Source organism: Lipophrys pholis, assembly GCF_963383615.2.
Source record: "Lipophrys pholis genome assembly, chromosome: 4".
In the NCBI taxonomy this organism is placed as follows: domain Eukaryota; kingdom Metazoa; phylum Chordata; class Actinopteri; order Blenniiformes; family Blenniidae; genus Lipophrys; species Lipophrys pholis.
The window spans coordinates 23,796,734-24,039,203 of NC_137637.1; the positions used below are offsets into that span (position 1 = coordinate 23,796,734).

Sequence of the window (242,470 nt, forward strand, 5' to 3'; positions counted from 1 at the left end):
CATGCAACTCCCGCTTAACTTATCCAAGTCCGATTATGCTGTTGCCTCTACATATCAAGTTCCTTAAACTCGCTTATGCCTTGCCATCATTTGCTCTGCACGAGAACTATTTCTGTGCAGCTCAGCATTTCAAAAGCACAGCAGGGGGCATCTCGAGCTCTCTGATCCTGCTCTGACTGCAGAGTGACCCAACCACCAGTGGAGCCACGCTGCAGGCAGTGATTGCACCGATAACGTGAACTGTTGAAGTTTCCTGTAGGAATCTGAAGTCTTTCAAAGCCGATTTATTGAAGTCTTCATAGAACTGTTCTGTTATAAAAGGTAACGGTAATCATGTCATAGTGTAAATAGATTGCTTCATTGCAAACAAAACTCCACACATTTAGTTTATGACAAAAAGGAAAATGACGGTGGCAATGAATATTGAGAATGAAATGTGCTCAAACGGTAAGGCAATCGAAACATTAGGAGGATCATTATTAACGCATAAATTAGCTGCTTGTAATTTTTTATTTAAAAAAGTAGTTGCAGCTTCTCAAACAAATATATTCTAGGACTATAGGCATTCTGCTCTATATTGAAATGCAGTAAAAAAGACAAAGCAGCATCAATGGCAGTACTGGTTTTTAAGTTGCTCTTAGTACAACACAATTTTTGGAGTTGTTAATTGCCATTGTGCGAACATTCATATAGGTTTCATATTTTTTTCCACTCACAAAATAATAGTAGATTTTAAAGACTCGATTGTATTTTCACTTTTATTCCAATATTTTGTAAATGATCTGTACAACATTGCATGCCTTTTTTTTTCTTTTTTCTTTTTTTTAAACAGTATCTAGTTCTGAAACTGAAGTTTCCATGTTGAGGTTTCATTATGCCAATCCTCACTTTGTAAAAGCAGTGCAAAAAAAAATAAAAAAACTCTGTGAAAAATGACGTCCAGTTTTCAAACCTGGAGCTCATTCTTGTTGAAGCAGCAGCTCTAGAATCTAGAAGACTTTGATTACTTTAAGAAAATAAGGTCCTGAAAGAGTTTGCGTCTCTGTTGTTCGCACGACTTAAGCTCAAAGTGTTTGGTTGACTATTTCTTAATTGTAGCAATGTGGTTTTTTTTTAGTGTTTTTTTTTTTTTTTTTTTATGGTGCCACATTTGTAATAAGCATGCCCTCCTGGGATGAGCAGCAGACCTGAATTTCTGGGTTGCGCCTGTGAAAGAATTGCCCGATCTTTCAAACTGCTTTTCTACGCTGTTGTTGTGGACTTCTGCTTTGAGATTCCATAGCCAAGAAAAACTGTATTATTGACACATGAATTCAGATTTTCAACAGTCGCTACCCACATTAAGGGTTTAGTTCACACCAAGTGCCACTCTAAACTCAGTGTGACATATTTTATATATTCCATTCAGGGTTGGGAGGTTTACTTTGAAAATGCAGTGTGTAACTTGTAACCTGACTACCACATAATTAGGATGGTCAGGTTCTGTCTGTTTGATGGGAACAGTGAGCCTCTAGTCCTGGCCCATGTTCAGGGTGGTTAGCGCCGGCTCACTGAGTTTCTATGTATTTCTGCAGATCTCGGTGGTCTTCTCTGGAGTCTGGATGTGTCGTTGGGATGTTGACAGCAGAGCTTGCCCTGGGATGTTGAGCCCAGCAAAAAAAAATAAAAAATCACAATTGAGCATGAAGACCTGCGGTGTGAACGTAATCAAAGTTGATGTTGGTTTATTACCCAGTGGTAAATGTGTGTTTGCGCCGCTGATGCTGATCGAGGCTCCGCAGGTGTTTGTGTCTCATTGTCTTGGTTCTGTGCCGTCAAGTGTTGCAATGCGTGCGCACTGCGAATTCTTCTGTCGTGGATCAATTTGGATTTTATAATGTAATCCAGCTGACACTGGTTTTTAAAACAAATACCAGTAATCTGTACTGTAATGGATTCTATTGACCTTTTTTTGTATCCTAACTAAAACACTCTTACATGTAATCTGTTACCCCCCCCTTACACCCCAGGCCTGATTACTTCCATATGATGCATTTCATAGAAGGCTTGAATTTCCACCCCACCTGGCGCTGTATTCTGCTGACAATACACAGAAAGTCTATTTTTGAGGTAAACTGCTGAGGAGCGCAGAGGAGACAGAGCCAGACACTATCTTGAGTCAATATCAAAAGAAAATATGTCACGTTGAGAGCTTGTTAGATATATCATCCTATCTTTCTGTGCAGACTCAGCTCACAGTACAAAAACAGAGGACAGATGAATGAATGGATCATGTTTATTTATTAGACAAAAGAAGACACTTGGTGGCAACGGGCCAGAGGTCAAAGGCACAACAGCACAGTTTGACAGTGGTTACATTTTTGTGTGGCAATACCACATTAGAGAAAACACAGTTAATGGTCAAGAGTCAGTAATGAAAAATTATTACATTCAGCACGAGAAAAGCACTTCATGAAAATATAGATTTTTTTAAGAAACTCTAAGAATTTTGATTGCATAAATCAGTAATCATATCAGTACTTCGTATTGATAAGTACCCAAATGTAAGTACAAAAACTCTGTAAATAAGTAGCTGCAACGCCAACATAATATTGTGCACTATAAGAAGTAAAGTACCCAATCACCTTCATTAGGAGCAACTAATAAGTAATTCTACAACTTTTTAAAGAAGTAGGAGCTACAACTAAATACTAGTTTTCAGTAACTTGTACATCAATACTTATAAACTTCACGTTCACTGGTTGGATGTTTGTTTTTTCCATGTAGTATTCCTCAGATGTTGTAGTGAACCGGGCCCTACAAACCTGCCTTCTAGCTTTCGCAATTTTTTTTTATTGATTTATTTATTTTTTTACATTTTACTGGTTAACTTTATTATGTAAAGACTCGAGGGAGAGAGTTTATGCTGTGAAAGGAATTTAACTGGCAGGCATCGAAGGCAGGCACTGTGTGAATTGGCAGGAGTTGACCACTAAGCGTCACAATGATTTATCAGAAAGTCAGAAGCCTCATTCTTGGCACAAAACAGTATCACTGGTCCAAGTGCGTTATATCATCCTCTGTAAAAGATCTGCACATGGATTGAAGGCCACATGTTGTAGTTTGTCGGTCTTTAATCTGCACTCTGACTATTCATAGGGAGGAAATGTTTGCACTAAAAATAGCCCTAATATAGTGTTACATCGACTGATGTAGCCCCATAGTGATGATGCCCTTTGCTGCTTTACGAAGAAAGGACTTTCTAATGTTTGTTTTTCTTCAGGTAGCTGAAGTCACTGACCATCTCTCCTGAGTGACGAACTGTTATCAAGCTGGGATCAACTCCATTTTTTGGTTGTGTAGTTTGTTAAGACTGACAGTGATTTTCATATTAACAATGATTGTGCTGAAAGTGACTTGAGAGTAACTTTGTGATATCAAACAACAGCTGCTGAATACAGACAAAGTGCTTATTCGGTTCATTCACAGGCTTCAAAAAAAAAAAAAAAAAAAGAGAGAGAGAGAGAGAAGGAAATCCCTCTTTTTTCGACACTATGGGGCCTTTAAATAGCTTCAAACGTTCCGAACATAGTGGGCCAGGAACCAATTGAAACAGCAAAGCAAAACGAAAACATATCTGGTTTCATTTATAGTAGATCCAGGCTCCTGGGGTTACTCAGGGTGGCCATTTGAATAAATCAGAAGAAGGGATATTTGAATCAGTTGGACAGAAGAAGGTTATACTGTATAATATTAAAATGAAATTTGATTATTTATTAAAACATTTTTTTTAAATTGTATTAATTTTTAAAATAAAAACATAAAGCTTTGGAGCATTATGTTTCACAAAAATAAAATATATTAGTTTACAGCAGATGGGGGGGGGGGGGGGGGGGGTAGTAGCAAATCACACGCTTGGGTTATTTCCTTAAAACAAATGATCAGTAAATATAAAATGCTTATAAATAAATGCATCAGCATAAAGACATTGACGACTAATAGCATCAGACAATATTTAGGACAGTCTATAGAGGATAGTCCAAAAGTCAGTGCATCTTTAGTCAAGACACAATAAAGATTTCAGTAAGAATTCAGTAAAACCAACTTTAACAAAAAAGTTTGACAATTTAATGTTAACTCTCGATATGTAAGACAGTGCTTGTGCTGATGGTTGCAGACTGGATGTCAGTCTGAAGTACACAGACAGAGGTTATTGCTCATCAAAAAAAAAACTAATCCAGCTGGCTATATTGGCTGGTGAATATAAAAAAACTTTGCATATAAAATAATATCAGAAGTTTCACACTTGCACTTCCACCTCGGCTCCACTACACCCCTTGTATTCATTGGCAGCAGGTGTAAGACAGTTGTCTGGGTTCAAAGGATACTGCTCAGGCTGCTTCGCTGTGCTGAGGATCTTGTTTTCAGGCCGGCAAAGTTGCCTCAGATTCTGTGGAAGCAGGATCCATCAGTACAGTCATTTTAGATAGGCGGCTTTCCTTCGACAGCAAATAAACAAAAACATCTCTCTTTATGGAAAATCGCAAGTACATTATCTTTTAACACATGCAAAAATGAATGGAGCGATAGTTCATCAGAGTGGGCTGCACAGCAGTGTGGCGGTTTAACACTCACACGCCTCAGCGAGCGCGGCCATTTCAGTGTGGAGTTTGCATTTTCTCCCTGTGCGTGCATCCGGTTTTTCCCCCGGGTTTCAGCTTATGTGGTGGCATTGTATTGGTCATAGGTGTGAATGGGAGTGTTTGGGACTGTCCATCTCTTTGTGTTTTCCCAGTGATCCACTGGCAACCTGTCCTGAGTTTACCCTGTCCTCCCCCGTTGCTAACTGGGATTGGCTCCAGCGCCCTGCCGTCCTGAATTGGACAAATCTGTATAGGAGATGAATGGATGGTTTAACTGACTGGGTTTTCTTGTGATACCACAATACACACACACACACACACACACACACACACACACACACACACACACACACACACACACACACACACACACACACACACACACACACACACACACAGCCCCAGAGAAGGGACCACTACCCTGATCTGATGCTCCCCCGGAGCCTCACCGTGGCAACACACTGCTCCTAGTATGTGCATTACAACTATTAATAAATATGATCACACTTTTTTGTTTTTTTTTCTTATTTGGTGCACTCTTTTAAAGAAAACTGGAGGCATAAGTGAAGAAAGTTGTGGCACTTTCAAAGATAAGCTGACACCTGAAGCCGATGTTTGAAGCGGACTAGAGTCATTAATAGATCAGTGTTTGACATTTTCCACACTGATGGATAGAGTTGGTTCAAATCACAATCGATGCGCTGGATTCCTACTGCGCTCCCTCTGGTGGACAAGTTAGGATGTCGTCACATCGCTGACATCACTCAGGTAAACAAAAGTAGAATCACAGTCCCTGTAACTTGCCACCAAATCTCTTCCCCACGTCGGCACTTTAGCAGAATTTTTGCAGAATGTTTCAAGACAACCTACATGTTGGTAGTGGCTGAGTGCCTGTTGCTATGCACACATTCTAATGACGTTTCAGTGACATCATTAAACCTGTTGACATTCCCATGTCTGGTGTTTACAGAGCTGCTGCTCCAAGTGTGACCTGTCACCACCCGTGGACAATCAACAGGTCAGCTGTCTTGACTTCCCATGCCATTAAAACACTTTAACAATGAGAATGGTCAAGGCGGTGGTTCCCAAACTTTTTCAAGCCGGGCCCCCCATTTAGAAATAGCAACATTTCCTGGGCCTGCCATCCAAATAAACCCACACTCAATTTTACTTTCAAACTCCACTGCACTTCTTTTTACTAAACATTTGATACATCCCGCAAATATAATATGAAAACAATCAAATAAAGTTTGTTATTTTTAAAAAACACCTGAACGGGTGAAATTTTGGAAAACACATCACGTCTTATCATTTTTTCATTGAAACTATTCAAATTTAATGTTCTAGGTATCTTCTAAAAATGGCTTCTCTCTGCAAAAACTGCTTTTGAAATACAAATGACCTCTTGAAATCGAACGGGCATCACTATGAAACAAAATGGTCCAGTGGTCCAAAGCCCATGTCCTCACACAGCAAGAAAAAAAAAGAAAAAATAGCCTCTGAGAAGAATTTGACTGTAATTATAAATGTCCCTGTTGGTCATCACATCGTTTAGCTGTGACCCCCTGCAATGGCTCGGAGTCACCACCAGGGGACTGTGTTAGGGTAAGCAGGTTCATCTGTCGGAGTGAAAACTGCTTTGGAGATGCTGGACATCATGTGTTAAACATGGTTGTTTACTGAAAGAATTATACGGTTGCAGAAGTAATAATTTAGGACCTAGGATAGAAGACCAATTCTGAGACAACAGTTTACTCATGATCTATTTAAACCACTGAGTGTCTGCAGGAATATATGCCTAGGCCAGAGGTCTGGGACTTTCTTTTGTTACTTTTCACCAAATAAAATTTAAGTGGAGCTGCAAAACACATTTAACCTTTAAAATGAGGTTGACTCAGCTCTTAAAGTTTCGAATACAGTTTTGATGTATGACCATAAACTGTATCTTATGTTGCATATTTTGTCATTTTAGCGGTTTTAAGCACTCAGAAATCCTAGATATTTCAGGGTTGTTGTTTTTCTAAAAGTTGTTTTAGCAGCCCCACCCCCCCCCAACCCCCTTTTTTTTATAGCTCTTATTAGCTAATAGTTAAAAGTCCTTTTGAAAATGAGTGTGAATATGTATGTGAATGAAATAGCAGTTGTTACTCTCTGAAGGAGAATGTGAAACAACCACTTGTTATCTGCAATAGCTGTCCTTGCTCGTCACCTCGCGCAGACACATTGTAAATCTTCTGCAGGACAAATTGTTTTCCTGATTCTCTCCGAGAAAGAGAGAGATATTTTCTGGAACACAGAGGTGATCATGAGAGGAGGAAATTACTTGCTGTACTAAAGTGGATCATTTCTCATGCATGTCTTGAGAAAGATGTCTGATCTACAGCACTTTAAAACAATCAGTCCTTCAGCAAGTCAAATTTGACAGTAAGCTTCTGGCTGCTGTGGCCGCTACAGGGAAAAAAAACAACAACATAGTCTACCAGGAATTCAACTACATTTTACTGGTGACTGTTTCGTATTGCTCAATAATGTTGTGGGCCACAGCGGAGCTCAGCCTTCATGTTGCGCAGTCTGTTTTGGCACCAAGGCAACAGTCAATGCAGGAGCCACAATGGAATAAAAAAGGAGACAGGAATCTTTTCAAAAGCACATTGTTTTTCTCCAATCTTGTGGTAACATACCAAAACAATAAGGTTAACGAGCACTGCATCATTGTTGAGTAACACCCCCCCCCCCCCCACCCCCCCCACCCCCAAAAAAGAAAAAGAATTTAAATTTTGCGATATTGCTAATTACAAATAAATCCTGACACTTCTGATGCAGTGCATTAGTTGCACTGCATCAGAAGTGCAAGATGTTAATGTTAATATATTCTGAGGTATTTTTGAAGTCAAGTGCTGAGTGAGACGATAGAATGCCCTGCAGGTAACAATTAAAGTGATATAATACGACAGTGTGTGTTCCAGATTTAATGTCTAAAATCGTGGGAAAAACATTACAATGAATGGAGTACTCACGCAGAGCATTTCTCAAGCCAATCTCCCCAAACTTCTCACATTTTTGAGGGTCATCGGTGTCAAATTGAGTATTTTTGTTGAACACGTTGACATGTGCAGCTGCATGTACTTACACAACCAACCTAAAGCCCGAAACTGCTTGTGCCTCTTGACTTGCTTTTTTATTTTTTTGTAGTATTCCACTTGTTGTCACTGCTGAAGTGAACATATTCCTTGTTACTTAGTGATAGATGCCCAACAGTGAGCGCTCACATGACGTGAAGCAACTCGATGAGTAATGCACAGCTCAGACTTCCCCATTTTTACTCCCATTTGTTTTTGTCCCTCGCTCAAATCTAATAAGAAAAACATGTATATCAGCAACAGTATTTACTCAATGACCATGTTCATTATCAATGTCACTGATTGTAAATCTTTCATTCAGTCATCATAAAGCACTTTAGTTGTGTTTCAATGGTGCATTTCTTTCTCTGCCGAGAACATACCTCAGCCATCGTTCCTTTCATCTGAGTAACTTTGAAGATCATCCACAGAGGAACCAGGAGCACACAGAACAGTCCGAGGCACCAGCCCAGCGCATACGCCCAGTCCGGATAGATGTAGGTTTTATTGAACTTCAGGGGTTTGTATTTCACCACTGAGAAGATAAAGGTACCCTGACAAAAACAAAAACAACAGCAAACTCTTATTTCTGTACAGATTCATTCAAATCTACGAAAACATCTTGAACGATGTCTGAAATTTTTGAAAAAAAAACCCCACATAAACTGTTTTTAAGGTTTTAATTTTCTGTTTTTTAAACCAATTACTGTCATATAGCTGCCCGCCACTAGTCGGCGCTAAAGAGACAGCAGTCTCTCCTCCCTGCGGCAGTGCAAAAAAGAGTAGAAGTGAATTTTTATACAGCATGGTGGGAAATTGTAAAATTGTCCTCTAACATATCAGTGCAGTTTGTTAGTACTTTTATATACACAAGTTATTCAGCTCAAGTACATGTATATCTACCTGTAGACAGAACAGCTGCTGCTGCTGGAGGTGCTAATTAGCAACGCCATAGTGTATAACCGGAGACACTCATCCCGCTCACGACGAAAACGACTTTAGAGGTTAAGGCTTAACATAACTGTGTTGATGGTAAAGTGAACGCAAGTTAATCGAATACATTTAATCTGAAAGCATGATGCTACATTTTGACTGTTTTTAGAGTTTTCCCGTTTGTTTCTTCATAAATGACGCTTGCACGACACCATCTGTGCTCTTTTGGTAGTGAAGTTAGGTCGGAGTTAGAACCACAACATTTAGGTGTTTGTGGTGAATTTCTCATCATCGCACATCTATTCCAGCCAAGATGGGCTCTGTTCTGTATCCATACAAGTGCAGCCAACTGAACGGCCCTGATTCCTACAACAGTTGATGTTAATTCTGTTGCCACTAGGAGGTGCACTAACACCATCAGATGAACCTAGAAATTATATACCCACCACTGTAAATTCTAAATTTAGAATAGAGATATTTTTTTCCCTACTTTAATCAATCCAACAAACCTGTAATGTGCTTTCAAATCAAGTTTGAAAGAGTCTGCCGGTGAAGCACTAACAGGTCTCTTAATAAGCCGCCTCACCAGTGGCTATTTACGAGGAGGATGTGGAAATTGTAAACTATTTTTGATGACATGGTAAGACTTCTCAATGGAAAACTGAGTCTTGAATTTCACGTGAACTCACTTTGTAAGAAGGCTCATCAGTGGAAATACCTTCATTGATAGAACGGTGGCTTCAATGTAAATTTCACTTTTATCCGATTATTTTTGTTTTTAATACTTGTTTTATCAACTTTTGACTTCGTGAGGCTTGGACTCCTGCAGGAATAGGAATAGACTATGTCGAAAGATTCCTGGCAGAGCCATCAACTGACCAGCACGAAATGAGGTCGGAGGGTGAGACTGATCCTGGCGGAACCGCCACGCCACCAGCTCCAGGTTTGTCTTTCGAGACACATATAGCAGACGCCCAGATGGACTAGAGATATAAATCACTCATTCAATCTCAGGCATGTTTAGTCTTTTAAATACTTTGTAGATGTACAGATATTATGTGCCTCTTCTTCTTTTTTTTTTTTTTTATCTCACTGCTCTATGTAATTAATTGCCCCTCCCCTCGGGGGGAAATAACGATTATTAAATCTAAATCTAAACTAGACATACAAGGTGGCTTATTCACACTGTTCTTTTCATTCAGAGCACCGTTTGTTCATGTCTGATGAAGACACTGTATTATGACAGCAGCTCAAAGTTCAAAGATATATATTCAAAACAAATCTGTTATTTTCACTCCGTGCATAGTTTCAAAAAACAGTTTTTGTTGGTCGTGACAATTTATTCTATTGTTACCTCTGCCTCGCGTCCTTGTTTTCTCTGTTTTGGATGTTGTTGATGTGGAATGACTGGTTGGGAGAAAGGCCCTTTTATAGGGAGCATGCAAACTATTACAACACCACTTCTGGACTTTACATGTTCATACTTTATGAGTCATTTGGATGTCTTGAGAGGGTTGGCGGAAGATCACCGGGGGGCCATTTCAAAACAGAAGAAGAAGAAGAAAGTGAAGTTGTGAACACAAAGTATGAAAACTGGATACTGTTCTCAGTAATGGACAATTACGAGCACCACACCAACCAATCATTGCAGGCCAGACAAGTTGCCAAAAAGAGCAAGTTATTGTGTGTCCAGCTATTGGTGTCTGATTGTTTAGGACTGGCTTGAACTGTTGGGTTTTTCAGCTGATGGTGCTCCGATCATGTGTTACTGACATAGAACCACCAACATAAGTGAAATGTATTTTTTCATTTGCAGCAATAATAACGGCATAATGTAAAGCGAAGGAGAATCCATTAATGACTCAATATTTAACGTCGTGCTGTGTATATGCTGTGATATACACAGCTGTGTTTATTTTTATTTTTTTTAACAGAGTTCCACGCTGCCCCTTTCGGTTTGATATATAATTAATAATCTTTTTTTTTAAAACTTTTTTTTGCAAAGTATACTTTTAAACTTGTTCTTTTGTTTTTTCCCCAACTCTGAAACAGCTTACTTTCATATCTTATACAAAATCAGCGGCTCTCACCAGACAAACACCAGGTGTAATGTAAAGCCAGCAAATCTTCATCAGAGGCCATGGACGGTAGCCGATCATGTCTTCGATGTTGTCATAGAGCCGGTCTGCACCTGATGTACAGAAGAAAGCTTCACGTTTAAGTTCTTGTAGAAAGACCTGTTTTTGACAATTCAACTTGGTACTGAGGAATTACAGAAAGTGGTAAAATACAGTTAAACAGTTAAATGAGACAAGTCACTTGAGTAGCCTTAAATAATTTATTGTGAAACAAGCAACAAAAATTTGAAAATGATGTTAATAATATTAAGATTTGCCAGGCAAAAACGGGTAGAATAAGATCATTCCACGCATTCATTTTTAAAACCATGTCAAGTGCTAGTTTACATCTGTCTATTAATGCATTTCTGGTAAAAACACATTTAGGTGAACAGGGAATGCTGAAGATTTGTTTGACATTTTCAAAAGCAGATTAATGTGAATCCTAGTATAATATTGACCTCAGTGTGAACATTATATTCACATGAAATGTATCTGATGCTGAGCTTTAGGACTTGCATTCTCAGTAGAGTCTCACATATGGAATATTTTTCAACAAACACCATTTATGTGTTTTCAATCCCTGCTGGCATGGGGGCGCCATGATGGATGTTTTTTTTTTATAAAGCAGGGCTCTTTTAGATCTTTTATATTAATTTCCGTTCAAAGAAAGGCTTCCAAAAAGACCAAATGTCCCTCTTCAAGATGACCTCAAGGGCATGTCCATCAAGATTAAACAGGCCTAAATAGTCAAAATGGTGGGAACAAATCTCAAAGAAAACATTAATTTCACACCAAACCTCAAGTGAGCAAAGTAGCACTCAAAGAGACAGGCATGAAAGAAACACTTATAACTTTAAAAATAATATAAGCAGACGTGAAATGTCGATTGAAAAACAATTCAATTAAAAGTGCTCTTCTAAAACTTGGAGAGAAAAAAAACCCAGTGCGAGTTGTTTACTTTCATTCATGTCGCTCATTCCTACACTGACAAGAACAGAAAGTGAAAACTGACTGAAGATGTAAAACTTGAGTTGCCACAAACAAAAGAAGTAGGAGCAGCACTTGAGCATTCCACATTCACACTTGAGCCAATGCTGGCCAGCTTTGTAAGGTTTTGAATTAATTATCTGAAGAGGTTATTTTAATTCATAGTAATAACAGGAAAATAGGCGTCATCTCTACGGCCCTCTAAACTTTTTTTTTCTTTTTTTTTTTCTTTAATGAAACCTCCATTTAAAGAAGCAAACAAACAAACAAAAAAAACCCCAGTAATCTCGATGCTTCAATTACTAGCAGCTACAAACCTATTTCTAACCTTAAAACTTTTATGGGGGGGGGGGGGGGTACAGTTTTCTTACCTTTAAGCTGGTTTCAGGGCAAATTATAGCACCAAGACAAGTACTAATTAAATACAGGACTACACCGCGATACAAATAAATATACAGTGTTGGTGCTGTTTGAGCACTAGACTTGATACAATCAATCACCTAAAACTTGCAGACTGACGCAGAGATCGTCTGATTATCGAGAACTGTTATTACCTGGTTTTCATTGAAAGTCTTCACAATTTCTAATTCTTTACAAACAGAGTTTGGTTGAAGTTGACAAGGACACTCTGTCATATCTTGAAAGCTGCCTGTGAGATCCCCCAGGGATCAATTTTAGGGCCTTTCTTAGAATAACTGTATTGGCATTTAAAGCACTTTGTGGTGTTAAAACTGAATAATTGACCCATATGCCCAGAGAGTGCGTCAGCCAGTGGGACATTTCAGACCTTAGGCTGAGTTTTCTTTGGGACAAAATGTAACACTAACAGCTTTTATGAGGTTGCTGGAACAGACCGCCCGAGGGTCTGAAGTCAACTAGTTATTGAAATATTTCAAATTATGCTTAAACCAACATTGCTTCAGCTTGGGGTTTTTCCCCTTATTAATGTTTTACACTTTTCTCCAATATTTCTGTTGCTATTATTTATTCTTTGTTAGACATTTCTCTTCGTCTTTTTCCACCTAACCATTTTTTTTTTAATTTATTTTGTATGAGTTTTAACTCATGTTTTTCATTTTAATATTCTGATCTTACAAAGTTGCCTTATGAAGTTATCATTCTTGATCCATTCTTCATTCTCTTAATCTTATTAATCACTATGAGTTTATCGTTAACTTCCCCGTTCTTACCTTGTATTTACCATTCTATTACCCTTCCTTATTTACTCTTGTTATCACCATCAAACTTCCGAAGAAGTTCTTTGAAATTGTACTTGCATACATGACAAGTGCCATGTGACTGGTCAGGCAAACATGGGGCACAAATGCTGAGAACTTGAGCACATTACGAACCCTAAGCCCAAACTAGTGTGGCTATTATTTAAATGCAGACATGAAGGAGCCTGCAAAGTCTTTAAACAATCAATCTGACATTTTACGGCATGAATAAATTAAGTTTTTACACTGACAGTGACGGCAACGTTTCAGAATTAAGAGTTAAGTGTGCTGTTGATGGATGTAAGGAATTAAAGTCAGCTTGTTGTTACTTATCGGCTGACATACATCTACTGGCCACATCATGGGGTACAGTGTAAAGTGTAAAGTGATCCAGTGCGACAGCTTCACAACGCAATAATTCCTTTTACAAAAGCAGTTATGTTCAAACATGCTTAGATTCAAACAAAGCGTTATTTTTCAGGTTGTATTTTGCAGTGGTGCTGTACTGGACAATGTCTGATCCACTGTTCATGTAATGTAGTGCAAATCAACAACAATCTCAAGCAAAATGAATACATAGTGAAACTCTTGTGCCAAGTCTAGCAGATTGGACAAGTATACCTAAGAAAAGTGTGTGTCGAGATATTTCAAAATAAGTTCTGACACCAACCGTGTCACCTCTTGTTTTCATGTGCTTGTTATTTAAACCTGCATTATTGGACCCACTAGTACTTTCAGTAATTACTACACATTTCCTTTAAAAAGTTGATCAAAGCTGTCCGCAAATGTGCTTTCTGTCAGGTTTTGTGGTGCTAAAATTGTCAGTAGACAGTAATAAAAGATGACAGCGCATGAAGGCTATATCATAATTTATAATTGGCATATTAACAGTCGAGCCACAGGCCAAGTCTATTTATTTTTTGACATTCTTGTCTTATTGCATTAGTAACGCCCTGAGCTAAAAATTAAACTACATAAATAAAATTAATGAAATGAACCAACATTTCAAACGTGTCATAATGAAAAATTATTGCAGATTAAACAGTATAATTAAAACAAACATTAAACCTGCTTCATGAACTACGTGTGTAAAAAGAATTAATGTACCATGACTCACCGTATATCCAACCAATTGCTATTGACTGACACACAGAAAGCAGCAGGAGGTTGTTGCCACTACAAACATAATGGTCAAAGAGTTGCAGAAAATACAAGCCGCCCTGTATGGAGACAGAGAAAGGGATTGTTCCAGAAAATCTACTTCAAAATAACAAACACAAATTTTGTTTTGTAATCAGAACTCCATTCGGATGACAAATTTTCTCTCACCTCTGTGACGAGAAGGAGGCCGAGGAAGAAGCACACAGAGCAGAGGCAGAGCAGCAGCAGTTCTCGTCGGTAAGGTCTTCGGAACACAGTGGGGAACATATCTGTGACGGAGGTCATCAAGCACTCCAAGCTCACAAACTGCCAGAGACAAAGACCAAACAAATACCGTCAAGGGGAAATGGCCAGCATTACAGTATAGATTGGATGTCTTGCAAATATGTAAATATGTTTCGTTTCTTTTTTTACCTGAGTATCAGCCCCCAGTAAGATTACCATGACAAAGAAGCAAATAGCCCATAACTGAGGAAATGGCATCATTGCCACTGCACGTGGATAGGCAATAAATGCCAGACCCGGTCCTGCATACAACATATCCAGTTAATAAAGGCTTTTTATACATCACAACAAACTGCTTTTTGTTCTTTTGTTTGTTGAGCACAAATAGATATTTCAGGAAACTCGAGTTTTCACTTCACACTTTTTTTTCTTTACAAACCTGGCAAATTATTTGAAATACAGGGTCAACCAGTTACAGAAAAAGCTGACAGAGGGAGCGCACCTCAAGGACCTGAATCACTTCTTAAGATTATGAATTTAGAAGCATTTGCCGTCACCATTTTCAAGGCATTAAACAAATCAATTGATCATTGCTGCTTCTCAGCAGTGTTTTAGAAAAAAAACTGGAACCCACCTAAACTGCTTTTGATGAAGTAATTCTTTGGTAAGGTGCCATATGCGTACTTTAAAAAATTCCATGACATCAGAACAGGTGGAAACGCGTTACAGATGTCTTCATGCTAGGTTCTGATTTATACGACAGATAACGCCACATTCTACGTTAACACCTTGATTTGTTTTTTCTCAAATATTTAATCTCATGCAACTCTACACTTCTCCTGTCATAGCCACAATGTCCACAAGATGTTTACATAGTTCTCCTCATCTGGCTCCTGTGGGAACAGTTGGGCCACACTGCATGAGTCAACCACAATGAAAAAAACAATCTTAATCAATGAATTAAGCTGAAAACATTTGTGAGTCCAGTGAATAAAAAGAGAGCAGATTTGTAGATGGGAAAGTGTTGGATAACACACACACACACACACACACACACACACACACACACACACACACACACACACACACACACACACACACACACACACACACACACACACACACACACACACACACACACACACACACGCACACACACACAGTTTTTACAATAGGTGTTTTGTCCATAAGGCGAGTCTGCCTCAGTATTTGAGCACAAAGACAGATTGATTTTTTTTTTTTTTAGGGAGTGGTCCTGTTATACGAGCACAAGGGTAAACACCACTGAAGATTAGTCTTCAGTTCTTTCAGTGAAGTGTGACAAAAGTCATATAGGAGCAGCCCTTACCAGAAGCAGCCACTTCAGATATTGGCAGTCCTTGTTCATAGGACATAAAGCCCAAAACAGAAAAGATTGCAAATCCTGCCACAAAGCTGGATCCTCCATTCACCAAACAAAGAACAAATGTGTCTCTGAAAATGCAAACAAATGGCAAAAAAAAAGAAAAAAACACACAAAAGATTTAGGGAACAATGGAAGTAAACACCAAAATTAAAAGTGAAATACAAACTTCTTAACCGATTTGATTGTGCACAGAGTGCAAACCCGCTACTGAAAAGGTTTGAACCATAACTGAACTATGAATTATGGGTTTGCAGTCGTTGCCCATTGCTCCAGTGTAAGGCCTTCCTTTAAAAAATATGTCAAGCATGTTTTCCACGCATACATCCGTCTTCTACACCGCTTTGGCCAACTGAGGCTGATGCAGCTTGGCACGGCTCAAACGGTCACACAAAACCACACACACACATTCTCACACCGATGGGACATGTTTACCAATCTCAGCAATTAGACTGAAATGCTGGAAACTGGAACACCCAGAGAAAACCCACCCAGGGAGAACATGTAAACTTTGCACAAAGAAGCCCCACTGGCCCCACCCAACCCCACTGATAGGACCATTTAAGGCTATAATCCAACCACATATTATTGGAGGTGCAGGCTTTACTACTGACTGCTGGCAACACAGAACTGTTTCTTTCCTTGAGTGAACAAGACGGTGTTGATGTTTCCCGAAGACTTAAACATTTTCATTCATTTGAACATTTTGCTTCAGTCCAATATAATTGAGCTTTGTTTACCTATAGCCTCTTATTTGTATGCTACAGCTTCAGCTTGCATTTAGTTCACTGCAATGTGAACTGTTTTCAGTGTTAGTCTTTCTGAGAGCCTGTAGATTCTCAGTATAGAATCATGACGGTTCACCCTAAAGACCAGAGGCTCACGAGCATCCAATATTGACCTTTGGCCTTAAACGCAGAGGTTTATTCAGATTCTCTGAGTTGTTCAATTAAATTAGGGCCTTCACTTCAAACCTATTTTTTTCTTCAATCATGGTTTGTTGAATGGTACAATCCAAAATGTTATCTGGCTATCAGAATGATTAGAAAAGAAAAAAGGAAAAGGAGAGTGCACTTACTTGTAACAATTATTGTTGTATTGATTGTAACTGCCCAGAGCCGTCAAACTGCCCTGACAAATCCCAAAAGAGAAAAGAACCTGTGCACCCGCGTCCATCCAAACCTGATCCAACACAAAAACATAATATCTTCACGTTCACCAGTGTTGACTCCTGTCATCATATTAGCATTTCAAACTATGATCGAATGTCAGAAAGGTGTTTTAGTCTCCTGACGCATTTCATCAAGTTGACAGGTTTTCTGTGTTTTGTTTCACAGATTTGTGACTGTTTGACTTTATCACTTACTTGAGGGTCCACCAACCTTGTGGGGTCAGGATACAGGTAGAAAGCTATGCCGTTCATGGCTCCTGGTAAAGTGAGTCCACGAGCCAAGAGAACCACCAGCATCACGTAGGGAAATGTGGCGGTAAAATAAACTACCTGCCGACCAAAACAGAGGTCTCAGATGTCGACGCAAAACAGGAACATTACAAGCAGGAGGTACACAAGAGGAAAATGAAAAAGATTTCTTGAAGAGATTGTATTATGTTACTTCCCCATTGCTTTTCTTTTCTTTTAAATATCTAATCTAAACACAACACAACAATACTGCTCTAATGTCACACCGCTGAAGGTAAATGTATCAAGGTATCAAAAAACATTGTGTATATTGTTGCTGAAAAGGACATTAAGGATTGCATCCCGAGTTGATACATCAAAACAAGCAAGGGCATTTAATTGCTGAGAACAAATCTTCAGGAAAAAAAGAAGAACTTTAAAAAACGTAAAAGTTTTTGCACAATCTTCACGCAATAGAACAGATCATGATGTTTCACAAGCAAAGAAATCAGTGAAAAAGAACAAAGGGAAACCTGAATAAATCCGCGTGACGTATTTTAAACGTACAGTTGAGCAATACTGTCATGTGGTGAAGTAAATATACATGCTTAAAAGTACAAGTCAATCTCAATTTTGGACTGGCAGCATTGATAAGAAGTAAGATCATAATAAAGTCGTTATTAGCAATAAAAATCCCGTGAATACAATCATTTAATTTTGGGGCTGTCAATTTTGACACTTTAACGTGGATTAATCCATCATCACAATTAATCTGATTAAAAAGTTTAGCGCAATTCGCCCATGTGGAGCGCAGAACGACTCAGAAATCTCTGACGAGGCACTTCAGGCAGTATGTCCAAGTCGATTTACCGTCTCGCATGGGCAATCAAGCAGTTTATCCGGAGGTGGCACATCGCTTGGACTGATGATAAGCTCATGACGAGCTGGCACTGCTGGCTTGCAGATATCTTGCTACTCCTTTAACCACTGTTCCATGTGGGAGACTTTTCTTAATTGTTGGCAACATTATAAAAAAAAAAAAAACTGTCGGCTCTCCCCTCGGACAATGTCAACAAGTTAGTTAATCTTAGCAGCTGTAATAGGGCCATATAAATGTTTCTTTTGAAAAAAGAGGGAAGTTCTTTGTTGACATAAACTGATAAAGTGCTAAAATAAACATGATAAGTGCATATATAGTCCCTTCTTTCTTGAGTCTGTTTGCTCATGAAAATTAAATGCAATTCCAATAGATTGAAAATGAATTCCATTTAAGTGTGAATAATTGAAATGTATCCACAGCAAACCTGTGATTAATCTGATTAAACGTTGTTTATTTATTTTTTGGCTATGTCGGGCTTTTATTTATTTAGTAATCTGTTCCTTTTTTGTTTTTCTTTTTTTTGCTTTCTTTGCTCGGTCATGTTTGTATATTCATTTGTTGTTGTTCCCACAAGTCCGAAATAATCTTTTCAAATTGAAATCCAAACCATCTTTCAAAGAAAGTTAGCTTCCTCTACCTTTCCAGTCGATCTCACGCCTTTCCAAACACAGAAGTAGCAGAGGATCCACGCCAATAGGAGACACAAGGCCAATTCCCACCTCAGGCTACCAATCTCCTCAATTCCTTGAGATATACCCAGCACTCGTCTCCTGAAACACATTAATAAAAAAACACTGAGAACTCTGTTTCAGACCACTGTCTGTAATCACACAGTAATAGAGAAGACTATTGTTACTGTAGGCAAATGTGAACAATCACATGGCTTTGGTGTCTCAAACATGAATGCCCAATTTCAGGTGAACATTATAATGAAAACATTTATAACTGATTTAAAAAAAAAATAAAAAATAGAAACCATAAAAAAATGAGTTCAAGTTTAGTTATGTTATACTTAAACATAAAGTTGTGGTGTCTCATTGGTCATATCATGAACCACTTCACAGAAATCCAAGTGAAGTATTTAGTATATCATTATTATTAGTGGAGTGAATGTTTCTTATCAATGTAGAAATGCTGACCTTCAATAGAGGCACTTTCACACAGTCTTTATGTTTTTGATATCAGTTTTATTTGCAAGGTAGCAACCAAATGATACAAAAAAGCTTATTTATTAAAACTCAAAGGGGCTACAGAGTACAGCTAAGGGTGATGACAGGGAGTCACGTAATCCTAAGCCAAACCAGTGGTTGTTAATAATTTCAATAATGCACCCTCTGTAAATGTTTTATAAACCAAGAACTTCCTAACAAGCACAAGGCATTTATAGCAGAAACAATTAAATGCTGTGTTCAGGCACCAATGTGCAATTTATTAGTGAATAACTTCGATTTCAGTCGGGAAAAACATTCATTTGAAGTCATAGCAAACCATTTAAGCATTAATCCAAAAATGTTATTGTAGCTGCGTGGAACTGATTCAGTTCAGTTGGTTTTATTTTCAATCTGTGGAGTTCAAGTTGACGGTTCAAGTTAATATGTTAACGATTTTTATCTGCAGTTTTTTAGAGATTGGTGAACTTCTTTCTGCTTCTGAGAAACCCTGTTACTAAAATCCCATGAACCTAAAACTGTTTGTGATACTGTTATATTCACAAGTGTTCTTATTCACATTTTATTCATTGTCCCAACTTTATTAAATCGAACCACAAAAATAAATAAAACCACTACCTCAGCAGTAACAATATTATTCAAACACTGCAAGTTGTAAGATATGTATGTGTCTTTAAACACCATCGATGAGTAGTCTTAAAGACAACATGTATTAACAGCCATTTTTATGGATTATAGTGTGATTCCTTTGGGGGATAATTTGAAATATCTTAATTGAAAAGTATCTCACAGGGCATTTGAGTATTTCTAGTATTACTATGAGCTATGGGACGCACATACGGGAAACACTGTATTAAAAAAATAAACAATCTGTGTGAAGGCATGGGGAAAGATCACAACATGTGCCAAAGTAATAATTATTGTCTGTGCAAAGTTTCACATTGTCTCCTCGAGGTGGCTCTACAGGAAAGGTGGGGGAACCAGCAGTCAGTGGCCATCATCTTTATGACTCTGTGGATACCAGCATTGAAAATTCACATGGATCAATTCAATAGTTACTGGTGCATTTCAGATCAGCAGACAAACAACTTCTGGTTTTGTTTCTATCCATAGCAGTACCAGACAATTTTCACCTGAAGGAGTCGTATTATGCAAAATTCCCTTTCTGATAGTTTTCCAGCAGTAATAATCGTCCCCATATCTGGAAATGACGCCCCAGAAGTGAAGAAAGTCTGTCATCTCTCTTCCTGGCTTGTTCACATTTTTAGAAAAGTGTGCGCTCCAACGAACGAATCAGAAACTATATAGAGTCATCGGGGGGTTAGCCAATCCCAATCAAGGTAGGCCCCCCCTATGACCCTCCAACAATTAGGCAGCTCTGTTCTGGTACATGGCACCACAAGAGGAAGTACGTCCTCCTCTTCCCAAGAAGGGCATGTGTGGGCGGAGCCAGTCCAGCTCACACAGACGCAGCAGATTCTGAATGCAGCTCATATGATCCAATATTCAAATGGCTGAGAATCAAGGAAAAGCTGAATTTTTGGGACAATGAACTTTGAATACAATGTTTTTGGAACAACGAGACCCATGTGAAAGTGTTGTAAAGCTGTTTAATAGGAGATCTTTAAAATGTGCAAACAAGCAGTCGACAGTGCAAATCGGTCAGAAATAATTAGCAGCTAAGACTGAACATGAAAATACACCTCAGTGGACCAGTGATTGTAAAATGTTTCCAGTTAGCTATAAGAGAAGACAGGTGTAAATGCCACTTACTCCCAGAATTCAGTTGCAGGTGTTGTTGCGTTTGCAGCTGCTGTCCAATTGGATGATGCATTTGTTTTATCGAATTCAACACAAGACTCTGATAGAAAAAGATTAGAGTGTAGAAGGGACAGCTGTATTCATTCAGCAGACACAAAACAATTCTCAGCACTTTACGCAACTGACATTTGAGGTCTCTAACGGTGTCAAAATGACTCCTGTGCACTTGGCCACAAATTTATAAATCGGTTTACCTGTTGTGAGCCACAGACATGTGATGAAACCAAGCTTGATTTAGCTTATCTCCAAATTCCACTAAAAGGACTACGCCCCCTGGAGGCCTTTCACTTTGTCAGTTTAGAAAGGAAGTAAAATAAATGAATCTAGTCTGACATTTGCCATGCACATAGTAAATCTTTGCATCTGTTTGCATTTCTACCTGTGTTCCAGACGTTCCTGCAGCTGGCCCAGGGAACCTCAGAGCTGAAGGATGAGAAAAGATAGAAGAAGGCCCACGCCTGGATGACGATGTATGACACGGCAGCGTACGCGATCACTACCTGGGTGGCATAGCCGATCCCTGAGGAGATAGGGAGGTGTGGTCAGCACACAATATACACTAATGATCACAGGCACTTTGACGCTGCAGCAAAAGCAATGGTTTGCACGATAAAAGCAACAGCAAACGTCTATGAAAAACACATTATCTTCTAAATCCCTTTATCCAGTTCAGTGCATGGGGATGCTGGAGCCAGATTTAGCTGACTATGGATGAAGGCAGGGTATAACCTGGACAGGTCAGCAGTCCATCACGGGAAAACCAGAGTGAGACAGTTATGTTAACATTCACAGTTCAGGTCAAAGCCATCAATTGTCCTCAATATCAAGGCTCTGAGGTGCATGGTAGAAAAAGAAGCCAGCTGACCTGCTCATATTGTTTGTCCAGGTTATGAGGTTAATCGCGAGTTAATTTGGTAAACAGGTGATAGAAAATTACTTTACCAGCTGATTTAGTACTTGTTCAGCAGTTACATCTGCCTCACTTAACATCAAGTAATGCTCTCAGAAAAAAAACATCAGTGTTCATGAAATTAAAATGTTCAACAAGGTAAAAGATGACAAAATGGATCTTTAGTGGAGCTCCTACGACATCATTTGTCTATTAAACTGTATGCTACTGCATTAAAAAAAAAAGAAGAAGGAAAAAAAAAAACATTTCAAAGAACTTGCCATGACAAATGTCCTCTACTTTGAATAAATCCAGGATTTTTAAATTCAGATGTATCTCGGCTGTTCCCTTTAAGACTGCATCATGTGATCTGCACGTTCGATTGGACACAGGTTTTACTCTGGATGTTCTCGCTGACACCTGAGCAGTTGGAGGTTAAAGGCCTCGCTGAGGGACCCACGACGGTGACCTGTCAACAGAGGCATTCAAACCAGCAAGCTTACCTTTAAAGAAAGTGCCATGACTGAAAGAGTTTATGGAATGGTTTTACAAAGAGCCAGTCAGTTTTTAATAGAATTTGTGTTTCTTGTAGAAGCACGTGAAGGAGACAATATCAAGAAAGATGGAGTCTTCCATTAGAAAGAAATTTGCCCATATAATGCAATTTTTTAATCTGTTATAAAAGGGTGCAGCCTCTGAAACACTGCGCAAGTCCAGTTCCATGGAAGAGCCTAACTTCAAACATTGACATGTTGAAACCACTCCATGTTCAGTGGTGTACGTTTCTTTCATTCAACATTATGATTACATTTCAGTTACAGACATTACATTCAATGTGAGACTTTTTTTTTCGTTTTATTGTCTGTTCTGCCTCAACACAGCCTTCACATTTGTTTTTTTGTTTTACATCTATTGAGTTTGAAATCCTCTGAACAGATCTTTTTTTTCGAGATAATGTTAACAAAATCTAAAAAGATTTAACAAACACTTCCCTTATAAAATGTAAATGAGTACAGTTGGATGTTGCGAGTGAAGCGCTGATACCCAATAATTGTACTTGAAATATTTGTACTTTGTGCCACATGTCTGGTGCCAACCAGCTCCTTCAGGGGGAGACTACTGCAGCCACCATCCAGGAAGGAGTGCAACCACAGGCCATTCATACCTGCTGCTGTTAATTTGTTCTACAGCAGAAACGGGATATGTTGTAAATACCACTGTGCTGGCACTGCTGAACGCTGACTACTGTAACTGTTGTAAATAATACTGTTACCACATGTATTTTCCTCCACCTGGGTCTCCTATACTCCCATACATGTATATTTCATACATACACAAGATTATCTATGTTATACATACACAGACTATTTTCTTGTGTGCCACTATCCTAACTATCTTTAACTAGTTGACAGAAATTCTGCAGGTGGGATTAATAAAGTCTGATTTGAACAGATCTGAATAGATCATCAGTGCCTGGACAGCATAAAGTCATGTTTCATTTCAGCTACTTTAAATAAAAACAACCCGTTTTTAATTAAAAAAAATTAGATTTGCACATTTAGGTGTGTAATTAATCTCTTTATCAGTGCTGTCATGAAAACACTTTCTTGACAACTTCAGACAAGTAGTCCAGAATTCAGAAGTTACCCTGTGGGCAAATCTAACACATCGCATGTTAGAACCACTTTGTCTCGTGAAGCTGCAGCACATAGTATATGACATATGATATGTAAAGATGAAGTGAGGCGGCTTCCGTTTGTTTCATTCTACACTCTTCTCCTAGTCACATATTCATTTCATGTGTAGTACTTTGGCAATAACAAATTTCACCTGCTTGCTCTGTGTTATTCAGATTTGTCTGGTATGTAAATCAATGCGGTATTTCAGGATACATGGTGAGTTTTTCTTTTTTTTTTTTTTTTTCAAAGCTGACTTGGCCAGATACTAAAGACTATTGTGCTTTGTGGGCAACTTGTATTTTTCCACTCACACAGGCTTGAAATTGGCCGGTTTTCGATCAGACATACATTTAGAGGACAAAAAATTTTTTTTGTTTTGCCATTTAATGGAAAATTTTACACTAATCAATACAAACAATACAAAAGTTATTTCAAAGTAATCTGGTTTGGGCTCTCAAGATTTCTTTAAGACAAAGAGCTGCAATGTATCTGTTCAGGTAACAACCCAACAGTTTCTTATTAGTTTGACATGCTACAAAAAAAAAATTCCATTATCTCATCGTTTCAATGAACACTCTGAAAGAACCAGAAAGCCTTTTTTCTCAATAGGCCGTGTATGTTTTCTGAGGTAATTAGGTATCAGATGCTTTTTTTCTCCCTCCATTTTAAAACACATAATGCAAATGTTAAATCCATTACAATACAGTGACTTCTTCGCACACCACCTGCCCTTGGGAACATATTACATTTCCTTCTTTGTACACCAACCTTCAAACAACGGGCAGAAGTGCCTCCAGCAGGTGATACATCCCTGGGCTGTGTACTGCCCCATGGCTGTCTCCAGGAGAAACATTGGGATGCCGCAAGTGAGCAGAAACAGGACGTATGGAATGAGAAATGCACCTGAGAAAATACATGACAAACACAGACATTAAAATACTTCTCACTGGGAACATTTGAGCTTTCAACACGCATTATAATTATTAAAGGATTATACAGATATTAAATTTAAGAGGTTGTGGTTTGTTTCGTCACAAACAAAACTTGGTAACTTTGTTACCTCTAAATTTGACACAAGAGAAGGACAATTGTGCTTGTTGTTGCATTTTAAAAGAAATGGGCTCCTTTGATTAGAATGTTACACAACACCTGAGACACACCTTGGTTAATAGCATCTTCTTTCTTTTTTTTTAACGCTCAAGGTCTGAGTTTATGGTCTGTGTTTCCTAGATATAGATAGGGTGCAGGCGAGTATTGCAGACAGATAAATAGTGCAAGTATGAGAGTTGTGCTTACCTCCTCCATTTTTGTAACACAAATAGGGGAACCTCCAGAGGTTTCCTAAACCAACTAAGGTTCCTGCTACAGCCAGCATAAACTCGATCTTGTTTGCCCACTGACCACGGTCTAAGAGCTGCGTCTTCTTCGCAGGAGTGTCCTGACTTGGGACCTCCAAGTTGTTGGGTTTGAGGAATTCTCTGGACATGTTCAGAAAAAGCAACTGATGAAATTACAGATGCAGAGAAATGTGACCACACTGTTGCCACCTCACCCACATTTATTGGACAAAGGCTGTCAACGCTTGGAACCTATTAAATATGTTCACAGACAGAACTGCTCAGCTGATTGTTTGGCACAGCTCAAAAGCTTCATTTATTTATTCAATGAACTTAAGCTTGCCGGATTATTAGGAATGGAAAAATTTTCACTGGCAAGACTTTAGCAGGAGCCTGAAACTTATTAGAGCACATTCTGAAGTGAAAGCACTGCATTTAGTCATGATCAAAACAGAAACAGGGAAAACTTACCCCTCCATCACAAAGCCCCCTCCCCCAAGAGCTGCAACCAGCGACAGCAAACTGATCAGTATTCCTCTCGGCCGGACACACGGCAGGATCTCTACACAATCAGCATGTCATGAACTGAGCCAAAGTGCGAAACAAAGTGCCTATGGTTTCCTTTGGCTCCTCTATGACCTAATTAATGTCTGACTGCTCTCCACTCTGTGCTGCCTCACTCGAGAAAACTGTTTGGCTCTGACAAAGGTTGGAGGTAAAGCCACTTCCTGCTGTATTTTTCCACTGAGACAGAAAGACTTTGAGTCATTAAGATTAGTACAGTTGCTAGCAACTAAAATTAGCAGCTCAGCCGTCTCAGCTATTTCACTCCCAGTACACAAGCTTTAGTTATCAGTCAACTGGGAATGTGCAGAACAGGATCTTAACTCATGTGGAAAACAATGCAAATAACTTGTCCAGTATGCAAACACTCATCCCTTTAAGTGGCTCGACACACACTCTGGTCGTGCAATACATTTCATTGTTTTTCCCATTCATGATTTATGGGTTCTGACGACAATTCAATCACATGCAAGTGCCTCATTATCTGCTTGCTTGCTGCTCTTTTCATTTGCTTTGATATTTATTATTTTAATGCTAGTTTTTTGTTTATCTTTTCTCAAACTTATCATAATAAGTATATATATATATATATGAGAAGATGGAGGGAGTGCGTTGGAAACATGGAAAATACTCTGTCCCCATCAGTGGATAACCGAGGAGGTTCTGTTATGCTCTTGCCTCCTATAACATGAACACCGTTGACCATTTTTCTATCATAAATTACTTAAATAGCCCAGGATACAACAAAAGTGTCACAAGCTCTAATGCTTCTCTACATAGCTGAGAATGCTAGTCCGAGTCTGAGCAGGTTGTACTTGAATGCTATTGATGCGTTTGTGTTTGGGGCGGGGCTTAGCTGACGGTCCCCCTGCTTGACAACCTCCGTCATACTAACCCTAACCCTGAGCCATCCACACATCCGCCAGAGGAGTCACTCTCTTTTCTACATGTATGTTTTAAATAAAAACATGAATCTGTGAATAATTTTAATAGCTGTATGCAAGATGTATGTTCATAAATGGCAGTGGCATGACCCCCTTGTACCTTGCGCCCGGTAAAAATAAAATCATGAACATATTAACCTGTGTATTAGTTGAACAGCTTAGTATGACCCCTGATTCATGTCAACGTGGACAGCTTTTAAACCAGATAAGCTGGGTTATTACTATATGAAACGTATTTTAAAATGAACTAAGAATACCGCACTCGATCTGATGATGACTTTGCTGAGTCAAATTAAATTTGCATTTCCTATACTGAGTGATGATGAAAAGGTGGCTCGACGGTTTGTCGAATGGCAGGTTTCCATTTGCCTAAAGAGTTTGCCTGATCTGCATACATCTGCAGGGCATCTTTTCAAATGCACAGGCTCCCTCCTACAAAACAAACACAAGCATGTTAGCATGTTTACTGGCAGAATCTTAAGTTATTGTTGATGTGTGAGGGTGATCGTCTGAGCATTGACCTTGGGATGAATGATCTGTGCCAGGTGCGCCCTGCCTTTGGTCAGTGTGAACCGGGTCAGGCTCGAAGGACTTTAGTCAGGATAAAGTAAAGGTAAAAAACATGGATGGACGAGTAGTTGTCATGTAGGAGCACAAACGACCTACTTACAATTAGGCATTGTGGGAAAAAAAGGTTGATAGGTGAACGTTCTTGTGTTCAGAAGTTCCATTTTTAGCCTTTTTATTTTTCTCTTGAGCTATTTAGAGAAATGTCTTCCTGATAAATGTGAGCTCACTCATTGTGTTAAATCAATGACAGTGAATACCATTTAGGAACCGGCCATCTGCTGATCCAACAGCTTTCATGGTATTTCACGTTGTAAAGTGAGACTGCACAAAGGTGTAGTTTTTTTTTTCGTTTTTTTTCTCTATGACCTTTTCTTACCACATACATGTCATGGACTAAAATACAGACATCAAGACTATCATGACAACCCATCTCTTTGAAATAGCGTATTACCTTAAATTCCAATATGGTCACTTTTCATGTGGACGATCCTGTTTTCATTTTTTTTTTTTTTTAAGAATTATCCTTCTGTACATGTCCATGTACAGACGCAAGGAGACCTTGAGAGTCTGGAATTTTTTATTTTTTTTTTAACAGTTATCAAAACATAAGATCGTCCACTCAGACAACAATGTCAGCTATGAAGGCTGCAATATGAAATTCCTAAAGGTGGAAATGGAGCGAACATGAACATTTCTTTCCTTACTAGTCATGAAACTGTACATATGCATGTTGTTTTGGTTCTGTACACAAACATGTTTTGATAACTGAAGAGCTGTTATTATCTTGACCTGTAATTTCTAGTTATATTGTGCCAATCACCATTCACAACCGCATTCATCCTACAGCGTTAAGAACTGTAAGCTCATTATCTACATTAAAAAACACAAACCAACAAGCTGACAAATTAAGTGATGAAATTAACAATTCAAAGAAATTCCCCTATAACATTGAGAAATCTGAAGAACCGCCCTCAGCGGTGAGATGGAGAACGCGATAAACATTGAAGAATTTGCTTGTAATCACTCCCATGACCATGTTAGCGCGCTAAGAAGTGTGTTTCCAAAAGCAGTGTTGTGCTCTGCCGTAGATTCAGTAGTTTTGGTCTATGGGACGTTTATTAGATGAACCGTATTGAGTATTGTACTCCTTATTTTTAATTAAAAAGACAAATGTGAAGGGTTTACATTAAAGTTTGCTAGATTCACAACAAACGTCAGTGTACTCGCTCTAATGCTCTGCACTTGGCTTCATGCGTGTGTCCTCACAGCAGAGTCTCATTAATTGTCCACAATGGAGGAATTCCTGCTGCTGATTTGACGCCTGCTGATAAAAGTCCCACAACAATAATCTGACATGCAATGTTTTGAATTCGGCCCAGCACACAGTTGACATGAGTATGTTGATTATATCTTACATAATAGGCGTCACATCTGTTCAGCATGTGCTCTGTCTCTTTTCAGTCGGACAGTGTGAGCACAAAGCAAACAGCACTACAGCTGAAAAAACGTAGACAAGGTAGCGCATGCAGTGCAAACGTGAAAGTGAAGAGAAAAATGTCACACAAGTTATTTAACACCACAAAAGCATAGGGCAGAATGAAACAAGACCATTTTAAAAAGTTCACTTGATTTGCTTCTGATCTGGAAAAATAGCATCTTGCTTCTCTACCAAAGCGAGAACATACCGCAAAAGCAATAAAAAGTAAATTCAGCATATTCTGATTGGTTGTTCCATCCTGAGCTACAATGAAATAATAGCTCAAGGTTGGCATTGCAGAAGACACATCTGCAAATCTCATACACTGAAATTATATTCCCGATAGAACATAAACCACATAGGGGATCATTTATCATTTTATCGACAATAGTAACTCACTTTGATTTTGAAGGTCTAAAAAAGTTGGAATGGGGCTAGTATAGGCTGAAAAAGTAACTGGCACAAATCAAATGCATCTGAAGGAGCTTTTGACAGCTAAAGAGATTAATGGATTAAACATGTTAGTGACACAGACAGAGTGAAACGGACTTGGTATAAAACCAGCCTTTCAGTGAGGAACAGCTATGATGGTTCGTGTTAGATTGTTTACGTTTACCAATCTGTAAACAACAACAATAATAATAATAGATAAATAATGTTAATAGCTACCTTTCAAGATTTGTGGGATCACCTTCCATTAAAGAGTAATACAGCAAGCACACAGTAAATAAATCAGGATACATACAATAGAAATAATACAATAAAAACAACTGAGGATACAATGAGTTGAAATAACTCATGGGAAGGCCAAGCTGAGCTAGTTTAAAGTAGTTGAGATAGTCAAACTGTGAGAAACAAAATGCGTCCAAAGTTTTCTAAAGTGGGACTGTAATCCTAAAAGTAGGTTTATGCAAAAGTGACAAAAAAAAATACCATGATTTTTGATGACACTCAATACCTACACTGTCCACAAAATGAAAGCTATCAACTCAGGCTTGTCTAAAAAAAAGAAAAGCATTCAACAGTGAACTTTAACCAATAAATGTGACGCATGTTAAACATTGCAGTGAGCGATATGGTGTGCATTATTGGAAGCCTTGAATCCTAATCTAGTACAAGTACAAGGCACCACCTTGTAGTTGAGTGGAGAGTTCAATTTTGCGCTCAACATATTCCATTTGCTTCCTGGAGTAGTTACCTTCAACAAAGTCAGGTGTAAATCCACCTTGAAGCGTGGTTGTTATGATGAGCTGTATTTTCCTCTCATCCTGGTAACAGAAGTCAAAGCAGTGGGTTTACAAGAAAAGCTAGCACTACTAGCAACAACCGCTGCTTTTGTTCTGTGCAGGTCAATGACCATCTTAGTTGAATGTGGTAATGTATTAGTGGAGTGAAGTGATTAAATTGCTCTTTTTTTAAAAAAAAAATTTTTTTATGCAAAACCCCTGGCACACTATCTTGTTTTCAATTCCCAGGTGAAAGTAGTGCCAAAAAATCCCAGCAGCAGGGATTTCATGAGGGCGCCGAGTTAATACACAACGTCGATCTGTGACAGCGCTCTATCGCCGCCCGGCGGTCGGCGGCTGAATTACAGGCAAACCGCGCCCTATAAATAAGTACAGTACATCAATACCTCGAGACTTTTTTTGATGTAATCAAATGTATTACAAATGCTGATGTATTTTCAGCGGTTAGCGCTCTCACCTTACAGTGAGAAGGATAGGGGTTCAAATAGCAGCCGGACCTTTCTGTGTGGCGTTTGCATGTTCTTCCTGTGTGTGCAAGGGGTTCCTTGAGGTGGAGTACCCACAGTCGAAAGATTTGCCTGTCAGAGTAATTGTTGACCTCAATTTGCTCCTAGGTGAGAATGTGATTGTGTGCAGTTGACATATTTTACCCAGCACATGATAAAGAAGTATGGATGATGGATAGATGTAATTTTCTTTAATGGGTTTGTTCAACTACTAATACTATATCGGCTCCAAGATCGTCGAAGATGGTGAGCAGTAGAACAGCTCATGTCCACATTCAGAAACTTCGTCAACACTGTCAGATCCTCCCGAAGCGTCTTCTACTCAGTGTTTACAAAGCTCAACAGTCTCAAAGCAGAGACAGATATCAATCAGGGTCCAATAAGTACTGGCATGTCGTCTCATTCATTATTACATATAAAGAAAACAAGGTTGCAAAACAATGTATTTTTCTTAACTGTAAAATGATCCAAAGTGCACTGTGCATACAGATTTCAAGTGGATTCACTATAGCATTTAATCACAATTACTAGGGATGTCCCGATCCGATAGGTAGAAATCGGATCGGGGCCGATATTAGTGATTTGTGAGTGATCGGGATCGGCAAATCCAGCCGATCACCCCGCCGATCTAAAAAAAAAAAAAAAAAAACGCGGTCCGCAACGTCACCTAATAACCACAACAATCACGGACTACAAGCTCCGGTCGAGCTGCAGAAGCTAGAAGCAGGTGGAGCGGGGCCATAGACCTATAAAACTAGAGTTATAATTAGAGGTTTATGTGTTTATGTGCAGAAGACTACTTCTAAATTTTTATGTGGTCTGTCTTCTTCTGCTTTTTTATTGTGTTTGGTGAGTCACAGCGCCCCTAAAGGCCTGGCATGTGTACTACATGCCCAGAAGCCTCGTGTTGAGCCGTGTTCATAGTGAGGTGTGGACGGTTTTTTGGGAGAAGGCCAGGGAGAAAAAAGATTGTTTTTTCGTCGTGTGGATGTACCCTCAGTTTACAACAACAACTAAAGAGAAAGAGAAGAATTTTGATTCAATAAGTGAGTTTTACAATAATTTCTAGCTAAACAAAGCTTCTGCCAATAGTGCTTTTAGCTTCAGACATCTTAGTTGCTCCAAAAATAGACTATTGAGTATATTTGCAATAGCAATGTGAGTATCGGATCGGGAAAGTATCGGTATCAGGCCGATACTCAATTCTGAAAAATCCGATCGGTATCAGGGGCAAAAAAGTGTGATCGAGACATCCCTAACAATTACCCATTACATAGTGTATGTATTGACTGGGCTTCAAGTGTGTAATAATGAAAAAATGCTACCGTCAATCTACTTGGAAATTGACACAGAGATATGTGGGGGCATGTTGAAAAATCTGGTTCAGTTTGCTGAAGTCAGAAAGCAAAGTCAGAATTTGATAATGAACAAAGGAATAAAAATGTTCGTACATACGTCTTTAAATTCAATTTGATTGAGCAAAGTTAGATTGTGTTTTTTCGGGGAGAGATTTGGACAATCAAAAAAATCTGATTATCTTTCCTCTGTATTAAAAATATGAATAAGAAGATGGTTTGGTTTTAGTCAGTCAGTGTCAACTTGCGTGTTTGTTCCACAGGTTTAATGTTTGTATTTACAATCTCTCCCTAGTCCCCCCTCAGCCAAGCAGCAGTCATATGTGAAGCCAAGAATAACCTTCTAATCAAAGAAGAGGCTCTCAATCCTTATTGACTTAAAACGTTTTGCTTGAAATGTGTGTTGAAGGTGGTTTGTTTTCTATATCGTCTTGAATTAAAATAGCTTTCGGTTTCCTTACCTTCCACTTTTGTTATATAGTTTAAATGGTCTGACACTGGATACCCCAATACCCCATGTCACGCCTGGGAGTATGTGGCCTGCCCCTTAACAATATACACATAATGTCTTTCCTCAACATAATTTCGACTGATTTCCACAACTACATTTACACTACTCTTTGTCAGTTTGTGACAATTCACAGTTTTAAATGAAACAAAGTGACAAATCACACAGTATCTATTCTCTGTCACTCCCCTTGCTACTTATTTTTTTGTACGAGCCTAGATGCAGCCTCTCACCTTGCTAGGTCCGTATGGTTATTTAGGTTAATTAACCCACCATGATCATTTCAATCCAATAGAGTGACAAGAATGCCAAAAGGAGTTACAGCAGGGCCAGCTCTGGGGGGAAAAAAAAAAAAGAAAAGAATATGTTTTGGGTTTTTTTTCACCAAAGGTCAGTCGTCGAAAAAATGTCCTTCTTCCAGAAAAACCAGAGCTGTTGTCTCATAAATACCAGAGCTATCCAAACGTGTCCAAATGTACATGCGCCATCATTACTTCGATTTCCTCACCTGCTGCCCCACCATGGCCACAGGAGCAAAACCAGATGAGCAGCATGTTTCTGGACTCCCGGACAAAGGTAACCTAATATCAGCCCTACGGGACCCTACAGGACATCGAGATCAAATCTTCTGGGCTGAAAAACATGAACTGAGAAGTATTGTTAGTGCGCCCTCGTCAACATTCATAGTTGTTGATTGGGTAAATTTGATAACCCTTTAAAGTTGTATAGTCATTAGGCTGTTTAGTCGACTCCAGGAGGTGGCTCACATCGCCACGCAAGTCCTGGTTCTTTTCCACTCCAGTGCAGAGGCAGCGTGAGTGTTTTCATTGTTGTTGCTTAACAAAGCATGGATCAGGAACAGTTTGGCCGTGGATGGGACTCTGTCATCAATAATCGGGACGGGTCTTCCGGAGCTCTGCTCTGAAATCCTCTCTGGATATGGGCTTGCAACACGTATATGACTAATTTCTGCAATTTAATTTGCATCTGGTTTATTTGTAATTCCCTTTTAATGTGGATTTTGCCACGTCCACCTACAAATATGCAGCCTTCTCACACTCACACGCTAATAGCTACTCCACAAAGCACCTGGATTGTTTTGAGATGAAACATTTGACGGTACACTGGGACATTTCAGAAGATCATATTTCAGCTCCTTTACCAGTCAGCCGGAAACCCAACACTCAAATGACAAAGTTCAGAGCACGTTTCATGATATTCTCCAAGCTTTGTGTTACTGTCTGTGTTGTGTTGATCCAGGGAATAGGTGAATGTTTAAGTCCAGATCTAAAATAGACTGAAAACATTCAAGCTTGATTTATGGGGCCTCGTCCTTTTTTAACACAGTAACTATAAAAGAAAAGCTCACACGACAAAACTATTTAATGCAACGAATACTCCCACTTTGTTTTTTGGCGTTAGCAGGGGTCTCTGACATGGCGTTATTAAAATTGTTCACACACAGGCTCACACTTCAGTACATGGGGGACGCAATAGAGAAGGTGAATATATACATCAGGTGATCACTAACATATCATGAGCGGTTTGCTGAGCTGCAGACAACTCCGTGTACTTTGTGTGAGTGGTATTCCCACAGTAAGCCCCCCCCCCCCCCCCCCCCCCCCTCTTCAGATTACACACATCCCTGAAGCAGCGTAGTGTTTCTCAGCTGCTGGATGGGAGGATGAAGGATCATCCACCCAAAGGTTTTGAGAATTGTGCTCCTCAAACTTTAAAACAGAGCAGTTTCTCATCTGCCCGGTTTGTTTCCTAAGACAATAACAAACTGGCCTGAGCAAGCAAAGCTTCTCACCTCCCGCAGTGAACACAGCTCAAAAAGGTTCAACGCTCGCAAAAAGCTGAGTATACATGACTCATCTTGATCTTTGTGAAACAAAAATAAAGACCTTTTTCACTTAGAATGATGGTTGGAGCTGTTGTTTCTGGTGATTTTGTTTTTAAACGAAATAATGTATGAATAATTCAAAATGATCTTGTAATTGCTGTATTGTTGATTAAAAGCACAGAGGACGGCCACGTTCCTCAACGCAACACAACTTTGTTCAAGCACATTTATAGATTATTTTGAGACTTCAGGTTTGTCTCAAAGGTACAATATGTACTATTTAAGATATATGTACATCAATACAACCTCTATTAACAAGATAAAACATCCCGACTCCACTTTTGTGATGTCCAGTGGGTATACAAACCAAAGTCAGCAGTTTTCTAACTTGCCCATACCTGTATATTCTTACAATAGGTTTTGCCCACAAGATGATGGATCAAGCCAGCTAACGATGTGTGAAACTCTTGGCTTGTAGAAAATGGTGCCGTCTATGTGAAAAGCAAGTATTTATTGACCTGATCAACCCAATTTACTGCCACATCAGCTATATACATGGATGAACCAAAGAAATGAAAACTCTGAGCCGAGCGAATATGATTCCACACCGCAACTCTAATCTAGTTTAGAGGTTAACTAAAATTTTACAAACTGCAAAATTTACTTATTAGAGTACAATGGAAAGTTTTTTTTTTTTTTTTTTTTATTGCTTTATTTAAAGGTCAGAATTTTGGACAAACCCACAGTTTATGAGTTTTCTGTATGCAGAGAAGTTAAGATAATATATTTGTCTGGGTGAAAAGAAATGAACCCGAATGCTTGGTTTTTCTTTGTTTTGTTAATTAGTTCAACAATCCAAAGGAAGTAAATCTGCTCAAGTCGCATCTAATGATTGAGTGATAAAACCATCGCTGGATACCTATTTACACAGAAACATACAACAGGTATCTACAAAACCTTCTCAAACTAAGACAAAAAAACATATAAAGAAGCATCTAGCTTTTAGCAAATAAAATATTAACCATGATAAAACCTCCAGGTATACAAGTAAAGTCACTGCATCCTCGTTGGGTGAGGCACAGAGTTCCTGCAGGCCGTAGCTCCTTCAAAGTCCCACATTTTGTCATGCTCATCCATATTTTTGGCACTCATTCTAATCATTATTTCGTGTAATAGTCACAAAGTCTAAGTAACTTGTACACAGACTCAAGCGTGCCACAGAGAGGATCCATTAGCGTACATCACCCCCTAGTGGTGAATGCACACTAGTGTCAGACAACGGGGAAATAAATCTAAATTAGTACTTTTGAAAAAGAAAAAAGCAAGAAAGAATTATAGTAGACAGAAAGTCGAAGTGTAATCCAGAGGCCCAATTTTGGAAAAATTTGAACAAATGGGAGACAAATCAAAACCGGAAGTTGTGCTGCATCCGTATTTGGATTTTTACTTTTACCACAATTCTCACTTATTCCTCTTAATCTGCGTCATCATGAATTGTTTGGTTTTTATTTCCCACATTAATGACCATGTACACAAAATGACTGATAACGCATAGCAGTCATATGATGAGGTTAATTTTAGTGGTCAATCGTAGTGAAAAAAGTACACACACACACACACACACACACACACACACACACACACACACACACACACACACACACACACACACACACACACACACACACACACACACACACACACACGGTCATGATCCACACTTGATCCACATGATCACTGCTGCGCTCATTTTTCAAAAGGTAGATTCTTCTCATTATGGCACCTTCATTTCCAGAATATTGAAGAAAAAAAAATGCCACGTGTCAAGAAACATTTTTCGTTGAAAGTCTGATAAATAGATGACACTTTCCTAGGTTTGTGGTGAAATCAAAGCTGCAGCTTTCATCCTGTTACTCCAGTCTATTCAGACGTTGCGCTGTCTGCCAAAATAAAGGTGATTCATTTGCGTTTCAAAGCATGCAGGGGTTTGTTTTCTCAATCAGTTCAAAAACAATGGAAACGTTTCCTGGCTGTGGTGATTTTCTATTTGTGCGGGTAATTCTGAAACCTTTATCAAACAAACCACTTGAATAACAACTTGTCCTTTTAAGACGTGTTTAAATTTACACAGGTTTAACATACAAGTTATAAATGGTCTGTCACGACATCAACACCCACAGGGCCCAAGGGGAAAACTTTGTCACCAGTCAGAAAAGATATTGCAGCCCGTTTAACCTGCGGCAGACTTCACCTTTTGCTATTGTCTACTTTAGTGAGTGCTGTAAGCATATTTTTCAAGGCCAACATTGATCACCAAACATTATTAGTCGTGTTCAGAGGTCCAAACACGGCGTAGCGCCACTCCACGTTGACCCTGGTGTATTCCAAGTAAGGCTAAAAAAAAACAAAAAACGATGGTAACTCTCACTATCACTGTTGTACTATATGGCTCTTATCATAAACTTTTGGTTTCCAAGTTTTATCAAGAAAAAAAAAACATTTGAAAGAGCATGTTACACTCCTTCTATACCTTGAGATAACACTTTTGACATTTCTCCCTTGTGAAAGACACTCCTCTCAGTTGCAGAAAAAGAAGAAGAAAAAAAGATTTCTTTTGTTTTGGTGTGTGCCCTGTGCACTCTTGCTATTATTTCGGTCAAGCCTCAAACTTCACAGAAGCAAGAAATGTGTACTGACTCAAGCACGGGGCATTTATTGTTGGACATTTAAAGGGTTGTTTTCCAGTCTTTATGCAATGCTAAGCCGACCGGCTGCATGTTAAAAGTTAATGGCAAATGTGAAATTGATATCAGTCTCAGCTTGTTTTTCCCAACAAAAAAAACCAAAAACGCTGATAGGCAAATATTAGAATTTTTCAAATGAGAGCACAAATTCCACTTGAAATGAGCCCCAAGGAGTGAAATCATTGAAGCAAAACTATCTTTCAGAAACATCAGCCTTAACATTGTCAACACGCTTAATATTTTGCACACAATCAGCAGCATCAGAGAGAATGTCTGTTTGGCTCCGATATGAAAGGCACAACAAGAGATGTCTGCAGAGAAGCCATCCTTCAAATACCGCCTCCAATAAATTCCGTTTAGTGACATGTGAGTTCTTGCCAGCAGAACCAATCGCGCCTGCGAGCCAATCCGCTGCCCCGTGTGAACGACACCTCAGGCATCAACACTGGATGTGCTGAAAGGTGTAGCTGGAGATAGCATCAACGTGGACGCATCACAGAGAGTTATGAGATGGGACCTGCACTTCATTTCGACACAGGTGAAGGTTCACATGGGTGTTTTGAAGCTGTGTGGTCTTCAGAAGAATAACTAAAACAATCCGTTCATGTATTCATTTATTTTGAATATTAATCAGTAAACACAGGAGTAGTTGGTGATGATGGTGCTGTAATAACTCTGCTCTGGGTGGAGATGACGTTACTGTATTTGAACAAAGATAGTTAACACATTTCAACATGGATTTCTTTTTTTCTTTTTTTTTTCAAAATGACCATAAAATCACATGTAACAATATTCTGAGAAATCAGATGAACCACTTGCTGATTCCTGTATGATACATTGCCACTGCTTTGAAAAATGTAATACAGTAAAATTTCAATGCAAGTAGTGGCAATGGTCACCTACTGTTATGGCACTGTTAATGTGAGTAATCTGACAATCAAGAAAACAGGCATCTTTTTTTTTTTAAAACGTTTTTTTTTTTTTTTTTTTCATACTTTCATAGTGTAAATCCTCTCTATGAAGGTTGAAAAGTAAACATTGTACCTGAAATAATAATAATAAAGACTGCGGATTCACAGAAGAACAGGTGATTAAATACATTAAGCCCACAGCTCTATAGACTACTATTTAAATTTTCACACTTCACATATTGGTCCGATTGAAATCGACAAAACAAATAATTCACCTATTATTGCAAAAATGTAAACATCCCTCCAATGTGTCATGACAATATCTTTGCAAAAAAAAAAGTCAAAAATGTTAGCTTCAAGTTGACCTTTTATGGGGGGGGGGGGGGGGACACTTTTAAAATTAAAAAAAAAAAAAATTGAAATTGAAATCAATCAAACAAATACACATTTTCTGAAACTTCTGATTTGGGATATTGTGAAGTTCCTGCACTGAACATTTGAATTGCTGAAGTAACACACATCATTACTTTTAGGTCAAAATGACTAAGATGATGGTCAAATACCTGCTTTACTGAGAATCTTAGTCTTTCAAGTTCACTTTGCTTTTGGACACGTTCAGAGAAAACAAGTCATTCAAGAACGACCTTCTGTCGATTTCGCTCAGGAAAAAAAAAAAACGTGTATCTCTAATCTGCACACCCCTGAAAGGAATTACTCAATAATTTATGTGAAATGATAATTCTTCATTTACATAAGAACTGAAAAAATCTGTGATAATCCATTTTTTTTAGCTGCTGTCTGAAAAATCTGGCAAAATCAGTAAATATAAATAAATCTATGTATATATATATGTATATATACATATATATATATATATCAAAAAAACCTCTACTATTTAGTTATCCACTTTCACAACTGAGAAAATCATCAGTCGTTTCTTTATGGAAAATATAAACAGCCATTTGGTTACTCAAATGTGAGGACTTGCTACTGTTCTGTGGACACAGAAGAATGCACTGAATAGTTTAACCTTTCAAATGGGTGTGTGTGTGTGTGTGGTGGTGGTGGTGGTGGTGGTGGGGGGGGGGGGGGGGGGGGGGGGGGGGTAACTGATTTGATGACATAATTATTTCAGATTTATCATAAACAATATATTAACTGTGTTGAATTGAATAAATACATTTCATATCACAGTAGTACTGGACCATCAGGGACTCAAGTAGTGTTAAAACCATTGCCAAGAAATAAGTGATTGTAAAAGTGTAGGCTTTGCTTTTAAGCACTAATCTGTCGTTTACGTGTGTAAACTCATTTAACTCAACATTCATCATTTTACTTCATATTCTTAAGATATGTTTTTGATTAGAAAAAAAATATCCTCATGAATATATAGACCAATTTCTAAAAGGGGCAAATTTGGCTACAATGCTAATTCTGACCGACTACGGTGAACATAAACCCCTCCTCGTCAGAAGTTGAAAATTAGCATTCGTGTCTTGTATTTATCTCCTGAATGCTTCCTATGAGAAAAAGAATTGGGGATAAAGATAAAAAAAAAAAAAAAAAAAGTAAAAAAAGATCAACTTCAGCTAAATGCCACAACACATCTGCATCTGAAGGCCTGTAAGCGTGCTAATCTAGAACGTCGGGCCTTCCTCATTCAGTTGAAAACGCCAAGAAAACAATGACGGCATCGGTGGGCCTGTGCTTCCGTCACTCTTCCAACCAGACAACCAGAACACCAAACAAACAAAACAAACTTTTGTTTTTTTCTTTGGGCCAAAATGAAACATATTTCGAAATGGCATGTGACATTTTTGTTGCTCGGAAATAATCTCGGGCGGAACACAACAATGCTACTTCTATTAACAGGATGGTAAAAGATCTGACATCACATCGTTTCTCATTTTGACGAGTATCGGTAGCGTACATGGGCTACTCTTAGTATTTACATGTAGCAGCATAAAACCAACCCGACAGTGATCAGTCAGACTACAAGATTACCATTCATACATAATCTCCCTCCCATAATGGCTGTCGATGTGGATGAGGTGGAATGTGTGGTTTGTTTGTTTTTTTTGTTTGTTTTGTTTTTTTAAATTAATTTAGTTTGTATTAACTTTAAAAAGCGGGATTCACTTTCTTTCTTTCTTTTTTTTTATTCTGATCCCCGACTGTTATCACCTTATGCCTTTCTGTCCTATAGTTTACTACAAACTCTAATGGCACATTTGATTTTATTCATCATACAGTTTGCAATTAAGTTTTGGCACTTAAAATATAAATACAGTCATACATATATACACACACACACTCACACACACGTAAGCACAGTTATAACAGTAATACACACAAGTGTCCAGTGATAATTTGAGGTGAAACTTTGGTCTCCATATCACCAACTGGACTACAAAACGCTGGTCATCACATGGAAAACAAATTGATTAAAAATCTTTTTTTGAAAGAAAGAATAAATAAAAATGACATAAATAAATAAATAGCGTTGATAAGTAGCCTCAGACTGTAACATACTTGATTACCCTTTAAGCAGACCATTCACACCTGATGACGGACAAAATGATAGACTCAGCACATTTTGCGTGAGGTTATAGCTTAATGCCACTATTTGAGGTTATCGATGTCTCCATGAAGAACGAATGAAACCCAAACCCACATCGCTGACTCAGAATGTCCATGAAATATTTGGCCCCTTGTTTTTTTGGTAAAAAGGACACAAGCTGTGGTTTCAGAGGTGAGGGGAGGAACACTTCAGAGGTCCGGGGTCAAAAGTGCAACGTGACAAGCATGAACCGCCGTCCTTTCCCAGCCCACAGCTCAGGGATGATACGCAGGAGGGGTGATCAAATATGATATGCTACTTCTTTTCTTTTCTTTTCTTTTTTTTTTTTATGCTGCATGTTGACAGGAGGGAGCCAAAGCTCATTTAATCCACGTGTGCTACTTTTACCATCATTCAGTTTACTATATCTCGTATATTTCACAATCTCTTGTGGTTGTTAGAATCCATTTTACAGCTCGGATTGGACGAAACGATTCCTAAAATATGACAAAATACAATTCCATAGGATTGTGTGCAAAATGCTATATAGGCATACAGTAACAAATAATGGTCTCTTCTACTCGCCACAACATTAGACTGAAGTGCTTTGATGAGGTATGACGATTGGCCAGTATCTTGGAGGAACCATTAACTCTCCCACTCTACTGTAGTAGTCAAATAAAACAGAAAATAAATTGCAATCATGGATGTAAATAAATGATGGCATCAATATTATTTGTGAGTGAAGAGGGATTTTAAAATATATTAATACAGTATGGCAATGGTTGCGTCCACTGAAAACTGCTCCCTGCTTAATCATGGCTAAGCCTAAAGTCACATGTGTATATGTATATAAATATGAGACTTTAGGCTTATATGTTCCCATATTTCCAGCAAACAACGGACAATTTCCCAAAAGGGATTCACACCAAATATTTTATAAATAATACAGAATAAAATGGCAAATACTCCTCGGAGATTTCTCCTTCCCTTTCATATGCACAGATAGGTTTCAGTAAGTATCTAATTAGGTACCTGTACTGTATTAGTCAGCCCGACAGTTGAATGGATGGATGACAGTGAAGGGTCCAGTGTGCTAAGATGTGGATAAGCCTTCATCTGTCTTCATTGTTCCTCTTCAGTTCGAACACCGTTTACAGAGGCAGGTCTGTGCTGTTGTGGCGAGTCTTTCTGGAAGTTCCATCATCCCTGGGCAGAGCTTTCTGTAGGATGGACATGGCAGCGGTCTTCTTCAGGTCGATGATTGCGTAGCATTCGCTGCGCCGGGGTGCCTGCGGACCACATTTTTTGGGTGGTAGGCGCTGGTGCTGTGGCTGGGTCTGGGCACCCCCGCTGCTGAGGCCTTGGCAGGGAGGTTCTCCCTCCAGGTCCACCTGGATGTAATTCAGCTGCCGCGATGGAGGCATGTGGCCGTGCTCACAGCCCCCGACCCCTGACCTCGATCGCCTGCGGAAATCAAAGCTAAATATTCGCCCCCCTCTGTCTGGCTGACACTGCCGAGGATGTGGCGGGCAGGGGTGTCGGAGCCGGGGAGGCTGGACCTGCTCTGTGTTGACATAGTTCTGCAGGGCGTCTCTGTGGATGCCCCGAGCATCCTGATGGTACCCATTAGGTGTCCCAGGACCCTCAGAGAACTCATAATCATCATCAAAGTCTTCCTCCTCTTCTTCATACTCCTCCTCGTCCTGATCGTCGTCGTCCTCTTCCTGCTCGTCATCCCGCTGCAGGGCGCTGTACTCCCACACTGGAGGCAGCGAGGGCAGGTTCTCGTAGTTCAGCAAAGCTGTCCGACGATGACCACCAGCCATCCCCCTCTCACAGGCGTAGCCCTGCGGCGGCAGCGATGACGGGCCGTGGCCGTGCGAGTGCAGGAGTGAGTGGGAGTGACTGTCCCCGGTGCTGCTGCTGCTGCTGGAACCCACAGACTGTGACACACTGCTGGGACTCAAGCGCTGCTTCCGTGCATTCCGGAGGCCATTGATGTTCTCGTAGGTGAGCTCACCACTCTGGCAACCGTCGGGGTGCTCGAGGCCTGGGTGCCGATGCGTGTGGTGATGGAAATGATGATAGGAGTGAGAGTTGCACAGAGGCATGGAGGGCTCGTCTCCTTCCGTCTCTGAGCCTGCTGCGCCCTCTACTAGCTGAAGGTTGTGAGGATTGTTCCCGTGCCTCTCCCTCTCTCTTTCCAGCAGATGGCGTTGCGCCGGCGTGGGGCCCAGCATAAATTTGACTTCTTGTGAGGATGGCTGCAAGAACACTTGAGGATCCTTATGCTCTTCGAGGGGACAACACCGCAGGTTGGACTGTGGGTTTCCTTGGCCCCCGACAGGCATGGATCCTCGTGTTGTTTCAGGGAAAGCGCTGGGCCGGACCTCAGGTAGAGAGTGCATACAATGACGCATGGAGAGATCCCCCTCCATGCTCACAGTATTCACATAGGTGTGGGTCTGTAACGGGGAGAACAAAGAGGTTCAAAGTGTGGCCTTGTACCAACAGGCATAACTGTGAAGCACGTTGACAGGTCTTACCTGGTCCTCCAAACCCATGAGGCTATGTCCATGATCATCAGCAAGAGACGGTTGTGAAGATTCCCCTCTGATTGGATAACCAGGGTATCCGTTGGGAAAAGCCTGGACTGGAAATGCTGGGGCTACAAACGTGGATATGACAATGACACATTAGATTGGCATCTTTGAAAAGTGTACTGAGCAGATAGAAATGGATTTGTTTTCAAATTATGCAAATAATAGACTCGTAAAATCAGAAGCTGTGTTTATTTAATTTTTTTTTACATTATGGACTTAATGAAGTAAAAATAAAAAAAAAAGACCACCACCAAGACAACTATCAACTTTCAATAACCAGATCCAGGTTAGGGTGCTCGGGCCAGGCTATACAAAACGCAGCGTACACCCTGAAAAGTCCATCAGAGGTCAACACAGAGACAATCACAAGCATTGAATCAACAAGTATTAGAAAAAAAACATTTTTGTACACAGAAATCCTCCCCGAGCACTGTAGTGATTGGCACTGTCATCTCTTAGAAAAAAATGATGTGGGTTCGATTGCAAACCTGGCTTCACTGTTTGGAGATTGTATGCTCTCCCTGTGCATGTGTGGGTCTTCTGCAAGTCCTCCAGTTTAATCCCACACCTCAAAAACATGTTTTTGAACTTAACTGGACACTCTACATTGCCTATAAATGTAACTGTGAGGATGTGATTTTCTGTCACTGTATTTGACCTGTGAAGTCCTTTGTTGGTTGTTAGCTGGGATTAGCTACAGTCCCCTGCGGGTCAGAATTGGACAAAGCAGTACAGATGATGGATGAACATCTATTTTATAATACATGTGCTCCATGTTAACTACAATGAGATCAGTGCTACAGTGTTGACGTCTCACCCACTTTGTTCTTGCAGCCTGCTGTAACAGACCTTTTTCACCACTAGATGGCAGTAGAATCAAGTTTATCTTGGAAGTCCATGGGGCGAACTTGTAAAACTGTTGCTTGTTTACACATCTACCAGTTGCTGAGCAACAAAACACTGCACAACAGATTTTACGTTTGACTTTGTGATGAATCCAAACCAAACATGTACTTTACTGCATCTTTGGATATTATATACTCAAACTTCTGAGGGAACCGTCTTGTGTTTTCAGCAGCTAAGTGCTCCACCTGCAGCCATTCATTGTTACGTCAGGCCAGTAAATAATGGAATAAACTAATTTCTCATCCAATGCCTGTAAAACCACAGATGAGTATGAAGTAATCATATATTTATAGCTACCCAAGTTAAATTTGATTTCGTCATGGTAATTTAAAAGAAAACGTTGTAAAGATTTTGGGGGGTGAAAGTAGACGATCTCGAGAGAAAGCGTCGATGATCTTATTAAATTAAACAAGATTTAACTGGGATTAATAAATATGAACCTGCACCACATCACTGCTTATTGTAATGACTCTGTCATTGTGCCATCCGATATCAGACAAATATCTAGTAGCCGTTTAACAGTTGATTGTGTTCCTCAGCTCAAACCGGCTATCTCAAGCGGATGCCCAAGGCTGAAGTGCTGAAGCGACAATAAACCATGTGGTGTAAAGATACCTTAGCCTCTCTAACTCACTCCGACCTGTATCTTATTTTAACTTACAAATGTAGAAATTGTTTTTTTTTTTTTTGCTGTGATGCTGCATGTGAATTCTACCATTAATTTCATTAACCAGACTCCTCTAACCGTGTGTGTGTGTGTGTGTGCGCGTGACTCACTGTTGGGAGTCTGCGGTGTGCGAGACATTTCCATCTCTGGTGTGTGGCCGCTGCGACTCATCATCATCGACTCCTCCACCACGTTGATGCTATTGCACTGCATCAGCTCCTGGAGCAGATTGAAGATCTCCTCCGCCCGGGAACACTTGAACGCAAAGATCCCTAATCACACCAGCAGGGTGACAGCAAGGTTAGAGAGCAGGCGAAAGCTTGCCACACTGTTATTTATGATTCATACAAGCTGATAACACATCATATGGTGGAATTCATTAAATCTGAGAAAGAAGCAAAGAGCTGACGCTCAATTTAAAAGGGAAAAAAAAAAGGCAAAATGTAACCATTTAAGGGCTTTATGCCAAAATAAGAATTAACCATATATTTCTCTTGCAATAGAGAATCCAGATAACAACGTGGGTAATGAAAAGTGGGGTTTCGAGCAACCACACCAACTCTGCTCTTAACCTGCCACAGTCACAGTGAACCTAACGGAGAGAAATCGAATGACAGAAAATGTTTCAGATACAGTACCCTGTCCAGTTTGACAGCGGCGGCCGCTCTCAAAAGAGAACAGGTTGGAGTCGTAGCCGTAGCGGCGCAGGCAAAGGTACGGCCACCGGATGGCGTCTCTCTTGCGCGTGTGAAGGATGAGCTCAGTCTGAGTGAGCTCCATGATACCAGAGCCCAACTCATTGCCCTCATCGTCCACATTCGTGACCTGAGGACAAAAAGACACGGCAGGGAGAGAAAACAGTGTATTTCTGTGTGGATTATGTTTCAATTACAATATAACGGCACATTGGTGTCGTAGGAGAGTCCGAGGAAGGTTGCAGAGGCAGCCGAAACAGGTCAGCAAAGTAAAATATTTGCTGCACCTTCCCGTCGTGACAAAAGAGTCTGGAATATACGTTTTAAGAATGACAAAAATGAACACAATTCAAAAATAAATGAATCCTGCAGAAACACAAAAGACCGACCTGAAGATGTTTATTTGGTAGGCGCAAAATTGTTGTGGTGGAGTTTTGTTGAGGTCTTTATTTATTTTTTGCACCAATAATTTTCAGCAGTGACACTTGCAGGTAGAAGTTATGCAAGCTTGTGTGTGTGTGTGTGTGTGTGTGTGTGTGTGTGTGTGTGTGTGTGTGTGTGTGTGTGTGTGTGTGTGTGTGTGTGTGTGTGTGTGTGTGTGTGTGTGTGTGTGTGTGTGTGTGTGTGTGTGTGTGTGTGTGTGTGTCCTTTCACTAGCTCTGTTTTTCCTGGAGCTGCAACATAACGTGCACATGAACATTTGGGTTTACTGACCTTAAACTTGGTTAGATGGTTGTCTCGGATGGGGTCTCTGTACAGACAGCTCCAACAGCTCCCCATAGCTTCAGCAGGCCAGCGGAAACCTGGATGAAGGCATGCAATCAACCAATAATCATCCGGACATTAAGTAAAAGGTGTCCCCAAAATGGACTAAATTCTAATGAACATTCGTGCTCAAATAGTCACAATCATCTTACTCAGTCCAGGCCATCAGTGTAAAGGGATTTGCTTCTCAATCCCAGGATCTTCTACTGGGCATCGGCGTCAAAACCCAGTTAGTTTGCTGGACTGACATCCTCAAGCGAAGATTTATGTTCCTCCCCCTGAAATCAAGGAAGTTCAGGGAGCTTTAAGCACATTAAAAATTCAACCTGTAGCCAGATAAAACATATAAATGAAGGCTTCCTGGTTAATGGCTGTGTGACCTGTTGCATGTCATCTTTCCTCTCAGCGTCACTCACTTGTCACCTTTCTGACAACAAAGACCATGAACACAAACATTCCAAATCAACCGTCCTTTCTCTTATTGTATTATCATTTTCACATGAAACAACCTCTCAACAAAAAAGTACTTAGGACAACAGACTTGGGCATCCGAAATAAAAATAAGAATAATTGAGAATTTAAGACTGAAAACATTTATTAACACATAACAACGACACGTTCTGATAAGTACAAGTAATAACAAGTGAAGGGTCGAGTTTGTTCTTAGTAGTTAATATGGTCAAACACCCATTTGGAAAAAGAAAATGGCACATACAGTCATGCGAAAAAATTAGGACACCCCCACGAAATGTTTAATTCTTTATCAAGAAATCTTCACGTATTGATGTCTAATCTTGTTTATATTCAGCTCTGGAAAAGAAAGGGATTTAATTGCAAGTAAACAACGAAAATTAACCTTGTTTTACTCTTAAAACAAACGATATCAACAAAAATACGGATTCTAACTGAGGAAAAAGTTGAGACACCCTACCCACCAGTAGCAAGTATAACCCCCCTGTGGCTGAAATGACATTTTAGAGTTTTGGAGATTTCTTTTAGCATCTTGTGTTCATGGTTGAACGGGGCGAACTCGCTTGGACAGCCGGACCTGGGCATGTTGGCAGTTGTTTTCAATGTCCTCCACTTCGAGACCATTTTCTGGACAGTGCAATGGCTGATTTCAAATGGTTTTGGAGATCTTTTTTAATCCTTTAGCAGACTCATACGCTGCTACAATCTTCTTTCTGATGACCTCGGGCAGCTCTTTGGATCTCGCCATGGTGTTCACACTCACTTCAACAGCCAGGAGCACAGTAAACTACATTTCTAAGGTTTAAATAAGAGTTACCATGTTCTAGTCATGTACACCTGATGTAATACAACAGTGTGAGATTTTAGCCATTTTAGGTGGGACTAAATGTGGGGCCGTCTCAATCTATTCCTCACCTGAACGTGCATTTTGTATTATTCACATTTTAAGTGTTTTAAAAAGTATTTTCTTCAGTTTAAATTGTTTATTTATATTACTCAATTTCCCCTGTATTGATATTAAATATCCATATGTCTAAATATGCAAACAAAAACAACAACAACACAAAGGCTCTTGCTGGGTGTCTCAATTTCTTCACATGAACGTACATGCCAGTGGACATGATTACTGTGAGATATGGCTTCTTGTTGTCGGCACCAGTCTCTTTAGAAAATTAACAATAAATGTATTTCAATCGGTTTCCTTTTGACTTTTATTCCATCTTTTTTTTTTTTTACCATTTGAATTGCTTTGTTAATTCTACTTCTGCACTGTGACTTGTATGAGCACATTTGGAAGCACATGAGACGCTCAATGGAGCTAAACCTGAGAAGCAGGTGAGTTGTATTCCAAGACTCCTCGTGAGCATCACAAACAAACACACAGAAAATAAAAATCATCTAAAATTAAAAAAAAAAAAAATCTGGTGAATCTGTGCGAAAATATCGCTTGTGTGTGTGTGTGTGGGGGGGGGGGGGGGGGGTCAATATCTGCAGGTTTCTTATTTGTTGCTGCACACACACACACACACACACACACACACACACACACACACACACACACACACACACACACACATCCACAGCGCCGCATTATGTGAGCTCTAACCTGGGCCTCCATATCTGACTGGAGATAGCAGGCTGCTGGACTCCTCTATCCACACGGCGACAAGAGTGAGGCAACAATACACACACACGCGCACACACGCGCACACACGCACACGCACGCACACGCACGCACACACTCCTCATACAGTTGCTGTGCACGCATGGGCTTTCCCCTCCCTCTTAGCTGTTTACACATGACAAAGAAAAAAAAAATAACAATAATGACAGCTTTTCCCTCAACAAGCTAAGCCCGACGCAGAGCCCCCCCCCCCCCCCCCCCCCCCCAATGAAATCAAAATAAAAAGAATCCTCCAAGCCGACAGCGAAGCTTCATCTGCTCCATCAATGTGCAGAGACCAGAGCCATGCAAAGCGCCACAAGCAGAACACCGACACCAAGACGCGCAACGCCGCGGCTCAACGAGCATCCCTCTCTCTCTCTCTCTCTCTCTCTCTTTCTCTCTCTCTCTCTCTCTCTCTCTCTCTCTGCTCGCTGGCAGGACACAACAGCCCGAGCACACGGCAGTCAACCAGGAAAAAGTGCAGATCGACAGCGATGGTTTTGTTACTCACATGTCTGGCACGGATTTCTCTCTCTCTCTCTCTCTCTCGCGCTTTCTATCTCTCTGTCTCTCTCTCCCTCTCTCTAATATAAGCCCTAATGCGAAGCAGGCATTGAGTCTGCGGTGCGCTCTGGGCTCGCGGCTGCTGCGGCTGGTAGCGGGAGATGTGGCACTTGCACGACACAGACGCGAATAAAAGATGCGGTGAGAGCAGTTCCCCCCCCCCCCACACACACACACACACACACACAAAATAAGAAAAGAAAAGAAAAAAAATGTTTTGTTTTCTGTCCCTCTCTGTCTCTCTCTGTCTGTCTGTCTCTCTGTCTGTCTCTCTCTCTCTCTCCTCCTATTACGCCCCCCCTACTGCAGCACGGGCCTCTGCCTGTATGACATTTCCCAAGCAGCTGGGGTGAGAGTTCACAGCCAGACAACGAGGCTGAGAGCAGCGACAAGAAGGTAAGAGAAGCTGGAGGACCGCGGAGGAAAGGTGTGTCTGCCTGGAGGACAGAGGGGAGGGGCGAGGAGGAAACCCAACGGGACCCACCGACCCGCACAGCATCCCCAACATAGAGCACGTTTTGGGATTCATAAACCCAGGCTAGTTTAGACCAGGATGAGCCTCTCACGCGGTTCTAAAGCACCTGGAGCCCGGCCAGCTCTCACAGCAGCTGAGATTATCTAATCTAATCTGGGCCACTTGACGAGATGATGCTGTAAACAACTGTTGCTTTAGGCAATAAAAAAAACTGGCCACTTTTAGTCGGTCAATTTAAAGTATCTGTTAAAAAAAAGATCTGGGCATTAAAAGGCATGTGGCCCTTTAACTCTGCTCGACTGTATTACATCTAAAATAGTCAAGAAAAAATACGTTATTGGCCATTACTATATTATTAGTCTGGTCTAGCACCTTACTTACTTACTGAATACAAAATTTATATATAAAAAAAAAAAATGTAATTGCGATTTCCAGACAAAGAAAGACTCTGAGAGAAGGTGACGCAGGAGCAACAGCAGCAAAATCATGTTAAAAAAACCAAAACAAACCCTGCTTTTTTATCAAGAGATGATTCTTACTGGGCAAAACTCGAGTAAATTTATGTCTTGGCCTTCAATAGTTATGTTAATATTTCATGAAGCCCTGGCTTTGGGAAAATAGTTACCCACCCCTGTGCTAAGGCTTTACAGCTGGCAACTGTTGTTACACTAATGTTCTTTTTAGGCATATTTCTATTAATCTACAATTCACTCAGTACACATTTAGTAATACAAATAATAAATGTGTAATAATGTCATGAGAGTTTTACCCTCAAAAGATTTCTTCTTTGGAAGTGATGAGAAAAGTCCTTGTCTCAGACGGCCAATAAAAAGTCTAATTAGAGGAAGGCATAACGATTGAAATGAGACCTGAGCCACAGCTGGAGGTACTCTGGCCTGTGGGAAACTCTCAAACTTTGAACGGGCTTTCAACAAGAACGATGTGCTGATGTGAACCATACAGGGTTAGGGGTAGTCTTTGATTGGCCATGTCAAATACTTAAGATATCCACCCATCCACATCACACAATCAGAAAACTCAATTTTGAATTAAAGCAGTGGGATCATCATGATTTGTGTTGTCCTTGATGTTTGTGCCAAAACAGGTTGCTTTTATGGAGATTATTTTAAAAAAATTTTTATAAAGGTATCCTATTGTTATAATGTCAGGGTGTCTGTCGAGCAGCTGAAGTTCAGTCTAAGTTAAAGTATTTATCAAGACGACAACTCCAAACATGAAAATAAATCAACAAAATATCATTAAAAAAAGAAAAGAAAAAGAGTATTCTTCTTTAATACTCAACAAGCTTTTCGCATCAGACATTTTTAAAACTATGACTAAACTAAAGATGCTGTGTCGAGAAGAACAATCTGAAATGTTCTTTTTTGAGTTGTGCAGGTTTGTCATTGTGATCAGTTTGTCTTGAATCTGTTGATTCACAATCTGTTTTGATAATTTGCCACTTGTGTCAGTTTGTTCTAATTGTTATTATAATAGTTTGTTGTCTATTTTTGTAATTTTATATTTATAGGTGATTATTTTGTGCCTATTTGTAGTCACCGTTGTATTTATTCATTTATGGGATCTTGTGTCTAATGGGAGTGTTGTGTTTCTTTTTAGTGGTTGGCTGTGTATTTTTCATAATGTTCCATATCATTTTGTTTTTTAGCCTCTCTGTGATAGCTTTGGATCCATTTGGGGTCATTATATGGTCTCAGTTCACAGTAGCTTCTCTATTCATAGTAACTTTGTCAATTAGTGGAAATGTGTATTTTTCAACACTTGTGGTGAGTGGAAGTCACAACATACAAATACTCTAATATCATTAAGGCAAATGTAATGTACTTTCATTATTTATGTCTAGTATGTGAATACTCCCAAACATACAGTAAGTGTAATGTTCACTAATGAACACTGCGCGGCTGATTCATTGTCAACAGGGGACTTTTGTTAACAGGTGACTTTGTTAGAGGCTGTCACTTTGAAAAGTAAAAGCTATAGACATCTTGTGGCCCCAGGGGGCTGAAGCCAAAGGCAGGGTGCACCATGAACACATCGCCAGTCCATCACAGGGCAACCACAGTGAGACAGACACACACACTCACAGAGGGAGAACATGCAAACTGCACATTACAGCCCGACCCAGGCTTGAACCCATGACCTTACGACCTTGTCACTGAGTCTGCAACTACACCACCAGTTCACATTGATCAAAGCTGCTCTGTTTCATCATTTACTTTTCTTATATTTATTTTGATTAAAGCTTTGAGTGGAGACACATTTGTTTGTTTTAGTTTAATAGTTTTCTTCCCTCACTTCACGTATTGTTATTTTTTATCGAATTCCCACCATGCCTGTGGCCCCATCAGACTCCCACAATAATATTTTCACGCATCTGAGAAAGCCTTGTTGTTGTAAGGCTGCAGATTCAATCCTCATGTCGTGTTTGGTGAGCTTCATTGTAGCTTTCGACGGAGTTTTAACGGGTTTTTCTCGTCCTTCGAGCCGCAGGCATACCTGTGGGTTCAGTTGTGACAGACGGAGCAAGCGGGCGAGGGGCGGAACTATCTTGACGCTTATGTGCTCTTTGCGTCCTCACGTCTGCATGCGAGTGTTTTGTAAGCAACGAGGAAATACTCGCGCGCACCGCCGTGCGAGCAGTAAGAGAGTCCTCCTCGCCGTGTGAGGACCTTTGGACCCCCCCAGTCGGCTCATAAAACACGTTTTATTTGAGCGTAAACACTCGCGTTCCGCTCCGTAGTTTGAACCCGAGGACCAATCAATCGTCGCTCCCCGCGCTGCTGCCGCTACGTCACGTCGTCTCGCGTGCAGCCCTGGGAGTGTCTGAGGAGTGACCGGTGAGATAAGGCGGCCCTGCCCGCCAGTATCACGGTATATCACGGGACAGCAGCATGTCAGAGAGTCACTGAAACGCACCAGATCTTTTTTTTTTCTTTTTTTTTTTACAACGTTTAAAGAGTGTCGGTGCAGCGCGGGGCGGCTGACAGCGGACTGGTGAGTAGTTCAACCGAGGACACGCGCAGCTCCCTTCCTTCACAACCGTCTGCAGCAACGGTGACGCAAATAACCCCGAGAACGCAAATTTGTGATTACAAAACTGACACGGATCGCGATTTATGGTGATTTATGCTGTTCATACTGTAAATATTCCCTAACAATGCTGCTGTGAATGGAAACGACACTTTATCTTGAATATGTCGTATTTCCTGGAGGTGTTAATACAAGTTTAATTGCTGTTGAATGAAGCAGTCAGTGGTGTTTACTATGTTTCGCTGTTGCGCTTGTTGGACACATTTCTGCCTGCCGCTGGTTTTTGGAGCTCGAAATGTCTTTTGAATCTGTATCAGCAACTTCACGGCACTAAAGCGATTGATAATATACTTGTTAGTGATCGATATATATATTTTTTTAAATATCGGCATTGATCATCGGTTAAGCAACACAAAATGATCTGTATTTTAGTGGCTGTTTCAGCACGTGTCCATTTCAAAATTAAAATATACTGTTACATGTATTCATCAGCTAACAAGCAAGTGTTCTGGGTACAAACCCAGATACAAAACAAGACGGCCACATTGTCTAAAAGTAAATTTTGCGGTGTGCGTGTGTTTTCCAACCGAAGCCAGCAAGTTTGAAGAACTCTTGTAATACAAGTTAGCGTCACAAGGTGGCGTGTTGAGTCGCTCAAAGAAGCAACGGGAGGAATAGGTCGCACAACGCTAAGCTAATAGGTGGCTGCGTTGTTTGTGATAAGCTGGTATCGGTTGACCCGCTTAACTTAATCTATATCACTGCCACACCGTTCAGACGAAGAGAAAGACAAGCGAAAAATCGCAGACCGGGACGATACAGGACGATATAGGCATGATTTGCAGCCCGGACCCTTTACTTCAAAGAGCTTCTTCGCATCCTAATTATTATGTTGGTGGTTTGCAGTGTTTCCCCTGCGTCAGTCTAGTGATTGGGCCTGTGGCTGTAGTCAGACTGACTTGTTTTTGTCCAAATTAGTGGTACTTCTCTGTACCCAGATCTTTTTTTTTGTTTTTGTTGTTTTTGTTTGAACCATTCGCCAAGCAAAGCGAATGTTATTGCTTCAGAATTCAAACAGCTGTCTTTGGGGAGTTGCTGGAGCCAAACTCTGTCATAGCGAAGTGACGCACTGAATATTTTTGGCATTTCTGTGCTGCAGTTTCTTCGAAGTGGTTGCAAATATTTAGGGAGTATAATGTATTAAGATATGATATTGGCTGATGTTCTTCTTCCTTCTAGACTCTTTTTTAATGAATTGATTCCCATCATATACTCATTTTAAGGACTGGTTTACGTATGATTCTTAAAAAACAAGACAGTTGTGTTATTCAGCCTGTGTTACACTGAGGTGGTACATAGTTTTTATACTTGTGTGGAGTAAATTATTGGTTTTTAAAATAATTCTGATTGTAGGATTCTTGTTTTTTTGGTGGAAGAGCATTACAGCAGCACACATCATTGATCTCTACACCGAAGGACAGAGTAACCCTAAATCCTTTGTGTTCGTACGCAACCAAGCCGATCAACGTTGATCCCCCAATGTTACTGAAAGTGAAACGTCTGTCCTGCATCAGAACATGTGGCTGCCTATGATCGGGATGACTGCCCTGCCGCACCTCGGCGGGCTTTACGGTGGCTACATCACGCGCAAGGAGGTGAAGACCTGGTACCCGACCCTCCAGAAACCATGGTGGCGCCCACCGAATGCAGCGTTCCCCGTGGTGTGGACGTGTCTGTACACGGGCATGGGGTAAGAACCGGCAATCGGGAGGCGGGGCCCCCGCAGCTCATGGAAAAACTCCCTCTTTGTCTGCGCGAGCTTATGTTTAACTTTTGCGAACAGGTACGGCTCCTACCTGGTGTGGAAGGAGCTGGGAGGCTTCACCGAGGACGCCCTGGTCCCACTGGGACTTTATGGCACGCAGCTGGCGCTGAACTGGGCTTGGACTCCTATTTTCTTCGGCGCGCACAAGTTGAAATGGGTAGGTCGGGAGGGATTGTTTAGGTGTGACACAGAAGAATGAGGCGTGGTGGATGTGACGGCTGAATATTTTGGACCCGCTCTCTTTCTCAGGCCTTTTGTGAGATTATCCTTCTGACCGGGACGGTGGGCGCCACCATGGTGTCCTGGTACTCCATCAGCCAGACGGCCACTCTGCTCATGGCGCCTTACCTGGCCTGGCTGTGCCTCGCCACCACCCTCAACTACCGCATATGGAGAGACAACGACGAGACGGCGAAGGAGGAGTAGAGGACGTGTCTGTTGTTTTAAAGGAGACCATGTAAATCATCATCTGCTTTCTTGCACTTGTTCCGTTGCTTGGCTTCATTAACTGTTAACATCAACAGGGCCTCAAACGTCAAATGAGAGTAATGGTGATTTTCTTGTGATGGATATTTGTGTGTTTTGAGTTTTTCCACTTTTGTTTCATGATAATGCGAGTTCGAATTTCTAATGAAAATAAACTTCATCTGCTGCATTCACCTGTTGGATTCTATATACAATAAAAAAAACAAACGAATGAAAATGTCCTTATTTACATTTATTTTTCAAACTGTCAGAAAGTTGAAGTTCTCATTACTTTAATTACGGAAAAAAAAAACCTCTTAAAATTAAAGTAACTTTTATAATCGTCCACTCACCCAATACATTTTGCAAAGTTGTGTTGCTGCAGTCGTATAAAACATACTTTTTTTTTCTTTTTGCAGTTTTACAGCAGCAAGGTACAGATATCAGAGTTAATATTGAAATAAGAATAAAAAGAGCAACGACACTGGAGTGACAATAATACTCACAATATATTTAAAGTGGAAATGTTTTATGACTTGTGAGCTCTGTTGATAGTGACCAGAAGGAAAGCTCCAACATGTATTACGGCTTTTTAACAGTATCCACCTCCCACCCACCATCTTCACCTGGTCCAGGGAACCACACGGCACACCTTTTTAAATTGTCTGCTGTAAAAACTGTTTATAAATTACTAAGAAAAAAATATTATTATTGCACTTGTCTTGGAAAAAGCTTTACACAATAGACTTGCCTTTAGCAAACCACTAGAACAATCAACAGTCTAATGTAGCAACAATAAACTTTATTTCTATACATGCAACATGAACGTACAAGAGCGAAAGCTATTTTTCAGAAGGTTTTTCTGGAGCATCTTCCGGTGCTTTGGAGGAAAATCGCTCCATCACCGTTTTCCACAAGCTCTTTTTATCGTCGTCCGTGGTCTGCATGCTCCCTGTCGGGTGGAAGCAAATGTCTCAGTCGGGGTTTTTTTTTTTTTTTTTTCCTCTCTCTCTCTGAGAATCCAAACAGTGTGACGAGGTGCGAATGCGAGCGATAATGCGAGTCCTCACCTGACAGAAGAAGCTTACACTCCTCCACAGTGACGCCCGTGAAGCTCGTGTCCCTCACGCGAGGAAACTGACACAAGTACAGAGACGTTTACACAGGGTGAATGATGGAAGAAGAAAAAAAAGAGGGAGGAACTCAAATCAAACACCTCATCAAGGATCGAGTTTCAAATAAGAATATTTTGATGAATAAACAATAACAAAGCCGCATGTCCACTTTAACTGTCGCTGCAGTTACCTACTTGGGTTTCGGGTGGGACGAAAAAAAGGAAAAGGGGATTTTTTGGCATGCTCGGCTTCTTTCAAATGTCTCACTGGAAAGATGAATAAAATCTGATCTTATTGTAATGCAAAAAGTTATTCCTGTTTTCCCTCAAGACATGCAGTTTTCCTGTGGTAACCAGGGCATTGGAGGTAAAGTTAATGTTTACAATCTTTACAGTTCGTATTAAAGCTTCCATGCGACTCTCTGCAGTCTTAATAGGCCTCTGGAGCAGAAAACAAAGAAGATCTTTGGACTAAATGAATGTCTTTTATTCTAATCATAAACTGTAACCGAGGTTATACGTTAATTGATACACTTTACGTTGAACCCCAGCTGAAACGGACAACGTCTTGTTTTTTCCACCTCCTGCAAGCAGCCGAGGTGTGAGCTGCTGGTGGGCAGTGATGTGGGAGTGTGAACTTACTCTTTGTCTATAAATGTTGCCGTTGATACGAGCCAAACTTTCATACATTTGGTCACACTTCTCCGGGTCTGCGATCTGTTGGGAGATTAAAAAGTAGAAAGTATGTTGTTGGCTGTCGTTGATTTTATCGGCTCATCTAAAACACACAAATGCATGTTTGAAAAAGCATTTTTATTCTCTTTTATGAACGCAAAAGTAATTTGCACTGGGATGGTTTGGTGACGGCGTGGTGATCAGCGCTCTTGCCTCACAGCAAGAAGGTCATGGATTCAAATACCAGCCAGGGACTTCTGTGTGCCGTTTGCATGTTTTCCTCGTGTGTGCGTGGGTTTCCTCCCACAGTCGACAAACAAGAATGTGAGGTTAATTGGTGACCTTACATCGCTCCTAGGTGTGAATGTGAGTGTGTAGAGTTTGTCGTGTTTCTCTGTGTTTGGCCTGTGATGGACTGGCGACCTGAGCATGGAGGATTCTACCCTCAACCATAGTCAGCTGGCATCGACTCCAGCACCCTGCAACTCTGCTCAGGATAAAACGGTGTGGAAGATGGATGGGTGGATGGATGGATGGGTGGATGGCTGGATGGATGGATGGAGAGCCAAGCAATAACTTCTAACACTGTTCCAAAGCATTATATCTCTTTTTAAAAAGCAGTCTGTTACGTGGGTTAACGTTAACTCTGACTGTTCTTTCTGCTTATTATTATTATTAATATTATTATTATTTTACTGTTGCTCCTCTACTTTTTTGTTTTTAACCACTATGCACACTGGAACAACAGACATTTATCATTAATCTATATTCCTTATGATCAACATTTTTACAAAAAGTATCCATTTCACTCCTTTTGAAACACAAAACACTGTGACCGAATTATTAAAGTCAGTAATAATCATTAATTAGTTGGAGTAAAAGTTACTTTGTGTACCACTCGCAGTTCTGGAACACTGTGTACATTGTGACGAACATGCTGCCTCTCCTACTTAGATTCCTTTATGTAATCACACTTTTAAACAATGAATAAATGGATATATAAAGTGCCCTCAGACAGATCTAATTATCGCACCTCGGTTCAGGTTTTCGTGCATAATAATCAGTGAAGGTCGTCAGCGGCTCTCTCTCCTCAGATCACCATGTTTATCCTCTTAGCTTCGCTCGCTGCTGCTGGAGGAACTCGTACCTGCGTGTTTTCTCCCTCGCGGAACGCCGAGGCGACCCTCTGCCGCAGGAACGTCCCCAGGTCGCGGCCTTTCTTCATCTCGTCCCGGGGCCATTCCTCACACAGCTTGAGAAAGCGGCGGTACCTGGTCGCGGACATCTTTGAACATGTAATAATTCGCGCTCGGCTGAGCTCGCCTTATGTTTGAGCCTCGTCCCGCACCGTACTTGGTGTTACAGCTAAAGTCGTCCCCCTGGCCCTGTCCGTCCGTGTCTCTCGTTTTTTTCTCTCTCGGTCGCACCACGTTGGAGAAGATGACCGGAGCAAACGGAAAAAAGGGGTCTTCCTCCAGTGTGGCGGAGTGGATCAGTTCAGCCTGCCGCTTCGCAACAGACAGGAACGACTTCAGGAGGTGGGACCGTGTAGATAGTTTGAAGTAGAGGGTTGTTCTTGTGGCTAACACCAGGGTCGCTAGTTGTTAGCATTCTGCGCTTGTCCTTGTATGGACCACCGCTCGTTTCGCTGCAGAAACATCTGAACTCAAACTAACAAAACGCGGATGTTTTCATAATCAGTGCCCTTTAGAAATGAAGGGATTCCCAGCTCAGGCAAGTTAAAGTTTTAAAGTCGAGAGGACTGTTGTATAATGATCTCGAGAGAATATTCATATTATTCACTAATTGATTTTCAGAGTAGTGAGGCCAAACCGAATATTCAAACAAAAAACCTGTCCATAATGTATTTTGAGTCTCGAAACCTATACACAGGACACCTGGTTTGTCCAAAATCACATATTTGACTGCACAAGTCCATTACGGCACAGATGTGTATTTCATTTAAGTTGTGGGTCTCTGTTTGTATGTTCCTACGTTTAGAGCATTTTCAAAAACATCTGTCCTACAGCATATCGTGTTCTGCGGTTGTGTGAGATCTAGTCTTCACACAACTGCAGAAGATTGTATCTTATATGATCAGACACATTTTTTTTACTTTTTTTTTTTTTTTTTCTTTTAGGAATCTTCTGGTCAATTTAGGTTTGTTTGCAGCTGGCGTTTGGGTTGCAAGGAATCTCTCAGATTTTGACCTGATGTCTCCTCAACCAGTGACATAATGGGGGGGAAACACCAGGATGCAGGTGAGATCATCTATTTTTTTTAAATCAGATTTTGAAAGAGATGCTGTGTACTTAAGATAGAATTCTTTAAAGGGAGGGAAATCCTGCTAAAACACACAGGTGAATTTGGATGATGATGCAAATTAGGGGTTAGAGTAAACTTGTGATCAGAGTGAATCCTTCTGCTGTGCACTGTGGCTACCTGCAAGGCCCGGCATAGTAGATGTCCACTACTCATAGGTTAATGCAGAGACCAAATGTTGCTGTACGTTTATTACCTTTGCCAATGTAAGTTAGGTGACCAATGAACGTTTGCCAGGAAGGTTATGTTTTAGTCTGTGTGTATTTATCTATTTATTTATTGGTTTGTATGTCGTTTACCACCTTTTCGCACAAAGTACTCAACCGAATTGCAGGAGATGTTTCAGGGATGACTTGTCGTCATCCAATCAATTAGAGTTTGGGACGTTATTGGCTAACCGTTTCCGAATAATTCCCAAATAACTGCGGAAAAAAATGTCCCCTACAAAGCGGATGAAAGAGGCACCTCCATAGAGCAGATAAAAGACCAGCGTCTGTTGCCATGGAGATGCTCCCTACTCAGTGTTTCACACAATGATGTTGCCACCTGACCTCCCCAGTTGGCATCAATATGAGCTACCATGGTAGCAATGCTAACTTGGTTCCACAAACTAATGTGGCGTTGGCGAAGGTCTGCGCTCTACCGAGTGTCCAATCTGGTTATATATTTGATCGATAAAGCATTGCCTTATAAGTTAATATGTTGGAACTGTTCATGTTGCTGACACGATGCTTTTGTTATTTCAGGTGTCTTGGACCAACAGAGAAGGACGAAAGGACACAGATAAATGAAGTTTTTTTCCCCCCCAAGTCCCATTTGAAACAAGTCATTTTGTTTACCCAAACTTCTTTTCAATTTCAGTGTAGATGATGCCCTAATAATTTAATATTTCACTTCCTGCCTCTGAGTCACAGATTTATTTAGCTATTTAACGTTTGTTCCTATTCAGAGATATACATCTGACATATGCCTGCTTACATTGGAGCATTTGAGTACCATGTGATGTGATTTCTGCAGCCATGTCCACTCAGGAGCTGCTTGTTGCTGCAGCTCGTAGATTTCTGCGCGCCGGTAGAAAGTCTCTCTCCACCACTCAGAGTCTGGACTTGGCTGCTCAGGTCTGTGCTGTTAACTTAGGATTGAAGCCCACTCTACTGTATGATATTAACAGTGCTAATGCGGAGCAGCTGCAGGAGTATTTGAGCTCTTTGCAGTCTCTCCAGCTGGCGTCCAAGTCTCTTGTCGTGATGAGCTTAAGTGGGAACAGTTTTATTGTTAATCCAGCGACAGTAAAAACAAATATGCAGCGGGCGCTTCATGGCGGCAGCGTCGCAGTGGTCGACGTCTGCCACTCACTGGAGAATCCCACTATCGCGAACCTGCAGAAAGGCGAGCTGAGGAGCGTGGGACACAAGTTGCTCGTTCTTCTGGAGGAGTTTCAACAACTCGAGGAGGCTGAAAAACCTCTTTACGTTGGGGAGGAAAGCGAGGACTGGAATCTGTGCTCAGTGTTCGGACTTTTGTTAGGTTACCCGGTCGTCTACTGGTTTGATCAGACGGTGGGTTTCGAGAACTGTCTGTCCATGACCCCCCTGACGGTGATCACGGCCTCAGCGACATGGCAGACAGACGCCGCCACTCACAGGTGCCGCCTGTATTCCTTCAGCCTCCCGGCTGCTCTGCAGGAAGAGACGCAATCCAACCTGCAGAACTGGAAGCTCCGTCTACAAGAGAGATTTGAGCAGCAACACGTTTTGAAAGACCTCGGTGTCAGTCAGTCCCCCGTCACTCTGCCCTCTGTGTGTTTGTGATGTTCATCTAAGTTTGTCTTTAAAATAAAATAGCTCTGCTACATTGAATCTGTTTATATCTTGATTTATTTTGACACTGGGAAAAAATTAAGCAAAGCCATCGTAAAAATGTCGATGACTGAAGCTCAAACTTTGAACAGAAGTAAGATTCAAAGGCATTCTGATTTAAAGTTACGCTATTTCAAAAATTAATGAGAAATGTTCAGTGTATCAAAATAACCTAAAACAGACAAATCACACTTTTAAAAACGAACCTGATTGAAGTTTATTCTCAGTACAATGACATACTACAATCTATTGCATCATTTCTCCCAACAACTTGCATTGTGACACCTTGTTCCGTTTCACTGAAATAAAACAAGAATAGCCGTTTTTAAATGCGTCTCCTGTAGCTTGTGAATAAATCTACTTTGTTCAACCCGGTGGGGATTCTTTAAATTAACAGCATTAATACATAACAGCAGGAGAAGCCTGAGCATGATAAAGTATAATAAGATAAAACTGTTCTTATTGTAGTTAATTTTTAGTTTTGTTTGTATAGCACCAAATTACGAGGGTACTTTGAGTAATGTGGTCAAAACTTTGTCTGAGCATGATTTCCTCATGAGCAACCGTCAGGAAGGGACCATTTCAAAAGAAGTTCTACCAAAACCAAAGTCAGATGGGTTACAATCCGTCTCCAGAGCGAGCTTTCAGCTGCTCAGGCCTCCACAAAATCAACCACACGTGCTTTTATCCATCCATCTTGTACACAGCTGCTCATCAACAATCAGTACTTTTATCGTTGACCCTGAGCTGTGGTACTGACAGTATGTGAGAGTCTACTTCCTGAAGCTGATCTTTGAACGTCCCTCCACCCAGAGCTGTGTTGTTCTGTGACATCTGAGGTAGCTTTGGCAGTAAATTTGACCTACATCATGCGCACGGACTGAACTTTTATGTCTCCGACTGTCAGAGGAGCTGGACGACAGACAGGACTTCACCACAGCGGCCGCTCACTCTCAGCTCCGCCAGGTGGTCTGCTCGAGTGGGGCCAATGTTCACGATGGCAACTGGCAGTTTCCTGTCGTTCGCTGCCAGTAAAAACCTGTATCCTGAGTACACCTGGGGGGGAGGACCAAGGGGAACAGAATTACATGTGCTCAAAAAGCCCAGACAAATAGTTTTTTTTCCTATTCAAATCCCACCTGTAATGATGATCCCACCACCAGCAGAGCATCCGACTCAGCCAGTCTGTCATGCACAAACTGTACAGTTCCTTTATTCACCGTGTCCCCGAAAAAAGTGACCTCGGGTTTCAGAATCCCTCCGCAGTCCACACAGGAGGGGACTCGGAAATGGAGGACCTGCTCGTCCTCGAGGAAGACGTCACCATCCGGAGCCACCGCCGCAGCTTGCGCACTCCAGTCCGGGTTCAACGTCAGGAATCGCCTCTGGAGCTCCTCCCTCGCCGCGATGGCACCACAGCCGAGACACATCACCCTGCAAACGGAAGTTCTCCATCTTTACATAAAAGTCAGTGCGCCTGCAAAGTACGTCAGTCAGGAGCTATTAAGTATTTTCATACTTGAATATCTCCACACACAAAAAAAACATGGAACAAAATAGTCTTTAAATAAAATATAAAAACAAGCCAAACAAGATAAACAACCAATATATGTGAGTAAATATAGACCAGGGGTTTGCATGTGTGAATGGGGGGTGTACGTGTGTGCACGTGGCCCTGTGTCGTCAGTGTCCGCCCCTGGGAGTCTCTCTCACCTGTGGGCGCAGCCGTGCAGCTCCGTCAGCCTCCTCTGTCCGGCCTTCGAGTGAAGCGCGTCCACGTTCTGGGTCACCAGCCAGTGGAGCTTCCCCCCGGCCTCCCACCGCTGCAGGACTCTGTGCGCACTGTTCGGCTGGTGGGAGGAGAACTGCGGCCACCCCACGAAGTTCCTCGCCCAGTAGCGCTGTCGGGACTTGGCGCTGCGGACGAACTCCGCGTGCTGCATGGGACGCCGGTCGGTGCGCGCGTACAGCCCGACGCCCTCCGAGCGGTAGTCGGGGATTCCGGACTCGGTGGAGAGGCCCGCTCCGGTGATGACAAACAGGCGGCTGGCCCGGCTCACAAAGTCCTGCAGCAGCTCCACAGAGTGGGAGTCAGCGGTGCTGCAGGCCGGGACGAAGCTGTGCATCCCCGCATGGACGGAGGAGACTCCCCGGCCGGGGGGAGGGAGGACCCTCCACCAGAACAGCCTCATCTGCAACAGGACAAACATCAGGACAAACCCCGAACATGACGATACGACAACATAAACACATTTGAATGCAGTCAAGGGTATTGATTTCAAGCTTTGTGATTTCGTGTACTTTACCTTCGTTGTGATTTGCAGCCGTAAAAGCGCTGTGAAGTTACTGAAGTAAACACGTGAGAGAAGCTGTTGAATAACATGTCAAACTACGACCGGCTGATATAAGGTAGGAACCTTTGTCAGAGGACCAGCAACAGGAAATCCCAGTTTTAATGTAACACAGAAACTCACCCGTGCTGTATTTTGGGAGGTGTAGTACAATTTAATATTGGCGCAGGATTGTGTTCAGGTTCATGTTTATATAGTTCTGCACGACAAGACAAAACGAATAATATATATATACATTTGTCAAATATGTATAAAGCACGTTAATCATTGAGAATATTACAGGTTCACTTCATATTTCAAAACAAGTGGGAAACAAACACTTTGCATTCCGTCTGCCGCTTTCATGAGGGGGTCATTGAAATGGCTTTCAGTTAATAGGCAAGATGGTACATAGTGCTACGACTGCTCTCATCCAGATTATGGTTAATTTCGGATTCTTTTACTAAACTTGACAGTTGGTGTCTTCAGAAACTATATAAAATGTATATTATAATAAAAACCTTGCCAAGGGGACCAAATGCAGGACTATCCCTAAAGGGAGGGGTGTGTGTAGATAATTCATGCCCTAGTGTTGGGATGATATAGCAATGAATCATTTAGCGCCCCCCCCCCCCCCCCCCCACCCTTCTTCTGTGTGACCATCAAAATATACTGCATACGTCTTGATCACAAAACTCCAGGATATCTGTTGAAAGAAAAATGGACAAAAACATAAGAGGAACCATTAGCAGAGAGATCCAGTCATATATCTGTTGTTGCTGTGGACGTACCAGAGTGTGTGCAGTTGAAGACAGTTTCCACATGAGTGTAGAAGTCCTCTCCCAGGATGGTGCGGTAGTCCATGTGGCTCGTGTGGACCAAACACTGCGTTGCATCTTTAAACAGTAGATCACTTTCTCCAAATTGTTCAGACTCGAAGAGTTTGAACTCTGCTTCAGGATTGGCTGCCAACGTTTCCTACATGTGTGACATAAAAACAAACGCAACACAAAGACATGTAAAACACTAGCTATGTGATTTCTTTAATATCCTCAAAGATGATAATTGAGTGTGTGAAGAATGTGACAAGAAAAAAGCAAAAATAACAGGATAAATCAAAAGTCAAATAAATTCATTCAAATACATACACCATGTATTAAAAGGCAAACTGAAAGGATTTATTTAAAACATTTCAGGAGTGTTTCAACACTTCTGGATGCCCTCAGATCCTCAGGCAGGCTGTTCAAGCGTCTCACAGTATGTAAGCTGAAGGACAATTCACAAGACGGCTTTACGGTCTTTTGGGACACTCCGTTTTCCTTCATGCAGTCTGCAGGAAACGGAAGGCAGGATTCTTCAGAGGTCTCACTGTGATTGGGAAACAACTCACCTGTGACTTCATAAGGAAGTCGTACACTCGCGGTGTGAGCACAGGCCGTGTCATGACGGTGCTTGGCGGAATGACTCCCAGATTACAAGTCTTCCACTCTGACAGCGGGGCGCGGCCACCGTCGCTGCACAGCAGCTCAAAGTCGGATGACGTCCACCCCTCCGCCCAGCCGGTGGAGCTCAAACCTGGAGAACAGCAGGATAAAAAAAAAACCATGGTAAAGTGATCAACATGCAGAATGTAATGGCATGCATATGTTTGCAAAATCACATTGAAGCTTGAATATCTCACCAACAATGTTGGTAAGAAGGTTGTGCTGCTCGAGGAAGGCCACGTCCCCGAAGCTTTTACCACTTGGATCTCCTACAAGGCACCTCAATATATAATAAGAGCAGTTTATTCATTTGCAAATATTTAGTCAAATTATATCACTATATTCCTCCCATATGTCTCTATTTATGTGTAAAATATTCCCTGCACTTTAATTCTTTAGGTGGTATGATCTCACACTGTATTTATGGCTAATCCAGTCCAGTCTGAACTTTTTAACTGATTTGAATATATATTGTCTCTCGTCATCACACAACTGTCTTATTGGAGTTGACGCATAAATAAATGCCCTGAAAGTAACACACTGGACCTCTGCAGAACAAACAACACAAAGCTGGAAACATTAGTGAACATGTGACAGTTTTTAGAAGCTATATGCCCACATATTTCTCTCAGGAGGTGATGGAAACGACAGCAAAGAAAACAATGTGAAAGTTTGACTTGACAATACCTGATTGACACTAAGTCACAACTTGGATCAATCCTTGTTCCCGAACAACAAGATTTGCAGTTAATATAGTTAAAATAAAATAAAAATCTACAATCCAAATGAGTCCTTTGGTCCAGGTTTTAAAGCATTTTTTATTCAAACGTAGTGATTAAACTAATCTTTTCTTAACTTAAAATTTGGCTGAAGCCTCTTCTTTAAATCACCAGCCATGGTGCATGCTGGTCCTTAGTTCTCATGGTCATCAGATTACTCGTCTTGGAAAATAGTGGTGTTTTTACTGTCAAGCCCTGTACATATCGATATTTACTAGCATTTTGTTTTTCCCTGTTAATTCTTTTATATTCCATTCTATTAATATTCTATTCTTTGTAAAGCAATGCTGTGAGGAATTTCCCTCTGGGATTAATAAGTATTTTCTACTTTATTCTATAGCAAAATCTTTAGCTTTGGGGAGCCAGTGCGCGTACCTCAAAGCCCCCATGTTGCCATAGTAACGTTCGTTGTGGTTGTCAGCGCAGCGTTTGGTGGCAGCCTCTCCCGTGCCACCCATACACACCTTGCAGAGGTTCCCCTGAGCTCCAGGCAGACAGCCTTTCCAGAACACCGTGTTAAACACTGAGACGACACAAAGCGCAAAAACGTCACTCACCGCGTGAAAGCAAGGTCACATTTAGCGGGACGAGGTTACGGAGAAGAGATCTAACGGTCATACTCTGAGTATCCTGTGAGCGCAGTACCTTGGTCTGGATCACATGGTGAGCTGCTGTTATGCTCCAGGCTTAAACTGTGTCTGTATGGCAGCAGCCAGCCGGCAGGGCTGTACGTGTAGCCGTGGCAGGAACGCCGGCCTCCCAGGTTCCCAATGTAAATGCTCCTGCTGGAGCGTTTCGCAATCGCTACGCCCACAACCGTGGGCAACACTGAGGAGAGAAACACTGCTTATGTGGGGACAACAGACACAGCAGTGACCACTTCAAGGTGTTAATTATTTTCTTCCATCTTCTCACCGTTCGTCTCTAAATGAGCTGATCCTTCAGACGGCACACAGCTTCCTCCTGAGAGGACCCAAGACCAGAGGAGAGGTAAACGACAAATATTTGAAGAAGTGATTAAACTGGGACTGCTGTTAACTCAACAATACAACCGATTCTAAAATCCTCATGTACCATATGTAACAGGATCCCTACGACACTTTGATTTATTAATAGTTTGAGGCATTTTCAGGTCAACCCTAGAATCCTCAGCAAACAAAGAGTCAACCGAGAAACTCTTGTGTATTTTTAATTATTTGTTATTTAAGTTCTAACCTTCAGTCTTTGTTCTTATTTTTTATTTTCCAGTTTGAAATATTCCTTATCATTATGTCTGCCAAGGATGTAATAAATTCATCGGCGTATATTTGTTTGTCTGTTTGCAAGATTACGTCAAAAGTACAGCACGGATTATGTCAAAAGTTTCACCACAGATCGATATTAGGCCATGGAAGATTCGATAAAATTTTGGAAGTGAGCGAGAAACTTTTATTTTTTTAGTCCAGGTAAAACTTTGGTGGACAAAGGTTCAGAAATCTCTGATTGCTTTGGTCTGCTTTTACATTTTTTATGTATTACTCGAGTATTTAAATAATTTTGTACCAGTCTAAAATAATTTTTTGTATGTTATTCACTGCATGTTTATACAGTTTAACTCATTTTTAAAAGCCGATACAAAAATCCTACCATAATATTCAGTCACGACAGGAACAAGGCCACATCTCCCGGCGATGAACGAGTGGGTTGCATCCAGGGAAACAGCATCCACTTCGTCCCTCTGCGGTAACGTTACAGTCATAACAGTGCTCAACCGTTTTTAAAATGTTTTACAATTTAAAAAAAATTCAAAATCAAACCTTTATCTTCTTGATGCAGTCGCGCATCGAGGCGGCTCGAACACACACCAGAGGGTCTGACTTTATATTGAGAGCCCACTGCTCACACTTCTTCTGCTCTGCGTGGCTGATGCAGCACCATCGCACAACACTGTCCTCCAAGGAGCTTCCTGCACGCAGCCACGCAGTGAAAATACAGCCTGGCAGGAGACAACGCAAACCAGATCCCATCTGCAAGTGGATGGAATGTACCTTCGTGGCCGAGACCTTTGAGGAGTGCGGCATAGTCCAGCCCTAGCACCTGACTGACGTCCATGTCATCTGGAAGAACAGCCAGTTTGTCCGTCAGGTCTTTGAAGAGAAGGTCGTTCTCTCCAAAACTTGAAGAGTTGAATATTTGAAAGCGTTGCTTCTCTTTCCCGTGGTGGCCAAACAGCATCTGGAAAACTGAATCAATTAGTGGAGCTAAAGTACAGCTCGGACCTCAGTGCCGTGAGAGAGAAGAAGACAATATGACTGGACTGACTACACAATGAAATTACCTGCATAGTAGTGACAAACTTTCGAACAACTTTACGAAAATTGTGTCTGGTGACCATGCCTCCTCCCGGGCCACGTCCCAGATTACACCTTCTGTAGTGGCTGAGAGGAGCTTGTGTACCATCCGGACACAACAACCTCAAGTCTTCTTGCTCACTCTCTGACAGAACACATGAAAAAGAAAAAGCATGTCAGCTTGGTTTATGTGCAAATGAGTACAAGGTTCCAATCTGAGTATTCCAAATTAAACACGGTAGCTAATGATCAAACTTCGAACAGGATGTGTAAAGTGGAAAAGAGATTCTTTTAAATGTAAATGAGCTCATATATGACCTTCAGGGAAAAAAAAGCACAGTTGTGACTTTATTCTTACTATTGGTCTTTTAGAGGCAATCTAGAGCCTGAAGAGAAAGGTTCGGTAACCACTGCTCTAGATTTAAAAAAAATAATAATTTTTTTTATTTAGACCATGTTTAAAGCCAACACAGGAAGATATCATGGGATACGTGTACTGCTTACCTTCAATAGTTTGAAGACTTAAATGGTCCAGAAATGCAACATCTCCTACACCCCTCCTTAGACATCTGGAGCAAAGCAAAACAGGCCGACAAATTCACACGTTTACCGCCACGTCTTTCAAAACGTGCTCTGAAAAGTGAAGGCGTGTGGGTATTTAGTGGAGCCTGACCTCAGAGCTCCCTGGTTGTTGTAGAAGGGCTCGCTGTGGGATGTTTCGCAGTGGTGATTCTTCTGACGAATGTAGGACTTCTGACCTTGGCACAAAGTGCACAGGAAAGGCGCCATGCCAGCAGCTCCAGGAACACAGCTGGCACTGAAGAAAGCGCTGACATCTGCCCAGGAGGCGAGAAGACCAGTGATGGAATGAAAAAAGGCAGAGAAAAGCAGATTCACTGGCTCCAGATTATATAGCCGCTTTACCCTGACTGAGCGGATGCTCTTTTGACCAACTCAGGTAGTTCCGGGAGAGCAGGAAGCCGAGTGGAAGACTCCATCCAGCCGTCCATCGAACCCCACTGTGACAACTCCGGAGGCCCTTCAGAGACCGTATGTCCAGACTGCTGTTTCTCACCACAGCGACGGACAGAATACAGCCTCCTGCATAGAAACATAGAGCAGGACACCGCCTTAGCTTCTGGAGAGGCCATGTGAAGTGTCTGATAAATTGTTTCAATGAAGCTACCATCACTGTAGACCTCTTTGGCTACAGCAACCAGGTCAAACTGCTTGACAGCAGAATAAACTTCTCCTGCGTCTAGGGTCACAATATCAGCACGGTTACCCTGAAAGAAAGAATTTAATGAAGTGTTTAATTTCATAACCTAACTACAGGGCTATCCCATCATCTTTACCAAAGACACACATCAACACTCCTTCACTCGGGTTCTAAACTCTAAAACTAAACTCAGATGGATACTTGATTGATAAAAGAAAACCACAGCAGTGATTGTGTTGGCTTGTGTTACCTGTAACTTCAAACCATGTACAGCTTTTTTTTTTTTAATAGCAATGATTTATAGTCCAAAATGATCTTACTTTTAAAAACGTTTTTAATCAACAATAAACCCCATTCAAAGCTCATAAAACAATGTTTTCCTTCTTCATGACGATGTAATGTGGTTTGAAATGGATAAAGTAATAGTTTACAGCATTTTCTTTTCAAATCTTTTCTTCAGTGCTGATTAAGTACACAAGGCAACTGTAAATCTCAATCAACTTTTTCAAAATAAATTTTATAACATGAATTCCTTCTTTGTTTATATTTGCTCAGTTCTCTTCATCTTGAAGACTGCTTTGCATGATTCTATTGAAATATAGGTTACTACAACCTGAAAAACAATCCAATTATCAAAACAGTAATTTTAGAAATTGTTCACAGAATATCTAAATAATGTATCATTATGTTTAGTTGTTTGGACACAGTACTATAGCATTAAATGACAATGTTAACTTCAATAAAAGATTTATATTCTAATATTTTCATAATTAACCAATAACTGGTCTACAAATGAATTGTATCTGTTATAAACTAGTGTGACATCTCCCCCCCCCCCCCAATAAATTAAAAAGTAAACCTCGGACATGTAATTTAAGGATTTCTCACCTTGATCCTGTCGATGCAGTCCGTCGTGCTGGATGCTCGTATACATGAGAGTCTGGCAAAGGCTGCCAGAGCGGCCGGTGGCAGCACAGCCGCCAGGGCTTTAGCCAGCTCTGCACACTTCCTCTGTTCGGGGTCTGACACGGTGCACCAACGCATCTTCTTTGCTGCCGGGTTCAAACAGTGAAGGTAGTTACACTACGCAACCAACTTCCAGTCCTTTCAGGAGGGTTTGCAGTCATCACTCAGTTACAAGCATATTTGTTGTTTAGTAGGAAGCAAGTGTTTATTCCATTTTAAATTGACCATCTCAACTAAACTTGAGGTAACTTTGAGACAAATATTGTCCATGAAAAGAACAAATACATGAACAAAGGAATAAAAAACTAAATAAAAAAAACATATAACCACTTCATTACAGTATGTAACATCAATAAGCTTCACAATGAACCATTTGTTTGAAGTCATTCAAGAGCAAAACTCACCCCTGATGCAGCAGGCAAAGATGAACAAGATTAAAACAGGATAAAGCCATCGCATTCTGACCGGCTGTGGATCAAAGACTCAAACAAACCCTTCCTGCAGTCTCGCAGCGTGGAACACACAGCTGTTCTCTCTGTTCGACAGAAATCCCTGGTTTCCCCGGTTGAGGATTTCCAAAGTATCGGAGGTACTGGCACTAACTCCGAAACAGAAAACCTGTTGCGCAAGGCGAGGGCAGCGCCTCCGAAAACAATCCGGTCACTTTTTGCGCACATATGGAAAATATTTAGCACCATCTGTTGTCACAAGGACGACCCCTAACTAACGTTTGCTTGGATTTAGGCTGCACATGGTGAGGCGAGGGCTGCCGTCAGGTACTTGGCTATTGGGGCCTGATCTAATTTTGAGAAATGTTTACATTTATCAGGCCAAAACAAAAAGGAAATTAAAATAGTTTTAATCCTTAAAATAGTTTAAAGCAAAACAAAAAAAAGTTTGACCAAAACAGGTGAGTTTTATTTTTTTTTTACAAAGATAATGAACCAAATCCAAACTGACTTCCATAATATACGCAGTAATATGATTGCGAAAGTTCAGAGAAGGCAGCAGGTAAGTGACCTGCGATATTTCCCCTTATGAGTCACTGGTTTGCACCGCTGCTACTATTCCACGGAGGGAATGAGCTCCTGACATGTGAAGGACAGACTGTAAATGTCTGACTCTCTCCGCATGCTTCACCATCGCTGGCTTCCGTTTGTCCAGCTCAGCCGAGAGTATGTCGATGCGCCCCTCCAGCTGTTGACAACAAACACATTAAATCACATGACGTGTCTGTACAATAATCACCAGCCTCCTGGTGAGATTGTTGTCGAGCTTTCGCACAGCCGAGGAGTTACTGTTAATATAAGGCCAGGCAAAAACACGTGCAAGATTTAAGCCACAAAGTACAAAAATCATTTTAAAAGTTTGCTGCATGTAGCAGTTTCAAAATGTCATATATTCTGGAAAGTTTATGTAAAAGTATTTTCAACAAATATTTCAGCTGGTACAGAATCAATTGTGCTTCTTGGTCATGTAAAATGGAAGGGTTTGATTTTTTTTCTATTTTTCAGTTTCAGTTTCAATTCAACAACAATACGTTTTAGAAAAGTATATTAAGGAAAAAAGGAGTTCATCTTAAAAAAAAAAAAGAAAAATCCCTGTGTGATACATGGGAACTGTTACTCCAGCCTTTATTGCCTTGTTGTCAACGTTTGTTAAAGATATATGGTCAGGAAATCTACATTCAGCAGATGTTTCTAATTCTGCTTCACCAAACACTCCTGCTGCTCAACATCACCTGCTAATATGTGTACTTGATGTGTTATTTTCAACAACTGTGTAGTAATAGAATGAAAAATAGATCCCCGTTTTTTTTTTTTTGCTTTGACCACACACGCCAGCCTACATGATATCACAATTCTTTTTTGAGGTATGAGTGTTTGGATCTGAGGAACTGTAGTGTGCCAGTGATAATCTCACACAGACCCAAATTCCAATCTATGACTCCCTTTTCACTCAAATGATGAGTTCTAATGCAGCTCTACACCACATGATCATGTAAAGGACATATTGTTCAATTTAATATGACAATTTAGTAGAGATAATTACCTCCATCAGCTCCTGGCATACAGAATTTCTTTCCATTTCTTCATCTTTTCCACTGGTCTGCAGCCAGCCCTGTAATACATCTTTCAGCTTTCTCCACGCCCTGAAGAGATAAGGCACAAATACAACACACCACCCGTTATTGACTGGATAAAAAACACAATAATGAAACAGGAATAAGAAAACTGTTGACAGAGTTATACCGGAGCTGCCTTCTGCTCTGCTGGAATCTCTTCATGTCCTCTTGAATGTTGAGAAGTTCCCTCATCAGAGTTGCTGCTGAATCAGTTTCTACATTTGGGGATGAGATATGTAGATTATTGTGAGGGCTCTGGAAAAGTCTTTGTCACTGTGTACCACAAGGACATATGAGGAACACTGTAACTTTTTGCAAAGTACAGTTTACCTCTATGAATTTAATACTTTAACCATAAATGAATTTAGTAATAGAGTCATTTAGATTTAGATTGATTGCGTGTGGTCTATGACACAAGGGCTATGAAGTGTGACTCCAAGCCATTATGCAGTATTTTGAAAGCCTGATCTACATGCTAAACCTCCTTTCTTCAGTCAGTGTTATTAAAAATACATCAGAAAAGTTGGTTTTCTTATTGTGTTTGAGATGTTCTACATATGACAAGCTCAAGCCTGTGACACAAACAAACTTAAAAATACACAAAACCATAATAAAGTGCAGATACAACACCTGGCCAGATTGATGAATGACGCTCAAAGGAAGGATCAAACTGATCAAAAGGCATGAATGGAGTATCTGCAGGACCTGGAATGTTCAATTTACCCAACTGGAATAAGAAAACATACAAAAAAATGATGTAAGATAAAGGAAGTTATTGAATACAGCGATGAATCTTTGGTGAAGTGTGTCCAGGTCAAAGAGCTGATTTGATTTTTACTGTTTTCTGGGTTCCAGTGGCCATAAAAGCTGAAGGAGGTAGAAGGAGGTCTTGGTTTTCCTGAGAAGAGTCCAGAGTGGCCATGTGATGTTCAGAGGGTGACACGGTAGACAAGAAGGTGCTCTGATGTGTCGCAGTAACAGAGGGACAGGAAGACGCTGGATGTTGGTCTGTCTCTGAAACATCACTGAACTCAAGTGGCTTTGGAGCTGCATCGAGGCTGGAGATGCCACACTGATGCAAACTGTGAAATTAAAGAAGTGGATTGTCGAGGACAATAAAAATCCAACGCAACATGACAAACTAGTTCAGGACATTAAAAGTGTTCATTTATTGATCTACATTACCTTTTATCTGTAAACAAAGGAGACTCAAACAGTTCCTTGCAGCGACGGGGCTGGCGTCGAGGCCTCCTGGTGACGAGCCTGCAGAAAATGATCCACTGTAAGATGTAGTCCACGTGTTGGACACGGGACACAGGCTGTCAAAGTGAAGCGCACACTCACAGCGTCCCCAGCAGTCCCTCGAGAGTTTCCTGCTCTGCTGGGACAGACGAGGAAACACCGTTTGGTGCCGGCAAAGAGAATGTCACACTCTTTTTGGGCAGTTGCATTTGGACCTCCGGTTCCTTCTGTGGTTTACGCAGGGCCCGCCGCTTCCAGTGCATGGCGCAGCGTTTCACCGCTCTCTGGACACGCTGCAGCTTCTGCAAGAATCGTGCAGAGCTGAAGAACTCACAATCAGCTCATGTCTAAAGTTGCCACTAACACTCAATAACTCACTTGTTCTTGGCTGTACTGCGTGAGACTTGTGGTAAGGGTGCTCATATGGGCCGCGTATGTGAGGATGCGTGTCACACCCTCCTGGAGCAGCTGGTCTCTGTAGACCTGTGCAGCTCTGGCTGCCTCCTCTCGTTTCCTGCGCTGCTCTGTGACACAGAGCCTCCATGCGAACAGCACCTGCAGCAGGATCACACGAGCAATGTCTTGTGAGCACCATTTCTGCAGCACAGTATTCGCTGCTCAGTTTTGTTGCATGAAGAATGCGGAGGCAGGTGTTACCTTGGCCTGAAGAGTGAGGGACCAGTGCCAGAGCGCTCGCTCCGTCTGCTGAGCTTCTCTCCGTCTGTGCTGCAGCTGTTGGGAGGAGGAAAACCAAAGTCAGGGCCAAGTTTAACAGGAATAAATATGGTATTATCAAAAAGGGTTTTGGCCTTTTAGATTACTAATAACTACAAAATGGCACTGGTAAGAAATGTATCTTAGATTAATTAATTCAGCATTAGAATGACACCAAATATACACTTAAAAATCATTAATCAAACATCCTGAGACAAAAAGAACCAATGACCGAAAACATGCAGGACGGTGACCCTCCAGGACAAGTACTGGACACCCCCAACATAATATCATCTGATTTTTCAGAACGTGAAAGACACATTAACAAACCTTTACTTTCCACTCTTCAAAGTGTGTCTGGTATACTTTTAGCTTCAGTAACAAGTTCCCTTGTCGTTTCATCACCTGTCAAATAAACACATTTCTCAGAATTCACTGAACAGCATAATATGGACATTGAATTTCTCGTGAGGGACGATGAAGTTCTTGCCTTTTTCTTTCGCTGTTGGTAGCAGTACTTTTTCCATGCTTTCAGAGACTTAGAGATAAGTTTGGAGTTGTGGTGCCGCCGGGCTTTTTCCATGCACATCCTCTCTCTTCCAGCTTCTTTGGTTTGTTCCCTCCATTGTCTGAAGGACTCCAGCAGTCGCACTAAACCAAGAGATATCCCATCAAAAAAAAGATGCTTCTCTAATCCTACTAACAGCATAACCTTAAAATAATCTGTCTTTGTTTGTTCCTGTTTTTAGTGTCAAGGTTTCACTCCAGTGGAATTTACATATGCCCTTTAAAGGGTCTTAAAATTCTGGCTGCACACAGTATGACAGAACATTACATCTACACTTTGCAGATACCCGTCTGTAAAGGTAATATATATCGAACTGCATAATTCAGGCTTTCAAAAAATCATCATCTGATTGAAGTCATTGACACATAATAATTGCAAAAAGCCTGTGTATTCACCTTGATTTACAGACGTCTGTGCCCTGCTTACTGCTTCCTCCTGCTGGTGGCGCTTGGACACTGCACGTGTTGTTGTTTCTCTCCAGGCGAGCAGGACCTTCACAGAATGCAACGCAATAAACGTGTCAAAAGGCTTCACTGAACTCGCAGCCATCGGGCATTTCAAAGACGACAGCTTTATAACCTTCAGTTGGAGGAAGCGCTCAAAGTGGTTCTGTGCGTGTTGCTCCTTGATGCGAACGTCTGCCAGCAGCGCTGCATTGTCCCGCCACACAGTCAGAACATTTCTGGGGCGAAACAATTAAAACTGATGATCCATGCATTTTTGATACAGAAACTTCAAACTTCATAAAAAGGTAATATATGTTTTCGTTTCCCGTTACCTGAGAAAACATTGTGTCTGCAGCCTGTGAAGTTCCTCGGCACGGTCATAGATCTGAGACATCTGATGGTGGTAATTCTTTGAATTCAACAAATAAGAGACAGACACATTAATCTCGTCCTGTCAAGATTTTAGAATAAATAGGTCTTTATGCCTGTTGGTCACATTTATGTACCTTCCAGGCCACAAAGGCCTTTTTGAGAAGTTTGATTGCATTGTAATGTTGAATCTCCTTCAGTCTGCTTTTTTTCTCCCTCTGCCTCTGAACAAACTGATCACACGCACACGCACACGCACACACATACACATAAACACACACAATTAATATGAGAAACATCCATGTTTCATATAGACACATCCAAGCTTTGCTTTCAAGTTCGACGGTGCATATGCTGCTAGGGATACTGGGCAGGACGTTTCTAAAATTAAGACGGTTCCTTTTCATTTTTAGTCATTCTAAACCAAAAGCACCTCACTGTGTACTAATGAACAGATGACGTACAGACAGAACATGACAAACACTACCAAAAGCACCTTTTTCCACTTTTCCACTGATGATCTCATGCGGAACAAATCGCCTTGATGGCAGGCCTGCTGCTCTCGGGTTCTCCTGCCATGGAACACACAGACAAACTCTATTAGCCAACAATCATGGTCACAGCTCAGATGTATTGACAGGACTTGCTCTACTCCACCTGTCTCGTATTTCCATGCTGTTGGCCCTCCACTGCATCATTGTCTTAAAGAGAAGTCTGCGCATGTAGAAATGCTGCGAAGCATTTAGTTTCTCCACCTCTTGAATTTGCTGTTGCGTGCTCCGCCGCCATCGAGTCCAGGCTCTCTGCATGAAGCCTCGCTCCTCATGAAGAATCGCCTGGAAATTTAGTGTTATATTTGTTGTGCCACTGCAGCCCTAACTAGCAATACGTTTTCTACATGCAGCTGGGCGTACCATCCGCTCGGAGAGCATCTCCTCCTTGTGTTTCTCAAATCGTCCCCACCAGGTGTAAAATACCCAAGAGTACTGCCGCTGCCTGAAATGACAATCAGCCAACAAATCTCACGGAGACAAAACATAGGGCAGTCCTCTCAGTCGGGAAAATCATTCACGACAGGATTACTTGGTACGCTGACTCACCACTGACAACGCGGTGTGTGCACTAATTAGTGTTGAGTGAGGAAAATTAACTAGAGGTCGTCTGAACAACTAAATTCTTCCTTTCACAATTAGTGAGAGTCGAGAAATCAGCGAACACATTCCTTGTGTCAAGTGCTTTGAGGTATAACAAACATTCTCCCTGAAATCAAAGTCATGTTTAATTTCTTTAACCATCATTTTATATTCTCACCGATTGAATACTTCAGCTTGGCGTTTTCTGTGTTCGTGCAGTCTTTTCTGCAGAGTGAACTCGACCCATAGCCTCAAACATCGAGGTACCGTGCGCGCTATAAACCAGGTTTCTGCACGAAGCTCCAGCTCCTGTAAAAAAACAACAAAAGAAAACAATAATGGGAATTCAAAATCTGTGAAATCAGGATATATACACAGTTGTCACTTTGTAAAGTAACTAACCGCTGATATGGAATTCTCCATGATTTTCTACAGTTCTTGGATAGAATCTAAACCTACCTGCATATATCTTTGTTCAGCAAGTCTCTGTCTCCAGTGACGTAAACAGCTTCTCAGGAGTGAAATGCTGCAGAGAGAAACAGTTTTTAATTGAAGAATCTAATTATGCAAACAGAGTTGGAAGCATGTTGTTTGGACAACAAAGCACGTGGCAACAGCTCAATATCTTTATGCGAAAAATGTAGATGTGTCTACCTGTACTTCTTCTGTGCCGTCTCTGCAGGTGATTTAAAATCCTGGTCTTCAGCTTCCTCCAGACGGTCCTGCCACAGATTCCAGTACTTTTGTTTCACCTATTAAAAACACAACATGAAACCTTTAGACACATTCAAACCTTCCCTGAAACCAGCAGTGACTGGTGCTGCAGTGTGAAATCGCCGATCATCATTTACCATCTGTTGCCAGTGCTGGAAAGCCATGTTGTTGTTCAGTCGCTGTGTTTTGTTAAATGTGACATTAAAAGACAAACCCTGCAATCCAGCACGCTGTAACAAAAACATACAATCCTCAGAATGTGAAGCAATAACACTATGCTGCATTAAAAGATGTTTGATTTTTTTATTACCAATAGACGACGACAGAGATGTTGTGCAGCCATCTGATTTCTTTCAGCCTCTTTTCTGCACAAGTTCACATCTGCTGAAAAGCTCAAAGATCAAATAACTATACTGTGGAATGAAAAATGTGGAGTGTGCAAATATGTGACTCTTCAGTTGAGAAAGAAACAGAATGTCTAAGTTTTACACACAGAGAAAGATACAGGCTTTCCAGTGCACCAGCACTCTGCGTTGAGCACTCTGCGTGGCCAACTGGCCAGCGGCATGTAAACGGGCTTCTTCGCTCTGTCTGAGATCCACGGCAGTTCTCCATTTGCTCCAACAGTTCCTTACCAGCCGGATACAACTGGCATGATGAGCCACTCCTAAAGGAAAGGCAAACACACGTCAAGCAAGAGAAACAAGTAAGGAAGCAGGTCGAGAAGAAAACTGACACCACACGTGCATTGTGTATGGGCACAGACCTCTGGTCTTTCTTTTGGTCTGGCAACAGGATACATATTCCATCCATTGATACAACATTCTTCTTTTCAGTTTCTGGTTGAAGTGTAGTGCAGCTATGGATTCTTTCTCTTTCTGGCAACAAGCAGCTGTGTGCATTTCTTTCCACCGAGTCCAAGCCTTTGACAAGATACAGAAGTTTAAACATCACTTGAGAAAATGTCCACGGCATTCATCAAACTTAACCAACATGAGGTGTTGAATCATGTCTACCCAGCACTGTGAAATCAGTGCTCTTTGTTTCAGTGCTTGGTCTTCTAAAGCTTGGGACTCTCGACGCTGCTGTAGCCTGGTCTGCCATAAGGTCCATGCTGAGCTGCAAACCACAACGACAACACATTGTGCTCTATAAATCATTAAAAAAAAAAATCAAATATAAAGATCCGTTTGAAAAATAGTCTCACTGAATAGTTGAAAGCCTTTTTTGCTCAAGAGCCAAATGAAGCATTCTGTTCTTCATTCTCCTCTTCTCTGTGAAAACCTCCCATCTGTCCCAAACCAGACGCATCCGTCTCTTGTCAGCTGGTTCAAAGAAAGAAACAAGTTGATGACAAAACAGTTTCTTAGAAATCTTGCAAAACATTTTCAGGCAAGGAAGCTTGGAATCACCATACCAAATGATTGAGCCTTCTGTACTTTACTTTTCTTTTCCCTCTGCAAAGACACAAACCTTTGCCACCTCTGGAGAGTCCAGCAATAAAGGTAATACCTAAAATGCAAATAAGATAATATTAACATTGCCACATAAACTGCTTTCAACAACCACACAGGCAGAAATCCCAAGGATGACAGGTCCCTGCCTTCCAGGAAGTTCTTACACACATGCTTTATTCTCAGTAGGGTAGTCGGGGCTGGAGACTATCCAGGCTGACACTGCATGAGAGTCAGTTTATTTAGCCCATTCGAAATTAGATTAATTTGTTTATGAATCCCAAGTTTCCACTAATCTGGTCCAAAAACACACAGAGATTAAATGAATGACCTGTAGTGACAATCTGCACGCATGGTTAAAGTCCACTCCCTCCTGGACGTCCACCACTCGTCTCTCCATGCATTAAAGACTCGCTTCACAACCACGTTGTTATGGCGGGACCTGTGTGGAAGATATGTTCATTTACTTTTAAACTTTTATTACATATTTCTTTAACATTTTGTAAACAGGAGTTACTTTGCTTCACGGGGAAGAACTCGACCGAAGGTGTTGCGCATCCATATCTTCAGAAATTTTCTCGCCAAGTGCCTGCAGAGATTATTAAATTATTGATGGAAGCAAAGTTCAATTAAGTCGGTTTTAGCTGTTGAGTACCTTATCCTCAGCTCTTTGAGTCTTCCGCCTTTGTTCCAGCTGTATCCAACCCGGTAAGGAATCTTTCTGGTGTGAGCTTTACGCACTTGTTTTCTTTCACCCCCAGATGTGACACAGCTCGGTCGGTGTTTGACTACGTCTGCCTTCCTAGTGTTACTTTGCATTTCACTGATTCAGGTCGCGGCCTGTGTACTCAGTAAAAGAGTACAACAAAACAAAAAATTACGTTGACATACTTTTCAGCTTTATGTGTTAACGAAAACACACACTGTATCGGGTTGAAGTTTGAGTCAACGAACTGCCGCGCGTCTGTTTTCCTTGTCACGTGAACACGGATATGACGCTAGTTGTCAACAGCAACAGCCTGCGCCGACACTTTTGCGCACAAAAATTTCAGCCGTGGCGGTTGTCATGTTTAAGGTTTTCACTCTGATCGATCACTCCTCACAACAATCATCTGGATTTGGATATAACAGCATTAATGATTGAACACGAAATGTGGACATATTTGCAGAATTCTTCAGAATCTAAACAACACGCCCGCTTACTTGTTGGACTAACAACTGACACGCTTTGTCAAACCTGGACTGCCCGTGGGGGCGGGGTATCTACGCTCACAAAGAACTGTTTTCGACAGCGCATTGGAGAACAACAAAACGAGCAAACCCTGAGACACGCAGCAGCTGCCCTGAATATTGCCCGTCAAAAGTTCTAAAATTAATACACATCATAGCTTACAAAAAAAAAAAAATCATTAAATGGTTGGCATACCCGCAAGAAACTGTCCGTATACTTATGTGGGATTTACCTGTCTTAATGTATGTACTTAAACTCATTATTGCCCAAACACACCAGACAAGGGAGAATTTTCTATAGGCGCGTTGGGCACGGTCTAATCTTCCCCAGGACCTTCTTAAAGCGGCGATCAGAGGAAAATTGCTGCTACGACTTAGAAAACAGAGAAAGAGGAGGCGATTATTTACAGTTTCCGAGCGATTCAATTTGTAATTGGGACCCGTGTTTTTGTATCAAGTTACTCCACGACATTGCGCATTTAGTGAAACCACAACAACAGGCTACCGGTATAGGATTTGGTGCTCGCTGGGTGGGCATTATCCCCATTCCCCGGCTAGTTAGTGAGTTGGCTAGCTGAAGGGGCTAGGCTAGCTAGCTGGCTAACTATCGTGAAGTACCACTGCTCGGCCTTTAGCGACCCGGATTCCACACAGTGTTCAATCTGAGTAAGTTGCCCATTAGTATTTTTTTCTTGTAAATATACAAGCCAAGCTTTGTTTATTTTTTTTCTAATACCACGGTCAGTGAGCACCGCTACCTGTGTGTGTGGGACGGCATCTCAATCCAGGTAACCTATTATCAATCTTGTTTTCTTTTTGTTTTTTAATTTCTCTTTTTGAGTAACGTTTGTTTCAAGTAGGATTGGCTATTTGTGTAAATGTAAAAATTCTCAGCGGCTTCGTTTCCTGTTTAGCGGTTGATGCTAATTTGCCAATTAACAGCACCTGTTTGTAGTCCGCGGTGACTGACCTGCCACCTCACTGTCTGCGCTTAGTTAATTGGCTCTTATCATTGGCTGAATGAGCCTCATGGTTCGTAACGTCTACGTTGACCAGGAGTCATTGTTTTAGTAATTTCCTTCGTCTATACCCGTTTTTTTAAGGAACGCTGTAAATAATGCTTAGTTATCGGTTTTATTTCAACGCCTGAAGTAACACGTACGTATTTTTCTCTTCTGTAAGCGTTCATACTATTCCTTCCTTGTACAAAAACCCGTGAAATACAACCTCGTTTCCATAAACATCCGGCCTTAAGTGATATCTTGTCTCAGGAAAAGCACAAAATTGTCAGGAGCATGTATAGGGCCATCATTTTGAATTTCCTACTCTGAATAAACATTAGTTTAATCTCTCGCCCAGCAAGACTATCGCTTGGTTCAGAATGACCTGTTCTTTGATTTAACAACTTTGATTCTCTGCGTCTGGCAATCACAGATTCGCTGTTGGCCTACGAGCAGTTTGTTCCGTCTTAACTCAGTCATGGAGAAAGATGCTTATGAAGAACAGAAGAATGAAGATGTTGCTGTGGATGAATCCAAACAGCCAGCAGCTGCAGCCCCTCACAGATATACCAAGGTGACCAGAAAGCCCTGCTGTAGGATTATTTAGTAGCTTTCTATTTTTCGATCTGTTTATATAATTGTTTTCAATTTTACAGGAGGAACTGCTGGAAATAAAGGAATTACCTATATCCAATGAAAGACCCGAATGTCTCTCTGAAAAATATGACAGGTAAGGCCTTTTCTCTGGGTATAAAATATGCCATATTACTATAGATGATAGATAGGGTTTCCATTAAAAAAGTGGTGGTTCAATTATTTTCCATTTTAAATCAGTTAGTTGGATGAATATACCGTTTTCCATCAATCCCATCAGACCAAATTACTCGTATTGTGAAAACTACCTGGCAATAAATCTGGAGTTAAGTCTTCTGTCCTTGTGGAACAACGTTCATATTGTAACCGAAGACTAATCTTTACAACATGGTTTGCATTCATATGATTGGCCCATACTTTAGTAGTATTTGAAAATACAGTAAAACCTCTGTTGGGATGCCCTAAAATGCAAGGGCAAGTGTCCCCTGAAGACGGGTGTCCTTGCGTCGGAGGGACAGATCACGAGGACAATTGTAGGACCAGTTTAGATTGAACAAACCAAACACCAAATATGTTATGGTTGTTTAAAAGTACATAACTGAACCAATACAAGATATATATATATATATATATATATATAAGATGTGTACAAGATAATTATTAAATCAGATTTAATTGACTTCAGGGACCACATACAGTCCAGTTTCATCCTGAGTGGGCCATACTGGTAAAATATTGCTATAATAACCTTTAAATTTACACTTAAGTTTTTCTTTGTTGCGGTCACAGTGTATGTAATGAAATTGTCTATATTTTTGGAAGATCAAACAGTTAGTACTGAAAATTATTACAATCTCAACATAAAGTTAATATTAATGAAACATTCTGGTGCGAAATACAATGAAATGTCCCAAAAAAAGAACTTGTAGAAATCCTTTTATAAGCACCTTCCTTGGTCGGTTTGTGGGACCAGATTGGAGCCTCTTGCGGTCGGCTTTGGCCAACGGGCCATATGTTCTCTGCTGTTAAGGGAAAGGGAAACTTTTGTTTGCACAGGGTACGCGTGACCTCAAAATCGCCATCCACCCTATCCCTTAGGGTTCGCGCAGACCCTCTGCGGTCGACCGCGCGATGTGTGCGCGCAGACTGTGCATGCACCAGAGCCTACTGGGTGCTTGTGTGAGGAGATCCTCCTTCTCCCTGTCTGAACAATTTCAATTTAAAGGCAAATAAAGAGCCAGACAGCTCAGAACTATTGAAGTGAATCATAAACTACTTGAGGAAAGGTTGAGAACGCCGGGCAGCAGAAGTGGAGATATTTTTGGGATCGTTACATTATGGAACGCGCATGAAGTGAACCAGGAGTGTAGTGTGGATGCAATCTTCGCTCAGCTTGAAATTTGCCAGGAAAGCCTGTCCATTGTCCGCGTCAGGCAGGTTGTCCACTCATTAAGGTGTGTTAACAGTTTAACAGTTTAATATGTGTCCAGGCACATTGATGTGTCCGCCCAGTACAGGGTTCCCGCTTTTACCGGGTCCGCTTGTCAGAGGTTCTACTGTATCTTAGAGATCAGAGTAATCATGTAAGATTCTGTTCCTTGTGCAGCTGAAATTGTGAAATTTAGTGCTTCTGTTTCATAACAATAGGGTTGTGAAATGAAGCTGATACAAATGTGTGCTGTTGATTAATTTATTGGAAATCCTTGTCGGGAGCCAGATTGTCCACAAGTTGTACACTTGGGTCAAATCTGCATTTGATTGGCTTAACCAGGAATTTGCTACATTATGTGGTACATTTAAAACATTTGCCCTTCAAACTAGTTAACAATTGGTTGGATGTTGCTAAATCTTCCAAGTACATAATGCCATTAAAAAATGTGGTAGATCACTCAAATTATTGCTGTTTGAATGTGTCCAATTTTCATGTGGTTTTGTTGAGGCTCGCTTTTTGTTGACATATTATCTAAAGTGTCAAAGTTGTCCTTGGGTAGCTTTCTGCAGTTTTTTTTTGTTTTTTTTATTTCAAGATGGCAAATGTGCTGCAAAAATAAAGTCTGACATTGATGTAGAAACTTGCTTGTAAAGCATGTTGGAGTGATGTGCCTTTATGTCGTAAAATGTTTCTAACACCTTATTGTTGTCTATTAATTAGTAAAACTTTAATTGTGTAATTGAATTAATACAGTGATGGCGTCTGGGATCCTGAGAAATGGCATGCCTCACTGTATCCGACTTCAGAGCGAAGCTCTCCTGTGGACGGTTTTAAGAAGGACTATGGGGAGGATAGAGTTCCTCTAAAGCGAAGACTCCCAGGTAAATCTAGAAATTGAAGCGCATAAAAAGCAACATGTGTCCTGTAGGATGTCCTGTAAAGTTGAAAACCATTTGATTTGTTCTACCAGTCACTTCCAACGGTACCTCCACTATTTTACTTAAAGATAAAAGAAGAAATCCTCTTGGCATATGCCAATTATTGTCTCATCGTAGCGTGGGTGAGTTCAACATCTGAAACAGTCATATTTTCTGCAACTCTTCTAGATCCCCGTGAACGGTTGAAGGAGGATGATCTGGATGTTGTACTGAGCCCTCAACGACGTAGCTTTGGAGGTGGATGTCAAGGCAATGCTGTACCTGCACCCCACACTCGTCGCCCAGTCAGCCCCCTGGAAAATAAGGAAAATGAGACTATTCGTCTTGGAGGGGCACGCAGAATCGGCAGTGGTCGCATAATCGCTGCCCGTGCATTTGAGAGAGAAGCCCGTGCAGAGAAAGAGAGGGATCGTGAGAGAGATTTTAAGGATAAAAGATTCAGGGTTAGTTTTGTTTTTCCTTTTCTTTTTAATTTCTTTCTCCATAGCACATTCCTGTTTAATATCAGGACATTTTAACAATGGTCCTGTGACTGACTGTTAATTACAATATAAAACGAAGGGGGAAAAAAACCACTGTGGAGTTTCAAAAAAAGAAAATTTTTCATTTTAAGATTTCAAAGACTCTTTAGACCAGGGAAATTCAATTCTGGGCCACGAGGGCCGATGTCCTGCATGTTTTAGCTCTCGCCAAGTGTCAGCATACCTCAATCTAATGACTTTATCATCAAACTTGTAACACATTCGGGCACAGAATTGAACACCTCTGGTTTTGACAATTGTCTTCAAGCGTCAGCAAAATGAGGCATTGCCTGCCTTTAAATGTGCCAAAAGAAGGTAGTCTCCAGAGATGTTCTCCTTAACTGTCTTCATTTTAAAGTTTTACCGGCAGGAAACAGGCTTTATTTGACTTTACTATGGTGTTGACATTTTTATTTATTTTTTTGTCATTCAGAGAGATTTTGGTGACAAACGTGTCTTCAGTGAAAGAAGAAGGAATGACTCCTATGCAGAGGAAGAGCCAGAGTGGTTCTCTGCGGGTCCCACCAGCCAGTCTGAGACCATTGAGCTCATTGGATTTGATGACAAAATCCTGGAGGATGACAGACGAAAATCCAGGCGATCCAGGAAGCGTACAGAGTCCTTAAAAGAAGGCATGTCATAGCCTCCTCTTGATACATTTTATAATTATGTTGCAGTACACTTTCGGCTCTTGTTTTGGAGAGCTATTTTAGTGTGATTAATTGTTTGTCTGTCACATGTCTCCTGTGCTGCAGTGGAATGCAATGGTGGACAGGCCGGGGAGCAAGAAGTGGGTTTGCGATCTTCAGCTGATCAAGAAGTCCCCCACCCTGATGTTTTGCCAGAGCAGTCAACTGGAGACTTTGACTTTAATGAGTTCTTTAATCTTGAGAAGACCATGCCAGGACTGGCCTCTGTGAGTACTGGGGGCACTGTGGCTTTGTTTGAGTGAAGGTGTGAATGTCAGGTGTCATTACTGGTTGGGGATGTCTTTATTTTAATGAAATATTAACATTGATTCAAGCTTCACAGAGGTTTTCAAACGTCCTCTAAATCAAAAGGCGCTCTTTAAAAGTTATGTCGGTCTTAATGGTTTGAAATATTCAAGAAAAAATTGAATGTTCAGCTTAGTTCTAACTTTTTGTAGAATCAGATTAGCAATTGATATTTCTGCCAGCTGCCTTGGCTTGAAGTCACAGGTCTTTGCTTGGGAGCACTGTCATGGCTTGGTACTTTTTTTTTTCTTCCCCTCCAATGGACTACTGCATGGGATGAGGGAGAGACTGAAATCCTCAACTATTCAAATGCATGCCCATCCTTATAGTTTGAGCATCATCGATACCACTTCAGCTGCAGGATTGGTCAAATCGATTTTTTTTATTTTTATCTTTTAGCCCGGTCAAAGGAAGTGTTCTATTGGACAATAACTAGTTGGTATTTGGCCACATGTTATCTTTTACCTTAATCTTGTTGTACATTTAGTGGTAAATTGATGGAAAACGGTCTGAAAGTGTTTCCTTCTGGTATTGTCACCTTTGGTTTGCATTTTGCTTTGTGGGTTTCTCTCGATCTGACAAGCCTCTTCTGTATTGCAGATGATAGAGGATGTTTTGGGGGAGGGGCCTGTATCGGCCAGCCGCTTCAGCCAGTGGTTTTCAAGTAATTTGAGTCCATCAGGCAGTCGGTCTAGTAGTTTGAGGTCTACACCTCATGAGGAGTTGGACAAACTAGCAGGTAAGTGATTAGAGTCTCTCAGCAGAGGCTAATCTAACACAGCAGATGTAATTCAGTCGATCTACATTTTTGGCATGGTGTGAACAGTAGTTTATTGGTGTGAGTCAGTCACATTTGTCAATCTGTGGATTTTTCAACTTGTGTACTCAAAAGATCAAAAACAACTCTGCCTGACTAATAAACTTTGGATCAGTGCGTTCCTCTTGGTTGGTCTCTGCCTGCTGCTCCGAGTAACTCAGTATTATGCGACTGCTCTTCTATGTTCTTAATCTGCCCATACTGCCACAACTAAATTCTTACCTTTTTGAATATTTGTGTTGGATGCCTTAAACCTTCAACTGTTTAAAGGACTTGAGCCATGCTGCACATCCCCCAGCCAAGGTCCTGCCTCATTCTTCACACCTATTCAATCATCAGAATGCAAGGAGAAGGTGGATATCCTGGAGCTGCTCCATAAGGCCAAAGTAGACCTGAAGCCCCTTCTCTCAACTCTGTCAGTCAACAAGGCTCGGCTAAGGGAAAGCAGTAAGTACTACTTCATTAAATTGAAGAGAAACAATTAACTCTGCTATTGTTCAGTGTTACTTTTTTGTATTTCAGAGAAAATAAGATTTTTCTTCTGTATAGTTTTCATTTTATCTTCAAGAAAATGTATTGACGAGTGTGCGCCAAGTAATTGTCCTGTACTTGCTGCTTAACTAACACCTGCCAGTGTTTTAAGTAGGCGAGGCAAATTTATTAAGACACGGGGCAATTCAGTGCTTTACAAAGAAATAAAAAATTTGTTAAAGCATTATAAAGAAATGCAAGGATGCAATCAATTAAGAATTTTAATCTCAAGCAATTAGGCAATCAAATGCTTTAAAACCTCATACACCCAAATCCTTTCCGTTCAGTTGACTTTACATTGCGTTTTTTGTATTCGGCATCCCACTTCACCTGCAAATAGTATGTCCTCGTCAGAGAATCCTACACGTCATGCTGCTCTGGTACCTTCGCAAACGACCGCACTCTACGCATCCAACATAGAAATGATGAATTTCTTCATGAGTGAATGAAGCACTTCGCTGCATCACTTTAAAAATGAATCTGATTAATTTCAAGGAATAATTTAACTCGATCGCTGTTCCAAATGTGTGAGAAAAGGTTTAGAAACGGCTCAAATTTACTTTTTGTATCCCATCACCCACATATACAGTATTACCCTCTCTCGTCTGAGAAACTAGTAATTTGCTTTATACTAGTCCAATTTGCATATTGGCTGAATATTGATCAAGCTATATATACTTTTTTTTTTTTCTTTTCCAGCTCACTCTGGGGTGGCGCTCTCACTGGAGGAAGTGGAGGGAGAAATGAAGGCAATGAAGCTTGGTTCTGAACCACAGGTACGAAAGGTGCCTCCTCCACAGAGAGGAAATAGCACACCCTTCATGGCCGAGCACTTGGAAGAGGCTCTGACTGGAGGGTCGAGTGTCCGTCCACGCTCACGAGACACTGACATGTCGGCCTTTAATAAGCTGGTCAGCAGCATGAAGGCAAGTGGAACTCTGCCAGCTCACCCCAAAACCAGCACAAACAATGTAAGTATTTCTGGCAAAATGCTTTTCAAGATGCATTATAGTTAATTCAGAGTAGCAATCCCTCAATTTTTTTTCTCTTATCACAACACAGCAAACTTCTGACCCAGCTGTGGTAACACTCTCTGATGGCCAGGTACCTGCTCAGCAGCAGAAAAACATATTCCAGGTTTGTATGTTTCTGAAATAGACTGATGGTTGTGCAGTAAACTTTAGAGGCCTTCTGCAGCAGATTTTGAGATGTTTTTGTCACAAGATGTGCAGCATTGGCTTTAATTTTTTTTAATAAATGGTTCCAAAATCTTAACATATTTTAATTAATTGACTTGGGTGTGTCTATGCATGTACCTATGTGGGAGAGTTGGCCTTCTTGAGCTTTTGGAATTGAGAACTCAGGATACATATGAGAGCTGAGACTGATGTAAAGACTGACTTTTTGTTAAAAGAACTCACTGTCCAAAATGTCAATTTCCATTGAACATAATGAGATGGAGGAAGAAAATGTAACTAAATCTGATGTTTCTTCTGTTTTGGTCAAGTCTTGATAAACTGCACAGGCAATTGTTGAACTAATTTTATTTCCTATTGTAGGAGCTGTTGGGAGGTCGCAGTAGCCCTCCTACGCAGCTCGGTAGCCTACTGGGCAGCTCTGATGCCCCTGCCACCTCTGTCCCGCTACACAGTCTTCTACACAAGGCGCCTTCACCTCCACTCTTTCCCCAGAGGGCACCGTCACCGGACTACTTCAGTAGGCTGCTGCAACACTCTGCAGGTACATCCGTAATGCAGTTTTTCCAATTCTGTTACATTTGATTCCTCCACGATTTTGCAAGAAACTGTTTTTGTTTGTTGCTTCGAATTCTAAATGCTTTCAACTTATCAACGTATTTATGTGGAATTAACTCAACCCGATACGCTGGTGCCATTATTACTTGCGATATGCACAAGACTTGGAATATTTCTGTACTTTGCTTTGCAACATGAATAAATGCTCAATAGGTTAAATGCCCCAGTTATCGCATTTTAAAATTCAACCTAGTGGAATTGGATTGGGTGCCAAGTAAGAATGTATTCTTCCTGAAATGTTTATTAAAAAATCATGAAAGAGCTCTGTTCTGCACCTCCCAGGTTTTTCTGTGGGTCCTCAGTCTATGCTGCCAGAGCAGTTTGCTGATGTGCACAGGTCTATAAGTCCTGGATCTGCAGCACACCAACAGGTAACACGTTTGTGTATCAGAAATTGTATCTAAATGTGACCCAAATGAGTCAAATTACAGTCAATGCCTCGGTTGTCTTGCAGTTATTTTATTTATTTATTTTTGAAGTTGAAATATTGTTTGGGCTTACTGTGCTTTTTCCAATGTACTTTTTTAATGTTTGGGTCATCCGACCTGTGTATTTGTTGTTGTAGATGAGAGCATTATCCATGCCCATCAGTCAGGCAGAACTGGAAGCTCTGGCATTTCAGCAGGACCTTGCTCTGCACGCCCACCACTCATTTCAGTCGGGCTACAGCAAGCAACAACAGGACAAGTCTTTTCGTAACAGGTTTGTCTCTAGTGTTAACATTTAAATGTTGTAATGGCTCTCAAAAACGGTTTCTGAATCTGGTTCAGCTTAGTTGGTTATTTTCTTCTACAAACCCAGAAATATCAAGACTGTTGTATTGGTGATATATTTCTCACCAGATCACTTTCTCTTATAAATCCACTTTAACTGGAATAACCACAAATGTAGATTACGTTCTATCTAAAACATATGACATGGGTTAACAAAACTCTGGTTTAGCATAATGATTGCTCATATTGTGATGTGCTTTATTTCATAGGCAACAGCGAGTGGTTCACTCCCCGGGACCAGGTCCACAGCCTGCTGGACGAAGCTCTCCAGGCAATGCAGTCACAAGCATGGTGTGTGGCTTGAAACTGTTTGTCTGGGATTTAAAAAAAAAAAAACTTTTTTTTTCTCAACTTGTCTCAAAATGGCTTATTTGTCATTTATGCATCCCTTTGCATTGCTAGTAAATCTTTTACTTTTTTGTAGCTGTCGCCGTCATTCACGCCCACAGCTGTGATCCGCAAAATGTATGCAACTAAAGAAAAGAGCAGGGATGAGCCATCGGGTCGTTCAGAGAATAAGGAGGAGTCGGCAGGACATTCTCAAGATGGTATTTTCAATTAGCTGCGACTTTTAAGTTTTATACTTGTTAAAGCTCTGAAACCTTGACATGTGCGTCTTTACATTTACAGAAAGGAGCTCCCCAAATCTGTATATGGACTTGATGGATGGGAATGTCAGCCAGCAGGGAGGGCTAAAGACCGGCTTGCAGACTGTGCCAAGCAAGGACCAAGAGCGTCTCAGGCCTGGTTCCACTGGGCAGCACACACACACTATGGTACCTCCAGGGCCGTCTTCGTCTTTCCCTCGTCCCATCTACCCAGTGCCAATGATGTCCCATGTCCCTATGGTGCGTCCTCCCCCTCCCCCCCAGCTTCACCCCAGTGTGGTTCAACGAATGCTGGCGCAGGGTATCCAGCCCCAGCAGCTGGGGCCTGCTCTTGTCCAAGCAGGTTAGTGTAATTTCAACTTTGATGCACTTGAATTCAGTGAACGAAATTGGAATATTTCATCATGACTGATGGTCATCTTTAATTGTACTCACAAGGTATATTTCCATCACATGTTGACATTGCACAACTTCAAGGCTTGCCTCCTGCCCTCCTTGGACAACCGCTGTACCCTGTAACAGGGCATCCACTTCTACCTCCCAGATCAAATACTCAGATGCAGTTGGCAGTAATGCAGCAGCAGCTTCAGCAACAAAGGCAAAGTGAGTGGAAAACCGTGACCAGTAGAACTACCCAAGTCTGTCCATATTGTGTAACAATTGGCTTTGAAAAATTGTACCAAGAGCCTTGTAAACTTGTGTTGAAAACCAATTATCATGATGTCGATACAAATGTTAGGGTTGTCATTAACCAGTTTCTTACTTTGCAGTGCATCCCAATGTCCAAGGCACTCAGAGTCAAGGTCCCCACCGGACAAATGGCTCCCAGCGACACAGAGGCAGTCCCCCTCTTGGTCTCGCCAAGTGGTTTGGATCAGATGTGCTTGAGCAGCCACTTCCTTCCATGCCAGCCAAGGTCATAAGTGTAGACGAATTGGAGTTCCGGCCATAAGGAAAAAGCAGTGCTGGAAAGTTCTTTTTTTGGTTTTGTTTTTGTTTTTTTTACCCATCTCCTCATTACCAAGAAAATGTGAACTTTTAATTTGATCGTTCCCAGAACAGGACATCTAGCCATGCTTTGTCTTCAACCTTGAAGTCACTGCTTTTGATGAGGCAAGCGATGGAGATTTGTTTGGCCAGCTGAGTGATTTTTTTTTTTTTTTTCTTTTTTGTATTGGACTGCACAGTAAATGTATAGGCTCGATTGTACAGAACATGGGAAAGAATCTTCTCTGTATATAGCTATGGTGTTTTGTGTTTTTTTCTTTTTTTTTTTCCTTGGCAAGGGAAAGGTGAAACAATCGTGTAGTTCGGCTGGAAAAACGGCAAGAGACAAAGTCACTGAGTGCTGGGAGCATTCCTTTTGTCATGTCCAACTTAATTTTCCCCGACAACTCTAGGGAAGGGCCACTGCTACTGAGAAATGTTGGGTTGATGAGGAGCATTGGTGCACCCTGCACATTTCATTCATGAAATGGCTAGTGGCCCTTTTCTGTTGACATGAAGCATTTCAAGACGCCTCCAGGGGGATGCAGCAACCTGGCTGTGCCTTTTTGTTTTTCTTTTGACTGTATCCTTACCAATCCTACTTGTCACTAAGAGGGCAGCACTGCTCACATTTAAGGGTGGTTGGGATTCAGTTTGTGTGCTATTAAGTTATAAAAAGCACAAATAGAATTAATAAATAAAAATCTTGAGTAAAACACTTCTGTTTGCTGGTTTTAATTTCCAAGTATTGACTGTAATACCATTGGTTAGTTTACTCTTCCAAATTACTGAACGCATCCTAAATTTCACTTTAAAAAAGACCACAGTTCTATATTTAATTTTAATCCTACAATGCTTGGTAAAGTATTACTGCACCTGTCAATAGCAAAGGTCATACTTGATGGCATTTTATTGGTCTGAATTGTACTTTGGGTTTTTGTTGCAAATTTGTATTTGAAATTGCGGCAAAATGCCTTCAAGCTTTTCAGCATAACGCCCAGAACTAGTGTTACATCTGAACATCAATACATTTCCATAAGTAAAATCAACTGAAATGCCTAAACCTGTGAGGACCAAGTATGTACAATTTTATAGTACTGTACATTCTCCGACTCTTCACACTGGGATAAGATTTGGGTGTAATCTGAATTTTTATGAGATGAAAGTCACCCAACTATCCAAATATAGCCAGTATGATTGGTATGAATTCCTAATGACGACCGAAATAACGAATGAGAAATGTCACACAAAATGTCTTGGAAATGTGAAGCTAAAACAAAATCACATGGTTTATTTTTATTTTTTTTAAACTAAAGGCAATTCAGACTAAATACACTTAATTAAAATTCATGGAAATATGATCTGAGTAAAGTTATAACCGTGTAATTTACCAAAATGACAGGAATCAACTTAAATATTGACATTTCAGATGATTGGTATGAAATGTTCATGACACTATTCACCACCACTAGCTCACGGATATGGAGAGAGTTTGGTTAAAGTTCATCACACCTCAATTTAGGAGCAGATGACAGTCATGCTGGAGGCTCTGTGGTAACGATGAGGGCAAACTTGCTCATTTTCTGATGCTGTTGTAAATTAAAATCTTTTGAAAGATTGTTAACAATCTTAACATATCGACCAATGATATACCAAATAACTGGTGCACAGGTCCATTGAGCTGTCCAGAAAGAAGACGGGTCACTGGTAAAATAGGATATATCTAGGAACTGGTACAAAGTGAAAACACCAAACGAGCAATGGTTTGCGATCATCCAGGATATTCATTCAATGGAAAGGTTGAGTTTCCAAATAAAACTCAAAGGTTAGTTTATTTGATAAGAACTTCAGGAAATTGGATCACCTTCAGAGAAAATGAATATTTTGGCTAAAGGACAGACAAAATCACAAGTTGAAGATACCCCCCTGTGTTTTAGTTTATAACTGACTTTGTCAACAGAAATGAAAATAAACGAACATAACGCTAATGTTACAATGTGAAAAAACAATTCAACCAAACTAAAGTACTTTGAATTGAGATTGTTGCTTTTATTGACATTACTAATACGTAGTTGTAAACAAGACCAATAAATACACTATACCAGAATTAAAAAAATAATCAGATAAACTACAAAAAAATCTCACATTAAATGTCAATGTGAATAAAAGACAAATAATGAAGATGGGGCAAAAAATGTCAAAAGCTGAAAGGATTGATAGGACATTTGATTTGATGCAACGAAAACGGCAGCTTTGGAAATGCTGCAAGCTTGTGGGAGATACACACTTGGGAAGACACCGTGTCTTTACGTCTCGGGTTAAAAAAAATAATGTTTTTGACTGTACATCTTTGTTAAAATGAAACAAGTGGGGGCGGTTGTATCGGCCTGTGCCCAGGTGCCTCTGTTTCCACACTCCGCCCATGCTCAGAGAGGCTAAGGGGTTTTTTCGGGTCTGTGGTTGGGGGAGGGGTTTCTATACACACACACACACACACACACACACGCATACACCAGGCAGGAAGAGACCTGCGTGCTAACGTTCAGCCACTGAGACACGAAAAGCCCCCCGCGGTGCTGCCGGGGCTCGACTCTCTGAAGCAACCGCGGCTCCAGCCACCGAATCGCGTCAAAAATGCAGATTTCTGGTCAAAGCACGCAGGTCCAAAACAAGAGCGACCCCCACCCCTGAAGAAAGCCGGGTCAGAGTTCACAGGAAGCTGGGGGGCTGCCATTTTTCCCCGCTGCTGCTGCTGCTGCTACTGCTAACGTTTTAACGTTAGATGCTAAAACGACGGGAGGGGCGGCCGATTTTTAGGCTTTTGGAGCTAGCTGCTTTCAGTAAGTCGACGCCGTGAGCGCGCAGTCCGTCATTTCTCCCACCGTCGCCGCGAACAACCATTGTTATTGGATGAATTCGGTATGGAGAAAGTAGCGGAGCCGTCTTGGACTTCTTCGTACACCTACCAGGTGAGCAAGCACAGTGCGGAGATGCTACACAACCTCAACGTTCAGAGGAAAGATGGAGGCAGGTTCTGCGATGTGATCCTGCGCGTCGGCGAGGAGAGCTTCCCTGCCCACAAAGCGGTGCTGGCCGCCTGCAGCGAGTATTTCGAGTCGGTCTTCGACCGTCAGGCGGAGGGCGACGGCGACGCCAAGGAGCTGGAGATGCACACGATCAGCCCGAAAGTTTTTAAAGACATCCTGGACTTCGCCTACACCTCCAGGATCGTGGTGCGACTCGAGTGCTTCCCGGAGTTGATGACAGCTGCCAAGTTTCTGCTGATGCGCTCGGTGATCGAGATCTGCCAGGAGGTCATCAAACAGTCCAACGTCCAAATCCTCGTCCCGACGTCTCGCGGGGGAGACGCCAGCCTGTTTCAGGCCGCGGGGGCTCCGGAGGTGGGCTTCCCGGTGGCTCACCAGGCTGCGGTGAACGGGACGGGGATTCTGGTGAACGGCCAGAGCTTTGCTAACAATACACAGATGGAGGTGGACGCGGGGGGGAACCCCGCCGCCGGGGCGCTGGGGGACGGTGGCCAGTCCTCCGTGCCCATGTTGGAGCCCGTCGAGGGGATGCCCGGCTCCCCGTCGGCGGACATAACGGGGAATGCGTTTAATCACGACGTGGGCTCCCCGGAGTCAAAGAGGAGCAGAGGGAGACCGAAGAAAGCCGGAGCACCCGCGGAGGCTGTACAGTTGACTCACAGCATCCTGAAAGACAGCGGACTGTTTCCGTGCGGGACCTGCGGGAAAGCCTTCACGGAGGCTTCCCGCTTGAAGAACCACGAGGCGCAGCACGGAGCCTCCAGCGGAGGCGTCCACACCGCCGCCGACAGCCTGTCATCCCCGAGCGGCATCTCCCTGCTGCCGCAGGCCGGGCTGATGGAGAACGGCGTGCAGCTCCACGGGGGACTGACGCTGGACAACGGCCGCAAGCGGGAGAGGACCAGGCGGCACGTCGGCTGTGACATTTGCGGGAAAGTTTTCCGCGACGTCTACCACCTGAACCGACACAAGCTCTCCCACTCCGGAGAGAAGCCGTACGCCTGCCCGGTGTGCGGGCTCCGGTTCAAACGGAAGGACAGGATGTCGTATCATGTGCGGTCCCACGACGGCTCGGTGGGAAAACCGTATGTGTGCCAAAGCTGTGGTAAAGGTTTCTCAAGGTGAGCTGAAGTGGCAGTGGGCATTTTTTTTTACAGTAGTGAAAAACAATTCACACTGTCTGTATCTCCCCTAAAACAACTGACAGGGACCGGAGTCTAAATGCCATTATTCAGAAAACAACTTAAAAAAAAAAAAAGTCAAGACACATATTACACTCTAATGATGAAATGACACAGTGTTTAATCTAAATCTAACTACATAAAGAAGAGACGTGCTGTCATGAAATCACAAAGGGGGGGTGTAATTTTGTCACAGTTCAACAGCAGACATTCCCTTTACAATATCAGTTTTTGTATTCAAAATAGCTTTGACCATCTGAGGAGTTTCGCATGCTTGTAGCCATTATGATGTGCTTTAATCCACAGAATCCTATTAACAAGCCCTGTGGTTCTTTGTTTCTAACTCACTGCCTCCACCTACTGCTGTGGAGGGTAAACAAGCTCATTGTAGCAACAACAGCAGAACATTTTACACAGTGCATTTAGCAACACTTGATAGATTCACAATGAGAGTCCTATTCAGGAGTTTAAGGTCAGGCAAGAAATTGTGTTTAGAATCAGTAGCTTAGCCAACTTTATTACTTTTTTGTCTGTAAAGCTTGCATTGGTTGACAATTTTACGGAAATCAAGTTGTTCACTTGCTCAATTGGGTCTCTGGATCCCATTGGCTGCAGTGGTTTTGGTTACCAAAACATCTGTTGCATCTCTTCAAATGTCTTAAAGGGCCCTTGGGTTGTATTCTCAGACAACTCTCACTTTGTTTTTGTGACACTTGTAAGTTTGCACACAGACATAACATTTCCCATCAAATATCTGTGGCTTTTCATTTTGTAGGAGGTTGTATTAATAATGATAACATTAGCTCTAATTGTTGATGTAGGGGTGTTATATTTCACAATTTACTTCAATTTCTTTGAGTAGAACAAATGTTGGTCAAGTGTTTATTCCATCCATCTTCAATGCTGCTTAATCCTGAGCAGGATTGCGGAGGTTGGAGCCAATCCCAGCTAACTATGGGCAATGGCAGGGTACAACTTGGACAGGTCACCAGTCCATCACAGGGGGAGCACACAGAGTGACAGACAACCACACACACTCAAGGGGAATTTAGGGTCACAATTTAACCTGACATGCATGTTTTGGGACTGTAGGAGGAAATCGGAGTTCTCAGAGAAAACTCAAGCGTACACCAGTAGAACACGCAAACACAGAAAGGTCCGACTGGTATTACTACCTTGACCTCGCTATGAAGCAACCGCTAACCACTGCGCCGCTGTGCACTCAAGTATTTATTCACCTTTAGTGCTTAAGGGTGATTTTAAGATAGAAATAATTCCCATGATGTTTTCTGATCGCAGCAAGTTTAGTTGCCTCTAAGGGGGGGAAATGGTTTTAGTTAGATTTTAGTGTTTTTGATTGATTGCATTTACAATTTTGGCCTGTAAGTCTTTTTTTTTTTTTAATGAACATAATGTATCAATGTAAATGCTTGATACATTTGATTTTAAGAATGGTTATATGCAGTGTGATTGTGAGGTTTCAAGTGTGAGGTGCATAGTCCAATTTGATTAAGTGAATAAACACTGGCAGTTACCAGATGATATCCACCACAATTCATCCTAATTTAGGTCTAACAGCTTGTGCTGAAGCTAAATTCAAAGATTTGTTTTCCTTACTATTGACATCTCATTTTTACATGTCCCCCAACTATATCACAAGCATACAGACAGAAATATCAGGACATATACAGTGAACATTGATCAAAACCCAGTGAATTTAATCTTTGACATTTAGTAATTTAATCTATGTAAACATTATTCTTCTATGCTCCAAATTGGATATATAGACTACAAGACACACCTTCATAATAGTCATAATCAGGCAGGTTAGTTGGGCCCCATGATTTCCACTATGCTGAAAAAGAATGACAAAATCACACACAAAAAATCATAATGGTGCGAGATTCTAATCCTATGAAGTATTTCACGTTTGGTGATTGTTCAGATAGTGTTGAATATCTCGCAGTTGGTATAGCTGGAGCCCGTTTCACATAAAGCAATCAGCAATACCCAAGTCTGGACAAACAAGTGTAAGCATGATCCCTATTAACCATGTGAATTCATCTCCCGGATGCATTACAAAAAGAATCAAAACAAAAAGCCTTTGAGAAACCAACATTGGCTAAAAAGTTTAGAAACACCCTGCTGAATCAGATTTTTTTTTAATTTATTTTTTTAAGTGTCATGTCATAGTTGCTAGTGTCTAGTCGATGTTTTAAATGACAAAACTGGTTAAAAAGTAAAAGCCACAAGAGAACAAATAACAGTAATTTAAAAAAAATATTTCATAGGACAAGCTCAAAAAATATAATGTCAGAACAGTTGCGAGTCTTAAAGTAGTTTTAGTAGCGGTAAACAGATATGAACGGAGTCTCATGAGGACTAAAGTTGGAAAGATGCGTATTCACATATAAGCTCACCAATGCACGCAAACCTTACATTTTCACATTTTTGGTTCCAGGCCAGACCACCTGAATGGACATATCAAACAAGTACACACGACAGAGAGACCCCACAAGTGCCAGGTAACACTCACGCACCAAATTACACTTATTATACCTTTTACAACAAGCATCTAATGAGGGATTGTAACGATAACACAAGTGTGCTCATTTCTACGTTTCAGATTTGTAATGCCTCTTTTGCTACGAGAGATCGCCTCCGGTCACACTTGGCATGCCACGAGGACAAAATCCCCTGTAAAGTTTGTGGCAAGTTCCTGCGAGCTGCTTACATGACTGACCACCTCAAGAAACACAGTGAAGGAACTCATAACTACTGCGGCATTTGCAACAAAGGTAATTCTCCTTTTTTCTTTTTCTTTTCTTTGTTTCAATGTTGGCCATGTGGCTTAGGAACAAATTCCTATCAAACAGCGTTGCCTCATAGCAGGTGTCATCAACCTTTTTGAATCTCAAGAGCAACTCTTCAAGCGTAACCTATAATAAAGAATTACACCAGTTTCCATTTTTTTGGAATAATTCTTTTTTTCAATGATTTCGTTTGCAATGACCATTATTTTAAGGTGACTGTCTAAGGTTCCTGTGGACTGCCCGGTGCCCGCGGCCATCGCTTTGGCCATCTCCACTATCAAGGAAGGCTGGTGTTTGGAGGGTGCTAAAGCTGGGGAAATTAAGGGGGTATAAACTGGATTTATTGGAGTTTTTGCACTTTGCCTTGTCTGTTTTGTTCTCTCATAAATAATCAAGGTTTCTCTGTACATACTCCACAAGAACACAGGAATGTGACTTTTTGTCAAAGTTCAGGTTTTGGAGCTTTCACTTTTCACAGCCTTTTTCTTATGAGGTTTTCTACCATCGTTATGTGATTGTTCAGCAATTTGAAGTGGCTGAAGTGGTAAAGGATTTCCTTAGAGTTTAGCGCATGAGTTCCTTAGCAACTATAAAATGTCCTGACCATAACTAACTTGGCTTTTTTCTTGCCACCATGAGGAAGTGAGAACTTTTCTCTGTTCTTGCAGACTGTGTATTTTCCACGAGGGTCGAGGTATGTGATTGGGATAAAGTCACACTTCATATTATTGCCAATTGGCAACCGATTTGTGCAACAGCCAAAGTTGATACTGCGTCAACTCCTTGAAAGTTGCAGATGAAATCCCCTTTTTTTGTCTCGTTATTCAGGCTTTCTGGTGGTTTGCGCTCATAAATGCCACTCTTTTAAAGTCTCCTCTGAGCAGGTGTCTTTCTGTTGATTTCATATATGCACGAATGACAAAGCGTAATTGTCAGAAATACAAATCCAGGACTACATTGTGCAAGAAGACTACGTTCAGAGCCAATTCAGGTACTTGTGTGACTCAGCAAGGCTCTGATTGAGCTTCACAAAGGAGTGAAAGAGAACTCTATACATGGAAATGTAATATAAAACTGGTGAAGCACTGTAAATGGAAAAGAATCAAAACAAAAAACGGCAGTTAAAGCATTCGTTCTTGTAATGAGATACTAAACAAGTAGCAATAAAGGTATTTTGGTAGCTGCAGATGATACTGTGATTATTTTAAAAAGAATGTTCCTTTAAATGAGGAGCTAAATGTAGACAATGATGCCTATTACATAAGATGGATGCTCTTTTATAGTTTTCTAAAATAAAATTAAAAAAGGAGTATGGAGATTTTCCCGGCCAAACTGTCTCGGATCAAGATCCTCGTGTCAAGACACCCATCTCACAGGCAAAGGCTTTGAGTGTGTCAAGCAACTGCCTTGTTCTTTGTTCTTCTGGTCCCAGGTTTCTCCACTGCGTCCTACCTTAAGGTGCATATAAAGACACATCATGGCTCTCCACTGCCCCCCACTGCCACAATGCACACCTTCCCTGAGCCAAGGGGGGAACTGCAGATGCACAACGGCACTCCTTACCACATGGGACGCCAGTGCGCAGTGGAAGGCAAGCAGCCGCCCGCCCCATCCCAAGCGTTCATGTTTCTGGCTTTCATTTGCTCTGCTGCTTTCTTTGGAGAAACATGCTGCTGCATCTCTGTGTTTGTTGAAACACAAGCATACATCCGTCCCTGCTTATAAGCTGCTCGAAACTTTACTGTTGTCACCTCATTTGCCAGATGCCGCACACCTTTGCAAGAAATTTTTATCTTTTCCTCTTATTGAATCAAGTGTTTTTATGTAGGACTCTAAAGCAAGTTGCTCAAAATTCAGTAGGTGACCAAGTTTACTCAGTAGTGCCACGTAAAGCGCTGGGTAGTGATGGAATGGTCACTGTGCTCACGACTTGTAAAAATGGCTGCAAGAATGGGCCATATTTCAGATCACATCGTCTGTTAATCAAAATAACTTGACTGGGAATCAAAATCCACTTTGCAATATTCTAATTGGTTATGTTGTTTGTGCCATGACACTTCAAAACATTAAAAATATATATTTTCTGTCAAATAATTCCATTACGTTGCCAATCACAGTATTGTGTAATTTCATTGACACATTTTAGCCGTCACAGAGCTTCACCCAAAACAATAATCACATGGAATAAATACAGCTTGTTATTCATAAGTTAGGTACAAATGAGTCACGTGTTTTGAGTTCCTCTCATCAAACGCACTGGTTGAAGGTGTATGATGTATGTTGTTTGTGGGCTGCCTGCCAATGTAAGAATTTGGAGATTTGAGTCACCTCTGCTTGGGTGTGTATGTTTGTGTGTGTCCAGCATGGCCATGGCCGTATGGTTAACAGTGTCTGTACCTGCTTGGCTAGTTCATGAGCGGTTGTTCAGCTATGCACAGTGTTGCATGAATCGTCCTAATATATGCTCCATTTGCCCTGGATTCATTGAAACCCTCATAGTTGTGCCATTTCGGTCGGAAAAAATGGCCGCATAGAGACCGTGGACTGAGAGCCACACCTGGTAAAACTGATTGGGGAGAGATCAATCATTGAGGTAGTGTGTATCGCAATGGATTACATCCAGTCGTGATTAAGCAATCTGGATTATTAACCTAGTTCTTTCAAGTATCTGTCTGTATAAAAGTCAGTTTGGATAGTAGATCATATTAATCCCTCCTGAAAACTCTTATTGTAATTATCATGCAACAAAGCAGTAAAACGTTTACAAACGATTACAATTTTGCATTAAACATGTTAGTCCAAGTAACTTAAGTTGTTGCGCATGATGTGATTTAAAAAAAAAAAAAAAAAAAAAAAAGCATCATAGTTCCTTTATTCTGCAAAAAAGTGGGGGGAAATATATAAATAGCAGTTGTGTTTAGATGAGATAGTAGTTTCATGTTGTTTTTGGGTTTGAGAACAGTAATAAACCAGAAATGGAACTTGCAGAAATGCAGCCATTTCTTTAACCTGCAGTTTCCTTATTTTTCGTCAGTGATTCACGATATAGTAGATGTTTTAGCATTTGAAAAAACTTTTTAACTGGCACTCTTTGTACTTTCCTGAGTCCTAGAAAATTTTAAATAAAAATGTCAGCCATTATGACAAATTATTTCTCCAAAACAAACAAACAGAAAAAGGGGGTTAGAAGAAAAAATGTTTCTAGAAAATAAAGAGAAATTTGGTTATTTCGTCAGCTTGCAGGGTTGTGGCAAAGCCAATTTGAGTTGGTACAGCCTAAATTTTTATCTGGAGTGCCCCATCTCCATTTATCAGTTAGTTACTTTCATCTGGTGTTGTACACTGGACCTGAATGGTTTCAACTCTAGAATTCTCTTCTGTTGTAGTCTGTCACCAAATTCCCAGACTCCTGGGCGTGAGGGCAACAGATTGAACCTGTGGATTTGTTGTGAGAAACTAACTGTTGAGGCCAGGCCCGTGCAGAACTCAAAACCAATGCAAAAGGTGGACAGAAAAATGAACAAAAATCTTTTGTGATAGGACTATTTCCTAACCTCCATTATGTGGTAATTATAATCAAAGTTTATCAAATCCATGATCAGAAAAACGGAGTGATTTTGTTCTGGAAACGGCCATGCAGAGATATGTGTAGTGTCACTATATTCACTGCAATTGTTACTGTGGTATTCATTTAGTGTTAGGACAATAGGGAGATAAACAGGTTGAGGTGTGAACATTACAATGTGCGGTTCACAAGGATATTTTATCATTTTACAACGATAATGCGCAGGTGTAACAAATAATGTTAATGTGAATGTTGCATCTTGCCTGGTATCGCAAGTGTTTAATGCAGCATTCAGCTGGATTATGAGCTCAGGGACGGCATCTTTCATAAGTTGCATTTAAAGGCCTATGATGTCAGTGTAATGCACTACAAGGCTGCTGGAATGTAGCAGCTCTTTCACAAGAAGTCCACAAATGTGTCCTTCATTTCCAATCCAACAAAATATTTAACAGGCATCTTCCCAATGGTCGAGTTATGTCGCAGGATTCACATAGAGCTTTGACACCTATCACTGCACATTTCTTTTTTTTTTTTTTGGTTGGTTGGTTTTATTTCCCCCCTAATAATCCAAACTAGCATTAAGCTTAGCTTTGAAGCTGCTGCATTGACTAAAAATCATGATTTAAGCCAAACAGGACTTTTGGTTTCTCCTGTAAGGCCCCAACGTTCTTATCCTCAATGTGTTTTATGTCAAATGTGCACTCTTACTCGAGAATGACCTCGTGTGCAACAATCGAGTTTTCATCGTCACTGTATGATTGCGAACAGAGAAAAATGTCAACACTGATGTTGCTATTTTTCCAAACTCGTACAACATTAACATGCAGTAGAGTAGTGTTTCTAGATACACTGGTGTTTAAAAAAAAAATCAAACCATTCACTTTGAGAGAGCTCTGTACTGGAATGGCACGTAGGTTTTATTATTCAATATAAGGAAAGTAGCTTGCTGGCTTGAGGGTGGTGTTTTGCACAACTATTTTGATTTTAGTAGTATTTTTGGTGGCTTTTGGTCCTTTTTTAAAAGGTCACTCACAGAAAAAAAAAAAAAAAAAAAGCTTGACTCATTCATCACTTACAGCTTTAGTGAGTGGGCATGGGCATGGACTCATTCATACTCCTCTACCTGTCCAGTTTACTGTCTTCACAAACGGTTGATCAAATCCTGGTAATGAAACGACGATAATTCTCTCCACATGGTTTCCGCCGGCCTGCTATGTGTGTTCCTCCCCCCCTTCCTTTCTCCCTGGCTGGGCGATGTGTAGACCTGTGTGCCAGTCGCCAGCTGCTTCTCACCTCGTCTGAGGCAGAGGGTCGCTTTCATGGGCTCTCTGGACACCCAGTTCTTCCCCAGCCTGGCCATTCGACCCTCTGCTTGCAGCCTGAGCTGCTCATGGGGAAGCCAGGTGGGACTCCATATTTCTGGGAGTGTCGCTCTAGCGGGGTGCCTGGCTTCCCCGCCTATGGGCCTGTCACAGGTCAGTACAGTCCAGCAGGAGGGTGGGCAGGGGCATGGTGCTACAGCATGGCCTATTTGTGTGGACGGGCACAGCAGGATTCTCATTGGACACTGGGCAAATGGACTGAGCTATATGATTGTATGGTTAAATGCTATAGCCACATTTTTTTTGTTTTTTTTGTTTTTGAAGGCATCATCTCTTGTTAAAGCTTAACTATTTATATTTTTGTATTAATTTTCATAATGTGTGTTTTGTTTGTGCTTGATCTCTTCACATTTTAACTACAGAAGCTTATATTTAAAATTTCCAGGTGCCTCCCAGTTACTGGATGAATGTTGTTTGTTACAAAAGTCAATATTATCATTTGTATTTCTTCTAATTTTTCTTTTCCTCCTCCTCCTCCTCCCCCCCATGTTTGCTCCCTTCTGTTTCTGTCCCTGTCGTCTCTTCGGTGCATGCTGCGTTCACCCCAGACGGGCAAGAAAATGCTGAAAAATGTCCTCACCTGGAATCGGAGGAGTCTGACCCTTCATTCGGGGACTTGTCCAACAGCGAGGAGCTTAAATCTCCCCACAAATCCGAGGAACCAGAGCTGGAGATGCCCTCTTTAGCCTGCAACGGCGCCTCTGTGGGCAGTATGGCTTCCCCGGAGGCATCCAAAGCCAAGACGGACCCTGAGAAGAAGTTTACCTGCGGGATCTGTGGTCAGGCCTTCCGCACTAAGTCCTACCTCAACAAGCACCAGCACAGAGTTCACAAGGCCCAGAAGGTCCAGGGGGTTTCAGGGTCTGGCCTAAATGAACTGGCCCCTTCCCTGACCTCTCCCTTCTCTCCGCAACAAAACATGTCACTACTGGAGTCATTTGGCTTTCAGATAGTCCAGTCTGCTTTCGCCTCATCACTGGTGGACGCTGAGGCGGGACAAAGTGGACTCGACTTTGGGGGGAAATGACATTTTTGCTCACGCGTGTTTGCAACACCTCTCGTTTTTAGGACAAGCCGGGTCACCCACAGAAGATGCTCTTTATTTGGGAATAACGTTGCCTCAAGACTACTTCTGTTTGTCGCGTCGCTTACTCTGTATCCAATATTTTTGTCTAAAGCTGCCATATAATTCCTACATTTTCTACTTTTTCAAATATGAAAAAGACGTGTTTGCCGTTTTGATTTTCTATTTTAAGAATCGACATGAAGGTCTTGTTTGCTTTTAAGTGGCGTGGATCTATTGAAGTTATGTTTCCTTCAGCCGTTTCTTTGACCTGTGTGTTTTTGAGCTTTCTGCACCACAGAGATGCTTCTTGACAATAGGCAAATTACTTATGCCATCCTTCAGATGGGTAACTGTCTTTTTGCCCACTTTAACTGCTTTTGTGTGATTGGTACCTCAATCTTTGACCATTACGAGTATCTGCAGTGCTTCGTATTATTCGCTCCTGTAAAGGTTGTACAGAGATGTCTTTACCTCAAAACAACAAGAGGGCTACATTCTATACTGATGTTGGCTTCATTTTTCATGGGTTCTTTTGAAGACAAGAGACTTTAATTGGAGAAAAGGTTTGATTGCAGGTTTTTTCTTGAGTCGGTTATTAACGGAGAAACTTTCCTAGCGGTCTCACAGCACATTTCATGGCATTTATGTGGAACTTGTCAGTTTATCTGGCCACCTTACCACATGCGTTGTCCGGAACCTTTTGAAAAAACTGTTTGCAGACTTTGCAGCTGGGAAGCACTTTTAAAAATGAGAATAAGTCTGTCATTTTTATGTTTATTTGTAATATAGCTTGTTGATGTGTGTGATTAAGGAGAGGAAAGCCATGATGATACCATAACCAATGCGGTGTACAGGATTACATTTTAAACGTACAGTTTTCTGTTCCTGATGTCTCAATGAATTTGGATGTAAAAATCTGTCTTGAAACGTGCTTTGAGCTTGTTAGGACTGAGCTTTCTTCCCCCCCTGCTACAATCACAATGTTCCTGATTCATGTTTGTTTGGTGTTAAATCAGTTGTTTATATGAAATGAGGACCAAGGTCAGGTATATTTTCAGTATATATTTTGAAAATCCAGATTATATTTTATTAACTTATTCATGCCCTCATTTCTGTCTCCTTTTTTTTGTTTTTGTTTGCTATAAAACAAAAATCATCTGATTGGCTCACATTTGATTCTTGTTCCTTCTAAATTATGTGAAATGGAGATGTGTGTGTTTATAGATGTGTTTTGTGACGACCAGAGGGGCAGAAGAAGTGTTCCCACCACGAACCACCGTCCTCCAGGCTCTCAGAATGTGAGTCAGTCTTTGCAGGATCAAACAAATGAAGCTTTTTTTTAAAAAGAAGAAGAAAAAAAATCACTCGAATGCTTTGCTGGACTGACTCTTCCCATCTCTTATGATGTAATATGTGCCATGTTTGAATGAGATGCATCCTCTTAATTCTGCAAACATGTTGATTCCAAGATAACGGAAACAGAACTCACCACCTCCTCTACGTTGACACACAAAATAATCTTTCTATTTTTCTTTTAATTTATTTTCTATGACGCTATGTTCGGGAGAGAAAAAAATATGACGGCTGTGTTCAATTTCACACTTAAGAAGCCTTTTCATTTTCAAATGTATGCATGCGTCCTCGTACAAACATGTCACATCTTTGAAAATCCAACAGGACACTGAATAATAAGCCGGGAAGCTAATGTCATTTAACCAGAGTTGGACGTTTTAGACTGCGGAGAACTATAGCTTTCATCATCGATGAATCTGTATTTGTTGTGTTTTAGTTTTGTTTCTTCAGGTATGAGAGTGATTCCATCCCTATTTTTATTTCCAGTGAAAACTTAGACAGTGTATCAGCGTTTCTGTTCAGTAGAATAAATGTCAACCACGGTGGGTTTTTACTCTACATTGTGATTAGTCGTTGCAGCTCTCTTGACATCTCTGGTTAAAGTATTGATATATCCTAGACACATTTGACAAGCCCTCTGCTAATTGCATGTGCTGTTCGGGGGGGAAATGAGTACAATCACGGGCAGTTTGGAAACGTCCAAAAAGAATCTATGAGAAGAGATCTGGATCTCGGTGTATAAGATGTGGTGTTACCTGAACCTCTCGCACATTGACACAAGTCTCATCAGTTACTGTTTTTTTTTGTTTTTGTTTTTTAATTCGATAAAGAATTAAGTTTCATGATGCAAATCAGGCTCAGTCGTGTGCGTGTGCGTGTGCGTGTGTGTGTTTCTATGTGTCTTGCTTTCTCTTTAATTATAATTTGTGAGTAATTTAGTCTATTCAAATTCAGTACATTCCTCTATTATTTATGGTTGTATTGTGATTGTAACAAGTGTATATATCTTTCATATACACACACTATAAATATATATAAATATATATATATAAAACCAACCAATATGATCAGTGTTTGTCAGTGGTGATTCTGTACATATGAAGATTTTCTTTTCTTTTTTTTTTTCTTTTCTTCTCTTGTTAATGTGGAGGGATGTTAAGTTATGGCCAATTGAAGTGTAAACTGCTTGTTCTGGCATGCGAGCTGAGCTGGGGGACTGAATGTCGATCACTGGTTGGTGGCAGTAACGTTTTCACTGCTCACTGTACTATCACTGCTCTGGTAGCGCTCACACTGCCAGCTGCACGACTCACGTCTTTGACCAAGTCTTTTTTTTTTTCTCTCCCCTTTTTTGATCCACTCTGCACTAGTATTTACTCCTTTAAAAGGTAATAAGGGTTGTGTTGTTATCATTACTGTTTGGAAAAAGATGCTGTAATAAATTCAGATTTTTTTTTTCTCTCTCTCTCTCCCCTGGGGATACATGGTTTGTTTTAATCCTGTTGGTACTCAAAGGTAAATGATGATTTCATGGATTATTTATGCCCACATGTGTTTGCTTTCTGCTTTTGGTCTGTTGCAAAGTGCCTTCCAAATACTGATTGTGCACAGCAGTGGATTAAAAAAGGTCCTCTTTTCTAAAGGTTAAGAATTGTACAGAGTGACTTGCATTGACACTTTTGTATAAAAACACAAAACGTACAATATGTTAACTTGGTATTTTATCATCGTACTCAACAAAATTGCTCTTGAAACATGTGAGCTACATGTTTTGTTATAACGTCTTTGGACATATTTCAATATAAGCTTACTTTTCTATAGATATTTGTTTTTGTACGCTGTTATTGAATCTCATCTCTCTTCTTGGTGCAGAGATGAGCGTCAAATAAAATGCAACTGAAAACCTAATTTTTCCTGAGTGATTATTACTGATATTACGTATAAATCTATTTGCTGATTTATGCATGTATTGTCGTGCTCAAAGAAAGAATCTACATGACACCAAAACAATGAGCAGGTGAAAGCACTGGCCAACTCTTAAATGATCTGTTTTTATGTCAAATTCTGTCCCTAATTTATCCCCCAAAAAGCACCAGTACCTGACTGACTGACTTTTTTTTCCCCCCTTTGTTTTTCATGACGCGTCGAACAGGCTGTATATGTACGCCATGTAATGAACTTTACAAATTTCAGTCATGGAAGATGGCATTAGGGTTCTTCATGCCAATCGTACTATGTACACATAGCTATGGTAGACATTTAGGGGACAGCTGCAAAAATGACAACCTACGGTGATAAACCTTGTGAAATATATCTAATTATAGATTTATTTTTTTCCATTTCATTTTGAGACATGCTCAAAATCAATATCAAGTCCGCAGTGCACACCAAATCACCAGAGATATTTCACCACACAAACAGTGAATAATTACAGCAGAACAATATAATCAGATCGCATGTTGGAAAAAGAGTGGGAAGAAGTATAACTTAATAAATCCCACCCCTTCTCCATAAATAATATATAATGTTCTTTAGCTTCCACTTATTCAATATTCAGTTCATCTAAACATGTTGCAATAGATACAGACTTCTCATCATTTTGAGTGAATAGAAGTCTGTTGTAAGCATTTATATCATCTACCAGTAGGTCAGGGTGATGCTGCAGCTCTGAAGAAATCTTTCTGCTCAGTTTCACTTCAAAAGAGGACTGTATCATATCTATCACTTAAAGCTTTCTAATAATAATGAAAAATCTGTATCACACATGTTGGAGTCTTTGTAATTGATGGGAAAAAAAATATTTTAGATGTGTCACAGAGGAAACACTGTGATTATTTAGATATTAAAATCTGGAGTGACGGTGATAATGATCAGCCGCTGTATTGATCTAACGAGGCCTTTAAAAAGCACGTTGCCATGGAAACTGCTGTCAGCGAGGAGGTGAAAGCACCAAATGAGTTTAACTCCGGTTACTACATATTCAACTGCAATCCAATTAGGTAAAAGCTGAATGTTTGAAAAACAAAAGACTGAATATAAAACATGCACCATAATGGTGTTGAAGCTGTTTGATCCCAGAAGACGAGGGGATTTGAATATCGTGCTTCTCCCAAGATGACTGAGTAATGAACATGCTTTATTTCATGCTGATCAATAACATTTTAAATTAGATTCATTAAAGTCTAAATGAGCATGTCTCTTTAGAGCCTCAGCAGCCACACACTCATTAAAATAAAGTGCAACAAAGATGTCTGCAGATTTCCCAAAGAGACTTTAATTGGGTCTCATAATTGAATTTTAAGAATATTCATATTCATCAATGTTCTTTTTTTTTTAATACCTCCTCAGCTTATGACCCATTGGGGTGGTGTCTAAAATGCAAATATCAGCATTTGCAATGTTGCAGAATCGCTTTTATTTTCAAGAAAACATCCATCCATCAAGAAAACATTTTAGAGAGACCGACCCATCCCAGAAAACACTCAAATAAATAACGTCTCAATTAGTATTAAGCATACATATCTTGGGGCTAAGAGAGGATGCTGCAGTGGAGAAAACAAATGTAGGCACTGAAAGAACATGTCGTAGAAAAAGATGTGGACCTACATGTGACCTTGGACTATTTCACTGAGGGATGACAGTACGAACAACTCCATCGGTGTCACTAAATGCTTTTTATTTTTATTATTATTGCTTAAAAAAGGAATAAAATGTTCCAGCCAGCAGAGATGCATAGTCTTTTTAAAAATGTTTTTGACAAGTTATCTGAAAATAACGTAACTCCAGAACATTCCCGATGCATATTTATAAAACCAGAATAATTCAGACTGCAAATTCTTTCAAAGTGTCATTGTAAAAAAAACATCACATTTCTTATGTCAGTACCTCTACCTTATTTGCTTTTGCTAAAAGCATAAATACATTTTGTCTTATGTACAACACACATCTAATGGAAAGGCTGCCACCAGAAATGTGTGGAAATACAATTAAATACACATGAAAATAAATAAAGAAGTTACAATTTAGTTGCGAGGTTAATACCATTCTCCTCAGTGTTAGTTACCTTTCCCTTGTAATTTAACTTGTGGAAATCATTCATTATCTCCAACATCGTCTTTCCTTTGGTCTCCGGCACAAAATACAAGAGAAACGCTCCACTACCAATGGAATAAGCCACAAAGATCAGGAAGCAGAACTGCCCGAGACCCTCCTGTGTGGGCACAGAAATTTCAGATGGTGAGACACGAAACAGCACGGTGACATAAAACACCGACACGGAGAGATGCGTGCTGGGCGTCTCACCACTATGTAGCCAAACAACATCCCAACTAGAAACATGGAGAGCCAGTTGACGGTTCCACTGATCACGTAAGCTGATGGGCGCCAGGCCTGAAGAAAGAGGTCAGCAGGCAGAGCCATAGACACTCCAGCTAGATGAACATTAAAAAGGAAATATTTAATGATAATTTGATTTAAAAAAAAAAAAAAAAAAAAAAAACTTTTCAGGGCGAGACGCTTTCATTTGATGAAGATAAGAAAAAGAATAACTCACAAGGCCCGAGACCATAAATGCAAATGATACAAAAGATCAGGGCAACGTTCAAATACGGGATCCACCAGGTAAGCTCCTGCGTAGGAAGAGAGGTCGTACATTTTGTTCTCTACTCAGCAGTGGAGAGAAGGTGTTTGCTGTGTGTATTTACCTTGATGGAAAGCATGACAGTAAGGGCACACATTGTAACACCCATCAGTAGGTAGCCATAACCCATCAGCTTCTTTCTCCCCGCACGATCTATCAAGAAAGACTGAGACACGACAGAGACGCAGTGATGAGGGAGATTCATTCGTCGACAATGTATCTCTATAGCTATTCTTTCAGAATAAGAGTAGAGAGAGAGCAAGACAGCAAATTTGGGTGCAATCTAATTTTAGTCGTTACTGAGGATGCTCACAGAATAAATTCACGTCTAATCCTTTTCATCTGCAGGCTGGAAGCCATTAGGTGTATTATTTCAACAGGGAGTATTTATGATTAATCAACTTTTATTAACACCACAGGAATTGTTGTAGTGTAATTTGTTGTCCCTTCAGGAAAAGTGCTTTAAATATAGATTTTATCAACAGATAAATTCACTGGAAAGTCTGCTACTAGTAATGATGGACTAAAACATGAAATCATCATGAAACGCTGCTTAGTGATTATGCGCTAACTTGCCTTTTAATTTGATATTTAGTCCAGTTCGTGCTCCTTTTCACTCGTACTTACACACAGTGATATGGTGACGAGCTCCATCGCTCCCAGACCAATGGCCAAGTAGTGCATCTGGTCCTCCGGCACTCCCGACTCACGGAAGATGTCAAAGGCGTAGAAGTACAGCTGATGGTGAGGACGGCAGATCAGTGATCATCACACAGAGGAAAATGAGAACGATGCAATGTGTTGTTCTGAATGGTGAAGAGACGAAGTGACTGTACAGCATTAATGCCACAGAACTGGACACCAGAACAGGGGATGGTCATGGCCAGCAGCTGCCACCGCACACAGCGAGAGGTGAGTACGTCCTTCACAGACTTGGCCTTTTCTCCCTCTGTGCTCTCTCTCTCTTTCTGCATGTCGTCCAGCTCCTGCTGCACATCGTCTTCCTGCCACAACCACTGCAAGGCTGTAACACACACACACACACACACAACCGCGAAACCAAATCAATACAAACACAGAATATTCAAATACAAGTACACACTTTTCATTTTAACCTTTGACCTCCATCTCGGTTATTGCTTCGCGTCTTCCGTCGAATTATCAAGACACTATAATATTGTATATTTTCAAATATATTATATATTTTTTTTACTTTAAAATGTCTCTATTTGTTGAGACATATATATATATATATATATATATATATATCCCCTGGTCTAACACACTTCACCCAAGGCTTCTGGACAGTCTGCCAATGAGCCATTCATTTGAATGGTGTGTAGAAGCAAGTACTCCAGAGTTGACGTTGAAATCATTAATGTACTGCTTTGGTGTCAATCAGGCCTGCCATAAATGTTGCTTTGCTCCAAACAAGCTTTCTGCAGAGTTTGAGGATCACACATTAATTAGATTCATGTATTTTTGAAGCTTGAATACACATGTAACATGCAGGTCAGCTGACGCAACACCACTAATTTGCTTTATTTTTCTGTCAGTATGTTTGATCTAGTAGCTATACTGTATACTGTGTAGCCAATGCATGTTTTTCCCTATTCGGCATTTGCAATTGAGTTCATGACCTTCACTGCTTCCTTACACACACGTTTGAAATTAACTGACGTCAGCTGGTTGAACATGTTCATTCAGAGGCTGATCAGCGCTCATGTTGTTGTAAAGTCCAATAAATAATCAAATAAACTTATATTGGTTGATGTTTAATCTGCATTAAATCACGAGTCTGCTGTCTACGTACCTCTCTTGCTGCCTTCAATGTCTCCTTTATCAATGTAAAGGTATCGAGGTGTTTCAGGGAAGACAAGAAGCATGACTAACTGCAGGAGAGCAGGAATACCGCTAACAGCCAAAAGATATGGCCACATTTCATCTGTGCCCAGAATCTCCCTGAACAAAGCACAAAACAAGGACACGAGCAAAGAATGAGATTTAGCAGATGGTTTGACAAACAACTGCTCTTTCCTCCGATCATCATTGTATCCTGGTCACATTAATACATAATTGGAATGATGCTTGTCCCAGCGTTTAAATGAGAGAGTGGATTTGTATTTAAAATGTCTACGTATGAGCAAACGCTTCTTACTTGATGCCAACAATCTGACCTACGACTTTCCCCACAGCAATGAAAATGGATCCTGTGAGGGTCAGAAAACCTCTGAGCTTCTTGGGCGAACTCTCTGAGGTACATGAGATGAACACTGAGGCCGAGACCTGTGGAGAGAAACAACATGAAGAGCTGGGAGTCCAGCAGCTGACAACACAAACACAGACACGACACCCCATCATAACTCACCAACGTTATAACCATAGAGTAGCCTTCCCAACAAGATCATCTCAAAAGACCCAGCCATGCGGCTGAAGATCATCAGCAGGGCAGCAAGAATTGCCACAATGTTGTTGAACAGGAGTGCTTTTTTCCTACAAAGTCATAAGGAATATCACAGCATTTATTCAAAAGGGTTGAAATAAAGTTATTGACGTATCAACTCTCTGCATCACAACACGAGGAAATGTTTAAAAAGGAAATATTGTTGGGGAAATTTCCACACCAACCAGACTGTAATACGTTAAAGTGCAAACCACATGACATCACCTGTTGTCTGCATTCGCTAGTTTTTCCTGAGATGCCAACTTATACTGGTGGACTAACTGGTTAACTTCTGGTCCGGACACCATCCACCGCCTCAGTGCAGATGGATCCTCAGTTAGGCTGATTTCACCACCATCACCATTAACAACTGCATTTGCCTGATCGTGAGCTCGGTCAGTGATTAAGCCTGAGAACTCAGTGGGAGCCTTGTGGGCCACAAACGTTCCCAGCTGAAATTCATTGATATATATTTAGAATTCAATTGACACTGTTGAGTTCTTCCACTAAGTGTACATTCATTTTTATGTTAGAATCAATAATACATCTTGGATTTTCAGCTGTATAACGTACTTTTCTTTAAATAGTACATCCTGGACATTATTTGTGCCACATTTGGTGATTGTGTCACCAAGTGAAAGATTGTTATGGAATATTGATTTAATCTGCCACACTAACGTAATTCTGTGTGTGTGTGTGTGTGTGTGTGTGTGTGTGTGTGTGTGTGTGTGTGTGTGTGTGTGTGTGTGTGTGTGTGTGTGTGTGTGCGCGTGTGTGCGTGTGCGTGTGCGTGTGCGTGTGTCTCTTTCTCTCACCGGCCATGAGTGACTGGAAGGCTGCCACTGTGAATCGCCCCTGCCCAGGCACCCAGACTCAACACGGCCACGATGAAGGACCAGATGAGCTGGTTGGTGGAATCAGCCACCGGAGTGCCGTACCTCAACATCCATGTGGAGTTTACAAAATTCTGAACATGCTTCAGAAAAACATCAGAGACACGAGCTTAGTGAAGAAATTCTTGGCCAGGAAACGAGCAAAACACAATTATTTCTATCCGAGTGGCTGCAGCATTTTCCTGGATATCAACGATGGCAGGCAAAGGTCACTGTATGGCTCAAATGAAAAAAATATGTTGTGGCCTTCATAGTTCCCAATCCAGCTGAGCAGATGTAGACAGTTTTAAGCTGTCAGATAACTCTCTTCAACGCCACGAGGGATTCAATTTAGCAAAGTCAAAGTTCATCTCCTCATTGTTATTTGGGCAATGCCAGGAAGCTCTAAAGGTTTTTTTCTAGGATAGAGTTTGGTCCAGTAAAATAGTTTGTGCAACTAAAGACCCACAACACCACTTATTGTACTTTGCATTAGGAGATCTTACCACTGCTGGTGAAGCGATGAGGGAAACTTGTATCCCATACTGAAATGATCCTCCTATTCCCAAAACCGCTGACAGCAGGTAAAGCCGCCAGTACTGCAGCTGACATGAGAGGGAGACATCACATGTAACGTGTTTGAAGAGTGTTTGGTTACCTTTAATGATCACGCTGTGTAGGAGTGGGCTGACGTATGTCCAGATACTTTCAACATTTACTGACACGGGCTCCAGTTGTGAGCACAAATTACATAACCAGCACATGCATCAACCATACTCTCTGCTCAGCAAGACATCACTTTTCTTTTTTAACAGTTCCTCTCCGTTCTGCTATAAAAGCACGCTTGCAAAATGAATCACTAAAACACATTATTTCCTATATATTTTACATTATGTATGCAATGCTCCTAACCGACTTCATTTAAATTCAGTATCAATGTTAAAGGTGAAACATAAGCATCTATTTCCAAAGTGATTTTTTAACACTTTCTGCATTTTTTTTCATTTTTCTTTCAAAGCTTCTTGTCAGAAAAATGTTTTGATGTGATGTTGTTACTTATTATACATCAGGTGTTATTTTTCTTCTTCTGCACCGTGTAACAAGGTCATTTTGACCATTATCGAAGAACGACTGGATAATCCCAGATGAGGCTTATCTTTTGCCTGCATACAGACTCAATTGCTCATTTCACTCACTTAATACTCCAACTCAACTCCCAGATAAGACTATATTTGGCTTGTCTCTTTGCTGCAAGTCAGATTTTTTTTCTCTGCACTTTCTCTCTTGGGGTTTCACTTCCTGACACTTGTCATCACAAAGGCTCTCTAGATTAATCAGATCAGCTGGTAACTATCAAGAAGAGCGCTACACAGAGGGTCTATGAACAAACAAGCACTTTTGAATGACAGTACTGGAAAAAATACTGAATGGGATAGGTGTTATTTTGTCTATTTTTTAAATATCTTAAATAGTATGATACTTGACCCATTTGCCAAGCAATTATGAAGCACTTCCTATTCTGAGTTAGTTCACCCGATTAATATTTTGCTTTTTAAAAAGGGAAAAACAGTTTGAACATATTACTGCAAGTAACAGCTTCTATTTTCTAACAAATATCAAATAAATCTAGTAAATAATAATCTAAGTTTAATAAAAATAAGTTATAATTTGGGTAAAGATTGAATGTTGAAGACTTCAAAAACACAAATCAAATTTCTACTTACCTGTTTTGATTCATGCTCCATAGTTTCTGCTGTACGTCTCCAACCTGCTGTGGAGAAAGTGTAGGACCAGTTTATATATGAAGGACGCCGCATGATGTTATACATCAATCGACAATGGTTGTCCATTCATTAAGACAACATGATCATTAAGCTTTGACGTGAGCGATGACGGTGACCGAACGTGCCAGCAGGTGGAACCTGGTCGGTCCGGCTGACTCTCGTAGTTTTTGCAACTGCCTGGCAGCGTGTGAGATCGTCTGGTTGGACATTATGTTTCTCCTCCTGGAAAGTGGAGACCACACACACACACACACACACACACACACACACACACACACACACACACACACACACACACACACACACACACACACACACACACACACACACACACACACACACACACACACACACACACACACACTTAGGAAAACAATGACCTGCAGGTCTGATGTTGACATGACACTAATTCTCCCCTAGTTCATCCATGCATTCATTTCTTTTAAACAATATAGGAGAACATGTTTGAGAGATGTACGCCCTGTGCTTTGAATTTTCGACCCTTAGAAATTAATGACGGTTCTTGTGTGCAAACATTTTTTGTCACGAGACGATCTTTCCCACGACCCACTCATGAACGGAGGATGACATATATTCAAACTAAGTGACCAAAACTGAAACAACCAAACAAATTACAAACAGAAGCAACTGAAATGGGACATTAATGAATGTAGAGCGCTATAAGTTTCCACGACCAAGCAAGAGAGCAGACACACTATTCATCTCAAAGATAAATTTCCCTCCAAGCTCACATACTAGTAAAGTTCTCCTAATACAGGGCAATAGACCCGTGTCACCTGGTAAAAAAGAGGGAGCTGCTGCATAGAAAATACAACCACTAATCATACATTTACTCAGGGACCACATGCAGCTAATTTGATGCCAGGGAGGACAGACCAGAGACAAAATTGTACAATTCTCTTCAAATAAAGTTCAAAAAAGACAAACACCTGACACAAAGTCTGCATTAAATAGATTTTTTTTTTAAACTTGAAACTGTTGATACCCCTGATGAAAACTAAATACATTTTTATTTGTGGAGGCCGAGAAGGATGAGACGGACAGAGGAGTGGAGTCAGCTTTCTTTAATGCCTCCAGTTTGGCTTGGATAAGAATGCTAACAAAACAAGAGCTGCTTTTGCATTGTTACATTGAGGACATCTTGGCTCAGCTCTCAGTGACTCACAATAAAACAGTACACATTATTCAGAAACAGCTGTTACTCTCATTGGAATGTTTTAATGTTATAAAAGTGATTTTCACAGTCTGGGTCAACTAACTGGTCAGATTTGAGCCCCTTCCAGCTGGTTTTGGCCCCTGGGTCTTAGGATTTACACCTTGATAGCTCGTTAATTGAAACCTTCCATGTGTTTACACTTGAGCTGCATTGTGGGAAATGAAGCGTACAAGATGTAATGTACTGATGAATCATGATCAGAGAGACAATGTGAATTCCTCAGCCACTGCTGCTCGTAACTAAACCAATAACTGAAAGCATGAACTTTATGAAGCATATACACTTTGCGCAAGTGTATAAATGTATTCCTTTATTGAATAGCTTCAGTCAGTCAAATCAAACATTGTTTGAACAGAACATTCATACAAATCAGATACACTTTAAAGTGCTTTACAAGTGATTGTCATTACAAAGGTTTTAATAAAAGCCTTCACTTTTCCTGTCCCTCTTCTTTGCTGTAGAAAATTCAGAAACATGTTGTAATGATAAACATAAAACATTTCAGAATCTTTCATGGGAAAAGCAGATGATTGTGGGCGACAGAAAACAACAAGGTTGTGTGTGTGTGTGTGTGTGTGTGTGTGTGTGTAGCTTGTTTAAGGCTCATATCGTGTTCACAAGCTTGTGCAATAAATTTAAAACTACACAAACAAAAATGCAACGTAAGACACACAGAGCCTGTTTGCATTTGATGTGCACGTTTCTATACACTCTTTTCACTTGGTGAAAACAGACATCACCCACCCAGGTAAAATAACACCCCCCCCATATCAAACCTTTCCATCATTATTGTAAGTATTCATGTTTACACCTCAATACCTTTTCAGAAGAATATAATGTGAACTCATGCAGTTGTGTGCTTTTTACATTATTTTTAAAGCAAATACATTCTCATATATGTTACGCCGGCTACTGTGTATGAGAAAATACAGTGTCCCAGAACAACAACAAAAAAATTTAAAATACCTTTGAGATCTAAAAAAATAAAATAAAATAAAATAAAAGGAAAAAGTGAAAACTAGTCGAGATGGCGATTTTTACTTAATGTTGGAAAAAAACATATTCAATAATAATGTAAGACAAGTCTTTCATATAAACTCATTTAAAATTTGATGTTTTCAGCAAGACTTACAATTGAACTCTGAGAACATAAAAACGCAGGATTAGTTTCTGCCACAGTGGTATTGTTGGGTTTACTCTCACATCAGCGACATAGAGCAGCAATGTTCCTCCTACTGGCAACGCCTTGGTTAGAGGAGGTAGAGAAGATCCGTTTGTCTTCCTCTTGAACCGCATGACCTCTTCTAGATCCTTTAAGAGGCCAAACTCATATGGAGAGTTGACGTAACAGAGACAAATAATGTTTAAAGTGCTGTGGAATGACACATTTCACCCAGCTGGTACTGAGCTTGGGATTGTGATTCAAAGTCTTTGTCCTGGCCTTTAAAGTTGAGCCTGCGAAACTCATTGGTGATGACTGCCAGGGACTTCCCTTTGGTCTCAGGCAGAAACAGGCCGACGTACAGCGCGGATAACAGGCAGACCGCTCCGAAAGGCACAAAACAGTACTGATTTAACTCGCTCTGCAAAGGAAAGGCAACAAACATCTGTCATACGTTCAGTTTCAATTTAACGCTTCACGCTGTGGGAAATAAATAGTCCTATTTTTAAATTCAGTGTCAGAAATGATGATTTCTACAGTTTTACATATTGAACTCTGGGGGGCGCTACAAGGTGATTTAAAGCCTAATATTTTGTAGTTGCTTTTCTTCTCTCAAATTAAAACTTTGGTGGTGTTTTATTTTTATAATATTAGCCATAATTTCATGTCTTCCTTCATTTATTTTACTTTTCTACAATTATTTACTTTTTACAATAATTTGGAAAAAACTTTCAAATTGGAACCAAAGGTTTTTTATATATATATATATATATACACTTTCAAATGTGTACTTCAGTGATTTGTGAGTACACAAAGCAGACCCGAGTTGGAAATCATTTAATGGGTCAAAGCTAAATTGGGACACCACATGAGGTAATTACTTTTTATCCCTATTATTGGTTGTGTTTCTTTTTATGCAATCACAGCCAGCTTAAAGAAAGTGCAGTCCACAACCACAGAAAGCATGAAACTCCCGTTTACATAGGCTGAATATGGCGAAACATGATGAGTGGTAAGTGTCAGGTGTTATTCCTCACACAGGTGTATATTAATGGCCTGTTTGTTCACATTTCACTTCAAGCATCCGTCATCATTTAATGCGTTCATATTCACGGATCTGACATCTTAATAGCTTACCACGGATCTGTCTCTCTGCAAGCCACACAACTATTTTATAAGTTTAACTTTCAGATTGACTGACATTATTTTCTCTTTAAAATCTCAGTTGTTAATTCGTCAATATTTGACCTACAATTTTTATGCAGACGTTTCAACATTGCAGGGATCTTGGATTTTGAGACCTAACTGCATTTACACTCTGGTAACCAGCTCCTCATACTCGTGATAAAAGGTATTTTCACATTCAGCTTAAAATGTTTGCAAACGTGCCAATTCAAGTTTTCTTTTTGTTTTGTTTTTTTCAATCCATCTGATAGACAGATATTGATTGATGGACATACTCACCACTAGAAATGGGAAGATCATTCCAACAATGAACAGGTTGATCCACATCATGGAGCCAGCGATCATGTAGGCTGCTGGTCGTGCGGTTTGATTAAAGATCTCTGTGGGAAGCACGCCTGTCACTCCAGCTGAGAATTTTTTTTTTAAAAAAGAAGCAAATAGTCAACTTTATCATCACTATCCCAAGATATATATATTTCCAAACCAGCTTGGCCTTCGTTTGACCAAATTCAATGTCTTCTGTGATTCTTTGGTCATCTTTGAAGTGTTGGTAAGTTTAAACGTTATCTTACCAGGTCCCATGCCAAAGCTCAGAATGTAGGTGAAGATGCAGGCCATGCTCATGAATGGCATCCAGCTTACGAGGTGCTGTTTAAAAATAAGGGGGCGGGGGGGTGGGGTGGGGGGGGGGTGGGGGGGGGGGGAGGGGGGGGGGGGGGGAGGGGGGGGGGGGGGGGGGGGTCAGAGAGCAAATGCTTGAGTAAGAAAAATGTAAATCACATGAAGGAAATGCGCAGATTTCTTACTGTGCTGGTGACACACCTGTAAAACTCATGAAACCATTAACTATTCCTCAACCCTCACAGGTCACATTTCAGCTTTTGCCTGTATTGTGGACTCATACAGCCACCTAGTGGTCAGATGACCCCACTGAAACGCCTCAGGTGTTACACAATTTATACAACTTCATTCAGCACACTCACTAATCGCTGCTTAAAGTTTACAGTAAAGTTTGGCATTGAAAGATGATCACCTCAAACGACAGAGCGATTGTGAAGACCACAGCCCAGATGGTCATGAGGATGAAGCCTCCCATAAGCATGAACCGCCGACCTTTGCGCTCAATCAGAAGGTTCTGGAAGTTAAAAAAAACAACAAAAAAACAACCATCTCAAGAAAAATGGCTGGGATGGCAACACTTTCATGCATTTAAAGTTAATATTTAATATGTATTTGGTAATTATAGACACTGTAATCTCTTTATTTCCTATATTAGTTTGTTGCTGTATCATTTCAGTACATCAAGCTATTAATAAGAGTTCCTGCAAGTGCAAAGCAATGTAACAGCTACTTTATGTACAGTACGAGAGGTTATTCTCAAGCTGCATTAAAGCTGTAGGAATGCAAACAACAGTTTCCTATTGCCTCCAGCTGGTTACACAATGCCGGGGCTTTAATGACGGATACTTACACACATTATACAGGCTGTAAATTCACAAGTTCCTGTGCCGATAGTGATATACTGGATTTGTTCATCAGATATTCCAGCCTCTTTGAACACATAATATGCATAGAAGTAGATCTGTGAGAAGAAAGAAAGATATGAGCCGTGTGCTGCAGAGCATTATTGCTTGTTACAAGAGGTGAAACTGCTGATAAGCCGATTAAAGCACTTTTTGTACATGGAGTAATTGTGTTAATACCAAGTCCTCTCTCTAAAACAGCCAAGCATGTGGTTACAAGCCTTAAAAAACCTTGGGTACTGAGTCAGTGTTTTCTGGATCATGCAGCTCTGCAAATAAGTCTGGAGATGTTAAAACTGTCCATATAAGATATGGAAAGATTCTGACTCAACAGATGACAAAGCCCCGTTTTCCATGAAGCGGATTCAAAACAATAAGCTGTGTTCACCGGGCGACACAGCGAGGGATGACGCTTCATCAGCGGTATACATTATTAATGTGACCCGCAGTAACGTAAAGAAACCCAGACACGACACAAACTGCTGATGGATCATCTCAAATTTCTAATTAACTTCCGGACTCAGGAGCAGGAAACTGCAGCCAAAAGAACATCGGAGACGGTTTCCCTCCCGGTGGATCGGTTACACTCAGTTCTTGTGGATTATGTAACAACAATATGTTCAATACTCTCTGAGACGCCGCACATACGTGCGATGTCTCTCTTCTTATCGGCGCAAGGTGGACAGTTCTTTCTTACCGAGTCATTACCACAGAGCTGCATGGCACTGCTGATGATCATGACTGTAATGAGCTGCCAGCGTACAGAGCGGTCGGTGAAGAGCTCCCAGGGCTGCTTTGGCTTGATGCCTTTCGTATCGGCCTGTTCCTGCATGATCTCATCCAGCTCGCTGCTCTGAACCTCACATCCGCGCAGACGTCTCAGAGCTGTCAAGAAGAAAACAGCCGGTTTATTACCTTAGACAAGGCTTATACTGAAATAAACAAACAAACAAACATGCCTATGAGTTCAATGTGCTGAGTTTACAGCAGCGGTGGATGAAGCACTACTATCTTATCTTGGGTCGAAACTTAAGTTGGATACAAGCTAAACTCAAATTTAGGATGGTTGGTTTCTATGACGGCTACATTTTTCACATTATGAGTTGAAGCAAAGTTACATTTTCAGATATACTTTGGCAATTAAAAGAAGTAGAGCGAGATCTATTATGTTACAAAATAAATCTATGAATCTGGGAAGGTCACAACGGAAATAACTCCCAAGTCAGGGTCACAGAGGTTGGAGCTTATCACCACGTAATGCCAGAAAGGTCAACGAGCCCTTTAAGGACCGACCTGTTCAGGCCCAGGGAAAACATGCAAACTCCACACAGAAAAGCTCCTCACAATCAAACCTCGGTCTTCTTCCTGTCACGTGACAATTGTTACCGCAATGCTCACCTTTAAAAAAGTCACACATTAATTCTAACTTTTTTTTCTTTTCTACTGCGTTTACTACATCAATGAACTTGGACAAGAAAGAGAATGGTGCGTATGTGAGGATGTGAGAGCGATTAGACAATCCTCATTTCAACCAAATTTCCAACCAAGAGAAAGAGGAATCATTTTGTATTGTCGTGCGCGGCGCTAATAGTGCACATTCAAGACATAAATGCAGGGAGGATTTGAAACGAGTCACGTAGTTTGCTTCTTGCTGTGTTTGCAACATTAGCAAAAATCAAGTTAATTGTTTCTTAGTTGTCCAACTTTGGATAAGTTCAGTCAGTAGGGATAAAAGCAAGTTTTTAATTATTTTCCAATTACTTTTATGTGTACCTTAGAATTGTGGAGGAGTAGAAATACAGTGCGACAACAAAATCATAGCACAAGAATTCGCACGAGAAAAACAGTATCATATGTGGCTGAGACAAGGCGATACCGACCGTTTATACAACCCTCCTTGTCACCCCTGTCGATGAGCAGGTATCTGGGACTCTCCGGGAACCATGGCAGGGTCAACAACTGAATGAAGCCCGGAATAGCATTACTGGCAAGGAGGTACTGCCAGCATGGCTCACTGCCCAAAATCTCTCTTCAAATAAATTATCAAGAGGGGTTATTGAGGATATTTTTCTGACTTAAGGCTTCAAATCTTATTCTTGGTATGTGTGCAAATATTACGCATACATTGCTCCTACCTGAGTCCGACCACCTGTCCTAACACAACGCCAAATGCCGTGAAGACAGCCGAGGACAAGGAGATTGCCCCTCTCAAGTGCTTCGGTGCACTCTCTCCAAAATACATGGGCTGCACGTTCATACTGATTCCTGCAAAGCAAACAGACGTTTCTATTTCAATTCACACTATATTATATCTATATTAATGTTTCGGTCGTGTCATAATACCGCCGATTCTGAAAAATGTCTGTATTTACTGGTATACCTGCATTTATTCCAACCAGGACACGTGAGATAATGATCATTTCAAAGGAATTGGCAGCTCGACTCGTCAGGGCCAAGAGTGAACCACTCATGAGAAAAATGTTGTTCAGCAGCAGACATTTCTTCCTTGGGGAGAGAAACAAGAATCTCACATGAGACCAATAAGAGTTTAAGACCTTTAGAAGGCTCCATGGTAATATCTAGATATTTGAAACATTACATGGAAATTAAAATTGTTGAAGAAAACCAAATAATTAAGTTTATGCCACTGGAATAAAGTGCCAATTGTAATCCCTTTCCTGTTGATGACCAAGAGCTGTAAAAAAAAATCTAACCCTTAAAAAAAGAAAACACATGGCTTAGTGACACATGGTTGAAGAAAGTACATGAACAGCCTCATTTCGTTCTCACATGTGCATCTCGACGGGTCGATCATTGCCTCGGCACATTGGTTCTGTAAATATCTACGCTCACACATTTGCATACGTCTCCCATTACCTCCCAAAGCGTATAGTCATGGGCCCTGCAATAAGAGCTCCGGCCAAGCCTCCCAACGAGAAGATGGAGACAATGATTGTCCAGACCAGCGTCACCTGGTAGTCCTCCAGCTGGATATCCCATCTCTCCAGGAAAGTCTCATTGACGAAAGTTTGAATAAACTGAACAGGAAAAAAAAAATGAAGATATATCAGCAAGAAAGCAGTGTTTGTTTTTTTTTACATTATGGTTTTCATTCACACTGTCACTACAATTTTACTGCTCGTCTTTCATTGGTACACACTACAGGATTTTTTTCAGCGCTTCACAGATTAAGAGACCACAAACTCGGTGATCGCAAAAGACAGATCACACGAGATCTTCCTCTTCTGATCTCTGAGCAGAAAAGCAGAGTTTAGAGCAGCATTTTTGACATAATAAAATGAATCCTCGTCACTGAGGCTTTGAAGGATGTTTTGGTTCTTGTTCTTGACTTGCTCCCGAGTCTGTTTAGCTCCACCAGGGTTAATCTGGAATAAGTTAATATTCCAACACAAAACGCATTCACACGGGGGAAACTGTCTCAAAACAAATTGATGGAAAATATAAAGTTAAAGAAGAGCAGCGAGGAATAATGAAGTGAAACTGAGTGATCACAGTGCACTGCAGGTCTGCTCACGTACATTGTCCAGTGAATTCATATCATATAATAATAACTTCTAATCTCATGAAGCCACGCATTAACAAGTCGGGAACGTTCTGGCTTTGGCTGCAGCAACAGTGTTTCTTTCAACCTGGTTGGCTTTCATACCGTTACACATGACATCACACACATTACATTGGCCCGCGTCGTCTGCATAGTAATAGTGAAGAACTGCCCGATATTTTGGAATAAAAAGAGCCAGAGGCAGTCACCCATTATTATTTCATGACAATTCTACCACCATAAAACACTCAGTCTGGTGTTGAATGGGTTAAGCGAAACAATGAAACCAAGTGGTTGCAAAAGAAATGACCGAAGGCAGACACAATTGGCCTTTTTCTTCTCAGTGCCAAATCACACTGTGAGTGAACATCAGCGCAGGTCTGCGAAGCTCAGGCAAAGAGGCACAAAACAAACAAATCCAGGAGTACCACGGGTATTCATTTACCACTCTGTCGTCACACTGGGAGATGCTAAGACTTTTTCCAACAGTCACTTCAAGTGACCCAACCTATGGTGAATATTTGATTTGTACAGACGACAAAAGGATTCTCATGGGGAAATGTAGATAAAGCAATATAGCACATGATTATGGCAGTGCATTAATAAGTAGTAAGAGGGGAACAAAATCACTTTACATAGATACACAATGAAAAAAATAAAAATAAAAATAAAAACAAATAAATAAATAAAAACTTACAGTTGTGGGAGCGTTCATTATGGCAAGGTTGTAGCCATACTGAAGAGTCCCTCCAATGGCTGCAGAGGCAACCATGAGCACCAATGTCAGAGGACTGCTCTGTAAGATAGATAGATAGATACTTTATATATCATGTTGTAATGTCACAATAATAATAAAAAAAAAAAGATTAAAAACAACTCAACTGACAAGGCAACCTGAAGAAACCAAACCGTTATTACTGAGAGATAGGAGCTCCGAAAGACAGGACATTTATTAAAAAGCAACTTTTCAAAATTTACCTTCTGTGCATCTGTTTGCGACATTGTTGAAATGAGAAGGAGATAAAAACAAAGCAAGAGGAGAAAAACAGTAAGTTGGTGAAGTCCGACAGAAACCCCAGGCCAGTCCACCTCTAATATGTGCACCTCACACAGCAGCAGGAGCCCGGGCACGCGGGTGCAGCTCGCGTCAGGCCTCCTCTGATTGGCTGCAGTTGTGCAATCAGCTGCCTGACGCAGAGAGGTTCAAACCCTCACATTGAGCTGATGCCCCACCGCCGAAAGCTGAAACAATTATTGACCCACTGTGACGAACCCTGAGCAGGTGGGTGTCGTCAGTGAACCGTCAGGTGTGACGGCGCGTGCGCAGTGTCTTGAAGGAGGTTGGGGTGGTGATGCATTAAGTTTGCCTGAATTGGTAAACATGAATGGACGAGCGACCTGATGTGGAATATGGATGCAACACACTTGTCCTCGTCACACAGTTGAAATGTCATTTGGTCTTCGTCATTTCGTTTTCATGCTTAACATTTTCTAAATGAACCCAAGGTTCAAGATTTGATAACTTTTTTGCATTTCTATTCTGTGACGTGTCAAACCATAATGATACACTTCAAAGCAAAGTATGAGCCATTTAATATATTACAGATCATAACTGACAAGTCATTGACTCAATCATCATTACAACAAAACAAAAATAACCATATAATGTCTCTTTTGTGCACATCTTTTTATTTATTTATACATGTGACATATAATGATAGTAATTCAATACAATTCAACTCAATTCCGAAGGTACTTTGAGTAAAATCCAGGTTAGGTCGTGTCACGTTTGTCCACAGGATGGCAGTAGTGAGTCACTATTCCTCAGAGGTTCAGCAGTTTTTTCATACGTCTCATCTCATTATCTGCTGCTCTCCTCTTGGATTGAATGAATAAGTGTAGCAATCAATGTGTGTGTTGGTGATTTGAGTCGTATTTTCCGTTCTCATTTGACTAATTTCACCTTCGTGTATTATTATTTCATAGCTGTTTTTGATATATTTTTCTTAATCTAGTTTTCCACAAGAGCCCTGTTTCCTCACTCCTGGATTGACAATCTTTGTTGCTTGCATGTTGTGGGTATTACTGTTTTTATTGATTAAAACACTTTATGCAGCAGTTCATTTGTATGAAAAGTGTGGACATAAATGATGGCTACTGCAGTCTTACAACTTAAATAAGTTCACATATACATATTAAACCAAATGACTGTCAGGCCATGAATTCCAAACGCTTATGATAAAAATAGTTTGAAAGGATGAGGCAGCTGCGTCAACATTTCTGTGTCAGTCTGCAATATTTGGATTTTAATCACCAATGCAGTGTAAATCGCAGTTCCCTTTGTTGTTTTTGATCTTTTATGCAAATCCTGTAACACATTTTCAAGTAGTTCAGTTACTCAAACATACTGAAATACAGGGGAGCTGAATAATCCAAATAGGGACATTTTCTGATTCATCCAGAATCCATTAAGACAACAATAAGTGAAATGTTGTAAGTTATGTATTTGGCCAGCAGATAGAGCTATTCAAAATGTTGTTAATTTGTGCGCGCGCGTGTGATTAGGTTCTTTACCTCAAAGTTCATTTGGGCAATGTATTTCCAAACTTTACACGATGAATACTCCTCTTGATAATTTAAAATAAGAAAAGCAGAGAGGAAATTTAAATTGAGAAGGACTTTTTCATATAACATTTAATTCTCCTGGAAGATGAGAAGAAGCACATTACTGATATTATTTGTGTGTTTAGAAGGTTTGAATTATATATGGTATTTCATGGCTGCACTCTCCTGGAAAACTCTCTTGATCTTGATGGAGTAATGAGAAAAGATCAAGAACTCACCATAAATACTGGAAACTACCATGTGGAGTTTTTTTTTTTTTTTTTTTTTTAATGCACACAACAGATGTCATGGGAGTGCAGCCAGTCGTCGAAAAATATATTTTGTTTTGCATCAAACTGTTGGGCAGATGAATGAACAGACGGATCAGCAAAGCCACTGCTGAAGGAAAAACAAATACAACTCTAAATCTGTTCATTCTGGAACGAATTGATGCAAATGGGAACATTAAAAGACTTTTTGCAAAGGGCTTTGCAAAATTGCAAAAATCTGTATAGTTGCTTTCATTGAAGCATCTCTATGCATGAACGCAATTACTTGAAAGTCCCCGCAAATATATGTGAGTAAAAGGAGAGTGTGGCGCAGGAAAGCCTTCAATGTTGAGGTCATAATGAGATCCCCTCCCTCTCAGGTCTCTAATTGGTCAGCTCTCACAGGATTACACGAGTTTCCTCAATTGAAGTTCAACGCTCTTACGTCTCGAGACTGAAAAAAACAAAACAAAACAAGAGAGAAAACTGATCCTCGGTGAGATTGTCCCTCGCCTGGGTTTTTTTTATTTATTTATTTTTTTACCGATCGTCTGTTCAGACGTGTGTGTTTGCCAGCAGTCAGACTGAGTGTTTTCCTTGTGCCGCTGGTCTCCTGCAGCACTCATGACTGATGTTTCGTCTTTAACACGCCCGACATTCACCCAAGCTGCAGTTTGTGCCACAGCTCGTCATGATGACACGGATATTCTGGGATACAGTTTTTCTCATAAGCGGTGAGTAGCTGGTTTTTTTTTTTTCGTAGGAGAATAGGGATTTTTCTACGACTCAGAAGTTTCAGGTTAGTCAACCGGCGCAAAGAAAATTCTCATTTATATAAATGTGAGGAAATGGTGCTTGGATGTCACGGAGCTGTTGTGAGATAATCCCTTGGACTGTCGTGCAGAAAGTCTTTTAGAAATTGAAATAACGATCCGTGCAATACAATTCATAACATTTGAAGTGATTTTTAAAATTCAAAATTGAACTTTATTACGGTCTTTTGTTTATCCTCGATGCTGTCACTTACACCTGGTATTTTACCTTGTCAGTATACTGATAACCTAAAGGGTAATCCGATTTCTGTGTGATGTTTATGGCCTTCATTGTATACTTCTGATCTTCTGGCTTCAGTTATTTATCCTGCCTCTTTTCACGAGCTCTGCTCAAGTAATCGCGTGCCTTTGCGGGGCCTGCTGTATTTATAGTGCTTTGGTCTCATCCTTTTAGTGAATGTGTGACCCTGTTACTATTGTTGGGTACCAGTTACTCGATGAAGCATCGATATCACATTGGAGACCGGGTCACATCTTTATGGGTGGATTGCTCGAATTTACCTTCAGGTTGTTCACATCAATTGTAAGATGTGATGTCTGATTCTATTTCTAAAAGGGGGGAAAAAAAACAAACCTACAGTAATATGTATTTTTTTTTTTATATTCCTTTAGGTACTTTTAGTATGTCTGTGGTACTTAATGGTGAGTTTACGGTGAACCTTTATTTTGGTATTCTTGTTCTTTATCCCTGTAGGGATTTGTTGTTTCCTCTTTCATTTTTCTCCACATTAGAACAGTGTCATGTATGAACGGCTGTGTGTTTTCTGCTCTCAGGTTCCCTCTTTACCTTTGGAGCAGGGCAGAGTAGCTCAACCATTATTGAAGCAAACATATCCATCGATACGCGCTCCACTGCTGCCTCGAACCCCTCCAGTAGCAGCCCCGTAACCACCACCAGCGGCGGCAGGGACACGACAATCACACCTGCAGTTAAAAGTAAGTAATGCGAGATGATAATGTCACATTCAAACTCGACACTGAAATTACTTTCTTCGTGTCCTGATCACTGTTTACACGTTCTTCTCGTAACTGATTACACCCAATGTTCTCATTGAAACCATCTGACTTTATTATCCAGGTTCACTCGCTACATTTGGAGCAGAAGAGACAAATTCAGCAATTATGAATGCCACCATTTCAGTCAGCAACACCTCTGCTGCTGCTGCTGCTGAAGCCTCAACAAGCAGCGCCCCAAAAAATAGCAGTGCGCATAATTCTGTCCCAAGCTTCATTGCAGCTACTACTGCCAACATCCGGCCGGCTAAAAGTAAGTTTCCACTCAAATAGTTGGCCTGTAAAAGCCGTTTGAATGTTCAAGGTTAGCGTCAAGCTGCCCCAAGAAAATGGGTCAATGTATTTCATGTTCAGAGCTGGAGTTGTCCTCTTGGCAGCCCCTGATTCACTCTCACTGCAGTGCCGGTCCCACAGCAGGGGGTCCTCGGCACCCTTTCCCACTGGGACACAAAGCAACGCCAATATACAGACAGAGTGGCGCACAATGGTAATTGATCCCATTAGCATGAGCGAGAGCAGCAATTGTAGCAAATCAAAGATGATGAGCAGTTTACGTAAGTATCCGTTTCACCAAAGCTGCACCTAAAAGTATTGAATTATTATCTGAAAGGCATCTCGCTCGCCCTGGAGGCTGTGGTTTCTCTCTCTCTCTCTCTCCCTCTCCCTCTCCCTCTCCCTCTCCCTCTCGCCGAGTCTCCTCTGGTTCGACTGCCAAAATCACATGGAATGAGAGAGGGGTTGGTAGGCAGATGCCTCGGGGACAACGGAGGGCTTTCACAGAGTCTGAAAGCGGGAGACAATGCACGTAGGCTGCAATCCAAAAGCCCATTTACCGTTGGAATGAAGTGTGTGACGGAGGCTGTAATTCTGCTATCTGTCTGGATGTTCTTCCTCCTCCTCACCCTGAATGCCACATTGTGGCATCTGTGTCAGACACTTGTGCGACACTGATTCCAGTCCGTCAATATCCAACGAGTCCGTCTGACTGTACAGCCTGTCCGTAAGAAAAGTTTGGTGGTGTCTGGGTGTTCATTTAATCCGATACTCTTTGCCCCCGTTGTCTAGTTTGTCGGAGTGAAAATCGAGATGTGTGCCTGCGGGAAGGGGCATTGAAGGCTTCAGCATTGAGAACTATAGCTCCTGCAGGGACCTGCTGTCTCCTGGGTCACGGAGCGGGTCAATAGACGGCGAAGGTTTTGTTTGCAGTGTCTCTCCGGGAGTTTTTCTTTGAATATTGTCGCCCCTCCTGGGTGCAGTGGGAGATGTAAGCCATCACAAATCCACACGCAACTGCAGACAAAAAAGCTTCAGTCGTCTGATTGTGGCGTGGGTGTGAGCTTTAGGATTTAGTACTTGTTGCTGTTGGAGTTCTCTGAAGGCTTAGAGTATTTTTAGAGTTATGATATTCTCCCGGGGGAAGCACAGTGGTGCGGCGGTTGGCGCTCTCTCCTCGCAGCAGTGACGGGGTTGCCCCGGTTCCAGCTTGACACACTCAACCGAACCGGTTTCATTTCGGTCAGACGTGTCGGTGGGAAAGCACGAGGACAGTTTGCTCTCGCTGCCTGTGTCTTGCAGCAGTATTGTTGAAATCAATAACAACATGGTCTCCGTCCCTGCAGAGTTTGTGGCGGCGGCCGTTAGGTTCCATTTCGACGATTGCCCGGACAGCCACCGGCATTTCTGCTTCCATGGCACGTGCCGCTTCCTGATACTGGAGGAGACGCCTGCATGTGTGTAAGTCATTCGGCTTCTGATGATAAAATAGTACCGCTGACTCCTGGTCGTGATTTGGATGTTTCTAACGGAGTACAAACGCATGCATCCACGCGGCACTGAGAGATGCCAACAGTATATTTCACATTTTAATATAAAACACTTTGATCCTTTATTTCTAACTTAACTCTTTTAGGATGAATAAATAATAAAATACAGTCATCTTTCAGTGTGGACATCTGAGCGGTTTTGCACACTGGCAGCTCGTTTAATCTACCTGTAGATTTGCCTTCTTATTCACTTGAGTGATTTTGTCGTTAGTAGTCTGTGCAGTCAGCAAGATGTGACTAATATCAAGATGAATAAAGTGATCTTTAAAAAGCGGTACGTCTTAAGTGCGTCTATTTCAAATTAAAATATACCAGTTGCATTTATTTCCCATAAATTTAAGCGTCTGTGCATTTTCTTATGCGTCTTACCACAGCAACATATGCCATTGCTATAACTTTTATTATGGAATATAACATGTTGGATTATCGGCCCGTCAAGCTGTTTGCAATTTGCAGCTTTACCGTGAAATACCAGTAAATCCCCCCTCACCCAGAAACTCCGGCTGTGGGAGTGTTCCATTCTCTCCTGTCATACCGTGATACACTCCGTCGTATCATTTATCCTTCATGGCTTTCCTCGTGTGTTGCAGGTGTCACCCGGGCTTCGTGGGGATGCGGTGCGAGCACGCAGACCTGCTCGCCGTCGTGGCGACCAATCACAGACCGCAGACCGTGGCCACAGTGCTGGTGCTGTGTGTGATTGGGTGTGTTCTCGTCATGGTGCTGTGCACACTTTTACAGTAAGCAGATTCACTTGTATGACGGCTGATAATCCAAACCGCGTTCATGGCGGGTTGACAACATATTTGTTAAGTGGTCTGCACCGCCGCTTCCTCCCTCAGTTGCTGGTGGAGGCGGGACTGTCGGCGACGGAGCCACGCGCATTACTACGTCACGGAAAAGCATGGAGTGTCCCGCTATCCGTCAGAGAGCGGTACTTTTCCTTGTTTTTCTTCTTCTTTATTTGGGGGGCCTTTTCAGAGTCGCGTTCATTTATCCGGTGCAAGGAAAGCAGTAACAGTTGACATGAGTTGAAGAACTGAATGTGTTTTGTTGATTTTAACAAGTTTTGGCAAGAATATGAGCATAGTACAGTACACAAGTGTAGTCGCTTGTGGAAAGAAAATCTGCGGTTTGTTTAAGAATATGTTGATGGAAATCTGAAAATAGAATGAGCAGACAAAAAAAAGAAAAGAAAAGAAAAATGTGATTCTCATGCAAACGTTGGTCTTTTTTTATTTTGTTTTGGTTTTGCTTTTCAGTGGTGTGAGAGGACGTCTTTGAAGATGGACGGTTTGTTTCGTGACGTTTTTTTTTTTTTTTTTTTTTTTGGTTTAGTTTCCCTTATTGGTCCGCCTCACAAACCCTCACAATTGCACTCAACGTGGCTCAACGGGCCAAAGGCAAAGTGTGACTGAGGTAGGCCTTTTGTTGACATTGGAGGTTCAAATCCTCGTTCTATTTTTCTCAGCGGCTGCAACAATCCGGCGACGTGTTCACGACACTCTGTGGAAGTGCACCGAGAGCTTGCAGCTGCCGCTGCAAAAGTCTGAGATGGAAGCTGCTGCGAAATCCTGCATGGGGCATTCTGTGTGTCCTGATTACTGTTCGTCTGTCCTGGACGACGGTAGAAAAGATCGATGGGGACATTAATCCTGTGTGGCGGTTGCACAGGAGAGACATTTATATTTGGCTGTGGGAACAACAAGAATTCGTTCACCTGCCAGAAGGACCCAATTCCTATTTTTGTCTTTTTATATGTTTTGCACAGACTTCAACTTTACAAGCACTAAGGACATTTTTAATAACCTACGGTGGTGGGAAATTATGCTTTACAAACATTTTAGTGTCTGTTTTTAAGGAAGGAGCTCACGTCACTCGACGGGAGTAGGAATTGTTATCTGGACTGGCTGCATAAAGATTTCCAGGACTTCAGTCAACAGTTATACATCAAGACTGCGATGCAAAAATTGTTCCATTTTTTGTTTGTTTTTCATATGATTCGGAGAAAACTTTGCATGACTGGAGTGTTGCTACTAGAGGAAATATATTTATCAGTTTTAATTATTATTTTTTTTTTTTTATTCTTGGGCTGTATTTGAATAGTTTCTTGCGTCAGAGATTTTTGATATTTCAAGCTATAACTGAACCAACACATGGGGCGACCACTTCATTCTAAACCACTTTAGTAATGTTGCACTTTTCTGCAAGCTTGCTCACTGTTGATCGATTTAAAAACTGCACTCATTGCACCATGTAGTCACTTGTAAGAAAACAAAAACGCGTCGACATTCGAGATGCCAAATACTACTGCCTGATGGAGCACTGATGGGGGGGAGAAGCACGGGTTCGTACACGCCACGCACCAAAATCAAGCTTTTACTTTTTCTTTTTTTTTTTTTTAAATGACAACACAGAATAGCAGAATGGTTTGTTATAGCGTTGCCTTTGCTCTGATTTCAAGTACTTCTAAAGAAAAGCCTCTGAATGTGAGTTTAGAATTAAAAACCAGTTTTTTGTTTGGATTGAAGTAACTGAAAAATAATTGCAAATTGATCTTACGCACGTGAGTTTTTTGTTTAAAGAAAAAAAAGAAAAACGGTGGCCATGATGAATGTCGATGGTATTTTATATTCCAGGAGACTCTGATTGGACGATAAATGTGTGTTTGTTTACAGTATCTGATACTTTATGTTGATTACAGCATTGACGTGTGAAAATCAAAAGTGAATATGTGGTGTGTCGATGGAAAATCCTCTGAAAACACCTTCCTGCTGATCTTTGGAGTTTTCCCTTCGCTTCCTCAGTTTCTTTTTTTTTTGTTCTCACATTTGGAAAGCCTTGATTATCTGAATTTGTTTTCCAATGAAGAATTAAAAATGCAAATGTGTGTGGGTTTCTTTCCCCCCCTCATGGACGTGGCCTATTAATCACAGCTCCGTCTCTGGGGTCTTATCTCTCAACTCATCGCGTGACCCTCTTTTCACTTCTGAAGCTCGATGCGTTTCCTTCCTCTCTTTTCAAATACCCTAATTTTCTGACGCTCTTTGCTTCAATTTTTTTTTCCCTCTTTCTTTCACTGAATATTTCAAGATGCAGGAATGCCAACACGAAACCCCCTCAACCCGAGGCACAAGTGAACAAAGAGCTGAACTCCTGAGTGCTTTTATAGCTGAAGGAAATGTTTTAGCCCTCCTCTATGCAGCCATTCGCTTTATTTATTTGTCTTTGTTACTTCACAGAGTCCGTAGCCATTAATGGTGAAACAGTTGTGGTCAGAAGTGACTTTGCCACGTAAGACACAACCCATGTTGTGTTTTATTTCCGTAGTATGTCACTTGGTCGACATCTTCTCATAACGCGCTGCATCTTTCCGGGCCTTCCCTTTAGCTTTCTGCATGAGAAGCTTCATCTTGTTCCGCAATCCCATTATGTTTGCAATTGGATTTCTGAGGAGCCCTTTAGAGCCGTCTGGCTGAGCCACTAAACCAGCTTTGAATTAAGCAGCTCTTGTGGATGCTCTTCTAAAGATACACAATACTCTTAACTATACAAACTGGCGGGAACAAATTCATCCTTAATGTTTGACTTACGTTTCATGGACAGTGGATGGAAGGTGTGCAAACTCCACCTGATTTGGACGAACGTGAAGACCTTGTTCCCCTCGAGATGCCGGGGCTCGGCTTTGAATTGAAAGGCCACTTTTTTTTCCCCGGGAGTTCCTCCTGCGGCCCTTTTGATCCTCAGACCACCACTCCCAGTATCTGCCTCCGACCAGATGGTTTAAAATAAGAGTATTTGCAAAGGTATTAGGCTTAGGGCAGCCCTCGCTCGGTCCCCTCTCTGCTAAGTGCAGAACCCAACCGACAGGAATGATCTAAGCTTAGTAGCTTCAGCTGAAGGGTCAGATCATCCAGACATCCTTCAAAAGGAATTTAATTTTTCACCGGTGCCTGAGCCGGAGAGCCGATTTAAATGGTGCCACCAGCGTTCACACTTGGGACAAAAACTTATTTCAGCTCGTCATAGTATTCTCTAATGCACTCATTGAAATCTCTGGAATTTCAACTCTTTTTCCTTTCTCAGTTCGAGGACTGTCATCAAGTCACAATTATGAGCTTGTAAGAAATAGAAGGTTTGGAAATTAACCCAATTTGATCAATTAAAAAAGGTCAAAATAACTGAATCCTTGTTTCGGTTGTAATTTGTGTTGCATCACCATTGACATTAATTGCATTAGGTTATGTATAACATGAAATGGTGCGGAACTCTAAATATTAATTACAAATATTTCAAAAACATTTTACAAGTTTGAAAATCAATATATAAAAAATTCATTATGCAGCCACTAAGTCACTCTGGTAATAAGAATGATTGATTTTTTTTTAGATGAGCAACTGCAATCATTCGGGATAACCTCAACATAATATTGGTGTTAATTAACTATTAATCTTTTGATACACAAAAGTAGAAGAAAATACTAATAGAACATTTTCTGTAAATAAAATGATCTTATAAGAGGAAAGAGAAAAACTTTTCATTGTGGCCAGAACAAAGTAATTTCAGAATTTTCCCTAAAACTTTAAATTTTCCTTAAACTAAAAGGTTTATCACAAATGTTTGTCCATCATCTAATCCTGATTCTTCCCCAGTCCTACTCCAGCTAAAGAGACATTTTTCACAATCTTTTATCACAGCTAGTAGATTTGAGGGACTTGGAAATAATACAAATCATTTGAAAATTGATGATTAAAAAGGCATTTCAATTAAATTATACTTTTCGTATATAGTTTTTGTCTCCAGTCTTTCTCCATTACACATACAATGATACAATGACAGTAAATGAATTACCTTCCTATTTTGGGTATCAAATACAAACATGTCTTCTATGTGTAGTTCATCCAAATATATTAATCTACAAGGTCTTCAACGCAAGCAGAGAAGTAATGCTTTAAATGACTTTGATAGGGATTCTTCTCCATCCATCCATCCATCCATCTTCTCCCGCTTTTCCCTTTCCGGGACAGTCTGAGAACTGTCACCCAGATCACATTGCACCGATTAAGAACCTTCCTGCGGGTGGTGAGCCCAGGGGAAGGTGGCACCCGGTGTGGGACATGAACCCACTACCTTCAGATCGTCAGACCATGTTTTGGTCAGTAAATAAGCAGATAACTACACCTTCAGTGCGGGTGAATCAGTCTGGCTTTTATTATATCAACTATTTGACTTGTTTATACTGTGTTCCGAGTACAATTTATTTTCAATAATTCTTGAAGTTTGTTCTTTCCACTTTCATCACAACATAATTGTTTGACAATGACACAGTGTGCATACAATTTACACATTCTAACTATATATTAATGTGTCATTACTCATGACTATCAAGACTTATCACTCCATTCCCATCACCAGTATTTCATCTGCTATGAGAGTGAGGATGTTGTTGAGGTGGCTCAGGTCAACGTGGCTTCATGCCTCACATTCTCAAGGATTCCCACTTTCCCCGACTGTGTCCCGTTAGTCCAGATGCTCCTGAAGCCGCGACGGCAGCTCCTCCAGTGAGCGAAGGCGATGCTCTGACGGGATGTCAGCTTGGCTATGCTTGTTGTGTCTGTCTATGAGGAACCCGTGGATTCCCACGGATTGAGAGGCGAGGTAATCCTTCACGTAGTGGTCACCAACATGAGCCACGCTGCCCGCCGGTACGCCGCACGTCTGCAATGCCTTTTCAAAGATGGCTGGACTTGGCTTCGCTACATGGGCTTCTTCCGATGTTATTAAAAAGCTGAAGTATGACTGCAGCTCGCAGGCACGTAAAATCTGTTCAAGACGGGCATCAAAGTTCGATACCACACCCAGTTTCAATCCAAGAGAAGAACAACTCTCCAGGGCCTTCTTCGAGTCTGGAAATACCTGAAAACCAAGAAACACATTCAGTGTATCCATGTGCGGACCTGACGATTGGAGCTGACATCAGGAGCAACATTCAAACCGCTTTACACTGTTGCTCTGCATCGTTTAGACAAATGCTTTAAGGACCCATAAGAAATCATGACAAACACTAGTTCATCCACCTTTTTCTGACAAAAAAAACACAACTCCATTATAACTATGTCAAATGTTGCAATGAAGTACTGTCATGCGAGTGTACACACTCTTGGAACAACTAAAATGTGAGAACTAGTTAATGGATTGATCCATAATCTATGCAAATGTATCAATAGTTATTTACCTCCCAATTGTCTGCAGTGCAAAAGTTGTGGTAGAGATTGTTTGCCACTGTATTCAGCAGAGCCGGGTCCTCTACCCTGCACCGGGTAAGAGTGTCTCGCACCACCTTCATCCACCAAGTTTCTCCATTCAGGCCCTGAGCAACGCCATAGTTGGGGTATCCTCTGGAATACTGTTGATAAACCTGCCGGAAAGCAGCGTCGACCTCCACAGGACTGAGGTGCAAGCCCACAAGCCGAGCCTCCTTGCAGTACTGCTCACCCACAGATACACGCACCTTCAGCAGGGTGTCTTTGACGTCCCACAGCACCCAGCGCAACGAAGACCGCATCACACCTGCAACTAACACAAGACAATCGCAAAGCTTTACAGAAATTCTGATGGGGTTCAGACCTTTCCTGACCAGGCTGGTTGTTGCAGAGCTACACAGACGAACTCCAGTGCATCCAATTTTTATTTAACTGAAGGACAAATGAAACTAATGACACACCCAAGCCTGCATCCAAACTCTGGTTTGAATGCAGCAGTTATTTGATTATTAATTGTATCCATCCTTTCCCTGTACAATGAGTAGTGAACCACAAACAATGTGCTGTATCAATGTTACAGATAATATCACCTTTAGCTCTCCAAGGACCAGAAACACACGTGCCTTTTAAAATATGGAATAGCTGAACTGGATTTGTATTGCAGACATTCATATTTCAGAAATAGAACATTTCAGATATCTCCTGATATCTAGTTTCACAGAGAACACCAAGCAAAGCAAGATAAAAGAAAACTAGAGGTTTGCAAGTGTGAATGCTGAAGGCTGAACTGTAATGCTTCTTCTTCTTTTGGATGCTGAATGAAATAATAAGTGGCTGATCTCCTCTGATTTGCTTTCATCTCAGCATCTCAATGGCAACAGACACTGATCTCTAATAATAATGATAAAGATTTGGATCACCGCCTTCAGCATTCACACAACAAAGTGAAGCACAAGAAGCTATCCAGTAACATAGCTCACAGTGGACAGAGTAACTACATGACGTCATTCAACTATGTGGTAGCGTCACCACTGCCATAATTACAAAGCGTGACGACGCAGTTCATTGATAGATTTACCAACTTCAGTTAAACTACAATATCCTTGTACGACCAGTAACTATCGCAACTATCTCTCCTTGACACCCTTACTGACAGCACGTGTATACCTTAGAGCTCACAACCAAACCATCAAATCATACGACTTACAACGTTACCAAAGGTCAAGCCTTCTCTCAAACGTCAACACAGTTAGCTCAGTCAGCTAAAGTTAGCCGGATTCTTCTTCGTGGGTTCGTTCCGTCACCACAGCAGTCGCCTTCGATTGGTGACATACAATGTTCATTTTCATGTCTTCTGAGAATTAAAGTATGGCCATTTGAATTCACTAAACTCATTATTGCGTATAAATACTTAAATAGGCATCTTGTTTTTGTGGCTACCACAGCTATCGGTGTCGATTCATCCAGTCCAGCAGGGGGCAGCATGGTCAAAACGAGCAATCACAACATCCGGTGTCCTTTCTTGCGCATGCTTGCTTGTCCATGTGAAAAAGTCAACTGGGAAATCCGCTCTTACCAGAGCAAACAACATAAACAACGGGGTTTAATTCCTCTAATCTATGTTTTCAGAAAACTGGGATGACCGGACATTTCTAACACAATGGCGAGTCCAGCTATCCGGATGTTCCGGAGGTTAGAAGGACTTTTCTGTGTCTACAAGCCCCCCGGAGTGCACTGGAAACTCGTACGGGACACAATCGAGACGAATCTCCTCAAAGGTGATAGTGACACGCCTTTATAAGCTTTAATACGGAGCCTTTTATACCCAACACAACACATTATAACACCGCGTAACAGCGAGGAATGCTGCAGCTTAATCTGCACTCAGAATTATCTTTAATGTTTGTTTGTTTTTTAAATTTTGTAGTACATTTAAAATGTTGGCTCCTTATTCTTTAAATATTTCCCTCTAGGTCTGAATGCTACGCCTCCCCGAGCTCTACCACATGAGGTGCGTTTCTTGGCCCAGCCCAGCTGTGATCCAGAAGCTTCCAGAGGACTCACCCTGACTGCAGCCTCGGTACCTGCACTGTCCAAACACCCTCTGGGTATGTGTGTGTGTGTCTCCTCGGCCAAATCCTTACTGTTCATCCATTTACATCACCACATACATGAAACGTTTTCCTCAGGACTGCACCCGAGACTGAGTTGAATGGTTATTTTGAGCATTGTGCTATCGAAAGTCATTGGGTTTATTCAAATGCACTTATTACGTCACCCCAAGTTGTCTCATTATCCAAGTCAGTGGTTCCAAGCCTTTTTCTTGAGGGACCCAAAGGTGACCCTCCATGTGCCGCTTCAGCTTGGAGTTTCAAAACCTTTTGTTTTTGCAACACAAAACATGCGTTCGGCTCTATTTTTGTCCATTGCTTCTATGAAGCCACTTCCAATGTAACTCTCTTAGTACGCTTTGTTTTTGACAGGTTAATCTTTTCCTGGAGCCTGACGCTTCGTCATTTTTTATCTCACTGCTTACTTTCTGAGCTTACCTTTGTGCATATTGCAGACTTTTTGAAATAGTTAGAAAATAAATAAATAAATGAATGATTAACGTAATGCGGACTCTTCTTCTTCTTTTTTTTTTTAAAATGCCTCTTAAGATCAAGAGGGCTTCACAACTCCCCATGAATATTTTCAATCCAATTAAATTCAAGTCTTCATTTTTATAGCACCAAATACAACACAGTCATTTCTAGGTTCTTTTAATAGAGAGAAACCCAACAGATCCACATGAACAAGCATAAGCGACTGTGGAAAGAAAAAAAAACTCTGTCGAGCAGGAAGAAACCTTTGTAGAAACTGGGCTCAGAGGGGGCGGCTTTCTGCTTTTCCGGCTGGGGTGAGAGGATAGAGGAGAGAAAAGGATTAGACAGACGAACAAATTGGGGGAGAGACTCAAAACGCTGGTTCAGGTAGGGTAGGGATATAGACCCTGGGTCGGGTCGGTGGGTGGAGATTAAAGTCCTGGTTTAGGTAAGGGTGCAGAAAGTGGTTGGAGCAGGGGGATCTCCACTCAACAGGCACCACCTCATGGAGGTCGGGCCCCACCTGGTTCAGAATCACTGAATCTGCAGCATCGACGTGATTGGTTTTACTTCTGGAGAGATCACGCTTGGCATGATACTTGTTGGGGTTCAACCACGTTGATTTATTAGCCAGGACAGTGCAGGTAACAGGATGAACCAGTGGAAGAGAACGACTGGTGGGGGCTCGGCCAACAATCTGTCATCTATGGCTGAAGCGTTGAGGCAAGTAGGGAATAGTAGTAGTTTTTGTATTTTTCATTTAGGCAGTGGGCCGCCCGCCTTGATGTACAAATTAATTTGAGTTTTTTTGACAGTATAGACGGATGGGATTTTCTGAGTGGTTACAGATGTAGACAAACAAATGTTGGTTATTTGAATAAACATAGACAAAAAAATGACATCACAGTAAGGCTGTTACCAAAAAAATAAATAAAAAATCAATACCATAAAATTAAGTGTTGGGACTTGGTGAAATAAAGAAACCGTCCCCCAAAATAAAATAGGGCAACACCCGTCAAACCCAAAAAGTCCTGACATCTTTTTCTTTATTATTGTTTACATTGTCCACATTAAAAAAGAATATTGGCAAAATACCGAAGATATGCCTTTATTGAATTTTGATTTAGTTTTACGAAAGAAAAATATTGTTTTATTCTCTAATGTCACTGCAACATTATTAGGAAGAATGTATCATCATTTTGTGACTGAGTTGGAACATCGTGACGAAGTCTGTCCTCACCGCAGGAGTGCAGTCTGAAGTAACTAATCGGTTGATGATGTGAATCACATTTGATTAAAGTGTGTGTGCATGTGTGTTGTAGTGACAGGACCTGAATTTCAGCATATTCGAGTCGGCGTTGGACATCGCCTTGACGTTTCCTCCTCCGGTGTTCTGGGTATTTGTTTACTGCTAAGATTCATTTATTCTGTAAATTCCTTCAGATGTTTTTTTTTTTTACTTTTTTCCCACCTTTTTAAATTTTCAGTTTTGGCTGTTGGGAATGGAAACAAAGTCCTGAATGAGTTCTACCAAACACAAGTCACAAGGGTAATTTATCATTTCGGCCATCTAACGATGCCGACGAAAACCTTATCGTCTGGTTTACCGTCGTCTCACTTGTTCCAGGATTATACGCTGGAGGGCGAGTTTGGGACTGCGTCGCGCGATTTCTCTGACACCGGCCAAGTTGTTGAGAGATCCACTTATGGTATGCTCCCTCATCTGTTCCAGCATTGAACATTTATTTTGAAGTTTGTCAGTGGGTCGTCAAAATGAAAAGGCTCTCAACGTAGTATTTGTGAAGTGTTCTACCATTCGAGGCATTTCCCGCCCTTATCTAGGGCACTGTGTGTTTCAACTGTTTCAACTGTTTCATGTGCAATCGAAGCTATTTGCTCTAAAAAGCCAGTCTGCTTCCCCACAAGATCACATTACACTGGAGAAGCTGGAGAGAGTCCTCGCGATGCTGCAGGGAGCCAATCAGAAGGCTTTGCTCAGGTAAGCCGGCTTAATGTAATATTCATTAAATTTCTGTAATTAAAAGTGATTTATCTCTGTAATTTATTGTGGAATAAAACCCCTTTATCGCTGCCAGTAGGTGTGGTTTTCTTTTCTTCTCTGCAGTTATTCCAATGTGGACATGAACTCGCAGGAAGCCTATGAGATGGCCGTTCAGGGTTTACTTCGGCCTGACGGGAAATCGCCGCCTATCATGACGGGCCTACGTTGTATTCATTTCCAGCCCCCCAACTTTACTTTAGGTAAATCCCCGTACAGTTGAGTTCATGTCGCCTCGTCGCTACGTGAATTAAAACCACCGATTCAGTTTTCATGTGTTTTGGTTCTCACAGAGGTGCGATGCATCAACGAAACTCAGAAATACCTGCGTAAGGTTGTGCATGAGATCGGGCTTGAGCTGCGCAGCACGGCAGTGTGCAAAGGAGTGAGACGCATCAGAGACGGACCGTTCACCTTGCAGGACGCTCTGACCCGCTACCACTGGACCGCTGCGGACGTCATGCGGGCAATATACCAGTACCACGCGAGGAAGAAAAACAAGAAGCAGCCCCAGTCACCCATTAGGGAACCAGTGGCACAGACATGTGAAGACGGAGAGGCGGTCACTCCACCGGGAGAAGCTTTGGAAGAAGCAGTGTCGGGTAGAAGTGTTTCTGACAAAAGCGGTTAATGCGACCTACAACTCCGGTCAAATAGGTTTGCAAAACTTAAAAGTTTAAGTGAATCTACCATGATGTTATTTTGAGTTGTTTCACATCATCGGAGGAGCATATGCTTCTAATACATGTGTATATTTCAAGGTTGTTGTTTTTTTTTTTTATATTAACTTATTACTTTTGTGATCACAATTCTTTTGAAATCATGACTGAATAAAAGATTACACCTGTGATGTGTTAGAATTTTGTTTGATATTTTACTTTTTTACAGTATAACTTTTCTGTCAACTTCTCTATAACAAAAGTTGGAATTTGATTCGTTCACACTGTTGAAATGCAGCGCGAGAGGATACACTTGGTTTTTAGCTCAAGTACTCCCCCTAGTGGTGAAATGCCGTTATGCTCTTTCCTAAACTGTTTGGTGTAAAGGCGTTCTGTTAGAATATTCACACAAGATTAGGACTTGATCCTCCGTTGAGTTTGTCAATAAATCGGACAGCAAGTTTTCTCACTGTGACAAAAAAGACCGGAGAACCTTTCACTGCTTTAGATTCCTCCTTCAAGACTGCGTTATCCAGTGCAGGGTCTCGGGTTGTTCGTCCCAGCTCACTGGGTGAATTAAGAAACAAAACGTGAAGCCTTTTATTTTTTAATTCATCTATTTTATATTCTGATTTATTCAATTTCAGTTTGCAGAAGCTGGAGTTTATCCCAAAAACCCTGGATAAGTTTTGCCTCCCATCACAACGTAAACACAAAGAGACAGACAATACCACACACTTATTCACATTTTTACTGGCAGGAAACCGACGCTTGTTCATGTAGAACATGCACACTTGGACTTGATCCAGGGGCCTTCTCGCGATGTGGCAGGCCTGCCGACTGCACAAGTCTTAATGTACAATTTATGTTGAATAGAAATCTTGTTTTCAGTTTTTATATTGTGTACTGCTTTTAAAACGATGCTCAGTGGTGTGGAGGTTCAACTCTCGGTGTGGCTTGAAAGGGCCTTTCTGTGTGGAGTCTGCATGGTCGCCCTGTGAATGCATGGCGTTTTCTCAGGCGCTTCAGTTTTCCTACAGTGAAAAGAGGAATTTAAATGACCTGTAGGCGTTCATGTGAATGTGTGTGGTTGTCTGTCTGTCTCTCCCTGTTTGTATTGTGACGGACTGACAGCCCGTTCAGGGTGCATCCTGCTTTAGTCCACTAACAGCCAGGTCTGCTCCAGCGTCCTATGATCAAGAGGGGTGGATAAAGTCACATAGATGAACAGATGAGTTTAACGTACGTTAAAACAAAAACAGTCAATTGAGATAAATGTATCATGACGTGCATTAAAACCCAGTGAAAAACAGTTATTTATAAAAATCTGATGCCTGCATTTCTTTAGGAGCAAAGGAGGGTCAGTCCAAGTTCATAGTATCAGATTCAAAGTTACTGCGTTTGCTCGTCATGCTGCTGCCCGGTCCTTGTTTATGTGACGAGGCCATTGCAGTGGCGCCGCTGTTGTCATGCTCCTCATGCCGTTGATGAACTTATTATTCCTCGGGCAACAAAGTTTTCTTTGTCAGTAGAGAAGCGCAATTCCCACGAGGTCCCGAATCAAGCGGTGCAAGCAAGCAACATGCCATTCAGGAGGTTTATTAAGCAGGATACATATAGACATCTGAATAATCACATTAAAGGCTCAACTCAGTGGGAAATACACAGTACCAATATTGGAAAAAAACAAAACAAATTATACTTGAAAAGCTGTTGGTCATTCTTCCAGCTCTGTGCAGAATATTATTCATGATCCTCGGAGAACAAGCAACATATTGTCAACAGATCAGTAACACATTGTGATGTATTGAATCGTACGGAAGAGTTTTAGAGCCACTGAAGAAAAAAAATAATAATTCGGAGGCTAACAAAAAAACAACAACCTTCAAGCACTTCAGAAAAAGTCGAAAATCAAAGTCGAGATTCTTTTTTTTCACGGTGGAAAAAAAAAGTCCGTCCATCCACACATGCCAGCGCGTGTGACTGCTTCTTTAAAATGCACATCAGGCGGTTTAATGAAGTGGTGAAAAGATGCTTCAGGACAGAATGGAGCTCATAAACACGGTGCAGTTATCATCAGTATCAGGATTATAAGAGACAGAGCAGCCTGCTGCCTTGTTCCGTCGCGGAAGTTCGTCGAGTACGAAGGACAAAGGCGCGGATCCCGGGCTGCTTGTTTAAATGTCTTCTTATTAATCAAGGAAATCCTGTGTAAAATCACATGTCCATAAGCAGTAAGCAACCCGATATAGTCACAATTAAGTGATTTAATGTGAATTCACATCTACGGGCAAATGATGAGGGATGGATAGACGGTCTCTCCGTGAAAAAAAATTTATCTCGACTTTCTCGATTTTCCTCTTTTTATGAAGCTCATGAAGGTTTTGTTTTTTTCAGCCTCCAATTTTTTTTTTTTCTTCAGTGGCCCTAACACTCTTCCATAGAATCGAGATTTGTGCAAGACACAAAAACATCTGGTCTTACTTTGAAATCTTAAAATATTACATATTGGACACACTGATACAAATAAAACTTAACTTCTCATGTTGTTGTTTTTTATTGTCCTTCATAAACACAACACAGCAACTATGGCATGTTGTTGTGATAGCAAAATGTGATGTTTTTGAAAAATATTTTCAGCTCTCAACTTAAATTTGAATAATGTTATTCATATTAAGACAGTCATTAAAGTACTCATTTATGATTCCCCCCCCCCCCCCCCCCCCACCTCTAGTGTCATTGTGAAGGCTGATATAAGGGTTAATTATCACCCGGAATTAAAAGTCTGTGCTGAAAAGGGTTAAACTGACCAATTTTCATTATTTATAGCTTCAAAAAAATGGGCTTACATTTAAAAAGATGTTTTGAAACCTGGTGGACACATCTCATTCAACGCGACTGACCTACAAGGTAAGGTGTTATTTGCAACAAGGGCTGCAAAACAGGCCTTCATTGTGTATATATAATGTGTTTTATGGGTACTGTGGTTAAATATGGTGTCATAAATAAATCTGCTCCAATCAGGTAAAACATTGCACTAACTCTTTATGAAAAGTGCTCTTACAAGGTAAATGGGAAAACACACCAGTGTGCATGTAAATATGTGAAGCATTTAAAGCAAAACTCAAAAAACATGCTTTGTCGTTATCTGCAGAAATCATACACATTCTACACAAGCAGTACTTCTCTCAGCGTATCTCAGAGCTACGTTATCAAGCCTTCTGTGTTCACTATCTCATCATTGGTGGTCGAGATGAAACAGGAAGAAGTAAGGTGAACTAGAATAGTCTCTTGCACAACAAATGCTAAAGGAGGCAGTGGGTTAAGGTTTGAGTGAATTTGCTTATGTCCTCTAAGAGAGAAGCTCCAGCTCATGAAAACTGCAAAGCGTTGCAAAATGAATGTATTCTTACAGTGCAATTAAAGTCGATATCAGCTGAAACAGCCATCGCAGACTCTGGTAATATATGTAAATAATAAAGATTATAAAAAATCTGCACGGTTGTTTGGATTAAGTAAACTAATGGTCATTGGAAGAAAAAAAAAAAAGTATGCGTAAGTAGAGATGAATTCCATACATTTTGACAAGCCCAACCACCACAGTCTCTCCAGTAGTGGATTTCACCATTTGCCCCACTTGTTTTTAGACAAATGCACCTTCTCAGCAACATCTTGATCCTTTTCTCTTCTCAGGCTCTTTGTGTAACACCGTGACTTCCCTTCTTGAGCCAAGCGTTTGACTCAACATCCTGATAAGAACACAACAAGAGAATCAGACTCTCAGGTCAGGTGACATCGGCAAAACAAATAAGTAAAAAAAAAACAAAACAAAAAAAAAACATTGCCATACCTTGCCACGCTTTCCAAACACTGAATTACGTTTTCACCCGTGGCAGCGCTGCATTCCATAAACCCAAAGTTACATTCCTGTTGAGGCGAAAAGCAGCCACTCAGTGTGGGCGTTCAACAGTTCAAACGCTCTCGTTTGTGAGGGCGTGACAGTGAGAAGGGTGATCGTACCTTCGCGAGAACTTCTCCCTGTTCAGTTTGAACTTTTCGTTCTGCACAGTCGCTCTTGTTCCCGAGAAGTAAAACAGCCACATGTTCTGCACCAGATTCCTAAAAATAAAGAAATAAATAAAATCATTATCTGTGCATATGCAAAGCTGTTGCGGTGGTGTAGTGGTCAGCACTCTCTCCATGTAGAATGTGAATGGTTCACGTTTAGGTTGGTGTTGGGTTGTTGTTTTTTTTGTTTGTTTTTCACAGGGACTCTGGTTTCTCTCTCAGTCCCAAAACAGGGAAGGTTAACTAGTGGCTTTAATTCCCCCTCGGTATGAGTGTGAGTGTGTGTTTGGTCGTCTGTCTCCGTGTGTTTGCCCGCCGATGGACTGGTGACCTTGTCCAGGATAGACTCTGTATTCACCCACAGGTATAACAGATACTTCTTAACACATTTAGATGAAGGTTTGAAAACTGGCGAGTCAATACAGCGGGAAACACAAACTAGAAACTCCACAATGCCTCAGTTAGTGACTAAAACCATACAATCTGAAATAAAAACAAAATAAAGAAGAGGAAGCGGAGCATTACTGAAACTCTGACCTGAATAGCATGTTACCTGAATACAGCTGGCCCAGTAGCTGATGGCAGAGAAACTCTGAGGAGAGGAGATGTCGTACATCAGGAGAAACGCCTGGGCTCTGTGAAATACTTGTCTGGTGATGCTGCGAAACCTTTGAAGACAGTTAAGAAAGTCATAAGAGGCTGTCAAGAGGCAGGACAACATCTTTTGACACATTCGTTCAATACCTAGAATTCCAATCTTTATTCGGCTGTAAAGAGAAAAAAGGGTTAGGGTTATTCCTCCAACGTGTTGCGGGTCACGTCCGGCCGTTGGCAGCTATGACTGTATGCACACTATATCCTCCGCTGCTGCTCGAATAACCCCGACAAACAAAACACTGCTCAGACATGCCAAACCAGTTCTGAAACACGTCGTATCCTGGCCCGAGGGGGGAAACGTGTTCGGGCAAACTGCTACATTATCTGTGTCTACAATAACAGGTACATAGAGGATGTTGCTTATGTAACTGTTGCAGCAGACGTCTTGGCTTGAATACCAGTGGATTTTCACATTGGGTGCCAGGAGCCTTCAGGCTCCTGAAACAACTTGTCCCTGCCGCCACCCAAAAGCAAAGTGTATCGTTCGGAGAAAAGAAACAACAAAGCCACTTCTGAGAAAAGAAGGCAGGCGGTGTACATGACACAACATTCTGGCACTTCCGTTAAATAACAGATAAACCTCGGTGCTTGTGGTTAGTTCCCTCTCTCAGTCTCACAGTCTGGCCGCCCCTCGTACACTTGACCGGCTCCTCTTCCTGTCTAAAGTGACACCAACTCTCCCGAATATCTGCATTAACAAGCCTGACCTCATGCCGTTCAAAGCATTCATTCGATGCAGGAGCCAAAAAGGCGACTGTTTGTCGAGTCAAAGCAGCCTTGTGACTGAAACTGATTTGAGTTCCTTTCCAAAGAAACTGGGAAAAATACAGTATTGCCTTCACTTAGGTGAAAAATATGATGCACTTTAGAGACTAGCAAAAATAAATAAATAAATAAAAACCCTCAATGTGATGACTGAGATTTTATCGAGCCATTGCAACTTATTTTCCCACATTGTGTATAACGTTATTTCAAAACAAGTATTTACTACGTGTGTCTCAATAACATCCCGCAAAAAGAAAGTGCACACCCATACCTTTCTTGACCTGCTGTGTCCCACACATGTAGTACCACAGGTTTCCCATCCACCACCACCGTCCACATGCAGGAATCCACGCCTGCAAATCATATTCGAGCAAAGGCAGCGCGTTAATTTTCACATATTTGTAGGAGAAATCCTAAGGTACAGATCAGGTTCTTACCAATAGAGGCGGGGAGGGTTAAGGAAAACTTTCCGCTCTGCGCTCTCTTCATAAATGAGGTCTTTCCCACGCCGCTGTCTCCAATCATCACCACATTGTAACCATTTGATCTGAGCTCCTCTCCTCTGGGATTAACAACTGAAATCAGAAACACTTTCCAGTCACAGTCTTGCAATACTCGTGGTATTATTAGTCTCCGGCCAGCTGCAGTCTGCATTCCACACTGTGTTGATATGATTTCCAGCTATTTACCTAAAGACAGCTGTGTTCGACTTTCCTGATTCAGAGTGACGTCAGCATGACGAGGTTCGGACGGGGTCTCCTCACTGTGAAGAGGACAATTGAATATACTTCCTATTACACATGATAGATACAGCATATTGTCAACAAGGATTCCGTATGTCTGATTTGTCTCATTCGCTCAATGGAAACAATCGATCCAATTGTTAATAATGAGTAATTTAATGTTTTTTGTATAATTCAGTTAAAGGAATATCGCTTGTGGGCGTAAAAATGAGAACACATTCTTGAATAAAATACATTCTTGAATTAAAAAAAACAGCCTGAGTCATAGTGCTGTCTTCTGATTGCCTTCTATCCATTTTCAGCTCTCCGTGAGGTTATTGTTTATGTTTCACTGTGAGGGCTCTTGTACAAATGTGCTTCCTGTTCTGGAATTTGAAGCATCGCTGCAGCATTCACAGTGTTGCTTTCTCTAAAAACCTCTAATTGGGCTGCAGGAAGTTGACAAGATCAACAAACTGCTACCCGCTGGCGTCACTGCCTGCAACAAGCACGATCTGTTCAGACTGCACAGAGGTAGCGCCACATAATGCATCTTTTATACTATGTCAATGAAGATTAGTGTGGATGTATGGCTTGCATGAATCAGAGGCTTAAGCTCTTAGATAGATGACTCATATCGATCAAGGAAACACTTTAGTTCTCTTCTTAGGGTGGATGGAAAGCAAGTCTCTCTCCAGAAGGCTTTTACATGAAGAGTCATTTTGTACAAGTTGCAGGAGATCTACACATGCATTAGTATACAAAGTTGCACTGGGTGTCTCATCTCTGCCTCAGATCCTTTTGATTCTATTCATGTTGGGCACTTCGATATGTATTCAAACTGCTTGTAAGCACTGAGGCAACATTTGGCTGTGACTCACTTCAGAGTGTACAACCAGCACAACATACCACCTCATTAGGTTACAATAGAGCTGTACTTCTAAATGAAACCTCTCCCTGCCTGTGTGAATGAAGATGATTCTGGTTATCCTATGCAGGTACGCCGTGATAATGGACGCTGTGTTGTTTTTTCTCTCCGGCGACTCCGTCTTACCTCACCCTCCTTAAGGAGACGCTCGCCTTCATGTCACTGAAGCTGGGTGACGCTTTCTTCTGCCTTTCATCACCCTGAAGAGACAAACATCATAGAGGAGTGATATTTTACTTCACATTTATATTCTAGACATACATCATTCAGTTTTGTTTATTATTTGATGTGAGAATGGTTTGTATTGTTGGTAACTTCATGAAGTCAGGTACGTGTCTTAGTTCTTCTTTCTCGCATGTGAAATGCAGCCGCATGTTCCTTATATTTCAGTTCATTGTATCACTCTATTGTTGCAACAAACATTTGCAGTGTGTAGGATTGCTTATGGCAAGCTGAAGTACAACACAACATAGTCAAGCTGTGTGAAACGACATCACATCACCAAAAATACACAACAACAACACTACATCTAGATGAGAACATCAACAAGAAATATGAATGTAATTCTCTTAAAAGGGAACGCTTTGCTGCTTACCTCTGATATTTTATCTCGACTCCATGGCTCTTCACTTTGCTCTTCCGTCGCCGTGTTTTCACAAGCGTCTGTGACACTGCCGACTTGCCTCTCATCTTCTGCATCTATGACTGTTTGGTCTTTCTGGTTTTGAGGTCCATGTGACTTTCGATGAGACCCCATTTTTCTTCTCCTCCCTCCAGATGCCAGCTCAGACATGGTGGCAGAGGTGGACGGAGAGACACCGGAAACAAACAACTGATGCTCTGTTTCTACTGGTTGGCTTTGAGGAGCTGTTTGCCGAGCCGGGGCCTTCAGCTGAGATTCATTAATATGAGTGCGTTCCACTGTTTCAAAAATGTGCTCCTCTTTGTCTTCAGAGGGATGGTCTCTGTTTTCACTGTGAAGCCGCAGCTCTTGTTCTTGAAATCTAGTGCCAGTCATTGCTGTTACATCTCTGTCCGGTGTTTCAGGCTCTGTTGCCTCATTCTCTTCCTCCTGCTTTTGATGCAACTCTTGTCTTTTGGTTTGAAAACCAAGATTTCTGCGACTGGAGCCCATCTTTCTTCTGCTGGTTGTAGTTTTCACATTGAAATTTGTGCTTTCAAGGCCTTCGTCATTTGCATTTTGTTGATCATCGTTTTGGTCTTGTGTTACTTCAACACTCTCTGGCTTGACCTGTGCATTCTCATCAGGAAGCATTAAACTCCCCTTTGCTTCACCGGCATTTTCAGCATTTGCTGTTTCTTGCCTGTTTATTTCAGAGGTTATTTGAATCTCAGCACTTGTAAAATTGAGTATCTGTGGTGGCTGTACAGTAACATTTATTTCGGTATCACTGTCCCTTACATCACCATCACTAACAGGACTGACAATGCTCACATTGTGGGCGGCGGACTGCTGAGGAAAGAGATCCAATAAATCATTTACGTCTAATATCACATTACTATCGGTGCTCTGAACCTCAGGACTGCTGCCTCGCTGCTCAGGCTCCTCGCCATGCGCAGAGGGGGTTTGATTTTCCTGTGGTTCTTTGTAAGTCGTACTCGACGCTGGTGATGCATTTTCAGTTTGTGATACTTCTGCACACATCTGCAGCTGCTCCACAACTTCAATCCCAACATGATTTCCCACAACTGGGTCTGTGTCTGTTGTTCCTTCATGGATTTTTTCCTCTTCTTGTTTCCTGTTGAGTTGGCTTCTGCGGGTGGAACCCATCTTTCTCTTCTTCTGTGTGGATTTCACTTGCAAAGTTTCACAAAATCCTGATTGACTTCTTTCAGACCCGCTGCTGTTAGATGCGTCCATTGCTGGTGAAAATCCTTTGTCAAAAGGCACATCCACCGCTGGCTCTTGTGCTGCAGACACAAGCTGAGGTGAAGCGTATATTCCTTGAGCTGCACTGACTTCCTCAGCAGGATCCTCACGTATTCGTCCCACTCCATACTCTTCAAGACCTTGTACATCCATCAAACTGTCTGCCGTCCCGCCACAGTTCTCTGTTCCTTTCACATCATGCAGTTTTTGCACATAGAATTGGTGCTCAAGTGAGTCATTGTCACAAGGTAAAGCTTCTGTGTTTTGTATCTGACTGACTTCTATCTGATCAACCACATCCTCAAATGTTGACATGAAGCTGGCATTGTCATCATGAGGCGAGATATTCCGTGTGTCTGACTCACCTCTCTGTACTGTTTGAACTAAATTCATATGATCTGCGCCACTTCCTGTGAGTCCTCTTATATTCTGAGGTTCTTCAACAAGTGTTTTGTCATTCTCATCTATGTCTACATTGGATTTGAGAAAAGCACCGTTGTCTGAGTTTGAAATAAAGTCTGTTGTTTCTGAAGGCCTGTTGTTCACAACATTGTGTGTGAAGAACAAATCTTCCTCTGAAAGCTTCCCTGTGTTCTCACTCTCAGTCGAACCATTTCTTCTGATGTCGTCTGCCAATTTGAGGTCATCTGATTCTTCCTGTATGATTGTATGTGTTGTTAATGTCATTTCTGTCATTTTAAGGGGTTCATCTCTCTTGGTTTCTACATGGTCTTCTTTAGTTTCAAGATGTGGTTCAGGAGTGTCTTCCTTCACTTGTTGTCTTCCTTTAAATCTCCGGCTTGACCCCAGCCTCCTTTTGCTTCCTGCTGGTTTAATGCCTGTGTGAATTTCATCATTAATGCTCTGACAGGTTTCCTGAAGCTGGGGATCTAAACGAATATTAGTTTCCAATGGTTGTAGAAGAGCTTTATCTTCTAGATCTGAAGAATAACTGCTTTGATGCATGACTGTGGCAGCGTTGTGATCTTTCTGAAATTTATTGTCAACATCATCTGACTGCTGAGCCTCTCTGAGGTCAGATGAGTTGAAATCCTCTTTATGTTCCCTACTATTAGTTATCTCCTCGTTTGGTGAGGGAAAGGTTTCTTGCTCAACACTGCATTTAACTTCATGTTTTCTAGGGTTGCTTTTGTCAGAATGTATCTCTGCTGTCACAGAAGACTTCCTGTATTCTGAATCCACATCCATATATGAACAATTTCCCAGGAAATGTTCAGCCAGCTTTAACATCCGTGTGTCCTTGTCAGTTTCCTTGTTTTCTGACACAGAATACAAAGTGGGAAGTCCTTCGCCCGTCGTCTCGCTGGAATCTGATTTGATTAGCTGTTGCTCTACTGTCAGATTGGTGCATTCTACAGTCTTTTCTGTGGCATCAACATTCGCATATTCAGTTTTAGGCTTGTCAGGTTTGTCCGTTTCTTCCAGCAAAGTTGCCGTGAATTCATCCTCGCTTGACCCCTGTATTCCTTGGTTCACGCCTGGTTTGGGATCAGTGTTATTTTGCTGGAGTAGACTAAAATGTCCTTTGTTGTCCTGATCAGTTGTGTTTTCAGCAAAAGTTAACATATCATATTGCACAGTGTGCACTCTTTCTATGTCATCAACTTCTTTTTTCTTAGTATCATGTGCTTCTTGGTTTGGAGCCTCAAAGCTGTTCTGTTCTGAAAGCACCTGCTGGTTATCATGATCGGAAGACTTCATCACGGCAGGACAATCTTCTGTACTTCTTCTCTCGAGCTCCGGCTGGCAAATATCCCTTGGGTAGCTTTGAGTAATCAGGCCCTCACAAAAGACTTGAGCCACTTCTTGCTTTTGTACAGGCACAGACATAGCTACCTTGACTTCGACACTCTGTTCTGGTTCTGTTTGTTCCTCATGACTGCTTTTTTCTGGAGACATCAATGTCACTGGACCGACATATGGTTCATTCCCCTCCCAGGTTAGCAGCTGTGTGCGTGTGTCTATGCCTTCATCTTGTACAGAAACGATACTGGAAAGCTCATCATGTGACATCTGGCTGCACTGTGACTGGTCAATCACCCCTTTATCTTCTGAGGGGTTTGGAAAGGAATCAACTGCAGTTAACTCAGAAGTAGAAAGAAGTCTGCCAGCATTTTCTTTCTCCTCCTGTAAAAGGTCAGATTTGTCTATTCCCTCCATTATGGTTTCCTCTGAAGTTATCAGACTCTTTGTTTGTAGTAATTCAGTTGTTAAATTTTCCTGAGGTTGAGAGTCAAAATGAGTTTTGGAATAAACTCCATCTAGAGATGACATGTGTTCACCAAAAAGCTCTTCCTTCTCCCTGTGAAATATTTCTTCAGTGTCATCAGCGTCATCTAATATAGTTTCCAATGTGTTATGAATGAGCTGTATTTTTTCAATTTGGGTCTGTTTTGTAACATCCTCTTCAGCGTGATGAGGACCTCTGACCTCCTCTGTCCCAAGAGTGACTGACTTATCACACTCTTCCATTGTGGTATTCTCTGACTTATCAAACAGTCCCTCTTTCGCCACTCCTTCTGCGAATCTATCATCTCGATCTCCTTGAAGTTGACCTTGAGGCATTAAACTTTGCAGATCTGTCTCAGTATAGTTTGTGAGAGGGGGGTTCAGAGTCTCGGAGGAATGATCAGGTGTAGAAGTTGAAATCACAGAGGTGCTATTTGATGCAGGCAGTATAATATCAGATTCACTTTGTTGACCTAAGTCTCGCCTTGACTCAAGTGTTAATGACATGGTCAATTCAGGGGCGTCAGGCTCCTCTGTATTTTCTGCACCGTCAACTTTCGTCCTCTTAACTTGCTGTCTTCCTTTAATCCTCCGACTAGACCCCAGTTTTCTTCTGTTCCCTCTGGGGTCAAAGCCAGTCTCAATTTGCTCATTTACACCAGGAGAAAAATGACTCGTTTTGGTATCGAAAATGTCTGTGTCCTGATCAATAGATTTTTCATCACTATGTTTGACATCATTGTCTAATTGGTCTTTATCGTCATGCCCTAGTGCAATGTCTCCTATTTTAGTGTGACTGAGCCACGGTTGATTTGAATCATCTACAAAATAACACTCGCTTTTAGTTTCTAAAGTCAGATGTCTTTCTATTGCGGGGTTCTCTTGCATAGGATCTGTGTCAGAAAAAACATTTTGCTGCTTGGTTGCAGGATCATAAGTGTTCCTCACACTCACCTCAGGCTGATGTGGTTTTGGAATTTCAAAGTGGTCTGTGGGATTTCCCTGAATTATTTCTGAATCGTTCAGATCTGTGGCCTCATGCAGGATGTGATAAGATGTGTGATGCCTGATTGTTGGATTTTGTGATGGAATGAACTTGTCTTGAGACACTTTCTTTTCATCATCCTCTGAAAGATGAGCGTCTTTGACCTCCTCACTCTCAAGAGGGTCAGAAGAATCTAAATCGGCCAGTTTGGTTTCCTCCAACTTGTCTGACACCTCCATTTTGAAGCATGCTTCTCTCATATCTTGATCTTCGAGAATAGTTGCACTTTCCATTTCAGTGTCAGGAAAGTATTTCACCAAATAATTGTGAACCTCAGAGGGATTACCAATAGTAGAAGAGGGTGGGCTGTCATGTGGCACAGCTAGGGTACTGTCACATTCTGTAAATAAACTTTGTACTTTCTTTGTTTCTGATGTTAATGGCATTGTTATTGTTGCAGAATCAACAGCACTCTTCACAATCATGTCAGGTTGATACGTGTTTATGATTTCTGTCTGGTCTGTCGGGGGTTCGGAAATCATCTCAGAATTATCGGTACCTTGAGCATCATCCAGCACCCTTTCAGCAATGTTTAGCATGGGCATTATTTCTGCCGTCGGTGTTGGTTTGACTTCCTCTTTTAGCTTGTCCTTTACATCATCCACCGAACAATGATAACCTCTTAACTCCTCACTTCCAAGAGTGTCAGATTCCTTTGGCCCTTTCAGTGGGTCTTCAACTGATTTGTCAGATGCAGCCACATGAAAGCCTTTCTCCGACTCTGAAAACACTGCGCTGTCACTGGGCACAGACATGTCATGCTTGCCTCCTTCAGTTAATTCCTCATTCTTCTCCTCTGCTGTTGACGACATTGTTATTGTTTCTGGGTTTTCATCATTATTGGTGTGTTGCTTAACTTCATCTTTAGATTGGGTGCTGGGTATGTTCATGATTTCATCTTCTGGTGGATGAAGTATCTGACTTTGAGGAAAGTACTCGTTTTGATACACCTCTTGTGTCTCGTCATTTACTCTATCGACAACCTCCTCTGAATGTTGAGCATATGCGCCTTCAAATAAGTTGAAACGCTCATTTTGCTCTTCCCTTGCAGCCACCTCGTCTTTTGATGATGAACGCATAGGTTGCTCAAGACTGTGTTTTACTTCAATAATATCTCTGGCACTGCTTTGATCTGTGATTATCTCTGGTGTCTTCAACTCCAAAACCACTGATTCTTCAAAGAAGTCACTAACCGTGGAGCTGCCCTGTAAATGTCCACTCTTGGTGATCAAGTCTGTGTAACCTGATTTGTTGCTTTCAATTTCTTCAACAGAATAAAACTGTGAAAGTCCCTGATCTGACACGTCCGTGGAATTTAATGGGGAAATGTTGACAAGCTGTTTATCCACCGACGGACATAAAAGAACACTTGGATTCGTCAACTGAGAGCTTCCATCCTCATGTGGATTTTCTTTCATTTCTTCATTTGGAAACGATTGCAGCTTGTTCTCATCTTTGGGATTTAAACTTTCCATTGCCTCTTCTGGACAGATTGTTGGAGTGCTCTTCAGAGCCTCAGAGTAATATTCATGAGAAAGAGTTGAACGTGAAGAGCTCTTTAGCGGTGCAGCGATGGCATGCTCACCCCCTTGACATATTTCCGTCTGACTTTCAAGTTGTACTTCCTCTGGCATTTGTGTTGTTTGAAAGGTGCCCTGGCCCCTGGTGTGTTCCTCAACTTCCTCTCTCACTTCAGGACATGTGTCGATTTCTGAATCCTTCCCGTGTTGCCTTCCTTTAAGCCTTCGACTTGAGCCAAGTTTTCTTCTGTTCATTGCGACCGGTGGTTTGCTTTCAAGTGTGAACTCTTCAGGATTTGACGTTACGTTGACCTCGTCAGTGCTTTCCTCTGCTACATGATGTGCTGCAGAATTACTGTCCGTCACATGAAACTCATCAGCCTCAGGCGTTTCCTTTTGTCTCGATACATTTCGACGTGATCCAAGACGCTTTTTCTTTGCACTTTGACCCGACATAACCTTATCCTCTCTCACCTAAAGCATGAGACATTTAGTCATGCAATGCATTAGCAACTCAAATGGAAATTTACCACACAGCAGGGAAGCCTGATACTGAGCGGACATGAAAGTAGCCACAACAGAATTTGCTCTTAAACACATGCAAATCTTGCTCATATACATACATAGCACTTCAAATGACAACTGCACATGGCTTAAAGACAATTCCATTAGAAAAGTAATCGGTACAAGTTTAACTTTGTGCTGCATTTCCTTGTACAAACTATAAATAATGTTGGAAGTTTAGCTCAATGACTTAAGGCTTTCCACAAAATTGTTATGGCGCAGGTACTTACCACCCAAATCAGGCAGAAGCGTGGTCTTGCAACATGAATGAGCGACCAGTTAATGTCAAGTCATCAGTGTCTACTCGGTAGTAGTCACATTTCATGTGTGGGTGTGTGCTCCTTAACAGAAGACATGTCTCATAGCTTCCTGTGCAGGCTCACACGCACGCCAACATACACAACTTCCTGATTGTTGCAATGCATTTTTACCTTCATGATCCCTTCACAAAATGTGCGGTTTTACAGCATACCGGCATTGTTCGAAATGCTCAAGTATCTAAAAACACAGGCAACAGACGCACGGTGCCACCGTGGAAAACATTTATTGAACAAGTTAAACTGCATCGGCACAAACTGTCAGAGCTCGGAATCAAGCAAAGTGGAGCAGAGGCCTTTTGCAGAGGTCACACACTGTAGGCAAAATACAAAGCTACCAGTCAGGTTTTTTGAGAGAACCAACAAATAACAGAGATTTACAGCATCAGTTGAGTCCGCCTTCTGTTATTAGTACAAACTCTCTCGACTGCATTTCACAGTGACTCGACGAGAGAAAATTGATTTAACAGAAAAAAAAAAAAAAAAAAGAAAAAAAAAAAAAGGCAGAAGAAAAAAAAAACCATCACAGGAATTTTACTCCAACAATTAAAAGTGATTGGTTTGTGTAAAAGTAATCCCAGCCATCTTTTACAAAACATGCAAAGCAAGACAATGGATCTTACGTAAAAAAACAAAAAAAGAAACAACCTTGTAAAATCTTAAGTCTTTGTCATGACAACTGACAGAAAGGAGAAAAGCCTCAACCCTTCAATTCAATCATTCCACTGAAAAAACTGATCAACTTTAGACTGTCAAACTAGCAAACAAGAGAAAAGTGGGACTATAAAAAGTAAAAAGTTTAACTGTAGCAACAATAGCATGATCCTGCGGATGAATGAGACCGCCCTCTTCATTTCTTGTCAGCAGACCTGGAGCGGCTATTAAAAACAAAAAAACATAAATGAATAAATGCAATATCAATAACAACATGATTCAGGGGGAATACAATAAATCTAAACCCAAAACTGGGTTTAAGTGTTAAATACTGTGCACTGGGAGGGGAAACTTTCATTGATTACTGAGAAGTCCCATCTATTGACAGCCAACAATTCATATTGCTTATCAACCTCCACTGAGAAGCAAAGGGCTTGAACCACATTTATGGATAATTGCACTGCTGCTGTCACATTAAAAGAAAGATCAAGACAATCCGAGTACATTTTGAACACAAAATTGTAATTTTAAGAAAATGCCAATGTGTCTGGCATATGTAGGTAAAACGAGGATCTAAAGGGGAAATAAAAAAAATAGTACTAGTACCACTGAACAAAGGAGAACCTTTAGAACAGTTTTGATGTAACCTGGTGTGAGTAGATTACAGGAAGGCGGATCATTTAACTGCCTTTTTCTTTCTTTGATAAAGAGACAAAGAGTGATCACAAAACAGAAATTTACCTCCTTGATCGTGAGAAAGACCTGGAGCGCTTGTTCTTGTCTCTGGACAGAGATCGATATCTGCGTTTCTCTCTTGAGGGAGACCTTGTGATGGATGAAGAAGAGAAAATGAAAACATACGTCTTGTAGACAGATTGTGCAGATTGAAGAAAGAGGCGGCGAGATGTAAGCTGACCTGCTGTGACTGCTGCTCCTCTTCCTTGGGGATCTACGGTATGGGTGAAGTTAAAAGAATAAAAACACAAGAAATTAGGACAGAATTTTATTTTACTTTTTGTCACCATAAAACTTTTAGCATTTAGCTTTATGGGTCCCTCAGGATATGTAATTGGAGACGTCGTTACACGTACTCCCTTGTCTGAGAATCAACTGCATCAATGAAATGCATGAAGGTAAATTCATTAAGAAATGGGCAATAAGCTCATGGAGGCAAATCAGGACTCGACATTAAGACGACAGTTTAACCTGTGAGGGAGGGGGGATGGGGCATTTATCCTTTGCTCATTAGTTGTGCTATTAAAATAAGAGAGCTACAATTTAAACATGTATCCATCTCAGTTTATTTTGCCAGTGGACTCAATTTCTGCAACTGTCTTCACATTATGTGAAGAGGAATATGGATACAAAGCTTATCCAAGCTCGGAAAAATTTGTAAAAAGCACATATTGCTCAAGCCTTAATAGGGCAAACAAACAAAACTAAATATTGTCTTTTATCCAGTATTTAATGCTCAGGGCAGCTTAATGTCGAGCCTTGATAATACACTCAGCAGCGCCATAACAAGCGCATAAAATAAACATACTTCAGTTCTTCTTCAATTAACTTTTTTAAAAGCCAGATGGTGACGTTCCTTCACCGTTAGAAATTTTGCAGCTGTGAAATTACATTTACTGAGGGAAAACTGTCAGCTTCAAAAGCTTAACTACAAACAGAAAACTACAAAGAGCAGGATAAAAGCAACTTACTATTTTGGGGGATTTGACAAGAAAGAAATGACGCAAGGAAGCCAGACTGATGGTGAGTGAGGTCGAATTGTAGAGAGGCTTTACCACAAGATGCAAATGTTGGAGATATGAAGTTGCTTGGTGGCTGGTTGGAGGGGTAGCTGTCGATTTTCGCTGCTTATTTTGGGGGCAGGGAGGGATGTAAGCCAAGGGCTGTTCCCGCTGACACAGTAGATGTGCAGAGAATAGAACCGAGTAAAGACGCTGATTGGCTGATAATGTGAAGTGGAGCACTGTCGATTGGGTAAAGGTTGGAGGAAGAACAGGAGGATGCTGGGAACCGCATGCTCAGGAACCAAAAGGTTGGTGGGACCTGACGGCTGGCGGTGCGCCTTGGTCATGTGACAACACCAGCCAAGCTGATTGGGGCTCGCTGGTCAGCAGTCACATGATGCTGACAGAGGACTAGTTGACTGACTCAGATGGTAAGAAGCGTGGTGGTGACTCTGCAACGGGGTTCAGTTTTATTAATAGATGATAACTAAACTCAGAAAGAAAACAAAAATGTACACCTTCAGAGAGTAATTCGAAAAGTGTGCGATAAAATGTTGGCTGAAGAGGTAAATGTGCCTCTTCTGATCTCTCTGGTGGAGCTTTGTTTTTCTACACATACAAGAGCTCATAAAGCCATCAAGTGAAGATGTCTAAGTCTCCATGAGACTGGAATGTCAATTTAGCCTTGATAAAATACCCCCCACATTATAAAATGGTGCCGAAAGCCTGTTCTAAAAAAGCATCACTATATCAATAGGGACTCATTGGCCTTCTTCACAAAACGATCTTTAACAAAGCACCTAACTGCCCTGATCAGGAAAAAAATAACTATTTATGCATAATTCAACAAGCTTTCAAATACTAGAAGTTCCCCAAGTCACTAAAACACAATCATTATCAGTCTTACTGTAATTCAAATGATCCTGTGAGCATGTTGTTATATTACAGAACTCACCAGGTTTAACTTTAAGATTTTAAATTTGTTTTCTCTAACGACTAAATGTTACTCTTAGTGGAAACTAAGCATGAATTCAGGTGACTACTTGTAAAATCAGATCAGTAAAGCCAGATATTGTTTGGCTATGAAATAAATAGAATGATCAGCTTTTTAAAACCTAAAGCAAACAATCCCACCATTTATCGACTGATGAACTATTGTTCTGCAACTACTGACATCAGTACTTTCATTGCCCCTGATGTGTTCTAAAGAGCTACAGATTGTACTTACTTCTATACATATTAGGCCTTTGCTTGGACTGACAAATCCTACACAGATCTGAAAGTTTTAACAATACGACAGCTTTGCTGAAGCAAGGAGCCACAGAAATTATCTTTAACAGTGTGTGATTGACACTGATCTGCTTTAAAAAGTCACTGAAATGAGGGTGCACAACAAAAAGTACATCATTTCCAAAGCAGAAAATACATACCTGCGTCGGGCTGGAGGACTACTTCGCCTATAATCGTCCCGACCGCGTCTAGACCATGATGGAGGAGGACCACGGCCCCCAGAGCGCTTCTCCCCAGTGGATAGCTCAACGCGAACTCGACAGCTATTAATGAATCTGCACAGAAGTCATCAAACTGAGAAGAGAACCTAAACGCCAGGTGCAATGAAAACAAGAGAGTGTGGCGAGGAGGCGTTACCTGCCGTCCAGTCCTCTCACAGCATCGGATGCATCTCTGGGATCCTCGAACTCTACAAAGGCAAAGCCCGGAGGATTCCTAGCAACCCAGACACTCCGTAAAGGGCCGTAGAAACTAAACGCTTTTTCTAAGTCTGTCTTGTTTCCGCTGCTGCCCAGATTTCCGACATAAACTTTGCAGTCAAGGGGACAGTCTCGATTAAAAGCAGGGTCTGCAACAAGGAATGTACACGTGTGATTAGAACAAATCACAGACTTCACAGGTCATGTTATTATACAACATTCTATTAAAATATACATTTTGAGCGACACCCTGAAGCAAGACATTACCATAGTCCATTTGCCTATGATTAAAAGTAGTAGTTGATAAATAATCATCGATTTATAATTAGCATTTCTAATGAGCAATCTATTACATCTTCACGTAGCAGCAGAAGAAGGCACGGTTGAAAGTTTAGCTGCTGCAGCTTTGAATAGGATGAAAATTCTTCACAATATTCTGGACAAACATTTAATAGATTGACAAAATTAAATCTGGATTAATAAATTGTGAGAGTAAAAGTTTTGAGACAATGCCAAACAGCGTGACACCACTTGAACTGGTCATCTACTAACTAAATAAATAAATGTGGCAAATTGCTGTGTGCAGAGTTGATCCCTTTGGCGAAACAATTTCCTTTGACAATTCCACGAATAAGTTTCAAATGACAAGACGCAACACAATCAATCACTTTTGGGGTCACCATACCTCCCATTTCAGCTACGCTGTTTAAGCAAGTCCTACGGTCAGAGGGTCCTGAAAACACAACAGAAAGGCAGTGTTAAAGAGTGGCATTTGCATATCTGATGCCCGATGAAAAGTACTTTGCAATTTTTTTTTTTCAAAATAGAAAAAAAAAAAATGTATAAAACTAGCTTCTCTTTATTATCATGACAACTTTTTCGGGGCTCTCGACATTTTTGAGAGCTGGTAAGAATATGATTTTATTATTTTTAAAATGCATCTGATTTGAGTGAGTTTCCACAGACATGCTGTGCACACTATGTGCATAAGAAAGATTATTGTATTTAGTATCTGTTCGCGGCCATAAATGACGCTTGTGCAAACATACATTTTGAGAAAAATGTGACATTAATATTTTAATTCCGCATTAGTAGTGGATGATAACTAGATATTAAAGTAACTAATAAAAACTGTAAATGTTGGGTTGACTGGCTACAAGACGTAAAGCAGAAAATAAAATCAGATTGGAACTTTGTGTATTTTACTGACGAGGCTTTCTCAGAAGTGGCTCAACCTGTTCAACCATCTCTCACGAGGTGAAACATTTCTAAGCTGGAAAATTAAATAAAATCTCTCTAACCGCAGCAGTACAACTACTTACGATACTAAATCGGTTACTTCACACACATTTATAAAGACAAAGTATCGCAGTATCCGAGCTAACCATGGGAAGCGTGCACAAAACAACATGGCATTTAACGGCTAATTAACAAACACGCCGTATTATCCAAATCGCACATCGCAAATGCGGAGTGAACCACCCCACTGGGTGCGTATGTTCACAGTAGCTCACCGTGTATTTGTAGAAACAGCTCCACTAAAATATTGTTAACAGATTCAACTGCTTCAGGCCGAGATAGTTAGCCTGTTAGCTTATTAGCAACAACGACGAGGAAGCAATTCAAGTAGTCGCCTTTCTTCTTCTCCCGCCTGTGTGCGTTGCTCTGATGTCCACAGCGCCACCTGTTGGAATGCAGCGGTAGGTGAGCCACGGCGACGTCAACACCGCGTCACGTCCAGAAATACCAAAGCGGGTTATTCATGTAGACAACAAGCGTCTTGGTTTAATCAACATAGCCCGAGACCTGTAAGACGGCAACAGCTTCATGCCCCAGAAAGCTGAGACACCTTCTAAGACATAAAGAAGATTAAAAAAATGAATCAATCAATCAATTTCATTTTAGATGTTTTTTTTTTGCAAATTAAATGATTTAGAATTTTCTACGAGATATATTTTTTCCGAAAAAAGAAGGGACAATTGTCTCAATGGATCGGAACATTTACACTATACTATACTATAAAATACTAATATATACTATACCCTGAAGGTAAACATGTAGAACAATTCACAATTGGTCATCAGACCTTATAACTCTTCTTTTATATAACGCTAACTGCAGGTCTTCATCTATATATTTTGTTGCATTTCTTCACTGTTAAGCCTTGAACATATTAATATTTATGATTGTAATATCTTATTCTCTGTACTTATTTGACATTTCAAGATTGCATTAATATTCACTGTTGAGCAACGCTGTAGGATTAATCGAAGATTTTCAATTCAATTCAATTCAATTCAATTCAATTCTATTAATTGGAAAAAGGTTTTTTAATGGGCCTCAAAAGTGTTTCCTCTTGCAACATAAAAAAAATAACAGTTAATTTTTGATGTTTTCATCTTCAAAATTATTTATTGTTAATTATATATATATATATATATATATGTTATATATAACAGTGAAGAAATGCAACACAATATATATAGATATATATATTACATACGCAATGGAAAGGATTGGTATTTCTTCCATCTATTAATTTGTGATACACACTTTGGTATGGGGGCTCAAGACTTCCACAGCTGACTCTGACAGATTGCCAGGGTACAGTATATCGCACATTACAGCATTAAATACACAACTTTTGTTAAAATTTCCTGCATATTATAAAAAAACCAAACAAACCAGGGTTGTGTTTTTATAAATATCAAGCTTTGAATCGTTGGCAACATCGGTTTACATAATAATTGGGATTTATCCAACAGACAATACTTCTAAATCAATAGTACATATCTTTTTTTTTTTTTAGGAAGATAATTGAAAGAATTTAGACAACATTTTAAATAGAATTTCCCTTTGGGGTCCTGTTAATCCTGCATAAACTGAAGAAAATATGCAGCTAAGTCCACCCTCGTCCCAGTCAAAGTCACTTTAATTTAATCTATTTTAATTAAATCTACACTGTGCTATAATAAAAGTCTGAACTGAGCTATAAACAACTGACAGGAAAACTATAAGCTAAACAAACCCTAGCACGGTAATAAATATAAAATGACAATATACAGTACCACAGCAACACTAGTTATATAAGTTCAGATATGGAAACATGACACTTTATATGCTGTAGAGAAAAAACACTTTGCTTTAGAGATCACAAGGCATCCTCACACTAACAATAACTAAGGCATCTTTCCTCTCACGGGTCTCTCATTTTATTCCCTGTCTCTGCTCCTGAGCTGAACATTTTCCTCACAAATATTTAGATATTTTTAGAGACCCCCCACCCCCAAGGAAAAAAAACTACATATTTTTATTTATTATATAATATGCTTATTCTTTAGTCAATATAACATTACACTTAAATATGGATACAAATCCAAGATATTTGAACAAGAACACAGACAAGTTTTATTCCTAGAATGTTCGACTTTTACATTTTTTTCAATGTATAGAATTGTGCAGACGATCCCATTTTGATTAAATTGTAAGTGCATTTGAATGGTATGGCTAAATCAAGTAAGTGTTAGTTGCATCAACTCTTGTAGATTTTCAGGAAAAAAAGGTAAAATGCCCATTTATGGACATGTAATAAGCACATGAAGACTTGTTTCATTTCGAAATCCTTACATAGAACAACAAGGTTGTTCAGTTTGGCCTTGTGGTTTTGCAGCCGTTACTGGCTGAATATATGTTATTATTTTCACCCAGACGTTTCAAAAATAGCTGTTGGCTCAAAGGGTTAGGCAACCATGGCCTTCAATTGGTGCAGGCATAATGCATGATTCTTTGTAAAGTAGGTACTTTTATTATTGAGAGCTTGAGATAATTCACCTGACATTTCATCATAGTGTTGCTGCTTTTCGCTTACATAACATTAGCCGAATCCTTCTTTTTGTCTCTCACAAAACAAGCAGGCTGAAAGTGTACCTTAAAGAGGTTTGAAAAAAAAGATATTTGACATAAAAAATATATATATTTTATTGTGAACACAAAAAGAATACGTACTTAAGCAGGAAGACAACGACCCCCCATAATTAACCTAAATGTTCTGTGCTGCTTCATCCAATCCAGGGTCACGGACACACATGAATTCTATCATTTCTTTTTCTTGGTAACACAAAATACAAACTTCACTCAGTCATCTTGGCCTCATAAAGATAAAGTGGAGAACAGCTGTGTACATTCAGACACCACAGTGGAACATAAGTAAATCAACAGACGGAGTTATTGCTCAACAGGAGGAAACACCTCAAACGACCCCCTCTGAACCTGTGCAGTGAAGAAACACTTTCAAGAAACAGTGCTGAACAAGTCACTCCCAACATCCACAAATATATATAAAAAAAAAAAAAACCATAAAAAAAAAAACAACACATGATGAAAAGTGTCACTTCTTTGATATTCTTTCATTCCTTGCTGGACGTGGAAATCAGCACAGGGATGGTGTAAATAACAAATGTGTTTTAACTGTCAATTATGTAGTTACATTTCTGCTTAAATCCTCATTGATCGAAAAATCATTTAGAATCCGTCACGCTGCTTGGGAATTTGTTTTAGAGTTTTGCTCCTTTGTGGCTCGACCTGCCACGTCTTATTTGAAGACTCTGTTTAGAGTTTTCAAAGCTTATAATGCTCAGAGAGCTCTGTTGAGCAATTCTTCCCCAGCGTTAACAATTGATGGGCTGACATGATGACGTATAAAAGTAGACTGTGCTGGACCTAAAACGAACTGATTCAAACTATACCATTGGAGTGCTCGCGAATCAGAGGAAGGCAGCAAAATACAGAAATGACCATAACGCAATGTTATTACACCAAATAGGGAAACATGTTATGTGTTATTGGCAATGCACGAACCCACACACACACACTCCAGTTTCCAGTTTATTAGGTGCACACACATAAAACTAAAACAACGGCCTTTCAGTAAATCGTTCCTTCATCAAGGTTTTATGGTTCTGTATTTTTAGGGAAGTGTTGTGTCAGTGCTGTGATCCGTTTCAAAGCTGTGGTTCATTTCACTGAGATGTTGCATTTAAAAAAAAAAAAAAAATGAAATGGGGTGCCAGGTGAATAACAGGGAGACCTCTCTGCAGGGATCCAAATGCACTTTTTAAGGTCGATGCCCCGTCGTCACCTATTTGTATTAAATCAGCCATATTTAACAGCGAGAAACTCCGAGTCACCAAAAAGATGTAAGACAGTATTTTTCTACGTCAAAGTTCTGTGCACAAGCAATGACGATAAAGTGGTTAGTTGTCTTTTAGTTGTTTAAGAGCAGCCTGCTTCCCCAGAATGAGCTAGTCAGTCCCTCTTTGCACTGAAAATAAAGAAGTTCACCTCGGGACAGAAGCAGAAACAGACCAAATGTCAGTCAGTTCGAACAAAAACAGTCTCCTCACACTTAAATCTCATTGTGTACCCATCATTCACAAGGGTAACCCAGTTCAGAGCCTATAAAACAACAAAACTCCCACAATGGTATTTCCATGCGGGGAAAAACATTCAGAGAAAAGCACCTAAATTACACCTTGAATGTTTTTTGAAGCAACACAGGCAAAGTTTGCTTTTAAGGAACTAGTCTTTGCAAAAATATCTTTCTCAAAATGGATGTCAAAATGTGTCCTTTGAGTTATTCCCTAATTTAAAACACTGATTTAATGCAGTACCACTTTTAGATTAAAATCTAATTTATATCCATATCCATCGCTGAAAAGCCTACACCCAAGGCATTGTTTTTGTGTAAAGCAATCAACATAACATAGCCAGTCTTTAAAAGAAGTCCCATTGGAACCTTTTACACAATTAAAATTCTTCTTGCCTTCAAGGAATATATCATTTCCTTATCTTGAGTCGTTTCTTCAGGAACTACACTGAACAATCAAACAAGTCAAAGTTCAGGTTCAAGTTTAACTGTTGCTCACGGCTGCACCGATGCTTAGTGGTTTATTTAAGGGGCCACGGTAGACACGGCAGTAAAGACCTCCTGCTTCAGGGGGCAAAAGTTCAGGAATAAACGGGATCACTCAGGAGATTACTTCCATGTACGTAACACGGATGCCTAGAACACAAACAAAGAGCATTATGTGGCTTTAGTTCAGTCTAAGAGCGCATGCTAGTGTGAGAGCAAGTGCTTCCCGAACCTTACCCCACTGCTCGTCTTTTATATCACCAAATGAATAGTTAAGCTCACTTTGTTGTCTTTATTTATACCGCCTTGCTGCCACAGGATTCTCCTTGTAGCTGTTGAAATGAAACATCGCTTTTTTTTCTCTTTTTTTTCCCCTCCTGCATCCACTCAGGCTAGTGTTTTTCAATCAGATTAGTACAGCACATTCTGTTCTGTTTCACTTCCTGATGACTGTGCAGCCTGTATCCCTGAATGAACTCACCCGCATGCTTCTGGTTTCACTAAGACCCTCATTCAGACAGACATATTCTTTGCAACTGCCTGCGAGACTTCAGTGCTTCAGACAATCTTAAGTAAACCTGCCACTCAATTACCACAGAGAGCCACTGTTTCTTTATTTCAGCGAAAGAATAAATGAGTTTTAGCTGCTCCGGTAAGTTAGATGAGCCACTAAATCAAATGGCATTAAGAAAAAGGACACTCGAGTCGAGTTAGTTGTCCCTACTGCGTTTGCTGTATTCATGTGAAAACAAACAGCTGATACATACGTTACAAGTTTACTGTCCAATTTCCATTTTTTACTGTCGGCCTGATGCTTTCGCCAGAACAGAGACAAGATGTTCATGGTGTTTCAGGAAGGAAAACAGCCAGACAAGCAGTGTGTCACTATAGTGATCTATTCATGCATTTCAGTTCAGCTCAGGTCAGCTCAGTTCATTTTGACCTCCACTTGACTACAAGACAGTGCCAACAAAGCTACCAGGACACCGCAGTGGAAAAGTTTGGCCAAAAAAATAAACACACACACACACACACACACACACGCACGCACGCACGCACGCACGCACGCACGCACGCACGCACGCACGCACGCACGCACGCACGCACGCACACACACACACACACACACACACACACAAAAAACCCTCAGCCCTCCCCCTGACCTGAAGATAACTGTCCTGACCTTTTTTTTCTTCTTCTTCTACAAGTCAATTTATTTTGAACAGCTTTAGGTGGGTGTCCATGCATGGTGAGGTTGTGGCCGTGTATTCAGATCACAAGACCACAATCTTTTTCTTTCTGTATTATCTTTATCTGTAACCTGAATTAAATGTTCTGAAACGAGTGTGTGAAGCCCACTGTCTTTCGATAACCAGATGCTCAGAAGATTACAAGGCCGGCTGACAGCATCCCTGAGGGTGTGCGGAATCAGGTTCAGTTGTGTTATGTCACCTTTATAATTAACAAGATCATCATGTTCCCTTCGATAGCTGCATGCTGTCTGCAAGCACTGTGGTCAGACAGTGTCCTCACCTCATTGTGGGATTCACCCGTCGGAAACCTGCAATACACTGTTAACTGTTTGAGTGTCGCACTTCAAGCAGTAAAAGAATAGATGGACTTTTCTCTCACTCTCTCACATTAACAAATCTCGTTGTTATATTGCCGATGCTCTCACGCCATTGAAATGTATCTTAAGCTTTGAAACATTCTGATGTACGAATATGATTTAACGTGAATAGAAACAACAGTCATTAAACACACCACAATTCAAGTATAATAGTGTGCTAATGTGCGAGCATCTTCAAAACGAAAAAGTAAGCCCGTAAAATTGGTTTATGACTTTTATGGGACTTTTGACTGCTCGTGCACCTCCTTCAATGTAAATGTCTGGCTTCAATAAAACTTTAAATTAATTACAGAGACTGTGGGCCATTTTTAAACACACTAGCTCAGCGGGCCATTGCAAACAAAATGCTCTTCGTTTAAGTTCGATGCTGACAAAAATAAGTATGTGAATGTCATAATAACAGAGCTTGTTGAAAGAAAGATGTATTGGAGGTTTTTCATGTGGAGACAGTGAAACCTCTCTTTTTACAGGCTTTCCAAAATAAATCAACAGCGTTGAGAGAAATGTTATACCCGAATGACAGTACTATGATCAACGAATATAATGTGATTGAAATATATCTAGACAGAGCCTATAGCTACAATGATTACAAGAATTAAACCATGTAAATCAGTGTACTTAACTATTTACATAATCCATCTAATTACATAAATAAAGCTCGTCTAATTTCTCTCAAAATGCAGTTCACAAAGAAAACTGTTCTCTTCCATGTGTCACTGTCACTTCAACTTTATGAAGTTTGTGAAGCCTCTGTGTGTGTGTGTGTGTGTGTGTGTGTGTGTGTGTGTGTGTGTGTGTGTGTGTGTGTGTGTGCTGTAACATTGGTTCTGCTTCTCAGGACAGGATGAGTATTTTACTGTATTGACATTGCCTAATGAGTGTGATCTCATTTGACTTGCAAAACAAGGCTTCATACAATTTAGGCTGAAAGTTCACTTTTGTTCTCCAAAACCATAATCACTTTCACAGTGAGTGTGAGACATATGAATTCCGTACATTTTACAGTTACATCTAATAAGTTCAACAGTTTTCCCCTTTAATGCTGCCATTGTATAACAGTTAAGGGTGATATGCTGAAATATATCATATTTTTTCTTCAGCTTCAGCAAACCATCATAGAGATTTTATTTACCCGTTTGTTTCTGACTGTCCAGCAGCTCATGTAATGATGATTTGTTTATACTTGACACATTAGGTAATGACAGATAACAGCAGTGGACAAGGTTCATTACTGTACTCTGATGAAACTTTCTAAACTTTGATAAGGCATGTGATACACTGTGTACTTTCTGTGTATACTCGCAGCAATATTATTGCAATTCACCCTAATGATAGGGAGGAGGGAAAAAAAGAGCATTTTTATTCAAATAAAGCTTGTGTTTACATCAGTCGTAATCAATTGCAAATCAAGTATTAGATGTTTTGCACTACAATATTACTGCTATTTTCTTAACAGGTTAGAAATTAATTTGTGACGCAATTAACACATGAACCACCTGGCTCGAATTTATTACTGTTACTCCTCATTTAATACTCCCGTGTCTTTTCAAACTCCACCATTGGTGTTTTAAACTGAGCTCCAGCAAGGACGTTTTATTATCCACTTCATATAGAATAAATTTGCTACAGATTCAAAACAGCTGTGTTGTCTTGGCAGATTAGGATTTGGAGATAATAAACCACGATGCATTAAACTCCCCAAGTTTTACAAGAGGCACGTTTTCAGCTCACACATTACTTTAAGTAGTCAGCTTCAGTAGTTATCTGTGTTTTAATAGAAGCAAAGTGGGCAGTTACTTGTGCAAATACAGAGTTTATATAGCACAATGCAATGTGTGGAAATTAATATTTACACAATGTATCTTTGAAAAAATTTTTTTTACATAAAATTAAATGTAACTAAATAACACGAGTAAGATTTTCCATAAAATATGTAACGACTTCCACAGCGCTGCAGTAATAAAAAAGGATACATAGTCTCTTTTGGGAAAAGATGACAGATGATCTGTCCCAATGACAATAAAGTTACGTTTCCTCGAGGCACTAATAAAAGTAATAAACACGACTACGTGCATGCACAGCTGTCCTAATCCCAACCGCGGCACAAGTTGTAGCAGCACTTGTGCGTGAGCCATAAAATTAAAAAGACCCCCCCCCCCCCCCCCCCCCCCCCCAAAAAAAACCCCCAGCCTGTACAAAAGATAGAAGGCGGAGTTTTTACCGTCCCCTACAGAAACAGTAATCCGTCTCAACGCGCGTCTTATCGGGCAGTGTGGTATGCTCTTTATGTCGGTGCTTACACTTCCCGCTTGTGTGTGTGTGTGTGTGTGTGTGTGTGCGTGTGTGTTTGCGTGCGTGCGTGTGTGTGTGTGTCGGTTGATATGTGTTGTCAGCTGAGCGGGAGGACAGCCTGCTGCGGTACAGGCTGTTCCCTCCCCGGCCCGGCTCGGCACGGAACGGGTTACAGGTCAGGGTGTCTATTGGAACACAGTGTTCTCATCAGCAGCGGCACAGCTACAGTACAGCCGGAACATTGTGTTACTTTGTGGCTGCTTTCCAAGACCTGCCCTTAATTTTACACGAAACGCCCTCCCACAACTCTCTCTCTCTCTCAGGCTACACACACACACACGCACACACGCACACACGCACACACGCACGCGCTCTCTCTCTCTCTCTCTCTCTCTCTCTCTCTCTCTCTCTCTCTCTCTCTCTCTCTCTCTCTCTCTCTCGTGTGTTTTTTCCGTCCCTGCCTCTCTCTATCTCTCCCCCGTGTCATTTCCAAGTCTGCGCTCCATGTGGCTACTACACCGGCACGTTTACTGTCACCAGAGACCGGAGGGATAAAAGAGGAGGGGAGGAAGAAGACAAAAAGAGCGCTACCTACTAATCACATGGGCAGAACATTTAGTACCCTGGATGTGAGATGAGAAGGACGAGCTTCACTGGAGCAGCAGTCTTAACAGTCCACCGGGTTTTTTTTCTTTCTTTTTGTTTTTTTTAAATATCTTTTTTTTTTTTTTTTTTACCGCATCAAAAGACAGCTTGCATTAAAGGGATCACAAAGAAATGTAAGTGTTTCTTATTTCTATTCAATAGGTAATTTACAAAGTGCATCATCTTTTGCTGCGCTTTCTGCTGGATGACTTAAATGGACACTTGTTATATCATGATGAAGATGCATCTTTTGTGTGGAGTCTGCCTCATCGCTCGATGATTTAAGAATGAGTACTGTAAAAGAAAAGCAGGACAATAAGGTGATGCAGAATATGGTGTGAAATGAGGCATGTGTGGGGGCATTTGGGGTTACACCAGTATTCCACTTTGCTCTTAGATAAATATGGGCTAATGTGTGTGTGTGTGTGTGTTTGTTTGTGTGCGCGTGTGTGTGTGTGTGTGTGTGTGTTTGTGAGTGAGGCACTTGACTGTGAGTCTCCCAGAGGAGGAGGATGAGGACACCAATTTAAAATCCAAAATCCCCGCTGGCTTAGGTGTACCCTCACAAATTACAGGTACATAAGCGTCTTCCCAGAATTACAGCATCCACTCGGGTACATTGTGCACTCACGTGTATTCATTTTGTATCAAGTCATACATTAGGGGGGGGGAGTTGATTCTAAACTCCAACTATCTTGAAATAAATGGGTGTTTCCACAAGTCTGTTTAAAATTTAGATGAGGGGTTGAAAGAGATGCACAGGTGGCCATTAGACCTGAATACAGGTCTGGACAAAGTCCCAGAAATAAACGAGACTTCCTCAAGGGACCTATTTGGCATGAAGGAAGGTAAATGATTTTTTGGCACAAAATCACAGACAGGTCTTTGAGGTTGTCTTACCCTCAAAGTCAAACTCAAGTGTTTAAACACACCATTTTACAGAATCAACATAGCTTATCTATTTGTCACCAAAACAACGTTTCCAAAGACTGAAGTACATCCAATTTACAGGCTTTCCTTGCATCATTTGGACACTATGTGATGGTGCTGCCAATTGGAAAAAAAAAGAAAAAGAAAAAGAAAAAGACTCCTGCATGTTAGACAATGCTCCACTTGAGGATGTTAGGCGATACGCCGTCCATGCACAGTGTGTACTCATGTTCTCGTATGAATCAGCAGCCGAGTACGGATGTGAGACAGAATGTACAGATACACCGTGTGCGTCTAGTTATGGTCTTTGCCTCATTGTGTCCTGTTCCTGCATTCCTCCGCAGGGTATCAGAGTTTAGGTACATGGAGCGTACATGCCATCGTATCTGTAATGCAACTGTTTGCAACCTGTTTCCCCTGCCATCGTTCTCTGGCACATTTCAAATACTAGAAAAGGAAAAAAAAAAGAAAAAAAAAAAGAAAGAAAAAAGAACGATACAACTGATATCATAAGTTACTGTTGCTTGTTTGAAATTATTTTCGATGTTGTGCTCCATCAATATTATGCCAGCTGCCTTTGGACTAGATTTGAATGGTATGTTAATGGATTTGTTCGGATCAGCTTTTCTAATCGAAAGCAGACTGTTTTTGTCCATAGATTGAAGCTGGGTTATACGTTAGGGGGGGTCTTAGATCAGTTAACACTGTCAGGCTTTGCCTGCAGGGATCTCTGAATAGAAAGAACATTTTGTTCACAAACATGCATGCACATACACACACGTGTGAGTTCAAAAACAAAATGTGAGACACGACAAGGTGTTACTACCGAAGGATGGACATTGTGTTCATTTCTCGTGCTGAAGAGTTGGGGATCCACAAGCACCTGATCGCTGAGGGCGACGCGGATGAAACAAATTGTACAGACGTCATTAGAACAGATGTTTGGTGGTTTCAACTTAGAGACTGACACACTGCGTATCACGTTATAGTTTCCAGAACTAATTAGATTGATTTCAGTTCTCAGCCTTTTCATGAACGCTGCGTCCTCTGGATGTGTTTCATCTCGGTGCGAGTCGGGACCAGGTGCAGTGGCTGGAGTGTTTCTATTCACAGACTCTATCTGGTCGCCTCAGTGGCACATCGCTCTATTTGCACATAGTCCTTCACAGCATCTGGGACATCCTGAACGTCAGACCGGACAACAGACGGAAAAAATCCAGAAAAACGGCGCAGTGACGGAGAGCTGCTGTTTTTTTTTTTTTTTTTTTTTCTGTTTACAGCTTCTCTGTGGAAATATTAAGTGGCCACAAGATCGCTGTCTGAAAAACACTGTCCCTCTCATCGTTCCCTTTCAACCCCAGAGTTGATATGGTTATAATTCTATTTAGCTCTAGTACTTAAATTGCTCCTAATGAAGATACAGAAAATGGAAAGGCCGCTTATACTTAAACTACGAAGGCGGTAAAATGCTGCGTGGTACTATGAGTACCTGTGAAAGTGAGAAATAGCTTCTTATCTATATTTATCCGTCTCTCCTTATGAACACTCACAATATACACTTTATATAGATCTTTCCCAAACAAGGTTACAAACATATACTTAACAATTTAAGCTTCAGCCATTTAAAATTTTAAGTTGAATCATTTATTACTTTCCATTTGTTTATTTCAATTTATAGAAAATAAAAAAAATGTTATGTCCTCTATTTTACTTGATTTTAATTGAGGTACTGCTGATTACTTATCCTGGTGTTCACTTTAAAAAAAAAATTTTTTACCCCAAAAAAGTGCATTTAATTATCCAAACAGGCTTTTTATACCTCACAGTGAACCTAGTTCAGTCTTAAAAGTTTCAATTCCGAAAATAACAACATTTTAAGAAAATACTTTGCCGTTGTCAGAGAATCTGTGAACCAAAAAGGACCTGCTGGTTCGGAGTTGCATGTCTGGTACATTTGCATAACTTCACATCGTCGGACCATACGTGCCAACCTCGCCGACTTCCAGAACAGCTGGGATCTGAAGTTATATCTGGGCATGTGTTAACGTCTCAGCTGCTGCATGTGACTGTAATCACAAAATAGTGTTTGCCAACATGCTTAACATAGCTGAGTAGCTTTTTCATTGTCTCAAGACAATGTCAAGTTTATTGCACCGGGGCACGCCGGGAGTTGTGTGTGTTGGAGCAGCGATTTGGAGACAATGATTCCTTCTGTGATGAAAGAGGCATCATTTAGCTCTTGTGACACCAACTCGTCATTACACTTTTATTGCTCTGGCAAAGCCGCTGTTGAAATTCTTTTGTCCGCATGGAGGCGCGAAACATTGGCAGCAAACTTCTGTGGGGTCTATAAATCTATCACCCCCTGTCAGGCTGGACAGTAAACGATTTAGGGCTTAAACGTTTCTTGAGGCTGGTTCAATCGCAAAGAGTCTATTATATTTGACGATTCTTTGCTCTGACGTGTCGAATCTGAAGCTTTGTTGCTGCGTGGACACGATGATAAAACAATTCAGTTGACCTTCGTCCTCTTTCTGTGAAAAAAAAAAAAAAGGTTATAAAAGTACTGGTTCTAGTGTGCCTATGAAAAAGGAAAAGTGTACAATTTGATTTAATCATCAGACGTTGCTACTGGTTGAAAAACATCACAATCACAGCGATGCAGGGAGCCTCTTTGGGTTTCTGAACAATTAAAGTAGGTTTACATAGCAGATGAAATGATCTGTGCCGTGGCCCTTCACACCCCATCAAGGTCATTACCGGCAGAGGCTCGAAACGAGAGTTTTTGTTTTTACATGAATTACATGAAGTGGCCTGGACTGTATAGAAGGAGGATTTTTTTTTTTTTAAATATTCTCATCCCAATGAAACTGCGCCCTTTCAAAGACAATTGTGTAGTAAATAATTTACATTTTCTAAATGTATTTTTCTGTGTGTCAGTATCTAATATTAAAAAAATGATTTGGAAAGTTTTTACATTTATGCCAATACTAATATATATGGAATGAAGTTTCAATTTTAACACAGGAGCAATGTTTTTTCTAAAGTGGACACAAAGCGACTGGGTGCAGACTGACACTAAATTCAGCCACCAGGTAACATCTCATCGAGTGATAAGGTAACATGATCACACACACACACACACTGCCTCGTGTGCATAATCAAATGAAAAAGCAATACAAGGAAGGAGGGAGTGTGCACCAGCTCTCTGCTGTTTTGTCATGTGAGGTCCGGTTCACATTTGATTCACTAAATTTCACTTTCCACGAAAAATTGAAACCTATCTTCTTTAAAAAAATCTAAAATAAACCTGGCATTTATGTCTCAAAGCATCATCTTGTTGTCACTATGAAGCAAAAACTTCTTTTTAATTTCTTTTCTTAGATTTCATTTCAATCTAAAGGATACTCAAGCTGTCACAAAGACAATACAGATGCGTACTTGAGTACGCGTGCGCTTGTGTGCAAGAGACACATGATACTTCGATTCATGCTTTTCTCGCTCCTGAACATACCCAACACAGACCTTATGTAGAGCTCACAACATTGCAAACATTTCATTATCATTTCAGTGCTTAGTGGAATATCGTATTGCAAAAACTGAGAAATATTTAGTTTTTAGCGGTTTGATTTTGCTGTAATTTGGAAGCTCGACTCGTTTGCTGAAGTTGGGTTAACAACCGACACTATTCAGTGCAGGAAAATTCTGGGAAGTGATGGTGAGTTATCTGTATCTCATGGCCGTGCAAGGCAGGCAGAGGACTCCATTGTTTATTTGACTTGGCTAATACAGTCACATGAATAAAAGTGAAGCCTGATTTGGTGCATCGCCTGTTTGACTGTGATGCAGCCTGAGAGACGCGGCGAGGACAACCTTTGAGCAATACCACAACATCATCCGACATAACCCGGACAGTGTTCATACTCTGATAGGATACAGTGGTATATCAGCACATCAGCGAGCGCTGTACAAATCGAAGATTTTCACTTGTCTCGTCAGAAACACAGAGGCAGATAATGTCTCTCTATTTGTGTTGGTGCTGCATTATCAGTACAGTGTGTGTGAGTGTGTTCAAGCCCACGCTTTCCCTGCGCACACGAGGCTTTCAGAGAGAAGATTTGACTAATGCTGTAATGCTCATTAGAAAATGACCGAGCGGGATTCTGCAGATCGACATGGAGATTGTTTCAAAGAGCACAAAGGTCCATAAAGTCTTGGCCATATTACAGCTTCTACTGTGTGCCCGAATAGGGCGAGTGAAGTAAGCAACAAGCAGCTGCTTTTATCTCAGATTTATAGTTGCAATGACTACGTCTTTGCGGGGATTATACAAGGTGCGGTACACTCGTGTTCCTCATACAGCTGCTTCAATGCTTTTTGTTTTGTTTTTTTCTTTTCTTTTCTTTTCTTTTTCTTTCCTGCAAAACTGCAAACACGATATATTCCTAGTGTGGGGTGAAGATTGAGAAGATGTGTCCTTAAATAGCTGCCAGTTATATAATGTGGGGGCAAAAAGTCAGTTACACTGGGAGGATTATGAAGAACTTACTGGTATTTTATGTCCATAAAAGCCCTGCCCTAGAAAATCAAACTGTTTATACCGTTTGTCTTTTTCCTTGTGATTCGATTCCTGGAAGCGAAGCACGAGACGGGAGGACATGTAATTGACCATGCTCAGATTACTGACGTGTGGGCCTCTGTGTTTATATCTTTTGCAGTGTTGATTGTGTGATGCCCACGTGCGAAAATGACCACTGATCAGGACTTGTCGTTGGACGGCCAATCAGCCGCTGCTGTGTTTTCTGGAAAAGGCATCGATGTAACACCCAATAAGGACCAAGGAGTTATCAAGGTATTTACTGTTACACACAGCGTGAACTTTTGTTTTATTGCCGCCATTCAGGCTCATCTTACAACCACCGTGTCGCCGTGTGGCGTATCCTGACCTTTAGCCGGTTCCTCTTTGGATCTTACAGCTTGATTGTTTTGTTCAAATGCTGTGAAGTTTTTTTGTTGAGGTGTAAAATTGTCTGTCGGTCAGCAGGTTGTGAAGCGTCCGGGGATAGAGGGAGAACGGCCAATGATCGCGGACAGAGTAGTGGTCCACTACACTGGGAAACTTCTCAACGGGAAGAAATTCGACTGCAGCCGAGATCGCAAAGAACCTATTTGCTTCAATGTGGGAAAAGGTATTTGACTTTATTTACTACTTAAACATGAGCGGCACGGAAATAATTGAAACTGAACTGATGGGACGGCTGAAGTTGAGCAGTTGGCGTCAGTTAGCAGTTAGAGGATATGTTAAATGAGGATGTTGAAGGCAGAGCTGCCAGGCGGGAGAAGAAGATGAAGATGAAGGAGGGCATGAAGATGGTTGGTGCACAGTAGAGGAAGCAGAGAAACGGCGGCAGGTGATCTGCGGTGAAGGGGAACGTCTGAAAGATGAAGGAGATAAAGTCAATGTGTTTGTCAGTTTGTTCAGTAAGAGTGCATGTTTATCCGAGGTTGTCGTGGGTGGAGCATAAAGTTTGTTGTTTCAACTACTTTTAAAAACAGGTTTACAAAATTCCAAACTTTGATCGATGTGAGGGCCGCAAAGAATACATCGCCAGCACCAGCGGGATAAATTCTGACTCAGGACGTCTATTAAAAGGTTTTCTGAGAATGTTTGGATTTTGATCAAAAGAAAGAAAGAAACAAACAAACAAACAAAGAAAAAACTAAAACAAAAGCATGGAATTGAATGTTTCTGCCTGGTAATAAACTCAGTAATATGGCCATTTGCAGTTCAAATATGCATTAAATAACATTCGTCCTTGTGTTACTTGCATAACCAACAACTCATTAATTTTAGGAAATTGGCTCGGGGACGATAAAACGACAACAGTGAGCAGTTGAGCTGTAGTTTAGGTTCATTAAAACACAAATGATGGTTTGAGTATTAACAAAATCCAGCTGCAGTATTTATTTGATTGATTACGTGTGTGTTCTATATACTGTGTATGGTAATCTTTCACGAGGATTAAACAAGAGAGACATAAGGTATTGCTTTTGGAAATGCTGAGAAAGTTGTTTTTGATTTAAGTATTTATGCTGATCTAATCTGATAACTTCTAGCTGTAGCTTCTTATTCCATAGAAACACATAATAATGTGTAATCTTTCCAGGCGGGTTGAACCACAATGACGAGTCACAGAAAGCTCGGCTTGTCAGATCAAATGTCAGATCTGTTGCACCTCCAGCTCCAGGAGCTTTTACAATCCGAGTTCCCAACGATTTTGATCCCATCCTTGTGATTGCAGATTTTCCAAAATGCTCAGTTAATGCTTTGACATATCACCCAATAAATATGTTAGTGCACCTTAACTTTTCAGCCAGTGTAATAAACCAACAACTTTTTTTGTGCACAGGACAAGTTCTGAAGGCCTGGGACATTGCTGTATTGTCCATGCAGAGAGGCGAGATGTGCACGTTTCTGTGCAAACCGGAGTATGCGTATGGATCCGCTGGAAACCCCGACAAAATCCCTCCCAACTCGCCAGTCGTGTTTGAGGTAGGTACACAGCATCGGCGCTGACATTTGTGCTGAACCTTAAATCCTGTAAATACACACCGGTAATTTAGGAGTATGCCTCATCGTGAGGCCCTCATGTCTCTGCACACGGAGCTCCATCGTCATAAAATAATCTGGTTTGTCTATTTTAATCGCTCCTTGCTCAAACCTTTGACACCGGTCCAGATCCCAGTTAGTAGACCCTCCGTTAGTCATCATTTTATTATGAATTATAATGATCGTCCAGCGTTTTGAAAACTCATTCCCATACACTGTTCCCCTCATAAACACAATTTATTTGTAAAATGTTTTTTAACTTTCCCACTTTAATTGAAGACTTAAAATGTATAATCGGCAGCAGTGGATCAACTGAGTTTGATGCGAAGTTGCGTATTAAAATTCGCAACTTTTTTTTTTTTTCATACACCACAGGATCTTTACAAGAAAAGGAAAACACAATAAAACCTTTTCACCAGGTTGAAACCAGGTCAATGTGCTTTTTGATTCTTCACATCCTTTACATGATTATGTAAAATAAAGACATTTTTCATTAACATTTCAATAGTATATTTGTCAATAATCAGCTCGCCCTCCAGATTATGTGGTGAGCTATTTTTAATGGATAAAAACAGAATATACTGACAATTAAATTAAAATAGCATCAGAAAAACCTAAAATAGTTATATAGACTGTAAGAATGCTCATTTAGGTTTAGTTGTAAGACATTTAGTGTCCTAAATATTGAGCTGTAGGTTACCGTGCCTACAGGAAGTACAGTCCGTCGTCACCCAGATTTCCCCCCCGAGTCAATATTTATTTACCTGCTACAGATGGTGTCTGTAGTTTGTTTTCTTTCGTCTGTCTGTCACACACACACATGGTGTTAATGTCACCACTTCCATGTCCTCCTCCTTTCAGAAGACATACAAAAATGACATATACTAAACATACTCATGGGGAAAGTAACAGGTTACAAATACTTACAGTACGCTAGTAAGTTAGCGCTCGGTGATATATTGGAATTTACCATTTATGTAGATTTCCCTAAATTCGATATTGAAAAATGCAATATTGTTTATTTCGATATCGCTTTTTTCCTGAAAATATATGAAGAGTCGCTGCGTTTCCCCACTTCTCAACTGTCAAAGATCTTTTTTTTTTTTTTTTTTTTAATATGAGCCTCTTTTTTTTCCTATAATGTTTTCCAGAGAATTCACGTCTTTATTTTATGCAGCTGGCGTTTGATAAAAGGGCCTGTTACGCAGTTTTTACCAGTGACTTTGACGCCGGGTTTGTCTTTGGCTAAAAAGTTATATCATACATCGCCATGTGGAGAAAAAAATATTGACTAATGAATTTTGGACCATATCACCCAGGCCTAGTACTAGTAAATTAAAAATGTAGTTGTTTTTTTTTTTTACTTTCCACTGAGCAAAAACCATAATTTGAAAAAAAGTTTTTTGATTTGCATTTTTACGTCCAATAGATTTACTGTAATCTTTTAACCGAACACTTTATTTCCCCCTGGAATTAATAAAACATTTCTATTCTACATTTGTTCACGTTTGCAATTAAGAACAATTTAAATATTGCAATAGCAGTTGTGCTCAGGTCCATATTTTCAGTCCTCTCTACATCCCTGCGGCATATGTGAATGTTTAAAACCAAAAGTTGACTTTGTTTTCGTCATGCATATCACGTAGAAGAAGCTGAAGATGTGTTTACGTTTGGTTTCACATGGGAATGTATAACCCGTCTCCTGGGGGGAAATCCCTGGCCTCGGTCACATCCTCCACATAAACTTGACACCTGATATGGGCTTTCCCCCTTTACGACGCACTTCCTGACTTTCTACGCTGCTGCCATAAAAAAAATATTACTTCCACTATACATTCACATAAATTTTATGGTCGGCACGTGCCTTTTAAACATAAAAAAAAAATAAAAAATCTTTAGCTGCTAAAAACTTGCGTGAGCCAGATTCTGGCCGTTTGTTTGAACCCAAATGGTTTGAATTTAAATCCTAACGTAGATCCTGAAGCTTTGAAAAAGGGAACATAAATTTCACATCTAAGGAAATATTATAATCTACTTAACAGGTAGCTTTCATACATTTCCTACAACTATAAAGTTGACTATTATAGAGATGTTCACAGTACATTGTCTCCGATAGTTATAATTATTTCCTTTATGGTGATTATTTCTCTTATTTTCATGCCTTTGCTATTATCCTCCTCCACCTTATCCAACCCCTCATTGTAGGGTTTAGAAGGTGCAGTATTTTGCATTTTTTTCCTGTTAAGACCTTGAAACTGACAATTGAATGACTTTTTTTTGCAAAAAAAAACAGATGGAGCTGCTAAACTTCGAAGGAGAGATACTGACAGAAGACGGCGGCGTTGTGAGACGAATCAAGGTCAAGGGCGAAGGTTACACCAATCCAAACGATGGAGCGCGTGTTGATGGTGAGAAAATGATCGGTTCATGTGTCGATTGACATCGTGCCTGTTTTTGACAAGTCGCACGGTGAAGGACAGGATCCGGGGCTAAGTTGTGTCACGTGTGTTGCAGTGCACCTGGAGGGGAGCAGTGGCGGACGATTATTTGACTGTAGGGACGTGAGCTTTGTTGTCGGTGAGGCTGAGGATAAAGGCGTCCCTCTGGGAGTGGACCGAGCCATGGACAAGATGCAGAAGGGAGAATGCTGCTTACTTTACTTAAAACCAAAGTAAGTACCAAACAGATGTTGGAATGCAGTACCTTTTTTTTTTTTGTTCTCTGTGTGAACTTTTACTGAACCAGTCACTACGTGGTAACTGTCTCAGCTGGATTTACGTGTCGTGGCGTGTCACGTCCCCGAGGCACTTTGGGTGTCTTTGAGACTTCATGCAGGATTCATTCAATAAAAAAAAAAGATCTGCTGGTCCTTTGCTCAGGCTGTTATGGAAACGGTTTCTTGTGGGCTTGTGGTGAAGTGGAGGTTTAAACGGCTGCTGCGTGGTCGTGAGGTTTTCCACGTTGTGTCCTCGGTGTGCTCCGAACAGCACTATGTTTAAACTGTTGTGGAGAAGGGTGTGTACAGATGTTCTTTTTTTTTTTTTTTTTTTGTGGAAATATACATTTGAGACTGAAATCATGCGATCCTGTTTCATCATGCAACGGCGCGCAACAAACAGAAATGTACTTGTATCGTGTTGCGTGGCGATGTCGTGGACAGCATGCTCACTTCACAGCTGCTCTCAATACGGGCCTTCCTATGTGGCCTTTGCATGAGCTCCCTGGGACCCACATGCTAGAACTAAATTTACTGTCGGTGTGTTAAACCTGTGATGGATATTAGCAGCTGTGATCAGTTTCAGCTCCTCTGACTTGGAATGTTATATTCTTGAACGGTCATACATTTGTTTTTGTATAATTTGATAATGAATCGCACTATATTGGTGGAAAACCTACAAACACAAAGCACATGTGTGATATCTGAAGTCAGCGTCGTGTTTTAAATGCTTCAAATTTGTTGTTTCCCTTGGGGGTCTAAAGAGGAACGCGCATAAATTGAGTCTTCGGCACTGCAGTGGGGAACCCCCCCCCCCAACCCCCCCCGCATGTATAAAATTTTTTCGCTTATGGTGTTTCACGTGCAATCCTTAAATGTGACTCCCAATCCTTTCACGAGGCGAATTCGAGCTCCTCCCCTCTGGACGAAGGTTCCTGGTCCCACGCTGCGGGACGAAGCGCTTTAAGAACAGCTTTGTTCCTGTCGCCATCACTGAACTGAATAAGACCCAGTGACATTGCACTTTATTGGATTTATTGCATTTATCCATTTTTAGCTTTATTTATTATCGTGGCTCTTCATTGGATGTTCTTATTCTGCTTTATACTAGTGACTACTTTTCACTTGCGATTTTTATTGTGGTTTTTCTTCATCTATTTTGATCTTATCTTAATTATTTATCGGAACATTGAGCTCTTGTTTTGTCTGTCTTGCCTCACTCGACCAACTGTTGTTATTTTATTATTATTTTCTGCTTGTTTGGTTTATTGTGTGTCTTTATTTGTTATGGCGTGCCAAGCAATCACAAAAACCTGTGAAACAAGTTTGCCCACGGCAAATAATAAAGCAACCTTGACCTTGACCTTCTGTGAGTGAAAAAAAAAGGATCTAATCCAGTTCACTATTTGTGCACCAAAACTGTACACACAAAAAAAGGAATGAAAATAATAAACAGAGCATATGCAGCTGAGCACAGTCTGTATCATATTGTACCCTAGATTAAAATAATGTAAACAAGAAAAAAAAAAAGAAAAAGAAAAGACAGACAGTCATTCTGTGGACTTGTAAAAACAAATAGGACACAGTGTACTGCCCAAACCACATAATATCATCGCTTTAACTCAGCCCACACCAGCCCTCCCCATCTTCCCCCGGGCACGAGAAAAACAAAGTGCTAGTGATGAATACTAGGAATTCGTAGTACATGAACAGTTCATACTCAGAGCTCATGCCAGATAGTAGCGCCCTAACGCAGGAGCGAACCTGTCAGCAGGTAACAAAGACATGGAAACAGAGAAAACAACTCTAACAAGAAAACGCTTATTGATCTCCAGATACACGCCTACTTGCAGATTCAGAGCGCCGCAGTTCTGCAGACGTCTTCCTTCCTTTAATAGACGGAGACAGATTGCTGCAAACACGCTGTCTTTGTTTTGCATTATACGCATTGAGACAGAATGACACAACGCCATCACTCCAGTTTAGGGTTTCACCAGACCGTCCAACTAAAGACAGAAACGGCAGACATGCTACATTAATGTGCAGTGATTTGAAACGTGAGCCCTGGGTCAGTACGTCGCCCTACGAATTAATCGCCCGTTCTGAAAACGTAAAGAAAATAAAAATGTTTCTTTTATTGTAACCTGTCACATTGGCTTCAAAACTTTGCAGTTCAAGCAGTTTACATGTATGAATTGTCATCACAACACAATGTTGAGTGTAATTTGTTATCGTTATTAGACATTTTGTGATTTTCTGTTTAAAAGGTATGGCTTTGGAAGCGAAGGTAAACCAGAGTACAAAATTGGACCAGACAACGACATCCTCTATGAAGTTACCCTGAAGGACTTTCACAGGGTGAGCGGGGCAGTTTCTTCTTTGTGCAGTTTAATCAATTACATGTTTAAAATCTTGTCGATCAAATGGAAATGGGTGAATTTCTCTTTTCTCATGGAATATGTTTTTCCATTTGTGGATTAGCTTTTGTGACGATTGCTTTGTGCCTAATAGGCTAAAGAAGCCTGGGAAATGGACCTGAATGAAAAGCTGGATTTGGTTGACGGAGTGAAGAATAAAGGGAATCAGTATTTTAAGGTGTGTTCTTTTTGCTGGCCTTTTTAGCTTTAAGCAACGATTTTGGTTTGGGTTGTACGTTTTGTTATAAATAAGTTGTTAATGTGCTCCTTTTATAGTCCGAGCGGTACCACCAGGCAGTCATCCAGTACCAGCGCATCATTTCCTGGCTGGAGATGGAGTGCGGCTCTGGCAAAGAGCAACAGAAGAGGATACAGGACTACGTTTTAACAGCCCACCTCAACTTGGCGATGTGTTTTCTGCGGATCAAAGACTTCTCACAAGTTGTGGACAACTGCAATAAGGTGAGCAGTGTGACCCCCCCGAGGATTGCAGACAGCCATCCCTTTTCAGCAGTCGCTCCACTCGTGTCCGTACTGAACTGGTGCTGTGGCTGTATTTTAGGTCATTGAGCTTGACGAGAGCAACGAGAAGGGCCTGTATCGTCGGGGAGAAGCACGGCTACTCTGCAATGAGTTCAACCTGGCCATGGCAGACTTTCAGCAAGTGCTGCAAGTCAACCCCTCAAACCGAGCAGCTCGCGCTCAGATTTCCATCTGCCAGAGCAAGATTAAGGAACATCATGAGCAGGACAAAAAGACCTATGCCAACATGTTTCAGAAATTTGCGGAGCGGGATGCCAAGGTGTGTAAACTGGCTATTCTTGGCTACATGTATGCCAGCACTGAGCAAACTCAGTGTGTGTGTGTGTGTGTGTGTGTGTGTGTGTGTGTGTGTGTGTGTGTGTGTGTGTGTGTGTGTGTGTGTGTGTGTGTGTGCGTGCGTGTGTGTGTGTGTGTGTGTGTGCGTGAGATAGTTTGCTCAGTTCTTTTCTTTTTAACAAGTGAGTTAAATTGAACTACAATCATTCAATCTGAAATGAAATAAGTCCACATCTAACGGGCTATCATTCACTTTTTTTCATTCATTTCCCTGTACAAACTCCAGAAATATTCCTTTTTCCTTAACCAGAGTTGCGACTCATAAACACTCACCCGACCTTATCTTTCATTTAGCCTATAATCAAAACTTGTATTTAATCTAATAATACTTAATTGTGTTTTAATGTGGAGCTTTGTCTGTCCTATATGACACATGCCTCTATAATATGACTTTTTCTCCCTGAAGTACATGACTAATTACAGCCATTTGTACTTTTCAATGGGGTAGTATATGCCAGGACAGAATTTATACATGATTATGCTGTTTTTTAGCTCTTGTACAAAAAAAGCGTTAAGGCCCAATCCACTACTGCGTTGGACTTAAAAAAAAAGAGAGAAACGAGAGAGAGAGAGGGAAAGAGAGACAGAGAGGGGAAGGAAGAAGTTAACCCTTTAATCAACAAATTCAACAGTTTTTACATTGGTGGTAAGAATTAATGAGTCATTGCGGCACCACCTGCTGAAATGATTTGATTGTCATGACAGGACCGTTAATTTTAAGTATGTGACGTTTTCCAGCTCACTTCATTTATTATGGAACTGTTCTGCTTTATGTGCTTTATGTGCTTCATGTAGTTTCTTAGCTTTCTACTGCCCTCTAGTGGCCAAGTTGATTTTCTCACCTGTTGACCTTTCTCTTTTAAAGAAATTCAACATTTTACTGCTACTGATGCAAAGACATTTTTAATTCCTATATTTCATTTCATGGCCCAGATTCATGAACTATTCAGATTTACTTAGTTTTGTAATATTGCAATTTTATGTAAAACAGTTTGATTCAGATTTGTAAAGCCAAGTGTATTTCATGTAAAACCTTGTATCTTCCTTCAACAGACTGGGAAAACGAAGAGGAGGCGAAATGATTGCTTGAGGAACAGCATGAATGGGGAAGTGAGCTTAAAGCGCCGTAGGAGGAGTCAGGACTGTCGGTCTTAACAGTGACATTTGGGGGGAAAAAAAGAGAGGGAAAAAAAAACAAACCCAAGGCCTTTCTTTGCTTTCCGAGTCCAGGGAGAGGAGGCAGGAACGAAGTTGAACACAAGCCTCCGATCCAAAACTTCTTTATCCCAAAATCAAGCGCGACCATTCCTGCATACAAAGCGGAGGGGAAGCGGGAATGTTTGCAAGACAACGGCATTGCCAGAAACTGCCAGGATGTACCTGCCTCTATATATATATATATATATATATATATATATATATATATATATATATATATATATACATATATATGTGTTAATTTACTGTGTAGAGTTGCGATGTGCCTCTACAGTGAGTTTCTGACACCAAAACCTCAGTCGCTGGTTTTCAGACCTCTGGTTTGTATTTGGTATTAAGCCTGTTTGAGGCAGCTGTAATCATGCATCACACGACGTGTTTGGGATTCAGACTTGAAACTTTGATCATTTTTAAATGTGCAATATGTACTTTGGAAAAGGTGTAAGAAGTCTTGTTAGCTCAGTTTGTTGTACTTTAAACAAAGAAACACACACAAAACAAACAAACAAACAAAACACAATCAGTTCTTCACGTCAGTGTAACTTGGGTTCATAGTGAATTAGCAAGTTCGCCAGTTATGTAAGACTGCTTTCAATTACTTTAGAGGAATAGAAATAACTCCTAAAATGTTCTAAATTACAGAAGTTAGTTGCCAGAAATCAGGAGGAAAGTAAAAAAAAGAAGAAAAAAAAAAGAAAGAAAAAAAGCACAAACTTCATTTAGTAAACTGTACAAAACATGAACCTGTAATTCAGAAACTGTGGCTCTTTTATAGATTGTTTTGTTGTTGTTAGAAAGAGCTAAATCGAGATGAGATTAATCATACATTTATCTGCTTCCTTTAAGAAGAAGCAGAACCTCAAACTGTGCTGCAGACAGGTTTTCTCCGGGAAGGCAGTTTAAATGTTTTGCTGTTTCTTTTCTAAGGTGAAGAACACACGTTGTGTTCCTGCGAGTGGTCACATCAGGGTCATGCACTAAACTTATAACTTATTCCTGAATACATGCATGCTGAAATGTTTTTTTTTCTTTTTTTTTTTTCTTTTAAATCCATCAAGACATCACACAAAGCACGGTTTATTTTACAAGGAGCCAGCCTGGTGTTGGAGTTGATCAAGAAAATTCTTGTTTTAAAAGCTGAGAGATGAATTCTTGTGGACTGATTACATTTTAAAGCCAGTGGCAGCTGCAAAAAACGAAATACAATGACAAACGCTTATAATCTTTCCTTTCACTCAGCTTCAGTGGAATTTAATGCTCATTGGCTCTGATTTCTGTTGTCCTCATTGTGTTGATCCATAATATACAGGTGCATCTCGAAAGTCCATTTTCCCATCATTGAATTCAAATAGTGAAATTTCCATATATTGTAGATTTATAACACATAGAACGAAATACATGAAACCTTTTTGTTTTATTTTTTTATTGTATTTAAGAAACTTAAATACAGTGTCTGAGGATATATTTCGTAAGATGAGACGTTGATGCCATAATTTTCACAATGAAAATTTTGAAAATGTTATATGTGTATGTACATGTGGTGAGTGTAGAAAAGATAAGAAAACAAAAACTATTAACCTTTCAATGATGAAAACATTTTCTGAGACGCACCTGTCAGTGTTTCTCTCTAATATGCTCGAGCTGGTCGGTGCATGCAGCTCAGATCAAAACACAAAGTCAATTTACTCCACTCATTTGTATTTAACAGGACCGAAAGGACAAAAACAAAAAAAATCCCCCCAATTTTTTTCTTTCAAATTTCCCAATTTTTCTCTCTGTTGATGTGATCAACAGCACAATTTTCTGTTTTGTGCAGATACCCCCCCCCCTTGAAACAGGCATCTCTGTATTTCACACGCAATTTATTTTATTTTCGATATAAATGTGTGAATGTTATTGTAGTGAAGAATGATGCACTTTGGTAACTGTCAAACCAACACTGTTATCTATTCATAAACATGTCTGGATGTAATCTGGACAATAATGTCGGGATGTTTTATATACATTTGGTTGGTTCTGAATGAAAACCTTAGCTGTCTTAAATATTTTGTGTAAGAAAAAAAAAGAAAAACCATGAAAAAATTTTTTTTTCTTTTGACAATGTGTGTTTGCGTGCGTATGTCTCTACGGTATATATTGTTGTTTGTTAGCAAGGTTTTTAAACAGCTTGTTGCTACCTGTTTCCAAGTACTGCTGGCTCGAAACATTCAGACATTTTGTACAGTGAAAATGAGCATGAAGTACTTTGTTTTTTTGTTTTTTTTGACATTATAAAGTGTATTTAAAAATATCTAAACTATTTTACCCCAATGTCAAATACAACTAAGAGTAATAGGCTCCTTTGATTGTGTTGATGACTTGAAAAACAGACAAGCGAGCTGATCTGCAGCATGGCTGATCAGATCGGTTCATTAAATATTGAAGTGGTATATTATAAAAAGTGTTTACGTGTATTCAGAGGAACATTACCCTGTCAAGAATAAGAGATTGATGTTTTAAACTGGCATTTATGCAAAATAAGTATTTTCAAACTGAAAAACAACAACAACAACAACCCAAAAGTGGTACCTTATGTTCACGTCTTCTTTAATATATATTCATTTTTTTTGCACTTTAAAAGCATTGAATAAATCCAAGCATTGCATTGAAACAGACACATCATTTACAGGTCCCGATTTTACTGCATAAGTACATCCTTTTAAAAAAAGGTTTGACTTTTGATGACAGTAGGAAATGTTTTGGGGTTTCTATCCTGTATGATGTGTGGTTACTTTGTATGAGTAAATGTATGCCGGACTGCTAGAATACATTTGTTTCTTGGACATGTACCTTAAATCTCTCTGCTGCACTGTAAACCCAAATGCTCAAAGCAATTAAACAGATTACTTAGTCTAATCTTGTTTACTCTTATTTTTTTTTATTATTATTATTATTATGCATTTGTTTTTATCTACTCATTTATTTTGAATCTTTTTGACTTTTTTTTTCTTTTTCTTTTTTTGATCCACCTATACACTTTTGTTCCATCATTGTGAACTGTTTGAAGGACCACGCAAAAGTAAAACCCAAGATTGAATAAAATTTTGAGGTGCAAACTTTATTATTCTTTTTTTTTCTTTTTCTTCTGCTTTCCTCACTTTAGTGTGTATAACATTATTACATCATACATTGGCATCAATGCAGAATTCAATCATGTTTCAGGACGGCCTTTCAATCACAAAGGGAAAAACAGATGGACATGATGGTCAGTGCAGCACATGGAAAGAACTGCGCTGAAAAGACATAAAAAACTATAATATCATCAGGAACTTTTAAGTACAGTTTCTCAGTCGTGCTGCAGTCATGCTATACTGTCCTCCCTAGAAATTCTTTTTAAATTCACAATTCATTTTGCGGTTTTACAATTTAATCTATTGTTGCTGTAAACAGTGATTCAGCATAATGATTTACTGACGTTAAAATTATCCACGAGCTCTGTTAGACGATTTTCATGTTGTTAAACAGCAGTTCATTTTAAAGCTAAATGTTAGTCTTAGTTTTGTTTTGTTTTTTCCAAACCAGCTTTTAATGATGCTGCCCACATCCAAATTACCTATGCTGAGAGCGTGACATAATCAGTTTCATTGAATGCAAATTACAGTTCATGTTATTTTTAAAGTATCAAATGTCCTAGATTTGGGAAAAACCTTTAAAAAAATAAACTGCTTTAGGTCATTAGTTTAAAAGGGTGATAATATCTAAAAACAAGTAATCACCCATGGTGTCTTTTTTAAAATTTCAAATTCAAACTTTTTTGAGCTCTTTAGGGTTTTTTTTTCATATCAGATTCTAATTAAATAACACGTATGATCAAGTAAAAGCACACAGACTAATACTAAACAGACCCAGTGACTGTCTTGTTTTCTCAACTGCTGTTCAAATGCACAAATGAGCTTTTAATCTCGGCTTTCACAGCGACATGGATAAGATGTTTCCAGATTGTTCAAACATGAGGGCAAAAAAAAAAAAAAAAAAAAAAGAGAGACAAGGAAATGTAAACATCTCCAGGACTCTGTACAGCTGGACAAACCGAACTGCTGGAAAGGAGATCCCAAGGTGATTTTGTTTGTTTCCCATACTGGTGCAGTCTTTTGAAAATGTCTTTGTTCTGGTGCGCTCAAGGACAACGAGGCTGTTGCGTCATGACATCACCCAGAAAAGTATGTGGGACAACCTCGAAGTCACAAAAACAAACCAGGCTGGAGTTTATTATCAACATTTTATTAACAATACAAAAATTTGACATCATGTGACAAGACGATTATCACTTCCTCTGTGAGAATGGTTGTTAAAAAGAATAATGCTAACCTCACTTCAGTGCCAAATAAACGATGATGTAAAAACAAGTACAAACATGATTTCTATCGCAGCATTCAGACTTTAATCAACCAATACCATCATTGTTGAATCACTTAAAATTTGGATACACAAACATTTGTGATTCAAGAAGTCATAAACATTTTAGACATGAGCAAATTGATTATTCAGGAGAAAATGATGAGTTCATGTAGAAATGTAACCATGTAAATTGCCAACATGAGTTCACACGATTTTCACAACAAAAACAATGATGGTTCTTTAAAACAACCCCCCCCCCAAAAAAAAATGTCATTGTACAGCATCTGAAAGTTACATAGAACTATTAACACAAAATGTGATCGCTTGATAGAAAAATTATACAAAATAGTAAAAACTTTAATCTGCAAACTCCATAAAAAGGGAATCCATAGAAAAGCTATACAGTATAAGTTTTTTAGTTCTCCATCATATATGTAAATAACTTCTCCAAAATATAATGTGCGTTTCTGACTGCTAAAGCCAATATTCAAATCATTTTTAGCACAATAATATGGACACACGCGTGAATACCGACGTTTGATGACTAATTGAGCAGTTCATATTGTGTGTTTGTAGTATTAGTACTCCACAGCTGGACCAGGTGCGCACAGTCTGCGGACTGTAAAAGCGTACCTGACCATTTCTTTTCTTACACGGCCTCTTCGAGGTTTATTTTAAATCTATTGCACTCAGATTGACTTTATTTCATTCACAGTGGTCTGAAAGTGACTCCCGGGTTCAGTAAGTATGGTTTATTTGGCATCTGTCCATGGATGCTACTCTACAAAGAGAAAAGAGAACATATACTGTAAAATGAGATTACATGCTGAGGGGGAGATTAGCCCACCACAGACCAATCGTGTCTTACTGAGTCGTCGTTCGCACACGGCTGCACTGGGGATTAAGGTACAGTGCTTACAATGAGGCAGCGTGTCTTTTCTCATGCAATCTCTACTTTGATCACTATCAAAACAAATACTCATTCAAACCGCAAAGCTGTTCTTCTATTTTCCTGCACTTCATTCGTTACAGGGCTTTCTACTGGTGTCTTTCGCATGGCATTCTGAAACTACATAACCAGTGTATAGATATTAGGCTTCTCATTGAAGGCTTACTTTATAAAAGGCAACTGCCGGCAGAATACATTATTTCCAACCTCCTACAAACTCACTTGAATAATCTCAACAGTCTATTTAACGTGTTAATTTAATGTATGCAACATGCTGATTAGGCAGAACATTATTCACGTGTAACCAGGCATTAATTGTGTTGCTTGTGCTACATATGTTTAACACAATTTGTTCATTGCCAGGAAAAGTCGGAAGGCACAGGGCATAATTAATCATTCTCATTTAATCTTAAGCCTTGACGGCTCTATCATGTCAGGTGTATCGCTGCAGTGACTCTCGTGTGCTTAAAAGAAGTAAAAAACGTGCTCGGAGTTAAGAGAGACAGTAGCTAAGCAGCTTTGTGACCCAAATTGACCAAGATTATGCTCAGTGAAGGCAGGTAACTTAAAGGAATCTACTTTGTGGCACAGAACACAAAAGCCCACTCACATTAGTAGTTATTTCTGATGACTTGACACTTTTGCACCCTACATTCAAACAGATATCTGTACTCTCACAGCCATTTCTTGTTCCGTCCTCTAATAGGATGTTACAGGGTTACTGTGAACAGGTCAAAGCGGCTGACCGTGACGGCTATCTATACTGAAACTACATTCCATTTCTATCAATGATGGCTGAAAGCCATCTGTGTGTCTGGGATCTTAAGGCCGATAGTTCATAATAAAACATATTCAACACATATCATTCAACATACTTGTGGATTTCATACCTCTTCATAATATATTTTATTGAAAGTACTATTAAAAAGGTGAGTAATAAATGAAATATAAATAGAGCGCTTCAGTCTTTTCGCTGTTTTTTTTAGGTAACAGTTCTTTTGTTCTCTGTGCTTTTGTAAGTGACTGCATGAAGATTTAAGGCAGCATAATTCAGAAGTCAGTTTTTGAACTGAAAAATTGAGGCTTGGATTTCAAACCAAATAGCAAGAAAAACACGTTGAGCTGTTCGGGTGTAAGAAAGACCTGACTTCGCATCGCCTCATTCGTTGTTGGAAAAAAATCTACTTTCCCATTGTATTCCAATATTTTAAGACGAACGAGTGACTAATAAACTGGGGCTAACAAGCTTTTGTTCATCTTGTTTAATGTAGTGTAACGTTATAAAGGTGCACAGCTTCCTGGGACTGTTATAGACACTGGCAGTGTTTATATGACCACAGGAAACAAATACATGTTTCGAATGGAACATATTATTTTTTGCTGAAATGGAATGCAGCTTATGAATCCGATGATCCTGTCAACATTTATCTCTGCAGAAAGTCTGACAACTTGTCACAATCGAGTGACCCCCCCCCCCCCCCCCCCCCCCTCCCCCCCCCCCTCCCGCCCACCTTTCTCCTAGAGGACTGTGGTCCTTCTTCCATGATTGCTCAGCCCACTTTATAAAGTCAATCACTCAGAAGGTTGAGCACCACGTCTTTTCAGGGGGCTTGGTGGACCATTTTTTTTCCTTATGCTTCAAAGTTGCACACGTGTCAGACTGCCCCGGTTCGTCTGCATGCACCTACGTGTGCACGGCATCAAGAGGCGAGGCCCCGTCAAACAGTTCAAGAGCTTTCTTATCCCGCATGGTCAAAGGGAGATCTTTGGCTGGGGTACATAAGACCCTGAACCTCTGACAAAGAAAAACATTGGATTTATTGTCAAGAACACATTTGAAAATTACTTTCTTAGAGGCCATATTCATGTACGAGTTGCTCACCTGCCACAGTGTTCCGGGAGTCTTGCTGAGATTGTACAGCATCCAGAAGGGAACCATGAGGGTGGAGGAGAGTGTGAAGAACCAGCCGAGAGCATTACCCCACCACGGATATGGGATCTCATTGTTGAACTTCAGAGGAGTGTATTTTATCAAGGAGAACAAGAATGTTCCCTGAAAGTAATCAAAGAACGAAATGAACATTCAAGTCTAATGACTATATTTCATAGATTTAGCAGACTTCTTTTTATTATTATTTTGGCTGCTTCGTTGCCCATCATTGGCTAGATCAGCCATCATGTTCCCCTACCCCCTGCCTCCTCTACAGCCCATGTCCTTCTTCCTCTTTTCCTCCTGCAAAGTCATGTCATGGCTTTGGCTTCGCGAACGAAGATTCATGAAGGAGGTCCACCCCGTTTTCTCCCACAAGACCTCTCGTGGCTCATAAGTCCAATGCGAGCACGGCAGGCTCGGCTGCAGTGTCGACAGATAAAGGATTGGTCATCTGGGTCTGATGGCTGTGCTATCCGGTCTTTCCGTTGTTGTCTCTTTACAGCTAAGTTGCTCCTACGTTCACTCTCAAAGGTTGAGGCGGCTACGTTGATGGTGTGACGCCATCCAACTCGATCCTCTGCTTGTGTTTTCCACTCGCTTGGGTTTAAACCACAGATGTTGAGAGACTTTTTGAAACAGTCCTTATATCGTTTCTTTGGAGCACCCCTGTCCCGGTGACCACTCGAAAGCTCGCCGAACATGATGATCTTTGGTAGACGATGAGTCAAAGTAGCTCCTTCTAAAACACCCTTCATCCAATATAATAGATAGAAGAGACAACCTTCGCTGTTGGTTCATTATTCACAACGTCCATCTTGCTCACTTACCAGAGTTTCATTTAAATACTGTTACAGGAGGATTAAATTTGTCATTTTTTAAAGTTCTGACTTCTGTACCTCCTCCTTCCATTTTATGCCCGTTTTCTTCCTTTACTGTTAATTCGGCACACAAAATAGAATACTAAATAACTAAAATAGGTCAAATAGAGCTTAATATCTCCTAAGAATAATGATTCCAGTGCTTTATGTTCACACATTTAGAAGTCTAGACAGTATTTCTTCATAATAAGACTCAAATCTCAGATTGAAAGAAATATCTGGATTTTTTTTCGTTCTCAAGCCACATTTTTTTGACTCAGCAAAAACACAAAAGCTGTTTCTTTATGTTCACGAGTCATCAGCTGACATTTTACGTAACACTCCTTCCACTGTGTGAGAGGCGGCCATGGCCTACTTAAGAGGATGACTCTCTCACAGTCATCAGGTAATTGGTTTTTGTCTTGTCTTAGCGAGCGTCAAAGTATTTTCAACTTCATACCACATAGGACGCATCAATTCACCGCTGACATGGGATGATGAGATGGATGTTCACTTTTCTTTTATGTTTGTTCCAGTTTTAACAAATCTCATCTGTCGTTCAGGATAGCATTTGTACGAACTTGGACTGCAATTTCATTTTTCACAAGATGATAGGGTTAAAACGAGGCATCGTAAAACATGAACACTCAGAAACGGGTTGATGTAAAGCAGCTCACCTAACTCGCTAAAGACCGTTAAATCTTCACAAGTTGTCATGATAATCAGAGGTGGTGCTTTTGTCTGCCGCCGTTTGAAATCAATGACAAATTGCAGTAATTCTAAAATGTGTTTTCTGCTGCTGTTGTCATTGCAAACCACAAAATTAACAAGCTAAAGGACAGGTGCTGAGTAAATAAATGTTACTACAACTCACCATGCACACAAGTGGCGTGATATATTTCAAACAATATTTGATCAGGGGTAAAGGTCTGTATCCGATCATGTCTTCTATGTTGTCATAAAACCGGTCTGTGCCTGTGAGCAGACAGAAATACAGAGAATAATAAAAAAAAAAAACTCCACAGCAATAACTCAAGAATATTGAATTCCAAAAAAATACAACAAAGTGACTGATAAACCCATCTCATTTCCTGACTCACCGTAGACCCATCCAATACACACAGATTGCAGTATGGCGAACAGAAGCAAAGTCATCCCACTGCAGGCGTAGTAGTCGAACACCTGGAAGATGTACAGCCCGCCCTGAAAGGAAGATAAAACGCCCAGTTTACATTCTATCATTGACGAAGTGCAGTCATCGTAACAGATCTGTGACGTTTTAAATTCATCTTACTTCGGTGACCATCACAAGGCCGACGAGGAAACTGAAAACACTGATGACAAGCAGGAGGAGTTCACGTCGGTGGCCTCTTTGGAAGTAGGCAGGATACATGTCGGAAACTGCGGTTGCGAGGGCTTCCAGACCCACGAACTGAAACACGAATCACACAATATTCATTAGACTGAACGGGCTGCGGCAAAGATTGCAGCAAAATTAAGCTTCTGTCATAAGTACTTGTGGACCTGAAAGAAACACACAAGGGCAGAACTGGGGAATTGATCAAAATCCATCACTTTCATTTAGAAAGCATCTTTCTGAAATTAAAATGCGGCTCAAAGCGCTTTATAAATGACTGACAAAACATTTAATGGAAATACTTGCACACGTGTACCAGAAGCGTCCTGCTTTGGATACATCAACTTCAATATAATGATTGAATTAACCTGGAAGAACAACGCTTTTTTCAGATTTGATATACTTCATAATTTGAAGTAGTGGACATTAAACAAAACTTTTTCTCATTCAGGATTTTTATGAAAATGTAAAAACCAAACAGTTTTTTGATGAATATTTTGCATAAAATAGGTTAGCCTCACCTCACTGTCCAGTCCAAGGAGGATGATCATAATGAAGAAGAATATAGCCCAGACTTGAGGAAAGGGCATCATGGCGACAGCTCGAGGATAGGCAATAAAGGCCAAGCCAGGACCTGCGGTGGACGGGAGAAATATCATGAACTTGTGATTTTTTTTGGAGGGGGGGGTGAAACATTATATAACCCTAATACGGTGTCATGCCTTTCTTTGCCGTAAACTTTTTGCACGTTTATGTTAATAAAATGTGTTTTTCCAGGTTTTATTCCCTCACGATTCCTGGTGTTTTAATGTTTTATATGTAGTCATTTTGTTGTGGTTGTAGTTGTTGTTGTTTCTAGTCTGGTTACTGGGCCTTTGATATTTAATGATTTGCATGTTTGATCATAACATTTTTGGTATTTCATGAATTCCCTTCAATGTCCATGTGTTCTGCTGCTGCTGCTTCGTGTTCCTGAGTTCAATGTCCTGCCAGGATTTCCCCCCAGTTTTCCTCACATCAGCTCATTATTGTGTCTTGTGTTTTATATTTTCATGTAGCAGTTCGTTGCTGATGACTGTTGTTCGTCGACTTCTCCCATTTCTTCAGGTTTTGTCCCACACTGAACCCACTGGCAGGTTTCAGCTTCATATGCCTTTGATTGTTCTCATGTGTCTTGTTTCCGCTGATGTGTATTTTAAATGGCGTCTCAAGACAGTGGCAGACTTCTCTATGTTACATCTGCAGTCATTATTTTACATTAATCTATACAAGCCTGCATCAGGTCCTGTGCTCATGCGTCTGGATATAAATCCTGCTTTCACAAAGGCCCTGAATTCTATTAGTTTTGCAGTATATCGAGATTTTCTGTGACATATTCACCTGACTCTGCCACTTTGGATATGTCTGTGTTTTGCTCATACGCCATGAATCCAAGCGCAGAGAAAATGGCGAAGCCAGCAACAAAACTGGTTCCACTGTTCAGGAGGCACAAGTACACACAATCCCTAAAACACAGAAAAATGAATCAACGCATTTCACATATTAACAATTCTACATTTTTCTTCCATGAATGCGTTTGATGCTTTTCATTACAAGGCTGGTTTCATTATCATGTGATGATTCAATTAGTAGCTATTGTTTTAGAGCAGAAAATCGATCAGGGCAAAGTCAATATGAGTAAAATAATAATAATAGATTTGCATTTGAAGTGTAAGTGCATAGGTCATAACAAACTTACTTGTAACAGTTATTGTTGTATTTATTATAGCTACCGAGTGCAGTTAGACAGCCGATGCAAATAGCATAGGAATAAAATATTTGCGTGCCAGCATCCATCCACACCTGAAAGAAAATAAGAGGTTATTTGTTTCATCATTAACTTAACAAGGTCACTTTTTCAGTGTGTTAAATTCCTTATAAGTTATACTAGTACAATCAAAATATTGAATGCGACTACACCGAAGAAAAGAAAACGTTTTACGTCTCTTCAAGTTAATAAGTTGACGTCTTATGATTTGAACAAATCAATATAGTGAATGTTAACATCAAGCCACTATATCATGTGCCATATGCCTTTCAAACATGAAACTGCTTGAACCTGGGGATCGCTGAGGCGGGACGGATCCGGGTAGAGGTAAAACTTGATCCCAGCTAAAGCTCCAGGCAACGTGAGTCCACGAATGAGTAACACCGCCAGCATCAGGTATGGAAATGTAGCAGTAAAGTAAACTACCTGTGGAAAAAGCATGGTAAACATTAATGTCCCGTTACGCATGTGTGCATCACTGTGAGTGTCTTGACAGGGGTCACGGGCTTTTGATGTTGCAGTATAATTTGCTTGGAGATCCCATGTTTGAGAGGATGCAGCACTGATCTTCACTTGCACTGTGGAATTTTCTGAGATTTCACCAGAAACCCCCGACAGTGAAAGTATTCCCAGCACTTCACTTTTTACACTTTGTTATTACAAAATGGATTAAGTTGGTTTTCCTCCAAATAAAACAGAAAATACAAAAATACCATAATGACAATATGATTTTTTAAAAAATCTTTTTAAATGTTTGCAGGGTCATTCGATGTATAAAACTTGGGTTCAACTATAAATTTGATTGAGTTTTGAACATATTTACTGTCTGTAACTAATCAATATTGGTAAGTGATTGAAAGTTATTCAAAACGGTTAAAGTTAGTAGAACAACAATCACGTGGGTTTGTTAAACACAGGAAATATGAATTTGATGATTGGAGCCAGTTATAATAGTCTTTTCATTTTGAACATAAACTCCCTAAGAAAAAAATTTCTTTTTTTAATGTTAATATACATTATGGGGCTTGACTAAGGTTAGGTTAATCAGGAATAAATTACAGTTGTGTTCAGGGCAAGTCACACTTTAATAAACTAATCACACTCTATATGAAGAGCATTATGATGCATTTTGGTCAACAGGGAAAAAAAACCCAAAACTTCGGTGTTTAAAAAAAGGACTTAAAAAAATCAACTCAGGCTTCCATGATTGTTGTTTAGGGGTAGAGAGATGGTTCGGTGAGTTTTTTACAACAGGAATGTTAGTTACTGATCTGTTCTCAGATGTGATGAAAACAAAACCATTTGTGTATGCACTAAGCTTCTATTTACCGTTTCTCTTTCTTTCTTCTTCTTCTTTTTTTTTTTTTTTAAAGGCAATTGAGCGAAGTGAAGGCCTTGTATCGTTAGGAAGAAACATGGCTTCTCCACAATGAGTTCAGCCTGGCAGACTTTCAGCAAGTGCTGCAAGTCACCCCCTCAAACCGAGGTAAGATATCTAGCAAGGCTAAAGAACGCCATGCGCGAACAGAAACGTCTATGTCGACACTCAGCCAACTCAAGAGTTGTGTGTGGGCTGAAAAACGCTGAGCCACACATGTAAACATTCAATGTCACAGAGTTTGGAAAAGACGAGCGAGGGGGCAGGCAGTCATCCAATAACCTCACTAGGGGCAGATACCAAGGTACATGCGAGTAGAAGAAAGTTTAGGGCCTCATCAAAGTCAGTTCACAGTGATATAAATATTCATACAATATATAAATATTTCATAAACACCTGTTCTGTACTGTCACAGGGTGCTTTCAAATATGGGATGTAAAGGTAGTAAACTCTGCCTCTGCATTCAATGTAGCAATCAAAAAAACCTCTTTTCATTTTGAAAGAATAATCGCCGCTTTATTTTTCTGTCCTTATTGTGCCGTAATGTTATACGTAAATCAGAGAAGCATACTTTTTTATTGCATTCCTCATAGAGTGGAATCTAGTCACATGTGCCAAAAGTACTACTATCCCATTAGATCGACTAGATTAACAAAGCTTTCGAACACCTGAACAACACAAATAATGTCTCTGCATACTTAGAAGGAATCTCAAGCATGAACTGATCAAGCCGCTTCGATAAGGGGCAAAATATCTTCACAGATGTATATCTCAGCGCAGACATTCGTCTCCATACCTTGCCAGTAGACCTCACGCCTTTCCAGACACAGAAGTAACAGATGATCCAAGATAACAGAAGACACAAAGCCAGCTCCCATCGTATGCTGCCCAGCTCTTCCACACTGCCTGTGATGTTCAAAACTCTTCTCCTGCAAATCACAAATATGTTAAGCCATATTCACACGTTCTAGGAAAACATTGTTCAAGTTTTCTTTCCTCCCCCACTTACTCCCAAAACTCTCTCACTGGTGATGTTGCGTTCGCCGGTGCAGTCATGTTGAAATAATTGGCCTTTTGATTGAACTCCACACAGGCGCCTGAGAAACACAAGAGTTTAAAAATACCGTTTTCACTTTTAATCAAGTGTGTTCATAACGCAAGCAATGTGACGCAAGAATCCAAAAAGAAGGACACCTGAAAGCTACAAGAACCCTTTTAAATTATACAATGAAAACACTTTATGAAGATTATACATATTTCTTTACGCTTTTCAGGAAAGAACAAAAACAGAAATCAGATTTATGTAACAAATAAAGCTGCTCAACTGATCCCTCATAATACCGATTATTGGAAACTGCAAAGCCTTTTTAAGACACGCAGCAAACAAACTGCACTCAAACACCCAAAACATATTTCTAAAATGCAGGCTGATATAAGATTATCAGTCTAAATCAGCCTCTGGCCTTTTGTCACACCTCTGGAAGAATGCAGCGTTTAACGAAATATTCTTAATTAATGATTTGTTTGTTCTCTTGTAACACACACACACAAACACACACACCTGTGTTCCAGCTGTTTCTGCAGTTTGCCCAGGGAAGCTCAGAGCTGAACGAGGAGAAGAGATACAGGAAGGCCCAGGCCAATATGATAATGTAATAAATGCTGGAGTATAAAACAACAATCTGACTGCCGTAACCCAGCCCTGAAAAAAGAATAAGCAGAGAGACAAAAACAAGATTTAGAAATGGTGAGACTAGCAAGATATCAGCATATGGTACAGATTCACCATACATATTATTAATAAGTGACGTTACACCGCAATTATGGAACGTGTGAAAAATGAACTCAGGCTTAAAATGGAATGATAAAAGATGAACAATTGAAAAAACATTAGTGAGTTCAAGACAAGAGACTTGGGAAAAGAAAGAAATGTTCCTGTAACTCCTCCGTTCGCTTTCAAATGAAAGTTCCACACGACTAAAACTATGAGAAATTTCCAAAAGTCTCTTAAATGGATTGATTGATTGAGTTCATTAAAGCACGACAAGATGTTACATCTAATTTTCTACCTTTGTAATTCATGTCACTAAAAAAAATCTCTTTTCCTCTTCTGGTCGACACGTGTCAAACTGGATGACTGATTCTGCACTAAATCATTTGTAAAGGGGCCGAAGGTCGATGAATCTACTGGTTTAAATGTTAGCTTTGTTCTGTAATACTGTCATGTGCCGTTTGCAGCCGCTGCACATGTGTCTCCTTCAGACGACGGCTGCAAGCCACAGTGCAAATGGAGGCAAAACACATTATCTCGACTTTTTTTAATTTTTAATTTTTAGGCTTGCACTTTAACCCATGGACTTGTGATAAATGAATCAAATATGAAGGATGCTATAACAAAAACAAGTCACAAAAATATGACCAATTAGTCTTTCAGAATTTCGATTCCCTAAAAACAATTGTAATTAAGCAGTTCGTGTAGGATAAGATTTTGGAGGATCAAGCCAAAAATGGATTTACGTCAATGTTTTAATAAAGTTGTACTTTTCTCAATTGGAGCTAACTGAAGTCCAATCTGTCATGAAATGTTCGGAAAAAGTGTTCCCACGACATAGTTTTCATTGAGGCCACCAACATTAAGAATTTTCAAAATGTCTCAGCCTTCACGTCACACGTTCTTGTTTGCGTTCATTTTGCATTCGCAGCCAATCAGCCGTTCACCTTCGAACAAGGGGCAGATCTTCCTCCAGCAGGTGATGCTTCCCTGACTGGTGTACTGGCCGAGACTCGTCTCCAGCAGGAACAACGGGATCCCGCAGGTGAAGAGGAAGAGTACGTAGGGGATGAAGAACACTCCTGAGGAAAAATACGGAAGTTCCATAAATGTGAAGTTGTTTCGCAATCCCGTGCATGAGCTGATCACTGTCAGAGTTTAGTGTAACGAAACAAGGGAATGATTAATGCAAAAACACACACCAGTTCTACAGCTTTACACATTTTGATACTGCATGTCACAGCCTCACTCCAAAATGGATTCAACTCATTTTATCCCCCCAGAAATTCTACACACAATACTACATAATGACAACGTGAGAACTAGTCATTTTGAAATGTTAAAATCTAAATGTTTCAATAGAGATGAAATGGCATTCATTTAAAAAATAAAAATAAAAATCTTTACCGCCTCCATTTTTGTAGCAGAGATAAGGAAACCTCCACACGTTTCCTAGGCCTATGATTTGTCCTGCGACGGCCAAAAGGAACTCGATTTTACTGGACCACTGCCCTCGAGCAGTGGAGGCAGGGGGGGGATGAGCTGCGCTCATGTCCAGTGTTAACTTCTCTTGTTCAGATGACTTCTCTGTCATGCTGCAATGACAAACAAAGAGCAGTTATGCAGCAGTAATCATGTTTGAATCAGTGTAGATTACAGGTACATGGAGTCGAATGTAATACCAACAACAGATATGCATATTTTATACGGTCATTGAATCGTTTATCGGCTTTATTCTCCAAACACACAAAGAAAGAAGGCCCTTTTCTATATATGCACATTGCTTTCCATGTGGTGTAAATATCATAATCACTGATCACAGCAGAGATACAGAAATGATCGTGTTGTTTTAATGCCCACGATCTGCACAATGACAGCAGTCTTGCCGTCTTGGGTCAAAAGAGGGTCTCTGTAGCTTGGCATGAGTAGTATTTCTTTTCATCAATGTTGCTTTTGTGCGGCCGAATCTGAATTAAACGTGGGAGTGAAGCCGAGCAGACTGCCAAGCATGTATACAGATCCAGGACTGTCAAGAAGCCTGGGTTGCAGTATATCGCTTTGTTTCAGTTTTTTTTCTTTTCTTAGTGATCACATTCACTCATTCGGAGAGCATAAAATAACTTTGATCCATATTGTGTTCTTTATGTGTGACAGCTCACATTTAGGGGCCAAAACAGGCAAAGAAAAGTAGAACGTTCTTAAAAGTTCTGCCTAAAAAAAAAAAGTGTTAGACGAAAAATGAGTGTTTGAATCATATGCCAGTAACACTCAGTAACGCAATAACAACAATAATAATAATAATAGCCGCCCTCCAAAAGTGAAGTTAAGCACAGACCTAAAAAAAACCTGTTATATTTAATGCTAAACACCATTACAATATTTGTCTAAATTGCTTCCCATTGCATTTGTGGCTCTACAGGAGCATACCTTAAGTTTCTGTGCGACAAGACAGAACAATCGATATTTCATAGGGTAGCTACTTTTAAATGGAGTCGGGTGTTTTGTCTAGAACAGGAGAGTGGGACATATTGTTGAAAAATACGTTTCATGGGAATGTACTGCTGAAACGCTGAAAAGGATAAGGAGAGTTGTGTTGTACCTTCCAGCCATCTGCATCCAATGATTAAGACTCACCTTAAACTGGACAGGCACTAGATCAGAAGTCACAAGTGAGCATTAACAATATTGACAGGTGGGAAGCGACAGCTGCTGTAAACAACTTCAGGCGCTTTTCCACTTAAACTATAACAACTGTTGCTTTTGATGAAGCCAAACATTAGGACACAGTTGTTGCTTTTCGCTTTGAATATTTCTGGATCTTCTGGACGAGTTCCTGACCAGAAGGTGCAACACCTTGGTCAGGACGCCAGACCATGACAGGACAAATGTGACTTTCACATTCAGCCTCCCAACAGCTTAAAGTCCCCAGTTCTCCATGAACACGTTAGTGTACTGTAGAATGTTTGTTTCAGGGGAGGAATGAACTCAACGTGCATTTTTCAATAACACAATCGTAAGATTCTTGGTCCTATCACATTTTACAATTGTGATACATTATTATATGATGCTTTATAACTGCATTCTTCACTTGGGGAGGTCATTTAACACTTCTGAAAGAAAAAAATTAAAAAGAAAGTTTTATTACTGAATACTTTCATGTCTTCAGTTGTTGTTTGGACAATAAACATCTTGAGCTACTTCAATGAAAAGATATTCTCACCATGAGGCATGAAGACAAGTCAGTTTCCTTTGTACTTGAAAAGTTGATGTAAAGGAGGGTCTGACTGAGCAAGGGCTTGGAGGACAAAAACAAACAAACAAACAAAAAAATGAGCTACAGCCTTGCTGCCGCTCCAAGACTCGAACCGGAGACCCTCGCTCCGAGGTGGAACTCCGAACCACTGCACAACTCGGAAGCGAAGGTTTGAATGGCGAGCGCGCAGGAGAGGAATGCATGTGTGTGTGGAGTGTTTGCTTTGTGCAGAGCAGCTGGAGGAGCTGCGCTGAGCAGAAGGGAAATAGCAGCTCTCACTGTAAAGCGCAGCCCGTCACCTTTGGCCTAGATTGTACAGCAGCAAGCGGCAAGTGCGGCGAGAAAAGACCGTTTGCGTCTCAACTGCGAGGACAGCGGTCCATGTCCCAGTACTTCCACCGCACGGACGCTCGCACCTCTCACGCAGAGACAATAACCTGTAGAACAGACGGTAGAAACGAGACGGGGAGAGTACCTCGGTGAATGGAAAGGCGCCGGGCTGAGTTTGTGTTGATGAATTACGCTTCCATCCAGGAGAACTCCTCCGGCGCGCTCTGTGGAAAACACGACTCCAGACGCCCTCTGGTCAGCGGTGAGAGTCCCAGTTGTGAGCAGGAGCGAGTCCATGCGGGGAGGTCGGACAGGAGAGAACGAGTTGAACGTGACAATAGGGGAGAGGCGGCAGAGCCACCGACACAAGCACACACAAGCGCGCGCGCGCACACACACACACACACACACACACACACACACACACACACACACACACACACACACACACACACACACACACACACACACACACAGAGGAGGCGGAGCTGCAGAAGTACCAGACCGTCTGCGCGACATGTCAGTGAGGCTGCAGAACTCACCCACCCACGCACCCACCCCGACCCCCTCAGGTCAACCCAGCCACACTGGGGAAATAATGCTCCGCTAAAACAAGAAAATGAAAAGCAAAGAAAAGAAAACAAATCAAGGTACAGATTGAGCACAAATCTGATTCACAAGTGAAGTTACACTGCAATTATGCAACAGATGAAAAATGAACTAAGGCTTAAAATATGGAGTGATAAAAGATGAAAAATTCACTTATTCACTTTGCTGCAGAGAAAAACACTGAGTTCAAGATAAGAGATTTGGAAAAGAAAGAAATGTTCCTGAGACACTTATGACCTGTAACTCCTCCGTTCGCTTTCAGATTAAAGTTCCACAAGACTATGAGAAATATCAAAAAGTCTCTTAAATGGATTGATTGATTGATTGATTTCATTAAAGCATGACAAACTGTTACAAACTAATTTTCTACCTTCATAATTCATTTTCACTAAAAATCTCTTTTCTTCTTCTGGTCGACACGTGCCAAACTGGATGACTGATTCTGCACTAAATAGCTTGTAAAGGGTCGGAGGTTGACAGAGCGCCAATAAAACAAAGGGAAAGTGTCTTGGTAAGATTTCTGGAAAAGAAGACGCCATACTTAGAATATTGAGATCCAAGAATCACCAGAGAAAACTCTTGTTTTTTAAGGTACTGTATATTTGACCAGTCGTATTTTCAAGCTTGGTGTCTTACAACAAGCCAATGCTAAAATCAAGATGATCTATCTTATACAAATAAAACCTCAGCTTGAAAATTGTATGAAATGTAAAATATTTTTTTTATTAGATAATTTTTCTAAAATTCAACTCAAAACAAGGTAATTTCAAGATTGTTTGACTTAGCAAGGTATCTATGATGCATTGTCTTAAAACAATTTCCACTATCTTGCTGAAATATTACTTATTTCTGTGAATTTATCCTAAATCAAGTGGGATGAGACTTTTTGACTAAAAACAAGACTAACAAAAACTTGCTAAGATTTTGAGTTAATTTAGTTGAACTTGAAGGTTTCTCTTGTGCATTCATGTCTCCACCTTGCTTCCATGGATTCCTTCACGAGGATCTCTTCATTTTCTCTCTCCTCAGGTTGGACATGTCCCCTTGGTCACATTGTTACCATCAACATCTAGTGTCAGTAAGTCATTCGACAAGATCCCATGAACCAAAGTGAGGCAAAACAAAAACAAGGCGACTATGGCAATGATCAAAATAGAACTGTCACAAGTTTTCCACTTCTCTTTTAAAGTGAAAAACGAAAGGGAACGTCTTTCAAAACACACGGAAGAATTTTTTTTCTTTTGATTTACAATGGCAAGTGGCAACTTTTGGAGTGGGAAATCAGTGAAATTAAAGCTAATGAACAAATCCGATCTTATCTAAAACATGATTACATTTAACTGAAATGGATGGTGCGGTGTGTGTGTGTGTGTGTGTGTGTGTGTGTGTGTGTGTGTGTGTGTGTGTGTGTGTGTGTGTGTGTGTGTGTGTGTGTGTATTAAGTGCAACTTAAATTTGCCCAGTCAGCTGGGGTAGTTTCTAGTTTCCATGAGCCAAAAATGATAAGTAAAAATATACTGTAGATGAATTAAAAAAACAAAACAAACAAGTGTGGATGTAACAAGTAAAAATGGGTAGTAACATTTGACTATCTCTCAAACTCTGTGTTGCATGGGTCATAAAATCTTTAAAAAAAATAACTAGGAAAACAACTAATGAAACAAACCCGTGCTGGTTTAAAGCAGGTGAATATTTGTTTGAATGATCAAATTGGATGTAGAAATGAGATGTTTCAATCTATAGTTCATTCATCCATTCATCTTCTACACTCATCCATTCACTGACATTGAGCAAAAGGCAGCCTAGAGGCTGCTCGACTAATTGTTCGTCTATCACAAAGCCAACACAAAGAAACAATCACCCATGCATATTCACTCCCACAGCAAATTACCACACATGAATATCGATCATGGAAGAAGGCTGGTGTATTTTTAGTAATCCACACAGGCACAGTGGAATATGAAAAACCTACATTGAAAGGGCCCAGCCTGGAATCAAACTAAATTAGCCAAGGACACTTGGAGACATGCAGAGTTAAAGTGCATTTAACACCTTTTTTTTTTTTTTTTTTAAAGCATTAGAAAAATGAAAGTATTCACATAATAAAACTTTTTTTTGTCATCCATCAGTAAGTAAATACGGAAAACCAACGGAATTAAGTCTTTATTCTCAAGCAAGCTTTCTAAACCGTTGAATGGATTCTTGATGGGTCAATTCAGAGAAGAAATTCCTCCTCTGAGGATGAATAAGAGACTAATGATAAATAAACACTGGTCATCAATCTATCCAGTATATTTGATGATCTACTGAACCATGTCTCCAGTGTAGACATAATGTAGTTAGAACATTCACTGTACTGTGTAGTTCCCTTTCAGTCGAATCACTCGGTACAACACATACAGTATGGGATATTAAGCCCCCGCAAGGCCTGCTGACGACACTTCTATTCATGCCTTTACGGCAATGATCTGTGATGACCCAAATTTATGTAAACTGCTCCTTTTATCGTTGGCCACGACTGCTGCATGCCCCTGGAGCGCTGATTCAGGCCACTTCCAAGCTTCGTGTCTCGTGTACTCTCTGCATGACAAGGACCAGCACAAGGCATGCCCCATCTGTCTGGGTATCGCCCATGACAGGAGAGCATTGGCAGAATCCGAGGCATGTGAGTTCTGTATCCAGCTTCAGTGTTCAACCCTCGAAAGGCGGGTCAAATTCCTCTAAAAAATATTCTGGGCTGCACGGCCGCACGGCACGACTGAGTGAGTCCAACGATGAGGGGCTTCAGGTCGAGGTCCCCGCTACCAGCTGAGTGGTAGTATCTGTCAGAAAAATAGACAATTTGCAGATGACAGTGAAAAATCTAATCACCAGAGAGTAACCAAAATAGAGCCACAAACACCAACCTTATAGAATTAGCAGCATTGTTCTCAGTGTTTGTTGTTCTAAGCCTGTCCCTGTAAAGATGCAGTTCAATTTAGATCGACACAAGAATCAAATGACAAGCTGAACGAGACGAGGCAGCAGTCGGGATGTCGTCTCAAAGACAATTTTGTGAAGTACTGTGTTATCGTCATCGTCTTCATTATTATCATTATTAATATTATTATTCATCCAACCAGTGGCCTGTACTACAGTGCTGAATCACTTTGATCTTCTATGTCCTGCTGATTGCCACTGTGATGTTGACAAAAACAAAAGGTTGTTTAAAATATATAATTCTTAATAACCTCCAGATTCAAATATGCGGTCAGTGAAATAGACTAACGCTCCCTTCATGAGGAGATTATCTGTTACAGTACAAGATTGTTGTGCTTAGTGGCCATTAGGATTCATGAAAAAAAAAAGAAACGTAAAAAGGTCAACAGCAATGGTTTTTATTTTACCTGAAATATATTGTACGTGGTGCAGTACTCGTTTTGTCTTTTCAGTGTGCAGCTTGACTCCACCGTGTAACAAGTCCTCAGTTTCAGAGCTCATCATCCAATAGATGCCAGAAAATAAAAAAAATTTCTTGCATCTAACAGCTAATTATAGTTTCTTGGCTGTAGAGATCATTTTCCACTAGGCACAAAAACAGCTCCATATCTGTCTCTTTTTAGAAACTCACATCTTTATGATGGGCTTTTTTAGAATGTCACATGGGCTTACTTTTAATAGAAGTGACTCTCAGTACAGCGTTGATATTAGACACCACCAATCAATACTATATTGAATGGATGAAAATGTATAAAGTCTTTCTTGCAATATCACCAATGCCTGTCCTCACTTTCTCCCTCTGCTGTAGTTTTGATAAAGACCTTGACTGACTCATTAATACAGTGGCCCAGAAGGGCCAACAACACAACACAACAACAAAAGCCACAACACAACAACAAAAGCCACAACACAACAACAAAGAGTTGCAACACACCAATGAAAGCCACAACACAACAACAAAAGCCGCAACACAACAACAAAAGCCACAACACAACAACAAAAGCCACAACACAACAACATAAGCCACAACACACCAACAAAAGTTCTTAAAAGCTCTCCGACTGCTGCATCCTTCCGTTGTGGCTTTTGTTGTGTGGTGTGGCTCTTTGTTGTTGTGTTGTGGCTTTTGTTGTTGTGTTGCCACTTTTGTTGTTGTGTTGTGGCTTTTGTTAGTGTGTAGTGGCTTATGTTGTTGTGTTGTGGCTTTTGTTGGTGTGTTGTGGCTTATGTTGTTGTACTGCGGCTTTTGTTGTTGTGTTGTGGCTTTTGTTGTTGTGTTGCGACTTTTGTTGTTGTGTTGTGGCTTTTGTTGGTGTGTTGTATTGTTGGCCCTTCTGGGCCACTGTATATTAATCTGAAGGAGGAAGACAAACTAAGCATGCAACAAACAAGCTGTTCGTTACCCCACATAATCACTCACAGCACCTTACAACTAGCATGTTAAATATTCACAAAACACTTTGATTGGCACACAGCACTTACAACGCTAATTCTGCAAATATATAAAAGATATTGCAAATGATTGTCATTTTTTACTCACAGCAGGTCTACCAGCTGTTGGGGTTTAAGGAGATCAGAACACAAGAAGCACCAGGTTTTTCATGTTAAGCTTCTTTAAGAATTTTGTAATCGTCAGGAGCCTGCACCGCTGTCGTTTGTCCGGGCTGTGCAAGACAAAGACGTTACAGAGATATATTTTCCCTCCAGTGCAGAGGAAACTCTTCTCATTGATCTATCCCACTTCTCTCCCTCTCAGCAGGAATCAATTCAGCAATCCTGCATTGATTTCACTTGCCTAAATTCCATTTCCAACTTCGACCCATATTCAATGACTTGTTGGAGAGTGGGAGGAGTGTCTTACATTGCCACCTTAGACCTCCGTAAAAGATAATGGCAGCTGGCACTGGCCCCAGAAGCAAAGGAGCTGACTGCTTTGAAGACACCATTTGGTATATGTCATGGAACGTGGTTGACCCAAAAGCAGACAGAGTCAAAAAGGGTAATTTTACCGAGTGTATTACTCACAAAGTCTAGGTGTGGAATCCAGATGGGGGGGCTAGAACATGATTCAAAAACCGGTAAACTTAAAAAAAACCCACGTGTGACAAGATAGACACTAGGAAGAAACACTGGGATCTGCTCGATGTCTGTGCACAAGGTAGATTTGACCATCGCTTTCAGGAGGATCAAGCCGCAGGTCTGGAAGATGAAGACCATTTACTTGTTCCCGGTCCTCAAAAGGAAGGTGAGAGGATTCATTGGTTTTGTTGGCTGGTACAGAACATTTGTGCCAAACTTGACCAAGACAGCAGCTCCCAACATAGTTTGCTTAGAGGAGTGCAAGCAGGCATTCAAAGATCTGAAGGAGACAATCTGCGCAGAGCCAGTCCTCCACAACCCTGACTTCAGTCGGCCCTTCATCCTTCAGACCGACCTCACAAAGTGGGCTGGGGGATCCAGGAGAAGGAGGGGGAGAGGAGACCAGATGTCTTCCTCAGTCAAGGTGTTACGACTGCAGTCGTATTTGCGTGTGTGTTTTCTGTGTCCTCTGGCCAAATGTGTGGTGGCACAGGATGAAGGATACCGTCAATCACATCACTGGATGGTATCTCTCCCTGCAACCACACGACTCCACAATCCACTACCGGCCAGGCAAGTTCAATGTGGTAGTGGACGGCCTCTCAAATAATACCGAAGACAGAGGCTTTACTTTGGCGTAGTAGGCGGAAGTGTAACAAACTCACGTATTCATTCACGTAATCACTCACAGCACTTTACAACCAGCACGTTAAATATTCACAAAGCACTTTGATGTGCACAGAGCACTTTAAGATAATGCTAATTTTGCACATATAAAAGACGTTGCACAGGATTATGCTGCCTCATTTTTAACAAATTTTTATTGAAACTTTGTTGTTACCTGTGGAGGAAACACAACAATGTATTAATTGAACATTTTGCAATATGTGTATTTAAGATTATTTGTTTCTTTTAAGTGCTGGTGTGCATGTCGTGAAGGTTTTAAGGCATGGGTGAAAGTGTGTTCTGGTTTGTGGGAAGTTTCTCTTCTTGTGGTCAGGGCTGTATCTTGGCAAAAAGACAAGACACCACTAACATGGTTCTGGGCTGAAACAACAGGAGGAGCAAGCTGGGGGTGTTGTGTGTGGTTTTAGCAGGGTTTATAATTTAATTTATGATTTAGGTGTTTGGTTGTGAGGTTTATTATATAGGATTTTAACTTAGTTTTAACAAGCTAATGCTACTTTTAACACCTCCTGAGTTCTTAAGGTTTTGTCCCATTTAGTGGAATGTATTTAATGGCTCCCACGAACAGCGAGATTTTTGGCCGTTGAGGTCGTGAAAGCCTTCAGACTGTTCACAACGGTACGAGACGAATTTAAATAATAGTTTTGGCAGTTTGCACGAGCTGAATCTGCGCCGACTTGGCGTGATTACGCAGTCACGTCGACGTGACCTAAAACTTTATAAGCATGCCCCATCCATTCAGGAAAAATCAAGGCGCTAAACATGGACAATTGTGGTATTCTTATGTTTGGAGAAAAATCTCCAAAAAGGAAGAGGAGAGCATGGACGCAAAGAGAGCTTGAAGTGAGCACTTGTAAGTATGTGCGAGCATTTCATGTTAGCATCCCGGTGTCGTTCGGACAACTACGTCATATCATACTGCATATAGACGGGATCAAAACCGCTGCTATGACTCTCCAAATATCATATACAGTCTTATAGTGGGCGAATTATAACAAAAAAAGAAAAAGACATGGTCCATCCAAGAAGTTTTCTCTGACATCTCCTTTTGCTGCCTACTGGTCCAACCGCTCTCTGGCCAGTCTAGGCCACATCGGGTGTCCGGATTGTTCAGAGAGCACTTCTTTCTGAGTCTCCCATGAGTGTGGGCAGAAATAAGACACCCTGACATTAAAGTCAGTAGGTCATCGTGTGGCAAGCGAGGACAACAGTTATATCAAAGTCAGTGAGCCATAAATAAAAGTGAGCTTCAAGTGGGGACCTGTGTCAAGGCAGAGGACTTTTTATTAAATTTAACAGGAAACACCGTAGATGCCTGGTGGTATACTGAAAGACTATGATCAGGGTAGACGTAGGACAAGGTCCATATAAAAAAGACAGTTTCCCCACGTACAACATATCTTTTGGTAGTCCGTTGTTGCGGCCAGCAAGGGAAGATAATAAAAACCCAACAGAAATCCATAGAAAACTACATTTAATAATTGAAGTACCTTTTGTGAGTCTTATTTTATCAGCTGCTAACAGCGACGAGTGAAGTTATAGGAAGTCGGTTCACAGGGAAACCAGTTAATCCAGCTGGCCAGTACACCACTAGGCACATTTCATCATATATTCCAATAAATATTTGTATAGGTACGAAATTGACCTTTTCCCATTTGCGTTTGATTAGATTTCCCTGATGCCAGATCCTGCATGTGTGCCACAAAACATTGAATGGACAAACCGTATGTGAATGGTGAGTGTCAGGTCCCTGTCTGCGTCTGCCCCTGTGTGTCTCACCTCACGTTTTCAATTATCCAGTTGTCTTCTCCCTCTCATTATGAGTTCCACCTGTGTCCTCCCTTTCCCTGTGTATTTAAACCCCTCTGTGTTGGACTTAGACCATTCAGATTTAAGGATTTCAAATTCATGTTGCGCTGGCACAAGATTTATCCGATAAGTTTCATGTAAACCAGCAGCTGTTTAGCACATCATTGAGGCAATTACCTTGGAGCTGTGCAGTGGAAAAACACTGATAACAGCATGGAGCTATAAAAACGAAAGTCACATTTAATTCATCTGCAAAGTTAAAAACATTGTGGGGGAGAGTTGGGGTTGAAGGATAACCTCAGGTCAGCAGCTGTTTCTTTGAATCACGAATGTAATTCAGAGGCTGGGACAAAAATTTACTTTTTGCAGTACCCTTGTGTGATAATTTTGTCACTCGACCAGTGTATGTGGGGTCTGCTAGATGCACTGCCTTTTGCATTTTTTTTAATTCAATACCAGAAATTTTTACTTAACACACTCAGATGTTTACTCTCAATCCCAATTACTTGCGACATAACATATATAGTTAATTTTTGCCCTTTACCTTTGTTGGATCACATATATAAGAAAAAGGGTTACTTGCTTCATCTTTGATGAAATGAAAAAAACAAAGAAATTCACCTATAAACATATATTTTTTTTCATGATTATAACCAACTAATACATAAATTAAGAATGATGTTTCATTGCTACTGATGTTAAGTTTGACTCAGGGGAGTTGTCCCTTGCAGATCTGGGAGATGGTTGCTTGAGATCTCTGATAAAGCTTTTGTCCTGCCTGCTGCATTTCTAAAGCGAGAGAAAGGATATGATAGTGTCAAGAGAGCATTTGTTTGAGGAAGTTAGGTGACACAGAAAACTATAAGAACAGTGACAGAACAAGGAGTCATAAGGGTCTTGTTCTGGCTCTTGTTGGATACAGCTATGGTGTTATCAGACCAGTCCCATGTTGATGGTCCAGTTGAACAAAAAACAAAAACAAAAGTAGGAGTTCTGTGACCTGTGGCCGGTGCCATTCTTGGCCCATGGGCAAAACAGGGCTGGCTCTTCCCTTATGGTGAGGCCGGGCACAGGGTGCTGGCCTCTGGTTGTGGAGTCCCAGGATTTGAGGCCTTCTGGGGTTCAAGCCTCCACTTATGTGCCTGATTTAAAAAAAATAAATTAAAAATTCTGCATGAAGTGGAGGTCAAACTGCAATCATGTAATCTACTAATTATGAGATAGGTGCTTGTTTTTTTAATTTACCTTATTTTATTGCTGATATCTTTTTCAAACATCGGAGAAAATGTTGTCTGGAATGTTGCCTGAAGATAGTTAAATGCACAACTGAGTTGTTTTAGATCTTGTAGATTTTTAGTTCTCCATTTCTGCTTACAAGACATGTACCATTAGTACAATAAAAATATATGAAGTATTTCAATTTCTGAAGTAAAGACTATTTAAATTTTATTGACTCAGTCACTTTCTAGTTCAGTTTGGGCATGAAAACAGCTTTGAAAGATTTACAAACAGGCTCTGTTTGTACTGTAAGCAGCTTCGGCTTTAATATTGACACTAACAGGTACACCATGGCAGGACACACAAAACCCTCTTCACTCCCCGGTTTCCAACTTACAACTAATAAACTAAACTAACCTAGATGAACTAACTACATGAACTAAGCAACAAAAACACAACACAACCATTACTAAGACTGCAAACCTAATATAACCCCAATATTTACATCAAAAACACGATGAACAAAAACTCCCATAATGCATTGCAGCGATCAGCTCCGTGATCGCTACATATTATTAAGACGGCGGGTATATATGCGGGAGATCTGGGTTTTTAGAACCATGAGTGTGAGTGGTGTGGCTTTCAATGTCATTTCGTTAAAATCACTATTGTTTAGAGTTAAGAGAGCATTTGCCAGTCTTTGTGGCTGTGAGCATCAGCATGAAGCATCGCTCCTTGATCAGCACTCTCATGCCGTATTGGTCAAATACGCCGCTTTGTACACGCTGGTGGTTTTATTGATTGGATTTATTGAAATGTGACGCTCCGGAGGTGTCTTTCACAACCCCGGCTACATTTTACCACACTCTCAGTCGTGGGACCGCGCAACACAGTTGGTCTGGGTGCGCTTTGCCTTACCGTACCATACCGTCCGGCCCACTGCGCTCAACGATGTACTGCAGTGGGACCGCAGAGGGCCGAAAGAGCTGCGGGTTGCTGACCCCTGTTAAAGACATTCTGGGGGTCTCAACTGCTTCCTCTCTCAAGCCAAATGTAGATATGTGAGAAGAAGCGCTGCCAAGTCTCTGGCAGCAAGGAGCAAGCAAGAGAAACCATATTCAGAAGAGCCGTTCATCATCTTCATTCAATGTTCCATTCAATGTTCAGGACACTTCATGTTCAGAAGAAATCAATTAAACTGCTAATAATGGCGTTTGAGGATTTTTTTTGTGCAACTTTTTTTGTGGAATCCTCAATGCGGCCCAGCCCCAGCCAGACTCTGCCTCCAGCGGCCCCCAGGTAATTTGAGTTTGAGACCCCTGGATTAAGGCCACCAGAGGGCGCCTTCGGCCACATCAGTAGAATCACAGAGCACGTTCTCAGTCCCATGCAACAGTCAGTGCTCCCTGGAAACATGGCTTTTGCCGAAAGTATCATTAACCACCTGAAAAATAAAAAACTGAAGGGTGAAACTTATGATTTCACTGTTGGAGATTCGATGTCATGTTCAGTTGTATCTGATTTGACAATATTGTGCATTATCCCAGAAATATTTTTAAACTTTAAAGTGAACGGTTGCTTCTGGAAATTAAATAAGGAAATTGTTACACTTGGTGTAATTTCAGTTTAACACAAGATTAAGAACAATAACTCAAATGCTGGGTTTAAAAAACAGTGAGAAGAGAAAGAGGGACAGAGAAACAACATTAATGTAATCATTGCTTGCCACTTCCTGAAGCAGTGTGGCATCCTTGTAGGAGTCTTTGGAGCTTATTTAGAATTTCTTTTCTCTCCATTTTATAAAACTATATGTTGCTTCAGATCTAATGTCCGTCTGTTCATGTATCTTCAACAGGAGAACTCACAATGATCAAAACAGATCTTTGTGTGGGCTGTTAATCTGTTAACCTTTCAAAAATCTGCAAGCTACTTGAGTTCAACGTATCATTCATTATACAAACTAAAGGTGAAAGAAATGGCCCATAAACACGTAAAACCCTTGTTACAAGCAGTGGTGAAACATTACTAATTTACTTTACTTCTAGGTTCATGCTAAATGTTAAGGAAACTCCAACCCAGACTATGTGACTGTTTGTTATATTCATACTGGTGCAGGGTTCAACAAGCATGAGTTGCAAATGTACTGGACAGTAAATAGACATGTTTCCTGAAATGTCAGTCATGTGTTATTGACACATGCCCTCTAGTGGTGGAGTGGATAGTGACTATGTCTTTAACGGCAGAAAACTGTGATATGGGTACCAATAACACCACAATCAATTTACAACATTGCTCATGTTGAAAATACACTGGAAATACCAACATGTCATTTACTTTTTTTAAACTACTGTCTAATGACTATGAGTGATCATTCTTGTCTTTTAGTGTTCTGTGACACAACTGCAATTTTATAATAAAAAAATATTTCCAGTTTACACAGCTTAAGTTAAAACTATATTTATAGTTTGAACAATTGTAATTCTTATGTAGGGTTGTAAAATAAAAAATGATGATTAAAAAAAATTAAATAAATCAAAGCAGCCAAATAATATGTTCTATGTGGAATCTTGTTGCGAACAATGGGAGGGAGAAAGGTAAGAAATCCAATCTTTGTTTGCTCCTCCTGCACTGCAAAGCAGCATCAAAGGAGAGGGAAGAAACAGGTTTTGGAAGCTTTCAAAATATACTGAACTGTAGCTGCACGGGCAACACTTTGTGATAATTAAATGATCTCAAACCACTCATAACCACATTTAATGAAGTACCACTGTCAGTACATAAACATTCTGAACCAAAACACTTTCTAAACACATTCATCTGTCATATTGCTTTCACAACACTTTATAAAAGAGGTTCTAAATGTTAATGATATCAAATGACAACCAATAATAAGGTTTATAAAGGATTATTGGTTTTGGATATAATGTGTTATTTGCTCATCATTAAGAATTTCTTTGTACCTCAGTGGCAAAGTGATGACAGTTTTATATGCAAGGATATGAAATGATGGGTTGTACATCATGTTACATTTCTCAAAGGAATGTTTTCAAAAGAAGCCAAGTAACCCTGCAACTGTGACTGCAATGGAAAGATGTGTGCTGAGCTCAGAGCAGGGGTGCTGCCCCTAGAGGTGGAAGTGGGTCGTTACAAAGAGGTCTCTGAAGAGAAGAGAAGAGGCTATGTAATGTTTGTGACTTATGTTTGGTGGACGACGAATATCGTTTCTTGTTCTATTGTCCACTGTATAACGATTTAAGAATTGCTTTGTCTGAAAAGAATTGAACATAATAATCCTGATCTCTTTTGGTTGGCAGAAGGTCATATGTTCAGTTGGTTATTCAAAAGTGTTTTAGCTTGGCAAGATATGTGGAAAAAGTATGGACAATGAGACTGGAAGCTTTGTATCGAGACTCTTGATTCCGATGGAATGTTTAGGTTATACTGAACATATAATATGACTGTCATCTTCCTATTAATGCTTATAGTGTCATATGAGCCTATATAGGCTGTGTTCATGACACTTAAATAGAAATATTCATTCATTCATTCATTCATTCATTCATTCATGTATTGTTTGAGTTGAACCCTCTTTTCTGATTGTCACTCTACTTAATTTCCACTTTACAGATTCACGCTACCAATATAAAAATGGATGTAAAAGCATTGCTGGTTTTAATAACATACATTTCTATTTTAGCTTTCATTTTCTTTTACAATATTTTACAACAGTTCTGAGTTTGTTACCTAAAGTTACAGCATGTTATCCAACATAGAGCCTCAGATTTTTCCATGAAAAACTGTTGTCACACATTATAGTTCTCCAATTCTCATTTATAATCCTTGTTATACATAATCATATATATATAACCAATTTTCTAAATCTTTGAAGATGCAGTATACTGACTGATGAATGCGTTCATTGAGCATTATACGAGAGAACCTTCACAGAAAGTGTCACCACAACAGTGATGTGGCAACCACACAAATACATACTGCAAGTTTGAAATGACAAATGAATTTTGAACAGAACAGTAGAAACAACCAAATGTGCTACGTGTAAGTCTGTCTCCCAAAGATAAAGCAGAGCCCCCCCCCCCCAAGTGGTTATCAGTTTTCTATCGAAACACAGACGAAACAGATCCTGTATCCACAATAAGAGAAAACCACCAGTTACCATTGGTTCTAAAGAAAAGATTGAGTGGCCACTCCCCACAGAAACCCAGCTCTCGAAGTTCTTTCTAGGGCAGAAGCAGGCAGTTCAATACAAGAGGAACATTTTCAGCAGAGGGAGGTCTCTAAGGTAAAGGTGTTAACAGATTGCCTAATACAGTTTATTTATTTATTTATTCAAATGCAATTTTGTATGCTGATGCTGTAGTAACATGTTCATATATTTCCGTTTTATTATAACTAAAGGACAATGCCTGAAGTAAACAGTGGACATGGAGAATTTGTTGTTAAGTTTGTGAAAAAAAATTTGAGTGTCAACAAGTAGCCAGTGGAGAGGAATGATTTTTGACATCTGATGAAAGATGGAAACTGTTTAGGAGATCGTTGGAGTACATGTGGGACAAAAGAAATGACAACAAAATCCAGGTGGGAACAAGTAAGACAAACGTTTATGCAGGACTCAAACTGAACTGTCATGAATCCTGGTGGTAGATGATGATCTCAATGATCTGTTTCCCCACCCTACTATGACTCAAGAGTTTCTTGTCAGTTTTTTTGTATCGGCAATTTGTCCATAAAGTGTCTTATAAGGAAAATGGAACCGAATGATATTAGTTACTTTTGTGACTTTGAAAAATGTCACAAAAGGTTTGCTTTTAAAATACCCTTCAAAAAGAATCTTAGTGAGTCACTATAGAGGGGCCAACAGTTCACGCGTGGCTTGCACTTTTATTGTAAAGGCCTTAATTTACCGTACATTATAGTGACAAAGTCTTTTATTGTCTGGACATGTCTTCTTGTTTTTGTTTTCTTCAAAATTCCATTTAAATGCTCATTGATCATCTTGGGGGACCCTCTTTTATAGAGTCCCCCAACCATACATTGCTGATGACAGGATGCAATATGGGCTGCCGACTGAGTGACACTGTTCATCCCATAGCCTGTCTATTTGCGCTGCCGTTTCTTTAATAGCCTTCTTTCTGTGAGGCGAGCGTGCTCTACTATGGCTCCATGCGTCTCCTGGTAAGTTTACTTGTATTGTGAAGCGTGATCTGGCTAGCGTCCCCCAGTTTGAGGACCACAATCTCTACAACTATGCTGGACATTCATTGGTATATGCAGGTATGTGCAGTGTGAAGGAAATGCAGTCATTAATGTGTTCTTTAAATTGATGAAGGAACAGAAATGATATTGATCACAATGGGTTTATTGATAATTACCTTCAGGCAGAATACATGGAATACAGCGAGATCTTGGGCTCAATCATCAGACTGTCCGGGAGGACCAGGCATCAGAGTGGAAGACCCCGAGACCCCAAAAACAGCAGTTTATATACAGTTTTTAGGGCGTCAGCCCTCTGCATGTGGTTTCACAAGGTACATATCCTTATTTTAGTTTCACAGAATTGCGGATGTCACAGAGACGTTATAATAATAGAAAAATAGCAAGTTTGTTGTGCACAGCGCATAAGCTTCTCTATTGGAGACGCACCTCCATATAAGGCCATTTTTTTTTTGTGACAGTTGCTGCAGCTGCATGACATGGCGAATTGCCAGACAGGCACATCTTGTAATGAAACTACTGATACCTTTGTCTGGGTTTATCAAACATCTTCACTGAACTTTGTTTGCACCAGGCCTGAGCCTGTACCGAAACTACTGACACCTATGTCTGGGTTTATCAGACATCTGCACTGAACTTTGTTTGCACCAGGCCTGAGCCTTATGGGAGCATCATATATTCTTTAATCCCCCTTTTGACATCTGGCCCTTGCCTGATGTCAACACACTACAGTGGAGTAAAACAGTCAAAATCATCAGCATCCATATCAGTGAGAGGGGTGTTGTCAGGGTCCTCCGCGTCTGGGGTAATTAACCCCTGACACTCAGCCATCTGTTATGGGGGTGGCATTTTAGCTTCAATGGTAGTCACAATGAACCTATTACAAAGAGAGCGTATACATGGCACGCAGCAGCATCCACACGTGACCAAGATGCCCAAGAATACAGCCAGAGACGACAGTATAGCGACAGCTAGAGAGCGCCATTTTCCAAACCATTTATCCATCAAGTCACTGAACCAAGGGTCTACACCTGAATGTGCTTTCATCTTGTCAGACAGGGACCGGAGACCATCGAGAGCGCGGGTTAGGCTGCCATCAGGCGCAGTGTTGTTTGGGATAAATGTACAACACAGATCACCAAACATTGCACATACACACCCTTTTTCTGCCAGAAGCATGTCTACCGCTACTCTGGTCTGGAAGGCCATGAGGGAGGTGGCTGCCAGCTGTTCGTGTACCGCAGTACCCAGGTCCCATGTATAGTTAGCTAACCGTTGGACGTTGTAATGAACGTAGTTGATGCGCTCAGTGTTCTTAAATGGCACCACAAAAGCGCCGGAGAAACCGTCTGCAACTTCATCGGCGAGATTATATTCAGGAGGGATATTACGGGGTTGTCCAATTGCATCGAAATAAACTGGAGAGGGGGTTTGCACTACGGAGGACACGTCCCGCCAGAATCTGTTACCAAGAGGGGTTATCAGTGGTTTCAAATGGGCGATGGTGTCACTCCTGAGGGGTATGACCTGAACAGGCGCTAGAAGGGACACGAGAGCGCACCGACCAGTCCATGTGGTGGGGAGCCACCCGTAGAGGCGGTTGTTCCCGCAGAACCACCATACGTCAGCGCGTGACACAGTTAAGCGCGGTTCGGGTGTGCCGGATGAAACATTGAAATTGGAAATGCAGCTTTCAAACGGAATTTTACCCATTTTGGTTCTTTTTCGGCTCGAAGAGTACCGGGAGCAACATGTAACATTGAAGGGCAGACGAGAGTCGAACAGTGGGGGTGTAGCTGTGGACGGAGTGACAGGGAAGACAGAATCTAGTGTGAAAGTGAAAACAGGTCGGATTTTACGAGCAATAAAACGAGGCATATGTCTATGGTTGTGTCGGTGGTGACTTGGCACGTCACTTGCTGGAGACGAGCACTCCTTCTCTGTCTCGGGGTTGGAGGGGAGGTCTTGCACCTTTTCCCTCTTTTTGTTGGAGTAGGACGGATCAGGGTAGACCACCTGACGGTCAAGGGGACTCAGGGATTATTCTGCCCTGTGGTTGAGAGTCCCCCTTTTAGGTGTCGCGCACAGGAGCACAGGATGACCAGTGGAACCACGTGTTCCCTTTTCCGGCCAGATGCACGGCGTGAGACGTTCTTTCCACGACTCGGAACGGTCCGGTCCACCTTGGTTCCGTCCACTTTCTTTTGATGGCCTTCAACCAGATCTGGGTTGTGTGTTGGACGTCTGGCTGGTCTCCTGGCTGGTTCTGCTGGTCTCCGATCTGTCTAGCGAACCTGGAGTGCATACTCTGTACAAATTTATAGTATTGTCGATGGGCGATCTTACCTGTAGCTTGTAGATGCGGTGGGGTGCTTGCAGGTCCAGGAAACGGTCTTCCTGTTTGTAACTCAAAAGGAGTGAACTCTGTTTGTGAGTTGATTGCCATTCGATCATTATTGCGACAGGAAGCGCATCTGTCCAAACTAAACTTGAGTCTTTGCACATTTTGGCAATCTTTTCTTTTAATGTGCGGTTCATTCTTTCCACCTTCCCTTGGGATTGTGGATGATGTACCAAATCTATGTTTTGGCCCTAGTAGCTTTTCAAACTCCTGCAGGTCTTTGTTTTTGAAATGTGTACCATTGTCAGACCTGATGGCCTTTGGAAAACCATGATGTAGGATATAATGGTTTACCAATGCCTTGATTACTGACCGGGAGTCTGCCTTTCTGCAGGGATAAGCCTCCGGCCATCCCGGTGTATGCATCCACCAGGACGAGCAGGTACCTATATCCCCCAGATCTGACTCCCATGTCAGTAAAATCCATTACCACTTCCTGTCCTGGGAGCAGAGGAAACCTCTGCTTTCCCTGTCCCACCTTGATGGTGGGTCTGGTATTAAATTGTTGACATGTTTCACACTGACTCACTTGTTCCTCCACCTTTCTGTTTAGGTAGGGGTGACACCAATTCTGTAACAACCTCTGGACTTCACTCTGGCCAAAATGGCACGGCCCATGTGCTTCACTTATCAGATCCTTTAATAACCTAGCAGTTGGGACTGGACGTCCGTCCGGCCCTTGCCACATTCCCTGGTCCTTCTCTGCACCTGCTTCTATCCACATTGTCTTCTCTTCTGGGGACGCTAGTTCCTGCTCTGTCTCTATCATGCTTCTTTCCAACACTTCCCTTCCTTTTCCACTTCCTCGTTCACCATCATCATTTCACATCTATATCCACCTGCTTCTTTCGCTGCTCTGTCTGCTGCCTCATTACCTTGAGCCACTGAGGTGTGGGTTTTGTCAGGGTGTCTGTAACAGCATCCATCAGTAAACAATGTTAGGTCTGGGTCAGTCAGTGGTGTGTCTGAAAGTTCCTGTTTAAATTAATTTCGATCTCTGCTCGGTCGTCACATCGATGGGGTTCAGCTGTTCTCATGTCTTCTGCCACGTTTATCCCATCATGTGTGTATGTTATGTGTGGTTGGAGTAGAACTTTTTCTACTCCTGTTTGTCTTTGCACGGCCATGGTGAAGGCTGTGCTTGATATGTCGGTTACCAGATCGTAATGCGATAAAATGGTGAGTGGGTGTTTCAGTACTATGTGTGCAGTTTTTTGAATCAGTTTGGCTAGTCCTGATGCATGTTTTGCACAAGGTGCTGCTCGTTTTTCTGTTTGATCCAATAGTACTGAGCAATACATTAGTACTCTTCTACCATCCCCCTTTTTCTGGAAAAGCGCAGCTGAAATGGACTGGGCTCTTTCAGAAACATCCATAAAAAATCGAGCTTTATAATCTGGAACCGCCATGTCTGCTTTATTCAGAATAAATGCTTGAGAGGCAGCTGGAGTCCAATCATGCCATTGAAACTGATCAGGGGTTAAATCAATACCAAAAGCGACCCCTTGGGGCCCGGCATATAGAGTGGAAATCATCAGCTGCCACGTGGTGCCACAGATGTCATGAAAGGCCTCCTGATATAGCAAATCGCCATCCCTATCATAATATAGGGTGCAATCAAAAGGATCAACAGGGGGAAGGTAGGAATGTGGACCCTTGAGCCATGGCAGCCAGTCATAATAGAAGCGCATGGTTTCCGGCCAGCCGTCTGGGTGTATTTCCGCCCAGTAAATGTCCACCATTTGGCTGTGGTCATCCAACTGTTCTGGAGAAGGGAAAAGAGCCAGCATGGAGCCTTGATCTGCCTAACAATGAAATTGTCTCCCCTCAGGGAAGACCAGTGACAGTCCATCAGCGGTACATTGGATGAGTGGCTTTGTGAGCAACAAGTCTCTTCCCAGTAGGGACACTGGGCAATGTGGAGCGAAAACAAGCGGATGCAGGTGAACTTGTCCAGCAATGGTGACAGAGAGAGGTTCAGTGAACGGCATGGTGGTTGGTTGTCCCGAGAAACCAGTGAGAGCCATGGATTTGGGGCAGCTTCGTGAAAAAGCTGCCCCAAATCCCCAAATTTATACTATTTATACTCATTTATACTCATCTTACACTGTCCACACCCCATTTCACCCACTTCAGTCACTTTACTTGATATTATGTATATACCATATAGTCTATATTTATTACTCTTTTTTTACTATATTTATTTATTCATTTATTTTTATTCGATTTTATTCTATTGTCATTGTCCTGCTCAGTTGTAGTTGCCCAAATTGCCCCTTGGGGATAAATAAAGTATTTGATTGATTGATTGATTGATTGATTGAAATAGCCAACTTGTCCACAAATGTAGCAGGCATTGTTTGGTTGCGGCATGGGGCGGGGTCCGAAACGACCTCTTCCTCCCTTTTGACCTGTATTAAAACGGCCTCTTCCCCTATTGGGAGGGCGCTGATTGGGCATTGGCATCTGTGGAACCACGTACACAGCCAGTGGGGGTGGCAGAGATGGAGCTTTAATCTATTTTGGGCTTCTTGCAGCTGTAATTTGAGGAGGCGGACCTCCAGGCTCTTATCAGCCTCTCGTTCCTTCTTTCGTTGTGTTTGGTAAACCTGCATGTAACTGGACAGGTGAGAGTCCCATCGAGACTGAATAGCATCTGCTAAATCAGGATTAATTTTCATAGCATTTTTAACTGTCTGGAGGTTTGCTAATATGGCAGAGCGGAATGTGAACGTGTGCAAGTCAGAGGATCCTGGATCTACTCCTGTTATTGCTAAAAACTCACTCCTGCATCTTGAGAGAAACTCTTGTCTTGTTTTTCTTTAGTTGGTTGTCCAGCTATGATTACATTTACTGCTTTTAGAAATTGTTGACCGACCGTCTGATCCTGCGGACTTTTTACTTGTAAATCGAACCATTCTGCTTCTCTATCGAATTCTCCGTCCATTTTAACTCAACGTTTATGTTTGTAATTGTGTCTTTTTCTGTATATTTTTGACAATCTGACTCCGGTACTGTCCACCCTTCTGGACAGATTTTCCACACGTACTGTTCAGTGAAGGAATGTCTCGCACGGACGAATAAGTGGTTTTAGAGAGACAAGCTTCTACGTGTGTCGTAGTGACACACGCGGTCCCGCACGAGGCGTCTTTTCGCAAAACCACAGATTCTTTTAGACCTTTCACTTCCCAGTATAACCAACCATGAACGATTTTTGCCGTATGATTCTGTAGTGCTTACAATACTTTTCTTCCTTTCTTGACACACTCGTATTAATGAATGCCGGACAGGAATACTTCGTATCTGACTACCATCTACACGGAGGACCTCGGCGGGTCTCTTTTTCGTTCTTGAATCGCGTGGTCCAGCCACCACGTAACCAAAACAAACACAAAATTCATACAACAGTTTTACAATTATTCTACAGTATTTCAATACTGAATCCCGTGGTCCGGCCACCACGTAACCAAAACAAGCACAAAATTCACACAACAGTTTTATTTTTATTCTACAACATTTCAATACTGCCCGTCGATCGGCCCCACAGGGAGGAAATTCTCGATCAAGTCAGTTTTTAAAGTCAATCGGCCTCTTTAAGGAACAATCTCGATTACTTTCTTCAGAGTCAATCGGCCCCTCCTGGGAATACAATCTCGATCACTCTGGCATCAGAACCTCAATCTGGTATATTCCTATAATATTTCTATCAGTATCTCATGTACTTTGCCTGCGTCATGAATTATTTTACAATTATAAAATACTTTATCAATTAAATTTTTTTCGTGGGATGACGGACCAGACTGTATTACAATTTTAAATTATTATTCTCACCAGTTATTTGAGGCACGCCGTGATACCAGTCCGGTCCGAGAGTCCTCACGTTATTTCCAACACCAATCACGTCGGGGTCACCAAATTGAAGGAAATGCAGTCATTAATGTGTTCTTTAAATTGATGAAGGAACAGAAATGATATTGATCACAATGGGTTTATTGATAATTACCTTCAGGCAGAATACATGGAATACAGTGAGATCTCGGGCTCAATCATCAGACTGTCCGGGAGGACCAGGCATCAGAGTGGAAGAGCCCCGAGACCCCCAAAACAGCAGTTTATATACAGTTTTTAGGGCGTCAGCCCTCTGCATGTGGTTTCACAAGATACATATCCTTATTTTAGTTTCACAGAATTAGGGATGTCACAGAGACGTTATAATAATAGAAAAATAGCAAGTTTGTTGTGCACAGCGCATAAGCTTCTCTATTGGAGACACACCTCCATATAAGGGCATTTTGTTTTGTGACAGTTGCTGCAGCTGCATGACATGGCGAATTGCCAGACAGGCACATCTTGTACCGAAACTACTGATACCTTTGTCTGGGTTTATCAGACATCTTCACTGAACTTTGTTTGCACCAGGCCTGAGCCTGTACCGAAACTACTGACACCTATGTCTGGGTTTATCAGACATCTGCACTGAACTTTGTTTGCACCAGGCCTGAGCCTTATGGGAGCATCATATATTGTGATTCTGAGGAGAGGAGATTTTCCTCTGAGGACGATTGGTCCGCCCAGAGTGCAGCCACGGAGGGGGAGTTACGTGATGCACCTGAACGCATCGCCCATGTATTGTTGGAATTAAGCTTTTATCCATAAAAATCCATAAATTAGCTTCATTGTTTAAGCTGCTGGGTTCAAAGTGTGTGAAAAAAAGTATCGGCTTTAAGACCGGAAATTATGGAAAGTACGCTAGAAAAAAGATCCTGGTTTGCTGAAAGATAAAATTTTAAAGTGCAGCTACTGCGTACTGGTGCCTAAGTGAGCCAGTGTGTTGGAGGAACGGTGACAGAAGGAGTCCAGCTTTGGTACAAAGAGCTGTACATGAACAGAGTTGATGGCAAATAAGTACTACAGGTGCTGAGCACGAAATTGAGTCCTGCTGTGAAGCGAGGCAGTTTACCCCGAAGCTGAGGACAGCAGAAGTTAGTCTCCCCTGTGTCTGGAGACTGGAACTGTCGAGACTAACTTCTGTAATTGAACTATAAAAAACTGTCCACAGAGAAACAAACTACCAACCTGATATGAAATGGGCACTGCAGAGTCTGGAGTGCTGAGTTGTCTCCATGCAGCCTTCCCTCCTCACAGCTGCAATGAGAGGTATGGACAGGTTTCCTGCCTGTTAGTGCAGCCGACAGCCGCAAAAAAGATGGCCAACTTCTCTGAAATCTAATGAAATTATGCCTAAAGTGTGACTCTTTAGCATGTTTACAGAGGATGTCCAAAATGGCGGAGCCAGTAGTACCGCTAGACTTCTGACCGCACGTGGAAAAACCTCAATATTAGTGTGTAGGACTTCATTGCAGTACTTCATTATTTTACTCTTTTCTGTCTCTCGAAAGCTCCAGCAGTGTTTCATTTTACCACGTTATTGTCAGCAAGCAAGAAACTTCACTTTAATACAATGTGCTGAGTATGTCTGAGAAAAAGCTGCGTGAAACCCCAAACCCCCTTATAAGTATATAATATTTGGTACTTTTAAAAGGAATGTAATGTGTCTTTTTCAATCATCTCAATGCTTACTGTGGCTTAACAACATGTCATCTCCAATATAAGTTACTGAAATGATTCTTACCAGGTGAAATGGACCAACAGCACACCTTCTCAGGGAAAGTACAGCTCATGCACATGGAGAATGGACCAGGACCTGTTCAGCCCAAACCACAGGAGAGAGAACAATGGTCCAATAAGATGGAGTTCATCCTGGCTGTGGCTGGACACATTGTTGGTTTGGGAAATGTCTGGAGATTTCCATATCTTTGCTACAAGAACGGAGGCGGTAAGACTACAATGCTGCGGCTACGGCTATCATGTTTAAGAGCTCAGAATGTAGTTGCATAGATCAGGACGACTTTCAGAAAAAGAAAACCTTTTTCCTTCATGATTGTTTTTTCCATTTTAATATATGTGAAAAAGACCTGCTAAAAAGGACACAGAAGTTGACAAAATGAATCATTTATTTAAAAAATATAAGCGTAACGAAGACACATTACCAGAAGAGTTATGGTTTATGCTGATGGTATCCAAGCGTTGTGAAATGCTCATCCTCCCTCATTTATTATTTATTCATGTTAAGACTTCAGACACAAAACTGGTGGACTCAAACACAACTCAGAAACCATAGTAATGTATCTAAAAGTCTTTACTTTGCTCAAAGTTAAAAAAAAACCAAAAAACATTCTAATCACAAAAGGTGCTCACAAGGAGGATTGAAAATCCAAATGACGAAAGGCGCCCTCAAAGAGGATCACAAATGATCAACCCTGAAAAACATGGAAACGTGGCACTTGGACAGAACAAGATGAACTGGCAACAAGCCAAAAGGGAGACAAGGACTATTTATACATGAGGTAGAGAAGAACAGGTGAAACTAGTCCGGGGCGGAGGAGACAATCACAGTGGAAGGAAGCAGCCACCAACCAACCAAACAATCCACTTAATTTATTTAGCACATTTAAGACATCAGAGCATGAAAATGCTGTACAAATGAATACGTAAATCAGAATTTAAATTGCACAGTTCACACTTTTACATAAAACAGTTAAAAGTTACAGACGACACAATAAAACTAAAACAGTTAAAGCAAATAAAAAGAGATTGAAACATGTGTAATATTAAAGACATTAAAATGCTGAGTAAAAACCATATAGAAGAGAAAGTCAACAGCTCATGTGGCGTCGAAGGCCAAAGAGAAAAGATGAGTCTTAAGGCTTGTTTTAAAAACCGTTCAGGGACAGAGGCCGGTCATTCCATTGATTCGGGGACAAGTATGAGGAAGTGCATGACATAAAAGTCTTATTTCTGTATTTCTTCGCTGTGGCAGTTCTACATTTCCGTACACTGGACACGATATAAAATTCAGTTTTTAAGTTTAAGCTTTTATATATGACTGTTGTATTTTGAAAAGAAAAACCTTGTTTTTGTCCATTGATTTCCCGAATAGTTCATTCATTGGTGTGTTTGTTTTTAGGGGTGTTCTTCATTCCTTACGTTTTGTTTTTGTTCACGTGTGGCATCCCTCTCTTCTTCTTGGAGACGTCTTTGGGGCAATTCACATGTCAGGGTGGAATAACATGTTGGAGGCAAATCTGCCCCCTTTTTGAAGGTAGCGTTTCATTTTTCTAACGATGTGTCACAGTGCATCTTTTCATGATTACATCTAACACTTGGTAAAATGTGACACATGAAATTCTCCTGAACCGTGATGTTCGCTATTCTTAATCTCAGCATCTTACAAAGTTGACCCAACTATCTCTCAACAGGTTTAGGTTATGGAAGCCAAGTTGTTGTTTTGTACACTGGGGTGTATTATATCATCATACTGGCTTGGACATTTCTCTACCTGTTTTCATCCTTCACGACTGATCTTCCATGGGCGAGCTGTAATAACAGCTGGAACACAGGTACCAACGTTTAAATCTCCAATCTTCTCAACACTCACTTGTGTGGTGTGTTTGATTTGATAATAAATTCATGTGCTCTGTTTTTCTTTTGTTTGCTTTTGTCATGAAAGATTGCTGTTTTGAGCACACTCACAATCAAACTGTGAAACTCTACGGAAACAACACATCCTCAGTTGTTGAATTTTGGGAGTAAGTGATGAGAATGATTGCAGTGATTTCAAAGTGATCCCCCGCCCCTCATTTCTGTTCTACGTAACCTGATAAATGACATTGCAGGAGGAGAATCTTGGGGCTCTCTGATGGAATTGATGAACTTGGCAGTATTCGTTGGGACCTTGCTCTTTGTTTACTACTTGCCTGGGTATTGTGTTACTTCTGTGTGTGGAATGGAGTGAAGTCCACAGGAAAGGTGCAGCACAAACAAAATGTTTACAAAATGTAACTCCTCCTCTACGAATTTAAAGTATGTGATGTTAAAATTCGAAGTTTTTCTCATTCATCAGGTGGTGTACTTCACAGCCCTATTTCCATATGTAATGTTGGTGGTGTTGCTTGTCCGCGGTCTCACATTACCAGGGGCCAAAGAGGGGATTATGTTCTACCTTTACCCAGACGCATCCCGCCTCTCTGATCCAGAGGTATGGCCGGGGCGAAGCTCTTATGAGATCTGAAATTTAAAAAGAAGTATTTTAGATGGTTTCGCCTTCTTGATCATTTTTGCTCATGTTTTTATTCTGACACTTTTTTTGCCCTTAAAATAAATGTTACTATTACCAACAAGGTCTTGAAGAGCTGCCTGTTTATAAAGTGAACCTAAACGAGTTCATGCCCCCCAGGTATGGATGGATGCTGGCAGCCAAATATTCTACTCCTATGGGGTTTGTACAGGTGTTCTGATATCTTTAGGAAGTTACAACAAGTACAACAACAACTGCTACAGGTCTGTATGTTTACCTCTATACCCACTTTTAAATCGACGCCCCACTGACCCCTGTAAGTTACTCTTTTGTCTCTCTCCATGTTTGAATATTTCACCCACAGAGATTGTGTGTACCTGTGCCTGTTGAACAGCTTTACAAGCTTTATTGCTGGTTTTGCCATCTTTTCTGTGCTTGGTTTCATGTCAAAGGAACAAGGGGTGGACATATCCATGGTGGCTGAATCAGGTGTGACATGTCGTTACTCTACATCTGACAGAAAACTGTAGTGGTGGCTGTTTCACAGCGTGACCATTTCCTTTGCATTGTTGCAGGTCCTGGTTTGGCATTCATTGCTTATCCACGTGCTGTGGCTTTAATGCCATGTCCTCAACTCTGGGCCATCTTCTTCTTTGTCATGATCATATTTTTAGGTTTGGACAGTGAGGTAAGCTAAATATCAGTCATATATGTGATGTCATCGATCGGCTCTGATCATAATTCTATTTTGTAACCTAACAAACTCCTGTCATTGCCACAGTTTGTGTATCAAGAGGCACTGGTCACAACCATCTCCGACCTATATCCTTCTATATTTCGAAGCAACAGTCGGCGGAAGCTCCTTCTTTTGGCCATTAGTGTAGGAAGTTTCCTTGTTGGCCTTCTCATGGTTACAGAGGTGAGTGGTTTAGGGTTGTGATGTGCTCACTCAAATAAATCGACTATTAATACCAAACGGTTTGTTCGAAAAAATAATACTGGAACATGTGTACGATTTAAAGTGAAGAAAAATTCTAATTTAGATACATCTATTTTGTTTCACTTTTGTTGATATTTCATATTCAACCAGAAACAATGAGCCTGATTTAACACTGTGTCTGTGTTTCTTAATGTGTGCAGGGAGGCCTTTATATCTTCCAATTGTTTGACTACTATGCCTGCAGTGGAATGACACTACTGCTTTTGGCTATCCTTCAGTCTGTGTGTATTGGATGGATCTATGGTAAGGAACTGATTCAGCTATGTCTTTTTTTATGCATGCTGATGAGAATGCAATCCAAATCACATCTTCTGCATGTTAGTGCTCAATTTTGCAAACTAGCTTTATTGAATACATCATGGCAGAGGTATGGCCATGGACTGCATGGCTCAGTTCGTCACTCATGTTGTCAATGCTCAATTCAGCTTGAGACTGTATCAAAGGTATGACAATAACTTGATATTGTATACTCAGATAAACAGCAGTGTATCAACAGGTGTTAATATACAAAAATGTACATACATGCAGGGGGCAGAATATTAGGAACACCTCTCACTATGATGGACTTCAGCACATCACCACCACCTGGAAAGTAGTAGAAAAATCTTTGTTGAAGAAATCATGGCAGAGCTTTTCCATTTTATTTTTCTGTCCTATTCTATTCCCTAGGTGCAGATCGTCAGTATGATAACGTAACTGACATGATTGGATATAGACCGTGGCCTTTCATGAAGTATTGTTGGAAGTACTTCACACCAGCTATCTGTACCGTAAGTACTGGAAAGACACACGTCTGTTCATCAACTTTGTTCATGTTGTCCTAACAACATGTGTGTGTCTGACAGCTGCCAGAGATGTATGTCCCTGTCTCAACCAGATGGGAAAACCACTGATAAACCATTGACTTTGTACTGAGAGAGTAGATCAACTTCAGGCTCTATACTGTCATTTCAATAAAACCTCCTTTGAATGTTTTCAAGTTTTGAAGCTAATCATATTTCTCCCAGAATTTGTTGTAAACTCATATCAAACCAATCAGACAGATGCTTTGTCTATTTCCAGAACCGAGGGTCCCTGAGTCAGCGGTACCCTGTACGCAGAGAGATTCAAACCTCTGATCCCAACTTCTCTTCTCTAGGACACGCCAACCTTTTAATTAGCAGAGAACGTATAATATAATACTTATAATTCAATCAGAATAACAAACTAGTAAGAATATCTTTAACAAGAACTATTTTGATTTGTTAATTTTTCCACCAGATTTGCTAACTTGTGCACATCTTAATGTTTTCTACAAATCTAAAACAAAAGGTACAATAAAACAAATACGAGCAAGTATGAAAAATAGCTTTAATACAGTTCTAATGGTCCAATACTGCTTATAATTGACATATATGTCATATTTGTCATATTTCTTTTAATAAATAACACAAGTATTTTGTACACTTTCCTGAACATCAATTAATATAGTTTTTTTTTAATGAAGTGATCACTGGAAGCAAAGACTAAACAGTGAAAATTACCCCATGAATTCATGCTTTGTGTTTTGTTTGCTCTCTTTGTGTATTTAGGGCACACTTTTCTTCTCACTGGTCAAATACGTCCCACTCAAGTTTAACAATTATGAATACCCGTGGTGGGGATACACAATCGGGGGATTCTTCACTCTCTCTTCGACACTCTTGATTCCCCTGAGGATGCTCTACGCGGTGAGCGTCACTCCAGGATCACTGAGACAGGTACAGCTGCACTTTTCATGCTCTCAAGTTAAAAAGCATAAATAGATAAATGACACTGGAATAGACTGCATGACTGTACGAATTTAAGAGTGATAGTGAACCGTCTTTCTTTCACCATACAGAGGCTGAAGCATTTGTGCACTCCAGCAGACTTACCGCGTGCGAAAATCAAGCGATCGCCGACCAATGAAGCGTTCCAGACTTTCACAGAATTACACACCCTTCGTCCTGGTGAAAGAACTGAGGAATCCTATTAACTCAAACCTCAGTGACAAAGGACTGTCAAACCAAAGGAGGAATGTAGATTATTTGCAATTTACACAGTGCTGTAATACAAACTTACTGCACAGCTCCGAGGACAGTGAACAGAAAGGATATTATTGTCAATACTACAACAATAACAACTACTACTGCTACTACTAATAATAATAATGAAAATGATGGTTTGTTAATTGCTAAGCAAGTTTGTACAACTGAAGAAAGTTTTGAAACAATTCTATAATGACGATGTACTTGCCACTAGATTAATATTTATTACTATGTGAGCATGGGGTTTTCTCACAGTACTCCTATTTAATCCCACAGTCCTATAAAGTGTAGATTCACTGGCAACTCTAAATTTGCACAAAGGTGTATTTGTGAATATGTTTGTGACTGTTTGTCTCTCTTTGTTTGCCCTGTGATGGACTGGAAACCTGTCCAGGGTGCAACCCTAAATTTGATACAGCAGTACATGAATGAATTGATATATTTGGAGAAGTCAGCATTTACATCACACACATAAGTTTTTGTTTTCCCAATACATAAATGTATTGATATATTTGGAGAAGTCAGCGTTTACTTCACACACATAAGTTTTTGTTTTCCCAATTTTTGCATGTTTAAACACCGAACAATACAGGTGCAATAAAATATGGGTCACAGGTCACAACAGGCCACACCTCAGCCTGTTCACCAACTGAAACATGGAGGAAAACTGATTATACAGGCTGTAATTCAACACACTGTGTGTTCACAGCAAAGTAATTGCAGTGTAACATAACACATCAATTTAGTGGTCTTAAATAAGAGCCTCAGTCTAAGTTTTTTCACCTGCAATATTTAGAAATTATAGGGTGAACTCCTCTATCCATCTTGTCAGAAACAAGTTCAAATAAGTATCACAACAATCTTGTCAGAAAGATTCAGTTAGGTTAGAGATAATGAAAAAAGTCTCAATTTGAGTACAAGCCATTCTTTAGGTTATAGTTTCATTATATCATGAAGTGTTTTGTAATATTTTAAGCACCCCAAAAAATCCTAAAAGGAAAATATATGTTAATTTGTACTAGAGTGCTGAAGTGCAAATGGTTGTTTGTAAAATAAGCTTTAAAAGCCAGCACGTGTATTATAGCACTGCATTTTTAAGTTGGGTTTTTTTTTTCCATTGAAATGTCATCATTTTCAATATACGTTTAGAGTTTTGGTGTGTGTGAACTATTAATGTTAACAGATACTCTCCAGATACTGCAGTTTCTTCCAACAGTGTTTCTGAGTGAACCCTTTGTTGGAATTAATTTTCTCAGTGTGCTCCCTGCCTTTTGATCACAAAGTGCTTGGATTCATTCCAGCCACCTGTGACCCTTTACTGTCACAGAAACTTAACCCCCCCCCCCCCCCCCCCCCCCCCCCCCCCCAATGTTTTTAACACCATTGCACCTATGCTCATTCTAAAGTACTATAATGCCAATGAATCCAAACTATAATTATTTCACCAGTTAAATATTTCTGCTGTAAGGCTCTTTACTGTATTACTTTACGGAGTTTACATGTTCCTACTCAGCAATACTGGGTTTTCTACAGGTACCCTTGTGTCTTACCACAGTCCAAAGAGTTTGGTGTTTACACTTCCTAAATATTTGAATGTATCAATGTTTGTCTGTATTTCTGTGTTAGCCGTATGTTGGAACATTGACCTTTCCAGAGTGTCCCTTTTCTATCAAGCTCTATAAAACAGTTTTTTTTTTTTTTTTTAATGTTAGACTGCCATTTCTGTGTCACATAGCTCATATTGATGTTTCAATCTGGTCGTGAATTGTCTGGAACGAAGTTTTGCTTTCAAGTCACATCAACAATGATTCCTAATAAATATTGACAAAGATAAAAAAAATATGTAAATGTTAACTGTATTATTCTAATTGATATGAATGAATTAATTAATAAAAGAATGAATAAATAAAATGTATTTTTCAATGTGAAATATAATAGGGAACCAATATTGTTCTCATAAAATATACAAACGTTTGAAAAACATGACTGTTTTGTAAAGTGACATGGTTGGATGTCTGACTCACACTCACGTGAGGTATACTTTGTGTTCACAAGTAGTGATTTGAGTGTTGTGTGGTTGAAGACAGGCAAATATGGGCAACAGATACAGGACATAGCAAAGGGGACAGGCAAGGACAAAACCTGGGGAGGCTAAATTATGTTCGTCACCAAACACACAAGACAAGACGCTTTGCACATGACACATGACCATCTGACATAAAAGAATGTGCCATTTTTGTAAAAGCCCTGTAGGGTGATACAGGGAGACACAATTCAGGGACAAAGTTGTTAGAACCATTTAAGGAGGGTGGAGTGACAGAAATCCTTAGACAATAAGTAAAGATGAGTACACTGGCACACACTCGGAAGGCAAAAGCAGACTGCTGACATTATTTATACCTGAAAAAGCATTTCTCAATATGAAGTATCAATAGAGTGAGCGGTATGGTATTCAAATCTAGGCTCCATCAGAACTGCAACCAGTTGTTTTTACACAGTGTTGGAATATGATAGATTTTTATTCTATTGTTATGAAGTGCCTATTGCATATATTGAAACTCAATAGGCAGGAAACTGGATTCTGAATCCACAATGTGTTTCTTCTAGTCAGAATAGTCCTTGTAATAACCATTACACTACAGAGACAGTTGATGTGTAAAACATTGGACATAAACACAAGCCTTATGCATACCACTAGAGGGCTCTCTCTCTCCCTGAGAGAGAGAGAGAGAGAGAGAGAGAGAGAGAGAGCGAGAGAGAGAGAGAGAGAGAGAGAGAGAGAGAGAGAGAGAGAGAGAGAGAGAGAGAGAGATATGCTTCAAAAGGTTGCTCTTTAGGCCTGTGATATTTGGCGACGCCTGCTGGCACAATTCTTACACTACATCTGAGTACATAAAGTAGAGAATGGTTGAGCTCGCTGGCGGATATCTATTCTACTCAAAGCAATGTAAATCTGACAGAAAACATTCCAATTGCACCTCACGCTTCAGTATCTTAAAGGATACATTAATTAAATCAATTATCAGCATAAACACTTTTAATCTTTCAAATGTAATTTAGGGGAAACCTGAAACTAGGTCAATAACAATAAAAGTGTATATTGTGTGTGAATTGTTTCAGTAAATATATGTCATTACTTGGCTACCAAGAATATCCCACTTTTGTGTGGACATCATGCTATCGTTTCAGAGAGCATGCTTCATCAGCCACAGCAGGTACAATTAATATATGTGGGATTGTATCTAAAGTATGTGTAGTTCAGATTAAATTGCAGCTGCAATTTTGTGTTGTGAAGCCATCTAACAAAGCCATCTGAATGTTGAATTTCAGGGAAAAATGTATCATATCATTATTCTCAGTATGGTGTAACACAACAACTCCCAGAAAGTGCACTTATGGACATATTTGTTACTTTTACTATTAGATGGCGACCTTATTTGCTACAAATGGCCCCTGTTGCCTACATTAACCATTACTAATGATCCTGCTTCATGTTCAGTTTAACAGTACTGCAAACTACAATCTCACTTTTAAAAGGCAGACAAAGACAAATATCTTTAACAGTGTCTTTGCACAACTCTGGGCTGAAGTGAAGATTGTATTGTCAGTGCTTCTATGTCAGTCGAATGAATTTAACAATGTTTGTGATGTAGGGAGAGGCTAAGAAGGTCCCTGCTTTAAGCCTGGGCTCGTTCAGTGTTGATTCTGCTGTACAGTAGTAGGCCCTGTGACGCAACATATTAAGCTGGAATTGGCTCTCGCACTCCGTGACCCAGAGTTGTATTTGCGGTTGAAAAGTTGGATGGGTTGATGTGACGCAAGGAGTTTGTAAATGCTTCCATTTTGTTTTAAATTTAATAAAATTTTGTCTTACATGGCTTTATTTTAAATGCAAGAGGCGAGAGCATAAAAGTGTTATCCTTCATGCATGCGAGTGTCACGGCACCCTTAGAGCGAAGATTAGACAGAGTACTGTTCTCATCAGGATCAGGCGTCACCATGACAACGCAGCATGGGAGGAAGTATTTATCTCACAAAGACAAACAGACGCTGTAGAAAACATTTACCAGAAATGAATATCATTCCTATATTCTCACATAGCTATTTCAATAAGTCTCATTAAAAATAAATGTCAGTAATGGTATTGATTTAGGAGGAAACATTTCCTGTAAAGAGAATCCGTGTAGATCTCAGCCTCACGCACCTGCTCCCTCAAGATATCTGATATCTTGTTCAGTGAAGAACCTATTCTGACCATTGGGCTGCCACTGTTGAATCAGTGCAACAGTAAGTCAAACAATGAACGAACACAGCAAACATTCATTCATACATTTTAATTATGAGGTATTTGCAAGACACGTGTAAACTTGTTCAGTGATTAACAGCTATGATGCATATATTATTGTTCTTATATTTTATAACTATATTATGACGGTTGAAAAGTGCAATAACATAGTGAATGTGCTCCAGGATACTATTGATTAACCAAACAATTTTTTTTTAATCTGTAAAATGAAGCTAGTGTAGTCATATATATTACTCATAAAAAAATAAAAGTATCTTTTTATAAAATAAAAAAAAAATAAGAAAACCCGACCAAATAAAACCTTTGCTTGTTTTGATCAATTATAGTTGCTTATTGGTCATGGTGAATGAACACAGCATTACACTCTACATGTAAAGCATCGTGGGTAAAAACAAAAATGAATATGTTTGCAGTATTCAATCATTGATCATAAAAGTGTTGTACATTTGTTCAGTTTTACAGCTTGACTCATGAGTGGGGAAATGTTAGGATGTTCTAACAGTTCATTCATGTAATGTGTCTGCTTGACCCACTGACAGATTAACTGCAGTTCCTGTTTGCTTCCTGTCACAGTTTCATGCGACTAAGCCTGCATGAGAGTGTGTTACTTGTACCTGTAAAGCACGCAACTAATCCTAGTTAACTGTTGATTATGTGTGACTTTAGGCACGCGGCGATCACCCTTTTGATCTAAGCTTTTCTGCCTGCAACGCTCACCTGCCTTGTGCCTTTATATAAATCTCATTTAGTGCTCAGTGCTCATATCCCCATTGAGCCAGATGCCCCAGATAAGGCATAATGTCTGCCTTGACCTCCAGCCATGTGAAAACTATGTTTATACACATTTATGTTTTTCTCTCTTTTTTTTTAGATCAAAAAAATACAAAAACCCAAAAAAACCCTACATCGACTTCGCTTAAAAAATATAAAGTGCAAAAAAAAAAAAAAGAAAAAGATAAGCTCAACAATTAGTTAAACTGAGAAGCACTGTGGGTGCCATGGTTTTTGCATGTTGGCTCTTATATATGTGAAAATCTGTTCATAATCTAGAAGTGCAATTGCAGAGAAGTGATCAACATTAGGCATCACTCTTTCTTGAAATGTAAACACACAAAGCATATGGGTCCAAACAGCTCGTGTAGTTTTCAAAGTGTGTCTCCGTATGTTTTTTCATCAGTCAGTTGATCTGGTTGAATTGCTTTGAAATGTTAAATTCTGCCTGTGCCTACCTGAACGCAGCTGTGTTTTGTTTTGTGTCGCTTTTAAATGACCAAATGCTCCATTTCACAATGTCAACTAATGTGGAAACCCACTTGTGAATGTGCCCTCTGAGTTACAATTCTTCTCCTGGACAACATCACACCTTTCCATCTCATTCAATGAAAGTGAGGTCAGTCGTCCACATTCTTGTCAACATCTGAATAACCTTAAAAACGACAGCCAACCAAACAAACAAACAAAAATAAAAAAACAACAGTAACTGCAAACAAGGTCCAACCTGCTTGGTATAGAAAAGTAACAGTGAAAACATATTAAAGTGTGTTTGACCTTCATTGTGCGTCTTCAGACACAACCTCTTTGACCAGTGGGGCTTGTAAGTGACGGCAGTAAATACTTTTAAAGGCTGTGACAATTGAAGGAGACAGCTGTCACCTTTAAAGCACACCCTGACTCCCAGACAACCTACTCAACACTTCTGAATTGCGCACAAGGTGTCAATCCAATTTACAAGGATTGAAGATTAGAAAGGGCCAAACCCCTCCGGTTTAACAGCTTGCCAGGGACAATTTTTGGATGGTAAGCGGATAAGCACAAGCTCCTTGGTGTGGAAATCCCACTTGTGAGAATTGGCATACTTATGAAAGGCGTGTGACAGATGGTTTCCTGTGTGTACATCCTGGGCATTCCCATACATGGTCATATTTATTTTTCAAATTTGCACACATCACATTATATTCTCATGTCAATAGTTGAATATGCAAACAGGGGCAGGAAACTATTGGCTTGACTGAAGATTAAAATGTGATTTTTGGTTCATTTGCTTAAGACGCACTGTTAGGCCAAATAATTGCTTGCAAATATGCTATTGTATAGGTTATATTGTATATTGTTAACTGTGTCAAAGGTTACTTTTCAAGTGTGTCATATCAGAAAGATTAAAAAGCATTGAAACTAAAAAGAAAGGTTGTAAAACACACTTCTTACCCCTCATTGAAAATTCCCTGTCCATTGAATTTATATTACTCCTGACCAACATTGCATGTATGATTTATCTTTATTCCCCCACAAAACTCAGACTTCCTAAACTCCCCAAACTTACATTTAGTGTATCAGGAAAAAAAAAACAACAGAATAAAAAAAAGAAAAAAAAAAGTAGTTATGTACTTTATTTTATTTTTAGATTTCGGTGTAATTTAGGGTTGGGGTTATTTTGATTTTAAAGTATTTCGATTGTTGACTTTAAAATAAATACCCAATTTCACACTGAAAATAAAGTTAGTCAGTGTTATAGTTTTAGAACATTCAATTTGTAAAAAATATCACAACTGAGTTGAGGCTGAGAAAAATGAGAAAAAAACAAAACAGAAATATTTCAGTTGTACTGGCAAAATAAACCAAACCAATCCTCAAGGTCAGGTTTAAACGCTGCCAAGGACTAGAGCCCTATAGTTTATTCTGGATTGATTGTGGGCTTGGGACCTTTCTGTTTTCATGTTCTCCCTGTGCATAGATGTGAATATGAGTTTGTGTGACTGTCGGTCGCTCTGTTTGCTTTGGATTTTATGTTAAAAAAAAAAAAAAAAAAAAAAAAAAGGAGAAAAGGAAAACAAAAGTGTTTGGTTGCTTAGTTGATTTTTGTTGTCGTTATTGTTGTTTGTTTGTTTGAGGTTCCAACTTATACATATATCATCCTTAATATAAATCTCTACTGCACTTTAAATGTATGTGATAAACAAAATGAATCATTAAAAACTATTTCCAACTTGTTAATTTACTGTAAACCAAATAGTCAATAAAAAAAACCAACTGATTTAATTCACTCTGAAGGGAAAATATTGAGCGAAACATTCAAGTATCATACTTGATGCCCCCAAACCCGGCAGGGCAGAGAAGGCCCCAGCCTTTTTTAGTTTTTTTAATTTTGATCTATTTTTTCTATTACTATTTCTGTACTCACTAACTCTTTCTTTACTGATGCAGTTGTTTAGTACACAATGTATATCCTGAGCTTGACGCCTGTTTGACTTTGGCTGTTTATCACAATGTATATATGAGCCAAGTGCGTGTGTGTGTTTTGTTATGTTGTTAAAAACCTAATAAATATATTTCTCAAAAAAGAATACACTCATTTATTTGCAGAAAACACCCCTGTCAGGACGAAGATAAAAATCATCTAATTTGTATTATAGTTGCATTGGCATTCCAGGCATCAGAATCAAGAATAAAGTTCTGCTCCTCACCGACAATTCACTAATGGATAAGGTCCAACGTACTTCATACGTTCACACATTACATAGTAACAAGGCCTTTTCGATCACAAGACAGACGCTTGAGTATAGCACCCAGTCACCGTGGACTCTAGTAGCCCTTCATTCACTTTAAGCATCTAACAAGGTAACTGACTTTGTTATCTCTAATAAAGTGAGCTCACTTTCCTCATTCCTTCTGTAAATGGATTACCTCAACTGCTCCCAAACTTGATTATCTATGAGAATAAAAATGTAGAGGCTACAAATTCTTCCCACTTCGTGCTGCAGCGTTGTCATTCTTATATAGAAAATAAATCAAATCAAAGGTAGTCTGTCACAAGAAAGGACTCCAGTGTGGAGAAAAAAACAACTTATTCAATTAGCGTCCAACGAAGTGACAGACTTCCTTAATAAAGTAAGCTCACTTTCCTCTTTAAAGGCAGTCTCCCATAAAAGGATTACCGGTACCTCAACTGCCACGAAACCTGTTTACCTACAAGACCGACTGGTAAATGTTGGTCAGTAATCTAGTTATTTCATTTGGTATTAGGGTTCAGAGTCTCATGCAGTGCACTGAGCAGACAGCCTGATGAGAATGAATGGATTATTAATGTATATTTCAATAATAGCAATACAAATTTTTTTTTTATCCTTTATAAGGGTTGTGTTTTACTTCCAAAAATCTCCCATAAGGCAAAAACACTGATGTGTCACCATTAGAGTTAAATATCTCTTCATTGATCTCTGGAGATATATAAATAGGGATTTAAATGATATTGGAATGTTTGAGTTTATCGTCAGTTGGAATACAGCTGTATCTTTAAAGCCACATTCAGGGATAGAAATTATTTTTTAGACTTACTATATATAGCCTCCATACTTGACCTCCTACTTTTAAATATATATTTTTTTTAATAACCTTTCAGGTCATGGTTACTTTTTGGGTCGTGGGTATATATCGGGCTCTAACAGGCAAGAAAAACACATTTATCAAAACCATTCAAAGTCTGTTTCCCTTTGACTTCTGTGTTTTCAATCAAGACCACCTTGACTGTGACAGTTGGTTTACCTCTGAATGTAACTTTGTGCAATGAGGTAACAGTGAGTTCTGGCTTTTGGCGTTGGAAAAAAAACCCCATCATGACCTGGGTGGGATCAGATGCCGTGATACCTGACCTTTAGACAAGGTGGATTAATCCCGTCTACCTCCTTAGGCTCAGTAAGCTCTAACTGCCCAATTCATAATTGGACAACAAATAACCCTGCAATGGCAGTGTTTACTATGTAGTGATACAGTATATATTGCATGAAGACAATTTTTAAAATACAAAGAATGCACCATTTTAAACTTGTAATGGGAGTCTGTAGTGTACTGTACAGTGTGCATGTAGTAGAATGCGTTTCAGAGGACTTGGCCTAAAAATGTTTTAAAGAGTAAACAAACCAGTATATTGTTTGCTGAGCAAAAATATTGATACGCTTACACAATTTAAAAGCGCTGCAACAAGAAGTCCCTGCTAAATATATGGCTGCTTTCTTAAGCTCACACAATAAGTGTCGCTATTAGAAAAATTATGGAAATATGAAATGTTTGACGTGCTCCTGGCATCGGTTTCGATCGTTGAGCGCTTTACAAATGTTATCGTTCAGAGTGACATAGAATTGCACACACTGTTCTGTTCACCTGTGATGAACGCGTGAAGTTTGCTCCAATGTAAGAAGAAAGAAGTAAATTGTTCTTGGATGTGAACTACTCGCTTTGACAAAAACTGAAGGGAAATTTTATTTTGAAAATTAACAAAAAGGAAAACAAAACAAAACAAAACTACAACTGACCTCCGAATCTGAACTACTCGGTGTAATACACGCCGGCAGAAATGTGTGGAAATGAATACTTTCCCAGGTTTATTGTAATGCTGAAATTGTAGCTATACATTTAGGCAGGTATAGATCACATTATCTTTTTGATGGCACAAAAGGTTTATGTTCTGGGTAATACAACTGCATTTTAGAAACTTGCCGTAGCGATCATACAGCGAAGGATTGTACTCAGTTTTGAAAAAAAAAGAAAAAAAAAAAAAAGAATTTGCAAAACATTTTTATTCATTTCTATACTTGTTACTCTGGAAACTTCATATTTTGTGGAGATTTCCTGCTTGTCACTGCCTGACATATCCACTCTTTATCCACGGACAGCTTCTACTGGCTCTTGCGGAAGCCATTTCGTCCTGCTTGTTTGCTAGTGGGTGGACTTTTAAGGAATGATTTATCTTCAGAAGATTCAGACTTTAGTTCAGTGAACCTCTGAAGTTTTCAGAGAATTTTATGCAATCATTTTTTAATTTGGAGCTAAGGAAAAGCCATACATCCAGCAAACGCTGGTTGGCTTCAAAGACCTTGAATTGAGCTGAGACAAGACAATCTACCAATCTAGCAGAGGCGCTAAAAACTAGGCAGGGATAATCTCTGAGACTATAAGCATATTACAGTGTTTTGCCCCCTTAATTGCTTAAGATGTCAACTATAGATTATAAATTAACCTTCCAACCTGACTAGCACAACAGTCGTTTGTCCTGCAGTTATTCAGTTCCAACATATTAATAAATGGGTTTTGTCACACTTGAGAGAAATCATTTAGCTTACTGATTCAGACTAATTCAGACCATGTGATTAGATTAGAGTTCGATTATATTCTGTTTTGTTCATCACATACCCATACTGCTATGGGAGTGAAACGCAACAACTGTCCACCACACTCTACAAGTCAATGTCAAAATTGCAATGAAACACATGTAAAAATAAAATTCTTACTTTGCTGCCCACACTGAATGCCACAGAATTTAAAAACTATTATAAACTTAAGCAGTAGAAATATAAACGTATACATTAAAACTGTGCAAAATGCAAGTGGTATATACAAGTGAATATACAATATACAATTTAAGGTGGAATTAAAAAATGCTACAGTCTGTACATAAACGTGCAAGGTCGTCAGCAGTGGATGGGACAGATGTGAACTGTACACATCTAAAGTGCATATACAGTACAGAC

The 242,470-nt window shown here is 40.5% G+C and overlaps 20 protein-coding genes across 36 annotated transcripts; 9 read left to right on the forward strand and 11 right to left on the reverse strand.

The window, feature by feature from the left end:
• Positions 1–4,087: 4,087 nt before the first annotated feature.
• LOC308109152 (sodium- and chloride-dependent GABA transporter 2-like) lies at positions 4,088–25,793 on the reverse strand. The gene is made up of 15 exons (XM_080462543.1): positions 25,432–25,793; positions 24,920–25,101; positions 24,392–24,526; positions 21,435–21,575; positions 21,008–21,095; positions 18,703–18,835; positions 17,153–17,287; positions 16,865–16,968; positions 15,733–15,857; positions 14,574–14,686; positions 14,328–14,465; positions 14,116–14,218; positions 10,765–10,865; positions 8,125–8,295; positions 4,088–4,429 (listed from the first exon to the last, which is right to left on the reverse strand). Exons 1-15 carry the CDS (start codon positions 25,437–25,439, stop codon positions 4,280–4,282), a joined length of 1,827 nt encoding a protein of 608 aa, XP_080318669.1. The 5' UTR covers positions 25,440–25,793; the 3' UTR covers positions 4,088–4,279.
• A 14,748-nt stretch (positions 25,794–40,541) lies between these two features.
• frs3 (fibroblast growth factor receptor substrate 3) lies at positions 40,542–48,829 on the reverse strand. Its single transcript, XM_080462542.1, has 7 exons — positions 48,480–48,829; positions 45,984–46,109; positions 45,781–45,869; positions 45,010–45,196; positions 44,482–44,643; positions 42,742–42,863; positions 40,542–42,660 (listed from the first exon to the last, which is right to left on the reverse strand). Exons 3-7 carry the CDS (start codon positions 45,844–45,846, stop codon positions 41,347–41,349), a joined length of 1,851 nt encoding a protein of 616 aa, XP_080318668.1. The 5' UTR covers positions 45,847–45,869; positions 45,984–46,109; positions 48,480–48,829; the 3' UTR covers positions 40,542–41,346.
• An 80-nt stretch (positions 48,830–48,909) lies between these two features.
• On the forward strand, positions 48,910–54,561 carry tspo (translocator protein). 3 transcript variants are annotated; one of them, XM_080462567.1, is made up of 4 exons: positions 48,910–48,928; positions 53,633–53,808; positions 53,902–54,040; positions 54,133–54,561. In XM_080462567.1, the coding sequence occupies exons 2-4, from the start codon at positions 53,636–53,638 to the stop codon at positions 54,307–54,309; spliced, it is 489 nt and encodes a 162-aa protein (XP_080318693.1). In that variant the 5' UTR covers positions 48,910–48,928; positions 53,633–53,635; the 3' UTR covers positions 54,310–54,561. The 3 variants fall into 3 exon arrangements, with proteins under 3 accessions (XP_080318693.1, XP_080318694.1, XP_080318692.1); XM_080462568.1 differs by lacking the exon at positions 48,910–48,928 and adding an exon at positions 51,605–52,022; XM_080462566.1 differs by lacking the exon at positions 48,910–48,928 and adding an exon at positions 52,011–52,147.
• A 20-nt stretch (positions 54,562–54,581) lies between these two features.
• Positions 54,582–57,476, reverse strand: uqcc2 (ubiquinol-cytochrome c reductase complex assembly factor 2). The gene is made up of 4 exons (XM_080462569.1): positions 57,285–57,476; positions 56,105–56,179; positions 55,419–55,485; positions 54,582–55,300 (listed from the first exon to the last, which is right to left on the reverse strand). The coding sequence occupies exons 1-4, from the start codon at positions 57,420–57,422 to the stop codon at positions 55,191–55,193; spliced, it is 390 nt and encodes a 129-aa protein (XP_080318695.1). The 5' UTR covers positions 57,423–57,476; the 3' UTR covers positions 54,582–55,190.
• A 30-nt stretch (positions 57,477–57,506) lies between these two features.
• Positions 57,507–60,316, forward strand: tomm6 (translocase of outer mitochondrial membrane 6 homolog (yeast)). Its single transcript, XM_080462571.1, has 3 exons — positions 57,507–57,675; positions 58,278–58,398; positions 59,206–60,316. The coding sequence occupies exons 1-2, from the start codon at positions 57,578–57,580 to the stop codon at positions 58,372–58,374; spliced, it is 195 nt and encodes a 64-aa protein (XP_080318697.1). The 5' UTR covers positions 57,507–57,577; the 3' UTR covers positions 58,375–58,398; positions 59,206–60,316.
• On the forward strand, positions 59,479–60,270 carry cUnh1orf74 (chromosome Un C1orf74 homolog; the record flags this gene model as incomplete). The annotated part of the gene is made up of 1 exon (XM_080462557.1): positions 59,479–60,270. One exon carries the CDS (start codon positions 59,479–59,481, stop codon positions 60,268–60,270), a length of 792 nt encoding a protein of 263 aa, XP_080318683.1.
• Positions 60,317–60,325: 9 nt separating the features above from the next.
• Positions 60,326–62,815, reverse strand: sirt4 (sirtuin 4). Of its 2 annotated transcripts, XM_080462555.1 has the most exons (4): positions 62,625–62,759; positions 62,032–62,510; positions 61,458–61,752; positions 60,326–61,374 (listed from the first exon to the last, which is right to left on the reverse strand). In XM_080462555.1, the coding sequence occupies exons 2-4, from the start codon at positions 62,508–62,510 to the stop codon at positions 61,222–61,224; spliced, it is 927 nt and encodes a 308-aa protein (XP_080318681.1). In that variant the 5' UTR covers positions 62,625–62,759; the 3' UTR covers positions 60,326–61,221. The 2 variants fall into 2 exon arrangements, with proteins under 2 accessions (XP_080318681.1, XP_080318682.1); XM_080462556.1 differs by having other exon boundaries at positions 60,508–61,374; positions 62,032–62,815.
• sxph (saxiphilin) lies at positions 62,806–70,008 on the reverse strand. Its single transcript, XM_080462537.1, has 17 exons — positions 69,831–70,008; positions 69,349–69,512; positions 68,428–68,527; positions 68,166–68,342; positions 67,915–68,077; positions 67,746–67,810; positions 67,229–67,386; positions 66,939–67,125; positions 66,708–66,856; positions 66,538–66,628; positions 65,827–65,874; positions 65,557–65,739; positions 65,287–65,434; positions 64,330–64,412; positions 64,039–64,223; positions 63,440–63,626; positions 62,806–63,354 (listed from the first exon to the last, which is right to left on the reverse strand). Exons 1-17 carry the CDS (start codon positions 69,883–69,885, stop codon positions 63,311–63,313), a joined length of 2,187 nt encoding a protein of 728 aa, XP_080318663.1. The 5' UTR covers positions 69,886–70,008; the 3' UTR covers positions 62,806–63,310.
• sfi1 (SFI1 centrin binding protein) lies at positions 69,616–79,173 on the reverse strand. The gene is made up of 31 exons (XM_080462532.1): positions 78,847–79,173; positions 78,709–78,780; positions 78,523–78,633; positions 78,155–78,249; positions 77,945–78,062; positions 77,754–77,856; positions 77,504–77,660; positions 77,243–77,404; positions 77,048–77,118; positions 76,875–76,967; positions 76,678–76,775; positions 76,483–76,549; positions 76,202–76,332; positions 75,805–75,886; positions 75,548–75,726; positions 75,387–75,462; positions 75,028–75,123; positions 74,854–74,930; positions 74,655–74,757; positions 74,471–74,567; positions 73,998–74,158; positions 73,838–73,912; positions 73,451–73,525; positions 73,172–73,348; positions 72,896–73,095; positions 72,737–72,814; positions 72,390–72,633; positions 72,182–72,278; positions 71,679–71,766; positions 71,479–71,578; positions 69,616–70,623 (listed from the first exon to the last, which is right to left on the reverse strand). The coding sequence occupies exons 1-31, from the start codon at positions 79,008–79,010 to the stop codon at positions 70,462–70,464; spliced, it is 3,609 nt and encodes a 1,202-aa protein (XP_080318658.1). The 5' UTR covers positions 79,011–79,173; the 3' UTR covers positions 69,616–70,461.
• A 582-nt stretch (positions 79,174–79,755) lies between these two features.
• eif4enif1 (eukaryotic translation initiation factor 4E nuclear import factor 1) lies at positions 79,756–91,144 on the forward strand. 2 transcript variants are annotated; one of them, XM_080462535.1, is made up of 19 exons: positions 79,756–80,209; positions 80,856–80,996; positions 81,079–81,152; positions 83,202–83,329; positions 83,555–83,829; positions 84,341–84,539; positions 84,663–84,823; positions 85,503–85,641; positions 86,059–86,166; positions 86,950–87,221; positions 87,313–87,387; positions 87,810–87,990; positions 88,347–88,435; positions 88,630–88,766; positions 89,047–89,128; positions 89,262–89,385; positions 89,468–89,788; positions 89,884–90,048; positions 90,216–91,144. In XM_080462535.1, exons 2-19 carry the CDS (start codon positions 80,901–80,903, stop codon positions 90,395–90,397), a joined length of 2,808 nt encoding a protein of 935 aa, XP_080318661.1. In that variant the 5' UTR covers positions 79,756–80,209; positions 80,856–80,900; the 3' UTR covers positions 90,398–91,144. The 2 variants fall into 2 exon arrangements, with proteins under 2 accessions (XP_080318661.1, XP_080318662.1); XM_080462536.1 differs by having other exon boundaries at positions 89,923–90,048.
• Positions 91,075–104,827, forward strand: patz1 (POZ/BTB and AT hook containing zinc finger 1). Of its 2 annotated transcripts, XM_080462540.1 has the most exons (6): positions 93,274–94,600; positions 97,122–97,185; positions 97,287–97,458; positions 98,906–99,064; positions 102,301–102,513; positions 102,969–104,821. In XM_080462540.1, the coding sequence occupies exons 1-6, from the start codon at positions 93,354–93,356 to the stop codon at positions 103,445–103,447; spliced, it is 2,334 nt and encodes a 777-aa protein (XP_080318666.1). In that variant the 5' UTR covers positions 93,274–93,353; the 3' UTR covers positions 103,448–104,821. The 2 variants fall into 2 exon arrangements, with proteins under 2 accessions (XP_080318665.1, XP_080318666.1); XM_080462539.1 differs by lacking the exons at positions 98,906–99,064; positions 102,301–102,513 and having other exon boundaries at positions 91,075–94,600; positions 102,969–104,827.
• Positions 104,828–108,785: 3,958 nt separating this feature from the next.
• Positions 108,786–124,354, reverse strand: slc2a11a (solute carrier family 2 member 11a; the record flags this gene model as incomplete). The annotated part of the gene is given in 26 exon segments (XM_080461135.1): positions 108,786–108,797; positions 108,903–109,049; positions 109,142–109,269; positions 109,392–109,467; positions 109,543–109,644; positions 110,106–110,216; positions 110,315–110,502; positions 111,292–111,440; positions 111,637–111,732; positions 111,734–111,764; positions 111,847–111,971; positions 112,737–112,897; positions 113,300–113,398; positions 117,018–117,118; positions 117,208–117,397; positions 118,441–118,568; positions 118,734–118,809; positions 119,195–119,296; positions 119,633–119,743; positions 120,382–120,569; positions 121,565–121,713; positions 121,820–121,949; positions 122,065–122,189; positions 122,562–122,722; positions 123,944–124,042; positions 124,225–124,354. Coding segments are annotated over 26 exon segments (3,009 nt in total). The 5' UTR covers positions 124,249–124,354.
• Positions 124,355–129,367: 5,013 nt separating this feature from the next.
• Positions 129,368–132,679, forward strand: tgfa (transforming growth factor, alpha). The gene is made up of 4 exons (XM_080462570.1): positions 129,368–129,700; positions 130,380–130,529; positions 130,632–130,723; positions 131,052–132,679. The coding sequence occupies exons 1-4, from the start codon at positions 129,567–129,569 to the stop codon at positions 131,057–131,059; spliced, it is 384 nt and encodes a 127-aa protein (XP_080318696.1). The 5' UTR covers positions 129,368–129,566; the 3' UTR covers positions 131,060–132,679.
• Positions 132,680–134,307: 1,628 nt separating this feature from the next.
• On the reverse strand, positions 134,308–137,563 carry hdhd3 (haloacid dehalogenase-like hydrolase domain containing 3). 5 transcript variants are annotated; one of them, XM_080462558.1, is made up of 3 exons: positions 137,260–137,546; positions 136,025–136,365; positions 134,308–135,705 (listed from the first exon to the last, which is right to left on the reverse strand). In XM_080462558.1, the coding sequence occupies exons 2-3, from the start codon at positions 136,352–136,354 to the stop codon at positions 135,310–135,312; spliced, it is 726 nt and encodes a 241-aa protein (XP_080318684.1). In that variant the 5' UTR covers positions 136,355–136,365; positions 137,260–137,546; the 3' UTR covers positions 134,308–135,309. The 5 variants fall into 5 exon arrangements, with proteins under 5 accessions (XP_080318684.1, XP_080318688.1, XP_080318685.1 ...); XM_080462562.1 differs by having other exon boundaries at positions 134,978–135,705; positions 137,464–137,563; XM_080462559.1 differs by having other exon boundaries at positions 134,978–135,705; positions 136,025–136,359; positions 137,260–137,532.
• Positions 137,564–137,566: 3 nt separating this feature from the next.
• trub2 (TruB pseudouridine (psi) synthase family member 2) lies at positions 137,567–141,555 on the forward strand. The gene is made up of 8 exons (XM_080462554.1): positions 137,567–137,830; positions 138,026–138,160; positions 139,960–140,034; positions 140,125–140,186; positions 140,265–140,346; positions 140,564–140,636; positions 140,763–140,899; positions 140,990–141,555. Exons 1-8 carry the CDS (start codon positions 137,713–137,715, stop codon positions 141,325–141,327), a joined length of 1,020 nt encoding a protein of 339 aa, XP_080318680.1. The 5' UTR covers positions 137,567–137,712; the 3' UTR covers positions 141,328–141,555.
• A 1,383-nt stretch (positions 141,556–142,938) lies between these two features.
• On the reverse strand, positions 142,939–156,094 carry rab44 (RAB44, member RAS oncogene family). Of its 5 annotated transcripts, XM_080462528.1 has the most exons (10): positions 155,996–156,094; positions 149,091–155,675; positions 148,622–148,695; positions 147,535–147,608; positions 147,283–147,420; positions 147,117–147,198; positions 145,977–146,091; positions 145,376–145,474; positions 145,206–145,282; positions 142,939–145,104 (listed from the first exon to the last, which is right to left on the reverse strand). In XM_080462528.1, the coding sequence occupies exons 2-10, from the start codon at positions 155,655–155,657 to the stop codon at positions 145,017–145,019; spliced, it is 7,314 nt and encodes a 2,437-aa protein (XP_080318654.1). In that variant the 5' UTR covers positions 155,658–155,675; positions 155,996–156,094; the 3' UTR covers positions 142,939–145,016. The 5 variants fall into 5 exon arrangements, 4 of the variants coding, with proteins under 4 accessions (XP_080318654.1, XP_080318655.1, XP_080318657.1 ...); XM_080462529.1 differs by having other exon boundaries at positions 149,091–156,088; XR_013935320.1 differs by lacking the exons at positions 147,117–147,198; positions 147,283–147,420; positions 147,535–147,608; ... (1 more) ...; positions 149,091–155,675; positions 155,996–156,094 and adding an exon at positions 146,168–146,412 and having other exon boundaries at positions 142,939–143,191; positions 143,790–145,104.
• Positions 156,095–156,174: 80 nt separating this feature from the next.
• Positions 156,175–161,883, reverse strand: srsf3a (serine and arginine rich splicing factor 3a). The gene is made up of 7 exons (XM_080462565.1): positions 161,699–161,883; positions 160,870–160,917; positions 160,123–160,333; positions 159,906–160,040; positions 157,653–157,685; positions 157,478–157,561; positions 156,175–156,960 (listed from the first exon to the last, which is right to left on the reverse strand). Exons 2-7 carry the CDS (start codon positions 160,874–160,876, stop codon positions 156,933–156,935), a joined length of 498 nt encoding a protein of 165 aa, XP_080318691.1. The 5' UTR covers positions 160,877–160,917; positions 161,699–161,883; the 3' UTR covers positions 156,175–156,932.
• Positions 161,884–170,338: 8,455 nt separating this feature from the next.
• Positions 170,339–185,527, forward strand: fkbp5 (FKBP prolyl isomerase 5). Of its 4 annotated transcripts, none has more exons than XM_080462547.1 (11): positions 170,339–170,796; positions 176,311–176,444; positions 176,637–176,781; positions 178,003–178,145; positions 180,496–180,610; positions 180,717–180,873; positions 183,186–183,276; positions 183,430–183,513; positions 183,612–183,797; positions 183,898–184,137; positions 185,268–185,527. In XM_080462547.1, exons 2-11 carry the CDS (start codon positions 176,340–176,342, stop codon positions 185,367–185,369), a joined length of 1,368 nt encoding a protein of 455 aa, XP_080318673.1. In that variant the 5' UTR covers positions 170,339–170,796; positions 176,311–176,339; the 3' UTR covers positions 185,370–185,527. The 4 variants fall into 4 exon arrangements, with proteins under 4 accessions (XP_080318673.1, XP_080318671.1, XP_080318674.1 ...); XM_080462545.1 differs by having other exon boundaries at positions 170,597–170,796; positions 176,634–176,781; XM_080462548.1 differs by lacking the exon at positions 170,339–170,796 and adding an exon at positions 171,075–171,237.
• A 6,855-nt stretch (positions 185,528–192,382) lies between these two features.
• slc6a22.1 (solute carrier family 6 member 22, tandem duplicate 1) lies at positions 192,383–203,948 on the reverse strand. The gene is made up of 15 exons (XM_080462541.1): positions 203,590–203,948; positions 201,269–201,456; positions 200,809–200,943; positions 199,652–199,792; positions 199,100–199,187; positions 198,887–199,019; positions 197,004–197,138; positions 196,644–196,747; positions 196,286–196,410; positions 195,427–195,539; positions 194,843–194,980; positions 194,649–194,751; positions 194,423–194,523; positions 192,641–192,811; positions 192,383–192,553 (listed from the first exon to the last, which is right to left on the reverse strand). The coding sequence occupies exons 1-15, from the start codon at positions 203,739–203,741 to the stop codon at positions 192,443–192,445; spliced, it is 1,938 nt and encodes a 645-aa protein (XP_080318667.1). The 5' UTR covers positions 203,742–203,948; the 3' UTR covers positions 192,383–192,442.
• Positions 203,949–217,065: 13,117 nt separating this feature from the next.
• Positions 217,066–232,625, forward strand: slc6a22.2 (solute carrier family 6 member 22, tandem duplicate 2). The gene is made up of 15 exons (XM_080461745.1): positions 217,066–217,125; positions 226,094–226,294; positions 227,486–227,620; positions 227,778–227,918; positions 228,029–228,107; positions 228,195–228,327; positions 228,422–228,556; positions 228,755–228,858; positions 228,960–229,084; positions 229,171–229,283; positions 229,377–229,514; positions 229,736–229,838; positions 230,265–230,365; positions 231,167–231,334; positions 231,457–232,625. Exons 2-15 carry the CDS (start codon positions 226,099–226,101, stop codon positions 231,589–231,591), a joined length of 1,806 nt encoding a protein of 601 aa, XP_080317871.1. The 5' UTR covers positions 217,066–217,125; positions 226,094–226,098; the 3' UTR covers positions 231,592–232,625.
• The last annotated feature ends 9,845 nt before the right edge of the window (positions 232,626–242,470 follow it).

What these genes read in the sequence shown, in the direction of transcription:
- LOC308109152 (XM_080462543.1), bottom strand. An exon ending in AGCAATTGGTTGGATATACG is followed by an intron (nt 10,866 to 14,115) that starts GTGAGTCATGGT and finishes TCTGTACATCAG; the next exon opens with GTGCAGACCGGCTCTATGAC. An exon ending in TTACACCTGGTGTTTGTCTG is followed by an intron (nt 8,296 to 10,764) that starts GTGAGAGCCGCT and finishes TGTTTTTGTCAG; the next exon opens with GGTACCTTTATCTTCTCAGT.
- frs3 (XM_080462542.1), bottom strand. Translation starts at nt 45,846, where the DNA reads ATGGGGAGCTGTTGGAGCTGTCTGTACAGAGACCCCATCCGAGACAAC. An exon ending in CCGCTGTCAAACTGGACAGG is followed by an intron (nt 44,644 to 45,009) that starts GTACTGTATCTG and finishes TGGTGTGATTAG; the next exon opens with GGATCTTTGCGTTCAAGTGT. An exon ending in CACACCGCAGACTCCCAACA is followed by an intron (nt 42,864 to 44,481) that starts GTGAGTCACGCG and finishes CCACGTTTGTAG; the next exon opens with CCCCAGCATTTCCAGTCCAG.
- tspo (XM_080462566.1), top strand. An exon ending in TGTCTGTACACGGGCATGGG is followed by an intron (nt 53,809 to 53,901) that starts GTAAGAACCGGC and finishes TTTTGCGAACAG; the next exon opens with GTACGGCTCCTACCTGGTGT. An exon ending in GCGCGCACAAGTTGAAATGG is followed by an intron (nt 54,041 to 54,132) that starts GTAGGTCGGGAG and finishes TCTCTTTCTCAG; the next exon opens with GCCTTTTGTGAGATTATCCT.
- uqcc2 (XM_080462569.1), bottom strand. Translation starts at nt 57,422, where the DNA reads ATGTCCGCGACCAGGTACCGCCGCTTTCTCAAGCTGTGTGAGGAATGG. An exon ending in GCGAGGGAGAAAACACGCAG is followed by an intron (nt 56,180 to 57,284) that starts GTACGAGTTCCT and finishes ATCTCCCAACAG; the next exon opens with ATCGCAGACCCGGAGAAGTG. An exon ending in GTGTAAGCTTCTTCTGTCAG is followed by an intron (nt 55,301 to 55,418) that starts GTGAGGACTCGC and finishes TCCACCCGACAG; the next exon opens with GGAGCATGCAGACCACGGAC.
- tomm6 (XM_080462571.1), top strand. Translation starts at nt 57,578, where the DNA reads ATGACCGGAGCAAACGGAAAAAAGGGGTCTTCCTCCAGTGTGGCGGAG. An exon ending in GACAGGAACGACTTCAGGAG is followed by an intron (nt 57,676 to 58,277) that starts GTGGGACCGTGT and finishes TTTTTCTTTTAG; the next exon opens with GAATCTTCTGGTCAATTTAG.
- sirt4 (XM_080462556.1), bottom strand. Translation starts at nt 62,528, where the DNA reads ATGTTTGTCCTGTTGCAGATGAGGCTGTTCTGGTGGAGGGTCCTCCCT. An exon ending in CTGCACGGCTGCGCCCACAG is followed by an intron (nt 61,753 to 62,031) that starts GTGAGAGAGACT and finishes TTCCGTTTGCAG; the next exon opens with GGTGATGTGTCTCGGCTGTG. An exon ending in TGGTGGGATCATCATTACAG is followed by an intron (nt 61,375 to 61,457) that starts GTGGGATTTGAA and finishes CCTCCCCCCCAG; the next exon opens with GTGTACTCAGGATACAGGTT.
- sxph (XM_080462537.1), bottom strand. Translation starts at nt 69,885, where the DNA reads ATGCGATGGCTTTATCCTGTTTTAATCTTGTTCATCTTTGCCTGCTGC. An exon ending in AGTTTGTCACTACTATGCAG is followed by an intron (nt 67,126 to 67,228) that starts GTAATTTCATTG and finishes TCAGTTTTCCAG; the next exon opens with ATGCTGTTTGGCCACCACGG. An exon ending in ACTTCCTTATGAAGTCACAG is followed by an intron (nt 63,627 to 64,038) that starts GTGAGTTGTTTC and finishes TCACACATGTAG; the next exon opens with GAAACGTTGGCAGCCAATCC.
- sfi1 (XM_080462532.1), bottom strand. Translation starts at nt 79,010, where the DNA reads ATGCAAAGTAACACTAGGAAGGCAGACGTAGTCAAACACCGACCGAGC. An exon ending in CACTGATTTCACAGTGCTGG is followed by an intron (nt 77,661 to 77,753) that starts GTAGACATGATT and finishes ATCTTGTCAAAG; the next exon opens with GCTTGGACTCGGTGGAAAGA. An exon ending in AGCGCTTCCTCCAACTGAAG is followed by an intron (nt 74,568 to 74,654) that starts GTTATAAAGCTG and finishes CATTCTGTGAAG; the next exon opens with GTCCTGCTCGCCTGGAGAGA.
- eif4enif1 (XM_080462535.1), top strand. Translation starts at nt 80,901, where the DNA reads ATGGAGAAAGATGCTTATGAAGAACAGAAGAATGAAGATGTTGCTGTG. An exon ending in GATCTGCAGCACACCAACAG is followed by an intron (nt 88,436 to 88,629) that starts GTAACACGTTTG and finishes TTGTTGTTGTAG; the next exon opens with ATGAGAGCATTATCCATGCC. An exon ending in GCCTGCTCTTGTCCAAGCAG is followed by an intron (nt 89,789 to 89,883) that starts GTTAGTGTAATT and finishes TGTACTCACAAG; the next exon opens with GTATATTTCCATCACATGTT.
- patz1 (XM_080462540.1), top strand. Translation starts at nt 93,354, where the DNA reads ATGGAGAAAGTAGCGGAGCCGTCTTGGACTTCTTCGTACACCTACCAG. An exon ending in ACGCCAGTGCGCAGTGGAAG is followed by an intron (nt 99,065 to 102,300) that starts GCAAGCAGCCGC and finishes GGCGATGTGTAG; the next exon opens with ACCTGTGTGCCAGTCGCCAG. An exon ending in CGCCTATGGGCCTGTCACAG is followed by an intron (nt 102,514 to 102,968) that starts GTCAGTACAGTC and finishes CGTTCACCCCAG; the next exon opens with ACGGGCAAGAAAATGCTGAA.
- tgfa (XM_080462570.1), top strand. Translation starts at nt 129,567, where the DNA reads ATGGTCTCCGTCCCTGCAGAGTTTGTGGCGGCGGCCGTTAGGTTCCAT. An exon ending in GAGGAGACGCCTGCATGTGT is followed by an intron (nt 129,701 to 130,379) that starts GTAAGTCATTCG and finishes CGTGTGTTGCAG; the next exon opens with GTGTCACCCGGGCTTCGTGG. An exon ending in GTGCTGTGCACACTTTTACA is followed by an intron (nt 130,530 to 130,631) that starts GTAAGCAGATTC and finishes TTCCTCCCTCAG; the next exon opens with TTGCTGGTGGAGGCGGGACT.
- hdhd3 (XM_080462558.1), bottom strand. Translation starts at nt 136,354, where the DNA reads ATGCGGTCTTCGTTGCGCTGGGTGCTGTGGGACGTCAAAGACACCCTG. An exon ending in GCACTGCAGACAATTGGGAG is followed by an intron (nt 135,706 to 136,024) that starts GTAAATAACTAT and finishes CTTGGTTTTCAG; the next exon opens with GTATTTCCAGACTCGAAGAA.
- trub2 (XM_080462554.1), top strand. Translation starts at nt 137,713, where the DNA reads ATGGCGAGTCCAGCTATCCGGATGTTCCGGAGGTTAGAAGGACTTTTC. An exon ending in TTCCTCCTCCGGTGTTCTGG is followed by an intron (nt 140,035 to 140,124) that starts GTATTTGTTTAC and finishes TTAAATTTTCAG; the next exon opens with TTTTGGCTGTTGGGAATGGA. An exon ending in TGTTGAGAGATCCACTTATG is followed by an intron (nt 140,347 to 140,563) that starts GTATGCTCCCTC and finishes CTTCCCCACAAG; the next exon opens with ATCACATTACACTGGAGAAG.
- rab44 (XM_080462528.1), bottom strand. Translation starts at nt 155,657, where the DNA reads ATGTCGGGTCAAAGTGCAAAGAAAAAGCGTCTTGGATCACGTCGAAAT. An exon ending in GTCGAGATAAAATATCAGAG is followed by an intron (nt 148,696 to 149,090) that starts GTAAGCAGCAAA and finishes TTGTCTCTTCAG; the next exon opens with GGTGATGAAAGGCAGAAGAA. An exon ending in ACTGGGCCAGCTGTATTCAG is followed by an intron (nt 145,475 to 145,976) that starts GTAACATGCTAT and finishes CTTTATTTTTAG; the next exon opens with GAATCTGGTGCAGAACATGT.
- srsf3a (XM_080462565.1), bottom strand. An exon ending in GTGAGAGGACTGGACGGCAG is followed by an intron (nt 160,041 to 160,122) that starts GTAACGCCTCCT and finishes ACTTCTGTGCAG; the next exon opens with ATTCATTAATAGCTGTCGAG. An exon ending in AGTCCTCCAGCCCGACGCAG is followed by an intron (nt 157,686 to 159,905) that starts GTATGTATTTTC and finishes CCCATACCGTAG; the next exon opens with ATCCCCAAGGAAGAGGAGCA.
- fkbp5 (XM_080462545.1), top strand. Translation starts at nt 176,340, where the DNA reads ATGACCACTGATCAGGACTTGTCGTTGGACGGCCAATCAGCCGCTGCT. An exon ending in CCCTGAAGGACTTTCACAGG is followed by an intron (nt 183,277 to 183,429) that starts GTGAGCGGGGCA and finishes TGTGCCTAATAG; the next exon opens with GCTAAAGAAGCCTGGGAAAT. An exon ending in AAGGGAATCAGTATTTTAAG is followed by an intron (nt 183,514 to 183,611) that starts GTGTGTTCTTTT and finishes CTCCTTTTATAG; the next exon opens with TCCGAGCGGTACCACCAGGC.
- slc6a22.1 (XM_080462541.1), bottom strand. Translation starts at nt 203,741, where the DNA reads ATGGACTCGCTCCTGCTCACAACTGGGACTCTCACCGCTGACCAGAGG. An exon ending in GCGCCTTTCCATTCACCGAG is followed by an intron (nt 201,457 to 203,589) that starts GTACTCTCCCCG and finishes TTGTCATTGCAG; the next exon opens with CATGACAGAGAAGTCATCTG. An exon ending in GCGTGAGGTCTACTGGCAAG is followed by an intron (nt 197,139 to 198,886) that starts GTATGGAGACGA and finishes CTTTTTCCACAG; the next exon opens with GTAGTTTACTTTACTGCTAC.
- slc6a22.2 (XM_080461745.1), top strand. Translation starts at nt 226,099, where the DNA reads ATGGACCAACAGCACACCTTCTCAGGGAAAGTACAGCTCATGCACATG. An exon ending in TAATAACAGCTGGAACACAG is followed by an intron (nt 227,919 to 228,028) that starts GTACCAACGTTT and finishes TTGTCATGAAAG; the next exon opens with ATTGCTGTTTTGAGCACACT. An exon ending in TCACACCAGCTATCTGTACC is followed by an intron (nt 230,366 to 231,166) that starts GTAAGTACTGGA and finishes TTGTGTATTTAG; the next exon opens with GGCACACTTTTCTTCTCACT.